This window comes from Mobula birostris, chromosome 26 (assembly GCF_030028105.1).
Source record: "Mobula birostris isolate sMobBir1 chromosome 26, sMobBir1.hap1, whole genome shotgun sequence".
In the NCBI taxonomy this organism is placed as follows: domain Eukaryota; kingdom Metazoa; phylum Chordata; class Chondrichthyes; order Myliobatiformes; family Myliobatidae; genus Mobula; species Mobula birostris.
Window position 1 is genome coordinate 19195567 of NC_092395.1, and position 288358 is coordinate 19483924.

Here is a 288358-nt window from a genome sequence, read left to right on the forward strand (position 1 = left end):
GCCATTGTTATTGTGAGGTTATTGGTTAGAGTTCTCAAATCTTGAAATTAATCTCAGGTAAATTGACAGACAGACTCTTCAAAACTTCCTGCCACAGGAAATTTCACAAATATTAACCCATCACGGGAACGGGTAATGAAATTTTAACCAAAAAGGTACTTGAATTATATGGAAAGGGGCTGGATTTTGCTGGGAAGTGCTGGCGTTTGCATGTCATGCCGTCAGCATTTACTGTTGCCAGGAAGTTCGGGACTGCAGGATGAGTGTTGAAATTCTCCTTCTCCTGACTGCGATCGGACATTGACTTCAACTGCAGGCATGAAGTTATTACAATAGAATTCTGTCACTCAACCCACACCAGTTTGGATTTGGAGCATGAAACTCAAAGAGAGAGAAACAGCAGCAGCAGGAAGGGGTAAATCGAAGGTAATTTACATTACGAAAATTAATTGTTTATATTTTTCACTATTTACAGGTGCATTTAATTGGCATTTTAATAGTTGTTGAATGCTTCTGAAAGTCAGGGTCATTGTTAAGTCCTTGACTGTTTTGAAACCTAGCAAAGTCAGGACGCATTGCTTTAGCCAGCAACCAAATAGTATTCAGTGGAGCCTGTACTAAGCTACTTGCTGACATACAGAACCTCCTTGTTTACAATGGAACCTACCAGCAAGTTATTATTTGCAAATAGTATGCCACTTGTTGACGCATGTTAATAGGCTAGCATGCTCTGGCCTGGCGGCTTTGTTAGTGCAGGCGATCTATAATTCAAAACCACTTATGTTCTTCCAAAGTGCGTAGCAGTGAGAAAATCTATGGAATGTAATCCTATGAATTAAATAAATATCATCAGTTGGAATTGTGACGACAGTTCCAAACTCCTAGTACTCACTGTGAACAAAAGTATGGCTAAGCACAGCACCAAAGCCATATTTAAGTTTGCCAACGACACCACTGTCGTAGGCTGAATCAAAGGTGGTAATGAATCAGCATACAGGAGGGAGAATGAAATCCTGGCTGGGTGGTGCCAGAACAACAACCTCTTTTTCAATGTCCGTAAGACCAAGGAGCTTATTATTGACCAGGAGAAGGAGACCAAAGGTCCATATTCCAGTCCTCATTGGAGGATCAGAGGAGGAGAGGGTTAGCAACTTTAAAATCCTTGGTGTTAATAATTCGGAGGACATGTCCTGGGCCCAGCTAGTAAGTGCAATTACCTAGAAAGCACGGCAATGCTTCTACTTCCTTAGGAGTTCGCAGACATTCGGCATGACAGCTGGAAAACTTCTATAGATGTGCAATGGAGAGTATATTGACTGGTTGCATCATAGCCCTTGAATGGAAAATCCTACAAAAAGTAGTGGATATGACCCAGTCAATCACGGGTAAAACCCTCCAAATCACTGGGTACATCTACATGAAATGCTGTTGAAGGAAAGCAGCATCCATCATCAGCAGCCCCTATCACCAGGCCATGCTCTCTTCTCGCTGCTGCCATCAGGAAGTAGGTACAGGAGCCTCAGGGCTCACACCATCAGGTTCTTGAACCAACTTCGCTCATCTTCGCTTGTCCTAGCATTGAAATGTTCCCACAATCTATGGACTCACTTTCAAGGACTCTTCATCTATGTTCTTGATATTTCTTAATCATTATTTATTACTATTATTTCTTCTTTTTCTATTTGCACAGTTTGTTGTCTTCTGCACTCTGGTTGAATGCATAGTTGAGCAGTATTTCTTTGATTCTGTTATGGTTATTATTCTATAGATTTTTTGAGTATGCCCACAAGGAAATGAATCTCAGGGTTGTATATGGTGATTTATATGTACTTTAATAATCTGACTTTTAGACTCTGCTCTCTCATCCTAAATTCCCTAAGTATGAGAAGTGGTTTCTTTCTACCCACCAGTTCCTTGTAATAAATCAACACTTCAAACTGTTATATTCAAATGAAGTTTCTAAAGATGGAAGAGTCTGCCTTGCTGAGTAAGTTGGACAGTTATATCATGGGTATGACTCTGTACCTGCACAGTGTTGAAATTACGCCTCAACTGATTGTGAATTTGCACTCCACAGGTGCAGCAGTGATAGGAAAAACAACTACAAAATCTGAAAGGAACTATACAGGCACTTGATGAAGCAAAACTGGCAGGGCTATAAAAATAGAACGGACTGGATTGTAGTACAGAGTGTAGGCATAGTCTGAACAGACTGAATGCCATTCTGATTTCTCAAACTTCCAGTAATGTCTCCAACAACCACACCACCCCTCACCATTTCCCATCCCCTTGTCCCTCTCTCATGTTACCTCCTTGCCCGCCCGCTGGTTCTCCTCCACCCCCTTTTTCTTCTTTCTCCCATGGCCTTTGGCCCCTTCCACCAATCAACTTCCTAGCTCTTTGCTTCATTCCCTCCCCCTCCAAGTTTTGCCTCTCACCTGGCGTTTCTCTCTCCCATCTCCACACCGTTCAAATCTACCCCTCAGCTGTTTTTCTCCAGTCCCGCTGAACGGTTTTGGCCCGAAACGTATACTGTACTTTTTTCCATAGGTGCTGCCTGGCTTGCTGAGTTCCTCCATCTTTTTGTGTGTGTTGCTTGAATACCATTCTGTTCTATTTTAGCTTCATAACTAAATAACTATTCAAAATGCAGAGATGCAAAGGGACTTGGGAGTCCTTGTGCAAGATACCCTAAAGGTTAACCTCCAGGTTGAATCAGTAGTGAAAAAGGCGAATGCAATGTTGGCATTCATTTCTAGAGGTATAGAATATAAGAGCAGGGATGTGATGTTGAGGCTCTTTAAGGCACTCATGAGACCACACTTGGAGTATTGTGTGCAGTTTTGGGCTCCTTATTTTAGAAAGGATATACTGACATTGGAGAGGGCTCAGAGAAGATTCACGAGAATGATTCCCGGAATGAAAGGGTTACTGTATGAGGAACGTCTGGCAGCTCTTGGGCTGTATTCCCTGGAGTTCAGGAGAATGAGGGGGATCTCATAGAAGCATTCAGAATGTTAAAAGGCCTGAACAGATTAGATATGGCAAAGTTATTTCCCATGATAGGGGAGTCTAGGACAAGAGGGCACAACTTCAAGATTGAAGGATGTCCTTTTAGAACTGAGATGTGGAGAAGTTACTTTAGTCAGAGGGTGGTAAATCTGTGGAATTTGTTGCCACGAGTAGTTGTGGAGGCCAAGTCATTGGGTGTATTTAAGGCAGAGAGAGATAGGTTCTTGATTAGCCAGGGCATCAAAGGGTATGGGGTGAAAGCTGGGGAGTGGGGATGACTGGAAGAATTGGATCAGCCCATGATTAAATGGCAGAGCAGACTTGATGGGCTGAATGGCCTACTTCTGCTCCTATATCTTATGCTCTTATGGTCTTATTAATAAATATTTGCCACAACCACATTACATAAGACTTTCTGCCATATTATCAGGCAGTCCACAATGGCTGTAGACCACCTTAAAATATAGAAGAAGTCCTGTGTGGTTGTGGTTGTGGCAACGATTTATTATTGATAATAGTCATTTAGTTACGAAGCTAAAATAGAACAGAAGGGTATTCAGTCCATTGAGCCTCATTGGTTAATTGCAAGCGAACCTTTAGCATATTGAAAGACCTGTACAGAGTGGACATGGAGAGGCTGCTTCTAATAGTGGGATGGTCTAGGACCAGAGGATAGAAGGATATCCCTTTAGAAATGAGATGAGAGGGTATTTCTTTAGCCAGAGGGTCTGTGACACCGATAACAGTGAGGCCAAGTCTTTGGGTATATTTAAAGCGGAGGTCGATATAGTCTTTCTTAGTAAGGATGTCAAATGTTATGGGAAGAATGCAGGTGAACATGGTTGAGAGGGAAAGTAAATCTTGATGGGCTGAATGGTCTAATTTTGCTGCTGTGTCTTTATGGCCTTAGTTGGTAGATTGTAGTTGTTGAGACTTAAATCAGAATGGGAAAAAATTCCTCAACCCCATCGTTTAATATCTAGCCGGGAAACCAGTAGTTCATTTCATAGTTTCAAGTTAAGAGGTTTCTGGAGAAGGCATTATGAGATATTTTTAACTTGATGATTCACTCAATCCAGCCTGAGTAACTGCAATGTTGCTGAACAAATAAGCTATCATTTCACTTACTGTTTACCCGTAATGTAGCATTGTGTCTCAGCTTTACCTCTGAGTCATAACTTTGAGGATTTGAGTCCCATGTTTGAATACAAAAATCTGATCGACAGTATTGAAGAGATATCGCACTTTTTTGGTAGGTTTCCCTAGCGTATAACCAAGCCGTTTTTTTTTCTGGTGACAGTGAAATATTTCCAAGTGAAGATGGTCTTGATTTTTAATCAGCACAACTCAACAGACCAGCTTGAAAGTTGGATCGTATCGGGCCAATGCACTTATAGCACAAGAGTTTGTCACTGCAAAATTCAGTAGTATGTGAGATACCACACTTTGTATAATGCACGATGTGCATTTGGAGTACTTGAAAGTTTGCGAGGTCAGTGACCCCAAGACTAACTTCATGTTTATTCAGGTGGTGTCAAGATAATAATGTGATTATGGACTTTCACTCTTGCCAATCAAAATGACTGACAGACCATGGCATGTTCATTCATATGACAGCACTATAAGCAGAGGCAGAGATTCAATGTAATACAGTGGATTCTGGTTAATTGGGGCACATCAGGACCAGTACAATTTGCCTCTATTAGCCAAAGTTTCATGGAAATATTTAAACAGTATAAAAAAGAACAACTTATTAACAAATGATGTATTTAAATGAAATACAGAACAAATTAGAACACTACCAGTAGTACTACAGTACTATAAAACTATGTATTAGTTCCTAATAGTTATTGATGGAGGAACTCATCCAGTACACACAATGAACAAAATTAGTGCAGACACCTCGAGCTGATAATGGACTGCCTTCTTACAATGCAACTGATGATTGCATCTTCCAAATCTTCATTTTCATTGTAACATTCAAGATGATTGTCAATACCTTTAAATTCTTTGTCGTTCCTAACTTGTTGAAGAAGTGAAATGGTTTCATTTTCACTCTTGGCTGTTTCTGGCATCTCCAAGCCTGAATGCTTGAAGCCACGGTGAGTAAAACAATTCAGAATTGTCTTATCTGCTTATTTCTTGCCCAGTGACAAAATTCGCTGCTTTTTGAACACAAACACACACATCTGACACTATTTAAAAATGTTTGCTCCAAGTACTGTGTAGCATGTAATGGTCACACAAGTGCATGCAACTGACGCTAATTAGAACCTGTTTAGTCACAGTCTTCTGTCCCAATTAAGCGGCATAGTATCCCAAATAAACAAAGGGAATCCCAGCAATTTTTTTGATTAGTTTGTTCTTTTGTCCCAAATAAGCAGCTGTTCTGATTAACTGAAGGCCCGATTAACTGGAATCTAATGTATATGGAAATGTTAACTGCAGGACAGCACGATAGATGTTCCTTGGGGCAGTGTTCAGGCCTCAGTCCTGTTCACCTCTTCACCAATGACCTTCCATCTGTTATATGGGGATGTTCAGTGATGGTTACACAAAACTGAGTTCCATTCACAAATGAAGTAGTCCATGAAAAAGGATCTAGTGCTTTCCTGGTGTATATGACAAATAAACTTTTCTCGGGCTTCCAGCTGGGTACAGGTATCAATTTTTAACTGATTAAGTGATGACGCCTAGGCATGGCTCCTCTACTGGTACGTATGCCCCTGTCGTCCGTCCTTCCTGACTGGTTAGTCATCATCTAATCATAACAGTTTCCGCTGTCCCACCTTCTTTATAATCAAATTCCAGCTCTTAGTTAGAGCGAGGCCTTTGTCTTTATGAAAGTTCTTTTCCTCTAGTTTTATTTCAATGGCTTCATTTGTCAGGCCATCCCAAAAGCCATTGATGCGGCATAGTAGTTTTGTGCCATCGAAGTGCATTCACAATGTTCTATGACCGCCGATTTCTCAATAGACAATAGACAATAGGTGCAGGAGTAGGCCATTTGGCCCTTCGAGCCAGCACCACCATTCACTGTGATCATGGCGGATCATCCACAATCAGTACCCTGTTCCTGCCTTCTCCCCATATCCCTTGACTCCACTATCTTTAAGAGCTCTACCTAACCCTTTCTTGAAAGTATCCAGAGAATTGGCCTCCACAGCATTCTGAGGCAGATCATTCTGCGGATCCACAACTCTCTGGGTGAAAAAGTTTTTCCTCAACTCCATTCTAAATGGCCTATCCCTTATTCTTAAACTGTGGCCTCTGGTTCTGGACTCCCCCAACATCGAGAACATGTTTCTTGCCTCTAGCATGTCCAATTCCTTAATAATCTTATATGTTTCAATCAGATCCCATCTTATCCTTCTAAATTCCAGTGTATACAAGCCCAATCGCTCCAATCTTTCAACATATGACAGTCCCGCCATCCCGGGAATTAACCTCGTGAACCTACACAGCACTCCCTCAATAGCAAGAATGTCCTTCTTCAAATTTGGAGACCAAAACTGCACACAATACTCCAGGTGTGGTCTCATCAGGGCCCTGTACAACTGCAGAAGGACCTCTTTGCTGCTATACTCAACTCCCCTTGTTATGAAGGCCAATATACCATTAGCTTTCTTCACTGCCTGCTGTCCCTGCATGCTTACTTTCAGTGACTGATGAACAAGGACACCTAAATCTCGTTGTACTTCCCCTTTTCCTAACTTGACACCATTCAGATAGTAATCTGCCTTCCTGTTCTTGTCACCAAAGTGGATAACCTCACATTTATCCACATTAAACTGCATCTGCCATGCATCTGCCCACTCACCCAACCTGTCCAAGTCTCCAGGTAACCCAGATGGATATGCCTCCTGTGCTCCTTGACAGCAGGTTTCCACCATGTGATCCATCAAGCTGATATACACTACTCTGCGTTCACAGGGAATCGTGGGAATGCCAGCTGCCCGTCTTCCCCATATTTCCACAGTTTCTGGAAGGATCACAAGGATCCTGAAGAAATACCAGATTAATACAATCCACAAACTCATAAGGAAGCTCAAATCACAGCTTACGAGAGTCAAAGATGACCTGGGACTCAGGCCAGATGGCATTTACAGGATTCCCTGTGAATGCGGGGCTACGTATATTGGCCAGACAGGGAGCACGGTTGAAACCCGCAATTGAGCACAGGAGTTGTATTCGTTTGGCGGGATTACCCAGTCATTCAGTGTCAACATCCTGGGAAGTTTTCATTGACAAGAAGGTGGGTTCAATCAGCCACATAAATGTAATAGGTATAACAATAGATCGGAAGCTAAATATTCCCCGGTGACTGATTCACTTCCTCACACACTCAAAGCTTCTCCATCATTTATGAAGCACAAGTGAAAAGTGTGATGGGATGCTCTATACGTTGCCTTGATGAGTAAAGCCACAACAACACTCAAAAAGCTCAGTATCACCCCAGGTTAAAGAAGCCTATTTGATTGGCAACCATCTACCATCATGAAAAATAATCCAACCAGATGTAATGAGTATTATCAACAAATGCTCTTTGCCTCCCAAACCTATAGCCTCTAACACAAGAAAGATAAGGACTACAGGTAGATTGGGAGACCTGTAGGCTCCCTACCAAAATGCGCAGGGCCCTATCATGATTTCTTCATCGTCCTTGAGTCTCTATCTATCTAGATACTCTCTCAGTCTGTTCACCAGAAGGACAGAAGATGTTCAAAAAGGTGGTTCACCATCACCTCTCCAGAGAATTTTAGAGAAATGCAATAAACATTGGCCTTGTCAGAAGTACAGATCCTGAGAAAAAAAGACAATTGAAAATTAACTTTCTGTTCATATTCTTTGCATAAAGCATGATGTCCACCATGGTAGTAGTGAGCCGACTTAAAAGGATGCTGAGAAAAAAACGTTATCTCATCCAAGAATGGAAGGGCTCTGGAGGACGGAGATGACAATTCATTAAGCAGAAAAATAAAACAAGATGAGTTCTTGATATATTGTAACCTCCAAGGCTCCAGTCTAGGAGATATGCTTGGGATTAGTCTGAATGGCTCTTTTTTTAGCCAGTATGGACATGATGGGCCAAATTGCATTCTCCTGTGCTGTTAATTTCTAATCTGTTCGAAAACAGGTCTATCATGACACCTGAGAAATCATACTCTTAATAGTTTGAAACAGTTGTGAACAGGTAGATATCCGATAAGTGCAACCCATATTTAAGCAGCAGAGATGAAAACATAGAAACATAGAAGCATAGAAACATAGAAAATAGGTGTAGGAGTAGGCCATTCGGCCCTTCAAGCCTGCATCGCCATTCAGTATGATCATGGCTGATCATCCAACTCAGAACCCTGTACCTGCCTTCTCTCCATACCCCCTGATCCCTTTAGCCACAAGGGCCATATCTAACTCCCTCTTAAGTATAGCCAATGAACTGGCCTCAACTGTTTCCTGTGGCAGAGAATTCCACAGATTCACCACTCTCTGTGTGAAGAAGTTTTTCCTCATCTTGGTCCTAAAAGTCTTCCTCTTTATCCTCTCAAATGAAGAACAAGAAAACTCAGAATCATCTTTGGTGGTCATTAGGATGAGATCTACAAGAACTGTCAAGAATGTTAAAAGTGTACTCTGTTAAATCTGGGATCCTAATAGATGCACCACACATAAAACATACATTGCACAAAGTTGGACAAACTTACATTTTTTTCTCTGCAGCATCAGAGATAGAAGTATATAAAATTACGAGAGTCACTGTCATCCTCAAGACAGATTACAAAGCTATTCCTTTCATTTCCTTTGCATCTTCCTGTTATTTCTAGTGTGGTTCTACTACTATTGGAGCCTGTGATGGGCATTCTGGTGGTGTGCTTTCGTGCCGATTGAGTGATCTGGCGCTTCGCTTTCTCTGAAAGGGTGCCACGCGGTTGTGAGCATGGAAGTCAGGAAGCTTGGAGATGGGAAGCAGGCCCATGATCGACTCTAGTTCTCACTGATGTCGTTGACTGAAGCGCCGAGGAAGACTGAAATTGTCGAGGCAGGTGAGGAGGGCGAGTGAGTGTTCAGTGCCATCTTGTAGCCTCTCACTCGCTGCTGCCAGGGAAAGGTGCCTGCATGTAGCGGTCTCCCTCTCCCTCTCACTTGTGTTCGAATGATCTCCTTCTCTCTCTCTCTCCTTCAATGCCGTTGGGGGATAGTGCTGGATCAAGGTTTAATCCATGCGGTCAGCAGATTGGACTCTAAATCACATTATGATGTGTTTCTAGTTTTGCTGATTGCTAGTCTTGGGAGACTTTGAATCAGGGTAGCCTGCACATAACAAACATTGAGCTGAGCTGGAATATGCCTTTTGATTTTGTGTTTTATGCTCATTTTTTGTTGCCATTTGCGCGATTTGTTTTCTCAGTGCATGGGGGGGGGGGAATTAATGGTTTGATTTTTTATTCTTTGAACAGTTTTGTCCCATGGTTCTTTGTTTCATGGCCGTCTGTAGAGAAGGTTGTATGCCACATACATACTTTGATAATAAATGTACCTTGAATGCTTTGAATAATTTTTCCTGGGTAGAAATGTCACAGACTGGGAATAGTTATAATGAGAAAGGGAGAAAAACTGAAGAAGATGAGCAACACAAGTTTTTTTTTGCATGAAGAGTGGTAGGTACCTGGGCACTCTGCCAGGAGACATGCCAGAAACAGATACAATAGCAACATCTAAGAGGCATTTAGATGGACATGACAGACAAAGGTAGAGCTTTAATTGGCATCATGCTCGGCATAGATATCGTGAGCCATAGTTCTTGAACTCCATGGTTCTATGTTCTCCATGGTCTTTCATGCACACTAATAGTTTGAAAGTGATGTGATGAGTAACAATGGATTCAAATAAAACTGGAGTGGTAGGAAGATCTTTACTAAGCCTGGAACCAAGGTATAAACTAGTTAGGAGGAAAGAAAACAAGCTGACATTAAATGAATGAGGGTGAGAAGTTACAAATACTCTTGTTACGTTAATAAAAATCATATTTTAAGTACCACAATCCTTAACGTTTTGGGTTCTGGTTGTTTGATTAATTTTGGTTTTGCTTAGCAAGTACTGATGTGGGCTACACCTTCTGACTTAACAAAATCTATTCCAAATATTTCAGCTCCTGCATTTGATGTTAAAATAGTAAATATAATTTATCCTCAGAGTCTTTGAGGTTCCCAATCTGGGGTCAACCGACCCTTGGTTAATGGAAGGGAGTCCATAGCATAAGAAATGTTGGGAACCTCTGCTCAAAGACAATGACGAAGTGCAGGAGGAAAGCAGAGTCTAGACATTTTATTGATAAATATGCACAGCGGAGAGGGTATGCTTCGAAAAAAAAACATTAAAGCCTTGAAAATTTTAGTCGGGCTGCCGTGATTCATTGTCCTTTGAATCACAGAAACACGTTCTGAATATCCAGAGAAGCATTAAAGAATTAGCACGACTTACAGTGTCAGGTCAATATAGGAGGGAGTGTGATTATAACTGACTTTTAAAGAATTTATTTTGTGTGTGTTTTTGGAAACAAATGATCGAAACTTCAAAGGTTGTGGAGAGAGATGTTGTTAAGATCTCAGACAAAAGTCAGGAATCAACAAGGTTGAGCTAGTGTCAGGAGCTGTGCATATTTCAGTGCAAGAAGTATCATAGGAAAGGTGAATAGTGCTGAAAATGAAGTAGCAGGTTTACAAACAGAGGCAACATGTAGTGAGGAGAGGCTGTTGATAGGGCAAAGTTGCAGTCAACATGATGAGTTGCAACGTAAGAGGCGGACAAAATCGAAAAGAGTGAATACAGGACTGCAGGTGTTATACTTGAATGTGCGCAGTATACGGAATAAGGAAGATGAACTTGTAGAGCATTTACAGATTAGCATGTTGTAGGCATCACTGAATCGTGCTGAAGGAAGGTTATAGCTACAAACTTAATGTCCAAGGATACACATTGTATCGAAAGGACAGGCAGGAAGGTAGAGGTGATGCCGTTGCTCCGTTGGCAAAAAAAAATGAAACTAAATCATTAGAAATAGGTGACGAAGGGTTGGAAAGTGTTGAATCATTTTAGATAGAGTTAAAGAACCGCAAGGGTAAAAAGACGCTGAATGGCGTTGTATACAGTCACCCAAACAGTAGTAAGGATGTGTTCTACAAGTTAAAACAGGAGGTAGAAAATGCATGTCAAAAAGGTAATGTTATGATAGTCATAGGGTCTTCAATATGCATGTTGATTAGGAAAATCAGGTTGGTGCTGGATTCCAGGAGGGGAAGTTTTTAGAATGCCTGTGAGATGGCTTAAGGAAGTAAAGAGGCTACAGGAGGTCTTGGACAGATTAGGAGAATGGGCAATGAAGTGACAGATGGAATACAGTGTCGGGAATTGTATGGTTGTGCACTTTGGTAGAAGAAATGAAAATGTAGACTATTTTCTAAATGGAGAGAAAATACAAAAAAAAACTGAGTTGCACTTGGGAATCATTGTGCAGGATTTCCTAAAGGTTAGTTTGCAGGATGAGTCTGTGGTGAGGAAGACAAATGCAATTTTAGCATTCGTTTCAAGACAACGAAAATATAAAAGCAGGTAATGTTGAAACTTTATAAAGCACTAGTGAGGCCTCACTTGGAGTATTGTGAGCTGTTAAGGGTGCCTTATCTTAGAAAGGATGTGCTGAAACTGGAGAGGGCTCAAAGGTAGTTCACGAAAATAATTCCAGGATTGAATGGCTTGTCATATGAAAAGAATTTGACAGCTCTGGGTCTGTATTCACTAGTACACAGAATGAGAGGTGACCTAATTGAAACCTATTGAATCGTGAAAGGTCTTGAAAGAGTGGATGTGCAGAGGATGTTTCCTATGTTGAGAGAGTCTAAGACCAGAAGAGACAGCCTCATAATAGAGGGATGTCCTTTTAGAATGCAGATGAGGAGGAATTTCTTTAACCAGAGAGTGGTGAATCTGTGGAATTCTTTGACATGGGCAGCTGTGGAGGCCAAGTTTTTATGTATATTTATGACAGAGTTTGATAGATTCTTGATTGATCAGGGCATGAAGGGATACAGAAAGAAGGTAGGAGACTGGGGCTGAGAGGAAAATTAGATCCGTCATGATGAAATGCTGGAGCAGACTCAATGGGCCAAATGGCCTAATTCTGCTCTTGTAGCTTATGGTCTCATGGCCTTATAATACGAAATAAGAATCATTTCTCCGAAGACCATTAAGAAGGTCAGAATCCTTTGTAAATTTCCTGGTTCTTTTCACATCACATTCAAAATACATGGATTAATATTGCCAGAAAAACAGAATAATGTTAGATTGTGCAATTTAGAAATTTTAGTGCTCCTAAATTTTGAACATTAATTGTTTATGTCATTGACTAATAACTAACATGATTGATGTGTAAGCTTTAGAGAGGGTGCAAACGGGATTTACCAGGATGCTGCCTGGGTTATAAAGCATGACTTATGAGGATAATTTGAGCAAGCTAGGGTTTTGGAATGAATGAAGATGAGAGGCAACTTGATAGAGGTATGCAAGACGATAAGTGGTATAAGACAGATGGACAGCTAGAGACTTCATCCCAGTGTGGAAATGGCTAATACAAAAGGGCCATAATATTAATGTGATTGAAGGTATTGGGGAAATGTTTGAGATAGAGCAGACTTAACAGGTCAAATGTCCTAATTCTGCTCCTCTATCTTATGGCCCTACAGTCTTATAAGAAATGCAAGAGAACACTTAATAAAGTAATTAGGAGGGCTAAAAGAAGGCACAAGTTGCCTGACAAGATAAAGGAGAATCCTAAGCAACTCTATAGATATGCTAAGAGTAAAAGGATTGCAAGGGGCAAAATTGGTTCTGCGGAAAATCAGAATGGTAATCCATCCATGGAGCTAAAAGAGATGGGGGAGGTCTTAAGTGCATTTTTACATCAGTATTTACTCAGGAGATGGACGGAGAGTCTATAGAAATGAGGCAAAATGGCGTCAACTTCATGGACCCTATATTGATTAAGAAAGGCTCTAAAAATAAACCAGGAAATTACAGGCTGGTGAGCCTGACCTCAGTAGTGGGAAAGTTATTGATGGTATTCGAAAGGACTGGATATGTGAGTATTTGGACAGACATGGACTGATTAAGGATAGTCTGTATGGCTTTGTGTGTAGTAGGTCCTGTCTAACCTATCTTATTGAGTTTTTTGAGGAAGTTTCCAGGAAAGTTGATGAAGGAAGGCAGTAGATATTGTCTGCATGGATTTTAGCAAGGCATTTGACAAGGTCCCACATGGGAGGTTAGTTAAGAAGTTTCAGATGCTCGACATTCAAAATGAGGTAGTAAATTGGATTAGACATTGGTTTTGTGGGAGAAGCCAGAGAGCGGTAGCAGAAGGTTGTCTTCTGACTGGAGTCCTGTGACTAGTGAAGTACTGCAGGGGTCAGTGCTGGGTCCATTGTTGTTTGTTATCTATATTAACAATCTTGATGATAATGTGGCTAACAGGATCAGCAAATTTGCAGATGACACCAAGATTGGGGTTGTTGTAGACAGTGAGGACGACCATCATGGCTTGCAATGGGATCTGGACCAGCTAGAAAAATGGGATGAAAAATAGCAGATGGAATTTAATGCAGCCGAGTTCAAGGTGTTGGACTTCAGTAGGATCAGCCAAGGTGGGTCTTACCCAGTGAATGGGAGGGCACTGGGAGTGTGGTAGAACAAAGGGATCTGGGAAAACAAACCCTTTGAAATGGCATCACAGGTAGATAGGGTTATATAGCAAGCTTTTAGCACATTGGCCTTCATAAATCTAACGATTAAGTACAGGAGATGGGATGTTATGTTGAAGTTGTATGAGATACTGCTGAACCCTAATTAGGAGTATTGTGTGCAGTTTTGGTCAGCAAACTACAGGAAAGATGTAAATAAGGTTGGAAGAGTATAGAGAAAATTTGCAAGGATGTTATCTGGACTGGAGGACCTGAGTTACAGGGAAAGATTAAATAGATTAGGACTGTATTCCTGGAACATAGAAAATTGAGGGGAGATTTGATCGAGGTATACAAAATTATGAAGGGTATAAATAGGGTAAATGCAAGCAGGCTTTTTCTACAACTAGAGGTCATACATGAAAGGTGAGAGGTGAAATGTTTAAGAGGAACATGAGCGGAAGCTTCTTCACTCAGAAGGTTGTGAGAGTGTGGAATGAGCTGCTCACGCAAGTGGTGCTTGTGAGCTCCATTTCAGCATTTAAAGGAAGTTTAGATAGGTACATGGATGGGAGGGGTATGGTAGGTTTATGGTCCAGGTACAGGTTGACGGAACTAGGCAGTTTAAATGGTTTCTCTCGGACTAGGAAGGGCCAAGGGGACTACTTCTGTGCTGTACTTTTCTATGACTCTATGACTCTAACAGAACTGGAAATGAAGGAGGAAGAAGCCAGAATAAGAAGGTGTGGGGAGGGGAAGGAGTGGAAGCTGGCAGGTGATAGGTGCAACCAGGTGAGAGAGACAGTAGGCAGGTGGGTGAAGAAGTGGGATACTGGGAGGTGCCAGGTGGAAGAGATAAAAGGCTGAAGAGGGAGGAGAGGAGAGTTGACCATAGAAGAAAGGGAAGGGGGAGGGCAGCAGAAAGAGGTGATGTACAGGGGAGGAGAAGGAGTGAGAGGAGAACCAGAATGGGGAATGGAAAAGGAAAGGAGTGAGAGTGGGGGAGAAATTACCAGAAGTTAGGGAAATGGATGTTCATGCCATCTGGGTGCCATCCGGATGGAATATCAGCTTTTTCTCCTCCAACCTGAGAGCGGTGCTCATCGTGGCAGTAGAGGAGGTCCTAAACTGATATTATCTACCTCCTCTTTAACACCTTCAAGGATCTAGGCTCTACAACACTGGCCTAAGAATTCCAGATATCCATCTCCCTGTGAGAAAAAGTTCCCATGCACCTCACATTTAACTCACTGCCTCCACCGCCCCCCAGCTTGCAAACATGGGCACACAGCATCTGCTGAACAGGGGCCTGGCATCATTTTTGGTTGACTATAATGCTGAGTTCCATAGAAGGACACACACAGTGACATGCGTGGTATGTAACCTCTGGGATTGTCCGAATTTTGCACAAAATTGTGCAGGTGCCCGCTGGTCTCAGGGAAGACAGTGTTTGACAATGACAGTATTGAGTCATCCACGCCATGGCTGGCCAGTTCCCGAAGGAGTATCCAGTGTTCACCTGCTCCCATATAGGTAAATGCTACATTAATGTGGAACTACTGTATGTCTGCAATGTGTGCAGTGACAGATGCTGGCACATCTGTTGTACATTGGTTTGCACAATGGAGTGTCATGGCATATTCCAAATATTCTGAGAATTCAATTGTGCAATTCTACAGAAGTTAGTCTTGTGGGATTCTTTCGAAAGAGCAGAGGTAAGATATTCAGCTTTAATCACTTTTTAGTGCTTTTAATCTTTTTGAAATTGTTTTAATGATTCAAGAGGCAGAGGGTAAAGACGTGGTCATCTTGTTTGACCCTTCACCTTTGGCTGTGTAAACGTGGGTGAATAGGGACCATGAGTGGAAAGTCAATCTGGCATGCTGAATTAAGTTGGAGTCTCTTCAAAGCAGATACTCCAAACTAAGCAAACTTCCTTTTATCTCCTGCAGAAACCAGTAGGAAACCATCAGAGCACAGCTGCAGTGATAGCCACCAGCACTGTTGTCCCTGTCCTGGATTCAAGAGATCTGGGATTCAGGTGTGAAAGTGGAGACCCGGTGGCAGAAGTCTTGAGTCTGCGAGTCCACTGGGGAATTCAGAGCCCAAAGACTGTGGGTCTGTAAGTCTGCTGGAGGCTAGAAGCCCGGAGACAGCCTGATCTGAGGTTGGAAGCTAGAGGCCCAGAGGCAGCCTGACCTGGGATTGGAGGCCCGTCTGCATGTGTAAGTGTGCATAAGTGGGTGTATGTGAGTGAGGAAAGATGCTTGTCATGCATTCGTTGTTGTTGCTTGTGTTGTTCTGCTGAACGTAGTGGGCATGCTCTATTGGCACCAGAATGTGTGGCGACACTTAAGAGCTGCCCTCAGCTGAGGTTGTAACACACTCAAAACGCTGGAGGAACTCAGCTGGTCAGGCAGCATCTATGGCAAGGAATAAAGAGTCAACATTGCAGGCTGAGACCCATCATGGAGACTGTTTCTTTCCCCTTGGGTTGTGTTGGTTGTTAACACAAGCAACACGTTTCACTGTGTTGTTTGATGTAATGTGATAGATAAATGAATATGAATCTTTGAGCTGCAGGATCAGCTGGCACCTTCTTCCTCTATGACCAGCAACACACAGCAAAGTTGCTGGTGAACACAGCAGGCCAGGCAGCATCTCTAGGAAGAGGTACCGTCGACGTTTCGGGCCGAGACCCTTCGTCAGGACTAACTGAAAGAAGAGCTGGTAAGACCAGCTTGTTTTGCTCTGTGAGCCCTTTCTAATGCCTGAGTTTAATTGAAGAGCACATAAGTAAGTAAATGGATCAATAAGCGAATAGATAAATAAATGACTATGGGGATGCACATGCAAGCTGCACTGTGCTGTGTCCTGCAGCTGTTTGTTTCTGTGCTGGTCCATGTTGGTCTCAGGGAAGAGGGAGGCAGCATTCCCCAAAGAAACAAAGCGTTCACTTGCTTCCAGATGGAACTGCTGTAAGTACATCATGATGCTTGGTGACAGATGCTGACACATCTGTTGCATTGTTCTGACATTAGAATTCCACACGAGGAACCCTACAGACCAGTTTGTTCTGTTTCGTGAGCACTTCCCAGTCCTGCTACAACAGTGCCCTGCAGGGCACTGAGCTGTTTAAAATCTACACCAGCAATTAGGCTGTAGGTACCTCATGGTTCTTGTAAAGTGGGAGTGAAGAGTCTTCATCATTCAGGACACGTCCTATTCTTATTACTACCATGAATGAGAAGGTACAGGAGCCCAAAGGTGCACATTTAATGTTTTAGGAACAGATTCTTCCCCTTCGCCATCAGATTTCTGAAAGTTCTATGAGCCCCTAAACACTATCTGACCATGTTCTTGAGTAATTGCCTTTGCAAGTGTTTTACTTTATACTTTATTGTCGCCAAACAATTGATACTAGAGCGTACAATCATCACAGCGATATTTGATTCTGCTCTTTGTGCTCCCTGGAGTACAAATTGATAGTTAATATTAAAAATTTACATTATAAATCATAAATAGAAAATAGAAAAGGGAGAGTAAGGTAATGCAAAAAAAAAACCTGAGACATGTTTCAATGATTTACCAGATGTATTTGTAAAATACTGATTTAACAACTACTGGAGTGCTGGATCTAACTCTAGGAAAATCTAGAAATGATTAACCAGATTGATTCTAGGAAAGCAGAACTATGTAAACAGAAGCTGGGACGGTTCTCCTTGCTGCAGAGCATTTTAGAATGAGATTGGGTTGAAGTATTCAGAGAAAGTGAATAAAGAGAAATGGCTTCTGATGGAAGATTGGATTTGAGGATCAGAGAGCTGAGGTAAAGGTGGTTGACGAAAGAAACAAAATGACCTTCTTCGTTACCCAAAAGGGTGGTGGAAACAGGTCCGGTCGTGCTCTTCAAAATCGGTTCAGGTAAGCACTTGTGCAGTGAAACACGTGCCGGACTCCAAAGGAAGGAGGAAGAAAGCATTTAATTGGACTTGATCTTGTAAGATGCCGAGCAGCTCAGTAAGCTGGCAACATGCACCACAATCACACAATCACACTGATTGCCGCCAATATTCAGCCTGAGTTATGTGTGAGCAAATTTGACCTCGTTTTTGAACAGTTGCCAATCCTGAACCTCATACTTGAAAAAGTGCCCAACTTATCCCCGCTGACTTCAATCTGAAAACTGCTGGAAGGCAATCATGACTTTGTACAATAATCTAAACGGAGCCACCAAGAACTACGATGCTGTTGAAAGTCAGCGCATTTCAGAATCTGGGAAACTGTAAGTTTGGTTGCTATTAACTATTTTGTATGACCGCATAGGGTCAAAAGTATTTCTCTGATAACAACCATCCAGAAACCAACCTGTTCGTTATTTTCCAGATCTTCTCCTTCATCCCACCAGTCTGTCTGGTAGATCCAGGAAAACTGATCTACACAGGCATTATAGAATTCATGAATTTTCTCTTTGTCACAAAATGGTAAATGTAGGTCATCAGTATGGAAAGGTTTGATTCAGAAAGGGTTGCTGGAATGGGAGAGGTTTCTAGTGTTTTTGGCCTGGTGCCCAGGTAGCTGGTAAACCCACTGTTTATCTCGGCATTGTGACTGGCAGCCAAACAACTCAATCTTGTGGGATTAGCGTTGCTGTGAGTGAAAGAGCCAAGGAGATGGGTGGGCATTAATAAGACTTGAATAGAAAATCAGCGTCCTGGAGCAATGTTGCCCTATTGTTCTAGTCCATTACACTGCCCAAATTGATGATGTTGTAACATAACTGCAGGATCAAGAAGGTCTAGGTGAAGTTGTTCAGGCTGCAGTGTCACCTCAGCAAACAATCTGCTGGAGGAACTCAATGGATTCAGCAGTAACTGTGGGATGAAAGAGGTTTTCATCGTCACAGATGGCTGTGGAGGCCGTTATTGGGTATACTTAAAGAAGGGTTGAGAGGAATAATAAATTCATTTAGGGCTACAGGGTAGAGTAGGCCCTTCCAGTCCTTTGATCCATGCCATCCAGCAGCCCCCGACCACATTGATTTAACCCTAGCCCAACCACAGGTCAATTTGCAATGACCAAACCCAATCATGGGACAATTTCCAATGACCAATCTTCGGACTGTGGGAGGAAACCAGAACAAGTGGGGAGAATCCATGCATTCCACAGTGAGGACATACAAAGACCCCTTACAGAGGACACTGGGACTGAACTCAGAACTCTGACACTCCAAGCTGTAATAGTGTTGCGCTCACAGATACACCACCGTGGTGTCCCAGTCAGCCACGACTGAATGGCAAAGCAGACTCGATGGGCTGAGTAGCCTAATTCTGCCCCATGTCTTATGATCCCATGGTCTTATGGTTGACATTTCGGGCCAAAACTCTGCATGCAGTCTCTTGTGTCCATAGTGCTACCTCACCTGACTGTGGCAGCAATGGAGAGGAATTACTAGACCAGTCCCTGAGGTAGAGGGCTATTAATGACGAGATATGAGACTGAATCTTACCAAGGCTGCTAAAGATCTTAAATAGATTTGAGATTGTGATGGTTTCCATGAAATTACTGGATTGTTAGAGGCGTCACTGTAACCTAACACAATTACAGGGTGGGTCAGTGGCGTTCAGAGTTCAATTCTGGCACAGTCTGAAAGGAGATTGTACATTCTCCCATGACCGCATAGGTTTCCTCTGGGTGCTCTGGTTTCCTCCCACAGACCAAAGGTGTACCTTTAAATAAAAATAAATGAAATCCAACAGGTATGTTCTAACACTAATGCATTTGATAAGCTTGGTTTACTGCAACTATTTGGCTCCATGGACATTTCCGATGAGAGAGCTGCATTCTGTAGACTGGTAGACTTGTGGCTTGGTAGATACGTTACTGAAGGAGCAACCCAGACAAATAATTCAATTGGTTCTGGGAGCATTAACTCTGCCATGGACAGTCCCAAGCCTGGCTGTGAAAAGAGGACGGTTGGACATGGGGCTAGCAACCCCATTCCATAAAAAAACCCAGAGCTACAGAAATGCCAAGAGAAGCTGCAAAGACCTTATCTCTGGGAGAGGAAGGATCTTCAAAATTGGGCTACACCCAGGGATAACTTGAAAGTCTAGCCCAATTCAGATGAAGGGTAGCTTTTGGAGGCCTATGCCCCGGTACAGGTGATAGGCTTAACAACAACAATGGCACTACAGCTACTGTAGAATACAAATTGAAGTCATTAAATTAAATTAATTAAAAGATGTGATTGATAATGATGATGACTATTAAATTAGTGGATTGTTGTAAAACCATATCTTGTTTACTGATGTCCTGTTGTGATGGGAATTTTTCATTACTACCTGCTCTGACAGGCTGACAGGCTACATCACTGTCTGGTATTTGGGGTTGGGGGCTACTGGTCAAGATCGAAAAAAGCTACAGAAAGTTGTAAGATTAGTCAGCTCCATCATGGGTACTAGCCTCTGTAGTATCCAAGGGGCGGTGCCTCAGAAAAGTGGTGTCCATTATTAATGAACCCCATCACCCAAGACAGGCCCTCTTCTCATTGTACCATCAGAAAGGAGGTACAGAAGCCTGAAGGCACACACTCAGCGATTCAGTAACAGCTTCTTCCCCTCTGCCATCTGATTTCTAAGTGGACATTGAACACTACCTCACTTTAAGAAAAAAAAATTTCCGTTTATTTCCACTACTTTAATTTAACTATTTAATATGCATATATTTACATACTACATTTTATTTATTTTTTTTTCTATATTATCATGTATTGCCATGTACTGCTGCTGCTAAGTTAACAAATTTCATGACATATGCCGGTGATAATAAACCTGATTCTGGTCTATATATGGCTCCTGACCGCTCATGTAATTGAGCCTTAAATGCATTCTAAAAGGTCCCAGGGCAATTAGGAATGGACAGCGCAGGATGGCCTTGCCAGCATTGCATTGTCATGAATGAAATACAAGAAAAATTGTTTTATTTTGACCTTGGCTTAGTCGTGTTGTACGGATAAGAATGTCAGTGTTGGTGTCCTTCCTTGTGATCAAAAATGTTGTGGAGAGAAAACAAATTGGAATGAAAATATCAAAAAAGTGTCGAAACATCAAAACTTACACAATAAAGCAATACACTGCTACGCAGACTAAAGAAGCATGGCACGGCGTAGATTTAAATCATAAGCCAAAAGCCTCTATGAAGGAGCTATCATTAGAGTCAAAACTGCAACTTGCATTTCATTACTTACTTCTCAGTATAATGTGAGAAATAAAATTGGATCATTAGTTTCTATGAACTTTGTTTTCTGCTCGTGTGTGTGTGTGTGTGTGTATTGGCACCAGAAGGATTTTCCAGTTAACCCACTAGTTAATATTTACTGCAATCGTGGGATCAGATTGAAGACAGTGGCATAGCACAGTAACCCTGGGGACGAAAAGGCAGGCGAGTGGGACTCCATAATATGTATCTTAATAGACTCCTTACCACACATTTTAGCTATCCTCCCGGCAGTTGAACTTTCCATAATCTGCAATCCATACGATTTGGTAGAAATCCTGTTTTCCTTCTCTTTACACATGCCGCAAATATGTTCAATGATATTAGTCGAAGAAACCAGACTTCCTCTCCACATCTGACTAAAAAAAGTTGGATCTGATCATTTCCTAGAAATAGTCAAACGTGCTTTCCAATGAATCAATTCCTGTCATCCAATTAGGTCCCATTCAGCAGGGCTAATTGAATTGGAGAGCATAAAACAGAATTTGATCTCGTGGTGATCCAGTCACTGACCATAAGAACGTTGGTGATTCAGCTGTGTGTTTGGCCATCTCACAAAATTTGGCTGGGCGAACTCTCCCAGTTCACACCCGCCTCTCTCCCCCTCCATGAGATGATTTGTAGCTGATGTTTAAACAAATAATATTTGAATGTAAACAGAGAGAGAAAGCAAGCAAAGAAACTCAAAGGGGTATCAAAAGAATTGGTTCTAAAAGCAATACCAACAAACAGATTCCACAAAGCAGTACCTGTGAAGTGTACGCTGACGTTTCAGATTGAGTTTCTGCATAATGTCTGAAAGGGGACAGGAAAGGTTGAAAATATACAGCAGTACTAAGAGGGGTGGGAGAGAGGCTGATATCCAGATGGGGAGGATATAATGGGCAGATGGAAACTGGTGGGGAGGCAGGGTGGAACAGAGGCTAATAGATGATAGGTTGAACAGAAGGGAAGGGGATGATAGGAAGGATGAGCAAAGGGAGGAGAAGACTAGGTGAGCAAGTGAGTGTGTGTGAGGTAATTTGAAAATACAATAGCAACAAACTTTCTGTCGGAGAAACTCATTGGGTTGAGAGCATCTGTGGGAAGACAGGAATCGTGAAATTTCAGTTTGAACTTCTGCATCAGACTTGCACCATCAACAATTCCTTTCCTTGTGATCCACAAAGAAGTCACTGATCATCAATGAACTGGAGGTCACATTGCGAGCATCGCATGCAGTAGCCAGGTTGGAAGAGGTGCAAGTGAACCTCCACCTCATCTGGAAGGGTTGTTTTGGTCCCTGAATGGTAATAAGGGACGAAGTGGAGGGCCAGGAACTACACCTCCTTTGGTTACAGAAGAAAGTGCCAAGGGTCAAGGAGGGATAAGCAGGATTGGATGAATAATCCAGAGGGTCCCAGAGAGAGTGATCCCTGTGGAAAGCAGAATGAAGGGGGTGATGGAAAGATGTGATAAGTGGTGAGATCTCCTTGCAACTTCCAGAAATGGCTGAAATGTGTTGCATATAGAGGCTGGTGAGGTGAATTGAAACTATATTGCCGTTCTGCCAGGGAAGGAGCAAGTTTCAAGCTGATGGGAAATGAGACAAATGTGTGTGAGGACTCCATTAACTAGGGAAGAGGGAATGCCACACTTTTGGAAGAAGATTCTTGATTCCAGCTATTATCAATAAACAATTGGGAAGTGTAAATGTAACAATTTGTCAAGGCTTACTTACCAGTACATGGGGAGATGTCAAGTTTTTACCTAGAAAGAAAGTGGTAATGCTTGCTTAACTACTCTGCTGCCAGCAAGGTAGACTTTGATTCCCATGCAAACCTAACTTGGAACTATAAGCTCATTCACAGTGATGGGCTCCTCAGGCACAGTGTGTGTTCTTTAACTTTCTTTCACAGAGAGGTGGTATAATTGTGATTAACAACAGCTACACCAACTTGTATTTATATATCCCCTATAACGTGGAAAAAATGAAGAACTATCAGAGAAAGATTGACACCTAGCCTGCAATGGAGGCATCAGAACAGTTGATCGAAAACTTGGCCATGGAGGAAGGTTTTAGAGGCACATCTCAAAAGGAGGACAAGTGGAGAGGTCTGGTGATAGAGCTCTGAAGGCGTGGTTGTCAATGGTAAGTGAAGGATGTACAAGAGGATTTCAGAGTCCTTCAGAGTTATGGGGAAGGAGAGAGGGTATTAACAGAGGGATTTAACAAGGTTTCCAATTTTAAAATTGATGGATTGTGAGCAAATTCAGATCAATAAAGATTGGGGGATGGTGGGGGTGCTGGGGCAGTGATGGGCAAAAGGTGAACAGAGGGGTTTGAAAGAGGATTTATGATTAGCAAATTGCAGACACAAGTCATACTCTGCAGACACCTAATCAAGCCCAACACTGTTGTGCAATATTGAGGGAATAGTTAAAAGAGCTAACTTTTCAAGAAGTCCCTGCTTGCTGTCCAAGCAGATGGAAAAGACTCCAAGGTAATCTTGAACGAAGGGTTAGCAAGTCTCCCAGTTTTGTAGTTAATGTCTAGCCTCATTAGTCACCATCACAAGATCCATTAAGATTAACTCTATTTGTCACATGTGGAGGAGGAGAAGATGGCAGCGCGAATGATGAATGATATTGGTGAATGATATCTGTAATCCGTCAAGTAGGAGACCATGCACAATTCTGATTTGATGGAGACAGACGTAAGAGTACAGAGGAACATCTGGAGAAACTTCTGAAATGCTCGCTTCGCTGCCGCTGCTACTGTGTGGTAACCAGAATCTCCGGAGCAGAAGGCCCCGAATGCTCGGCTTTTCTTGTTATAGCGGCCAGGCCGAGGTCGAAGGCGCTCAGCAGAGGATGGCGCTCGGGAGGCTGTATCGGAGTGGCTGGTCGGAGGCTCGGAGATTACGGATGGACGGACTCAGTGTCGGCTGTGGTCTGCTGCTTCCAAGGCATCGGCAAGTTGACGGTGCCTGGAGGTTTATGGCAGGGAGTTTCTCCCTTTTGCCACCTGTTATCAGGGACTCAGGAGTCGATCGACTCGGGGACTTTGAGACTTCTTTTTACCGTGCCTATGGTTTGTTCTCCATCAAGTTATGGTATTGCTTTGCACTGATGTAACTATATGCTATAATTATTGGTTTTGTCAGTGTTAGTCTTTGGTTTGTCCTGTTTTCTGTGATATCGCTCTGGAGAAACATTGTATCATTTGTTAATGCACGTATGCATTTCTAAATGACAATAAAAGAGCACTGAGTGTTCTCATAATCTAAACATCAAAACACACAGTGAGGATTGTGCAAGGCAGCCCACAAGTATTGCCATGCTTCTGGAGCCAACATAGCATGCTCACAATTCACTAGCTATAAGACCATAAGACATAGGAGCAGAATTAGGCTGTTCAACCTACTAAGTCTGCTCTATTATTCCATTATGGCTGATTTATTATCACACTCAACCCCATTACTCTAAGTGTACAACTTTAGAATGTGGGCGATTCTGCGTGACATCGAAAACTTTGACAAACTTCTATAGATGTGTAGTGCAGAGTGTATTGCATCATGGCCTAGTATGGAAACACCAATGCCTTTGAATGGAAAAAGGGTAATAGATTCTGCCCAGTACATTACAGGTAAAACCCTACGAACCATTGAGCACATATACATGAAACACTGTTGTAGGAAAGCAGCATCCATCATCAGAGATCCTCACCACTCGGGCCATGCACTTTTCTCGCTGCTGCCATCAGGTAGAAAGTACAAGTGCCTCAGGACTTGCATCACTAGGTTCAAGAACAATTACTACCCCTCAACCATCAGGCTCTTGAACAAAAGGGGATAACTACACTCACACCCATCCATTGAGATGTTCCGACAACTAATAATCTCATTTTAAAGACTCCTTATCTGTTATTTAATGTTCTCATTACTGATTGCTATTATTTATATTTGTATTGCACAGTCTGGTGTCTTCTGCACTCTGGTTGATCTTTCATTGATCCTGTTATAGTTACTATTCGGTAGGTTTGCTGAGTATGCCTGCAGGAAAATAAATCTCTGGGTTGTATGTGGGGACCTATGTGTACTCTGGTAATAAAATTTATTTTGAACTTTGAAGCCGGATCTTCCTTAGGAAACTGCTGTGATCATGATGAGAACGTACAAACTTCTTAGAGGCAGCGATGGGAATTGAACCCCAATTGGTGATCATTGCTATTGCAAAGTGAAGCACTGACCGCTACGCTACTGTGTCTCTGCATGTGTGTACATCCAGCTGTATGTATTCCCTACATTTTAACAGTGGTTGAATATCTGAAATATTCCATTGGCATAAAGTTCTTTGCAATATCCAGAATTTACAAGAGGGCATAATACAAGAGCAAATCTGTAATTTATTTTCTTTTGTAAACTCTCTGTGGGAAATCAGGAATGTGAGTAAAGGATGACAGATATGGAAAAAAATATAAGCATTTACATGTTGAATTAGTTTACTGAGCAAGAGTATTTTAATGTATGGTGAATTAATTGAGCCTGACACCACAATATAATTAGAATAAACGGGATGGAGGAAAACATTGATTGACTTTCAGATTATTCATGTTGGGGTATTTTTAATAATTTGGAATCATGTAGCAGATACATCAAAATTGCTCATATTATTGATTTGAAGGACATTAACTTGAAAAGGAATTGACTAATCTGTAATAGTGAATTGATTCATACAGATTCTGAACCGGAGAATTATTTACCGTCAACTATTAAAATTTAAATGGAATGTTTGAATTTTCTGTTACTGATTAAGGAATTAATGAGCTGGCAATCGATTTGAGTGATTGCCCATGAGTATGAAATGCAACACATTGAATTTAATAAAGTAAATTCTGGAGACTTATGAAGAGAAAACCTCAAAGGAAATATATAATTTCGGTAGAGTTTCCCTGGAGCATAATCTTATATTGTGTGATAATTTGAAAATGGTAATTTCTTGATTGTTAATTGTGAATTCTTGTTATTGAATAAGGTATTGCTAAATACCATCAGAGGCATTCAGTCAAAGCTATTCAAACACATGGGTGGAAAATTCAACTGTGCATTATATTGCTAGATGTAACAGGTGCCTTCTCTTCCAGTTTGGTGTGTAGCATACAGTATGTGTGCACACTTTTAGACAGAGTTGCACTGGCTGCTACTCTGAGAAAGATACTCTATGTAAAATACTGTTGCTTGCCAGAAATATATAGTCTGTGAATATGACATCAATCAATGTTCAGTGCTGATGAAATGCAGAACTATCAATTTGGAGCTCAGTCATTCATTGAATGAAGGTGGAGACCAAAATTTCAGTAGCTCAAGGGAACCAACTCCTCCTTATCAATCCTTATCTGCAAAACCTACTCAATTTAAAGGGTTAATTGTTGACTGATGTATAAGCAGAAAATGCTGAAAATACTCAGCAGTTCAGGTAGCATTTCTGATATTTAGAAAGCCTGTGTTATCTTGTGAGGTAAGATTGATTAGACTAGGCTTGTATCCAGAGGAGTTTAAACGAGAGAGGATTTGACGGGTGGATGTGGAGAAAAGGTTTTCACTTATGAAAGAAGAATTGGGGTCCACTGTTTAAAAATAAGTCAGAGATGAGGTGGCACTTTTATTTTCAGAGAACTGAGTGTTTGGAGCTCTTTCTTAATGGACAGCAGAAGCTGAGACTGAGTATTTTGAAGGAGAGTCATCAACCGGAAATGTTAACTGACCTTCACTCTCCCCAGATGCAGGTGATTGCTATCTTCAGCATTTTTTCATCTTTTCTTTTTGTAGATTCCATCTGCAGTTTTTTTTTTGGCTTTTCAGTAATTGCTCATTGAATTTTTTTTTACTGTAGTTTGAAGCCAACGAGGCATACTTCGGTTTTGAAGTTCTGTACAGCTGCTGAGGAATGACATACATTGGGCTCACGAAGGTTGGCAATGGAAGAGACTGCGGATGCTGGAATCTGTGGGTCGAGCAGTACCTCTGACAGGGAAGTGAGGAAAGGGATTGTCGACATCCAGTCTGCAATGCTGCATCAGGACTGCTCCTCTGGCAAAATGTGTATTGATGACAAAGATTGGACTGAGCAAAAGTTGCTCCCAGCTATGGATACAGCAGTAGTTGCTGTGCTTAGGGCACCATATAGATCAGTACAACCTGCTGGAATTGGGAGGAGGGCTCTTGGCAAGAGGCTATACCTAAGTTTGTGAGGGAACCTCTTAAGCGTAATTCTGCAAGGAACAATCCAGACTCACTGTGAGTTTTGGTAAGGGTCACGTGAGCTATGAAGGTGCAGACTTTTAAAAATCCATCAGCAGGCTATAACACGTTCAGTGCAAAGGTGGTTATTGTCTGTCAGAGGCAAAAGTTGTAGAAAAAGTGCAAAAATATTAACAGTGCAAAAAAATGGCAAAAACAACAAAAATGACAAAAAAGAAATTACCTGTATATACCATCTGATCGTTAGGACTACAACTCCAAAACATCAGCCTGAAGTAATACATCTCACCTTACCACACCACATCCCCAAAACAGGAAGTGCATCACATTAGCCTAGTTGGTCCACCTGATAAGCATACCCCTAAGCTGATGATATATTGAGAATTATGGGGCTACTTGGGATGGATGGTGGGGGGGGGGGAGATAACTACTTTTGGCAGACCCAAACAACGTCATCACTGAGTTATGACACATTCCTCAATTACAGAGGAGAGGAAAAAGTTTTACCATCACTTCTAAGGATGACAGTGCCTGTCAATGTCTAGATGCTGAACTCACTTCTGGTTAAAGCTGCATGTGCCAGTAAAACATCACAATTTGTCACAAGGAAGGGCTCAGATACTGTCTGTCTGAAGGAAGATGGACACATTTTGCTTTCCTTCACCAGGGAGCAGAGAATGGAACTAACAAATGGTTGATGCAGTGCTGAGATCCTCACAAAGCACAGTGTACCTCTTTCTCAGTCATGCCAATTTGTAAGTGTCACAATGGGGTGCTGGGACACCAAGTGCGAGACACAGACACTGGAGTACAAGGAACAGGACTTGACCAGAGTAGGGACGTGACAGGATACGGACCAGGAGCAGGGATAAGAATGCAGACTTGGGCTAGGGAAAGCGGGACCAAGACTAGAAACCATGGACTAGGAGATAAGGCTTCGACTCCGAGCCCGAGACTGGATAAGAACCCAGAACCTGGGTCTTGCCTCGAGCTCAGACCCCAGAACCAGGCAAGGACATGACATGGCTTCAAGACAGGACGTGGCTGGGGTCTAGAGGCTGGAGCTTGGAGACAGGCTGGGGTCTTTGCTCTTGAGGCTTGAGGCTGGGGTCTTGGGTCTTGAGGCCTGAGCTTGGAGACAGGCTGGGGACTTGGTCTTGAGGTTTGAGCTTGGAGACAGGCTTGGAGGCAGGCTTGGTGTCCTGAGGCTTGAGGCTTGGAGGCTGGGGTCTTGGTCTTGAAATGCGGAGGCTTGGGTATGGACTCCAAGCCAGAGACTGGGCAAGGACCCAGAACCTGGGACTTGACTCAGGCTTGGACTCCAGAACTAGGCGAGGACAAGACGAGGCTACAGGACTGGACATGGCTTGGGTGAGGAACTCCTGGGTAGGGCGAGACACAAGGACAGGTAAAGACACATGGGCAGGACTCGGATAGGACTGGACTAGGCACGGACTGGACGAGGGCCTTCAGGAGCATGGAGCCTTGGACTAGAAGAGACAGGATCACGGAACACAGAGCCGGGACCCCTCCTTGGGAACAGGATGTAGGGCTGGGACTCATACACATAACACAGAGCCAGGACCCCTCCTTGGGAACAGGACATAGGGCCGGGACTCATACACAGAACACTGAACATGAAGAGATGGATCCCAACACAAGGTGGTGGCAAACAGCCGGACCCACCTAGTGAAGGCATGGACACAGAGACAGATCCCAACACTAAGTGGCAGCAAATGGCCGGACCCACCTAGTGAAGGCGTGGACACGGAGAGACAATTCCACACAACGAAAGACAGTTCCCTATCTTGACCTAACAAGGCTCCGGTCTTGCTCTGGCAGTAAAACTTCAGAGGTACAGGCAGGGTATAAAGGCAGGGTATCCAGGCTAGGTGAGCAGGCAGGGAGTCAGGCGAGGGGGGAAAAGACAGGGAGGGGGACAGAACAGTTTCTTCTTCTTCTTCTTCTTCTTCTTCTAGCAGTTGGCATCCACACTGTTGTATTACTGCCATCTTCAGGATTTATTGTCCTCCATTGTCCATTCACTTTAAAGCCGTCTTTCCAGTCCCGTCGCCCTTAAAAAACTAAACAACCATTTCCTCCCCGATCACTCTCCCCACATTCCAATAAACCTTTAACACTGTTCTCTACCAGTCCTATTTTGTGTAATTGTTGTAGCATTTGTTGCCTTCCCTGTGCAAATTTCAGGCATGAAATAAGGATATGCTCTACTGTGACATAGTTCGCAAAAACCTGTTGGATGCTTATTTATGATGGTCAGAGTACCATTAAGGTTGCTGTGCCCAATTCTCAGTCTTCTTATAATTACTTGCTCCTTCCGCTTTACTCCTCTACTTCTTCCCATATCTACTCTGTTCTGAATTGAATGTAAATGTCTTCCTTTTATTGCTCTATCCCAATGCTGCTGCCACTGTTGATTTATCCTTCTCCACACTATGCTGTTCCTCTCTGATTTTGATAGTTTAATATTGACCTCTACAGATCCTTTTTTGACTGCTGCTTTTGCCAGCGCATCTGCCATCTCATTTCCCATAATACCCGAATGTGCTGGAACCCACATGAATGCGATATTTTTGCTTTGTCTAGCCAGTCTTGAATTTGCAAACAGGATTTCATAAAGCAGATCCTGGTGACCTCTAGCTTTACCCGCTTTAACGCTTGCAAGGGCCGCCACAGAATCGCTACATATCACAATATTATTACAATCAACCTGCTCACTCCATTCTAGTGCTAACAATATGGCAAACATTTCAACTGCATATACATTCAAGCAATCAGCTGCTCTCTTGCTAATTTCCACTCGATAACTTGGTACAACAATTGCAGACCCTGTTGCACCTGTTTCTGGATCCTTTGATCCATCTGTAAAAATCTGTATACCTTTATACTTACATTCCCTATAACTATGATATTCACTGAGTATATCAGCCGGCTTATTACTGTGCTTAATCTTAAGCAATTCCAAACCTACAGAGGGATTTTCTAATATCCAGAAAGGTCTGACAGGCCACACCACACTTGGACAAAACTCTTTATTGTATAAACCCATATCTTTTGCTGTTTGCTCTCCTGCCCAGCCAAAACTTTCTTTTTGTGTCCTCTCCTTCTCCCAGCATGTCTGCAACACCCTTTTTGTAGGATGGCTATCACCATGCCCCCTTACATTAATCCAGTAATTGGCCTCCAGCTGTTTACACCGCAGCCCCAATGGCATTTCATTTGCTTCAACTTGGAGTGCCCACAGTGGGGAAGTTCTAACCGCTCCCAAGCCCACCCTGAGAGCCCGAGCTTGCACGATATCCAGTTCTGCCAGCACAGATTTTGCTGCTGACCCGTATACAATACTTCCATAGTCTAATCTTGATCTTATTAATGTTACATAAATATACTTCAGTGATGCAAAATCAGCGCCCCATTCCAATCCAGCAAGACACCTCGTGACATTTATCACATTTTTACATTTACTAACTACATATCTAACATGTTCTCTCCATGTTAATCTCAAGTCAAAACACACTCCCAAAAACAGAAAACTTTCAACTCTCTCCAGGTTACTTCCATACAGTTTCAAATTAAGTCCCCTGAACTTTTTCCCTGTAAAGAACATGGCTTTTGTCTTCTCCACTGAAAATTTAACACCCCACTTTGTCCCCCACTCTTCAACTTGATTAATTCCATCTTGCATTTTCGTAACTATATGTTCAATATTTCTCCCTCTTTTCCACAAGGTCCCATCATCTGCAAACAATGACCTCCCCACTTCCGTTGGAATATTTACAAATATATCATTTATCAAAATGGAGAATAAAGTTGGACTCACTACACTCCCCTGAGGTGTCCCGTTTTCTACAACATACTGACTTGATAGCTCTGATCCTATCTTCACCTGAATAGTTCTCCCGTTTAAAAAGTCCTTAACCCAATTGAACATCGCCCCCCCCCATTCCCATTAAATGTAGCTTGATTAGGAGGCCCCCTTTCCATAACATATCATAAGCATTCTCAACATCAAAAAAAAACTGCAACCACTGTCTCTTTATTTACTTGAGCTTTTCTTATTTCATCTTCTAGACACAACACTGGATCCATAGTCTTCCTTCCTTTCCTGAACCCACTTTGATACATAGCCACCATGCCTCTACTTTCCAAGAAGTACACTAACCCCTCATTTATCATATGTTCCATAAGTTTGCGCACATGTGACGTCAAGGCAATTGGCCTGTAGTTTTCTGGCCTGCTGGCATCTTTCCCAGGTTTCCTTATTGGAAAAATTATGGCCTCTTACCAGCTCTCTGGTATTCTCCCTTCGTCCCAGACTTTGTTATACAGAAACAGTAGTTTCTCCAGACTTCCTTCACTCAAGTGTTTTATCATAATATAACATATTTCATCTTTACCTGGCGCAGTCTTTCCTGTTTTATCTAGTGCCTTTCTTAATTCTCCCTTGCTGAAAGGGACATCCTGCACACCGTCAAGGTTAGTTTTCCTACATAAAGCCTCCATATTTTCAGCTTTTGTTCTCTCTCTATCTCTTCTTCTCTTCTCAGACAAATTATCGGAACTATGTACCATAACAAAAGTGTTTGCCAACAATCTGCCTTTTCCTTATTTGTTACTGCAGTCACATTTCCACCAACCAGAACTGGGTACCTCTACTCTCTCCTGTCCCCTCTTTTTTATCATCCCCCACACCTCTCCTACTTGAGTTGTGTTTCCGATTGAATCACAATACTTTCTCCAGTGCGTTCTTTTAGCATGTCTTATTGTCCTCCTTACTACTGCCTGAGCTTGTTTGTACTGAATCATATGTTGGAAGTTATGAGTTCTTCTAACCAGTTTAAATGCCTTATTTCTATTTCTCACTGCTTCCTTACAATTATCATCCCACCATGGTATTATTCTCTTCTTTATTCTTCCTTTACTTTTAGGAACGGATTCTAATGTAGCTGATATTATACCTTGTTTTAATATGCTGTCAAGTGTTTCTACGTCCATTCCATCACTGACCTGACTTAGATATCTATCACTTTTTTCCAGAAATTTCTCCCAATTGGCTTTCTCAAGGATCCATTTCCCACCTGTATTCTCTGTGACCAATGAAGCAGAAATATTTATCTTGCACCAGATTGGGTAATGATCACTCCCTACAGTTCCTTCTTGGTACACTAACCAATCACACGCTGATGCAATGGAGTTTGATACTAATGTAAGATCAAGCACAGATTCTTTACCTGTATTAACATCAATTTAGGCACACTAAATACTTCTCATCTAGCAGTTCCTCTATTACCCGACCATTGATGTCTGTTCTGTCACTCCCCCATAATACATTATGTCCATTAAAATCACCACACCGAACAACGTTACTACTATTCTGCCCTTTTATCTCCTCAAGCTTGTTTAACTCTAGTCTTTTGCATGGATTATAATAATTCACAATCACCAACTCTTTCCTTTCAGCCCATACTTATACTACCACATACTCTTGTTCACTTCCTACACCTAGTATTCTATAAGCAATACCTTGCTTTACATAAGTTGCACATCCTCCTCCTCCCCCCCCGTCCTGTCTCACCTTACTGCCACATAACCGTATAAAACAAAATCCAAATTAGGTTTTAACCAGGTCTCCTGGATACACACAACATCTGGCTTTTCTCTCCTCCTCGCTATAAACTGCTTGAAATCTTGTCCATTAGCAATCAGGCTTCTTACATTCCAATGAAGCAGTAAAATTATTAGTAATATCAACCCGCACATATTGTCTCTTGACTTGACTGTACCCTGAGTTCATTGTTTACTTCTTCCCATTTTAATCCTATCAAACCCAAATGGTGCTCTACAGCTTTCACAATAATCTGAATCCTTTCAGTTTTAGATTTGATCTCATAAGTTGCGTTTACCACTCCTGCTATAAAGGTTACCAATTTCTTCTTCTCTATCCATGCATTCTTCTCATCTTGCCTTTCTTTAGCTGCCACTTGCTCTTTGCTACATCCTCCCTCATTCATTTTCTTCTGTCCTGCCAGCTTGACTGCCTCAGCATATGAGACTTTTTTCCTTCACCCTTATCTGCTGCACCTCCACCTCTTTTTTCAACACTTCACATCCCCAGTCCACTACACTATGGTTACCTCCACAATTACAGCACTTTGGTCTCACTCCCTCTCCACATTTTCTGTATTCATGTTCCCCACCACACCTTGCATATCTTCTCTTTCCTTTGCACACTTTGGCCACATGCCCAAACTCCTGACAATTGAAACACCCCATAGGTTTTGATATATATTCTCTTACATTGTACCTTAGAAATTCAAAATATAACTCCTTTGGAGGCACCTTATCCTCAAATTCTACCAGAACGGTTTCAGTCTCCCTTTTCTCTGCTCCCCTTGTCATTCTTTTCACACTCTTCACTGAACTATTCCTCACCCTCAAGTTCTCCACTAACTCCTTCATATTAACACTGAGGGGAACCCCGGAGCTCACCCCTTTGCAACCATTGACCCTTTGTGCTCCAACTCTTACAACCCTGGACACTTTGACTTTCCCAAAATTAGTCATCTTCGTTGCCTCCTCCAGCTGCTCTTCAGTTTTACATCCTATCAGCAGGTTTCCATCTTCTAAAACTCTCGCATGGTTCACTTCCCCTACTTGTCCTCTAACGATTTTTGTTAGCCTAAGCAGATCGATTTTCTTTACTCCCCTTTCCCCCTCAAATCTTACCACTACATTTAACAATTTTGCCCTCAGGCCCTTGTCCTCAACTTCTCTTCCCTCACTTTCCAATCCACCTACACTAGACCCACCTCCTTTCTTTCTCTTTGGACCCCTCATCTTCCTGTTCTTAGTCCCTCTCCCCACCTCTTCCCACTCACACTCCGTGCTATTACTGTCACCATCAGTCTCCCTCCCTGCCATCCTATCGGAGTTTGCAAGGGACCGTGTACGAATATCATTCTAGACCTATACAGGCCATCAGTCAATATTCCCACAGAATGTCCCCCACAACACCAGCCCCAGGGAATCCCTGGTTTGCAGAGGTATTTATGTCTGAGCCCCATAATGAGAAACATGTGCCCACAACAGAAACGGGGGAAAACCAAAAACCCCGGAACAAGAAGCCGTGCACCAGACCGCGAACTGGAGCACGGACTTCACGGACCGGACTATGACAGTAAGTGCTGCTTGTGTACTCAGGTTTGTCTTGTCACTGGAAGGGACCGGCCTGCATCTGTGTCCACTTAACGTGTGACCTGACCCAGTGTATCAGTCAGGTCAGTACAACTGTTCGACTGCCTGGGCTACGGAACAGTCACACAATCCTCATCAGTGCGGGTCCCAAAATTGGATGCACTCATGACACTCATGGGCTTCGGTGCTTGTTACCTGCCAAGCACCTGAACTTGAATAAAGTAAGCGTGTAATCCTTCTTATTGTTCGGCATCTGCTTGTGTTGCAGTGGGAGTTGAGCCACGGGCAGGTTTGCTGCATGCCCGTTAGATCTGGAGAACTCCATTTATAGACTTGGAGATCCAATGGCTCACTATGCAAAACCCAGTGCAAGGACAATGTAGGACTCTCCATGCTCCTTGAGATCACGAGCAATGCTTCCACTGCTCGTGGCAATGCTTCAAGCGTGTCCTTGTGTACCCTTCTTGTACGTGCTGCACTGTCAACATTTTGTGCTGAGTATGACCTGTTTCTCCATTCTTCAACGTACTCAGTTATATGAATGTGGAGAGGCACTTTGTACAAAACCAATCAAAATAAATAATGGGAAACTAGTAATAAAGCAGCAGAGGGCATGATTATTTGGGTCTGAATCAAGTTTATTATCACTGACAACAGTACTGTGCAGAAGTCTTAGGCAGATGCAATATTTATACTAGGGGGCCTAACACATTTGCATAGTACTGTATTTGTCAATGTGGAGTGGAGAGCGAGTTTGTAAATCTGGTGGGAGCAAAGGATGTTGGAATGACGAGGGTGAAGTGCTGAGGGAGGGGTGTGGGACAGGTGGCAGAGAAGGAGTGCCAGGGGCAGGGGGTGGCGGGGGTGCAGACATACCCATGCCTGAGACTCCAGGTCATTTGATTCCAAGCAATTTGGTTTACTGATCATTACAGAATGTCTCCCTGTTGCCTCCCCTTTCCCTTCCTCTTTGTCACATGTACGTACATCAGAACATTGAAACACACAGTAAAATGTATCATTTTACGTCAATGACCAGCAATGTCTGAAGGATGTGCTGGGGCGGCCAGCCAGTGTCGCTACACTTCCAGCACCAACATGGCATGACCATACTCACTAATCCTAAACGTACGTCTTTAGAATATGGGAAGAAATGGGAGCTCTGGGAGGAAACCCAAATAGTCACGAGGAGCATGTACAAACTCCTTACAGACGGCAGTGGGAATGGAACCTTGATCGGTGGTCGCTGCCAATGTAAAATGATTTTGCTGACCACTACGCTACCATGCCACAAGAGTCAGGAACTGTCACCATTTTAAGGCATGAAATAGATTCATTACTGGTCAAGATATCTCAGCTTGCCACTAATGGGGATTTATGTGAAAGGCTTTTCATTAATAGCACGGGAAATTGGGTGGCCTGGTGAAGTTCTGAACCTTCAAAATATCATTTTGAATCAAATGGCTGCTCAGTGCTCTGTGCTAAATCTGGGAAATGACATTTCATATCAGCTGAAAGATGCAGCCAAAGATATTCAGCGTTTCTGCCTTGCAGCGGGTGAAACTACTGACTGCTCAGACACAGCTCAGATGGCAATATTTTGTGTTGGATCGCAAATGATTAAGGTTTACAATGGACTGGTGGGAGTGGCTTCCCTTCATGAAGGAAAACAAGCACAGTTAAGTTTATCGATTGGCAGGATAAATTTGATTCTTTGGGTTTGGAATGAGAAAAATAAGGTTAATGTTTCAACTGATGTCACCTTGTCATTGACAGAGAAACATAATGAAATGACTGCATAATTTCCAGCAGTACCCCGGTGATCAAGGAGAGGAGTATTATTCAACAGCAAAATCTGCATGGCAAAGGTCTTGGTTGCACACACATGATAAATGTTATCTCTAGGCAATTTCTATGATTGTGTGAACTTGGCCACCAACAATTTTAAACAGAGATAGAAGAAATTGATGCTGACTATGTAACGGAGTAAGGTGGCTCTGCAGGATTACAGAATTGGAAAGGGTTGTTTATTTGATTCCTTATTTCATCATGACATGTGTAACGCTCAGCAATATTGACTGGTATTTCTCCAGGGAAAACCCCGTCTGCCGCCCACCTTGTCTCCCGGTTGTGTCGGTTGCTGTACAACTGCCACCGGATTCAGCTTCAAACATCAATCATCAGCCAGCACACAGTGTACGTTTTACCAATTACACTTTATAGATATTACTAAATCTATGAGATTAATAGAAGTTCAATAGAAAAAAGGAATGGAAAAGGCACCATTCTTATCAAAGTTCAGTTTCTTCGTGCACAAGTTGGAGCTCGGGGACCTCTTCGGGACCACTCCGACCCCTGCGACTCGCAGCTCGGGACACCCGGAGTGATCAATCTGAGCTTTCCCCGCACGTCCGTCATCCTCACGGTCTCTCCTCCGACTCCCCACCAAAACCCCCGGTTCCCAGCCATATGAGACAGCATATTACCCCAAGAAAGAATAACATGGACATCTATTGGTTCATTTACTCTATTATCTGTTATAACCCAAGCAAAGTGCTAGCTAGAGACTTTCCCAGCATTTAACATAACAAAAAAGCCATTTTAATTAACATACGCAGTAACATAAAAGAAGAAACCCCTTACACTCTCCCCCCACCAAATAAAAGTCATGCCCTCATGACATTAACAGAGTTCACCATTGCTCCTTGCAAAACACAAAACCCAACCCAGGTGCATAAAGCAGTGACATAACTTCCCAGGGCAATAGAGATCGCACCCTGTTCTCCCAGCGCTGTATAGGTCAACCTCTCCGGGAGGTGCCTACTTCTCTGAGACCTCTGTACCTCCTCTGCCGACCCTTCCTGCTCAGACACCACAAGTGACACCCTGGGCCTACCTGTCGGACCCTCACCCTCACTGGGACCCCTCGGCACCTGTGAGCCCTCTGCCTCGGGTTCTGGTTCCGCCCTCTCTTCCCCCAATGCTGGCTGTATTTCAGGCGGCTCCTCAACACCCCCCCTCCTCTCACCTAACTCAGTGGGGGAAGGGCCAGGAGCTTCTTCTTCTGGTACCGGGGAATTAACGAACGGAAACAGGTGCCTCATGTCCGAATCATTGTCTTCCGATGACGTATCCCTTTTCGAGGTGGGGACTGGCCCCACCTCTTTCACAGTGGGTTCTTCCCTTGCCCCGCGCCCTCGCAGAGTCCTCGCACTAGGCGTAAACCCCCATTTGAGCTCTTGGTCTACCTGCACCTCTGCCGCACATCTTCCACATCTGCTGGGGCTAGCCGCTGCGACCTTTCTCAAAACGGGGTGTCACTTGTCACCTGGATAGTGTGCCAAGTGCTCTTGGAACAGCCCACGTCAAACTTGCCCTGAGAAAAGACATCCTCTAGTTTCAGCATCTTCTCCAGCAGCCTTCTCTTACATTCCGGCGGCACAGGGGAATCTTTAAAATTAAAGGCCTCCTCAGTCAGCCGCCCCCTGTTCTCCAATCGTTTTCCTCCAGTGGGCTTCACAGGGGCACTAGACATCACCGTCACCGGGAACAAGTGCGCGAGGGGCATCCCGTGCTTAACGGTGATCTCTCTCTCCGTTGTGTTCCTTACAATCACCCCCATCCGGCGTGCCTGTACAACCGAGGGCCTCTGCAATTCAGGTCTCACTAGCACCCCAGCCGGGAACCAGGACTGCCCCTCAAGTTCTTCTGGGGCGTCTACTAACAGGGCCTCGACTGTTGATACTCTGGGGAATCTGGGGGTCCCCATCACTAGTGCCACCTCCCCTGGCCGTATCACTTTAGGCCTCACCTGAGTACACCACACCGTCCCTCGTTTGAACTCAGGATCCAGCCCCTGGGGGTCTCCCACTTCTTCGAACATTGCTCGAAACACTGGGTGTACCGAGAGAGTCTCCAGAAAGTTCTCCCCCGCCTTCTCCTTACAGGTTCCCAGGAGCTGTCGCACAAGAGGGGAGTTAGTCCCCACCAGCAGAGCAGTGCCACCTGTTTCCACCGGGTCCGGACAAACCAACACTAACGTCTCAACGGCTTCCGACACCCCCACATCGCCCTCTGAGAATTCCAATCTTACTGACAGGCACCCATTGTACGGGTAATCACCGTCACTTATGCCCCAAATCTCCAGTGCATTAAATGGGGTTACTGGCAAATGCTTTAGATATTTGTTGTAGAATGACTGGTACAATAAGGTAACCTGCGATCCTGTGTCAAGGATGGCTCTTGCAAAGATTCCCTCTATCCGTAGGGGCACGCTGGAACGGGGTCCCACCAGTCCATCTGGAATAAGGGCTTGTGCTTTCGGGGCTCCCATGGCAGATTTCTGGGAACGTGTTCCTCCTGAGACTACTGTCTGTTCCCTCATTGAGTCTCTCCTAAGGCCTGATTTATACTTCTGCATTAACTGGAAGCCGTAACCTACGCAAGTGGCCTACGTGCGTTGTGAGCATTTATACTTGTGCGTTGGTGTGTCTGCATCGCTCTGCAATTCACGTATGTCACGCATGCGCACACGCCTGCCCGCGCAAAGCTTCATGGTCATGGTAGTCTTTCTCCGGGTAAACAAGACACAAGTGTCTTTTTTCGTAAAAGAGAAATGTGTCCTCCATAATTTTGGAGGTCTGTAAAGCTTTATGGAAAGCATTGCAGCCAGAGTTCCTTCAGCCGCCCAATGGGAAGATATTGCAGCGTAGGATAAAATGCGATGCTACCAAGCGGACCAATCACAGCTGTTGCATTCTGCGTTGCCGCGACGTGTGGTTACATTTTGAGAGAGGTGTGCGTTGCAGCAACGCAGGCTCTCGCGTAGGGTTCCGTGTCGGCTTTGCGTAGGGTTTGCGGCGACGCGGTACTTACGGCGACGCATTGACGCAGAAGTATAAATTAGGCTTAAGTTTCCTGACACCTCTCCCTTCTTAGTGGCCTAGGGGTTTCTCTCCCCGGGGGCGCCTTGTCTCTCACAATCCCTCCGAAAATGACCCGCTTCCTCATAGCTGTAGCACACCCCCGGCCACTCACATTCCCGCTGGAAATGCCCCTCTTTCCCACAGTTATAGCACACACTACCCGCCGCTCCTCTCCTCCTGGGACACTCCCCACTCCCAGCCCATGGTGCGAGCCATCCCCCAAAGGGGGTACTCTCCCTGTCCATCCCCTCAAGCAGGGGGGTCCCTTCCCCCCGGGGACCCCTTGGGTTTCTCGGTTCTCAACTCAGCTACCACCTCCTGAACCGTTGAGGACCGACCCCGGTGGCCCGAGTCCCTTTTCCGGCCCTAAACGCTCTCCTCCTCTCGCACCTCTCTAATCAGCTGCCCGAATGATGGAGGGGGTCTCCTTTTATAGGACTGCCAGAGACTCCAAACCACCTTGTCCTCCTCCAGGGAACCACTAAATATCTGACTCATCCTCAACCTCGCCACTTCGTCTGCCTTCACTACCCCTCGGCGCCGCAACCCAGTGAGCATTCTCTCCAGCCGAAAAATGTATTCTGAGAGCTTTTCCCCTCTACCCTGCCCCATGTGGTGAAACTCCACTAAAAGTTCACAGGGATCTCCTGACTTTCAAAACGCTCCCTCCAAGGCGTCCAGATACTCTGCCAGGGAAGCCGAGGGCCATTCCGCCCTCAGCTCCCGGACTACACCGGCCACCCCTCCCCTCAATCTTTCCACCAATCGCTGTCTCTTTCCCTCATCCGAACCTAGCTGCGCCTCTAACAACTGGGACGTATTTTTGATCCATGTGTCATAGTCGACCTCCCCGTCCGGGGTAGGCGTGGCTGCTGAGAAAATTTTCAGCTTTGGGCGGGGTTCCTCAGCCCTTCTCACCAGGGAGGTAATGGTGGCTGCTAACTTTGAGGTCTCACCCCTAGTTGGGGAACGGGGCCTGGCCAAGCCTTCCCACTCTAACCCTCCACCACTGGCTACTGGCACCTCCCCTGGGGCCTCATCTAGCTCCTCCTCCGGTATCTCCTCACTTTGTTCCTCCAGGAGGGTGTGGAGGCCCCACGGCCCTGCTTCCCCCTGGATTCTGCCGGTTGCTGGCAGTTCCAACGTCGGGATGTCAGCACTCGTCTGAACCAACACCCAGTTAGTTTCCACTTCTTTACCGCACCTTCTAGCTACCAGTTCTACCTGCCCTATACCTTTGATCAAACTCAACCCTCGCACTAGTACATCTCCTGAAATACGGAAATCCACCCCACTTAACACGCACGCATGATTCACCAGTACATACTCTAACTCACACCAGCTTACAATCTTATCTCAATCCATCTTCGCACTACTTAACGTGGCGACTTATACAGCTTTACTGAAAATCCAATCCCGGATGAGCCCCCACAACTGTAACGCTCAGCGATATTGGCTCATATTTCTCCAGGGGAAACCCTGTCCGGCGCCCACCTTATCTCCCGGTTGTGTCGGTTGCTGTACAACTGCCACCTGATTCAGCTTCAAACATCAATCATCAGCCAGCACACAATGTACGTTTTACCAATTACACTTTATAGATATTACTAAGTCTATGAGATTAATAGAAGTTCAGTACAAAAAAGGAATGGAAAAGGTGCCGGACTTATCAAAGTTCAGTTTCTTCGTGCACACGTTGGAGCTTGGGGACCTCTTCGGGACCACTCTGACCCCTTCGACTCGCAGCTCGGGACCACCCGGAGTGATCAATCTGAGCTTTCCCCGCACGTCCGTTGTCCTCACGATCTCTCCTCCAACTCCCCGCCAAAACCCCCTGGTTTCCAGCCATATGAGACAGCATATCACCCCAAGAAAGAATAACATGGACACCTATTGGTTCATTTACTCTGTTATTTGTTATAACCCAAGCAAAGTGCTAGCTAGAGACTTTCCCAGCATTTAACATAACAAAGAAGCCATTTTGATTATCATACGCAGTAACGTAAAAGAAGAAACCCCTTACACATGGAATGAGATAGTTCAGCCTATCAAGTCTCTGCAGCCTCATAAAGCAATCCCATCCCTCCACTAATTTTCCTTATAATCAACCCTCCTCTCTTCCCCATCCAGTCCCCTTAGATTCTACCACTCATCTGCTCGAAGAAAATTAATTTATCAGTCTGCATGTCATTAGGATGCTGAAAAGACATAAAGTACAACATAGGAACAGGCCCTTCAGCCCACTATATACATGCTAACAAGAATGCCAAATTAATATAATCCCATCCGTCTGCATGTGGTCGGAATCCCTTTATTCCCTCTATATCTGTCTAACAGTCTTTCAAATATTGCTGTTGTAACTATCCAGCACTTCCACCCTGGGGTAAAGATTCTATCTACCCATTCTATGCCTTTCATAATTCTATCATGCCACCGCCCCCCCCAACTTCTGATGCTCTAGGCCAGGGGTTCCAAACTTGGGGTCGATGGGCCCCTCAGTTAATGGTAGGGGTCCATGGCATAAAAAGTTTGGCAACTCCTCCTTTAGAGAAATCAATTCAAGTTTATCCAACCTTTTCTTATAAACTAATACACTCAAATCTAGATAACCTTCTGGTAGACCTCTTCTGTACACTCTCCAAAGCACCAATACCCTTCTTATTGTGCAGCAAGCAGAATTATACAAATTACTCTAACTATGGCCTAAACATTGTTTTATACAGTTTTAAGATCAAGAAATTTATATTCCATATCCCAACTGATGAAAGCTAGTGTGCATGTGCCTTCTTTACCAACCTATCTACTTGTGTTTCCACTTTCAGGAAGCTGTGGACTTGTACCCCAAGATTTCTTGTACATCAATATTTCAAAGGGTCCTGCAACTTTACTATATACTTTCCTCCTGCACTTGACTTCCCATAATGCAGTTCCTCACACTTGCCTAGACTAAACACCATCTGCCATTTCTCTGCCCACTTTCCAACTGATTTATATTTTGTATCTTCTGACAACCTTCCTCACTATTCACAACTCCAATTGTTGTGCTATTTGCAAATTTAATAATCAAACCATCAACATTTTCATCCAAATCAGTAATATATATTTTTCTGAGGTCCTTTGTTGGTCAAGGACGACCATGGATTTTGCGTGTCAGCTGTCATTGTGATATGCAAGCCAGGGTAGTACAATATGCAGAGCAAGCTGTAGCAATATATATTACATGATACATATTACATATACATCTATATCAATATTGCATATGTAAATTATACGTATCATTTGGATCTCGTTTTCCTCTCTGACCTTACTGTCCATCCTCATGATTTGAATGCTCATAGGAAATTAACACTTATGTTTGAACTCAATAGGAACTCACTTCTCTTCAGAGTAGACTGAAACCATTCTATACACTGGTCTAGCAAGTAATTGTAGATGCTTTCTAAGCAACTTGGCTTATTAGGGAAGAAAATCGGTGAAGTTTTCCATTTTTACTTTATTCATTCATGGGATACAACCATTTCTACACAAGAGTGGGGAGGAGAAGATGGTGGCGCGACGCAGCGCGCACGGCCGCTCCAAAATGATATCGTATTTGTTAGGTAGGTACCGCGAACAATCCTGATTTGATGGAGACAGATGTGAGAAGCACAGAGGAACATCTGGAGAAACTTCTGAAACGCCTGCTTCGCTGCCACTGCTACTGTGCGATTGGGAATCTCCGGAGCCGAAGGCCCCAAATCCTCGGCTTTGCCTATTGTCTGTTGCCGGGGCCGGGGTTGAAGTGCTCGGCAGAGATGGTGCTCGATGCTCGGTGACGGAGGGCTGGTCGGAGGCTCAAAGTTTTCGGACGGACTCAAGAGTCGGCTGTGGTCGGGTGCTTCCAGGATGCTGCATAGGCAAGTTTGCGACGCTGGAGGTTCATGGCAGGAAGAGAGTTTCTCTTCCTTCTACCGTCTGCATGAGATGTTGGGACTTTCGAGAGACTTGGAGACTTTTTTTTACCGTGCCCATGGTCTGTTCTTTATCAAATTACGGTATTGCTTTGCACTGTTGTAACTATATGCTATAATTATGTGAGTTTTGTTGGTTTTTTAGTCTTGGTTTGTGTTGTGTTTCTGTGATATCATTCTGGAGGAACATTGTATCATTTCTTAATGCATGCATTACTAAATGACAATAAAAGAGGATTGCGTGTCCTCATAATCTAAATCTAAATCTAAATCTAAATCTTGCGAGTTCAGAATTTAGAGGTCATCCTTAATTGCTCTTGACACAGTGTTAGTGAGCTATCTTCAGCCCTTCAGCTGCTCCCATATGTTCTGCTGGATGCTAGTTGTAAACTGACCTGGCATTCACAATATTGTTATTCTTCAAAGTGTTGACATACTTGAGTCATTCCCATCACAGGTAGTTTCTGGAGTAAAACTTATTGGTGGTTAAATTATATTTTCTTCTTATGAAGCCATTTAAGATTGAGAGTGATGTATTTCCATTCCTGTTCAGTGCGTTCTCAGTTGATGAGAGAAGGTGGGACTCCCAAACTACCACAGATGAAATGGTAGGGGCTGTTTGATGGGACAGGAAGATGGGTAGTTTCAGAAGTGGTGCATTTCTTCAGTCACTAATGCAGAAGCTTCTGTGTGCTGCTGATGTACAGACTTACAGTCCTTAATGTCATCCTAAACACGTTGTCTCCATATTGCCATTAAAGAGACCTGACGTGGATTAGGAGATTGTTCTATCGAGCACCTTCACTCTGTCCGCCACAATATTTTCTGGTGCTCATCCATTTTATTCTACTTCCCATTTCCATTCCAACTTAACCACGGCTTCCTCTACTGTTACGATGAGGCCACTCTCAAGTTGGAGGAGTAAAATATCATATTCTATCTAGGTAGCCTCCAACCAGAAGGTACAGACATAGAGAAATCGATGTCTGTGCCTTCTGGTTGGAGGCTGCCCATCATCTCCCTGTGGTGTCCCTCTTCCTCCACTTTCTCCCATGGACCACTCTTCACTCCTACCAAATTCTTTCTTCTTCAGTCTTTACCTCTTCTATCTATTACCTTCTAGCTTCTCATTTCATCTGCCTTCCCCACTCATTCACCTCCCCCCTCACCTGGTTTCACTTGCGCTCCTTCCCCTCCCTCCACCTTCATGTTCTCATTTCTTCCGCTTTCCTTTCCAGTCCTGATAAAGGATATTGGCCCAAAATGTCAACTCTTTATTTCTCTCCAAAGATGCTACCTGACCTGCTGAGTACCTCCAGCATTTTATGTCTGTTTTTCCATATTGAGTAACCAGACTGCAAGGACTCCCATAGGTCAGTGAGGATGTTGCATTTTATTAAAGAGACTTTGAGAACATCCTTGAATCATTTCCACTGTCTACTGTAGCTGGAGTCCCTTGCAGTGATGGAGTTTAGAATAAAATGTCTGTTTTGGAGGTTGGTTACCAACCATGCATATAACTTGCTCTGCCTATTGGTTGTGATTGAGTATAAGCTGGGACTCAGTGCTAAAGGATCTTGGATTGGGAAAGCATGCTTATATTGGTTTTCTTATCCTGGTAGCAGATTTTGAGATGTTTTCTAGTTTTTTGAGATGCTTGCCAAATTTAAATCTGTTTCACAAATCTTGCTTGATTGGCAGTCAGTGGCTTTTCTGAGGTCAGGGAAGGCTACATATGATGGTTCATGCTGCTCCCTGTTAGATTTCCAATTCCCTAGATACGGTTATGATCATGGCTGCTCTTGTCATGTCCTTCTTTTACCTGATGCAGCAGATGAAGTTGACAGTTTGTAACTGAAGTTTCTCCTCTTTCTAGCAAAACACTGTGGGCTTTGTTGCCACAGATAGCTGTGGAGGCCAAGTCATTTGGGTACATTTAAAGCAGAGGGTGACAGATTCTTAGTAAGAGCATCAAAGTTTACAGGCAAAAGGCAGGACAATGAGATTGAGACAGCAAAATAAAACAGCCATGATAGAATGGTGGAACAGACTCAATGGGCCAAACAATCTAATTCTACTCTTATGGTCTGTTCCTCAGGCCTTGATGTTTATCAGATGGCATTTAGCTTTTTTAAAAAATTTCTACTTGGTCATTGAGAGTCTGCTGTGGCATAGAATCAAGGGCTCACATCAAAGATAGAGTCATAGTTAGGGAGTTCTTCAAAGTGTTCCAGTGGGTTCTCACTGGCTTTCTGTTCTTAATAGCTTCACATCTGTTCTTGGCTCTCCTTGTGTATTTGGAACACAGATAGACTTGATGGAGCTGATGTGTCATGGTTATAAACAAGTTCCTTGCCTTTCTATCATGTAACATCTGCTCTTTAAGGATTTGTTTTCTGTTGAATCTTGGCCCGTAGATTGGTTTCTTTTTCCATGAGGCATGTTAGAGTTTCCAATCCAAGAATGTTTTGAGTTTAAGAATCAAGCAGCTTCTAGATTTCCTGGTTATTCTCATAAAGGCAGTCCTTCTGTTTTCTAGTAAAGAAGGCAAGAATTCAAAGTTCAATATAAGTTAAGAGTCTCCACACAGGTTCTGATTATGGCGGACATCTGAGCAGACAAGGCTCTGAGGTGCTGTCTGGGTAGAACTTCCTTTCAAGGATCCTTGAGACCTCCAACTTTGATTTTCTATAATAAAGAGAGTGATGGGATATTGGAAAAGTTTAAATTAAGTAACCAAAGGAACAATATTGGGATCACAGTAAATGATTAATCCATTCCTTTCTGATTTAGTTACTCTCTTCAACCTGGGTTATGCATCTTACCAATGATTTATATTATTGAAAAGTAAAGATAACTTTCTAAACACGAGAAAATGGGTTGATATAATAATCTTTTTCAAAAGGTATGTGGAATTGGCTTCAACATTGAGTAGGCAGGCTGAATGTTTTTAGTTTTTTTGCATTTACAGGAGGAATTTTGTAAGGTGCAAATATAAAATTAAACTTTAGCACAGCACAATGGAACAGCAAGGTTTTAAAATGTGCTTTTTTACATTCTTAGATTCTAAGAAAACCTGCTTTTAGATTCACCGTACATTAGCCATTGAACATTGAAAATTAAATGGCAAGGTTTTACTTGTAGGTTCAGCTCTCTTCAGAAGTAAATGGGAATTTAGTTCATACTTTCAAGTTCTATATGTGGACCAGGGGTTTACCTAATACTGGTGGGATGTGCAGAATTTAAATTATTTTGCAAGGACTGGAGGATGTGTGTTGGAGTTCGGAGTTCAGTTCCAGTGTCCTCTGTAAGAAGCTTGTATGCCCTTCCTGGGAGCATGTGGGTTTCCTCTGGGTGCTCCAGTCTCCTCCCACAGTTAGTTGGTAGATTAACTGGTCATTGTAAACTCCTGTGAACAGGCTAGGATTAAATCTGTGGGTTGCTGGGAGATGTGACTCGCTGGGCTAAAAGGGCCCATACCACACTGTATCTCTAACTAAGTAAATAAGTAAATATCAAATGCATGTTATTTGTCAGTTTGTTTTTTTTCCCCAACAAAGGAATCGATATTTTGTCCATTACGCAATCCATCTATATTTTAATTTATGGATATATTAAAAGTGGGAAAGGCTCAGTTTTGGGTTTGTTCATAATTGTGTCAGCAGAGGTTCAATCTGCTGAGGAAAAATGAATAAATTCATGAGCGAAAGGTTTACATGTGCAATCTCATTTACCAAAAGAGAGAAAGCTCAAAATTTTGATGAGGTTATAACAGCTCGGAGTATGAGGGAAGTTAGCCGTGTATCCGAACAAAACCCAGTGCAGATTGAAACTGATTTGAAAGTCTTTCATTGCAAAATGTGGTGAAATTGATTCACAGTTGCAGAAGGAACATGTCATGAAGAATCAGATATGTTCAAATAAAAGAAGCCCTTTAGAATTTTACCCGGTATATTCTGGTGTTTGGACCAAAGGCAAATGGATCTTTAAAGGAGAAATTTGTAATTTCTAACATCTTGGCTTCAATGCTTTAAGAATGCCAATGTTTTGAAATATTCTGTTTTACTAATAGATCCCTAATCTTGCTTTCTTTAAATAGGTAATCTGAAGGAACAGGTCCAAACCAATGTGTGCTGTGAATGGAGGGTGTAAATTAAAAGATCCATTCAGCTCAATTTGCAGGCTACTAATGTGTCAGGTGAATCTTCTTTCTCGGCATTTCCTTGATGATTTGCTACCACTGGTTTTGTGAACTTTGAGATGACTGAGGCAAATGCAGGAATTAAGTACCCAAGTGGGGTGATCAGGGAGTGGGGGAGGGTAACCTTGGGCGAAGTGTGCTACTGAAACATGGATTAGAAGTTCTCAACAGCATTCTGAATGTTGGCCAAATCATGGGTGGTGTTGAGTCACTGTATGTGCATGAGGTACAACATTGGGTTGAGATGTACTGTAATAACAAAGTCACATTCCCCGCCAACAAAACCAAGGAGTTACTTTTTGACCAGAAAGGGGAAGTCAAGAGCTTTGTGCTATCTGTCACTGAACAGATGAACAGAGTCAGTAACTTCGAGAGTGTTACCATATAGGCTCAGCTGACCTGGGCCCAGCACATAGAACATAAACACAAAGAAGGCATGCCAGTGCCTTTACTTTCTTTGAAGCTTGAGGAAGTTTGGCATGTCACCAAATATTCTAACAAGACTCTCCAGGTGCATTGTTGAAAGTTTCCTGACTGGCTCATGGCCAGGCACAGAAACTCCAATGCACAGAAATGCAAAAGTCTGCCTGGTGCAGTGGATACAGCCAGGCCCATCATGGGCACAGGCCTCTCCATTTTTGACAAACTATACAGGGGGCATTGCATCAGAAAGGCAGCATCTATCTTCAAGGACTTCCACCATTTGGGTCATGTCCTCTTCTTACTGATTCTGGGTGGGATATACAGAAGTCTGAAGTCCCACAGATTTCAGGAACAGCTACTTTCCTACAAACATCAGTTTCTTGAAACTGCCTGCACAACCCTAGCAATGTCTACCTTGGCAATGGAACACTACAGACCACCTCTTGCACTCCATGGACTTGCCTCTGTGACTTTTTTTTTGCAAAGGTATCTTGTTTTGGGCTGTCTTTTATTTTCTCTTCACTGTCTTGTAGAATATATGTGTAATCTGTATTCTTGTCTGAACCATGCGCAAGCAAGTATCTCATCATACCTCGCTGTACTTGTGCACCTAGCATAAATGCAGAGTGACTTGACTTGACTCTTCCCTACTTTAAGTGGTCGAGGGCTAGGGGTTCCCTGCAGTTAGTGTGAAAGGTGCATTTCTTCCACGAGCTACCGAGCATGAACTTGGACATTTTCTTCTGCTCAGCTGCTAATCACTTCCAGTAACAGAGCATGGAATAGAATGAAAAGATATCCCAGTGATGACCTTGGCTCAGAATATCCACCATACATTTGCTCCTGACCTGCTAGTATCTCCAACAGTTTGTTTTTGTTTACACTGGGTTAAAGAGCATCTGCAGTCTCTTTTGTCTCTCTTAGAAAGTGTCTGTTTCAGGAGTCAGGTGTCAGGTATGTGGTCAATATGGCCTGTCCGCTGGAGCTAACTGAACGCAACGGGGCGTCTGTGTTGGGAATGTTGCCCTAGAAAGGGCGCTGACATTGGTCCATTTGTCCTTCTAATCCAGTTGGAAGATTCTGTAGAGATGTCGGTGTTTGTATCCTTCCATAGCTTTCTGAGGAACCGATGATTATACTTAGCATGAAAAGTTAGTGCTACCATGGGCCACTTCAGTTTAATGGCTGGATAAACTGAGATTTTCTGATTTACGATAGTGTGAAACTGGGAGGATATATTATGTTTTGTAACTTCAAAACATTAAAACTAATTCAAAAGAAGGCACGGGTCTGAGATGTGAGTCTAACTTCATGTTTACTTTAAGTGAGGAGCGCATGTAGAAACATGATGATGTATGCAATTCCTGTGTTTTTACATAACCTGTAATTATGTAAACAAATTAGAATGTTGTGTGCGGGGAGGGGGTTTGGGGGTTATGTTCTGTTAGTTTTTTTCTGTGGGGGTGGGGTTGATTTTTAGGGGGGTCAATATTCCAGTTCTGTTTTGTGTGTATGTGGGGGGCGGGGTTGATGATCAGGATGTCATTCTTTTTTGTATGAGAAGGGGTGGGTTTGATGTTTCTCTCTGAACGACTTTCACATTCTTTCTTTGTTTCGTGGCTATCTGGAGAAGACAAATTTCAGAGTTGTATATGGATACATGCTCTGATAATAAATGAACCCTTGAACCTTTGAATGATAAACTAGATTCAATGTGCTATAGCCTGCTTCTGTTTCTAGCATGTTTAGAAAAAAGGCCATTTGGCCTTCTGCAGAGTCCCCCACATAATCCCACATCACCTATCCCTATCTGGCTATCCTTCAATACCTCATCCCCTCTCATTCTCAGCTGGCATTCCCTAAAGGCACCTTTGCTATTTACCACAGCCATTAGACATTGGAAGCAAATCTGGTATTCTCACCACTCTTAGAAGAATGAAGATATTGATGAGTTACCTTATTAGATGCTGTGACTACCTTTCATTCACCATGTTTTCTGGATTCCATTGCTCTCCCAAACCAAGTATGTAAACTTCATCAAATTCTCATGCCATCCTGCACATTTTGGCAGATCAAGAAAGTTGATATGTTGACAACATCATTAAGCAATCGGTAAAAGGACTAAGTGTCAATGACATCCTCATCAATTTTGTTTTACCAAATTCAATTGATTCAGGCCCTAATTCCTTGGTAAATTCACCACACCTTCTTGGAACAGTAGCAATTATGGTTCAAAATTTTAAAAAAATGCAGATGCTGAAAATTTGAAGGAATTAAATAATTTCTAATAAAAGGTCATTAACCTGAAACATTAATTCTGTTTGCCTCTTGATTGTTACAAGGTTATTTGATTTGCTAAAGTGTTGGAACATGTTCAAACCAATGCATCTAATTTTGTCTCAAACAGAAATACATGTATAATGGGTATTTACCAGCGATTTAAAACCAGTTTTAAAATAGTTATAAAGTCACGATTTCTGATTTTTTTAAAAATCTGCTTGCCATCTGCACCACTAATGTTTTTGAAGTAGTTATACAATTTCTGCCTCTGAGTTTGCCACATCCTCAACTGAAATATACTTTTTTTTCATTGCTATTCAGATGAAAACCAAATCTTCTTCCCTCTGCCTTTTCACATTTGATATTTTCTCACAACATGGCAGGAGGCTGTTCAGTCCATCAAGTATATTCTGGCTGTCAGAGAAATCTATTCTGCCACTTAGTTCCCTGAAACCCATTCTCTCCCATTTGCATATTAACTCCATCCTGATTCTCCTACGAACTATCTGCACTAATGGAAATTTACAATAATCAATTAACCAGCACAATTTCCGAAGATAGTCATAGAGTACAACAGCACAGAAACCAGTTCTTTGACCCATCCAGTCCATGCTGAGCTGTTATTCTGTCCAGTCACATCGACCTGCTCCTGGACCATAGCCATCCATATCTCCCACCCATGTACTTATCCAAACATCTCTTAAATGTTGTAATCAAATCCCCATCTATTCACCACTTCTACTGGTAGTTTGTTCCACACTCATATCACCCTCTGAGTGAAAAAGGAGCCCCCTCAAGTTCCCCTTAAATATTTCATCTTTCATCCTTAACCTATGACCTTTAGTTCCAGTTTCACCCAACTAAGTGGAAAAAGCTACTTGCATTAAGCACTATCTGTATCTCCCATGATTTTGGATGGTGGTTGTCCATCATGTCCAATGATGACAGGGACCTTGTGTGGGGAGATTTCAAAGTGGGAAAGTTGTTGCACTGTGGCAGTTTCACTCTCTTGACCTCAGAGGTCCGGGTCCAGTGGTATGAATAAGCATCACAAACGGAGGTCTTCCTCGTTTTCAGTGGATGACCATGACATCTTCTGTGCCCTTTCATGCCCCTCGTTCTCCATGGAGCATTGCAGTACGGCATTCCTGGCCATTGGATCTCACTGTAGGTCTCATCTGCCCAGTCTGCCAGAGCTGACTTCACATGGTAGGGCAGGCATGTCACTATCTCGCTAGGGTATGAGGCTGCCAGGTACTCTTACATGGATTAGCCCATCTGTTGAAGCAATATGCTGGGGTGTGGCTGTTGTTGCGGGCAAGCAGCAACTTGGAGCCACAGGTGAGAGCTGAGTGCCCGGTGGGGACCAAAGGTGAGTGATCTGCCCCAGCATGGACAAGATAAGCTTCTTCCTCAGAAGTGCTACTCTCTGCACACCCCAGACACCTCAATAATAATATATTTTCTAAAATTTTGTACGCCTCCATATAAAAAGATGCTGTAGGAAATTTGGGGAAACCCATTCAATCACACGGGGAATGTATAAGCACCACCCAGACAACACTGGAGTCAAGTATCAAACCAAGGTTGTGGAGATATGAGCTGGCTTGATTATTATGAAGGCACTGTGACAATGTCTTCCATGGAATAAAATGCAAAGTACTCCAACCACAAACAAGAGTAAGTCTGCACGCTGCTGTTTACTCTTTTCCATAGATGCTGCCAGGCCTGCTGAGTTCCTCCAGCATTTCGTGTGTGTTTAGTGTAAAGCAAGATGTGTGTGTAATATCCCCTGATGAGTAACCCTGTGTCATAGCCAGTTACTGTTCCTCTGTCCATTGTTTGTGCAAGCTTGTGGATTGGAAGCTACCATACATTTACACTTCAATAACTGCCTTATAATTTACATTTCAGACTAACTGCCTTATAGTTTACATTTCAGACTAACCGCCTTATAATTTTCTTTCTTCTGTCTCTCTCCCTTCTTGAAGAGTAGGGAGACATTTCCAATTTTCCAGTCTTTCAGAACCATTCCAGAATTTAGTGATTCTTGGAAGATCATTACTAATGCCGCCACGATTTCTTCAGCCACCTCTTTCAGAACCCTGGGGTGTATAACATCTTGTCCAGGTAACTTATCTATATTCAGACCTTTCAGTTTCCTGTGATCCTTCTCCCTAGTAATGGTAACTTCATACATTTCATGACCCCTGACACCTGGAACTTTCATCATACTTCTTCCATAGTAAAGACTGATGCAAAATATTTATTCAGGTTGTCCACCATTTCCTTATCTCCCATTACTACCTCTCCAATGTTGTTTTTCAGTGGTCCAATATCGACTCTCGCCTCTCTTTTCCACTTTATGTACCTGAAGAAACTTTTGGTATCCTTTTTAATATTATTGCTAGCTTATTTTCGTATTCCATCTTTTCTTTCTTACTGACTTCTTTAGTTGCTTTCTGTTGGTATTTGAAAGCTTCCCAATCCTCTAACATTCCACTAATTTTTGCTCTATTATACGCCTTCCCTTTGGCTTTTATATTGGCTTTGACTTCCCTTGTTAGCCACATTTGTGTCATCTTTCATTTAGAATACTTCGTCCTCATTGGGATGTATATATCCTGTGCCTTCCAAATTGCTTCCAGAAATTCCAGCCATTACTGCTCTACCATCCTCCCTGCCAGTGTCCTTTTCTAATCAATTCTGGCCAACTCCTCTCTCATGCTCTGTAATTCCCTTTACCCCACTGTAATACTGATACATCTGACTTTAGCTCCTCCTTCTGAAATTTCAGAGAGAATTTGATCATATTATGATCACTTGCCCTAAGGGTTCTTTTACCTTAAACTCCTTAATAAATTCTGGTTCACTGTAGAACATCCAATCCAGAATAGCTGATTCCCTAGTGGGCTCAACTATGAGCTGCTCTAAAAATCCATCTTGTAGGCATTCTACAGATTCCCTCTCTTGGGATCCAGCACCAATCGGATTTTCCCAATCTACCTGCATATTGAAATTCCCCATAGCTATTGTAACATTGACCTTTCTGCATGCGTTTTCTATCTCCGTTGTAATTTGTAGACCACATTCTTACCACTGTTTGCGGGGGGGGGCTGTATATAACTCCCTTCAGGAACTTTATACCCTTGCAGTTCCTTAGCTCTATCACAATAATTCAATATCATCTGACCTTATATCACCTCCTCCTAATGATTTGATTTCATTTTTTACCAACGGAACAACACCAGCCCCTCTGCTTTCCTGTCTGTCCTTTCGATACAATGTGTATCATTGGGCATTAAGCTCTCAGCTCAGAATGGAAGCAGGAACTACAGGCTAGAGTGGCCATGCTGACCAAAGTGTCTTTCCTAAGCTTGTCCCATTTGCTTGTGTTTGAGTACATTGAAGCTTGGTGCAAGTAAGGGCTTGGTGGGGAAGGAACAAAGTGCAAGTTTCTTCTACTTTTGAAGAGGGAAAGTCTACATTCGATGAGGAAGATCGTTAGTTGTAATAGTACACCAACCCAGAATACCACTTGAGTGGCTACAATGCTATTGATGTGTAGGAATGTAATAGAGCAGTACTGAAAGCATTGACTAAGAACGTAAAGAATGAAAAAGAATTACATAGTTTATTCTCGTAAATATTTAAAAAAATAAATAAAGTTTATTTTGATAAAGATAAATTATTTGTCACTGGTCATATATCTCTTCCTATCTATGTCCCTATCAGACTATCTTTTCATTGTCGTTGTCTGTGCCTCAAACACTTCATCTGGCTGCTTGTTCTATGTATATCTCTCTCTCTCTCAGATTCCTATTAAACCTCTCCTATCTTACCTTAAACCTATGCTTTTTAACTCCTGATCCCCATTTCCTGGGAAAAAGATAGCGCATTGATTCTATCTATGGCCCTCATGATTTTCTACCGTACTGTGCACATATATATAGAGCTAGGGTGCCTGAGACTTTCGCACAGTACTGTATTTGTCAACATGGAGTGGAGGGCAAGTTTGTAAATCTGACGGGAGCAGATTTGAGAATGTTGAGGGTAGAGTGCTGCAAGAGGGGTGTGGGACAGGCGGCGGAGAAGGAGAGTCAGGGCGGGGGAGTGGCACGGGTGCAGACACACCCAGCCTTGAGGTACCAGGCAAGGTCATCTGATTCCAAACAATTGGTTTATTGATCATTACAGAATGTATCCCAGGTGCTTCCCGCTCCCTCTCCTCTCCCTTCCCCTTTTCCCAGTCATGATTCGCCTTCCCCCTATCCCCTTCCCACTCTCAGTCCACAATAGAGACCCATATCAGAATCGGGTTTATCATCACTCACATATGTCATGAAATTTGACTTTTTTTTGGCAGCTGTACAATGCAATACATAAAATTACTGCAGTACTGTGCGCAAGTCCAAGGCACCCGAGCTACTATGTGTTTATGTGCCTATGAGTTTTGCACAGTACTATACATCTCAATAAGGTAACTCTTCAGTCTTCTACGCTCCAAGCAGTAAAATCCTAGCTTGCCCACTCTCTGCCTATAACCCAGTTGCTCAAGACCTGGTCTGATCCTCATAAATCCTTTGCTGCACTCTCTCCAGCCTAATGCCACCTTTCCTATAGCAGAGTAAACAAAGCAGAACACAACAGAAGATGATGAATTGTGTTTGCCTTCATTTTGCACATGTCCCTCTGAACTGCTCCTATCTGTTTAACCTGTCCTAAGTTAAAATAATTTAATGCAAAGACCAGCTTTATTTGTCACCTTTACTTCAAAAGCTGGAAACATGCAGTGAAATGAGTCATTTGTGTCACTGACCAATGCAGTGACCACTAAGTTGTGGGCCTGCTACTGGCGCCAACATAGCATGCCCACAACTTACTAGCCCTAACTCATACATCTTCAGGATGTAGAAGGAAACCGGAGCACCTAGACAAACTCCTTACAAACAGTGGCGGGAATTAAATCCTGATCTATCGATCACCGGTGCTGTAATGTGTTACCCTACCGTGCCGCCCCCTCATTAAAAGAAGTCATTGTATCTTCCACTCGATCTAGAATGAGAGGTTTTCTTTGGCTTTAAGGGACTGTTGAAGAAGAAGAAGATAATGATTATGAATAAACAGACAGGGTTAATTTTATGAAAGGTGAATGACGAGAAGCTTATCAAACACTGGTGCTTAATATTGAACCGATCAACTGCCTTATGATGTAATGATAAAAATTATAGATGCTTGTTCTAATTAAAAATCACAGTACTTTCTTTAAGATATCCCTGGGTGAAATTAAATTTGCTCAAAGTTTTGTGTGTAATTCTCAAACACTGCCCTTGTTTTTAACTTGCTGTTAACTTGCTGTTTGGTCTCTGGAGTCGATTTTAAGCACGGAGCCTTGCAGGTATATTTTGCAACCTTAGCTCAGGGAAATACTAATTATGCTCGCTTGGAATTTCTAGTTAGCCACGGGAATTCTGCAGCGGTTGTCATCTCTGACTTAGTCAGATGTTCTTAGTTAAGCATGTTATTGATAGGAATTTATTGAACAGTCTGGTTTATACCCAGTTCATGTTTATTCAATGTGTTCCATTTGTTCAAATGGAGAGACTTGACCTTGCCACACAGAGTGCCTGCTTTCAGGTCTGGCTTACGTTTATAGTCTGAGCCTACAGGCCTGTTTACATCTGCACCCCAAGTGATTCCAATGCACTTAACCCAGCAGGGTTTACAGTTGCTTGGCAACAAAGACACTTAAGTGATTGTGTCAACAGCATGTGACATTCCCCCTGTAGGAGTGGTTTGCCTCCTCTGCATCTCTAAATTACACTGACAGTTACAAACCAGTGTTCGTACCACTGCCAGCATGAAAATTTATATTCATAGGACATTGTCTATCTCAATGTGAGTTTTGAACAGAGGGAGGGGTAAACTGCAGCATGTGGAATGTTTGCCAATAGCATACTTCACTCCAGGGAGATGCAGATTAATATTGCTGCAATCTTGGAGGCATTTTATACATGAGTACACTTTGCATATTATATAGAGATCCATAAGGTCCAACCAAGGACATACTTAGTAGAAGCAGGTTCTACTGGCCACAGAACCTAGAAGCAGAATTAGGCCATTCAGCCATTCGAGTCTGCTCCATCATTCCATCATGGCTAATTTATTATTGTTCTCAACCCCATTCTCCTGCCTTCTCCCCATAACCTTTGATGTCCTGATTAATCAAGAACAAATCAGCCCCTGGCTTAAATATGCCCCATTACATGGACTTCATAGCCGTCTGTGGCAAAGAATTCCACAAGTTCACTGCCCTCTGGCATAAGAAATTCTTCCTCTTTTCTGTTCTAAATGGATGTCCCTCTATTTTGAGGCTGTGCCCTCTTGTCCTAAACTCCCAGTCTTCCACAGTGAAAACTGACACAAAATACTTATTAAATTCTTCTGCCATTTCAATGTCCCCCATTACTACCTCTCCTGCGTCATTTTCCAGAGGTCTGATACCCTCTCATCTCTCTTTTACTCTTTATATATCTGAAAAAAAAACCTTTTTGTATCCTATTTTATATTATTGGCTAGTTTACCTTTATATTTCATCTTTTCTCTCTTTATGGCTTTTTTTTTAGTTGCCTTCTGTGGTTTTTGAGAGCTTCCTAATCCCCTAACCTCCCATTATTTTTTGTGATATTATATGCCCTCTCTTTTGCTTTTATGCTCTCTTTGACTTCCCTTGTCTGCCACGGCTGCCTCACCCTTCCTTTAGAATACTTTTTAGGATGTATTTTTCCTGTGCCTTCTCAGTTGCTTTCAGAAACTCCAGCCATTGCTGTTCGGCCATCGTCCCTTCTTGTGTCCCCTTTCAAACAACTTTGGCAAGCTCCTCTCTCATGCCTCTATAATTCCCTTTACTCCACTGTAATACAAATATATATGACTTTAGCTTCGCTTTCTCAAACTGCAGGGTGAATTCTATAATATTATGATCACTGTCCCCTTAGGGTTTCTTTACCTAAATCTGGGACATGACATAATACCCATTTCAGAATTGTCATTCTCCTAGTGAGCTCAACTCAGCTGCTCTAAAAAGCATTCTACAGATTCCCTCTCTTGAGATCCAGCACCAAATGGATTATCCCTATCTACCTGCATCTTGAAATACCCCATCATTATTGTTACATTGCCCTATTTACATGCCTTTTCTATCTCCCGTTGTAATTTGTATCCCACACCCTGGTTAGTGTTCAGAGGCCTGTATATAACTCCCTTCAGGGTTTTTTTTAACCCTTGCAGTTTCTTAAGTCTACCCACAAGGATTCTACATCTTCAGATCTTATGTCACCTCCTTCTAAGGATTTGATTTCAGTTTTAATCAACAGAGCCGCCACATCCCCTCTGACTACCTGCCTGTCCTTTCGATACACTGTGTATCCTTGGATGTTAAGCTCCCAACTATGATCCTTTCAGCCACGACCCAGAGATGTCCACGACATCATACCTGTCAATCTCTAACTGCTCTGCAAGAATCATCTATCTTATTTTGTATACTGTGTGCATACACTGGCTCGCATCCTGTGTTCCATGTGTGGACTAAAGCAGGTGCTACCAGCTCATGCAGAAGTACGCTGACATGTTTGTGGTCATGGCAGTGAAACACTCCAAATCTTGGTGGGCCAGTTTAAGGTGATCCACAGAAAGATACTCAGGTTAACCCCTCTTACCTATGATAAAAGTCTTTTCTCCCCGTTCCAAAATGAGGAATGAGCCATCGTAAGGGGGCCTAAGGGGATGTTGGTGTGTATCATGGAAGACGAAAACAAACGCGGTGGGATGTAGGTCTACAGGAACCCAAAAGTGCTGTGTGACATGATTGGAAGGTAGGAACAGGTGAAAAGGAATTGAATTTACTGAGGAGGGTGGAACGCTGTTGAGAGGCCGACCGGCTGGTCGTGGCATCAGGAATGAGATCACCTGGCACTCATAGTTGCTGCTGGTATACAAACCCAGCCACGGATGACTGCAGGTCCTTGTTTAGAGCAGTTCTGAGCCCCAGCAGGACCCACGGGAGATGATCATGGCGACACGCATCAGTCAGGGAATCCCACAGAGCAGCCTTTAAGGAGTGTTGAAACCGCTCACAGAGGCCATTGGACTGATCTCTGGCTGCCTGCTGATATGGTCCACTATGGAAAGAAGGGGAGTGAGACCATGGGGCAGGGCAGGGAGGGGGGAAGAGGACCAACAAAGTCCACATTGACATGGTCAAACCATCAAAAGGGACCTCAAAAGGTGTCAAAGGCACCTGAACATGACGGTTTATTTTGCCTGCTGGCGCTCCACATAAGCTGCAGTCCAACCCTGCTTGTCCTTTCTGTTTAATGCAACCAGCTTCTGTAAGGCTTTCTGGCCTGGATACTCTGGAACGGTCAAAACTGCAAGGTGGTCAGCTCTTCCTAGCATTCATATCAAAGTGACCAGACTAACAACACAGGCCCGGCATCATCTGTTTCGCAGCTACGGGTGTCCATCTGTTGTGGGTCTTGCTGATTGAGCTAATTGAGGAAGATAAAGGAGGAGGAATGATGCATTGCTGCCTGGCTGAGTGTAGACTATCAGCCACTTTAGCTCGCTCCCTATAGTCATTCACGGGTGCATTAGTGAGGGCTATACAAACTTGATCAGGCATTTGCTGCATGAAGAGATCTTTAAAAATAAAAGGAGGGAGGTGATTTCCCAGCAGAAACAGCATGTAGTCCATTAGCTCTGAAGGCCCAGCGTAGCTGAAACCAGGTATGGACAACACCAATAATCTAAAAGTCTGTAAAAGGGGAGTTTTCAGTGATCGTTATTTATCATGTTCAGGTGGGTGTTCCAGCAGACTCACCACTCTCGCAGCTATGGAATTGCTGAGTGACGCTACCACGTTGTAGAATTTGGTGTCACCCATGGTGTTTTCTCGCAGAGTGAACTGGACCTCAGCTCATACAAACCAAGCGATGGATAGATAGATACTTTATTGATCCCAAAGGAATTATAGTGTCACAGTAGCATTACAACTACTCAAGCATAAATATTAAAAGAAGCAGAAAGAATAAAAAAATAAGTACCACAAACAGTCTAACAGAAGTTGTCATCACTTCCCTGGCTATAGATTGACTCATTATAGAGCCCAAAGCCAAGAGTAAGGATGGCCATCTTTGGAGTAGTGTCTTAGTCTATTACCAGGCATCCCACCCTGCAAAAACTCATTTCAGGGAGGTAGCACCATCAATTTGTGGGCGATTCCCGGAACTTCCGGGAGAGGTGGGATGTCTGCAATAGAGTAGCTCCTTAGCAGCTAGCCAGCTAGTTTAAATAACGTTAGCTACGCTAATGAACAAATGACACCTGTTAAGCTCACCTCAACATGTCTTTTACAGTCTTAACCCACCATGGGCAATAGAAAAGTCACTGTTGCAAACAGTGCAGCGAGCAACACTGTCATTTTTTTGACCCCTATTAGGCAGAGGTACACTTTAGTGTAGTCTGGGGTGACGTACGTTTTATATATTCTTTTTTTGGAACATTCTGCCACGGTGCACTCCCTCTCTCCCTCTCTCTCTCTCTCTCGTGGTCTCGTCCACTCTCTCGCTCTCTCGCTCTCTCTCACGCTCTCTCTCTCTCTCTCTCTCTCTCTCTCTCACTCTTGCGCTTGCTCGCTCACTCTCAAAAAAGTTGATTTCCAGGACATTGTATATAATTTGCATTGCATCGGGGAGCCACCATTAATATATGGGAGACTCCTGGAACTTCCGGGAGAGGTGGGATGTCTGTATTACTAAAATTGCTCCTCTGTTCAGCCAAGGTGGCATGCAGAGTGTTAGAAACATTGTCCAGAATTGTCAGGATTTTCCGTAGATTCCTTTGTTCTACCACAGCCTCCAGTTTGATTCCTATAACAGAACCAGCCTTTCTAATCAGTTTGTTGAGTCTGTTGGCATCACCTGTGTTGGTGCCATTGCCTCAGCACACCACTGCATAGAAGATTGTATTTGTGACAGCAACAGACTGGTGGAACATGTGAAGGAGAGGCCTGCATACTGTCTTGGGGGGGGGGATGGTTGGGGGAGAAGTCTCAAAAGACAAATGGGCTCATTAAGGACAAAGGCGACTCATTAAAACAGATGAAGATAGGAATGGAATGCAGTTAAGGGATGGAACGACCTCAAAGGCATGACAGTAATGAAATACTTTAGACTCTGTAAAGACATGAAAAGGTTTTGTTTCGAGCTGTAAGATTTAAGATACTTACGACGGCTTATTTTTGGAGGTAGACTTTCCCTTGCAAGTAATAAACATGCTTATAATTTGATCCATTCTGAGTTTATTGTAGTCTGTCACTGTATATTAAAAGGACTGTATGCCAAATGGTACACGGCACTGACCTGCTGAGTTCCTCCGCCGTATTGCGTGTTGTTCCATATTCCAGCTTTTGCATTCTGTAGCATTTCCATCTACAATTTTATTATATTACCTTAAAATGAAGAGTTGAGGGGAAAAATGACATTACGGTTTCTATTGCATATTCTATCCTGTTGGGAGTGCACTGAGAACTGAGACAGTAACCTATAAATTTAATCTACAGAAAGAATTTAAGCATTTAATCCACACATCACTTGAAGGGATGCTCCTTAGGCAACTTACTTCAGTAATGAATATTAAAGACCTGGTTCCGTAATTGCAAACTGAACAATGCCTTAGATATACAGTTGTTGCAGCAGTGAAACTCTGACCATTTGCCTCCATTATTCTGTGAAGTTGATGGCAAACCCAAGAGTGAACTTATCTGAACATGGGCATTTGGAGCAGGAGTAGACCACGTGTCTCTTCAAGCCTACTTTGCCATTCATTACGATCATGGCTGACGTGGTTCAAGTTCCGCATTTCTGCCTACTCTGGTAACTGTGCACTAGCTTGGTCGCCAAAGTAATGCACGATTCTAGGCATCCACTCTGCTCTCAAGGGCCAGCGATGTGGACATGGGATGAAGGACATCCAGAGTTTAGGCCTCTGCTCTGTGCTTGAAGGCCAGCAATGTGGATATGTGACAAAGGATATCAGTAGATATTGGCTGGCAAGTTCTGTAGATGAAGACCAGCGAAGACAAGGGTGGTGGCCTACTGGGTCAGTGAATCTGCCAGGTCATTGGCTCCCAGGACTGGATGTCTGCGCAAGCAGGGGTCAGGAGAGCTGTTGACCCCTAGGTATGCGAGTCTAGTATTCATGGCCTGGAATTCAAGGTTTTGACAGTAGCTAATTGCGGGGTCGATATTGAATATTGGAGCCTGAAGGTGGATCAGATGCCCAAAACGCAATGCCTGATGGCTGAAACCCTGGGCCTATGAGCCTGAAGTCCAATGGAGGAGGCATGTTATTCACGAGTCCATTGGAGGCCCGGAGGCCAGTTCTGAGGCTGGAGGACTGCCTGTGCAGGTAGTTGGGAGAAAAGGGCTTGTTTTGTTGCTTGTTGTATTCTGTTTTGTTATGCTCTGCATCATTTTGCCGAGCATTGTGGGTGTGCTATGTTGACATGGAATTTATTGTGACACTTGCAGACTGCTCCTAACATATCCTTCGTTTGTGCTGGTTGTTAGTGCAATTGATGTATTTCACTGTATGAATCAATGTACATGTAGTAAATAAATGAATCTGAAAAGGATCTATCTAACCCTGCCTTTCAAAGACTCTGCTTATCATTCTCTAGGGAAGAGCTCAAAGGCTCGTGGTCCTCTGATGGAAAAGTTTACTTCATCCATATTTTAAAAGGTTAATCTCTCTTTTAAAAAAAAAACAAGTTTTACGTTCTGGCACAAGAGAGATCATGACCATCCAGGCCGTGCTGCTTCAATCAGGTAGAAGGTACAAGAGCCTCAGGACTTGCACCGCCAGCTTCAACAACAGTTATTACCCCACAACCATCAGGCTCTTGAACAAAAGAGAATAACTACACTCACTCACTCATCTATTGAGATGTTCCCACAACCAATAATCTCACTTTATCTTGTTATTTCATGTTCTTGTTATTTATTGCTATTTATTTATATTTGCATTTGCACAGCTTACTATCTTCTGCATCTAGCTGGTCTTTCATAGATCCTGTTATAGTTACCATTCTATAGATTTGTTGAGTATGCCTGCAGGGAAATGAATCTCAGCATTGTTTGTGGTGACATAAATGTACTTTGATAATAAAATTAACTTTGAGGAAATGTCCTCTCCCCATCCACCCTGTCAAGGTACCTTGGCAACTACTAGTAAATGCAGCACCACAGGAGGTCCTGGAGGCATTCAGCGTTATCTATGGAGGGAAATCGACAGCTGATGTTTTGGGTGAAGAGCCTTCACCTTGACTGGAATACTCTCCCCTCTTTCCTTCCTTCTTCTTTTCAGTCCAGTTCCTGCTTTGTGCACAGTTAAACTGGGAGATTCAGAGGCTGTAGTCATTGATACTCTGTTCTTCCTCAGGGACACCACTCTCAACTTCCTCTGGAATAAACTTCAGAAATCCATGTTCTGGTGAGAATTTCAAGTATTTAAAACAATTCATACGATAAAGCAGCCTGCAAAGTTTTATGCCTGGTTCCATGAAATATAAGTGAGTTTTAAAATCTTCTAAGCCATGGCAATTTATACATCCTAAAATTTATGACTGGATTGTAACTCCCTGAGGTAAATCCTTTAACATATAGAAAATGTTAAAATGAAGGCCTGAATCATCAAGTTAGAAGATGGGTCATCTGCAAGTCTTTACCCGTCAAGGGCAGCACAGTGCAGCAGCAGTATGGACACCACCTCACACCATCAGAGACATTGGTTCAACCCTGACCTCAGCTGTTGCCTGACGTTTGCAAATCCTTTCTATGACCTTGTGTTTCCCTCGGTGCTCTGGCTTCTTCCTGCATCACAAGGAAGTGTGGGTTGGTATGTTATTTGGCCACTGTAGATTGCCCAGACTGCAAATGGGAGAATCTGGGAAGAATTCTTGAAAATCGCTGCTGGTTCGAGTTGCTGCCATCGGAGGGACTGCTGGGTCCCGAGGCTCTCGGAGATGTTATCGAAATTCTGAGATTTATGAATCGGATTGTAGTTCAAACTAAATGTAGTTCATCTTGGCCTCTGTCAGTTTGATGTTTTTTTCATGTTTTCCCCCATTCTTTCTGGTTGTGGATTGGCGGGCTGGAGGTTTGGGTGATCTGTCAGTTTTTGTGCGAGGGAGGGGTTGGGGGTGTTTGGGTTTTGCGAGTTTTCGTTTCTTTTTCCTTTTGTTTGGAGGGGGAGTGATGTCTTTCTTTCAAATATATATAGTTCTCTGTCTTCTACAGCTATCTGGAGAAGAGAGAAACTTCAGAGTTGTATTCTGCATATATACTTTGACAATCAAATGAACCTTTGAAACGTGGAGAGAATAAAAAGATAGGATTATATTGGTTAATTGGACTGGTGAATTATTGTCACATGTACAGTGAAACGCTTTTAACTTGCTTGCCATCCACACAGAATATGCTTTACATGTTTATATGGAGGTAGTAAGAATCATACGAATGGGTGCTTAGTGGACTGTGTGGGCCAAATCCTTGTTTCTCTGCAATAGGGTTATTCCAGTCAAGCTGAAAGCTCTTGACCCAAAATGTCAACTGCAAATTCCCTCCATAGGTACAGCCTGACCTGCAGAAATCCTCCAGGACCTATATGTGGTAGTAGAAGCCAAGGTACCTTACCTCAACAGGGTGGGTGGGCAGTTCCACTTGTGCAACAATATAAACTTGGGGCCAGTGTTTATAAAAAAAAAGAGATTGACCATATCTGGGTAGATGTTTGGGATCCCGAACAAGGGCTAAAGTTCAGCCTTCCACTTCAGGCACACACTGACCTTAGAACACCTGCAATGTGCTGGTAAACTCATAGATGGCACAGGCTTCATCAGATTACCCAGTACGAGGGCTGGGAAATCTGCCTGCTGAGCATGCGCCAGGTTAATTGGCTCCTGTCCAACAGGCCCATTGGAAATGTGAAGAAACGGCTGTCCACAGAAACAGTCAGCGGAACTTAATTTTCTTTTCATCTGATTTAATTTGGTTAATTGAGATGGATTTAATTGTTTTTAAGTGTGTGCAAGTTCAATTATTTTAATGTTTTTCAATAACTTGAAGTTTTTTAATAGCTTTTCTATAGGCACAAGTTCAAATCCCATTATGTCAGTTTGGAAGTTTAATTTTAAGTAATCTGATAAATCTGGAATGAACAGTTAACTGTGGCCACGAAACTACTGGATTGTTGTTGAAAACTCATCTGGTTCTCCAAGAACCTTTAGAAAAGATAATTTTGTGGCGCTCTGGGGGCGGGGCGGGGGCTGTGGTCGACAGCTCGCCCTTGTATTTCTCATGACCAGCAATGTTCATGGTTCTTGTGTTAAAATGGTTTTGTGGAATTACAGTGGGAAGTTTCAGTTCATTTATTGTTACATTTTGGCTTGGGTTATACCTTCATTTGCTTGTGTATTTGTGGTTCACCCTAACTGTAACCAGGGTGTGTGATGGTCACCTCCCCCGTTGGTATGAAACTGAGCTGTTCTCTCTCTGGGTCATGGCACCCGGTCTGTTTTGTGTTTACCACAATATAAACCGTTGTTGAGTTAAGGAGCTTCCTTGTCTGTCATTATGGACCAAATGCTTGCCACAATATGCTGCTTTAATCAAAATGTGACCCTAAACTCAATAGTGGTTGAATCTCTTCAATTCTGGGCCAATCACGGGTGTGCAGTAAGTACTTATTGATGGGTGACATCCACATCCTGTAAATGGATCTTAAATAACATTCCTAATTTTAAGCATAGTAATAAATTAAACACAGCATATAACAATTGACAGTTTTCCCACTGTCACAGAAACCAATTTGCTTCATTCCACATGATAGCTGGGAGCACTGGACACAGTAAAGATGATGAGACCAGACAACAATCCCTCAGAGTTCAAGATAAATTTATTATCAAAATATGTATACCACATACAACTTTGAGATTTATTTTCTTGTTGGCACCTACAGGAAAATGAAGAATTACAATAGAATCCATGAAAAACTACACACAACAAAGACCTTCAGATATTCAATGTACAAAAGAGGACAAATCATGTAAATAATTTAAAAAAACAATTAATATGTCGAAGATGAGCTGCAGAGTCCCCGAACATGAATCCATAGGCTGTGGAGTCAGTTCAGTGCTGAGGTGAGTGAAGCCAGTCCAGCAGCCTCATGCCTGCAGGGCAACAACCTTCCTGAACCTGGTGGCATGGGATTCAAGACTCTTGCACTTCCTGCCTGATGGTAGTAGAGAGAAGAGAGGGAGATGGGACAAATGCATTCAAATGCAGAGGTGAAGACCTGTGCATGATAACCAGCCAAATTGCTACCGTGCATCATGAGCATCTACCCAACAATGTGGAAACTTGCCCCAGGTATCTCCCGTTCACAAAATCCAAGGCAGATTGAATCCAGCTAATGAACGTTCAGTCAGTCATCTGTCAATCATTAACAAAGCACTGGAAGCCCATCATTGACAGTACTCAACAATAACTCACTCATTAATGTCCATTTTGGGTTTTGCCAAAACATCTCAGCTCCAAATGTCATCACAGCCTTGGCCCAGACAGGGACTAAAGAGGTGAAACTCTGAAGTGAAGTGCCTTTGACATTGTGGCAGCTTTTGGCTAGGTGTGACATTTTGGTATCTAGTGAAGCTGAAGTCAAAGGGAAAGCACTCTATGAGGTAAATTCATACTCTGCACGAAGATGGTTGTGATTGTCCAGGTTCATTCATCCCAACCCAAGACATCACAATGTTTGAGGCCCAGCCATTTCAATTCCTTAATCTGTTACCTTCCTTCTGTTATAGAATGATTGCACAGTGTTGAATTCTATTTACAGTTCCTCTCTGAAAGGAGGAAGCCATACCTGCATGCAGCTAGACCAAACCAGCACTCAGGCATTGGCTAATAAGAGTCACATAGCATTTGTAACAAGGAATGCCAGGCGATAAGCACCACGAAAGGAGAATGCTAAATCACCAGCCCTTGTCATTCAATGACATTACCATCACTGAGTTGTTAAAAGTTTCTTCCAGCAGGAAGTTAGTCCGATCAACCATTTCAGTTACCCCCTCCCCACCCTCCTATTATCTATTACCCCAGCCACTGTATTGTACCGTAAATACTTTAAGCCACATTTTTTAATGCTATTTACATTGTAAATACATGCTGGTATTTAAGTATTTATGCATATTTTATTCCATATCCATACTTCAAACTCTAACTTTTTTTATATCATTCTTATTCCTTATAATTGTTGAGTGTTGTTTTTCATTGCATCTCACACTGAAACAGCACAGCAAGTTCCTAACAAATGTAAATATACACGGTAATTAAGTTAATCCTAGATCCTTGATCCTTGATCAAAATCCTGGGCTTCACCATTGATTAGAAACTCAACTAGATCAGATAAATACCATATGTACAACAGGTCAGAGACTCAGTATGCTGTGTAAATGACTTGCCTAGCTACAAGCTACACATCAGGAATGTGATAGCGTACTCTTCACTTGCCTGGATAAGTGCAATAACCCTCAAGAAGCTCGATACTGCAGGACAAATTATTGGAGCCTCCACCACTGGTGCATAGTGGCTGCGTATGTCCTGCTATAAAATGCACAGCAGATATTTGCCTAAACCACTCTGACAACACTTCCCAAAGCCACAGCTTCTACAACCAAACATAACACAGGTGGTAAGTGTGCGAGAAGACCATCACTTGCAGATGCTCTTCTAAGTTGCATGCCACCCTGAGGTGCAAATATACCTACTGCAGGCCCTTGATTGTTGCTGTTTGAAACTGTAGAACTTCCCACCCCATATCTCTATGGGAGTGCTTGATCATTGCTGTTCTGAAGATCTGTTAGATTGGTGATATATTTGAATGCATGGAATAAGACAGATGAACTTGTAGCACAGTTACAGATTGGCATGTATGATGTTGTGGGTATTGCTGAATCATGACTCAGAGAGGATTATAACTGGGAGCTTAATGTCCAAGGACACACATTGTGTCCAAAGGACAGGCAGGTAAGCAGAGGGGTGGGGTAGCTCTGTCGATAAAAAAATGAAATCAAACCATTAGAAAGAGGTGGTGTAGGGTCAGAAGGTGTTGAATCGTTATGGACAGAACTAAAAAACTGCAAGGGTAAAAAGACTCTAATGGGAGTTATGTACAGACCTCTGAACAGTAGCAAAGATGTGGTCTACAAATTACAACGGGAGGTAGAAAATGCATGTCAAAAGAGCAATGGTACGATAGTCATGGGGGACTTCAATACTTTTATACTTTATACTTTAATGTCGCCAAACAATTGATACAAGAACATAAATCATCACAGCGATATTTAATTCTGTGCTTCCTGCTCCCTGGAGTACAAATCAATAGTAAATATTAAAAATTTAATTTATAAATCATAAATAGAAAATAGAAAATAGAAAGTAAGGTGGTGAAAAAAAATATGAAAGGCAGGTCCAGATATTTGGAGGGTACAGCCCAGATCCGGGTCAGGATCCGTTCAGCAGTCTTATCACAGCTGGAAAGAAGCTGTTCCCAAATCTGGCTGTATGAGTCTTCAAGCTCCTGAGCCTTCTCCCGGGGGGAAGAGGGATGAAAAGTGTGTTGGCTGGGTGGGTCGTGTCCTTGACTATCCTAGCAGCACTGCTCCGACAGTGTGCGGTGTAAGGAGCTGTGCTGCCAGGATAATATGCAGGTAGATTGGGAAAATCAGGTTGGTGTTGTATCCCAAGAAAGGCACTTTGTAGAATGCCTATGAGATGGCTTTTTAGAGCAGTTTATGGTTGAGCCAAGTAGGGGATCAGCTAATCTGGATTAGTTTTTGTGCAATGAACCAGAATTGATTAGGGATCTTAAGGTTAAGAGACCCTTAGGGGCAGTGATCATAATATGATAGAATTCACCCTGCAATTTGAGGTGGAAAAGCTGAAGTCAAATGGAGTAAAGGGAATTTCAGAGGCATGAGAGAGAAGCTGGCCAAAATTGATTGGAAGGAAACACTAGCAGGGATGATGGCAGAGCAGTAATGTCTAGAGTTTCAATTCAGAAGGCGCAGGATAGATAAAGCACAAAGAAGAGGAAGTAAGTTTAAGATGGTGCTACTAAAGTTGTGTGACAGCCTTCTGGTAGTTCAGAAGGCAAGACATACAACTAAGTATGATTATGAAGACACGTAGCCCTCTAACAATACCATAACTTGATGAAGAAGTTCGTGAACACAGTAAAGTTCAAAGTTTCTCAAATGTCCCACATCTCACGCAGACGGGAGAAGGAAGAAAAACTCTCTCTGCCATGACGACCACAATCCGGCTCTGAGTCATCCGAAAACTTCGAGCTCTGATCAGCTCTCCAACACTGAGTACTGAGCGCCATCTCTGTCCAAACGATTCGACTTCCTTCTCGGTCTCCAAAAGCAGGCAAGGCTGGGGATTTTGAGGCCTACCCTCCGAAAGATTCACCACCACACAGTAACGACAGCAGCGAACGGGCGTTTCAGAAATTTCTCCAGATGTTCCTCTGTGCTTTCACGTCCATTCTCCATCAAATCAGAATTGTCCACGGCCCCTATTTAATGGATACGATATCATTTTCACCGGAGAGCTGCGCACGCGCGGCACACTGCCATCTTCTCCTCCCACCTATATGTTATTAATAACACCTTTTCCGAAGTAAATTGTGGTCAAATATCACCACAAATAATGAGGAAGCAAGAGGAGGTGAAGCTGATTCAAAGGATGAGCCATGCCAGTGTATTGCAAAGCTAAAATGCAAGGTGCTCATGACAGGTTTGCTATCACTGTCACTGTTGGAGTGACCTATTTGGAGATGAGTCGATGCGGAAGAGTTTCGATGTCCGTCCGACTAAACCTAAATGAGAGGTTGGATCGTTTCAAGCACCGAGCCGATTTGGTAAGATCAAGAATGGCTTTGGGCTGTGCAGCCCAATTGTGTCACTGCGCTGAGGTTTGGGTTCTAAAATGAGGTACTACCCGATGCTTGGACAATTTAAATGCCAGTCCAGATAAACTGGAAAGCCTGAATTTTGGGATGGGTGGTGGGGGTTGGGCTGATTTCGCTTGCTCACCCGTGATGTTCATTCCTCTCTCCATGGCGCTGAGGCTGTGAACTGCTCTGGTGGTTGTCATCTCTGCCAGTTTCATTGTGATTTTGCCCTGCTAATACGATGAACCGAGATTGAGATTTGGGTCTACTCTGGCCTGCTCTAGGCAGACTTATGTCTGTTCCATATTCTTCCCTTTGCTTGATGATTGACTTAACTGTACTCCGAGGGATATTCAGCGACTTGAAAATTTTCTTGTATTCATTTCCTGAAGTGTGCTTTTCAACAACCTTTTCATGGACTTGTTTTGAGTGCTCTTTTGGCTTCGTGGTGTAGTTCTTGCCAGGATACTGACTCACCAGCAGTTGGACCTTTCAGATACAGGTATATTTTTACTGTAATCAATTGAAACACCTTGACTGCACACGGTGATCTCCATTCAACTAATTATGTGACTTCTAAAACCAATTGGCTGCACCAGTGATGATTTTGTGTGACATATTAAAGGGGGTAAATACCTATGCAATCAATTATTTTGAGTTTTATATTTGTAATAAATTTAGATCACTTTGTAATCTGCTTTCACTTTGAAATGAAAGAGTCTTTTTTGTTGATCAGTAGCAAAGGAAGCCAAACTAAATCCACTGTGATTCAATGTTGTAAGACAACAAAACATGAAAACTTCCAAGTGGGGGGGGGTGAATACTTTTTATAGGCATTGTATAAAATGTAAAAGAGAGACGACAGTAGGTATCAAACTGTGGGAAAATGATGCTGGATACATAGTATTGGGGACAAAGGAATGGTGGACAAATTTAATAAGTATTTTGCATCAGTCTTCACTGTGGAAGACACTAGCAGTGCGCCAGAAGTTCGAAATTGTCAGAGGGCAGAAGTGAATGAAGTTGCCATTATTAGGGAGAAGGTGCTTGGTAAATTGAAAGGTCTGAAGGTAGATAAGTCACTCGGACCAGATAGTCTACACCCTCGTGTTCTGAAGGAGGTGGCTGAATACACTGTGGAGGCATTAATAATGATCCTTCAAGAATCAATGGATTCTGGCATGGTTCCAGAAGAATGGAAAATTACAAATGTCATCCCAGAAGGGAGTGAGGCAGAAGAAAGGAAATTATAACCAATTAGTCTGACTTCGGTGGTTGGGAAGATCTTGGAGTTGATTATCAAGGATGAGGTCCCAGGGTACTTGGAGGCACCTGATAAAATAGGTTGAAGTCAGCACGGTTTTCTTAAGGGAAAATCTTACCTGACAATTTTTTTTTGGAATTCTTTGAAGAAAAACCAACCAGGATAGACAAAGAAGAATTGGTGGATGTTGTCTACTTGGATTTTTGGAGGGCTTTTGACAAACTGCCAGACATAAGGTTGATTAGTAGGTTAAGAGCCCATGGTATTACAGGAAAGATACTAGCATGGATTGAGCATTGGCTGATTGACAGGAGGCAGAGAGAGGGATTAAAGGGAACGTTTTCCCATTAACTGCTGGTGACTAGTCGTGTTCCACAGGGATCTGTGTCAGGTCCTCTTCTTTTTATATTATATGTCTATAATTTGGATGATAGAATTGATGGCTTTGTGGCTAAGTTTATGGACAATACAAAGATAGGTAGAGGGGCAGGTAATGTTGTGCAAGCAGAGAGGCTACAGGACACAGACAGTTTAGGAGAACAGGCAAAGAGTGGCAGATAGAATACAGTGTCAGAAGTGTATCCTGTTGCCGTTTGGTAGAAGAAATAAAAGCATATACTATGTTTTAAATGGTGAGAAAATTCAAAAATCTGAGGTGCAAAGAGATTTAGGAGTGCTCGTGCAGGATTCCCTAAAGGTTAATTTGAAGGTTGAGTTGTTGGTGAGGAAGGCAAATGCAACGTTCGCATTCATTTCGAGATGACTAGAATATAAAAGCAAGAGTGTAATGTTGAGGCTCTCTAAGGCACTGGTGAGGCCTCATTTGGAGTATTGTGAGCAGTCTTGGGCCCCTTATCTAAGAAGGATGTACTGACATTGGAGAGGGTTCAAAGGAGGTTCACGAAAATGATTCTGGGATTGAAAGACTTGTCATTTGAGAAGCGTTTGATGGCTCTGGGCCTGTACTCACTGGAATTCCGAAGAATGGCGGTTGGGGGGGTTGTGGTGGTGGTGGTGATCTTGTGAAAATCTATGAATGTTGAAAGGCCTTGATAGAGTGGAAGTGGAGAGCTTGTTGGCTATGGTGGTGGAGTCTAAGAGCAGAGAACACAGCCTCAGAGTAGAGGGACTTCCATTTAGAATGGAGATGAGGAGGCATTTCTTTAACCAGAGAGTGGTGAACCTGTGGAATTCATTGCCAATGGCGGCTGTGGAGGCCAAGTCATTGGGTATATTTAAGGCAGAGGTTGATAAATTCTTTATTTGTCAGGGATACAGGTAAATGGCATGAGATTGTGACTGAGAGGGAAATGAATCAGCCATGATGAAATGGTGGATCTGACTCGATGGGCCAAATGGCCTAATTCTGCTCCTAAATCTTATGGTCTAAACTGTGAAGCTTCCAACCCCATAACTCTGTGGAAGTGCTTTTACCAAAAGAACTATGGTGATCCAGGAATGTGACCCAGCACCATTTCCCAAAGACAATTAAAGGTTGACAATAAATTCTGTTCTTTCCTGTGTAGCCTAGATTTCAATAATGTATTTTATATTGTAACAAGGAAAACAATGATTTGTATTTCTGAAGGACTTTTCATGCTCCTTATAGGATGGTCCAAAGTGTTTTACAGTTCGTGAAGCATTTTATAAAAAGTGTAGTTAGATTGTGAGATAGTGGTCTGGCTGAATAATGCCAAATTAATAAAAGTAATATAACTAAAGGTGTGGCTAGAATATTTCTACAGACAGACATGAACTTCACTTCTGAGGTGCGAAAAACACTTCTCTAAACCAAATGTAAGTTCTTTAGTGCATTACGTTTGGTACGAGTAGGGGAGGTGGTGAGGAATAACACTCATTCAGTGAGTGATGTTGGCCTGGAATTCACTGCACAGGAGAGAGATGGAAGTAGAGAAGATCAATGATTTCAAAAGGATGACAAATGAGGTGGAAAATCTAGTTCATGTGAAAGAAGACAGCATACATGAGGTTTAGGAAGCAAGGATCAGATGGGTCTATTGAGGAATATAGAGTAGCAAGAAAGGAGCTTAAGAAGGGGCTGAGAAGAGCAAGAAGGGGGCATAAGAAGGTCTTGGCGAGTAGGGTAAAGAAAAACCCCAAGGCATTCTTCAATTATGTGAAGAACAAAAGGAGTGAAGGTAGGTCCGATTAGAGATAAAGGTGGGAAGATGTGCCTGGAGGCTGTGGAAGTGAGCGAGGTCCTCAATGAATACTTCTCTTCGGTATTCACTAATGAGAGGGAACTTGATGACGGTGAGGACAATATGAGTGACGTTGATGTTCTGGAGCATGTTGATATTAAGGGAGAGGAGGTGTTGGAGTTGTTAAAATACATTAGGACGGATAAGTCCCCGGGGCTTGATGGAATATTCCCCAGGCTGCTCCACGAGGTGAGGGAAGAGATTGCTGAGCCTCTGGCTAGGATCTTCATGTTCTCGTTGTCTACGGGAATGGTACCGGAGGATTGGAGGGAGGCGAATGTTGTTCCCTTGTTCAAAAAAGGTAGTGGGGATAGTCCGGGTAATTATAGACCAGTGAGCCTTACGTCTGTGGTGGGAAAGCAGTTGGAAAAGATTCTTAGAGATAGGATGTATAGGCATTTAGAGGATCATGGTCTGATCAGGGACAGTCAGCATGGCTTTGTGAAGGGCAGATCGTGTCTAACAAGCCTGATAGAGTTCTTTGAGGAGGTGACCAGGCATATAGATGAGGGTAGTGCAGTGGATGTAATCTATACGGATTTTAGTAAGGCATTTGACAAGGTTCGTCATGGTAGGCTTATTCAGAAAGTCAGAAGGCATGGGATCCAGGGAAGTTTGGCCAGGTGGATTCAGAATTGGCATGCTTGCAGAAGGCAGAGGGTCATGGTGGAGGGAGTACAATCAGATTGGAGGGTCGTGATGAGTGGTGTCCCACAAGGATCGGTTCTGGGACCTCTACTTTGCATGATTTTTATTAACGACCTGGATGTGGGGGTAGAAGGGTGGGTTGGCAAGTTTGCAGACGACACAAAGGTTGGTGGTGTTGTAGATAGTGTTGAGGATTGTCGAAGATTGCAGAGGGACATTGAAAGGATGCAGAAGTGGGCTGAGAAGTGGCAGATGGAGTTCAACCCGGAGAAGTGTGAGGTGGTACACTTTGGAAGGACAAACTCTAAGGCAGAGTACAAAGTAAATGGCAGGATACTTGGTAGTGTGGAAGAGCAGAGGGATCTGGGAGTACATGTCCACAGATCCCTGAAAGTTGCCTCACAGGTAGATAGGGTAGTTAAGAAAGCTTATGGGGTGTTAGCTTTCATAAGTCGAGGGATAGAGTTTAAGAGTTGCGAGGTAATGATAAAACTCTGGTTAGGCCACACTTGGAGTACTGTGTCCAGTTCACTATAGGAAGGATGTGGAAGCATTGGAAAGGATACAGAGGAGATTTACCAGGATGCTGCCTGGTTTAGGGAGTATGGATTATGATCAGAGATTAAGGGAGCTAGGGCTTTACTCTTTGGCGAGAAGGAGGATGAGAGGAGACATGATAGAGGTATACAAGATATTAAGAGGAATAGATAGAGTGGATAGCCAGCGCCTCTTCCCCAGGGCACCACTGCTCAATACAAGAGGACATGGCTTTAAGGTAAGGGGTGGGAAGTTCAAGGGGGATATTAGAGGAAGGTTTTTTACTCAGAGAGTGATTGGTACATGGAATGCACTGCCTGACTCAGTGGTGGAGGCAGATACACTAGTGAAATTCAAGAGACTACTAGACAGGTATATGGAGGAATTTAAGGTGGGGGATTATATGGGAGGCAGGGTTTGAGGGTCGGCACAACATTGTGGGCCGAAGGGCCTGTACTGAGCTGTACTATTCTATGTTCTACGTTCTACGGATGTTGCATTGGCACTTTAAGGAAGTAAACCTGAGAGATGACTGGGATAGTGAAAGGGACTGACTGGATTTTTCTGCCTTTGACTCTGTCAAGGTTAGATGGTGTTCCAGGTGCAACCTCCTCTACATCGATGAGACCCAATGCAGATTAGGGGACTGCTTTGTTGACTTCGCGCTGTTTACCACAAAAGGTGAGATTTCCCTGTTGGCACCCATTTCAATTTGACTTTCCATTCCCATTCCAATGTGCTAGTTCATGGTCTCTTCTACTACAACAATGAGGCCACTCTCAGGTATTTATTTATTTATTGAGATACAGCATGGAACAGGCCTTTCTGGTCCTTTGAGCCATGTTGCCTAGCAACACCTGATTTAAACTGAGCCGAATCACAGGACAATCTACAATGACCAATTAACCTACCAACTGGTACATCTTTAGACTGTGGGCAGAAATTGGAGCACAGGAGAAAACCCATGTACTTCAATGGAAGGATGTACAGACTCCTTGTAGATGATGTCGGAATTGAACTCTGAACTCCAACACCCGGAGCTGTAATAGCACCAGGCTAACAGCTATGTTACCCTGGTGTCCGAACGTTGAAGGAGTAACACCTCATGTTCTGTCTGGGTAGCCTACAACCTGATGGTAAGAACATTGATTTCTCTAACCTCTAATAGTTTCTCTTCCCTCCCCTTTTTTTCTTTATTCCATTCTCCGTTTTGGCTCCTCTCTTACCCCTTCTCTTCTCCCCAAATGCCCAACACCTCCCTCTGGTGCCCTCCTCCTTCTGTTTCTCCTAAGGTCCACAGTCCTCTCCTATTAGATTCCTTCTTCTTCAGGCCTTTATCTCTTCCACCTACCACCTCACAGCTTCTTACATCATCGCCTCTCCCCCACTCACTCACCTTCTCCCTCACCCACCTGGTTTCACTTGGTATCTGCCATTTTGTATTCCTTCCCCTCCTCCTCCCCTCCCCCCCAAACCTTCTCATTCTGGCTGCTTCACCCTACCTTTCCAGTCATGATAGACGGTCACCGCCCAACATGTTGCCTGCTTATTCTTCTCCACAGATGCTGCCTGGCTTGCTGAGTCTCTCCACGAATCTGCGTGTTTTTCTCTACATAGGGCTCACGAGGACCCAAAGGGTTGAATGACTTCATAATATAATGATTCTGTGATAACCATTATACTGAACCCATCCTTAAAAAAGGACCAATTCTACTTATTTTGGGGAGAAAGAGAGAACACCCCTGGTACATCACAAAGGAAGTAACATGTTACTCATGATGACAACATTTACAAAAAGAGATGGAACACTATAAACTATCCAGAACATTCAGAAAACATATCATGCTGGGATATAGTGAGTGTTTTTACAAGTTTGGAAAAAGCATGGAAAACCAGCCAGGGACTAAATTGGAATAGGAATTGGTTTATTATTGTTAAGTGTATCAAGATACAGCAGAAAGCTTTTGTTGCCTGACAGATTCTGTACATGTACAGTCCTGTGAAAAAGTCTTCGGCACCTATATATGGCTAGGGTGCCTAAGACTTCTGCACAGCACTGTATTTGTCAATGTGGAGCAGAGAGCGAGTTTATAAATCTGGCGGGAGCAAAGGATGTTGAGAATGGAGTGCCACAGGAGGGGTGTGGGACAAGAGGCTGTGAAGGGGTGCCAGGAGTGGAGGTGGGAGACACGGATGCAGACACACCCAGCCCTGGGACACCAGGAAAGGTCATTTTTTGAATCCAAACAATTAGTTTATTGGTCATAACAGAATATCTCTCTGATGATCCTCGCTCCCTCCCCTCTCCCTGCCCCTTTTCCCAACGGTGATTCCCCTCTCCCTGCCCCCTTCCCACTCTCAGTCCACAATAGAGACCCATATCAGAATCAGGGTTATCTTCACTCACACATATCATGAAATTGTGTTTTTTTGCAGCAGCAGTGCAGTGCGATACATATAATTACTACAGTACTGTGCAAACGTCTTCGGCACCCTAGCTATATATATGTGCGCAAGTTTTTAGCCTAGTACATAAAAAAGACATCTTACTTCATAAAATAAATACATTGAGGTAATTTAAAAGAAAACAGGATGTAGAACTTACTGCTTAAGTTACAGAGAACGTCAGTGTGGGTAAACAAATAAAGTGCCAGGGCCACGACAAGTTAAAATTTCATCCTCTGGCATGTGAAAGGTCTGTTCAGGAGCCTGATAACAGTGGGATAGAAGCTGTCGTTGAGCTTGGTGGTATGTGTCCTTAAGCTTTTTTATCTTCTGCCTGACAGGAGAGGGAAATGAAAGAATGACCAAGATGGGAAGGGTCATTGGATGCTTTCCCAAGGCTGTGGGAAGTGTAGACAGAATCAGTGGAAGGGAGTTTGGTTTGGTTTCACCATGGTTGATGAGATTTTTATTAAACCAGTATGATGTTTCTCAAGAATCATGCAAATTGCACGAAGCTTCTGAGAACAACCAAATTAGTCAGAGGAAATTAAAGACAGCAAAGATTGTCTGAGATTGAATTTTCATCGCCCTTGTCAATGGCAACTATAAAAGAGGAAGAGTTCTTGACCATAGCTGTTGCCTCTCTATTACTTTAGTTTCTACGTGTCTAATGGTTCAGCTTCAGTGGTTCATACTTCAATACATCAGCAAAACAGAAACATTAGTTGTGAAATTCCAGACTGGTCCTTTCGATCCACAGAAAACTGGGATAGTATTTGAAATCACTGAACTTCAGATGGAAGTTCATTGACCTTGTTTCTCTGCCACAGGAGCTGCATGACGCTGACTGTTTTTATTATTCTTGGCCTTTTTTTCAGATTTTCTTCCCATGACTTTAATGACCCAGTGTCAGGTTCCACATCCAGGGGTGGCACGGTAGCGTAGTGGTTAGCACAATGCTTTACAGTACAGGCAGCTGGGGTTCAATTCCTGCTGCTGCCCGTAAGAAGGTTGTACGTTCTCCCTGTGACCGCGTGGGTTTCCTCCGGGTGCTCCAGCTTCCTCTCATAGTTTAAAGAAGTATTGGTCATTGTAAATTGTCCTGTAATTAGGCTTGGTGGCGTGGCTCCAAGGTCTGGAATAGCCTATTCTGCACTGCATCTCAATAAATAAATGTTTAATAAGTGGTTTTGGTAGATGGATGAGAACCTGAATAGACTTACAGATGTCATGAATATTGCAAATGATGGACTCTTGACCTTCCAATCTATCTCATAAAATTTTGCCCTCATTGTCTACTTGCACTGCATTTTTGTTCTGCAGCTGGTACACGTTATATTGCATTATTATTGTCTAACATTGTGCTGCCTTAATGCACAGTGGAATGTAGTTGATCTGAATAAGCAGTGTGCAGAACAAACTTTCCTCTGTGTCTCGCTACATGTGACAAAAAAGTGGTCCCTCAACAAGGTGGCATCCATCATTAAAGACTCTCACCATCCAGGGCATGCCCTCTTCTTGTTACTACCATCAGGGAGGAGGTATAGACTCATACTCAGTGTTTTGAGAACATTTCTTCACCTCTGCCATTTTCTGAAATGTTCATGGACCTATGAACATGACCTCATTATTCATCTTTTGCACTATTTATATATTTTGTAGTTTACAGTAATTTCTTGCACTGTACTGCTGCTAGAAAACAACACATTTCATGACATGTCAGTGATTATAAACCTGATTCTAATTCTGAATTCTTAAGATTTAGTAATTTTAGTTTCTAAATAATTGTTAAAAATGAAACCATGATACACACAAAACAGTTGGATCCATTTAAAGTATTGAATTAAATCAACTGCTCTTTGTGATAGCTTACTCTGGAGTAGAGTGAAGCTGGAGGTGTGCAGTGCTCATAGAGTTTGCATTGTTAGAAATGGGGTGGTTTCACCGGAGAAGTGAGAGCAAGATTTGGTTCGAGTAAGCTCCTTGTGGGAGAGATGGTTCTATTTCATATGAACGATGATCCAAAACACTTTTCAGGCAATGATTATTTTTTTGTAGTGAGGCTACTGAAGTAATGGAGGAAATAGAATGGTTCGACTTTCCAAAATGTTTCATTTCACACTTACAGGTATAGGTACTGGAATCTGTTTGCTTAACTGATCAACCCCCCCCCCCCCCAGTAATCTACAATAACCTTCCTCAATATCAATGACATTTCCTCATTTTGTGTCATCTGCAAACTTGCTGATCAAACATTGTGGGTTCATCCATACAAATAATGAATAACTATGGTTCCAACACTGACTCCTGAGGCATACTACTGGTTCCTAGTCTCCAGAATGAGAAGCAACCTTCAACCATTACTCTGTGTTTCTGATCTCCAAGCCAATTTTGAACCCACTTCAATCAGATCTTCCTCGATCTCCCTGGGACATAACTTTCTAGACTACCTGCCATATGGCACCTTGTTGAAAGCTTTGATGAAGTCTAAATAGACAACACCTGCTACCATACCCTCATCTGTCCTTTTGATTATCCCTTCAAAAAACTCTAAATGATTCATCAAAAAGGATTTTCCGCACACAAAGCTACACTGATTTCTGCTACTGACTTTTGCCTATCTAACTGCTAATTCATCTATGATTTGATAACGTTGGTTGTTCAGGATATTGGAACATTTTATATCTAACTCGGAAGGTGTTACCGGGTTCGGATATGGCCCAAGTGCGGAGTGAGAGACACTGAAGCAGGTTGATGGTTCACAAACTTTAATGCGAACAGTGTTAAAGGGAAAACAAAACAAAAAATGCTCGGCCAAACAGGGCTGTTAACTAAAACACTCAAATGGAAAATGAAGCCTACACTGCGGCTGAAAAGAAAATCTAAACATTAAACGAATACCGCTAGTCTTCAGAGTCAGTTGACTTGAAAGTCCAATTTTCTCAGGGAAGGCCGAAAGCAAACAGTCAGCAAAACATTGCTGTGCTCTGTCCAAGTCTCGACAAGCATTACGACGACAAGTATGGAGTTAAATACTATCACGATTAGATAATAATTAGCTGACGTGAAAATTCACAAGCCGTATCTACTGCGCTGCCAAATCCGTGGTTGTGACAGAAGGTGGACAGAGCCTCAGTTTTTACGACTCATCTAAACAAATGTCACCTCTAGTACGTCTCCCTTCTCCTGCTCTCTCTGCTTTCCACAATGATCGCTGCCTCCATGATTCCCTTGTCCATTTGTCCCTCCTCACAAATCTCCCTCCTGGCATTTAACCCTGTAAGTGGCCAAAGTGGTACACCAACCCTTCACCTCCGTTCAGGACCCCAAACCGTCTATCCAGGTGAGGCAACAGTTCAAATGTGAATCTGCTGGGCCTTTCTATTATGTCCCAATGCGGCCTCCTCTACACTGGTGAGACCTGTCATAAATAAGGAGACCGTTTCATCGTGTACCTCCACTCCATCTGCCAAAGGTGGAAAGTCTTGCTGCCTAAACATTTTAATTCTGATTCCCATTCTTGTTCCGACATGTCAGTCCACGGCCTCCTCATGCCTCGGTGAGGCCACCCTCAGGGTGGATGAGCAACATCTAGGTAGCCTTCCAACTAATAGCGTGAATATCGATTTCTCCTTCTGGTAAAATAAAACTCTGTCCCCCTCCTGTTCCTCACTCTAGCCTCTTATCTCTTCTCACTTGGCTATCATCTTCCTCTGGGTCCCCTCCTTCTTCCCTTTCTCCTACGGTCCACTCTCGTATCAGATTCCTTCCTCTCCAGCCCTGTATGTTTCCTACCCATTTATCTTTACCTACCACCTTCTAGCTATCCTCCTTCCCCTTCACCCCGCCTCCAGCTTTTTATTCTGTTATCTCCCTCCTCCCTTTCCAGTCCTGAAGAAGGATCTCAGCCCATAACGTTGAAGGGCTGTTTATAGATGCTGCCTGACCTGCTGAGTTCCTCCTGCAACCTATGTGCGTTACCTCTAGTCGTGTGCCACAGTTTCAATGCTGTACGCAGGATCAGCTAGATGGTTGTGCTGAAGTTTATTCAGGATTGTTCATTGTCATTCCTCAGAAAAGATCAATAAAATGATTGTTACTGCAGATTCAATGCAGCATAACAAACACAATATGGATAAAGAACACAATAAAAAGAAATAAATATAAAAGTAACCTTATCAAACACATGTTATATACATAGAGTGTGTGTACATAAAGTGATGCTGGCTGATGTATATGTGGTGGTTCGGGTTAATTGTTGAGGTGCTGATCAGCCTGACAGCTTGGGGGAAATAATTGTTTTTCTGTCTCGTAGACTCTTCCCTGCCAGGGAGTGGGACTCAATTTTCTAACAGAAACTGAATACTCTCTGCGGGACGTGCAGCCTGAATCAGGATGCTATCTATTTGTTTTTTGATCTCTTCAACTCTGTCAGTGCTTACTTTACTGACAGTGCTGGACAGTGTTGGGATTCAGTCTCGGTGTAAGAATAGCAATACAGCACTCTGTACTTCAGCCATTGAATACACATGGGGATTCTTAAAGACCCTTTTAACTGCAAAGTATTGACAATTTGCTTCTTTCTCCTGCAAATGATTGATTGCAGCTCTTTGCTCAAGCACACGTTTCCCCTGTGTGATTTGAACCTTAACTACAGCAGTGGAAAAAGTGCTCGCAGTGAAATTACTTGGCCACTGAGTGGCAGCACCATACAAGACTTCTCCTTCTCTGTGATGTGCGTTTCCACCTGCATTTAAAATACTTGCAGTCCCAGTCTTAAAATCTTCCCCTCTCCTTCTCAGTATCCCTGCCCCAGCCCACCTGCCACACCCACCAGACTGGAAGGACTGTTAAGTTTACTTCCTCCTGATTATTAGAATGATCGAGCCTTACCCCAGGGTGGCGGGGTAGAGAGACTGTCTGTCTGTATCTTGTTTTACGGCGGTTGGCATCCAGCTTAATGGTGCATTACCGCCACCGGGGTTGAGAGATGTCTCTACCAAAGGAGGTGTAAGGTGCTCCTTCCGTCCGCTGTCCTTGGGGAGGGTGTGGCACCTACTTAGCACCCCCCACCCCCGAGCAGGGTCACGTGAAGCCATGGGTGCAGCTGGTGCCAGGCAGACCACTGACTCTAGGCAGACTATTTCTGAAGAGGATTGAGAATGACTGGAGTCACCTGTCTTGTGGGACACCTACCCTGAAGAAGTTTTAATCTTCTCCTGGACGGAGGTTCAGTGAGATCTTTTCCCACTGCTCCCCCTCTGTGATCTCTGCTTCCCTCTCTTCGACCATGTACCCACCCAGACCTGTTACCACAGCCACGTACCCTTCCTGGGAACTTGTCCCTTCATCTTTTCTATACACCTGGCTCAGCCTATCACCTTCCAGCTCTCCTCCTTCCTCTCTCCCCACCTTTTTATTCTTGTGTCTTCCCCCTTCCTTCCCCTTAACACTTCTGTCTGTATCTTGTTTTACGGCGGTTGGCTTCCAGCTTAATGGTGCATTACCGCCACACCCCTTAACACTTGAACTCGCAGCCCAATCTTATCCCTGAGTACTGATGCAGTCCTCTCATTGGTCCCTGAGTACTGATGCAGTCCTCTCATTGGTCCCTGAGTACTGATGCAGCCCTCTCATTGGTCACTGAGTACTGATGCAGTCCTCTCACTGGTCAGTAGTGCAACACCTCCTCCATTTTTTTGGAACCACCCTGGGATTTCTGAAAGAACTACATGGAGGAATACTGAGCTGCTATTCTTGCTCTTTCTTCAGCCACATTATCATGATTGCCGCAGCATCATAATCAGAAATGCTATCCATGCTCTCAGGTCATCCATCTTACCCGCAAGGCTCCATACATTAAAGTAAATACAGACAGGGCTACCATCCCTCCTATGCTCCCAGTCCTGTTTCTGCCTGCTGTGCCCTCTAGATATGCCTGCTCCCATCACTACTCTCTCTCCTCCACTATACTGATATTTTGGGTCTTACACACCTGCTTGTCTGGTTTAATCCATTCCAATTAGCAATTTAGCTCTAATTTAGCTTCAACCTGTCCTTCTTGTACAGGTCACCCCTGCCCCAGAAGAAATGCCAATCATCCAAATATACCAAACCCTGTCCTCTTCTTTGGCTCCTTAGCCTTGCAGTCAGTTGTTCTATTTTTCTGTTTCTGAACTTAATACATTGTGGCACAAGGAGTAATCCTGAGATTACATTCAAGAAGTCCAGATTTTCATCCTTCTCCCTGACTCGCGAAATTCCCTCATCGCTCTTCTTACCTATGTCTCTAACATAAACAATACCAAGGCTTCCCTTTTCAGAGTGTTGCTGTACCTGCTCAGTGACATCGTTGACCCTGGTACCTGGGAAGCAATGCACCATCCTGGAGTCATGCTGGTAGGTCACAGAAACTCCTGCCCTAAACCCTGACTATCAAACCCTTAGAAAAACTGCTGCTTTAGTCTTTGACATTTCCTGTTCTACAACAGAGCTTGATGTGATGCCATTCATACACCTTCTGCACTTTTCCCGTGAGAGCCTCTCCTCTCCAACAATATTCCAAGTGGCATTATATGCCCATCAGAGAGAGATATGGCCAAAAGGAAATCCTGTGTTACCTTCTGTGATGACATTCAGTGCACCTGTTCTAGAGCCTAAACTTAAGTTTTCTCCTTCATAAGTGTCTACTAGTACTTTCGCTATTCTAATCTATCAACCTACTGTAGAACTCAGTGACTAATTTACTTAACTACCTTAGTTTCTTTTCTGAAGGGGTTCAGTTGTCAGTAATTATTATTTTAAGTAGTGGGTCCCTCTCACGACCAAGGAGGGGATACAGTACTGTGCAGAAGTCTAAGGCACATGCATATATAGCTAGGGTGCCTAAGACTTTTGCACAGTACTGTAGTAATTTTATGCATTGCATTACACTGCTGACATAAAAGGAAACAACTTTCATGACATATGTGAATGACGATAAACCTGATTCTGATATGGGTCTCTTTTGTGGACTGAGAGAAGATTCACGAGAATGATTCCAGGAATGAAAGGGTTACCATATTAGGAACGTCTGGCAGCTCTAGGGCTGTATTCCCTGGAGTTCAGGAGAATGAAGGAGGATCTCATAGAAATATTCTGAATGTTAAAAGGCCTGAACAGATTAGATATGGCAAAATTATTTCCCATGGTAGGGGAGTCTAGTACAAGAGAGCATGACTTCAGGATTGAAGGTTGTCCATTTAGAACAGAGATATGGAGAAATTACTTTAGTCAGAGGGTGGTAAATCTGTGGAATTTGTTGCCATGAGCAGCTGTGGAGGCCAAGTCATTGGGTGCATTTAAGGCAGAGATAGATAGGTTCTTGATTACCCAGGGCATCAAAGGGTATGGGGTGAAGGCAGGGGAGTGGGGATGATTGGAAGAATTGGATCAGCCCATACTTGAATGGCGGAGCAGTCTTGATGGGCTGAGTGGCCTACTTCTGCTCCTGTATCTTATGGTCTAAGAGTGGGAAGGGGGCAGGGAGAGGGGAATCATGGCTGGGAAAAGGGGAAGGGAGCCAGAAACACTGAAGAGTCATTCTGTAATGATAAATAAACCAATTAATTAGAATCAAATTACCTTGCCTGGTGTCTCAGAGCTGGGTGTGTCTGCACCAGTGCCACACCCTGCCCCTGGTATTCCTTCTCTGCCACTCCTCTCACAGGGCTCCACCTTCACCATTCCCAACATCTTTTACTTCCGTCAGATTAGCAAACTCACTCTTCACTCCACGTTGACAAATACATTACTGTGCAGAAATCCGAGGCTCCCTAGCTGTGTGTACACGTGTCTGTGTGTGCCGATTACTGTTGCAAACTGTATCTCCAGCTAATTAATCAGATTAATCACAGTAATTTTACTTTCAATGAAGCATGTTTTATTTTGAGGAGTTTATTCGAAGAAAGTTTATAATTTTACAAAAGGCTTCCAAAGCTCAAATACAGTCTTTGCGAACAAGAAAAATTTATCACTGAGTTGCAGATGAATAAGCTGTCTGTCAGAAAAGAAGGCTCTAAGAAGAGACCCTTCTTGCACCAAGGCTGAGAAGTGGATTTTGTGTCTTCTCCTTCGTAACTGCTCAAAACTCAAATTTGCATAATTGATTTTATATTTGTCTTTACTCGTGATCTAGTAATGAACTCATCTTTTCTGTATGTTGCTTTGCAATATCTGTTGGGTGTTGTGGAATTGTTAGTGTTTACCAGGTTAAGAGTATCATAATCTTAATTTAATCAAAACGAGTAATATTTTTGACCTTGCCAAATGGATAGCAAAGGATACTAGTGAAACATCTAGAGTATTAAGTTAGCAATAAGCATAGAACCTACAGTGGAATAGTACAACAAAGTATGGACCCTCAGTCCACATTGTTGTCCACAATTAACCTAACAATTCCCTCCTACACAGCACAGAACCCTCTAATTTTCTTTCACCTATTTTCCTATCTCAGAGCCTTTTAAATGTCCCTAATGTGTCCGCCTCTACCATTACTCACAGCAGTGCATTCCATTCGTTACCGCTCTCTGTATAAAATACCTACCTGTGATATCTCCCCTGAACTTTCCTCCACTAACCTTAAAAGGATGTTCTATAGTAGTAGTCATTGCTGCCCGGGGAAAAGGGTGCTGGCTGTTCACTCGAACCTTAGCAACTTGAACTTTGGATAGTGATGTCTGAAAGGCTGAGGATTATGAGAAGCATTTTGAGCTTGGGCTGTGAATATCCACCAGACTGCTTGACCCTCTGGCTGTCACCTGTCTACCTGTCTGAGCTTCAGGTGTGGCCACCTCCATGAACCTCCTATCTATGATACTCTCTGTCTCCTGTATGTCCCTCGATATGTCCAATTGCTGCTCCACCCGATCAATGCGGTCTGAAAGGAGATGCAAGTGCATACATTACCTGCAATTGTTATGGACACTTGACCTCATCTTCCACATTTGACAGGCAGAGCTTGCCACTCTGTTAACTGCCATTTTTATCTCTGAACTAAATACCAGGCTAAAAAATAGAAGAGCTAACCTTGACTTACAGTTCTCAGTTACGATTCAGCCCCTGTCAAAACTCCACTTGTCAAAGCCTCCGCACTTCTCAGGCTCGGCACTTGGACCCGAGAAAGCAGCTGTCCTCAAAATGACCTGTCCAAAATAGCTGCACTACTAGAGCTTCATTCTTTTATAAACCACGTATTTCCCTCTTACAAGTGATGCCAGTTTCAAATTTCAACCTCCTTACCTTGCATCCACAGGTAGCATTAATCCTATCTATCATACAGCCCCTGCAATCACCAGTGTCATAGTGACCGAACAATAAAAGCAAGGATAGCCAGCACATCACTACACAAAACTCTCCAGCAACCTGCACTTGTTCACACTTGTGTGGAAGGTGTCTCTGTGTGATGATCTCTCGCTTGCTGCTCCTGAGGGAAGGCTCCTGCTTTTGAATGGTCCCTCTCTCTCTCCCTCGAATCTGTCAGAGGATAGTACTGATTATTATAGGTCTGTGATTTATGGAATGGACTGTAGTTCACTTGTACTCTTTCAGTTTTATGCTTTATATTCTGTGTTTTTGCCCATTCTTCCTTGTTGTCGTTTGCATGATTTTTTTTTGCATGGAGGGTGTATGGGATTTGTGGTTTGATGTTCTTGTTGCTGTTTGTGTGATTTGTATTTTTGGGCATGGGGGTTTGATGTTTTTCTATAAACAGCTTTTATGGCTTTCTTTGTTTCGTGGCTGTCTGTATCTTAGAATTGTATACCTCATACATACTTGGATAATAAATGTACCTTGAACTTACTTCTATGAAAGTCAATGTGCCTTGACAGATTATCTCTTGTGCTCTGAGAAGGCCTCCAGCCACAACAACTCCCAAAGAAAGCTGCTTCAATGACCTGTGGCAAAATCAAGAATAGTCTGGGATTGGCTGCTGTCATACTGTCATACACAAAGGAGGCAAAATGAAAATAGAAAACTGTTGTTGTCTCCTAGAACGACACTTTAAAAAGTGTTCACATAGATGTTTTATTCATGGGACAGCCCCAAAATATATAATGGTATTGGTATTGGCTTATTATTGTCACATGTACCAAGATAAAAAGAAAAAATTGTCTTGCATACATTTTGTACAGATCAAATCATTACACAATGCATTGAGGTAGAACAAAGCAAAACAATAACAATACAGAATAAAATTAAGAAGTTACAGAGAAAGTGCAGTGCTAGGAAACAACATTGTAAATGATCATACTGAGGTAATTGTGAGGCCAAAATTCGATCTGGAATTGCCTCTGAACCCACAAGATGTTTTGGAGTAGGTAGAGGCTTAAAGACTCCTGGAAGTTATCTAAATGCAAAAGTTCCCAGACTAACATTCCAGAACGATAATGAATCAGAATCAATAGACAATAGACAATAGACAATAGGTGCAGGAGTAGACCATTCAGCCCTTCGAGCCTGCACCGCCATTCTGAGATCATGGCTGATCATCTACTATCAATACCCGGTTCCTGCCCTGTCCCTATAACCCTTGATTCCCCTATCCATAAGATACCTATCTAGCTCCTTCTTGAAAGCATCCAGAGAATTGGCCTCCACTGCCTTCTGAGGCAGCACGTTCCACACCTCCACAACTCTCTGGGAGAAGAAGTTCCTCCTCAACTCTGTCCTAAATGACCTACCCAGGTTTATTATCACCAGCATGTGACGTGAAATTTGTTACCTTAGCATGGTGTTTTGCAGGGAGTATTACCTTTTGTCTCCCTAACACCATTACCATAGTTAAAGAGATTATGAAATGTATCATGTTCAAAACATTACATTTACTAAAGGGTAATTTTCAGCATGGCTGCCTTAAGCAGTAACCCAAATACCTGATGGAGACCTTAATTTAAGGTGATCTTCTGAAACACAATATCTCTGAGAGAAGATGAAAATTTTTAAAAAACTGCAGTTGCTAGAAGGCTGAAATAAAAGCAAAAAACATTGAAAATACACAGTAGGTCAGGCAACATCTGTGCGAAGAGAAGTTTTACGTTGAAGGCTCAATCAGAATTCGGAGAGAGAAAGGAAAAGCTAGTTAAATGCAGAGTGAGCTAAGGTTGGGTAAGACAAAGGGAATTCAATGGATTCCAATTAATTGGGCCATCAGTTAGTCAGGGCAGCCGCTTATTTGGGACAACTTTTGTAGAACAAAATTAAATCAAGAAAATGGCTGGGATTCCCTTCCTTTATTTGGGACACCATGCTGCTTAATTGGGACAGGTAACTTTTGCCTAATATTTTCTAACTACATTAGTCCTGTGCATGCTTGGAATGAACTGTTGTTAAATAGAGTCACTTGTGTGTTTGTGTTCAAAGAGCATTAATTTTTGGCACTGTTAGTTGGTGAGTAATAAAGACTAAGGCAATTAAAATGAACATCTGGAGGATGCAATCATCCAAAGCACTGTTTGAAGGCAGTCTGCCGTCTACACTAGCTGTCTGCACAGATTTTGTTCATTTAGTCAAAAAAACATGATGCAGATGAATTCCTCCATTGATAAGTATTGAGAACTAATACATAGTTTTATAGTACTGCTGTAGTATTTGTTGGGTTCAAATTTGTTGTACATTTCATTTAAATATGTAACTTATTACTCAATTTGTGTTGTTATACCTTTTTAACTATTTCCATGAAACTTTGGTTAATTGGTGCAGCTGCTTAATTGGGCTAAAATGTACTGGTCCCAATGTGTCCCAAGTAACCAGAATCCACTGTGTATCTATAGGGTGAGGTCAGGGTTGCTGTAGGGATAAGTTATCAACAGATTAATGGAGATAGAGAAAACGGGAATCGAGAAAATTAAAATCTGTGAGATAAGGGCAATTAGTGTGAAGAAGCACAAAGGAATGTAGGAACTGCAAAATGCTGAGCTGTAAGATATGCCTAGAAGGTCAAGCCACACTAATGGAAAAGCAAAATATTAGCCAAAATTACTCATGGATGAGCAACATCAGAACCGGCCAATTTCCTGACGGTGCATTATAAATCGAGTCACAAGCTAGGTTCCAGGTTTAAATCCTGCTCCCAGAAGCAAGAGCACAACATCCTAGGCTGAAGCCCAGCACAGTACTGGCATATTATACTGAAATGAATGTTTAACAAAATATATGATGGGTACTTTAAAATACTATGCTATTTTCGCCAATATTTTGACTCCTCAACTGACATTCCCAAATAAGGTTTTTCATTATCACATTATGGTTTTGAGAGTTTGTTGTTGTCAAATTGGCTGCCGTGTTACTTGCCACGTTTCAAATGCACTCTACTGCCTTGAATGAATTTTGACATGTGTTGAAAGATTATAGGAACAAAACTCATCCTCTCTTGAATGTGCCTAATGTGTATTTTCCTTGGAATTCCACTTCTGAAATATGACTTATTTATTTATTGAGGTACAGCATGGAGTAGGCCCTTCTGGTCCTTTGAGCCACGCCGCCCAACAATCCTCCGATTTAATCCTGACCTAATCATGGGACAATTTACAATGGCCAATTAACCTACCAACTGGTACGTCGTTGGATTGTGGGAGGAAACCAGAGCGCCTGGAGGAAACCCACGTGGTCACGGGGAGAACATACAAACTCCTTACAGCCAGTGCTGGGAATTGAACCTGGATTACCTGTACTGTAAAGCGATGCGCTAACCTCCATGCTACCGTGCTGTGCTATTCCATTGACTTCAGATGTCATAAGCAGTGAAGCATCAACATGCGAATGGCCAGTAGATTGGGCATGATCCTGTCCTCAGAGATATGCTAACAGGAAACAGCAGAAACAAGTAGGTTTGGATTACCACTAGTTGCAATTTTCACTTCTGTGTAAAGGAATTTTGACATCTCTTTGCATCGATGGTTAATATTTATAAAGAGTAACTGATACTTCAACAGAACACAATTTCCACAGTGGAGTTGAGACATCACATTAATTGCACTTTTAGCACATACAAAATAGGATGCTTCTTCTGCTCTGCTATACAAGTACAATCCTTCCTATCTCTCTTTCAATGATGCACCAAAGTGCCAGCCTGACGACATATTAAGGCTCTCTAGCAGGACTTGAAGTCGCAACCTCAATTTCACAGCTTCGAACTGAGCCAAGCTGTCAGTAGAAAAAGGAAAGTCACATACCCAGGCAGATGGCTGCTTATTATGAGGATGAAGAGGATGCCAGCTCTTTAACTACTTCTCCACAGACAAGGAATAGAGGATCGATCTGAAGAAGGGCACCCTATGCTCATGGAGTCTGATTACCTTGATTTAATTTAACAAAAGATAAAGCTTGGCTCAGACTACGATTACTGCTTCAAGATTTTGGAAATCCAGAGCAATTCATAACATGCTGGAGGAACTCAGCAGGTCAGGAAGCATTTATGGCCAAGAATAAACAATCGATACTTCGGGCCACAAATATGGTGACATATATGTACTCTGATATTAAATTTATTCTGATCTTTGTACTTTGAGTATCACACAAAATTCTGGAGGAACATCAGAGTCTTGGCCCGAAACACTGACTGTTTATTCTCTGCCATAAATGCTGCCTGACTTGCTGAGTTCCTGCGGCATTTTGTGTGCTGCTTTGGATTTCCAGCTTCTGCAGAATCTCGTGTTTAGGACTACAATGGTATATCATGAGTGAAAATATTGAGTATGACCTGCAGTTGCCAGAAATCTGAAACAAAAAGAACCACTGGTTGGGCAACAACTATGAGGAGAGAAATACAGTTAACATTCTGGGTAAGTGATCCTTCAATGAACTGAAAGATGTCTGTTCCTCTCTGTACAACTGCACCCTGAACTGCATTCCCAGTATTTTATATTTTATTTCAGTTTTCCAGATTTGACAGTATTGTCCTTTGGCTACAAGCTAATGCAGTCTTGCTGAAGTTTCTGTAGCAGCATAAGCCTACTTACTTTTCTTGTAAGATTTGTCCGGGTATCAGAAGTCGAAAAATTGCTGTTGATGGTTGCATGCCGAGAAGCCAAGCTGAACTGGATCGACGGTAGGGAGTTGAGGCTTTAGGTTGGAGAGCGGCAGGGATCAGTCTGGGGGTGGGGGGGGGGGCAGCGTAGTGGGTCAGAGAACAAGATGCATCAGGGAATTGTGTCAGAGAGCCAGCAGCTGGCGGTGCAGGGGTCATAAAACAAGCAATGTCAGGGAATTGGGCCAGAGAAATAACAGGAGCCAGTGCTTTTACACAGAGGACCCTCCCTTAAACTAAAAAACATCTAAATCTCTGACCTACTTTTGGATGTCACCTAAAATCCATAATTTAATGAAGATTTCAGTCATACCTTGTTCTTTGGCTTGCCACATTGATTCTCAGTGAAGTTTCCAGGCTATTCTGCCACGTGAAAGAGGCATATCAATTGCTACTTGCCCGTAGCTACACGGAGAGCCTGGCACAGCTCAGTATGTGTGTTCTGCACAGGTCTGAGCTCATTTATGAACAAGAACTTTGTCTGTTGGAAGGTGGACTGGGATTAGTTAGAATTAGAATCAGAATGTAGTCAGGCCCTGGCATCCTCCCTTAAATACCATTGTTCACAGTCCTCAATCTCAGAAAGGAGATGCTAGAATACAAAAAAATAAAATCTGTTTTTGTGAAATATAATTTATTTGAGCTAAAACTACAGTAATGAATCGCATGATTCCCCCTGTGTTGTGCATGGATTATATAATCATATTGGGAACAGTGGAAGATTAATTGTACATCCTCTAAATAAAAAAAGAGAAATCTCCAAAAAAGGCTAAAATCATAAGAAAATGGATTTATATTGCTGCAGTGTAATTGTCAACACAATGACAGCCTGTTGAATCAGAGTCTGGATTTCACTTTGAACAGAAGACTGGTTAATTATTTTCAAAATACTTAAAAACCATTCAACGAAATGTAACAGAGAAAATTAAAATCAAAAGCGAAAATGCTGGAGCCATCCATTAGGTCAGGCAGCATCTGAGGCAAATGAAGCAGGGTTAACTTTTTGTGTCACTGATCTGTGCTATGATCTGCTGAAAGGCCATTGACCTAAGATGTTACTCTGTTCCTCGTTCCATAGATGCTGACTGAGCAGTTGAGTTTTTCTAATACTTTCCATTCATTTCAGACTTGCAGCACACAGACTTTCTGCTTTTACGTTACAGGGCGCGCCCTGAGTTCAAGCCTGGAATTTGGGGTCCAGTCATTGGCCGTTCAGGGCATTCAATACCAAAGATCGAAGCGCGAAGGTCGATTGGAAGTCTGGAAGTAAAGCCCGTTGACAAAGCCTGGAGGTTGGATACTGGAGATTGGAGTCTTGTTCTGGAGTTGGAGGTCTGTCTGTGGGCACGGGTGGGTGGGAAGGAGGAAAGAGGCTTGTCTGGCTGTTGTTGTTTTGTTATCTCGTGCACTGTTTTGTTGCAGTCTCTGCTGTTTTGCTGAGCGCTGTGGGCATGCTATGTTGGCACTGGATTGCATGGTGACACGTGCAGGCTGCACCAATATCCTCAGCTGTGTTGATTGGCAATGCAAACAAAGCATTTTCATGGTGTTGGTTGTTGGACCCTTAGCTCCCAGTGGAACATAGGCTGGTGATGACCTCCCATCCCCATCGTCCGAAGTTGATGGTATGGTTGGAGTTCGTCAATGTTTCTGTAATCCACTGTACAGGGAATTGGCCTATCCAGCTTCACCAAAGCCCTGTCGGCCGGCCTTACCCATCTCCACTTCTCACTACGGGGAAGTAGTGTTAGATTTTGAGAAGCATGTACCCATGCACTTGTGATAAATAAATCTGAATCTGAATCCGAACAGGGAACTGTAACTTTGAAGTGGAAGATACTGTATGTTGGGAATGAATTTATGAGAGCAGACACTTGATTGCAGTTGCAGAGGACTAGTTCTTCATTTTCATTGAAGACTCTCACCAAGATGGAGTACTGCATTCAATTCTGGTTGTCCTATCATAGGAAGGATGTGGAGGCTATGGAGAGGGTGCAGGATGGTACCAGGGTTCCAATATGTGTGCTATAAGGAGAGGGTGGAGAAACTATTTCTGTTTTCTCTGGAGTAACAGAGGCTGTGGGGAGACCTGATATGTTTATACAATTATGGGAGGCCTAGATAGAGCATCTTTTTGTCAGGATTGGAATATCTAATACTAGAGAGTGTGCATTTAAGGTTTGAGGGGAAAGTTCAATGGGGATGTGAGGGCCAAGTTTTTTTAAAGTAGAGAGCGGCGGGTGCCTCGTGTATGCTGACAGATGTGATGGTGGATGCAGATACAATAGAGGCATATAAGAAGCTCCTCAGATAGGTACACGAATATGCAGAACATGGAGGGAATGGAGGAACCAAATGCAGGCAGAAGTGATTAGGAGTCATTAGCCTAAATTAGTTCAGCTAAGTAACAATGTGGGCTGAAAGGTCTGTTCCTTTGCAGTACTGTTCTATGTTCCAGATGTATATGTCTATCCTTGAGGGTGTTTTCACAGGCTGGGAACCTCTTCCTGAATGGCTGAGGAGTTTTGCTCAAGAAAGCAAAGAAAATCTGAGAAGTATCTTTAAAGACAGAATAACCAAATACTTAAAATATTTATTATTATTGGTATCCAAGTATTCTTGGCATAGAACTTCTATCTGGATCCTCAGTCTTCTGTTGTCTTGGCTATTTCTTCAGAGGTTTGGATGATATTCTGTCAAAGTTATTTGAGAAAATTTGGAAAGCCGCCACGATTCACCAGCAACCTCCAGTACCCCTACCCTTTACTTCTGGGAAATAGCAAATATTTTGCTTTTTGTTAATGTCTAAGGGGTAACATCTTTGATCATAGAGTATCACAGGCCAAGAAGCAAAGGTGGGAAAGTTTGTCTGAGACACTGTCCACCCAAGAAAGAAAGGGAAGGGTTAGATCCATCTTAGAGTAGGTTAAAAGGTCAGCACAATATTGTGGGTCAAAGAGCCTGCACTGTGCTATGATGTTTTATGTTCCTGTCAGGGCGCTGGAGCAGGGATCCAATCACAGACCCAGTACTGTGCACACAGTGATATTGAGTAATAAGTTCCAAAGTACAAACAAAGTCAGTGTCAAAGTTCAGGCGGGGATCAAAGCATCCAGAGAAATCCAAGAACCAGAATCAGGGAACAGGCAGAGTTGATATTTATCATGCTGGGAAGGCTCAGGAAAATCCATTGGCACAATCTGGCAAAAAAAAAAAAACAGGTGCAAACACAGGACTGAAATACACTGAGCAATAAACAGAGAGGGAGATGATAGGTGGAGCACAATGAGACTCAGGTGGCAGCAATACAGGTAATAATGAGAAATAGATGAGAGACGGAGTACAGTAATACAGGGGTTGGAGTAGAGCAGGAGTGGGGACAGGAGCACATGGCAATACAAAACTGCAGACTGACAGCAAAGGGGAAACACACAAGAAGACAGAGTTCAATTGGAGGTACTGACAGCTGTATGCTCTGTGTTTAAATAGTTACATTTCTATTATGCATTCCACTTTCCTTTCTTCTTACTTTAACTTTTCATTAAGTTAAGTTTTTTTCTAGGTGTTGTCACTGTTGTAATGGTTGCCCTTGATCAGAGATCATAACTATTTCCTATTTTATATAGTTATATTTTAAAGATAAAATATTGCCCAAGAATCGAGGTAAAATGTCCCTACTCTTCAGTTGGTGCTATGGGACCTTACAACAGAGGGCAGAGTTCAGCTTAACCCTCTTGTCCAATGAGTTGTCTCTTTGACATTGTAGCACTCCCTTAGTTCTCCAACTGGAGCCTAGTTTTTAGTACTAAATGGGGAAGCAGGTTAGGAGGGTAAATGGCCACCTTCTGAGCTGCAGGCTCACAAGCACAGACAAGTCTGGCTGTGACGAAGAGCAGATTATTACTTAAATGGTGAAAGATTGCAGCATGCTGTTGTGCAGAGGGACTTGGGGGTGCTTGTTCATGAATCGCAAAAGGTTGGCTTGCAGGTGCAACAGGTTACTAAGGCGGCAAACGGAACTTTGGCCTTCATTGCTGGAGGGATTGAATTCAAGAGCAGGGAGGTCATGCTGCAACTATACAGGGTACTGGTGAGGCCGCACCTGGAGTACTGTGCGCAGTTCTGGTTTCCATACTTGAGGAAGGATATACTGGCTTTGGAGGCAGTGCAGAGGAGGTTCACCAGGTTGATTCCAGGGACGAAGGGGATAACCTATGAGAAGAGTTTGAGTCGCCTGGAACTATACTCACTGGAGTTCAGAAGACTGAGAGGGGATCTTATATAAACATACAAAATTTTGAAAGGGATAGATGAGATAGAATTAGGAAAGTTGTTTCCATTGTAGGTGAGACTAGAACTAGGGGGCATTGTCTCAAGATTCAGGGGAGAAGATTTAGGATGGAGACGAGGAGAAACTGTTTTTCCCAGAGAGTGGTGAATCTGTGGAATTCTCTGCCCAGGGAAGCAGTTGAGGCTTCCTCACTAAATATATTTAAGAAACAGTTAGATAGATTTTTACATAGTAAGGGGAATTAAGAGTTATGGGGAAAAGGCAGGTAGATGGAGCTGAGTTTACGCACAGATGAGCCATGATCTTATTGAATGACAGGGCAGGTTCAATGGGCCGGATGGCCTACTCCTGCTCCTATTACGTATGTTCTTATGTTCCCAGTACAAGTTAACAATGCTGCCACTGTTGAAATGTCAGGCCTCATTGAAGACTGAGCTTACTTTTCTGAAGATCATTTGGTATATAAGGAAACAGAAAAAAGAGGGGAAAAGCCTATTTTTCTATAGATGTACCATGGAGAGCATCACTGTCTAGTATGTGGTATGGCAGGGTGGGGGGGGGGTGGTGGGTGAAAGAAGCTGCAGATGGTTGTAAATTTAGTCGGCTCCATCTTGGGTACTAGCCTGCAAAGTACCCAGGACATCTTCAAGGAGTGGTGTCTCAAAAAGACAGCGTCCATTATTAAGGGATCTCCAGCATTTAGTGTTACCATCAGGTAGGAAGTACAGAAACCTGAAGTCACACGCTCACCGATTTAGGAACAGCTTCTTCCCCTCTGCCACCCGATTCCTAAATGGGCATTGAATCAATGAACACTACCTCACTTTTTAAAATATATAATATTTCTGGTTTTTGCACAATTTTTAATCTATTTTATATATGTATACAGGTTTCCTCCGCCATCTGAAGGTAGAGCATTCCTATGAAATGGTTCGTAAGCCGAAATGTCGTAAAGTGAAGAAACAATTACCATTTATTTATACGGGAAAAGTTTGTGAGCATTCACAGACCCAAAAAATAAGCTACCAAATCATGCCAAATAACACATAAAACCTAAAATAACAGTAACATATAGTAAAAGCAGGAATGACATGATAAATACACAGCCTATATAAAGTAGAAAGACATTTCGTCAATCATTGCCGCACTGTTCTCCGTAGTGAAAATCTCACACAAGCGCTCTCGGCAGAAACACTCTCTCCAGTAACCTTTAAACTATGAAGCTGCCAAATCATACCAAATAACACATAAAAATACACAGCCTATATAAAGTAGAAATAATGTATGTACAGTGTAGTATCACTTACTGGAATCGGGAAGACAGCGCCGAGCACACTGATGATGGTGTGTTAGGCTGAGTCGTCGGAGGTTGGGGTGGTGCAGTGGTCCCTAACCTCCAGGCCGCCGACCGATACATTGCCGCGAAGCGTACAGTGGTGCAGCGGTAGCTGGGACGCACCCAACACATCTTTAAGAAAAAAGCCAAAATAAACAAGCTAATTAATTAGGTGCCGCCTGGCACATAAATGTCATCCCAGATTGCCTCTGATCTGGGCTGACATTTATGTGTCGGGCGTCACCTAATTAATTAGCTTATTTATTTTAGCTTTTTTCTTAACGAAGTATTGGCTGCGCCCTGGCTACCGCTGCATTTTCTGCAGCAATGTATTGGTCTGCGGCCCAGAGGTTGGGGTGGTGGGACACTGGGGTGTCATCTCATCGTCGTCTGTTTCCATCAGGGCAGGCGGGTCATCTTCTTCCATGTCCGCCTGCCTCGATGTCGAAGATCAAGGTTCGTCGTCTGCTGTGGCTGATGTGGAAGGCTTGAAAAACGACAGTATGTTCAACTGCTTAACCTCGCGCATTTTGCTATCATTCAGTTCTTTGTAAGCATTCAAACCGTCTTGCAAATATGCCCTAAACCTACGTACCCTTTTCAAAATTAAAGTCGTACTTTTCTGCAATCATTGCAGCGAAAATCTCATGCAGTTGCTTCACGTTTAGTTCCTTGGCGACTTCACTTTCGGTCCGTTCGCTACTGCATTCGGTTTCAATTGTTATCCTTTCCTCTTCCAATTGCATCAGCTCTTCATTTATCAGTTCTTGGTCATGGGATGCCAAAACCTCTTCAACATCATCTTCGTCAACTTCCACAAGCCAAATTCACTTTGTCCTTACTTTGTTCCCCACGATCGAAACGCTTAATTATGTCTAGTTTTACGCTAAGTGTAACACCCTTATGAGCTCTTTTAGGCTTTTCCAATACCTTAGAACTCATCTTGCTAACAGCTGCTCACAGGCACGTGTTTAAGCAATGCCGGCTAGAATGCAGTTCCGGGGAAGGAGCTTGGCTGCTCGGGGCGTGCGCTGCCTTTTTTCGTAACAGTGAAAGCACCTTCTGTTAGCGAAAACAGATAACTAACGTAAGTCTTTCGTAACAGCAAGGTTTTGTAAAGCAAACGTTTGAAAACTGGGGGATGCCTGTACTGTAATTGATATACATTATTATTATTTTTTCTTCTTTTATATTATGTATTGCATTGAAATGCTGCTGCTAAGCTAACAAATTTCACAACACATGCCGGTGATAATAAAGCTGATTCTGATTCTGGCACGATTATGAGCAAGATTAGTGCACATTCAGAACATTGACAAATGCTTAGGGGAATGAAATAGACTAAATGGACTTGACTCCAGTCCATGCTCTCTTCCTGCTGCCCATCAGGCAGAAGGTACAGTAGCCTTCAGTCGCACACCTCTAGGTTCGTTAACAGTTATTACGCTGCAAACATCAGGTTCCTGAACCGCCATGGATATTTGTGATACAGTAAAATGCTGTCTGCAAGCTTGTTAGACTTCAGGGGAAGATGAAAAGGATGTGAAAGCATTTACGCACACTTCCCTAAGTTGGGCTGGTATATTCTCATTAAGCAGAGTGAAAATTTAGGTGACAAGAGAAGAATAAGAACTTGAGCGGGAAGGCACTTAGTGGCCACTCCACTTGTACATAACATAACCTAATAGAGTGGCCACTGAGTGTATGTTCATGGTCTTCTGCTGCGGTAGCCCATCCACTTCAAGGTTCAACATGATATGCATCCAGAGATGCTGTTCTGCATTCCACTATTATAGAACTTGGTTATTTGAGTTACTGCCACCTTCCTGTCAGCTTGAACCAGTCTGGCTATTCTCCTTAGACCGCTGTCGTTAAAAAGTCGATCTCACCCACAGAACTGCAGCTCACTGGATATTTTTCTGTTTCTCCCATTATCCTCTTTAAACTATGGAGATTGTCATGTGTGAAAATCCCAGAAGATCAGCAGTTTCTGAGATACTCAAACCACTCTGTCTGGCACCAACAATCATTCAAGATTCAAAGAACTTTTATTATCAAAGATTGTGTAAATTACCCAACCTTGAGATTTGTCTGCTTACGGGCAGCCTCAAAGCAAGAAACCTGAAAGAACCCAATTTAAAAAAACACAATAAAGACCAACCCACAATGCACACAGAGAAAGAGAAAAAAAAACACAATAATTCGCGGTGTAAGTCACTGAGGTCACATTTCTTCCCCATTCTGACATTTGGTTTGAACAACAACTGAACCTCTTGACCATGTCTGCATGGTTTGTTCATTGAGTTGCTGCCACGTGATTGGCTGATCAGATATTTGCGTTAATGGGCAGGTGTACGGGTGTACCTAATAAAGAGGCCAGAGCGTGTAGCTTTCAAAATGCACCTTTTGAAAGTAAAAATATATTAATACTAAGAAACTGCAATGAAGTGTGTGCTACAAATGTGGTTTGTTACTGAACAGTTTTAAATGTGGTTGGTTCAACACAGGGGGTCAGAAGAGAGCTTTGGGCTTCATCCGTCATAAAGGCTAAAACAAAGCAATAGAAGCAAATTCTTGTTACAGAAAAATATCCAGTATTCTTATGGCTTCATTCAAGTCACTTACAGGAAGTAGCAAAGTGTTTTGAAACATATGTGACCCCATTGTAAAACAGGGTGCGCTGAGTCTAAGTCATGCACAGAAAACTTCCACAAGCAGCATTGTGATAGTTACTGTCTCTTTCAGAAATACTTATTGAGGGATTGGTCAGGACACTATGAACACCCCCGACTCCCCCATTCTTTGTAATAGTGCCTTTCCCCTGCTGAGGGGTCTTTGTTTTAACATCTCATCTGAAAGACAGTGCCGCAGACCCTTTGCGGGACTCTGGCTCAGCATTTGTTACATGAAAAGGGGTTTATGTGACACAGCACACCAGAAATACATAGGCAGCTTCTAAGAAGTGACTTTGTATGCCATGTAGGTGGTTGTGCTTGACATCAATTACCTGGTTGTCTCCTCCGCCTCTTGCATAGTTATAAGGTGTATCGTGCTATACAAGACAGGAGCAAGAGCTGTCACTCCTGTCAATATTTCCACACTGAAGGACATGCAGCCAAGCATTAAAAAAAACCCTTGCAGATTACCAAAAGAGAAGAAAAATAACATATTTCCGAGTGGAATTGCTAATTTGAGAAGGTTTGCATATGTATCCAATGTGCACTATTTTAATTCTGGCGTTAAACCATTAAAAATATCTGGTATAATGAGCATCTTTCTTTCAATGAGATTAGGGAGGGCAAACACTCTTTATGATGGTGACTTAACCAATCCCTGACTTAAATTTGATCCCTGACTGGATTGCTTACTGACACTGCAGCGTCTCTGAAGAGCCAAATGTGAATTGGTAGCTGCTTGCAAAAATTCCACGATAAAACACTCATGAATTTGTAATGCAGTGCTGGAGATGCACATGACAGAGATTCTGTTGTTGTGTTGTCCACTCTTGCAAGTAAAATAAATGTGAATTTAGTCTTGTTTCTGAAACTCAGCAGCTGAGCATCCTGACTTATTATTCCTTTCCGGGAAACCGATCCTGGCGCGTAGAATTTGGCCTCTTAATTCCGGAATAAAATTGAAGGGCATCTATACTTGCACGACTTTCTGAGAAGAAGGGAGAAAGGATAGGGGTGAGGTTGAGGAGGGATCGGCAAGGAACAGATTTGACTGGAAACAAACAATAAGTTGGGGTGTAGAGGTTAGTGCCATGGGTTGGGATCATTGGAGGAGAGATCTGTAGAGGATGATAGGCCAAGATTATAGGGCTTGGTAGGATCCTTGTGCATGACAGGTGTCAAAAAATGATCATTCATATCATAGCAATACTAAGGAACGACACACATTAATGCGCTTCTGATGAGGAATTCACACCAAACATTCATTTTCAATCACATACTTCTGAAATAAACAGTGTTACATCAGTCAAAATTCTTGTCCTGCCTTAATATTAAATTTTCTTTCCAAATTTTAGCCATATTCTTGGGTTGTTTTTGTCAAAATTAACTTTTCATAGCTACATTTTTACTCCAGCTTCTCCACTTACTTTTCTCCCCAGAACAATTTTGTTTTGGAGAAAACTTAATAGTGCTATTGGCCATGAGGTAAAAGGAACACTGAGAAAATAATAAACTATAATTAAATGACAAGTGAGAATGGATACAGCCTTTATTTTATTTATTTACTGGGTTCCTTTGTTCCCAAGCATTAAAAAAAACCCTTTTGATTCGCAGGTGAATGATTACCTCACCTGGAAGGACTGTTTGGGACCTGAATGGAGGTGAGGGAGGGATAAAGATTGGTGGGAAAGGGTGAATGGACAAAGGAATTGTGGAAAGAGTGATCTCTGCAGAAAGCAGATTGGGCGGCGGCGGGGGTGGGGGGGCGGGTAGTAAAGATGTGAAGGTATGCTCCTGCCAAATAGCAAAGAGGTATGGGTTGGTTGGTTACAGACTGTGGTAAATTGTTCTTTATGTGCAGGTTGGTGCTAGAATCTAGATTAGATTAGATTAGACTAGATTCAACTTTATTGTCATTGTGCCGAGTACAAATACAAAGCCTATGAAGTGCAGTTAGCATCTAACCAGAAATGCAAAGAATAGTTTTATTTACAAAATAACTGCAAATAAAAAGTAAGCTGCTACAGCACACAAATATAAAAGTACTGAGACAGTACAATACGGGTGCAATACTGCTTAGCGCTGTGATGTGAGGTTCAGCAGGGTCACAGCCTCAGGGAAGAAGCTCTTCCTGTGGCTGCTGGTGCAGGAATGGAGGCTCCTATGGCGCTTACCGGATGGAAGGAGAGTAAAAAGTCCATGGTTAGGGCGAGATGCATCCTTGATAATGCTTTTCGCCCTGCCCAGGCAGCGTTTATGGTAGATGTTCTCAATGGTGGGCAATTGGGTGCCGATAATCCGCTGGGCAGTTTTCACCACATGCTGGAGTGCTTTGCGGTCCAATACGGGAAAGTTGCCATACCACACTGAGATGCAGTTGGTGAATATGCTCTCAGTGGTACAGCGGTAAAAGTCTGTCAGTATCCTGGGACAGAAGTGAGCTTTCTTGATGCTCCGCAGGAAATAAAGGCGCTGTTGTGGCTTTTTGATCAGGATGGAGGAGTTCAGGGACCAGGTGAGATCCTCGGAAGTGTGGACACCAAGGAATTTGAAGCTTGATACACGCTCCACTACAGTTCCATTGATGTAGATGGAGATATGAGTGTGGCTCCTAGCATGCCTGAAATCCACAATGATCTCCTTGGTCTTCTGGGTGTTAAGGGCCAGGTTGTTGTCGGCTCACCACGTGGCCAGGTGCTGGACCTCGTCCCTGTAGGCCGTCTCGTCATCCCCTTTGATCAGGCCAACCACTGTGGTGTCGTCTGTGAAATTTGATTATGGAGTTAGAACCATGTACAGGAACGCAGTCATAGATGAGAAAGGATGGAGTCAATAGGAAATAAAGTAGAGTTGAGGTAAATGTATCCCTGTGGTGGGTGGTCTGCCAGGTCTGTCATGGTATTGTATGACCAAATGTAGCGTTATCGCACATCTTCAAATGTCTTTGGCTTCCTGGGCCATTTCAGGCAGCAAGTGAGACTTAATGCACTCATGGAGTCAGTCAGGTATAGTTCAAAAGTGGAGATGCCGAATTACCTCAGCCTCCTAGAGAAGTAAAGGTACTGGTGGGATTTCTTGGCTGTGGTGTCAAATTATCAAAGTCAAAGTATGCATCTGCCACCATATAATACCTTGAGGTTCATTTTCTTGCAGGCAATTACAGGAAAATAGAAAATAGAAATAGAATTTATTAAAAACTATACTGACAAAGATTGACAAACAACCAATGTGCTGAAGAAGACAAACTGTGCAAATTAAAATTAAAAAAATAAGACTGAGAACATGAATCGATGAAGTCATTGAAAGTGAGTCTGTAAGTTGTGAAATCAGTTCAGAGTTCAAGTGATTGAAGTCATCCATGCTAATTCAGGAGCCAGTGTAAAAACTGTTCCTGAAGCTGCTAGTGTGGGACCTAAGGCTTCTGTATCTCCTGAAGTGGTGACAGCAAAGCACCAACTCTTTTTTTCTCCCCCCCCACCCCGTTTCGCGAATCAGCCCGGACAGACAGGAACAGCAGGGCTCTCACAGCTGACGGTACGAGCTAATGGTTTAAAAAGTTTGTCTGTTTGGCGAGGTAGGTGGGTGAGTAGACTTATTTTTCCTGTTTCATTCCTGTAGAATTAGGTAGCATGCCTGCAGGGTTAGTGCTTTGTTCAGGGTGTCAGATGTGGGAATCCTGGGAGACCTCCAGCCTCCCTGATGGCCACATCTGCGCCAGGTGCACCGAGATGCAGCTCCTCAGAGACCGTGTTAGGGATCTGGAGCTGCAGCTTGATGACTTACTGCTTATCAGGGAAAGTGAAGAGGTGATAGACAGGAGCTACAGGGAGGTAGTCATCCCTAGGCTACAGGGGTCAGAAAACTGGGTCACTGTCATGAGAGGGAAGGGAAATGCCCAGATGGTGGAGAGCACACTTGTGGCTGTCCCCCTCAGCAACAAGTATCTTGTTCTGGATGCTGTTGAGGGGGATGACCTGACTGGGGACACCCACGGTGACCGGGTCTCTGGCACTGAGCCTGGCGCTGGTGTGCAGGAGAGAAGGAGGGAGAAGAGAAATGTGGTAGTTGTAGGGGATTCCATAGTCAGGGAAACGGACAGGAGATTCTGTGAGCCTGATAGAGATACCCGCATGGTGCGTTGCCTCCCAGGTGCCAGGGTACGGGATGTCTCGGATCGGGTCCAGAATATTCTAAAGGGGGAGGGTGAGCAGCCAGTTGTCTTGGTACATGTTGGTACCAATGACATAGGACAAAGGAGGAGGTCCTGAAGCGAGATTTCTGGGAGTTAGGAAGGAAGCTGAGAAGCAGGACCTCCAGGGTAGTCATCTCGGGATTGCTACCTGTGCCACATTCTAGCGAGGGCTAGAATAGTAGGATCAGGCAGATGAATGCGTGGCTGAGAGACTGGTGCAGGGGGCAGGGCTTCAGATTCTTGGATAATTGGGATCTCTTCTGGGGGAAGTATGACCTGTTCAAAAACTGAACCCGAAGGGGACCAATATCCTGGTGGGAAAGTTTAATAGAGCTGTTAGGGAGGGTTTAAACTAATTTGGCAGGGGGATGGGAACCAGAATGACAGAGCGGAGGAAGGGGAAAACAGAAATAAATCTAAGATAGTGAGCAGTAAAGATGTCAGGAAAGACAGGCAGGTGATGGGGCAATTTTGTAGCCATTGGGATGAGTTGCAGTGCAATAAAGTTGCAGTGAAATCAAAGCAAAAAGTATCAAATACTGGTCTTAAGGTGTTATACTTAAATGCACGCAACATAAGGAATAAGGTGGATGATCTTGTCGTACAGCTACAGATTGGCAGGTATGTTATTGTGGCTATCACTGAGACTTGGCTAAAGGATGCATGTCTCCGGGAGCCGAACGTCCAAGGATACACGGTGTATCAGAAGGATAGGAAGGTAGGCAGAGGGGGAGGCGTGGCTTTATTGGTAAGAAATGATATTAAATCATTAGAAAGAGGGGATATAGGATCGGAAGGTGCAGAATCTTTATGGGTTGAGCTAAGAAATTGCAGGGGTAAAAGGACCCTGATGGCAGTTATTTATAGGCCTCCAAACAGCTGCAGGGATGTGGACTACAAATTACAACAGGAAATAGAAAAGGCTTGTCAGAAGGGCAGTGTTATGATAATTGTGGGGGATTTTAACATGCGAGCGGATTGGGAAAATCAGGTCGGCACTGGATCTCAAGAGAGCGAAATGGCTTTTTAGAACAACTTGTTGTTGAGCCCACTAGGGGATCGGCTGTACTGGATTGGGTATTGTGTAATGAACTGGAGGTGATTAGAGAGATTGAGGTGAAGGAACCCTTAGGAGGCAGCGATCATAACATGATTGAGTTCACTGTGAAATTTGAAAAAGAGAAGCTGAAATCTGATGTGCTGGTATCTCAGTGGAGTAAAGGAAATTACAGTGGCATGAGAGAGGAACTGGCCAAAGTTGACTGGAAAGGGACACGGGCAGGAAAGACGGCAGAGCAGCAGTGGCTGGAGTTTATGCGAGAAGTGAGGAAGGTGCAAGACAGGTATATTCCAAAAAAGAAGAAATTTTTGAGTGGAAAAAGGATGCAACCGTGGTTGACAAGAGAAGTCAAAGCCAAAGTTAAAGCAAAGGAGAAGGCACACAAGGAAGCAAAAATTGGTGGGAAGACAGAGGATTGGGAAGTTTTTAAAACCATACAGAAGGAAACTAAGAAGGTCATTAAGAGGGAAAAGATTAACTATGAAAGGAAGCTAGCAAATAATATCAAAGAGGATACTAAAAGCTTTTTCAAGTATATAAAGAGTAAAAGACAGGTGAGAGTAGGTATAGGACCGATAGAAAATGATGCTGGAGAAATTGTAATGGGGGATAAGGAGTTGGTGGAGGAACTGAATGAATATTTTGCATCAGTCTTCACTGAGGAAGACATCAGCAGTATACCGGACACTCAAGGGTGGCAAGGAAGAGAAGTGGGCGCAGTCACAATTACGACAGAGAAAGTACTCAGGAAGCTGAATAATCTAAAGATAGATAAATCTCCCGGAACAAATGGAATGCACCCTCGTGTTCTGAAGGAAGTAGCTGTGGAGATTGCGGAGGTATTAGCGATGATCTTTCAAAAGTCGATAGATTCTGGCATGGTTCCGGAGGACTGGAAGATTGCAAATGTCACTCTGCTATTTAAGAAGGGGGCAAGGAAGCAAAAAGGAAATTATAGACCTGCTAGCTTGACATCAGTGGTTGGGAAGTTGTTGGAGTCGATTGTCAAGGATGAGGTTACAGAGTACCTGGAGGCATGTGACAAGATAGGCATAACTCAGCATGAATTCCTTAAAGGAAAATCCTGCCTGACAAACCTATTACAATTTTTTGAGGAAATTACTATTAAGCTAGACAAGGGAGATGCAGTGGATGTTGTATATTTGGATTTTCAGAAGGCCTTTGACAAGGTGCCACACATGAGGCTACTTAACAAGGTAAGAGCCCATGGAATTGCGGAAAGTTACATATGTGGATAGACCGTTGGCTGATTGGCAGGAAACAGAGAGTGGGAATAAAGGGATCCTATTCTGGTTGGCTGCCGGTTACCAGTGGTGTTCCACAGGGGTCCATGTTGGGGCCGCTTCTTTTTACATTGTACATCAATGATTTGGATTATGGAATAGATGGCTTTGTGGCTAAGTTTGCTGATGATACGAAGATAGGTGGAGGGGCTGGTAGTGCTGAGGAAACGGAGAGTCTGCAGAGAGACTTGGATAGATTGGAAGAATGGGCAGAGAAGTGGCAAATGAAGTACAATGTTGGAAAGTGTATGGTTATGCACTTTGGCAGAAGAAATAAATGGGCAGACTATTATTTAAATGGGGAAAGAATTCAAAGTTCTGAGATGCAACGGGACTTGGGAGTCCTCGTACAGGATACCCTTAAGGTTAACCTCCAGGTTGAGTTGGTAGTGAAGAAGGCGAATGCAATGTTGGCATTCATTTCTAGAGGAATAGAGTATAGGAGCAGAGATGTGATGTTGAGGCTCTATAAGGCGCTGGCGAGACCTCACTTGGAGTACTGTGGGCAGTTTTGGTCTCCTTATTTAAGAAAGGATGTGCTGACGTTGGAGAGGGTACAGAGAAGATTCACTAGAATGATTCCGGGAATGAGAGGGTTAACATATGAGGAACGTTTGTCCGCTCTTGGACTGTATTCCTTGGAGTTTAGAAGAATGAGGGGAGACCTCATAGAAACATTTCGAATGTTAAAAAGCATGGAGGGAGTGGATGTGGCAAAGTTGTTTCCCATGATGGGGGAGTCTAGTACGAAAGGGCATGACTTAAGGATTGAAGGGCGCCGATTCAGAACAGAAATGCAAAGAAATTTTTTTAGTCAGAGGGTGGTGAATCTATGGAATTTGTTGCCACGGGCAGCAGTGGAGGCCAAGTCATTGGGTGTATTTAAGGCAGAGATTGATAGGTATCTATGTAGCCAGGGCATCAAAGGTTATGGTGAGAAGGCGGGGGAGTGGGACTAAATGGGAGAATGGATCAGCTCATGATAAAATGGTGGAGCAGACTCGATGGGCCGAATGGCTGACTCCTTTGTCTTATGGTCTTCTGGTCTAAGTGAGATGGGAGCATGGCCTGAATGCTGGGAGTCCTTGATGATGGACGCTGCTTTCTTGTGGCAGTGCTCCTTGTAAGTGTGCTTAATGATGGGGAGAGCTTTGCCTGTGATGGACTGTGCTGTAACCATCATTTTCCTTTTCTGGGCATTGTTGTTTCTATTCAAGGCCATGATACAACCAGTCAGGATAATTTCCACTGTGCATCTGCAGACTGTCTATTGGTGATTCTGACTCTAGGAATTCCACTGCACAGAGGAAACCAATGCTGTGGCAGTATTGTCCACATCCCTGTTGCACCAAGTGTCCAAAGTAAATTACGGAATTGAAATTAAGCCATTTTGACAATGCACCTTTGCTTTAATGAACATAATTTTTAATTACTGTAGTTTTACTATTTGGAGCAAGCTGTAATGAAAACTCTGATTTAAGTTAATGGAATAGATTATGAAAATATCTCATTGTTCAATTTGATATATAAATGCAGTACTAAATGCCATGGAATGAGTTTTCCGTGGATATTATGTTCAGTAGTTTCTGTGGGAGCAAGCGCATCCCTTGGATTTTCAGATGTAAATGGGTTTTACCAGCCTACTTGCTTCTGGACTTGTAAATTGGCTTATTATTGTCATATCGGCAGAGATACATTAAAAATCTTTGCTTTGCAATCCAACCATACAGATTATTTCATCTCATTAGAGCATTGAGGTAGTGTAAGGCAAAACCATAACAGAATGCAGAATGAAGTGTTACAGTTACTGAGAAACTAGAAGTATGTGTGAGCAGGAGGAATGGGGGCCCATGATATCCCAAGTGTGGTCCGAGTTTGATGCCCAAATTTCAAATTCCTGTGATTGGCAAGTCCTGAGGTCAACACTGAAGGTCATAGTTGGCGATCCAGAAGTCAAGGCCTGATGTCTGTGAGACAGGACAGGACACCGGAGAATGGAGGCGCAGAGGTGGCCTGTCCTTGAGCTGAAGACCTGGACATATAAGTGAGTGGGCGGGAGGGAGGAAGGGGCTTGTTTTGCTGTTGCTGTTTTGTTTTGTGCTGTTGTTTTTGCTTGTGTTGATCGCTGAACATCGTGACCATGCTATCTTGATGCTAGAAATGTCCTCCCACCATTGAGCACATCTACAAAGAGTGTTGCCACAAGAAAGCAACGTGTATCATCAAGGACCCTACCATCCAGGCCGTGCTCTCTTCTCACTGCTACCATTGGGAAGGAGGTATGGGAGCCTTAGGTCCCATACCACAAAGTTCAGGAACAGCTATTACCCTTCAACCAGCAGAATCCTGAACCAGCGTAGACAACTTCACTCACAACACTGAACACAACCTATGGACTCAATTTCAAGGTCCCTATAGCTCATTATCAATTTTCTTACTTATATTATTATTATTGTTATTAGTTTTTATGTATGATTTCATTTTATTACTTTTTATGTGTTAGTCTTCATTTACACATTGGTGCTTGTGGGTCTTTGCTTGCATGAAGTTTTTCATTGATTCTGTTGTATTTCTTTGTTATACTGTGAATGCCTGCAAGGAAATGAATCTCGGGGTTGTATTTGGTGACATACATGTACTTTGATAACAAATTCACTTTGAACTTTGAGCTTTGGAATGTAAGCGACGTTTGCGGGTTGCCCCCAGCACATCCTTAGGCTGTGCTGGTTGTCAACGCAAATGACTCATTTCACTGTATGTTCCAATGTTCATGTGTTAAATAAATGAACCTGAATCTGGAGTGGCTTCCCTAATGGGCGTGTGTGAAACCAGAAGAGATTTTATAGCAATTCAGTATGTTTCACATAGTCACCACAAGTGATCCAGCATTAAAAAAAAGTAACCCTGAATTTATTCAGTTAACAGAATTTAAATTTCACACGTGTCATGATGTGATTTTAACTCATTTATCTGGGTCTCTAAGTTAGTTATTTAAAACCACACCAGACATATTAAATGCTGTTGATTATGTGCTTGGAGTCTGAAATAAATTAAATCTTAACTGCAGTTACTGGGCTATAGAGGCATTCAGCAATGGAGCAGGTGCTTCAGCCCATTGTGTCCACAGAGATTATCGAGCACTTGACTACACTGATCCTATTTTTTATTCTCCTCAAATTTTGCCACTCAACTACAGATCAGGGTCAATTTACATAGTGGCCAATTATCCTATCAACCTACTTGCCTTGGACTGTGGGGGAAACTAGGGAACTCTGGGAAAACCCACGCAGTCTCAGGGAAAATATGGCCATTCCAAAACATAAAACTAATTGCAAGAAAAAAAGGCAGAGCTGGAAATGTGAGTCTAGCTTAGTTTTTACTTTAAGCTGGGTGTGTGGGCATGTGACCAAGTGGTTAAGGCATTGGACTATTGACCTGAAGGTGGTGAGTTCGAGCCCCAGCCGAGGGAACATGTTGTGACCTTGAGTAGGGCACTGCTCTGTGACAACACTGGTGCCAAGCTGTATGGGTCCTAATGCCCTTCCCTTGGACAAACATTGGTGTCGTGGAGAGGGGAGACTTGCAGCATGGGCAACTGCTGGTCTTCCGTACAACCTCACCCAGGCCTGCGCTCTGGCGAGTGAAGACTTTCCAGGCATAGATCCATGGTCTCGCAAGACTAACGGATACCTTAAGCCGCGTGTGCACATATCACATGGTAGGGTCATGATGTATGCAATTCATGTATTTTTACATATAACCTGTAGTGAGTTGTCAAAATTACTCAAGTATTACTGAAGTATTAAATACACGGGTGTAGGAGCAGAAAATCTCATCAAGTTTTAAAAAATACTTGAATGGACTCTTTACGTTCTGTAAACCAGAAAGTCATAGCTAAGAGTGGGAAAGGGGCTTTGTCACAATGGATCAGCATGGACACAGTGAACTGAATGGTGGTATATTTCTATAATTCTAGAAAAAAAATCCTGTTTTTATTTTTTATGTATTTCACAACACCATAACTGGCCCTTCTGGCCCAATGAGCCCCTGACACTCAACAATACCATGTCACCAATTACTCTACTAGCCCCTATGTCCTTGGAACGTGGGACAAAACTGGAGAACCAGGGGGAAACACTGTAGTCACGGGAGGGATGGAGAGCAGCAGAAATGAATCCCAGTTGTAGGTGCTGTAATAACATTACGCTAAACTCTACACTACCATGCTGCCCCAATTTACTTTCTTTCGGTAAATGGTTGGGCTCACCCCTCTCGTAAAGACACTGCCAAGAAGGCGGCAATGGCAAACTACTTCCACAGAAAGATTTTCCAAGAACAACCATGATTGTGGAAAGACCATGATCACCCACGTCATGTGACATGGCACATAATGAAAAAAATATTAACGTTTGGAAGAATTTCCAATGATCTCCTCTGTTATCCGCTTTTTGTTTTGGTGCTACAGGTCCACAATCCCTTATCCAAAATCCTTGGGGCCAGTTGCTTTTCGGGGTTCAGAATTTTTCGGATTTCAGACCCCCCCTCCCGATCCCAAAAAACATGTATGCTCAAGTCCCTTATTTAACCCTGGCTCGGTGCGGTGGACTTTAGGACCCGGCGGCGCACCAAACCTATGCACATCCTCGCGTATAGTTTAAATCATCTCTAGATTACTTATAATACATAAAACAATGTAAATGCAATGTAAGTAGTTGTTGTACTGTATTGTTTAGGGAATAATGACAAGAAAATAATTTATTTCCAACAAAAACATTTAATAAAACATAAAAATATACAGCTTCAAATGAACCGAGTCAAACACATGGTAAATGACTTATTGGAATAAATGCAGAACGTCACTGTTGCTGTCACTATAAAACTTCAGTGACTTGTCTTTCTGTTTATTTAAATCATATACAGTGGTAGTTCCGACCCTATTTTCCTCAGTAGTTCGCCGCACAGACACACCATGATCAAGCTTTTGCTATAACTCCACTTTCTGCGTTATTGATAATGATAGATATTTCCTTCTCTTTTTCTCATTGTTACCCATAGGGGTATCTGCAGCTCTTTTTGACATTTTCACAGTGAAATTAAACACAAAGTCAACAGTGAACACAAAATATCAGCGAACAGCAAATGCACGTGTAACCAGTACGAGCGCTGAGCCACAACTGACGTCTGGCGGCCTCTGCTAGTGCTGCCACGTCACACCTGAGTGACGTCAACTGTTGGCGAAAAAATCTTTGGTTTTTGGAGCTTTTTGGATTTCAGAATTTCGGATAAAGGAATGTGCACCTGTATTGGCTGAAGCAATCACAGAGGCAGCTCTGACTTTCTAGCACCCAACATGTAGGGGCTTACATCGAATTGTTTGATCTGATTAAACTGAATTCACTTCAGAATCAGAATCAGGTTTATTATCACTGACATATGCAATAAGGTTCTTTGTTTTGCCACAGCAGTATAGTGCGATACACAAAAAAATTCTACTTTACAATTAGGAATATAAAAAAATTAATAAGTCGCGCAAAAAGAGGCCAAAATAGTGAGGCAGTGTTCATGGGTTCATTGACCATTCATAAATCTGATGGTGAAGGGGAAGACACTGTACCTAATATATTCAGTGTGTGTCTTTGGGGTCCTGTACCTCCTTCCTGATGGTAGTAATGAGAAGAGGGCATCCCTTGGATTGTGAGTGTCCTTACCGATAGATGCCAACTTTTTCAGGGATGGCCTACACTCTGCGGTTGAGAGGGTGAACAGCTTTATTACAGCGTACACATCACCGAGGATCTCACTTGGTCTGTACATGCCGGCTGTGTGGTGAAAGAAGCACAACAGCGCCTCTTTCACCTCAGACGGTTGAGGAAGTTTGGTATGGGCCCCCAAATCCTAAGAACTTTCTACAGGGGCACAATTGAGAGTATCCTGACTGGTTGCATCACTGCCTGGTATGGGAACTGTACTTCCCTTAATCGTAGGACTCTGCAGAGAGTGGTGCAGACAGCCCAGCATGCCTGTAGATGTGAACTTCCCACTATTCAGGACATTTACAAAGACAGGTGTGTAAAAAGGTCCTGAAGGATCATTGGGGACCCGAGTCACCTCAACCACGAACTGTTGCAGCTGCTTCCATCTGGGAAACGGTACCGCAGCATAAAAGCCAGGACCAACAGGCTCTCGGACAGCTTCTTCCACCAGGCCATCAGACTGATTAATTAATGCTGATGTAGTTGTATTTCTATGTTATATTGACTGTCCTGTTGTACATACTATTTAATATAAATTACTATAAGCTGTACATTGCACATTTAGACAGAGACGTAACATAAAGACTTTTACTCCTCATGTTTATGAAGGATGTAAGTAATAAAGTCAATTCAATTTTGATTTTGTTTTGACCTGTTCATCCGTTCATTCCAGGATAGTTAGCGATGGACTGCAGAGGGAGGAGAGTGCACATTGATCCAGCATTTTGGTGTACAAATATACTGGATGGGCCTTCAGAGTCATTGAGTTGTACAGTAAACAACCAGGCCTTTTGGCCAACTCTGTCCATGCTAATGTTTTGCCTATATACACATTCAGCACATCTAACCTTTTTGACACTCAGTTTGACCTTAGCTGGTCAAGGACCTTAAAGTCATTTACCTATCTCTACTGTCATAATTGGTGTCCCTATCCAACCTGTGCTAATATTATTTTGTGACTGTAAGTACTATCCGAACTATATATATGATGTGTTCTGTGTGTGACTGTTTGCGCTGTGTTTTGTACCTTGGTCCTGGAGGAATACTGCTTTGTTTAGCTGTATACCTGTGTTTGGTTGAATGACAACACTGCACAACTAAGACTTTTGAATACTATTGGGTGTACCTTATGAAATTTTGGCAGCTAAACATGACAATCACCACAAAATTTCCCTGTCATGCAACATTTTTAAAAAATTGTCTTTATTTGTAATTTCAATTCACAATTCAAGTCAGAATAACTGATGCCAAGATTGAGGACGGCATTTTTGTTGGTCCACCAGTCATCTCAACCATAAACTGTTTCAGCTGCTTCCATCTGGCAAACGGCACCGTAGCATTAAAGCCAGGACCAACAGGCTATGGGACAGTTTCTTTCTACAAGCCATTAAACTTATAAATTCACGTCTCTGTAGGTTGCAACGGAGTCATTAACACAAAGATTTTTATTCCCTTACATTGTGGGACGTATGTAAGATTTAAATAAATTCAGATTCAAATTCAAATTCACATTTATTTAAATAGGAGAATTCATGTTCTTAAATAATAATTGTGTGAAGAAATGCTTCCTGATTTCATTTCTGACTGATCCATCCCAACCCTTATAATGATTTGTTTTCAGGGTTGTGGGTATTGCTGTAAGGTCTCAGGACTAGCACTGACAGATGTTCAAGTTCCAGTATAATTGTCATTCAGCCGTGGACTGTGGAATGATTGTTGGTGCCAGGGCAGGTGGTTTGAGTATCTCCTGGGATGTATATATACACACACACACACACACACACACACTTCTTCTTCTTCTTCAGTTGTCCATCAAAATCTGATGCCGACGTCCATCCTTTAACGGTGATATCACACACACACACACACGCGTGTGCACACACACACACACACACACACACACACACACACACACTTCTTCTTCTTCTTCTTCAGTTGTCCATCAAAATCTGATGCCGACGTCCATCCTTTAACGGTGAGATCACACACACACACACACGCGTGTGCGCACACACACACCTCTAGAGTTAACAGAGAGTGGTGTGAAAAACAAAAAAAAAAGTCCAGTGAGCAGCAGTAAAGTGATTGAAAATACCTTGTTAATGAGAGAGGTCAGAGGAGAATGGCCAGACTCGTTCAAGGTGACAGTAACTCGAATAGTCATGCGTTACAACAGTGGTGTGCAGAAGAACTTCACTGAATGCACAACACATTTAGCCTTGAAGTCGATGAGATGCAGCAGCAGAAGACCCTAAATATATGTTCCGTGGACAATTTATTATGTACAGAAATGTATACAATATACATCCTGAAATTCTTTTTCTTCGCAAAGATCCATGAAAACAGAGGAGTGCCCCAAAGAATGAATGACAGTTAAATGTTAGAACCTCAAGGCCCCCCAACTCCCCCATTCTACACATAAGCAGCAGCAAAGCAACGACCCTCCCACTCCCCCCACCAGCTAAAAAGCATCTGTACCCTTCACTGAGCACTCAAGGTGCAGCAAAACATCAATAAAGACACAGACTTGCAGTACCTGAAAGACTACTCATTCACCCAGTAATTTGATATATCACAGGCTCTTTCTCTCCCTAATAAGTGAAAAGGAGATGTCCCTGTTTCACAGCAAGAGGAGAGACATAACAAAACAACTCACCGATTTACGGTGTTAAAAGTCTATTACGTCACTTTTTCTGAGCTCTGTGCCCAAAGAACTGGGGTTTCTGTGTACGCAGCCAGCTTGCTGCTTTGGATATTCCGTGTACTCCCACTGTCATGGTTCTGTTTGGTTGTTCCCCTTTAATGCCCCTTTCTCCCTGGTTATGCCCTAATTACAGCCATTAGATTGCCAATTGCTGCTAGCTTACTTAATTACGGTACACCTGGTTTGCATCAAAGACTGTGAAATAAGTACGATGGCGTCACTACACAGGTCGCCAGTTTGTTGGTCTATTCTTGTGTGATACTTCATTCTCTTATCCGCTTAGAACCGTTAGTTCTAAATTTAGTTCCAAGTTCTGCTCTAGTTTCAAGATAGTCCCTGTAGATCCCATCTCCTTGTCAAGATTCCTCCAGTTTGCTGTTCTACGTTCACGTCTACGCCAGCATCCCCAACTCAGTTGACATGCTGGTGTCCTGCACTTGGGTACTCCTCAGTTGCCCCGTGCAACACCCACAACACATCAGGCGGCGGGACTACCCTCGAATCTGCCCGCCTCCAGAGCTACAAAAATCCAGCACCCTGAAGGCACGTTAGCCTTCCAGGCCTCGTCCTTGGTGTATCGAATAGCGGCCGGTCGTGAGGCCCTGAGAACGGGTCTCATTTCCACAAAGGACTGCAGTCAGCATGTAACTCCAGGTCCGGGCCTTCAAAAGAACCCCGAAAAGGGAAAAAAAGAGATACTAAAGATAGAAATAGAGCTGTTTCTGAAGATGCAAGTAAAGGAGTTGCCAAAAGGTGCCATCATCCTAAACTCTTAAATTCGAGGCCAACTAGGCCATTAAATAAAACTCTCAAAACGAAAGTTGAATGTCAACACTGTGGCTGGAAGCAATAACTAAACAAATGCTGCTCCTTTACAGCGTCAGTTGAAATGGTAGTCCTCTTTCCCAGACAAGGACGAGGGTAAGCAGGGAGCATAAACGTTGCTGTGCTTTTGGTCAAACCTTTTGTGCAGTCCACCTGCAGGGGTGCATAGACCTGCAGCAGAGCCTGTGGTTGAGACAGAAATAGGTGGGATGAAATATTTAATGTCCATTTGACAGCACAGATCTGTCTTCATTTTAATGTCATAAGCAAAAGATTACATTGCTAACAGCCTAGTGCTCCCTCAGTACTGATGAAAGTTAAGAAGTACAGTACTCCCCCAGAGTCATCTCAAAAATAGATCAATATTCCTTTTTTGTTAATTGCTAATAACAGGAGAGATATTCCCATTTGGTTGAAAAGGCATGCAAGATCTGAGGCAATCAACCATGCTTACTTCCCACATAATCATCCCATGGATCTTATCAGCGCCATATATACACTCAGTGGCCACTTTATTAGCTACACCTGTACACGTGCTCATTAGTACAAATATCTAATCAGCTAATCTTGTGGCAGCAACTGAATGCATGAAAGTATGCAGACATGGTCAACAGGTTCAGTTGTTGTTCAGACCAAACATCGGAATGGGGAAGAAATGTGATTTAGGTGACTTTCACCATGGAATGATTGTTGACGCCAGATGGGGTGGTTTGAGTACCTCAGATACTGCTGATCTCCTGGGATTTTCATGCACAGAAGTTTCTGAAGTTTACAGGGAATGGTGTGAAAAACAAAATAAGACACCCTGGGAGTGGCATTCTGTGGGTGAAAAGCACCGTGGTAATGAAGGAGGTCAGAGGGGAATGTCCAGACTGGTTCAAGCTGACAGGAAGGGGACTGTAAATCAAATAACGATGCATTACAACAGTGCATCTCTGAATGCACAATATGTCAAACCTTGAAGTGATGGGTGACAGTGACAAAAGACCACAAGCATACACTAGATGTCCACTTTATTAGGCACAGGATGCTGCAGGTGTACAGGAAGTTCCATGAGTGGCCAATGCAGCATGCACACTCAAGGCTTAAGCCCAAAGGGGATTCGCCAATCCTACCCGTACCTTTGCAAAATGGGCTTATGCTCATTTTTAATTTTGAAATAAATTCCTGTATTTTAATAGCAGACTGTTCGACAGAATCAACTTCAATTCCATATTAATCCAAATGCTTTTTTTCTTGTTACTTTCTCAGTAGCTACAAGTCTGATCAGCTCAAAAGTGCATATAATTAAACTAATGAGGTCATGAGGGACACATCTAATAAGTTCAAATGCCTCATCAGTTCTTTTGATTTCATTTTTTTCCCAACACCGTAAGCATCACCAAAGTAATTTGTACTCAAATATTGTGAACTTTAAAGCATTGAGCTTCCTACTTAATTTTGTTTTGTAGTAATCAACCAGACAAATTGACAAAATAACTGTGTTGGCCTTTGTCGATATAAATGGATTATTTTAAAATGTACCAAAAGAATGAAAAGTTTGCATTTAAGCAGACCACCCTTGTACTTTGCATGTTGGCCTTCTTCAAGCTCAGAAGAAAGCCCATGATAAATTTAACCCATCATGTGTGGTTGAACATTGCTCCCCATCATTTATTTGCCTAGAAATTCATCCCTTTTTAGTCCTTCATTAGCGTTATGCAATTGAAAGTGAACATTTTTGCATTGATTTTCCTCACTTAGAAAATTCCACCAAACACTTCCTGCTTGCTGTGTTGAGGAAATGGGATAATGTAATTTTGTCTCCCCTGGTGCATTGTTCCCTGTGAAACATTGTAGAGAATCTTGTACAGCCTTGTCCTGGGATGTCTCACTGCCATAGTGCAAATGTGGGACACATTGACCTAAGTAAGAAAATTACCTCCCTACTTGCTGATGGTATTTTTTTAAATATCTAAACACAAATAATCCTGAGCACTGCACATCTGCTTCATTCTCTGTGAAGTCTTGTAATTGTCACCTAGTCTCCAAATGACCTCCCCAACTTCAACCCAGCTACGTTCCCAGTTTCATTTTCATTTACACAAGATATTCTGCAGATGGTGGCAACCTAGAGCAGCACGCACTAAATACTGGAGGAACTCAGCAAGTCAGGATGCACCATAGAAGGGAGTAAACAGTCAATATTTTGGACTGAGACCCTCCATCAGGACTGGAAAGGAAGGGAGAAGAAGCTAGAATAAGAAGGTGGGGAGAGGGGAAGGAGTGGCTTCTTCCTCGATTCTTTCCAGTCCAGATGAAGGGTCTCAGCCCGAAACATTATCTGTTTATTCCTCTCCTGACCTGCTGAGCTCTTCCATAGTTGCTGCCTGACCTGCTAAATGTTCTGTATATTTTGTGGGTATTAATCTTCATTTTCTCGCAATATTGCCTGAGCATTCCCAATCTATTTTGTTCTCCCTTCACCCCGCAAGAAGATCAAGACCACTGATGCCTTGGGCATCTTCTACTTATCCCCACTTCACTTCTCTCCTCCTGGCCATGGGTATGACAGAGCCTTTAGCACAACTGATTTGTGTGTGGTGGGTCAATAGCTAAAACAGTTATTGACCCACTGCATCTACGTCTTCCTAGTCCAATGTTGGACAGTATCTGAGAGACATTGCACAATGTTGGTGCTTCACATAACAGCTTCCAGACTGTGATCAGGATTTGTAGGTCCAAGCTCTCTATACAATAGGACTCCAGTACTGTAGCAAGGAACAACTGAGATTCCTGGGTTGACATAGTGAGAGTGGAGTTTGTTTCTCCAGATTTGTTGCACCACTGCATTTAAAACAAACACAAAACAAATCTGATTTATTCAGCTGACAGATCATGGACTCAAAAGGTTAACTCTTTCTCTCCTTCTACAGAAACTCTTTGCCCTGTCAAATATTTCCAACATTTTCCACCGATCCTGGAAAATGTTTTCACCATAGATCTCTCAAAGTTGTCACACAGGTTGATGGGGTTGTTAAGAAGGCATATGATGTGTTGGCCTTCATTAATCAGGGGATTAAGTTCAAGAGCCACAAGGTAATGCTGTTCTACAAAACCCTGGTTTGACCACACTTGGAATATGGTATTCAGTTCTGGTTGCCCATTATAGGAAGGATGCAGAAGTGAAAGAGAGGGTGCAAAGGAGATTTACCAGGAAGCTACCTTGACTAGTGAGCATGTTGTATCAAAATAGGTTGAGTGAGCTAGGACTTTTCGCTTAGGAGCAAAGGACGATGAGAAGTGACTTAATAGAGGTGTACAAGGTGATAAAAGGTGCAGATAGAGTGGACAGACAGAGACTTTTTCCCGGGGCAAAAATAGCTAATACAAGGGAGCATAATTTTAAACTGATTGGGGGAAAGTATGGGAGGAGGGGTGGTGCTGTCAGAGGTAAGTTCAGAATGGTGTCAGGGTGGTGGAGAAGCAGATACGTTAGGGCAGGGGTTCACAACCTTTTTTATGCCTTTTTTATGCGGACCCCAAGTTGGAAAGCCCTGCTTTAGAGGCATTTGAGAGTCTCTTAGATAGGCACATGAACGATAGAAAAATGGAGGACTATTTGAGGGTCAAGGGTTAGATTCGGTAGAAAGGTCGGCACAACATTATGGGCCGAAGTGTGTATACTTCACTGTGATGTTCTATGTTCTAAGTTCTATTTCTGTTCCAAAGTTTGATTTGAAGGCAGAAAACAAAGTGCAGAGCACTGGTGCGTCCACATGACGCACTAAGATGCGATTGATTAGGTATGAATATCTAAGCCTGGGTTCCAATCTAATTCACACTCTTCCGTTATATTCCCACCAGTTTTATGGCAGGCTTCCTCAGTCACTTAGTGTGTGTCGGCCATTCGACCATGCACAACATTACAGCCAAGTGTGACTGTGCCTTCATCTGTTGTCTGCATTTCATGATCTCCTGCAGGAATCGCTGCTGCCCAGCTGGAGAGGAAACTTTGGGAAGTTTTGCTCCCCCTGCACCTCAGCATATGATGGTACTGTGACCACTGGGATCGCACCTGCTTCCTTCTTGCTTAAGATTAGCCAACTCAGATAAAAACGTGTTCTCCACTGTGTGCAGTAAAACTGCAGTGTGATAATGTACGGGTGTTGAACACATCTGAAGTGGAACCACCTTGCAAGCACAGATTTCAACACCAATGTCATACTACACCCAGCGCTTAGCATACGCAACAAAAATAAATCGTAGTTGAAGCAGCAATTGGCCCCCATAGCAACTGAGATCCTAACCAGACTAACTGGCCTCAACGAGCAACCTTACAGAATGGGATCACTGGGGAGTGCTCAGGAGTGGCACTGTCACGACGTGCGCTGCCAGTGTCGGAACCCAAGTGCGGAGGGAAGACAGACTCCATTGTAAGGATGATGCCCAGAATTTATCCATAAGAACTCCAACAGAACATCAGTGCTTCAGCCAAGCCACACGATGAGACATTGCATTCTCAAAACCAGGACCCTGCGATTAGTGCTAAATGGGATTAAATAATACCAGTAGCACAGAATCCCTGAATTTATTAGATTATGAGGACACTCAGTCCTCGTTTATTGTCATTTAGAAATGCACGCATGCATTAAGAAATGATACAATGTTCCTCCAGAGTGATATCACAAAAAAAACAAGATAAACCAAAGACTAACACTGACAAGACCACATAATTATAACATATAGTTACAGCAGTGCAAAGCAATACCATAATTTGATAAAGAGCAGACCATGGGAATGGTTAAAAAAAAGTCTCAAAGTTCCGATGAACTCCCGATAATCCCCGATAGCAGGCGGCAGAAGGGAGAAACTCTCTCTGCCGTAAACTTCCAGGCACCGACAACTGTCAATGCTTTGGAAGCACCCTACCACAGCCGACTATGAGTCCGTCCGAAAACTTAGAGCCTCCGACCAGCTCTTCGACATCGAGCACCGAGCACTGTCTCTGCAGAACGCTTTGATCCCGTCCCGGACAAGCAAAGCCAAGGACTCGGGGCCTTCCCCTCCAGAGATTCTGGATCACACAACAACAGCGGCTGCGAAAGAGGCATTTCAGAAGTTTCTCCAGACGTTCCTGTGTTCTCTCACGTCTGTCTCCATCAAATCAGGATTGTGCATGGCACCCTACTGGACAGATAACAGATATCATTCACCGGAGTGGCCGTGCAAGCTGCGTCGCGTCGCCATCTTCTCCTCCTCCTCCTCCTCCTCCTCCAGTTTATTGATATAAACTTGACAAGTTTAAACAAAAAAGCACCAGGAGACCGCATTCATCCAGTTTACTGAAAGTGTTGCTTTGATCTTTTACAGCATCTGCAGATTATTTTGTGTTTACAAAGAGCAAGTTCCACGAGAAAAACACAAAGAAATGAAAACAATTAACAACTCTTATTAAACAACAATTAACCAATTTAGGTGCTCTGAAAGCCTCAGAGCCCAAAGGCTCATTACCTATATAAACATATTGTTCTTTTACTGTCACAGTGAAGTTTCACTTTTTCAAGTGCTGCATCTCCAGAATAAAGTTTCTGTTGCATACTACTTTGTACGTAATTAGAAAGACAAGCATAAGAGATTCTGCAGATGCTGGGAATCCAGAGCATTACCCACAAGATGCCGGAGGAACTCAGCAGGTCAGGAGAGGAATATACAGTCAATGTTTCAAGACACCCTTCATCAGGGCTGGAAAGGAAGAGGGAGGAAGCAGAATAAGAAGTTGGAAAGAGGGGAAGGGGTACAAATTAGAATTAGAATTATTTGTTTCCCCAAGGTGTTGGAACACAATGGGTCTTCTTGTGAAGGGTGGTTCTGCAAGTTGCACTATGATCTGTAATCATTTCCTTCTCTAGTATCAATGCAAGTTTTAGATTTGATTTAATTTAAATTTCATACCCCAGAGATTATATTAACGTTGCTGCACGTCCAAAAAATCTTATCTAAACATTCATCCTATATTCGGGATGAAGAATAGAACTGAAACCCACGCTGCCAAATTCAATAGATGTAGTAAACAGACTCAGAGCTTACAATGCCTGATTAACTCTTGCCCATGCATGAACACAAGAGGAACACAACTTGCTCCTGGCTACTTGCTGTGCCCAGCTAGTATCATTCACTGCTAACCAACAGGGGGCCAGTACTGGGAAAGGGGTGGCTCCCGTTTAAGCTACCTTACACAACTTAAAGCAGTTTGAGCCTGCATCTATTACAGGGGAGGTGTACTGTGTCTGGAACTGACACAGAGAATGGTTCCACTGCATAATCTAACATGTGAAACATTCATGAAGAACACAGTCTGAGAGGAAATCGTTACCAGGGCTTTAGGATGGCGTATTTAAACCGCTGTGAAACAATACCCAGGGACAGAATTTGTTTATAGCTTCCACAGTGCATATTGATAGGTGAAAGCCAAAATATTCATTTTTTGTAAAGCAAATAGTATTGGAAAAAGTATTGGGAATTAACACAGGAAATACGATTGATGTGATATATATGGAAAATGTCTTGGATTAAATCCTGTACTGTAAACAGACTTACCATCAAGGTCATTGTGCATGAAGGTAAAGAGATGTAGCTACATAGACAGAGAACTGACGAGGTAATATGAATCTGAGCATAGTAGCGAGCATTAGTCACAGACCGTTCTCCTCCCTGAAGACCTACATTCAGTTTGCAGGGGGAATCTTGATCTTTCAGTTGACTGGTACTTTTATTCTCCATTCCATTCCTACTCTGACTGATTTGTCTGTGGCATGCAGTTCTGTTCTAATGAGGATCAATGTAGACTTGAGATAGAACTCTTCAAGGTTCAAAGTAAATTTATTATCAAAGTACATACATGTCACCATGTACGACCCTGAGACTTGTTTACTTGACAGCATGCACAGTAAATCCAAGAAGCACAATAGAATCAATGAAAGACTGCACCCAACAGGATGGACAAAGAACCAATGGGCAAAAGATTAACAAACTGTGCAAGTACAAAAAAGATACGAATAAGCAATAAATATTGAGATGAAGAGTACTTGAAAGTGAGTACATTGGTTGTGGGAATGCTTCAGTGTTGGAGCAAGTGAAGTTGAGTGACGTTATCCCCACTGGTTCAAGATCCGGAATATCCAGGTGGATAGATGGATAAATAATACTGAAAACAAGAGTTGTAGAGTTCCTGAAAGTGAGTCCATAGATTGGGGAATCAGTTCAGTATTGAGGTGAGTGAAGTTATCCGTGCTGATTCAGAAGGCTGTTCCTGAACCTAATGGTGAGGGAACTATGGCTCCTATACCTCCTTCCCAATGGCAGCATTATGACTGTTCCTGAACCTGATGGTATGGGACTTGAAGCTCCTATACCTCCTTTCCAATGGCATCAAAGAGAAAAGTGCATAGTCTGGATGGCTGGGAGTTAACCCTACAATTAATGTACAGTCCATGTTCTTCAGCAAAGATAATTCATTATATTAGGTCATATGAACCTCTCAATTCCTAACATTCAGCCAGGTCTAGGACATACATGTGTTAATTTTCTATTCATTTGGAATCCAGCATTTTACTCTTTAAAACATAAATGCCAATATTCCCAAAAGAATCTGATAATAATACACTTCAAAACAGAGAAGAGGAAACGCTGTCACAGGAAAACAGCATTCATCAGCAGCGGACCCCCTCCATCCAGAACATGTTCTCTTCTTGCTGCTGCCATCAGGAAGAAGGTGCAAGAGCCTCAGGTTCAGGAAGAGTTACTACCTCTCAACCATCAGGCTCTTGAACCAAAGGGGATAACTTCACTCTACTTCACTTGCCCCATCACTGAAATGTTCCCACAACCAATGGAATTACTTTCAAGGACTCTTCATCTCATTTTCTCAATTATTATTATTTTTTTTCTTTTTGTATTATACTTTTATACTTTATACTTTATTGTCGCCAAGCAATTGGTACTAGAATGTACAACCATCACAGCGATATTTGATTCTGCGCTTCGCACTCCCTGGATTACAAATGTTAAATATTAAAAATAGTTAAGATTAGTAAATATTAAAACTTTAAATTATAAATCATAAATAGAAAATCAAAAAATGGGAAGTAAGGTAGTGCAAAAAAACCGAGAGGCAGGTCCGGATATTTGGAGGGTACGGTCCAGATCCACATCAGGATGCGTTCAGCAGTCTTATCACAGTTGGAAAGAAGCTGTTCCCAAATCTGGCCATACGAGTCTTCAAGCTCCTGAACCTTCTCCCAGAGGGAAGAGGGATGAAAAGTCTGTTGGCTGGGTGGGTTGTGTCCTTGATTATCCTGGCTGCACTGCTCCAACAGCGTGCGGTGTAAAGTGAGTCCACAGACGGAAGATTGGTTTGTGTGATGTGCTGCACCGTGTTCACGATCTTCTGCAGCTTCTTTCGGTCTTGGACAGGACAACTTCCATACCAGGTTGTGATGCACCCTAGGAGAATGCTTTCTATGGTGCATCTATAAAAATTAGTGAGGGTTTTAGGGGACAGGCCAAATTTCTTTAGTTTCCTCAGGAAGTAAAGGCGCTGGTGGGCCTTCTTGGCAGTGAACTCTGCTTGGTTGGACCAAGTCAGGTCATTTGTGATATTGATCCCAAGGAACTTAAAATTTTTGACCTGTTCCACTTGTGCACCACCAATGTAAATTGGGTCGTGCAGTCCGCTACTCCTTCTGAAGTCAACAACCAATTCCTTCGTCTTGCTGACGTTGAGGGATAGGTTATTGTCTTCGCACCATGCCACCAGGTTCTTAATTTTCTCTCTGTACTCAAATTCATCATTATCCGAGATACAGCCTACAATTGTTGTGTATTTGCACAATTTGTTGTCTTCTGGACTCTGGTTGAACATCCTAGTTGGATGCAGTTGATTCTGTAATGGTTATTATCCTATAGATTTATTGAATATGTCCAAAGAAAACAAATCTCAGGGGTGTATATGGTGATATATATGTATTTTGATAATAAAATTTACTTTGAACTTTGAGGAGAGACTGCTGGAAAAGCAGAAAGAATGACAAAGACTGATGAGCAAAATTAGAGCATTTATGAAGTAAATGATATTTAACCCTATGAAATACTAGCAGTAAACCTGTCCGAAGATACCTACAAGATATGTACATTCGTTGTGGTTCATTAAGAGAAAAAGGAAGGTGGGATAACCAAGGCTGGATGGAGCTCTCTAAATGCCGAGGAGTCGAAGAGCTTTATTTGTGACTTTTGTGCCACATACAAAACTTGCAAGTTACTTCTTAAAACGCAATAATAAAAAGGAAAGATGCCATTGAAAACAATGAAGCTTATAAAAGGACATTAGGGAGGAATATATAAAACTCAAGCCCAAAATGTTGGGAAGTTGCTACAACCTCAAGAGAGCTTTTACATTTAAGACCAAGTCATGAAAAGCAAGGGACCTGGTAATGTTCCTTCCAAAAAGCCCATTACACACAATCCTGCAGATCACTAATATTTTCATTTATTTTCTATTTCTCATCTTCTCTCTTCTCTCTTGGCATATTGTAGCCAACGGGACGCAATACTGAATCAAAACGTTCTGGCCACCCACTTTCTTCCACAGTTCCATTTTAGGGCATCCAATTGGATTTTGCTTCTACATCATTGTGGAATGATTTTCTTGGCATTTTGTATTTCACTGCTTTTAAGCATTCCTTTAATTGTCTTCTCTCTCACTTCATTGGATGCTCCATTTCCTAACCAGTAGACCACAATCTGTATAGATCGGATACAACATCTCCACTTTGCTGACAATCAATGTTGGCGCACCTCAGAGATGTGTACTTTGCCGACTACTCTATTCCCTCTACAACCCATGCCTGTATGGCTAGGCACAGCTCAAAAGCCATCTATAAATTTGTTGATGATACAACCATTGTTGGCAGAATTTCAGATGGTGATGAGAGGAGGTACAGAAGTGAGCTATATCAGCTATTTAAGTGGTGACATAGCAATAACCTTGCACTCAGTGTCAGTAAAACCAATGAATTGATTGTGGAATTCAGAAAAGGCAAGACAAAACACATACCAGTCATCATAGAGAGATTAGAAGTGGAAAAAGTGAGCAATTTCAACTTCCTGGGTTCCATTATCTCTGAGGATCTAACCTGGACCCAACATATCACTGCAGCCACAAAAAAGGCACATCTGTGGCTATATTTCATTAGGAGTTTGAAGAGATCTGGTATGTCTCCAAAAACACTCTAAAATTTTTACAGATGTACCGTGGAGAGCATTCTAGTCGGCTGTATTTCCATCTGGTATGGGGAGTAGGGGAGTGGGGGAGTGGGGGAGTGGGGGGGGGGTGGAGCTATTGCACAGGATAGAAGTAAGCTGCAGAGATTTGTAAACTTAGTCAGCTCCATCATAAGCACTAGCCTTTGTAGTATCCAGGACATCCTCAAAAAGGCGGTATCCATCATTAAGGATCCCCATCATCCAGGTTTTCATTGTTACCGTCTCTATTTCCTGAGGAGACTGAGGTCCTTTAACATCTGCCGGACGATGCTGAGGATGTTCTACGAGTCTGTGGTAGCCAGTGCGATCATGTTTGCTGTTGTGTGCTGGGGCAGCAGGCTGAGGGTGGCAGACACCAACAGAATCAACAAACTCATTCGTAAGGCCAGTGATGTTGTGGGGATGGAACTGGACTCTCTCACGGTGGTGTCTGAAAAGAGGATGCTGTCCAAGTTGCATGCCATCTTGGACAATGTCTCCCATCCACTACATAGTGTACTGGTTGGGCACAGGAGTACATTCAGCCAGAGACTCATTCCACCGAGATGCAACACAGAGCGTCATAGGAAGTCATTCCTGCCTGTGACCATCAAACTTTACAACTCCTCCCTTGGAGGGTCAGACACCCTGAGCCAATAGGCTGGTCCTGGACTTATTTCCTGGCATAATTTACATATTACTATTTAACTATTTATGGTTTTATTATTATTTATTATTTATGGTGCAACTGTAATGAAAACCAATTTCCCCCAGGATCAATAAAGTATGACTATGACTATGACATCATCCAGGTTTTCATCATTACCATCAGGAAGGAGGTACAGAAGCGTGAACACATACCCTCAATGATTCAGGAAAAACTTTTTCTCCTCGGTCATCCGATTTGTGAATGGAAATTGAACCCATGAACACTACCTCACTACTTTTTTTATTTCTATTTTTGCACTACTGATTTATTTAACTAGTTAATACATATATATATTTACTGTAATTCACATTTTTTCTCTATTATTATGTATTGCATTGTACTGCGATTGCAAAGACAACAAATTTCATGACATGTGCAGGTGATATCAAACCTGACTCTGATTCATCATGTCAAGCTGGGTTCACCTTACCGGAGGCATTCCCCTTATCCCGTTCACAAGAGATTCAGCAGATGCCGGTAATCTAGCATCTACAGAGCACAAAGTGTTGGAGGAACTCGGCAGATCAGGTAGCATCGTTTTGGGTCGAGAACCTTCAGCCTGAAATGTCGATTGTTTATTCCTCTGCAGAGATGCTGCCTGATCAGCTGAGTTCCTCCAGCAGTTTGTGTTCCCCTTATCCTATTCATCCTTCCCTCCTTAAGCTACCATGTTTTCTCTCTTTCACAATTCAGACAAAGGATCTTCAATGTGAAATCTTCCCATGGTTTCTCTTTCCACAGATGCTGTCTGGTCTGCTGAGTGTTTCCACCAATATTCTTGCGAAGAGCACCCGAAACACTTCCCCAGAATTGGGTTTGGTATTGTGAATTTTGGAAACATCCGTGTGTTCACAGAAATAACCATCGGCAAAGTGGCAGGGAAAGTTGACAGTAATTAATATAGTTGCAAAATCCAGAGCATAGTTTTTAATTTGGAACAGCACTAACCTGCTTAGTCGTTATTTAATATCCATCTCCCAAGAGAAAATTCAAAGCATATACCAATTTCAGCTACAATGGATATCTTTATCGGCTCCATAATGCACATTAGTCAACTGGCACAGAGTCCATCAAATGCAATACTTGGGCCAGAATTTCCATTAACAAGGCATTTATTCAGACTCTGCCACATTAAATTTAACTTCGGAGACAAGCTAAGTACTGATATTTACTTGTAAGGATTTTAATGGGTAACTTGCTTGGAGGTACTTAACTCTCCCAAAGTGGAACTTATCTTACAGTAATGACCAAAGCAGCATTACTTAGCAGTTCAAAGTACTAATGGAACTGGATTGCAAAGCCAATTTTCTGACCGGTCAATAGTTGGTGCCATGAAGTGTGAATCAGCCGAGCAGCATAGAGAATTTATTGATGACAGAGAAGAGAAGAAGATAAAAGGGGGAGGGGTTGATTTGGAGACAGCAGCACATTTTCAATTCCATCACCAACAATCATCAGAACCAAACAAAACACTCTGAGTTAAAGCAATTAATTTACTTTCTTCTCAACGGCATTTTTTTTGGTCATTTAAGGTTATTGAGTTTTCCTATTTCCAGATCTCCAGTCATTTTACACAGATGCTATGGAGAGGGGGTGTAGTTAGTTACTGATTGTTTAGGGCATGGTATAAGGATTGGGGAGTGGGAACCAAAATTCAGTTTGGATAGTTAGTGAAGCAGGTGGTAGAAGAGATTGAAAAGCAAGATAAACTGCAGGCTGTGGAAATGTGAAATAAAAATGGACAATGGAGAAAATACCTGAACAGGTCAGCGAGCATTGGAAGAAAGAAAAACATTTCAGGTCGATGACTTTCATTGATAGCCGTGTCTCACTGATCAACTTCCTTCACCTTGCAACTGATTTTTGGGATTGTAACTTCTTTCATTTCAAAAGCATACTTTATTCATAATACACTTAGTGGCTGCTTAATTAAATATCTTTTGCACATAATAAAGTGGCTTTGAGTGTATATTCATGATCTTCTGCTGCTGTAGCTCATCCACTTCAAAGTTCAGCTTGTGTGTTCAGCGATGCTCTTCTTCACAACACTGTTGTAGCGTGTGCTTATTTTGAGTTACTGTCGCCTTCCTGTAACCAGTCTGACCATTCTCTTCTGACATCTCTCACCCATGGAACTCCCACTCACTTGATGTTCTTTTTTGTTTATTGCACCATTTTCTGTAAACTCTAGAGTCTATTGTACGTGAAAATCCCATGAGATCAGCAGTTTCTGAGATACTCAAACCATCCCATCTGGCACTAACAATCATTCCACGGTCAAAGTCACTTAGATCACATTTCTTCCCCATTCTGGTATTTGGTCTGAACAGCAACTGAACCTCTTGGCCATGTCTGCGTGCTTTTATGCATTGAGTTGCTGCCACATGATTGGCTGATTAGCTATTTTCATTAACAAGAATCGGTGCATGTCTTTGTCTGGGTTCATTCTGACGTCAATTCAATACTTTACAATGCATCAAGAACACCATAAACTGTTTTAGAGACTTACACAGGATCCAGAGTTCAGGAGCAGCAGAACTCTAGCAGACATCCCACCTCTCCTGGAAGTCCCAGGAGTCTCCTGCATATGAATAGTGGCTCCCTGATGCCCGCAAATTATATACAATATCACGGAAATCAATTTTTTTGAGAGCAAGCGAGAGAAAGCAAGAGAGAGCATGAGAGCGACCAGGAGAGAGAGCGCGCGTGCACGAGAAAGAGCGAGAACAAGCAAGCGAGCGAGAGAGAGAGCGAGAGCAAGCGAGTGCGCGCGAGCGAGAGAGAGCAAGAGAAAGCAAGCGAAAGCACGCGAGCGACAACGAGAGAGAGAGAGAGAGAGAGTGTGCCATGGCAGAGTGTTCCAAAAAAAATGTAAAACGTATGTCACCCCAGACTACCCTAAAGTGTAACCCTGCCTAATAGGGGTCAAAATAATGACAGTGTTGCTCGCTGCACTGTTTGCAACAGTGACTTTTCTATTGCCCACGGTGGGTTAAGACTGTAAAATATGTGTTGAGGTGAGTTTAACAGGTGTCATTCGTTCATTAGCATAGCTAACATTATTTAAACTAGCTGGCTAGCTGCTAAGGAGCTACTCTATTGCAGACATCCCACCTCTCCCGGAAGTCTCCCGCAAACTGATGGTGCTACCTCCCTGAAATGAGTTTTTGCAGGGTGGGATGTCTGCTCTAGACTAAACACAAGAGATTGTGCAGATGCTGGATATCTAAGTTAACGATCCTCCAGCAGCAGAGGATGTTTGCCTCAGTATGTAACATTTCTCCGAATGCAGCCCATCGATCACAGAGCCCTCTGGTGTGCAGTTGCTTTGGGTGAAACTTGACAAGGATGATTGTGTCCTATTCCAGACTTTCTTGGCAAATTGAACAGTGGACAATGAGGTGGACACTCATCTTGTCCTCGAGGGCAGCATAAGATAGGAGTTAGACTTTGACTGTGCAGGAAGGGCCCGATATGTAGGGCCTTTCTTACTGCCACCCAAGTGCTTGTTTGTGAGATCTGGTGTTGATGATGTCTTTGATAGTCCACTTGGGAAATGACCACACAGGATCACCCATGTCAGGGATAGCAAGATGCTCTGTGCTGACCACTATAGGATAGACGTAATCAATTGTACTGTTCGTAAAGGCATTAGAAGAATGGCACAATGTTTCAGTGTTACCACACTAGCAGAGACTGAGGCACAGGGGTAGAGTTGTTGATGGAGAACCATTGAATCTATGCCAGCTCCTTTTAGGTTAATTCTGTCTGACCTATTCATGACTTTCCCCGTAACTCTGCAAATTATTCTTTTCAAGTGTCTGTGCATTTGAATATATTGATTTAAATTGATCGAAAACTCTTTCTAAACTTCTCCTTGACGTTCTCTCCTCAGTAGCCTTATCATAAGATCATAGGATGTAGGAGTAGAATTAAGCTATTCAGCCCATCAAGTCTACTACACCATTCCATCATGGCTGATTTATTATCCCTCTCAACCCCATTTTTCTGCCTTCTCCCTGTAACCTTTGACACACTTACTAATCAGGAACCTATCAACCTCCGTTTTAAATATACCCAATGACTTGGCCTCCACAGGCATCTATGGCAATGAATTCCACAGATTCACCTCCCTCTGATTTCGGAGATTCCTCCCCATCTCTATTCTAAAGGGTCTTCTTTGAGCGTGTGCCCTCTGGTCATAGCCTCTTACATCTCTTCCACCCCTTTCATAACATTAGTCCTCTCCCAGAATCATCCCCACATCAAGAATCCTCTCTCCTTGACCCAGTTCAGTGAATTTCACCACATAAGTTGACTTGAGTATCATGAGAACATTGGAAGCTTGGAGCTGACTACCAAACTGGTGTAGGCTGCCCAGTAAAATTTCTAGCACACCATCTCTGTTATACAGAAACCAATGCCCTCTGCTTGTTGGCGCTACATCAATGCATTTACAATGGGGCACCAAAGCTGACCCCATTTCACAGTTGGTTAGGGAAGGAAAAGCCACATTTGAGAGTACATATTTCTGGATAGGTGATCCTAGCATTGAATAAACATTCGTCTGAATTGTAGCTGAGTTTCTGGGCAAGTTCAGCAAACAGCCAATCAGAAATCAGTTTTCTTTGAGCTCAGATCCCAGGTAAGGTAAGAGGGGCCACGAAAAGAAGATTAAAAAAAAATGAAAAGCACCACAACCATTAAAAATTCAGTAAAATCTACACATAAAGCACAAACTTTCATTTACTTCTGCAAGAATATGCCAAGCTAATCAAAATCATTCTTGCTTTCTTGTTTTAAGTAGAGACTGCTCTTTAATCTAGATTGGCCCATGGTTATTATTTCCATCTGTAACCCTGCTCCAAGATGAGAATTAACTCTATCTCAACATATGCTCATTAAATTCTTTCAAAATGAATGGAAAGTTAATACCTTGAATTCATTCCCATAAAAGAAAGCCTGGTATGTATTTATTTGTTTTCTTAGGATGGATCCTGGTTGCATTTCAAACAAACAATTTGTTTTCTCATCCTCCTGTAGCAAAATTGGAAAACTCACATCTGAATAATTTTACCTCTCAACTTAATTACTTCCGCAAGAAACAAATAAAGATTTCATGCAGTTAATTGGCGAGTTTGAACAGTTTTACTGAAGCAGGCGTATGGAACAGGAACAAGGAACTGTGCAATTACGAAATGATGTAAAGTATCAAGTATCTCCTTTTCTGAGCAGCAATCCATGTAACCAATAAGTGCCAAAGCAAATTACAAGCCAAGGCAGATGCATGTGGACCTCCATAAACAGACTGCACATTGCTTTCTGGGCCAAAGGAAAACATTTATTAATTGGACCATAAATCAGTTTATTGTTCTTTTGTTTGAAAGAAAGCAAGAGTTGAAAGCCAACAATAGTCAGGACTGACTAAGTAAAACAAGGAGCCAGAAATCCAAGGCAAACAAAATGTTGTTTGGTTATTTTGGAGGAAAAGCAAAGTTTCCTATTTTGTGTCAGAGGAACTGTTTGTGTCTGTCCTTTGACATTGGCTGTGATTCAGTGGACAGCATTCTGGATATCCAGCTGAAAAGTTGTCAAAGTAAATTTATTATCTAATTACTTATATGTCACCGTATGCTACCCTGAGATTTGTTTTTGTGCAGGCATTCACAGTAGAATAAAGAAATATAACAGAAACAATGAAGGCAACTGACGCACAAAGACTGACAAACTAATGTGCAAAAGAAGACAAATTGTGCAAATAAAACAAGAATAGGCAGATAAATAAACAAACACATAAATAAATAAACACATCAACAAATAAATAAATAAATAATAAAAATAAATAAATGCTGGATTAAAACTGATGTTTGTATAAAACATTATAGATTCAAGTCCCACTCCAGATTCCAAAAGTGAAGACCGCACGCTGTGTTTTCAGTGCTGCCTTTTTTCACATGCACATTCCTTTTCCATATCTGATTCTACTCTCTGCAATGGTAATACCTCAGCTAGTTTCACGCAACAGATAATCCAATCACTTGTCAAAGCTTGCTGCATGTACCTCACTGAGTTTGCTGTATTATTTCTTAGGCAGGCTCTCGTGGTTGAGGATGACTTGTTTCCACTTCATTTCTGTGGGTTTTGAGAAGACTGATGAGGTCTGTCACAACTGCACAAGGGATGGGTGAGTCAAAGTGAAAGTCAAGTTGATTGTCATATACACAATTACATGGAGACGAAGGTGCTGTGAAAAACTTACTTCCAGCAGAATCACGGACACATACATCAGACACAAGAAAAACATAAATTATACAATAAAAAACACAATTTGAAAAAAAATACCCATTTTAGTTCAAGGTGGACATAGGGTTGCTATACTGAGGTAGAGAAAGTCCCTTTCCATCCCCCTTGAAGATACTGACGGAATCTATTTTCACAATCCCTTCCTGCAGAGGGGCATGGTAGTGTAGTGGTTAACACAATTGCTTTACAGCACCAGTGATCAACGATTAGGGTTCAATTCCTGCCACTGCCTGTAAAGAGTTTTGTACTTTTTCCCTGTGACCATGTGGGTTTCCTCTGAGTGCTCCGGTTTCCTCCCATATTCCAGAGTCGGATGGTTAGGGTCGGTACGTTGTGGGCATGCTAAGTTGGTGCCAGAACATGGTGAAATTTGCAGGCTGCCCTCAACAGATCCTTGCTGATTTGATTTGATGCAAATGACACATTTCACCTTGTGTTTCAATGTAAATGTGATAAACAAAGCTAATCCTTAAGAAAAAAACTTTATCATAATTACTTACTACAGCAAAAACAATTTTCCTCACATTCACCTTGATTCAATGCCAAAAAAAGAAAAATTAATAATCCCTGACCAATGACTCACCTCTAATAGGAACAGCCTTTCTCTATCTTCGCATGATTACATTCCATAAAAGGCTTGGAAAAATTTTACATTTTCCAGAACAAGGGGTCACAGTTTGAGGATAAAGGGGATGCTTTTTAGGACCGAGATTAGGAAAAACTTCTTCACACAGAGAGTGGTGAATCTGTGGAATTCTCTGCCACAGGAAACAGTTGAGGCCAGTTCATTGGCTGTATTTAAGAGGGAGTTAGATATGGCCCTTGTGGCTACGGGGATCAGGGGGTATGGAGGAAAGGCTAGGGCGGGGTTCTGAGTTGGATGATCAGCCATGATCATAATAAATGGCGGTGCAGGTTCGAAGGGCTGAATGGCCTAATTCTGCACCTATTTTCTATGTTTCTATGTTTCTATATTAAGGTGCTTTATAAATGAAAGATGTTGCTGTCCTTTCCTGAGGTTCTCCTAAGCAGGAGTCACATTATGAACCTCAGGTATGATAATCAAGATGAAGTTCTGCATGGAAGAAAGGCACTATGTAGATGCATTGGCCTTCTCAGTATTACAGTTTCTATCTTTAATTGGAGGTATAGATGATTGTCTTCAACGTGGGGCAGGAACTGAGCTTGGGAATGCAACACCGGTTCTACAGTGGGCATTTCCCTATGGATTCATTGATGCCAACATAAAATATTGTTTCTTCATTTACTTAGAAATGCAGCCCGATAGCATGCCCTTCCTGCCTGATGAATGCAGTTACACTCATTGTGGCCAATTAACTTACTAACCCTTAGGTCATTGGAATGTGAGAAGAAGCTGGAGCACCTGGAGGAAGCCCACATGGTCTTGGGGAGAACATCCTTACAGACAGCAGCAGAATTGAACCCAGGTTGCAGCGTTACGCTAACCGTAACAAAATCGTGCTACCCTAATTTAATCGGTCCATTGCTGTAACCAGATAGAATTAGAAACAGAAGCATATTGATACGTTTATGTGAAAATCTTAAATAAAGCCTTATTTTTAATAATATACTCTGGGTATTTCAGACATGACATCTCTAGTAGTTACAGCCTGTCTATTTGTCAGTGAGGTAATACAACCCAAATACTAGGCAGCAATTTACAATGCAATGGTAACTGCGGGAAACTGCTCAAAGGAAGACAAGCACAGCCAGTCAATCTTGCGAGCTTGCCCTGGGGAGGAGAAGTGACCTCCGAGCAGTATTTGTTTTGTGTCTGAATGCTTTTCACACCTTCTCTGTGCCACTTGACACCCTGTTGTCTCTCAGACTGGCAGCGTTGAACTGCTTAGTGTTCTACATTTCCTGGGAGCAGGACAAACTGCCAGTCCTGTCAACAGATGTATGCAGAGCTTTTGAAATGCCGAAAAATAAATTCAAGCTGCAAGCATTAAGAGAGCTATTCTTTGAATGGCAATAAAAAGAACTTTCAAATAGCCTTTTATTTTGTTATTGATGTTTGTGTTAGACCATAAGACAAAGGAGCAGAAGTAGGCCATTCGGCCCATCGAGTCTGCTCCACCATTTTATCATGAGCTGATCCATTTTCTCCTATTTAGTCCCACTCCCCTGCTTTCTCACCATAACCTTTGATGCCCTGGCTACTCAGATACTTATCAATCTCTGCCTTAAATACACCCAATGACTTGGCCTCCACTGCTGCCCGTGCCAACAAATTCCATAGGTTCACCACTCTCTGACTAAAAAAATTTCTTCGCATTTCTGTTCTGAAAGGGCGCCCTTCAATCCTTAAGTCATGCCCTCTCGTACTAGACTCCCCCATCATGGGAAACAACTTTGCCACATCCACTCTCTCCATGCTTTTTAACATTCGAATTGTTTCTATGAGGTCTCCCCTCATTCTTCTAAACTCCAAGGAATACAGTCCCAGAGCGGACAAACGTTCCTCATATGTTAACCCTCTCATTCCCGGAATCATTCTAGTGAATCTTCGCTGTACCCTCTCCAACGTCAGCACATCCTTTCTTAAATAAGGAGACCAAAACTGCCCACAGTACTCCAAGTGAGGTCTCACCAGCGCCTTATAGAGCCTCAACATCACATCCCTGCTCCTATAATCTATTCCTCTAGAAATGAATGCCAACATTGCATTCGCCTTCTTCACTACTGACTCAACCTGGAGGTTAACTTTAAGGGGTACGAGGACTCCCAAGTCCCATTGCATTTCAGAACTTTGAATTCTTTCCCCATTTAAATAATAGTCTGCCCGTTTATTTCTTCTGCCAAAGTGCATAACCATACACTTTCCAACATTGTACTTCATTTGCCACTTCTCTGCCCATTCTTCCAATCTATCCAAGTCTCTCTGCAGACTCTCTATTTCCTCAGCACTACCGGCCCCTCCACCTATCTTCGTATCGTCAGCAAACTTAGCCACAAAGCCATCTGTTCCATAATCTAAATCGTTGATGTACAATGTAAAAAGAAGCGGCCCCAACACTGATCCCTGCGGAACACCACTGGTAACCGGCAGCCAACCAGAATAGGATCCCTTTATTCCCACTCTCTGTTTCCTGCCAATCAGCCAACGCTCTATCCAAGTATGTAACTTTCCCGTAATTCCATGGGCTCTTATCTTGTTAAGTAGCCTCATGTGTGGCACCTTGTCAAAGGCCTTCTGAAAATCCAAATATACAACATCCACTGCATCTCCCTTGTCTAGCCTACTGGTAATTTCCTCAAAAAATTGTAATAGGATTGTCAGGCAGGATTTTCCTTTAAGGAATCCATGCTGAGTTCTGCCTATCTTGTCATATGCCTCCAGGTACTCTGTAACCTCATCCTTGACAATTGACTCCAACAATTTCCCAGCCACTGACGTCAAGCTAACAGGTCTATAATTTCCTTTTTGCTTCCTTGCCCCTTCTTAAATAGCGGAGTGACATTTGCAATCTTACAGTCCTCCAGAACCATGCCAGAATCTATCGACCTTTGAAAGAACACGAGGGTGCATTCCATCTGGTCCAAGAGATTTATCTACCTTTAGCCTATTCAGCTTCCTGAGTACTTTCTCTGTCGTAATTGTAACTGCGCACACTTCTCTTCTCTGCCACCCTTGAGTGTCCGGTATACTGCTGTCTTCCTCAGTGAAGACTGGTGCAAAATACTTGTTCAGTTCCTGTGCCATCTCCTCATCTCCCATTACAATTTCTCCAGCATCATTTTCTATCGGTCCTATACCTACTCTCACCTGTCTTTTACTCTTTATATACTTGAAAAAACTTTTAGTATCCTCTTCGATATTATTTGCTAGCTTCCTTTCATAGTTAATCTTTTCTCTCTTAATGACCTTCTTGGTTTCCTTTTGTAAGGTTTTAAAAACTTCCTAATCCTCTCTCTTCCCACTTATTTTTGCTTCCTTGTATACCCTCTCTTTTGCTTTAACTTTGGCTTTGACTTCTCTTGTCAACCACGGTTGCATCTTTTTTCCACTCAAAAATTTCTTCTTTTTTGGAATATACCTGTCTTGCACATTCCTCATTTCTCGCATAAACTCCAGCCACTGCTGCTCTGCTGTCTTTCCCGCCAGTGTCTCTTTCCAGTCAACTTTGGCCAGTTCCTCTCTCATGCCACTGTAATTTCCTTTACTCCACTGAAATACCGACACATCAGATTTTGGCTTCTCTTTTTCTAATTTCACAGTGAACTCAATCATGTTATGATCACTGTCTCCTAAGGGTTCCTTCACCTCAAACTCTCCAATCACCTCCGGTTCATTACACAATACCCAATCCAGTACAGCCGATCCCCTAGTGGGCTCAACAACAAGCTGTTCTAAAAAGCCATCTCGCAAACATTCTACAAATTCTCTCTCTTGAGATCCAGTGCTGACCTGATTTACCCAATCTACTCGCATGTTAAAATCCCCCACAATTATCATAACACTGCCCTTCTGACAAGCCTTTTCTATTTCCAGTTGTAATTTGTAGTCCACATCCCTGCAGCTGTTTGGAGGCCTATAAATAACTGCCATTAGGATCCTTTTACCCCTGCTATTTCTTAGCTCAACCCATAAAGATTCTGCACCTTCCGATCCTATATCACTTCTTTCTAATGATTTAATATCATTTCTTACCAATAAAGCCACGCCTCCCCCTCTGCCTACCTTCCTATCCTTCCGATACACCGTGTATCCTTGGACGTTCAGCTCCCAGATACATGCATCCTTTAGCCAGGTCTCAGTGATGGCCACAATATCATACCTGCCAGTCTGTAGCTGTACAACAAGATCATCCACCTTATTCCTTATACTGCGTGCATTTAAGTACAACACCTTAAGACCAGTATTTGATACTTTTTGCTTTGATTTCACTGCAACTTTATTGCACTGCAACTCATCTCAATGGCTACAAATTTGCCCCATCACCTGCCTGTCTTTCCTGACATCTTTACTGCTCACTATCTTAGATTTATTTCTGTTTTCCCCTTTCTCCGCTCTATCATTCCGGTTCCCATCCCCCTGCCAAATTAGTTTAAACCCTCCCTAACAGCTCTATTAAACTTTCCCGCCAGGATATTGGTCCCCTTCGGGTTCAGGTGTAACCTGTCCATTTTGAACAGGTCATACTTCCCCCAGAAGAGATCCCAATTATCCAAGAACCTGAAGCCCTGCCCCCTGCACCAGTCTCTCAGCCACGCATTCATCTGCCTGATCTGACTACTTTTGCCCTTGTTAGCACGTGACACAGGTAGCAATCCCGAGATTACTACCCTAGAGGTCCTGCTTCTCAGCTTCCTTCCTAACTCCTGGAAATCTCTCTTCAGGACCTCCTCCTTTGTCCTATCTATGTCATTGGTACCAACATGTACCAAGACAACTGGCTGCTCACCCTCCCCCTTTAGAATATTCAGGATCCGATCCGAGACACCCCGTAACCTGGCACCTGGGAGGCAACACACCATGCGGGTATCTCTGTCAGGCTCACAGAATCTCCTGTCTGTTCCCCTGACTATGGAATCCCCCACGACTACCGCATTTCTCTTCTCCCTCCTTCTCTCCTGCACAACAGCGCCAGGCTCAGTGCCAGAGACCCGGTCACTGTGGGCGTCCCCCGTCAGGTCATCCCCCTCAACAGCATCCAGAACAAGATATTTGTTGCTGAGGGGGACAGCCACAGGGGTGCTCTCCACTATCCAGGCATTTCCCTTCCCTCTCTTGACAGTGACCCAGTTTTCTGACCCCTGTAGCCTAGGGATGACTACCTCCCTATAGCTCCTGTCTATCACCTCTTCACTTTCCCTGATAAGCAGTAGGTCATCAAGCTGCAGCTCCAGATCCCTAACACGGTCTCTGAGGAGATGCAACTCAGTGCACCTGGCGCAGATGTGGCCATCAGGGAGGCTGGAGGTCTCCCAGGATTCCCACATCTGACACCCTGAATGAAGCACTAACCCTGCAGGCATGCTACCTAATTCTACAGGAATGAAACAGGAAAAATAAGTGTACTCACCTACTTAACTCGCCAAACAGACGAACTTTTTAAATCGTCTGTTTGCTGTTATCATTTGATACAACGTCCCAACCACAGAATTAGGAGTTGCGCATGAGGTTCAGATTAAACCAGAAAGAGCAAAATTGAGATGAAACAAGCGGACAATGGGCGCCATGCCAACTCGGGGCTTCTGAAATTTGGAGTTCAGTCCCAGTGACGTCTGTAAGGAGTTTGCATATTCTCCCCGTGACTTCGTGGGTTACCTCCTGGTATTCCAGTTTTCTCCCACCATCCAAAAACGTACCAAATAGTAGGCTTATTGGAATCAGAATCAGAATCAGGATTAATATCACTGGCATATGTCATGAAATTTGTTGACTTTGCAACAGCAGTACAATGCAATACATGATAATAGAAAAAAACGTGAATTGCAATAACTATATATATATATATATATATATATATATATATATATATATGTATACACACACACATATGGGGGATCTGAGTCACCCCAACCACAATCTATTCCAGCTGATACCATCCGGGAAACAGTACCGGAGCATAAAAGTCAGGACCAACAGGTTCCGGGACAGCTTCTTCCACCAGGCCATCAGACTGATTCTCATGTTAATTTGAGTGTATTTCTATGTTACATTGACTGTTCTATTTATTAAAAGCTACTATGATTGCACATTGTACATTTAGATGGAGATGTAACGTAAAGATTTTTACTCCTCATGTATGTGAAGGATGTAAGAAGTAAAGTCAATTCATTCATCCATCCAATTCATTAAATAAGCAATACAAAAATTAAAATAAAAGACTAGTGAGGTAGTGTTTATGGGTTCGATGTCCATTCAGAGATTGAATGGCAGAGAGGAAGAAGCTGTTCCTGACTTGAATCATGGAGTGTGTGCCTTCAGGTTTCTGTACCTCCTTCCTGATGGTAGAAATGAGAACAAGGCGTGACCTGGGCGATGGTGTCCTTAATGATGGATGCTGCCTTTTTGATCCATCGCTCCTTGGAGATGTTCTGGCGTGGCTAGTGCCTATGTTGTAGCTGACTAAGCTTACACCTGTCTGCAGTTTATTCTGATCCTGTGCTGTAACACCCTCCCCCCACACCAGACGGTGATGCAGCCAGATAGAATGCTCTCCATGGTACACCTGTAGAAAATTTGCAAGTGCCTTTTGTGACATACAAATCTCAAACTCCTAATGAAGTATAGTCGCTGCTATACCTTCTTTGTAGCTGCAACAATATGTTGGGAACAGGATAGATCCTCAGTAAAATTGACACCCAAGAACTTGAAGTTGCTCACTCTTTCCACTTCTGATCCCTCTATGAGGACTGTTTTGTTTGCTAGTCTTACTCTTTCTAATTGGTCATTGTAAATTGTCCTATGACTAGGTTACTATTAAATAGGCAGGATGCTGGCCAGTGTGGCTTGTTGGGTTGCAATGGCGTGTTCCGTGCTTTTCCATATGATAGTAAAAACAGAAATGAAAAAATTTGGGCAAAATGGGTCTTAGTGATTGAGAGAGCCAAAAGGTCTAGGGGTAACAGTGTTAAGCATTGGTTGTTTTATTCACTTTTAATTCTCAATAGTAATTTTCATTGCTTCAGATTATTTCCACTGTTTTTCAGTTTTTTTAAATTGTTCCACTATGTCAGCTTTTCATAAGATTTTTAATAATATCAAAGGGAATAACAAAAGTTTTTTCACTTATATAAAGAGTAAAAGAGAGTGGATATTGGACACTGGAAAATGACACTGGAGAGGTTATAATGGGGGGGGGGCAAAGAAATGGCAGATGAACTTAATTTGTATTTTGCATTTTGTAGGTCTAGGCTATTCGATCCACCAGTTCTGCTCTGTCATTCCATTATGGCTGATTTATTATCCCTCTCAACCCTATTCTCCTGCCTTGCTCCCATAACCTCTTACTAATCAAGACCGTATAAACATCTGCTTTAAATACACCCAATGACCTTGTGTCCATAGCCATCTGTGGCAATGACTTCTATAAATTCGCCACCTAATCCTAATCAATGATAATTTATTACAGTAATAGGTAAGTAAATACGACACGAGGGATGGAAATGCATTTGGACAGCAGAATGTGGGAGTTACTCGGCAGCAAGTATCTCAGTTTTAACATCACAAAATGTTAAATCCTGAAGAAGGGTCTCAGCCAGAAACATCGACCATTTATTCCCCTCCATAGATGCTGCCCGACTTACTAAGTTCCTCCATTATTTTGTTATTTAACATCACAAGAAAAATCTCTGCCTGCAGTCATTCGCTCAGAATTGCTAACTTGGAGTTGAAGTTACTGAATTTCTTCTTAAGCACTGAGGAAGTAAAAGTACTGAAATAGAAACAAGGTTCTGAGGCACATTTTGATGTGGATGTGTTAAAACATTGTGCATTTACAACTTACAACTGTCAGGCAATGTAGCGGAGGCTTGAACCAGAGCAGTCGAGATGATTTAGTGGTGAGTGATAACCTTAATAATAAACTTCAAAACAACAAGTCACCAAGGGCCACAAAACAAGAGAGAACAGATACTTAACTCAACAAGGCATAAAGGTAACTGAAGGCTAGGAGCAACTGGTTGAGCCTGGCTAGTTCGTATGAGTGAATAAGGATTTTGGATGAGAGCTGGATTTCAATAGGCTGCAGGTAATGTGTTGGTAACAAGCGGAGCTGACTCCTGTGAGCTGGATGTTGACTGGGCAGGCCTGACAACAACAAATTATAGATTTTAGTTGAAGAAGAATTAGTACTATTACAATTTCGATCATAATCCAAATAATATGGTTCATCAACCATGCATGTAGCTGTCCGTGTGGGTCCGCTGGGGATTGAACAGGATAAGCAGAAAAATTACTTCTTTCACTTTCAAAGCAAAGCCTCAGTTCTTAAAACACTGGATAGACAATAACATGTGTCTGTTAGCCAACAATCTAATTTATTTTGTGTGTCATTAGAACATAGAAACATGGAAAACCTACAGCACAAAGCTGTGCCGAGCATGTCCCTACTTTAGAACTACCTAGGCTTTACCCATAGCCCTCTAAATTTCTAAGCAGAAAAAGACCTATTTCTTAAAAGACCTATCGTTTCCACCTCCACCACTGCTGCCGGCAGCCCATTCCATGCACTCACCACTCTCTGCGTAAAAAAGTACCCCTGACATCTCCTCTCTACCTACTTCCAAGCACCTTAAGACTGTGCCCTCACGTGCTAGCCACTTCAGCCCTGAGGAAAAGCCTCTGACCATCCACATGATCAATGCCTCTCATTATCTTGTACACCTCTATCAGGTCACCTCTCATCCTCCGTCATTCCAAAGAGGAAGGGCTGAGTTCACTCAGCCTATTCACATAAGGCATGCTCCCCAATCCAGTCGTTGTAAGTCTTTTTATTCTTAAGTTTTTTTTTTGCTTCCCAAGGCATTGGATCAGAGGTAGGGCTTGTTTCAGTGCCCCAGTCTTTTTTTGCCTCTAACACACTAAAAGAAGAGTGGACAGTGCTTCAGGAGAGGGAAGATACATTGTAACCATCAATTTTTTCCTTCTCTAATGCTGATACAGATCTTAGATAAAGTCTTGGTGAAAACAATATCCCCAAGTACCCAAAAAATAACATGCCTAGAAAATGTTAACAAAACTCGTGCCTAGAAATTCAATCACCTCAGCATTATTGGTATCAGTGCAACTGAACTTGAAAGTGGACATTCCCCCAAGTGAAACACAATAACAGACATTTCCAGGTTGTTTAGCATCACTCTAGAAATTTATTAGGCTTTGTTTTTGTATTTGTTTCTTCACAGGATGTGGATATCACACTGTCATTTATCATTTGTTCCTAATTGCCTATGAACTGAATAAGTAGTCTAGAGCTAAATACTATGGAGTTATGGAGTTTACACCGTAAAATGAGCCCTTTGGCTGACCACCTCCATGTTGACCCTTTTGTCCATCTAAATAAATCTTTTTTGCCAGCATTAGGCCTATATATTCTATCCACTGCCCACTTAAGTACCTGTCTAAATGTCTCCTAAATGTAGTGATTGTATGGGAGTCCAGCATTTCCCCTGTCAGTGTAATCCAAACATTAACCACTCTCTATATAAAATCCTTTTCTCTCAGATCCCCTTTAAAACGTCACCCTCTCATTTTAAACCTATGCCCTTTTGTTTTTCCCCTACTATACCTACCCTTTCTATGCCTCACACAATTTTATGTACCTCTATCAACCTCCTTTGCTTCAGGATAACTATTCAATCAACCACACAAAATGTTGGAGGAGCTCAGCTCGTTAGGCAGCCCCCTTAGGAAAGAAATGATCAGTCGATATTTTGCATCGAGACCCTTCATCAGATCTGGAAAGGAAGGGGCAGAGTCAGTAAGAAGGTGTGAGGAGAGAAGGAGGTGGGAATGGCGAGTTGGCAGGTGATAGGTGAGGCCAGGTGAAGGGTACGATGCATTGGTGGGGGAGGAGAGATGTTGTAAGAAGCTGGGAGGTGATAGTTGGAAGAGGTAAAGGCCTGAAGAAGAAGGAATTTAATCAGGGAAGACAGTGGACTGAGGAAAAAAGGGAAGGAGGAGGGCAAACCAGAGGAAATTGATGGGCAGATCATAAGGGTGGGGGAGGAGAAGAGGGGTATTTCAGGAAGTTAAAGAAATTGATGTTCATACCATCAGATTGGAGGATACCCAGGTGGAATTTGAATTGCTGCTTCTCCAACCTGTAACTAAAGTCTTCCAATCCAGGCACCATTCTGGTGAAGCTCTCCTGCACTCTCTCCCGTGCAACCACATCCTTCCTGTAGTGTAACTGCACGATATACAGCATAGGCAGTGTTTTGTGAAAGTAGCATCCCGATTGTTAAAGTCAGTGACCCATTCTATGAGGCAAACATGACAAATGTCTTCCTCACCACCATCCACCTGTGTTGTCACTTTCAGGGAACTATGGAGTTCAATTCCAAAATCCATCTGATCATCAGCACTGCTCTACACCCTTCTGTTTGTTGTATAGGCTCTATTCTTATATGCTATCTCAAAGTGCATCATCTGTACTTGCCAAGATTAAATTCCATCTGACAACACTCTGCCATCTTCCTATCTGATCTATGTCCTTCTTTAGCCTTAGACAATCTTCCTTGCTACTTATAAGATCACCAACTTTTGTCCATCTACAAACCTACTATTCATACTTAATTCATTCACATCCAAGTCACTATTATAAGTATATTACAAGTAACAAAGGTCCTAGTGCCAATCCCTGCAGTACACCACTGGTAATAACCTTCCAATCACTGCCCTCTACTTCTTATTCTTCCTTCAACCATATTTCTGTAATTTTAATCTTTCCAGAAGCTAATTCACATTCTACGTATCACGCACAAAATGCTGGAGGAACTCAGCCGGTCAGGCAGGATCTATGGAAATGAATAAATTGTCGCCGTTTCATGCCGAGATCCTTCTTCAGGACTGGAAAGGAAGATACCAGAATTAAAAGGTGGGGGTGGGGGCAGGATGATAGCTGGAAGGTGATAGGTGGAGGTATGAGGGTGGGAAAGATACAGGGCTAATGAGGAAGGAATTAGATAGGAGAGGACCATAAGGAAAAGGGAAGGAGGAAGGATCCAGTGGGAAGTGATGGCAAGTGAGAAGAGGTAAGAGGCCCGAGTGGGGAATATAAGGGGGGAGGGGAGGGAGATTTTTTTACTGGAAGGAGAAATTGATGTTCATGCCATCAGGTTGGAGGCTAGCCAGACAGAACATAGGGTGTTGCTCCTCCACCCTGAGGGTGGCCTCATCTTTTCACAAGAGGAGGCCATAGACCAACATAACTGACATATTCTAAGTAAATCTGATTTACCAGTGAGGATTTTTGCATTAAAGTAAATTGGTTGAGTATTCCACTCCTCCCATTCTCCTAATCAGCCTCTGTTTGCACTGCTAACTGGACTTGTTTGGTTTCTCTTTTGATTTTTTACACTACTGAATGGAACAACCATGTAAAGGTTTTTTTGGTGCTGTCTTTCCCTTTGTTTTTTTTAAATTCATGAATAAAGTCTATTTCTGAAATTATAAAAAATCCTCCACCTGCTTCATTGCCTCTCAAACACCTGCCAAATTAGTTTAAAGGCTCCCATGAACAAACCTCCCTGCAAGAGTTGCTTCCCCTCCAGTTCATATGCAATAAATCCTTCTTGTACGGGTCCCACCTGGCCCAAACCTGTTCCCAATATCCCCTCTCCTGCACCAGTTTTTCAGCCATTTGTTTATCTGTCCTGTCCACCTCGTTCTTCCCTCACCAGCAGGTGGTAAAGGGAGTTGAACTGAGTTTATGATCCTCAACATCCTGCTTTTTAACTTTGTGCCTAGCTCCATTAACTTGCTTTGCAGATCCTCACCTCTGTCTGTGCCTGTCATTAGTACCAAAAAAAAATACTCTGTTCTTCCTCTCCCTGAAGAATGATCCTACCACTAGCTAGGTAACGTACCATACTGGTACCTTGGTCTTGGTCACGGAAGCACCTGCCTGTTCCTCTCACTAATGAAGTCTGCTTCACTACTGCTTGCCTGAATGTTCCCTTCGCTGCTGTGAACCAGAACAACTAGGCGCCAATAATTTGGCAGCTGCTCCTGCTTTCCTCAGAGAGGCTGCCCCCCTCCCCTCAACATATCTTAAATGGAAGAATTTCTGCAGATACTGAGTAATACACACCAGGTTCTGAAGGAACGCAGCAAGTTAGGCAGCGTTTATGGAGAAGATTAAACAGTTGGTGCTTCGGGCCGAGACCTTTTATCAGGGCTGCAAAGGAAAGGAGGGGAAGAAGTCAGAATAAGAAGATGGGCGGATTTCCCAGTGGGCCATTTCAATTTGACTTCCCATTCCCATTCCTATCCTAACATGTCTGTCCATGGTCTCTTTTGCTGCCATGCTGCCATGATGAGGCAATACTCAGGTTGGAAGAGCAGCACTTCAATTTTCATCTGAATAGTCTCTAACAGTATGAGCATCAGTTTTTCTAACTCTGGTAATTTCTCCCTCCTCTCTTCTGCCATTCCTTATTCTGGTTTCCCACTCACCCATTCTCTTCTCCTCACCTGCCCATCATACTAGTGTTCCTCCTCCTTCACGTTTTCCCATGGTCCACTGAACTCTCCTGTCAGATTCCTTCTTCTTCAGCCCCTTATCTCTTCCACCTATCACCTTGCAGCTTCTTACTTCATCCCCCTCCCCCACCTGCCAATTTATACTCCTTCCCCTCGCCCCTTCTCCTTATTCTGGCTTCTTCCCTTCCGGTTCTGATGGAGAATCCCGACTTGAAACATTGGCTGTTTATTCTTCTCCATGAATGCTGCCAGACCTACTGAGTTCCTCCAGCATATTCTGTATAGCTCCATAGCTGTTTGGGTGAGAAATGGCCTCAGGGGAGTCCAGTACTACTGCCTCCATTTACTGCCCTTTCAGGCGATTTCCCATCTTCTTTCTTTCTATTCCTGCAGCATACTGTCTACATTTTCAGCATCCCAGGTTCTTCCCAGCAATTCCATCTGCAGTTCCAGATCCTGTTTGTGCTCTAACTGGAGCTGCAGCTGGATGTACTTCCGTTAAGCAGAGTCCCTGATCTCCACAGCCTACAGGAAGGCATGTCACTGCCCTAACTTCCATATCCCACATGTCCAGTCCTTCCTGGTATGAAAAGAATTTAAAAATATTTATCTGGTCACCAACACAGCCTCCTCAACAAAGACCTCACTTTGAGCTACACAACAGCACCTTGGCCTCACAACCCCTCTCAAAATAGCCAATCCCACTCTACCTGCCTCCCTTGTTTAAACCTCTTGCTTGTTGCTCTCACAGGACCTGTTGGTGCTGCTTCTAGGCTGTGCCTCACTTACTCAGTCGACCTCACATTCAGAGGGTGTCGATTTTTGATAAATGTGGAGTCACAACTGGCTCTAGAGTCACTTTTAGGCTCAATGGCATACCATGATAGAATTCGATTTCTTTCCTTGAAGAACATTAATGAGTCTGTTGAGCTCTTGCAACGTGTTCGGCTCTGCTGCCACTAGCTTGCCCCAACATTCCTTCCCCTCCCCATCTTTCCTCTATCCTTACCCTCCCAAAGATGGGAAGGGGAATATAAGAAATAAAACAACTCAAAATAAAAGTAAGAATGAGAATATGGACTGATTACGTGAAGGAAGGACATAATCAGCTAGAGATAAATTATTTCCCTTAATGTCCTTCCACTAAGGTCATAGATCCTTCCATTGATATACACAACAATATTGGTTTAAGCAGGAACTGATAATGTGAAAAGAGGATTAAAATAAGTGAAATAAAATGCCACTAAAAGTGATTTGAATAGTTTAGATATTTTCTTGGATAGTTTCATGTTTACATGCTCTCTGTAATCAAATTGAATCAAAAGCCTTGTGTCTAAATATTGAGACAGGAATAGGGTCACTAAGGGAAGGAGAATACATTTATAGGCAGCGATAGCAGAATGTGCAAATAGTGAATAATTACTTTTTGATTCAGTATTTACTAGGGCAACAAATCAGATGGATATCAGCAGATGAAATTATAATCTACATTTAACATGGAAAGAGAAGAAATGTTAAACAAACTAATGGATATTGAAGAAGTTAAAATCCATTCTCCGGACAGATTACATCTATGGGAGAGAAATGGCAGAGGCACTAGGACACATGTTTAATAATTCATGGAACTTACCATCATAGGGAGTAGTGGAGGCAAACAATGCAGATTCATTTTACCATCACAGGGAGTAGTGGAGGCAAACAGTGCAGATTCATTTAAGGAGAAGTCAGATAAAGACATGACGGAGAAGGGAATAGAATGTTTTGCTGATAGAGTTGGATAATAGATGCAAATAGGGCATATGGAATGGCTGGGCTAAGGAGGTTCCTGTGGTGAACACTCAACACACTTTAATGAAGCAAACAAGTGCAGTCCCACTGGTAAATATTAGATCTCCAATTAGTTACTGTGTTAAGTAAGAAAAATCCGGTGACATTGGAGCTGGCATGATGGGGTTCCATGGCATACAGATGAGGAAGATTTTCCTGTCCCATTGTAGCTCATCCAGCCAGAGAGACCAGCTCTTCTATGTGTTGCTATAATCCAGAGGTTCCCAACATGGGGTCCATAGACCCCTCGGTTAATGGTAAGGCTCCATGGCATAAAGAAGGTTTAGGAACCCCTGCTATAATCTCAGCTGACACTTCAATATAGTTCAGAGAGAGCTCTATACAGTATCATTCAAGCTGCTCAAAGTTCAAAATTCAAAGTAAATTTATTATCGAAGTGCATATATACTACCACATACTACCCTGAGATTCACTTTTTTTGCAGGCATTCACAGAAATACAATAGAATCAATGAAAAATTACACACACAAAGATTGACAAACAACTAAAGTGCAAAAAAAAGATTAACTGTGCAAATACAAAACAAACAAATAATAATAAATCGTAAATAAATGATACTGAGAACGTTGGTTGTAGAGTCCTTGAAAGTGAGTGCAAAGCTTGTGGAATCAGTTAAGGGTTGAGGTGAGGGAAGTTATCCACGCTGGTTCAGGAGCCTGATGGTCGAAGGGTAGTAACTGATCCTGAACCTGGTGGTGTGAGACCTGAGGCTCCTCTACCTCCTTCCTGATGGCAGCAGCAAGAAGAGAGCATGGTCTGGATGGTGGGGGTCCTTGGTGATGGATGCTGCTCTCTTTGTGGCTGCTCTCCTCATGGATGTGCTCAATGGTGGGGAGGGCTCTTCCTGTAATGCTATTCATCTGATGGGAAGTTTAACCTAATGTCTTTGTTCATCGCTACATAAAATATCCTCTGGCATAGTTTAGAGAAGAGTACGTTAATCCTCCTTATGCCCTGGTTGATGTGTATTGTCTAATTGACATCAGCAAAGAATAACTGGATATTTATCTTCTTTTCTGATTTGGAGCTTTGCGTTATACCAAATAACATCAATAATTGTAATGTTAAGCCCTCACACTCTCTGTTTAATCTTGTCAAGTTGATTGTGACCGGCTCAGGCTTCCCTCATTCTGGGATTATTTAAAGGGGACTCGCATTTAGTGCTTTTGCAGAGTCCCTGTGTTTGTGGAGAATGGTTTGACTCGTGGTGTTACTCAGTCATGCATCCAGGGCTCTGTTAGTATCCCAATGTCTATCCTCTTGCTCCCTTCTCTGCATGGGAGTCTGTCATTCCTCTGGGTTGAGTTATTGCCAGTGCTCGCTGTGACATTCCTCCGCACCTGGGTCCAGTCCTGCGAGTGACTATCGTGGCTCTTGATGGTGGTACTTTACTAATCCTAAATTGGCTCATCTCTAAGCATCCTTCCAGAACTACTATGGACCATTTCCACAGAGTTCCTATAGTTAACAAATCAGACTATTCCTTCCAACACAGCTCCACTCTGTCTCAACATCCCTCGCCCTGCTTCCAAAATAGTTTTAATCACTTTCAGCTGTGATTATAAAATAGATACCTTCTCCTTCCCAAATATGTGTCTGTTGACTCCATGGACAATAAAGACAAAAAAGAATGTCTTTTATATGAACATAGAAACATAGAAATCTAAAGCATGTTACAGGCCCTTCGGCCCACAATGTTGTGCCGATCATGTAACCTACTCTAGAAGCTTCTCAGAGTTTGCCTACCACATAGCCCTCTATTTTTCTAAAGTCCATGTACCTATCTAAGAGCCTCTTAAAAGACCCTATTGTGTCTGCCTCTACCACTGTCGCTGGTAGTGCATTCCACGCGCCCGTCATTCTCTGTGTGAAAAACTTACCTCTGACATTCCCCTTGTACCTACTTCCAAGCAAGTTAAAACTATGCCCCCTTGTGTTAGCCATTTCAGCCATGATAAAAAGTTTTGGCTATTCACATGATTAATGGCTCTCATCATTTTATACACCTCTGTTAGTTCTTTTGGGTAACATAGACTATAACATGGCTACTAAATACAAAGTTCATTTTTCTAAGAATTGAGTTTATATTTAGCATCATTGGTGCTTCCTTTCAGTTAACCACATGGGAGGCATTCAAACTTACCATTACCACTAACTACTCCATCACTTGCTCTGTCTAACACCTCCTGCCGCATCCTGGTGACATCAAGAACCTATGGTTCCCATATTGGTCTCATTGGTTGCCTCAGAAATGGAACAGAAGAAAATCATCCTTGACCCCAAGGGAATGACCCTAGCAGTCATCCGTAAAATGCACAAGATGGTGTGAAGCAGATCGTGGCCAGGGATCTGTGGTGTAGGCAATACTAGGGTGAGTCAGATTTAGAAATCAAACTTTTCTCCTAAAACCAGGTAAAGTCCTGGGATTTGATCAATGGTAGCATGATGGGGAGGGGAATCCTTGGGTGGGTTTCTGTAATCCATTCATAAAGTGAACGTGTTGTAGCAGCCAGATAAAGTGGGAGGATCACTTCCTCATCCCAGGGAAGTCTAGGTGTGTGCTAATATTGTGCTAACATGGGTCCACTCCGTGGTCAATAGGTAACCTGAGGATGGGACAATACAAAGGGAATCAGGCAGCCATTCCAGTCATGTCCAATTGAAGCCTAGCTTTCCCTGGTGATCCTACATATTTGACTGGAAACATACAGTGTTTCTGCCTGCTGCATATTTGTTTGGGGTGTAAAATCATTATTTTTCCTGTAGCTTAACTTTCCTACACTTGCTTGTATTCTTATATAATCATCTATATACGTGTAACACACATCAAAGTTGCTGGTGAACGTAGCAGGCCAGGCAGCATCTCTAGGAAGAGGTACAGTCGACGTTTCAGGCCGAGACCTTTCGTCAGGACTCCTGACGTTGAGTCCTGACGAAGGGTCTCGGCCTGAAACGTTGACTGTACCTCTTCCTAGAGATGCTGCCTGGCCTGCTGCGTTCACCAGCAACTTTAATGTATGTTGCTTGAATTTCCAGCATCTGCAGAATTCCTCGTGTTTGCATCTATATACGTGTAATTGTTTAACGAATTTTCCAGCAATTACAGTATGTGAAAGTGGCTTTTGTATTTTTCTAGAAACCTCTTCATCTTCAGTAGAAGGTGTCACATTACTTTTATAAGTTAATTGGATCACTGGAATTTTTGTTATTTCTTATCTGAGTATGAGGTGACTGTGACTGATTTTTCCTTTGTCTTTGTTTTCCTAGATCTCAATTTGTTCATTTCTAACTCTTGCAACATTTTAATAAAATGGCAGTAAGCAACAAGTTTTATACCTCATTCTTGACTTCTGAAGAACCTTTGGAAGAACCACACCACCAGGTTCAGGGACAGCTATTACCTTACAACCATCAGACTCTTGAACCAGCTTGGATAACCTCACTCAGCTCTGAATTGATTCCATAATCTATATACTCACTTTCAAGGACTCTACAATTTATGTTCTCAGATTTATTTATTTGCTCATTAGTCTATTAATTGGTTGTTTAATTAATCTATTTATTTATTATTTCATTATTGTACTTGCACAAATTGTCTTCTTTTTCACATTGGTTGCTTGTCAGACTTGGCTTGTGTGTAGATTTTCATTGATTCCATTGCATTTATTTGTTTTACTGTGAATGTCCACAAGAAAATTGATCTCAGGGTTGTATATGGTGACTTTGATGATAAATTTACTTTGACCTTTGAACTCTGAACCTTTGGATCACCAAAGTATCAGGATCCAACACACATCTGCCTCCAAAGACCACCTCTGTTGATCTGCGCTCTACAATGGTGCATACCTCACCCAGCCACCCCATCCCCTGCCTTGCTGCTTTCCCACAGGGCTGCACTTCTAGAGCTAGATTCTTAGCTCAACAGGTGTACACTGTGCCCAAGACAGAGCAGTATTAGGGACCAGCCAATTTTGGCTCTGTATTGGTCAATTAGGACGCATGTCACGCATTACAATCCAGTCTGATTCCAATCATGTCCGCTCTATCTGCTGCTGATGCCCATTCACTGATTATAATAATGGCACTACTGGTCACCATTGTCTTCTGTTGTGTCGTGTGCAGTTAGCACTGGTAATAAGTAAGAAACCAAATAAAATCAATGACAGGCTCTGTAGGCTTGTCTGCTGCTTTTACTATAAGCATATATGTGCACAACTCACTGCTGTGGGAGTGAACTTTAGGCCCATTGGTATTGAACTGGGTGAGCACCGTATCAATAGCATAGCAACTCATACAAATTGCTGGAGGACCTCAGCAGGTCAGCCAGTGTCTACAGAGGGAAAGGATCAGTCGATATTTCGGGCCAAGTTCCTTCATCAGGACTGAGACCCTTCAATAGATTTCCAGCATCTGCAGAAGCTCTTGGGTCTACAGGTAACACAGCATGGTGGGAAGCTCAGACCTGAGTCCTCTGAGCACAGGGGATTCATGAAACTTGATGCAAAATCAAAGAGTACCAGGAGAACTTACTAAGTCAGGCAGCTGAGAAACCATGTTGGTACACAGATCAAAGACCCTTCATTCAGAACTCAGGCCTTTTTTTTAGTGGTCTCCGAGACCCTTCAAGGTCTGACATACCAGCAACTATTTATGTATTTGGGAAAACGATGAGAGTTTCCAGTTGTAAATCTTGCGAATAAAACCAAGCAGGACAATGGCAGAGCTCACTAATAATAATAACATCTTATATCTATATAACACCTTTAATGTGTCACTAGGGAATTACTAAGCTTCTTAGGAGTATTCACGGATGCAAATTTGACACAAATCTACATATGGCGATATTAAGGCTGAAAACCAAGGATTTCATCAGTAAATCAAGTTTTAAGAATATTGAAACAACCCACATGGGAGAGTGAGTTAGGGAAGTTTAGGCAGACAGTTGCAAAGCTTAAATTCTTGGTAATTGAAGATATGGCCACAATTGACAGAATGATCAAATTCTGGGATAATCAATTGGTTTAAGACTGGGGGAAGTGTCACGGTCCTGACCGTTGATTCCTCATATTCTCCTGATCCCCTTTTCACCATGTTCTCCCGGGCTCCTTGATTACGGCACACCTGATTCTCATCTAAACCTGCAGCATAAATATCCCGGCTTTGCATCCACTCTTCGCCAGATCATTGTTTCAGCCAGTGTGGTAATTCACGCTCCCGGCTGCTTAGGGTTGTGTATTCTAAATTTTGTTTCAGTACTGAGGTTTGCCTATGTAACTCTGTCTCTCCGTGTCAAGATAAGCTTTTGCCTGTCGTCTGCCTTTCCGTTCACCCTCCTGTTCATCGTTCAGCTCCAGCAACGCTCCATATCAAGATAAGTTTTTGCCTGCTGCCTGCCTTTCCGTTCACCCTCCTGTTCGCCATTCAGCTCCAGCCACACTCACAGGCCTCGTCTGCATCCCAAATCTATCCCCATGCCAGCGTCCTGCGTTTGGGTTCACCCGTTCTTTGCAACAGGAAGTGCAGGTATCTTGATGGATTATAGATAGATGAAATTTGTGGGTTTTTTTTGTGGCAGCAGTGCAGTGCAATACATAAAATTACTATAGTGCTGTGCAAATGTCTTAGGCACCCTAGTTATCTGCTGGAGAAACTCACTGGTTTGAGCTCCATCTATAGGGGGAAAGGAGTTGTCAGCCTTTTGGGTTTGGTTGGGACCCTGCATCAGGACGTAAAGCATTACTTCCCCTACAGAGGCTGCCTGATCCATTAAGTTCCTCCAGCAGATTTGTTGTTATAGATTCCGACATTTACGGTCTCATCTTTCTCCATTTTGCACAAATTAAAGCAGCTTGGAGTTGTTGCAATAGTCAGATCTCAGATAGAAAAGCTACAGGGGATGGCTTCAGCAACTGATTTCCCAATTGAATACTATTCCCTCAGTAGATGGTCAAAACAATAGAACAAGAATTTTCTATGACACCATGGTTGTGAACAGATTGGCTATTTCAGACACTTGGCTGAAGAAGGTTGGAGTTTGTGGCTGAAGAAGGTTGGAGTTTGTGGCTGAGGAACAGACGTAATCGATACCGAAAACAAATATTCAGTTGTTCTCATCTCTTTGATCCAACATATGTTCAGTGCTATTTTATTACAACAGAGCATCCTCCATAAAAATTGCCAATCTCTGATTTCCTCATGACACATTTTGCTCGATGGTGGAAACTTCACAGACAAAGGTGATCTTTGAGAAATTCAGCTTTGGATACCAACACTAAAAACATTGTCACTTACTGTGCAAAAGTACTTGGGCACATAGATATAGCTAGAATTCAACAAACTCTCCCCCACCAACAAGAGAAAGAGGGCCAGAGAGTGTAAATATTTACGGAATATTATCCTGCTTCCTAAGTGTTTGGGATCTTCACCAAATCGTGGTGGCTACATTTCCTACAGGCAACGAAGCAGGAGTATCTCTCAGGGGTATTTTGCTTGTGAGCTAGAGAAGTTGGCTGCAGAAGACCGAATGACATCTTCCTTGTGCCCATATGCGTTCCTACTGTAATCTTGATTGGACAACCAAATCCAGTGCTCTGCAACACTGTCAGCTGGTAACAGACATTTAATCTACAGCAAGATATAAAGTCTCAAGGTATGTTCATTTTTAAGAGTACTGTCTTATAAATATCTCCCCTTTTGTCATATATAACTGTTGTGCATCAAATGGCAACCTTGCTGTTTCCTTAGCATTTCTCTTTTTTTTTACGAGGCTGAATTGCTAGCTTGATGCTCAACCCAGCACGGATGGAAAGCAGGCATGGAGCCGGCCGGATTCGAACCCAGGACCACTTGCTTTGAAGTCCGGTGCAGATGCCGCTACACCACCGACCGACGTATATAACTGTGCCTCAGTTAAAAAAAAATACAAAGATTAGCTTTATTTGTCACATGTACATCAAAACATACAGTGCAATACATCATTTGCCTCAAATCGAATCTGTGAAGTTAGGCAGGAGGCAGTTAACTTAGCAGCAGCAGTTCAATGCAAATACATAATATAGAAGCGAAAGATAAATGAACGAATAAATAAATAAATAATATATGCATATTGAATAGATTATTATTCGTACAAAAACAGTAATAATGTATATTAAAAAAGTGAGGTAGTGTTCAGGGGTTCAATGTCCATTTAGGAATCGGATGGCAGAGGGGAAGGAGCTGTTCCTGAATTGCTGAGTGTGTGCCTTCAGGCTTCTGTACCTCCTACCTGATGGTAACAGTGAGAAAAGGGCATGCCCTGGGTGCTGGAGATCCTTAATAATGGACGCTGCCTTTCTGAGACACCGCTCCTTGAAGATGTCCTGGGTACTTTCTAGGCTAGTACCCAAGATGGAGCCAACTAAATTTATGACCCTCTGCAGCTTCTTTCAGTCTTGTGCAGTAGCACCCCCAAACCAGACCATATTGCAGCCTGTCAGAGCGCTCTCCACAGAAGTTTTTGAGTGTTTTTGTTCACATACCAAATCTCTTCAAACTCCGAATGAAGTATAGTCACTGCCTTGCCTTCTTCATAGCTGCATCGATATGTTGGGGCCTCAGAGATCTTGACACCCAGGAACTTGAAACTGCTCACTCTCTCCACTTCTGATCCCTCTATGAGGATTGGTATGCGTTCCTTCGTCTTACCCTTCCTGAAGTTTTAGCTTGATTGGCAGAAGAACTAGAGAGGAGCTAACGTAAAAAAAATTCCATTCAATTAGTAGCCGGGGTCTGGAATTTTTTTGCTGGATATGGTGGCAGAGACAGAAACCCTCACCATATCATAGGGACAATGGGTCATATACTGTATCTTCCTTCAGTGTTGTAGCTTCTGTGATGCTTTGATTGTGGAAGTGACTTGATTGAAGGCAAGACGGGGTCTGAGAATACTTGGGATGGGAGCATAGAAAACTCAAACCACAATATCTATCTACTGGGCAGCAGGAGATTTCAAACAAGTGTCCCTATTCATTTCTAACAGCAAGATTCTCCAACAACTAATGCCCATGCAATGATAATTTTTTTATATGTTATACCAAATGCTTATTTATGCATTGCAGATAAATGTAGAACGCCTCTTTGTAAGCTAATATGTTCACATTCTTTACACATATGCAAAGTTATTACGGATTGACTCTGCAGAGTCAAAATCAGCTTTATTATTGCAGATATATGTTATGAAATTTGTTGTTTTTGTGACAACAGTGTAGTGCAAAACTTTAAAAAAATTACACTGTTACAATAAAAAATTAAGTAAATTGTTCTGGCTGGCTTCAGTCGCCAGTCGAACCTCTGACTTGCCTGCACAATTTGCCTTCTTTTTCACATTGGTTTTTGGTTAGCCGTTGTTTATGAATAGTTTTTTTCATAAATTCTGTTGCATTCCTTTATTTTCCTGTAAGTTCCTGCAAAAAAAAAATCAAGGTAATATATGGTGACATAAACGTACATTGATAATATATTTACTTGATTTAACTCTCTGTATTTGCCTCTGAAGTTGTATTCTAAGTTCAAACTTCAAAGTACATTTATTATCAAAGTATGTATATGATATACAACCTTACGATTTGTCTCTTACAGGAAGCCATAAAACAAAGAAACCCAATAGAGCTCATTAAAAAAAGACCATCAAACACTCAATGCACTGAAAAGAAAACAAATCATGCTAACAATAAAAATAAGCAATTAGCACTCAGAACTGAAGTTTACAAAAGTGAGTCTATCCACAGCCACAAAGCCAGTCATTGCTCCAGACTAGTTGCAGGCTACAGCCTCAGTTCAGCACAGAGATGAGTAAACCTCGTTTATCGAATTGAAGAAATTGCACATTTCTGGCTTGATTCACCACTGTACTGTAACTATTTGATAGTTGTTGATTCTAACGTCATTACACATCACTTCATTATTTTCAAATATGCTTCTTGCAGTGACTTCCTGATTAATATGGACACTTCTAAACTTATTACTCATGTGCATTAAGTACAGTCTATAGGCTTGGATTTATTCACTAAATGTCCCATTGCTGATACTTTTACTTACTTGCTGGTCATGAGGCTCTGGCTCTCACCTTTAGTTAGAATTGCTTTCTTTTGCCTCAAATCATTGTCTTCTGTTACATTGCTGCCTCTCTACTCTCCTATCTAAACAGAAGATTCATGTAATCCAGACGGAACTTCAGTAATTACATTTCACTTGGATGAATGATAGACATTCATATAATCATACTGTGATAGAGAAACTCGCCTTTGCATCCTGAAAACTCCCATTGTTGGAATTGCTGCCCTACAAAACCCAGAATTGCCAGAACAGTTTGTGATTAGTAAGCAGAACAAAAGGACTTCCCAGTAGGAACTTATGGAATTTCTTCGCACCAAAGATAATTGCTAGTAGTTCCTTCTTAATCTGTGTGAAGTATCATCTTCTTTTGTTAACAGTGCACAAAGGAAATGCAGTAGGCTGTAACTGTCTATTATCCATAACATGGCTGATGACAGCAGCTGTAATGTAACGTGAAGCGAGCTAGATGTAGAGTTCTTATTGTATTGAAGTGAAGCAGTTACTTAAACGATGCTTACATTAATCAAACACTTTCTGCTGTGTGTCAGCTGGATTCCAGTTCTTGTTCTTCTTAAGAATTTGATGCGACAGTTTTGGAACTATTGTTAAGTTAGCCTCAAACCTGGAATCATATTGAATTATTCACAGAAAGGAGCAGGGAACTGTGACATTCTCTTGTTGCTTTGCCCTTGTAACATCAATCTTATCCTTAACAGGTTTCAGTCTATTAGCGGCAACGTCCAGACTGACATACACCACCTCCGGCTACTTCACTTTCATGTTCCGTGAGTGAAATTGCTTGAGTACTCCCTACAAAACTCATGGATCATTCTTTGCACAGTCTATCACGATCCAACGATTAACTTGTTGGATAGATTTGTCAGTGCTGTGCAAAGTTTCGTCCATGGTGCTTGGAAGATTGTTGGAGTGGATTTAAACCTGCACAGTGACTTCATGTATGACACGATGCGTGCTGCATGTGAGCTACCTCTAATTTTCTTCATCCACATCCAGCTGCACAAAACCAATGGCAAATCAAGCTTTGCAAAAACTTATATCCCACCTACTGTGTCTACCACCACTGCAGGACTTGTATGAGCTTGATGCCTGAAGGCACACACTCAGTGTTTCAGGAGCAGCTTTTCCCCTCTGCCTTCAAATTTCTAAAGGGACATTGAATCCATGTCCACTACCTCACTAATTTTTTTACTTCTGTTATTTTGCACTTAACTATTTTAATCTAACTATTTAATAGACTAATAGATTTAATGCACGTTACATACTTAATGTAAATCAGTTTTTCTCTATATTTATTTATCATGTACTGCATGATACTGCTGCCGTAAAATTAACAAATTTCACGATATTAATTCTGATTTTGATGCGTCCGAGACAAAGAAATGGACAGGAAAATCATTGAAGACATGACTCCCATAGCAGACTGCATTTTCCAAAAGTTTGCTTCTTAAAGTATCGTAGGGCTATTAAAACAAAACGCTTATGCCATCATAAATGTTTCTTTCCCAAGGCAGTTAATCTGATCAACTATTTTAGTTGGATCCCCACCCTTCTGTCTATTACTCATTACTACATTGACCTGAAAACACTTAAATTATTCTTTATAATTGCAAACACGAGAAAATTGCCCCAAAATGTCGACTCTTTACTCTCTTCCATAGATGCTGTCTGACCTGCTGGATTTTCTAGAATTTTGTGGGTGTTGTATTTTTTATAATGCTGTTTACAGTGTAAATACATGCTGGTATTTATGTATTTATGCACATTTTATTCCATGTCAGTATGTTAACCTCTAACATATTTAGGTAGTTCTTTGTTCTTTATAATTGTTGAAAGTTGTTTTTTGTTGCATACCGTGCCCTGACCAAGACACTGCTGCAAATTCCTAACACACGTAAATCTATATGGTGAATAAAGTTGATCTTTGATTCTTGATCCTGTGCTCGGAAGTCGTGGTAAACTGGAAAGGATGATCCGATATTGTTCATCAGCACAATGTCTGCACAACGCGGTGCAGCATGCCAGTACACATCACGGTGGGAGCCAGACACAAGCACAAGTCACACTGTCCAGGGGCTCTCTAGTCCAGGTTGTTCCATAATATTCTAAGCTGATGGGTCAGATATAAACTCAGTGGCTACTTTATTAGGTTCAGGAGGTACGTAATAAAGTGGTCACTGAGTGTATATCTGTGTGCTCATGGCCTTCTGCTGCTGTGGCACATAGTCATAGTCATACTTTATTGATCCCGAGAGAAATTGGTTCACTACACTACAAGGTTCGACATGTTGTGCGTTCAGAGATGGTCTTCTGCACACCACTGTTGTAACGCGTGGTTGTCTGAGTTATTGTCATCTTCCTATCAGCTTGAACCTGTCTGGCCATTCTCCTCTGACCTCTCTCATTAACAAGATGTTCTCACCCAGAATTGCCACTCACTGGATTTTTATTTTATTTTTCAAACCATGCTCTATAAAATATTAAGACTGATGTGCATGGTCTGCATGATCAGCAATTTCTGAGATAACCAAACTACCCTATGTGGCACCAGCAATCATTTCACGGTCAAAGTCATTTAGATCACATTTCTTCCCCCATCCTGACGTTTGGTCTGAGCAACAACTGAACCTCTTGACCATGACGGCATGCTTTTCTAAGCTGAATTGCTGCCGCATAATTGGCTGATTAGATACTTGCATTAATGAGCAGGTGTAGAGGTGTACTGAATAAAGTGGTATCTGCTGTCTTGCCTTTATGCCACTCCTGGGTAGGTTCTTGGAATCTATCCTTGCAGTTTTTATATTTTCCAATTGTGTCTAAATGTTTCTGACCGCCAGGGCAAGCTGTGAGAAGGCCACCAGGATTGTGTCTGCGTCGAGCCTGAGTTTCCGCTGCCTGTTGCTCAGTTGATTCCTGAACATTGTTGCACTTTTTGGGGAAGGGTTGTGAATGAGAGGATGTTAGAAATTCAAAGTTCAAGGTTCAAAGTAAATTTATTATCAAAGTACAGAGTGGTTAAGAAAGCATACAATATATTGGCCTTCATCAATCGTGGGACTGAGTTTAGGAGCTGAAAGGTAATGTTGCAGCTATATAGGACCCTGTCAGACTCCACTTGGTGTACTGTTCTCAGTTCTGGTCACCTCAGTACAGGAAGGATGTGGAAACCATAGAAAGGCTGCAAAGGAGATTTACAAGGATATTGCCTGGATTGGGGAGCATGCCTTATCAGAATAGGTTAAGTGAACTCGGCCTTTTTCCCTTAGAGCGACGGAGGATGAGAGGTGACCTGATAGAGACGTATAGGATGCTGAGAGGCATTGATCGTGTGGATAGTCAGAGGCTTTTTCCCGGGCTGAAATGGCTAGCACAAGAGGGCACAGTTTTTCAGCTGCTTGGAAGTAGATACAGAGGAGATGTCGGGGTAAGTTTTTTTACGCAGAGTGTGGTGAATGCGTGGAATGGGCCGCCAGCGATGGTGGAGGAGGCAGATACGATAGGGCCTTTTAAGAGACTCCTGGACAGGTACATGGAGCTCAGAAAAATAGAGGGCTATGGGTAACCCTAGGAAATTCCTAAGGTAAGGACATGTTTGGCATAGTTTTGTGGGCCAAAGGGCCTGTATTGTGCTGTAGGTTTTCTACGTTTCTCTGTGTTTCTATATATGTCTCCACATATGACCCTGAGACTCATTTTCTTGCAGGCATTGAAGTAGAACAAACAAATACAATAGAATCAATGAAAAACTGCACATGAAGACTGAAAAACAACTAAATAAATATAATAATAAAAAAACAAACGAATAAGTAAATAAATAGGTAGATAGATAGATAGATAAACAAACACATAAACAGATAAATGATACTAAGAGCATGAGTTGTAGAGTCCTTGAAAGTGAGTCAATAGGTTGTGGAATCAGTTCAGTGTTGAGGTGAGTTAAGGTATCTAAGTTGGTTCAGGGAAATGATGGTTGAAGGGTAATGACTGCTCCTGATGGTGGTTCTGGTGGTGGTGTTGCACTGTTGCAATATTTAAGTGTGACCACGGTGCTAGATTGGAATAGACTAGGGACAGCATAAGCTGGTCAACTGCGTTATCTGACTTCAATATAACCACAGCCCAACCACAACCCAACAACGTTTTTTCCTGCTACTTCACAATCAGAATCAGGTTTATTATCACCAGCAAGTGACGTGAAATTTAACTTAGCAGCAGCAGTTCAATGCAATACATAATCTAGCAGAGAGAGAGAGAGAGAAAAAAATAATAAATAAAATAAAACATAATAATAAACAAACAAGTACATCAATTACATATATTGAATAAGTTATTAAAAATGTGCAAAAACAGAAATACTGTATATTAAAAGAAGTGAGGTAGTGTCCGAAGCTTCAATGTTCATTTAGGAATCGATGTCAGAGGGGAAGAAGCTGTTCCTGAATCGCTGAATGTGTGCCTTCAGGATTCTGTATATCCTACCTGATGGTAACAGTGAGAAAAGGGCATGCCCTGGGTGCTGGGGGTCCTAAATAATGGACGCTGCTCCCTAAAGATGTAAAACTTGTATTCATCTTCCACTTGGATATCAAGGGAATAAGGAACTGGTTATGGTTTGCAGTAATATGATTTGACACGTGTTTTAATCCAAATATATTCATCCCATGATTCTTTATAGGCATCTTTGAAGATGTTAACATCTTTGGACAGTCTCTCTGAAGATGATTTGGATAATCCTGTGTGAATACTGAGTGGAACCTTTCAACTGAGCTTCGAGTTTTATCAGTCGAATCCTTGCCCAACAGAGTCAGATGTTTGATAAGGTAACTATAACAGCATACCTTGCATTGCATCTGTCCCAAAACCTTCAAAGGTTCAAAAGATTCAAGACACATTGTTACGTACCCCGTAACTGGGTTGCCAAACCAGCAGAAGTGGGTCACTCAGTTGGAGTCTGGATTACTAGAACTAAGAAAGTTTTATTAAAGGAACAAGCTCACAGTAATCGAAAGGATAATAAATGCAACAGTTCAGCAATGATAAACAGACATGTGCACAGAATTAAGATAACAGCATCAATCAAGCTCTATCATTGTCTAGGGGTAAATGACCAATTTCAAAGTGACACAAAGTTCAGTCCAATTTAGTTCAGTTCGCAGTAATCGTTGCTATGGCGATGGACAACGTGGGGGGAGGGAGAGAGAGAACGAGAACGACTGATCATTCAGAACGGCTTCCACTCACAGACCGGCGATATTGCTCACAAGCAGCTTTCAGGCGGGTCCTTTGTGATGTCACCTGAGGTCACCGACTGTGACCCCTCCTCCAGATGCGGTCGATCCTCTGCAGTGAACCCGGCACCCAAGCGAGGGTGGACACACACCGGGTTCCCGCTGATCGTACCTTTCCACCCTGTGCGTTTAAGGCTGATCCCCCGATCAGCCGTCCAAGAGCTTCCCACCGACTCGTGAGAGGCACACCGCTTCCAGGGTCTCGTTACCTCGGGTGTCGTGTGTGTGTCGCCTTAGCGAACCTGTCCCTTTTTATCCCCCTGCTGGGGTATCGCCTGTCCATCACTTCAAACAGCTCAGGGTTCAAAGGGGGAGCCGCTCTAGACAACTCTCTCTCCCGTCCCTTCATTACACATCTCCAGATGCTGCTTCATTGTTCCTTATCTCTCCTTCCCCTGAGGACAGGTGGCAGACCAACTGCTGATGCCACTGATGCTAGCCCAGGCCAGCAAACATCTTAATTTATGTGTATTCTCGTCACAACATTTATTATCAAAGAATGTATAAATTATACTCCTTGAGATTTGTCTGCTTACGGGCAGCCACAAAGCAAGAAACTTGAATAACCCAATTAAAGGAAAAGAAAGAACAAAGGCTACTGTGCAGGAAAAGAGGGGGAAAGAAACACAAATCATGCAAACAATAGAAGCAAGACAGCAACATTCCGAAACAGCCTGAATCCCCAGATCCATTCCTGGAGTAGCCAGAATAAGCTTTGTGACTCATCTTGTTGTTTGCCAAGGATAGTAGTCTGAACTACTTGTTACAAGTGTCCTTACTCATAATAGGACAGGCTGCAGCAGTGCTGATCGATATCACAAATAACTTGCCATCAGTCAGGATGGTGACCATAAGATTCTATTGTCTCTCACTATGATTATAGTATGGTTTCAGTACAAAGTGCTGTATAGTCTGCAGTGGCTGGGCAGATTCGTCCTTTTAACTTCTTAATGGCACTTTATGTACATACTATCAGTCCACACTCAGTGACCACTTTATTAGGTACACCTGTACACCTGTTGGTTAATGCAAGTATCCAATCAGCCAATCACATGGCAGCAATTCAGTGTGTAAGAGCACGCAGGCATGGTCAAGAGATTCAGCTGTTGTTCAGACCAAACATCAGATTGGGGAAGAAGTGTGATCGAAGTGATTTCGACTGTGGAATAATTGTTGGTACCAGACAGGGTTTTGAGCATCTCAGAAATTGCTGACCTCCACAGATTTTCCTGTAAAAACAGTCCCTAACATCTCTGAATGCACAACACGTTGAACCCCGAAGGGGATGGACTACAGCGGCAGAAGACCATGATCAAGCACCCACCCGGTGGCCAAGTTATTAGGTACAGGAGTTACTTAATACAATGGCAACAGAATGTAAGTTTATGATAGTTACTTGTACATGGGTTTTATAGGATTGCTTTTATATTTATGTTTATTGTGTTTTTATGCTGCATTATAACCATATAACATAGAACAATTACAGCACAGAAACAGGCCATCTTGGCCCTTCTAGTCTGTGCCGAACTCTTACTCTCACCAAGTCCCACAGACCTGCACTCAGCCCATAACCCTCCATTCCCTTCCTGTCCATATATCTATCCAATTTAACTTTAAACGACAACATAGAACCTGCCTCAACCACTTCTGCTGGAAGCTCGTTCCACACAGCTACCACTCTCTGAGTAGGGAAGTTCCCCCTCATGTTACCCCTAAACTTTTGTCCTTTAACTCTCAACTCATGTCCTCTTGTTTGAATCTTCCTTACTCTCAATGGAAAAAGCCTATCTACGTCAACTCTATCAATCCCCCTCATGATTTTAAACACCTCTATCAAGTTCCCCCTCAACCTTCTACGCTCCAAAGAATAAAGACCTAACTTGTTCAACCTTTCTCTGTAACTTAGATGAAACCCAGGCAACATTTTAGTGAACCTCCTCTGTACTCTCTCAATTTTATTGACATCTTTCCTATAATTCAGTGACCAGCACTGTACACAATACTCCAAATTTGGCCTTACCAATGCCTTATACAATTTCAACATTACATCCCAACTCCTATACTCAATGCTCTGATTAATAAAGGCCAGCATACCAAAAGCTTTCTTCACCACCCTATCCACATGAGATTCCACCTTCGGGGAACTATGCACCATTATTCCTAGATCCCTCTGTTCTAAAGCATTCTTTAATGCCCTACCATTTACCATGTATGTCCTATTTTGATTAGTCCTACCAAAATGCAGTACCCCACACCCTCCAGCATCAAACTCCATCTGCCATCTCTCAGCCCACTCTTCTAACTGTCCTAAATCTCTCTGTAAGCTTTGAAAACCTACCTCATCATCCACAACGCCACCTATCTTAGTATCATCTGCATACGTACTAATCCAGTTTACCACCCCATCATCCCGATCATTAATATATATGACAAACAACATTGGACCCAGTACAGATCCCTGAGGCACACACTGGCCTCCAATCTGACACACAGTTATCCACAACTACTCTCTGGCGTCTCCCATCCAGCTACTGCTGAATCCATTTTACTACTTCCATATTAATGCCTAACTATTGAAGCTTCCTAACTAACCTTCCGTGTGGAACCTTGTCAAAGGCCTTACTGAAGTCCATATAGACCACATCCACTGCTTTACCCTCGTCAACTTTCTTAGTAACCTCATCAAAAAATTCAATAAGATTTGTCAAACATGACCTTCCACACACAAATCCACGTTGACTGTTCCTAATCAGACCCTGTTTATCCAGATAATTATGTATACCATCTCTAAGAATACTTTCCATCAATTTACCTACTGCTGACATCAAACTCACAGGCTAGGTTTACTCTTAGAACCCTTTTTAAACAATGGAACCATACGAGCAATACGCCAATTCTCCGGCACCATCCCCGTTTCTAATGACATTTGAAATATTTCTGTCACAGCCCCTGCTATTTCTACACTAGCTTCCCTCAAGGTCCTAAGGAATATCTTGTCCGGACCTGGAGACCTATCCACTTTTATATTCCTTAAAAGCGCCAGTACTTCCTCTTCTTTAATTGTCATACTTTCCATAACTACCCTTCTTGTTTCTTTTACCCTACACAATTGGATTGAATCCAGAGTAACAATCATTTTGTTCTCCTTTACATTCGTGTACTGAAGAATAATAATAAACTATCTTGAATGTTAAAATCAGATAGTGCTCTCAGTTCTGGTGTTGTGTTTGAAACAACTTTAGAACTCCGAACACAAATGACTCTGCAGATGCTGAATATCCAGAGCAACACACGCAAAATGCAGGAAGAGCTCGGTAGGTCAGGCAGCATCGATGGAGGAGCATAAACAGTTGAAGTTTCAGGCAGAGACCCTTCATCAGGCTGCTGCTAGTTTTTTTTGCTGTAGCACTTGGACTCTTTGAAAGAATGATGGGATCAAGGAATGGCTTGCAATACAACAGCAACACTGACTCACACCACTTGCAGTCTTCTGAAAAAGCTGCTGAAAATTGTAAACCCAGTCAGCTCCATCATGGGCAGTAGGCTCACAGGCATCCAGGACACCTTCAAGGAGCGATGCCTCAAAATGGCGGCATCCATCATGAAAGACCCCCGTCACCCAGGACACGCCCTCTTCTCATAGCTACACTCGGACAGGAGGTATAGGAGCCTGAATGCACACACTCAACAATTGAGGAACAGCTCTATCAAGAACTTTTGGATCTGGATACACAACCTCACTTGCTTACGGCAACTTTTAGGATTATCTCATCGGAAGCAGGAAATATTCCTGTTTCCGCTCAACATATGATAGCCTTTTTGACCTTACTGGCTAGGAGAGCCATTTTATTGAAGTGGAAGGATTCTAATCCACTTACGGTCTTTTACTGGCTCTCCTCCATTATGTCCTGTTTAAGTTTAGAGAAAATAAGAAGCCGGACATTTGATACATCCTTTTAATTTGAGTAAATATGGCGACCTTTTATCCAATATTTTCATTTAATTTGATTTATTACTCTTTCAATCTTTTTTTCGAAGTTTTAGATTTGATCAGAAAGTTTTTCTTTCTTTCTTTTTTTGGTCGTATCCCCAAAATGGACTGCCCAGTCCCTTTTTTTTTGTTTTATTACAGTGTAGTGGGTTTTTTTTCATTTAAAACCCAATATTTTTTCCTTTCTCTTCATAAACTGGTAAGAGGAGAATTGTTATTTTCATTTTATTTATTATTATGTATTTTATACTAGTTTAACAATATCTATGATTTTGACAACGTTTGTCTTAATCTTGGTTTATATTGTTACTGATATCTATATTTGAACTAATTCTTCTCTTGACTGTATTTATGCTTTTTTAAATCAATAAAAAGATTAATAAAGAAAGAACAATTGAGGAACAGCTTCTTCCCCTCAGCCATCAGATTTCTGAATGGACATAAAACCCATAAACACTAAATCACTATATTTTATTCTCTCTTTTTAGACTATTTATTTAATTGTTTAACTTTAACTTTTTATTTATATATATTTTACTTTTAAAATATATATATGCTTACTGTAATTTACAGTTTTTTATTATTGTGTATTGCAATGCACTGCAATGCATAGCAACAAATTCCACGACATATTAAACCCGATTCTGAACAAAGCTCCGAGAGTTGTCCTTTCGCTGAAGACTATTGTTACATTTCTGGCAGAGGACAGAATTCTTTTACAACTTTGGCTGTCACTTCAATGAAAGTTGTATCTCCATGCCATGTTAAACATAAGATGTATTGCACCCAGCATTTATGCCACATAGTGAATGGTACGAGGAATCTCTAAAGTTGCAATACTTTGATAGGTCATTCAGCATGAAGATGTGACCAGTTCCCGTAGCTTGTGCTTGCCTTTGGACAGTTATCACTCTCCATTATCTCAAGCTGCTGTAGATCAAAATATTCTTCTAACTTCTGTATTATGCTAGTAAATATGTAATACACTTCATATCTGAATTTAGAGTTATGGAGTCTTACAACAAGGAAACAGGTCCAACTCATCCATGCCATCAGCATTGCCTAGCAAGATAGATCCATTTGCCTGCTTTTGGCCTATAGCCTGCTAAACTTTTCGTAGTTTTTGTATGTTGCAAATGTGTCTGTCTCAATCACTGTTCTGGCAGTTCATTCCAAGTACACACCACCCTTTGTGTGGTGAAGCTGCCTCTGATGTCTCCTTTACATCTCTTTCCCTCTAGCACCATCTTCCTGGGAAAATTTCTGTCAGTCACACCACTTTCTCTGGGTGGCATGGTAGTGTAGCAGCTAATGTGCCACTACTACAGCACGAGCAATGGGGGTTGAATTTCCGTCGCTGTTTGTGAGGAGTTTGTATATTCTCCCTCTGGGTGCTGCGGCTTCCTCCCACATTCCAAAGATGTCCAGGTTAGGGTTAGTGAGTTGTGGGCATGCGATGTTGGTGCTGCAAGCCTGGCAGCATTTTGAGGCTGCCCAGCACAATCCTCACCGATTTAATTTAACACAAAACGACACATTTCACTGTATGTTTCATTCCCGAGAGGCAGGTCCGGAACTGGGCCGTACTCTCCAAATATCCGGACCTGCCTCTCGTTTTTTTTGTACTACCTTACTTTCCATTTTTCTATTTTCTATTTATGATTTATAATTTAAATTTTTAATATTTACTATTGATTTGTAATCTAGGGAGCGGGAAGCGCAGAATCAAATATCGCTGTGATGATTGTACGTTCTAGTATCAATTGTTTGGCGACAATAAAGTATAAAGTATTATATATGTTTCGATATTTTGTTGTACATGTGACAAATAAAGCTAATCTTTAATCTTTATCTGTTTCCTCACCAAAATAATCAATGCCTATGCATTCTTAATTTTACCTTCCATCTCAATAATATTATTAACCATTAATAGCATCTCCGTCCTCACCATATAATGATATGTGATAAGTGTCCTGTCTGCTTGTACTTGAGATAGCATTCTATATTTTTTTCCCACTAAAACAATGCCAAGATTACTCACTCCTCCTGCAACCTGCCCTTTGAATGCTGCCTACCATGCTTTGCCTTTACTCTAGCTTCGATTGCTGCAGCTTCAAAAGTGATGCTGTTGGGCTAAAGTGTTTACTGCTGTCTGTAGTTCTCCTTCCTCTTTCTTCTGAGCTGGCAGCACTCACACAAGTGCTCACTGAGCCTGCGGTTGGGAGCTTCGGTGGGCCTGAGGTCCTATTCTGACAGTGCTCTTCATTACACCTTGTGAACACTGAGGTTTTTCAGAAACCTGCAAAAGGCATGATCCCTTAGAGTTGAAATTATCACATTTTCATCTAACAATTCGTAGTTCAATGTTCCAAATGAATTTATTATCAAAGTATGCGTATTTTACCTGGAAATTAAATTTTTGCAGACATCTAAAGGAAAAATAAAATCATAAAACAAAAACAGGCAAAAACCAATGTGCAAAGCAATAGGAACTGTGCGAATAAACAAACAATACTGAGAACATAAGCTGAAAAGAGCCCATGAATGTGGGTCTGCAGGTTGTTGAATTAGTCAGAGTTGTGGGTAGTGAAGCTATCTAAACTCATCCAGAAGCCCAATGGTTTTAGGATAATAACTGTTTCTGAATCTAGTGGTGTGGGACCTAAGGCTTCTGTACCTGCTGCCCAATGGTAGTAGTGAGAAGAGAGCAAGGTCTAGGTGGTGGAGGTCTTTGATGATCAAGTGGTCTGCAACCATCAGGCTCCTGGACTGACTTCACTTACCTCCATAGCTCCGTGGCTCCAGACTCAGTTTCAGGGACTTTGCAGTTAATGTTATTTGTTAACTTTCTATCGTTTGCATGACTTGTTCTTCTTTCTCCACACATTGGATGGTCTTATTGTGTGGAGTTGTTCTTTAAACGGGTTCTGTTGTGTTTCTTTGTTTTGTGACTGCCTGCAAGCAGATGAATCTCAGATTTGTAGGCTGCATGAATACTTTGAACTTTGATGGATGCTGTTTTCTTGTGCCGGTGCTCCAGATAGATGTACGTAATGGGGGTGGGGGTGGGGGGAGTGTGGTGGGGTGTGGGAAGGCTTTGGCTGTGATGGACTTGGCTGGTTTGTTTTACCAGTGCCAATTTGTGTCTGGGATTAAGAGGTTCCTTGTTGTCAATTGTTTAGTATTTTAGGAATGCTGAAAACTTGAACCACAATATTATGTGCAGGACACTAGGAGCTTCCAAACAAGAGTGCCTATATTATTCAGGTTTAACCGAAGGGCACACCAACGTATGATGCTATACTCCATGCCATATGACTTATTTACATTTTTACACAAAAACAGCCAGGGTGAGAAGATTGGTTTTTGAGGGAATGGAGGAATAGAATGATTTGAAGGCAGAATAACAATTGACTGCTCTAAGTATTGCTCAGTCTATAGACAGATAACACATCTTTAGATCAAACAATACAGTGACACAACCATTAGCAACATTTTTGTTGAAATAGATTATTGATTTCAATTCCTGGCCTCAATTGCTTTCCTCTTTATACTTTCCTCAACATTTCCTGACAAGCTCCTGTCAATCGTGTGAAGAGAGTTCTCCAGCATGAATTGCTGTCCTGATAATAGATTTTATGCCCAATATATCACAGTTTCCGTCACTCCCTTACTACAGAAGTAGCTCTCTTAAGACAGACGTTCCTCACTGTCCATTTTGTATTTTCTATATCTGCATTCACTGGGTTCTTAGATTTACCCATCAACTCAAAACCTAACATCACAGAGATTTGATTTTGAACAGTAGACAAGATTGAAATCTGAACTTTGGTGAAATGGGAGACAATTTCCTTTCACATAATTATTGAAGCAATTTTGAACATATTTAACCAGATCAAGACATTCACTTTCTCTCAAAAGAACCATGCATTCCTTAGTCCAAGAAGAGTAATAAAAAGGCATAAAGTGGCTTCCTGTCAATGTAGACTTAAAAGTATCTGACTTTTTCACACAGCGAGTTGTATGTACGTATATAGAATAAGCTGCCAGAGATCATAGTTGAGGTAGGTAACATAATGACATTTAAGTTACATCAGAAAGGTTCAGATAAATGTGGGCCAGACGCTGGCAAATGAGGCAAGCTTAGGTGGGCCCCTTAGTCAAATTGATCAGAAGGGCCTGCTTCTGTGTTCTATGACCCTATGAATCGATGACTAATTTAAGCATAGCACAGCTGTGTTTGTCACGTCCAGAATGTTCATAACACTGCACATAGATCTGTGGTCATGCCCTCCCACCCCTCCTTCACCATTCCCCATTCCCCTTTCCCTCTCTCACCTTATGTCCTTACCTGCCCATCACCTCCCTCTGGTGCTCCTCCCCCTTTTCTTTCTTCCATGGCCTTCTGTCCTCTCCTATTGGATTCCCCCTTCTCCAGCCCTGTATCTCTTTCACCAAAAAAAACTTTCCAGCTCTTCACTTCACTCCTCCCCCCTCCCGGTTTCACCTATGACCACCTGTTTCTTCCTCCCCAACCCCCCACCTTCTAAATCTGACTCCTCATCTTTTTTTCTCCAGTTCTGATGAAGGGCCTCAGACTGAAATGTTGACTATACTCCTTTCCGTAGATGCTGCCTGGCCTGCTAAGTTCCTCCAGCATTTTGTGTGTGTTGCTTGGATTTCCAGCATCTGCAGATTTTTTCTTGTTTGTGATTGGACGTAGAACTGTGTGGAATCTTTGCATCCCTTTTGGTTGTTCAGCCGGCAATCAACATTATTTGCTTCAATGCATGTACAGAATGGTGCAAAAGCCTTAGACACTTATATATAGCTAAGGTGCCTCAGACTTCTGCACAGTACTGTATTTGTCAATGGGACTGGAGAGTGAGTTTGTAAAACTGGTGGGAGCATCGGATGTTGGGAATAGCGAAGTGGAGCACTGTGTGAGGGGTGTGAGAACCTTGGCAGATAAGTAGTTCCAGGGGTTGTCACAGGTGCAGTTTGATTCCAAAAAATTGGTTTATTGATCATTACAGAATGTTTCTTGGTGCTTCCCGCTCCCTCCCCTCTCCCTTCCCCTTTTCCCAACCATGATTCCCCTCTCTGTCCCTTTCCCACTGTCAGTCCACAATCGAGACCCATATCAGAATCAGATTTATCATCCGTGTCACGAAATTTGTTTTTTTTGTGGCAGCAGTACAGTGCAATACATAAAATTACCAAAAGTTGGTTAACTCTTCTTCAATTTGTGCTAGCCATTCATTGATTCAATTTAAAATTGTACATCGTTATCATTTGACGAAGGAGAGACTCTCTAAAATCTTTTCTAATGTTGATAGTCATTCTGATAGATGTAAAACTGAGATAGCTACACTGACACATATATTTTGGTCTTGTTCTATATTGGAACAGTTCTGGAAGTCAGTTTTTTCAACAATTTCTAAAGCACTTAAAATTAATCTACAACCTAATAAATTAACTGTGATTTTTGGAATAATTCCTCAAAATATTCATGGTATTTCTGTGTCTGACCAACATGTTATTGCATTTCTTACATTGATAGCTAGGAGGGTCATTTTGTTGAAGTGGAAGAATACATCAGCTCCCACTTTGTCACAATGGTTCTCTCAAGTGAAGCTATGTCTTAGTTTGGAGAAAATTACAAGTCGAACCTTTGAACCTTTGTTTGATTTTGAGAAAAGATGGGGCTCATTTGCTCGTCATTAGCATTTGAGCTAATTGATATAATTTTTCCATGATCTAATTGTAAATTTTTTAGTATATTTTCTTTTCTTGCTGGCGGTTTGATGTTTATTTTTAGAAGCTTTTTGTATGACGCATGACTCTGGGGTTGTACACCTAATGGGTTCTTTTTTTTTTCCTCGATTTTCTGCTTAGTAGGCTTTTTTTGTTATCACAAATTTTTTTTTCAATCTTTAAGATAATGTCTTTTTTGAGACATTGTAAGTGTTGTAACTTATGTTGTTAGTTACTCATGTTATTTTTTTTGTATAATAACAATAAAAAGATTTGAAAAGAAAGAAAATTACCAAAATGGTCTTAGGCACTCTAACTATATGTATTTATACTCCTAAGACTCTTGCACAGCACTGTACATAACAGAGCAGAAATAATGTTGCAGAGTGAACAGAGAAAGTAGAGATTACAGGCTATGGAGTTTGAAGCCTTGAGTTAGATACTACTGGATGTCATTTATTCCCAGGCTTTGCCCACTGTCCCTGTCTGAACTTTCTGGATGCAGGGGTCAAGTGACGCTGAACTTGTACATCTGAATGTTAAGTACAGTCATGAACAGGTCCTAGGAGTTAAATTCCGAGTCCTCGATTCCAGCTTACCACTCTCAAAAGCAAGCTGGAACTATTTTAAATTTCTCTAATTGTCAAGGGAACTTATGAAACTATTCAAATAAATTAAAAACTTTATAAAGACTAAAAGTTTAATAAAAGTTATTTAAAGGGTTAATAATAACATTGCAAAACATGAAAAGAATTCCAAAAATTTAAATAAAGTAAAATAATTTAAGCTCTTACTTACACTCTCTCTGGATGATGTGACGAGAATCTGTTTGTATTTTTGTCTTCCCTGCCATATAATTGAGGCACCAGCTGTCAATTGCATACAAGCTCTCTCTCTACTACGTCAGTACACAGTTGCTGGGCCCTGAAGCCTCCATTGACAGAGCTGGAGTTCACCAGCTTGTCTCGGACATCTATATATGTTCCGCTAAGTGTGGAATCGAACTGAACAGTTCCCATTGGCTGTCAGTCAGCTCACTTCAAACCCTTAATTATTCATGATTATGAGGAATTAAAAGGTAAGTTGCATTACACAAACAAAATTTAGTTTAGGGTTTTTTTTAAACAGCATCTGATGTTTCTCAGTTGGCAGCATTCTTGCCTTGTGTGAGTAGGGTCAAACTGCCCCTCTCCTTCCCTTTCTCCTATGGTCCACTCTCCTCTCCTATCAGATTCCATCAACTCTTTACCTTTCGCGCCTCCCTGTCAACTCCAATCACCTTCTAGCTATCCTCCTCCCCCTCCTTTTTACCTTCTTATTTTGGTGACATCCCCCTTCCTTTCCAGTCCTGAAGAATGGTCTCAGCCTAAAACATCAACTGCTTGTTCACCTCCACAGATGCTGCCTGACCTGCTGAATCAATCAGCATTTTGAGAGTGTTCCACGTAACTCAGTCTGACACTACAGAAAACACACCACCAGACTCATGGACAGCTTCAATTCCAAAACATATAAGACTTTTGAATGGACCTTTTATATGATAGGATGAAGTCTTGAATTGTGAGTCCACCTCATCATGACACCCTGCACTTTATTTGTCTTCCTGCGCTACACTTTCTATGAAACTATCATACTTACACTCAGAGGTGTACACCTGTTCACTAATGCAAATATCTAATCATGTGGCAGCAACTTAATGCAGACATGTTGTCCAGACCAAGCATCCGAATGGGAAAGAAATGTGATCTCAGTGACTTTGACTGTGGAATGATTGTTGGTCCCAGACGTGGTGGCCAGAAACTGATGATCTCCTGAGATTTTCATGCACAATAGTCTCTAGAGAATAGTATGACAGACAAAAGAAAACATCCAGTAAGTGGCAATTCTGTGGGCAAAAATGCCTTCTAAATAAAAGAGGTCAGAGGAAAACAGCCAGGCTGGCTCAAACCGACAGGAAAGTGGCAGAAACTCAAATTATAGTGGCGTGCAGATCAGCATCTTTGAACGTACAACAAAACGAATCTTGAAGTGGAGAGTGTGAAAGTTAGTTCTTGAGTCCAAGATCTAGATTTTATATTATATAAACTAGAAATACTTTCAATATGTATACTTTTCTTTTCTCCTTATGTTCCCAAACAATTCCCAAATTGGTGTGGCATGATTCTATGGATTGAAATGGAGATTCTTGCAAGAGGTGGCTGGCAGGACATTTACATGGCCCATTAATTGAAAGATGGAAATATGACAAAATGTTTGGCATCAATGGGCCAAATGGCCCAATTCTGCTCCTATATCTTCTGGTCTTATTAAGGATGGATGTGCACGTGCTCATCGGGAGGAAAGGTACCTGTTCCTGCATTCTGCTTTTGTAGTTTTGTAGAACTCTTAACTACGAAACCATGTTAGCTGATCTTTGTTAACACAGTAGAAACAAAGAAAAAAAACTGCCTCCACTCTCTGTTCTGCGGGAATTGTCCCCTTCTCAGTTCCCTTGTCCATTCGTCCCTCCCGACGAATCTCCATCCAGCCACTTATCCCTGCAAGAGGCCAAAGTCCTACACCTGCCCGTACACCTCCTCCCTCACCTCCATTCAGGGCTGCAAGCAGATCTTCCAGGTGAGGCGACACTTCACTTGCGAATCTGCTGGAGTCATCTACTGTGTCCAGTGTTCCTGACGCAGCCTCTTCAGCAGCGGTGAGACCTGTCATAAACAGGGGGACCGCTTTGTTCAGCACCTCCGCACTACCCGCCAGAAGTAGGACTTCCCAGGGGCCAAACATTTTAATTCCCATTCCCATTCCTCAACTGATGAACTTTGATCCATGGTCTCCTCTTGTGCCAAGATGAGGCCACGCTCAGGGTGAAGGAGCAATATTCAGTCCGTGGACCCTTCAACTTGATGGCATGAGTATCGATTTCTCCTTCCGGTAAACAAATCCCCCCACCCTCCCCATTCCTCACTCTGACCTTTCACTTCTTTTCATCTTCCTATTACTTCCCCCTGGGTCCCCTCCTCCTTCGTTTTCTTCTATGGTTCACCCTCCTCTCCTATCAGCTCTTGAGCTTTCCCACCCACCTGGCTTCACCTGTTATCTACCAGCTAGTCTTCTTCCCTCCCCCCACCTTTTTATCTTTCCCCCACCCTCTGGGGGCGTGCCTTATTCTGATTGTTGAGTGTCGCTGCCATTGTGATTGGTTAGTTTAGAAGCTCTAGCTGCTTTTCCCATTGGATAGATGCCTGGTATCCAGTTTTAAATATCCTGGGTGTATAAAATAGCCTGTGGAAGGGGCTTGTTCTCTTCTTCCTTTGTTTGAGGTGAGGCCATTGGCAAAGTCTGATCAGTGCATACTTTTAACTAACTATGTTTGTAGAGTGAGCGTATGTTTGTTGAGTATTCAGCGTTGTAGTTTCTGTAACTTGGGGCACATGAATGTTTGGTCGAATTTTTACTGTTTGTAAATAAATGATTAATATAACTATTCGAAGTCAGTACATTTCCTGTCTCACTTGCCAGACCTGTGAACCAAATTCAACATTACACTCTCTTCCTTCTCAGTCCTGACCCTAAAGTCCACTGTTTACTCTTTTTCATAGATGCTGCCTGGCCTGCTGAGTTCCTCCAGCATTTTGTGTGCGGACCTCTTTTATGATTTATTCATTTATTTATATGATGTGGATGCTGCTGGCAATGATGCTGTTTATTGCCCATATCAAAATGTGCAGGAACTTACGGGCTAGTGAAAAGTCAACTGCATGAGTGGGTCTGGAGCCAGCTGAGGTCATGATGGCAGATTCCCTTCCCTGTTACACACTAGTAAACCTCATGGATTGTTACAATAATCTGATAGTTGGGTGACTAACGTTTCTGAGAGGAGCCTATTTTTAAACATTTAATATTTTGTTTAGTTATTTGATTTTAAATTCCACAGCTTCTATAGTGGGTTTCATAGATCAATGGTCCAGAACTTTGGCTCCTAGCCATGTAACTTAACTACTGTGCTCAAATACCCTATTAACCTGCCAGTTTCCAGCCCATGAAGGTCAGACAGTAAATATTTCCCATTCCGAGAGTTTGATAAATGTCTTATGAAGTCCTTGAATGACCTGCTGCTTTTTTTTTGGTTGTAAATTCCATTTTTTTTTTGCAGTGAATCATATTTTGTAGATTTAATGAAAGTTAAACTCAGTTCCCCTTGCAATCTTCTCCCATGCAAACTACGGCAATCAATAATCTAACGTGAATCTTGAGTATTTATTAGCAATTCTTGTAAACAGCCATGGAATGTGCTTTGGTGAACTTTATTTTAATTTGTTACCTGGCAGTCTCTCCTGCCCTAAGAAAATTAAGTTTATACACATGAGTTAACATTCCATCAAATGAATCCTCATAAGGCATGCCCTATAATCCAGTGAACATCCTGGTAAATCTCTTCTGCATCCTCTCTAAATCTTCCACATCCTTCCTATAATGAGATGAACACAATATTAAGAGTGTGGTTTAAAATCAGGTTATTGTTCTCTGACATTAAATGTACCTATTGAACCCTATTGAAACAAAGGTTTTGAAGATCACAATTAAGTTTGATCGATGGGAGGTGGGGGCAAAGGAATGGCTGATGGAATTTAACTTGAAAAGCATGAAATGTTGCATTTTGGGAAGTTAAACCAAGACAGGGCTTACACATAAATAGCAGGGCTCTGACTTAGGTGTTGTAGAACTGAGAGACCCAAAGATACAAGTACATAGTTCTCTGAAAGTGGTGACATGGGTAGACAGGGTGGGGGAGAAGGCATTTAGCATGCTTGTCTCATCAGGTGGACCACTGAGTACATGAGTTGGGACATCATGTTCAACTCTTTAAGATATTGATGAGATTGCATTTGGATTATTGTGCACAGTTCGGTTTGCTAAGCTATAGGAAGGGTGTCTTTACGTTGGAAAAGGTGCAGAAAAGATTCACAAAGATGATGCAAGGACTGGAGAGACTGGATAAGCTGTGGTTTATTTCTCTGGAACACAGGAGGCTGAGGAGTGGCATTATAAAGGTATATAAAATATGAGGGAGAATAGATAAGTTGAATAGTCACTGTCAATTTCCCAGGGTAAGAGAGTCCAAAGTGAAAGGATATGATTTAAAGGTGAAAAAGGAAAGAAAGCCCAAGGTAAATTTTTCACACAGAGGGTCGTAGTTATATGGAACAAGCTGCCAGAGGAAATGTTAAATGGGGGTACATTAACACCTTTTAGAAAGTACATGATAGGGAAAATTTAGTAGGTTATGGCCCCAGTGCAAGCAAATGGGAGAAGTTCAGATGGGCTGAATAGAATAGAACTTTATTGTCATTGCTCAAGAAAATGAGATCGTCGTGCTACTCCAGTTCATTCAAAACAGTTATTTACGTTGCATGTGGTACAGCTTAATTAAAAATAAGTTCCCAAATCTATATGCAAAAAGTGAGTTTGATGGTACATAACACTGAAAGGCCATTGGCAAACAGGGGTGCAGCATTATTCAGCTACCTCAAGCCCTCGGCTCTTCCTTGCTTTATTACCCTGTGACACCATTCAGCTCTGACCATTTGGTTCCACGGATTCTAATGCAGTTGAGTTCAATTAATTATTGCCCTGAAAACTCACAAAAAATAATACCCTGCAAATGTCCATTACTTCTTCAAACATCTAGAAGAAGAAAGAGGTCCTTAACTCCAAGTGGAGTCATCGGGACGCCGTCATGATGGAGCTTTTTTTTTAGCAGGTTTTCTTATTTTTACGAGGCCGAGTTGCTAGCTCGACACTCAACCCAGCATGGATGGAAAGCGTGCAAGGAAGCCGGCTGGATTCGAACTCAGGAGCCTTCGTCACAGCTGGCCTTTCAAATGTCTAACATTCCCTTAAACATTTCCATGGTATTCACCTCCTGGGGATTCAGTTTGGTTCACCTCCCTATGCTTTAAGACTTACAAATAAACTCTGTGAGTTACTTCTAACTGGTAATAGGATTTTTTTTGCAGCTTGACAACTTTGCCTTGTTAACCTATATTAATCTGGACACTTTAGCAATCCAACTTAATTATGTGTGTCATTTTGATTTATCTACACATCTGATATGATCTTGCGCAGCCTTTAGTTAAAGCATTACTCCTTCTCCCTCGCATTGACTGCCTATCATTATGTATCTTTCACAGCCAAAAGACTTAATCAATGTACTTGATATGCAAGGTTTTTCCACTTGCATCAATCCTATCAAATGTAAAGTATGATTTTAGTGGGAAATCTCAGCAGTGCTGGTTTTCTGTTGGCTTCCTGGCAAAACTGATGGAACATCCAACTAAGTAAGAGGATTTGAGGATTATGAATCACTGTGGTTCAGTACCATTGTTTTAGCGCAGCTTTGTGACAAGCTTGCCTCTTGACATGCGCTGTAGACTCTAGATTGTAAGGTGACCTGTAAGGAATGAATTTAAGAATTTACACATGATTCCTAACAGGAGAAATGATCATGAGTAAATCTGTAATGTTGGAGCTTAAAATAAGGTGGAATATTAACTTCTACAGTTGTACCATGGAGAGCAATCTAACTGGCTGCACAGGATCGAAGATAGCTGCAGAGAGTTGTAAATTTAGTCAGCTCCATCATGGAAACTAGCCTCTGTAGTATCCAGGATATCTTCAAGGACCCTCACAAAGGTGGCACCTGTCATTAAGGATCCCCTTTTTCCAAGACATGCTCTGTTCTCAGTACTACCATCAGAATGGAGGTGCAGGAGCCTGAAGGCACAGTCAATGATTTAGGAACAGCTTCTTTCCCTCTGCTATCCAATTTCTGAATGCACATTGAACTGATGAATGCTGCCTCACTACTTTTTTTATTTCTATTTTTACACCACTTATTTAACTATTAGGTATATATATATATACTGTAATCATAGTTTTTCTCTATTATTATGTATTGCATTTTATTGTTGCTGCAAAGTCAGCAAATTTCATGTCATATACCAGTGATATTAAACCTAGTTCTGATTCTGACTCTGAGATCTGTATAACAAAAAATAATCACAAAAAAATCACTGAAAAGAATTAAAATGAAAACCACAAGTAAACGTTTTTATTTTCATCGGATTAAATAATTTTTCTGGATGCCTCTCCCCAAAGAACATGCAATTATCTCTCAATATTTTGGCTTAAAATGGGTGGCTGAGTGTCTCCTTGGGCGCCACGGTAGCATAGCGGTTGGCACAACGCTATCGTAGCTCGGGGTGTCAGAGTTCAGAGTTCAATTCCAGTGTCATCTGTAAGGAGTCTGTACATACTGCACATGGAATGTGTAGGTTTCTCCCAAGTTCTCTGGTTTTCTCCCATAGTCCAAAGACATATCGGTAAGTTAATTGGTCATTGTAAATTGTCCCTTGATTAGATTAGGGTTAAATTGGGGTTGTTGGAGGTTACTGTGGTGGCACGACTTGAAGGGCTGGAAGGGCCTACTCCACACTACATTGCTAGAGAGATAAATAAATAAACCTGCTTTTCAATGAATAAACCCTCGTACCGTGAAAGTAACCATTCCTGTTTTCAACATTCGTTGCTCCCTTTCTGCAATCAAGTGCGTTTTATAAATGCAAGCTGTTTCTCCCCTTCCTTCAAATATCTGACCTCCTTTGAGAGCAGCATTCTTCTGCCAAAGCTAATCCTAGGAGGTGATCAGATAATGAAGCCTTTCAACAGTGGCTTTGCAAAAATTGGCAACTCATTTCTACAAGTAGCACATCACAAACACAATGGGTCTCGGCTCAAGTTATCGACTGTTTATTCCCCTCTGTAGATGCTGCCTGACCTGCTGAGTTTCCCCAGCATTTTGTGGGTGTTACTTTGTGTAGCACGGGTATGCAAATGTACCATGTTTATTTAAATGCAGAGGTGTCCAGGGAGGGGTAGCACCTTTGGTGAAGGGACATGTCGTGAATATTCTGGGGTCGCTCACTCACCTTTGGTCTCCACTGGATACTCAACTCCCACCTGTGGATCCAAATAGCGGTTTGCATGCGACAGCAGCCACACCTGAGTACACCGCTTCAAGAGGCGGGATAAACCAAGTGAGGGTGGCCCGTGGCCTCATATACTTTATACTTTATACTTTATTGTCACCAAACAATTGATACTAGAACGTACAATCATCACAGCGATATTTGATTCTGCACTTTCCGCTCCCTGGATTACCAATATTAAGTATTAAAAATAGTAAAAATTAGTAAATATTAAAAATTTAAATTATAAATCATAAATAGAAAATAGAAAACTGGAAAGTAAGGTAGTGCAAAAAAAACCGAGAGGCAGGTCTGGATATTTGGAGGGTACGGCCCAGATCAGGGTCAGGGTCCGTTCAGCAGTCTTATCACAGTTGGAAAGAAGTTGTTCCCAATTCTGGCCATACGAGTCTTCAAGCTCCTGAGCCTTCTCCTGGAGGGAAGAGGGACGAAAAGTGTGTTGGCTGGGTGGGTCATGTCCTTGATTATCCTGGCAGCACTGCTCCGACAGCGTTCGGTGTAAAGTGAGTCCAAGGACGGAAGATTGGTTTGTGTGATGTGCTGCACTGTGTTCACGATCTTCTGCAGCTTCTTTCGGTCTTGGACAGGACAACTTCCATACCAGGTTGTGATGCACCCTAGGAGAATGCTTTCTACGGTGCATCTATAAAAATTAGTGAGGACAGGCCAAATTTCTTTAGTTTTCTCAAGAAATAAAGGCGCTGGTAGACCTTCTTGGCAGTGAACTCTGCTTGGTTGGACCAAGTCAGGTCATTTGTGATATTGACCATGAGGAACTTAAAGCTTTTGACCTGTTCCACTTGTGCACCTCCAATGTAAATTGGGTCGTGCGGTCCGCTACTCCTTCTGAAGTCAACAACCAATTCCTTCGTCTTGCTGACGTTGAGGGATAGGTTATTGTCTTTGCACCTTGCCACCAGGTTCTTAATTTCCTCTCTGTACTCAAACTCATCATTACCTGAGATACGGCCTACAATTGTTGTGTCATCAGCAAACTTATATATTGAGTTCGATGGAAACTTGGCGACACAATCATGGGTGTACAGTGAGTACAGCAGGGGGCTGAGTACACAGCCTTGTGGGGACCCAGTGCTCAGAGTGATTGTTGAGGAGAGCTTGTCCCCTATTTTTACAGCCTGGGTCCTGTCTGTGAGGAAGTTGAAGATCCAGCTGCAGATCTGAGTGCTAAGGCCCAGGTTCCGGAGCTTAGGAATCAGTTTATTTGGAATGATGGTATTAAAGGCAGAGCTGTAGTATGCGTCTTTATTCTCCAGGTGTTCTAAGGAGGAATGTAGGGCCAGAGAGATGGCATCTGCCGTTGACCTGTTGCTCTGGTATGCAAATTGCAAAGCGTCGAGGTTGACCGGTAGGCTGTGGTCGATGTGTGCCATAACCAATCTCTCGAAGCACTTCATAGCAATTGATGTCAGAGCCACAGGTCAATAGTCATTCAGGCATGCAACCTTGCTCTTCTTTGGTGCTGGGATTATCGTTGCCTTCTTAAAACACGAGGGGATCTTAGACTGAAGCAAGGAGCAGTTGAAGACGTCAGCAAACACTCCAGCTAGCTCACTTGCACAGGCCCGGAGAACCCATCCTGGGACACCATCTGGGCCTGTCGCCTTCCTTGGATTTACCTTCAGGAAGGCCCTTCTAATGTCCTCCTCAGTGACGATGAATCGCGATGCCACCAGGTCCGGTTCATCCAGAGGGAGCGGGATGCTCCTCTTCTGTTTGAATCTTGCATAGAATACGTTAAGTTCGTCAAGAAGAGAAGCGCCACAGTTATTGATATTCCTAACCTTTTCTTTGCACTCAGTGATCTCATTTAGACCCTGCCATAGTCTACTGGCATCCCTCTGGTTAGCTTGGGCTTCCAACTTGGCTCGATATTGCCTCTTGGCACCCTTAATTGCTTTCCGGAGTTCACGCCTGGATTCCGTGTAACGACTGGTATCCCCGGACCTAAAGCTGCAGCTCTAGCCTTTAAAAGGGACTTGACCTCATAATTCATCCAAGGTTTCCGGTTAGGGAATACCCGGATCGTCTTGCAAGACACACAGTCCTCCGTGCATTTCCAAATATATTCCCAAATATATTCCAGTGAGTTAGGGACATGCTTGTCCCAGTGTGTCCAGAGAGCCGTGCTTGTCATGACTCAGCACTGCCCTCTACCTGGTCGGAAGGCACACCACATGCCAGTCAACATTTCACCCCTCCCAACTAATCAATGCACACTTAACCATTGGCCACCTTAATTGGATTAACCCGTCTAGCACCAAGCCTTTGGCCCCCCGGTGAATCACCTGGGCTGGACCCTTCAGCCCCCTGACCTATAAGGGGTGCTACATGTGCTTGGCTCTCTCTTTTTTTTGCTATCTCTGAGGGACCACCCTGCTGTTGGTGAGTTGAGCATTGAATAGGGTTTTGGGAGCGTTTACTGTTGTCCCTGTAGCAGAGAGCCGTGCCTGCCCATAGTCAAGGGATGGCAGATATTGTAGTTACTTCTCCCTTGCTTGTATATGTACCTGTACTCTGTCCCCACACCGTTTTCACATGTATTGTACTTCCGACCCAACTTTTCCCATGTTCGTCTATTCTAAGCGCGCTTGTGCGAATATTGTAGCCGCTTGTGTTGTCCCCAAGTTCTTCTCCCCTTGTAAATAAACTCCTTATTGTTAAAACTGTGTGTCCAGAATCCTTGCCTTAAGACCCAAAGAACCTGTCTCGTTTCCATCACAACACCCAGCGTGTGAAGTCAGCTCCAGTGGATTGGAGCAGATGAGACCCACAGTGAGATCCAATGGCCAGGAAGGTGGTACCGCAACGCTACGTGGAGAGCGAAGGGCATGACAAGGCACAGAAGCATCACGGTCATCCATTGCAACAAGGAAGACCCCAGTTTGTGATTCTTGTTCGTACCACTGGACTTGGACCTCTGAAGCCAAGAGAGTGAAACTGCCCCAGTGCAACGTCTTTTCCACTTTAAAACTCTCCCGCGCAGGTTTCCTGTTATCATTCAACATGATGGACAACCACCATTATAAAGATCGTAACATTTATGGTCCATCATTTAAAACTCCTGTAACATTTTTCTCCATATTAATCTTCAGTCATTCCAAAAACAGTTGGCTCACAAAGGACATTGACAATTTCACTTCTTTGCTTCATTAAAAGAAAAGTTTCCACTGAAACCTTTTGACAAAGAACACAAAGGCCATAAATCTTTGCCTATTTAAAAATGTTTGTCCCAACATTTGCATATTCTTGCCATGGCCTTTCTCTTAGTGGGTTGCATTTTTGGTGTGATATCCATATTTACAGCGCGATAAATATAACTGGTAAATGCCAAACATTGCAGAAATTTAAAGATTAATCATTATTATTGTGTTTCTGCTTTTGTGACTTTGTGTCCTGTATGGACAGATTGGTCACTCCTGGCGTGAAGCAAAGGCTTGAAAATTGACCATTCTATCAGCAGCATCTATGGAGAAAAATGAAGAGTCAATGTTCAGGGTTGAGACCCGCTGAGCTTCTCCACCATTTAGTTTATGCTTATACAGGTTTCTCACACCTGCTACATTCTCTTGTGTCTCCATTCCAGTTGCAGTTTTAGAAATATTTAAAAATATCAGACCAGGATGATGGTTCTGAGGAAGTTCATATACAAGTGACTTGTCTGGTTTCCAGCAGAACTCTCTTCTAGACAAATCATTTACTCAACCCCTAAATTACATTTGCTAGAGGCCTAATGAGCTCCTGCCTCATGCCAGTGAAACATAAGAACAGAGAAACATAGAAAACCTACAGCACAATACAGGCCTTTCGGTCCACAAAGCTGTGCTGAACATGTGCTTACCTTAGAAATTACCAAGGGTTACACATAGTCCTCTATTTTTCTGAGCTCTATGTACCGGTCCAGGAGTCTCTTAAAAGATCTATCATATCTGCCTCCACCACTGTCGCTGGCAGCCCACTCCATGCACTCACCACTCTCTGTGTAATAAACTTACCCTTGACATCTGCTCTGTACCTATTTCCAAGCACCTTAAAACTGTGTCATCTCGTGATAGCCATTTCAGCCCTGGAAAAAAGCCTCTGACTATCCACACGATCAATGCCTTTCATCATCTTATGCACCTCTATCAGGTCACCTCTCATCCTCCATTGCTCCAAGGAAAAAAGGCCGAGTTCACTCAACCTATTCTCATAAGGCATGCTCCCCAATCCAGGCAACATCCTCGTAAATCTCCTCTGCACCATCTGGTTTCCACATCCTTTCTATAGTGAGGTGACCAGAACTGAACACAATACTCCAAGTCGGGTCAAACAAGGGTCCTATATAGCTGCAAAATTACCTCTCCGCTCTTAAACTCAATCCCACGATTGATGAAGGCCAATGCACTGTATGCTCTCTTAACCACAGAATCCACCTGCACAGCAACTTTGAGTGTCCTATGGACCTGGACCCCAAGATCCCTCTAATCCTCCACACTGCCAAGAGTCTTGCCATTAATACTATATTCTGTCATCATATTTGACCTACCAAAATGAACCACCTCACACTTATCTGGGTTGAGCTCCATCTGCCACTTCTCAGCCCAGTTTTGCATCCTATCAATGTCCCACTGTAACCTCTAACAGCCCTCCACGCTATCCACAACATCTCCCACCTTTGTGTCATCAACAAATTTACTAACCCATCCCTCTACTTCCTCATCCAGATTATTTATAAAAATCATGAAGATTAGGAATCCCAGAACAGATCCTTGAGACCACTGGTCACCAACCTCCATGCAGAATATGACCCATCTACAACTACTCTTTGCCTTCCGTGGGCAAGCTAGTTTGGATCCACAAAGCAATGTCCCCTTGGATCCCATGACTCCTTACTTTCTCAATAAGCCTTGCATGGGGTACCTTGTTCAAATGTCTTGCATATACCCTTCATCTACGGCTCTACCTTCATCAACGTGTTTAGTCACATCCTCAAAAAATTCAATCAGGCTTGTAAGGCATGACCTGCCTTTGACAAAGCCATGCTGACTATTCCTAATCATATTACGCCTCTCCAAATGTTCATAAATCCTGCATCTCAGGACCTTCTCCATCAACTTACTAACCACTGGAATAAGACTCACTGGTCTATAATTTCCTGGGCTATCTCTACTCCCTTTCTTGAATAAGAGAACAACATCTGCAACCCTCCAATTCTCCGGAACCTCTCTTGTCCATATTGATGATGCAAAGATCATCGCCAGAGGCTCAGCAATCTCCTCCCTCGCCTCCCACAGTAGCCTTGGGTACATCTTGTCCGGTCCCGATGACTTATTCAAAAGCTCCAGCACATGCTCTTTCTTAATATCTACATGCTCAAGCTTTTCAGTCCGCTGTAAGTCATCCCTACAATCACCAAGATCCTTTTCCGTAGTGAATACTGAAGCAAAGTATTCATTAAGTACCTCTGCTACATCCTCCAGTTCCATACACACTTTTCCACTGTCACAATTGATTGGTCCTATTCTCTCACATCTTATCCTCTTACTCTCCACATACTTGTAGAATGCCTTGGGGTTTTCCTTAATCCTATCCACCAAGGCCTTCTCATGGCCCCTTCTGGCTCTCCTGGCTCTCGTAATTTCTTTCTTAAGCTCCTTCCTGCTAGCCTCCTAATCTTCTAGATCTCTATCATTACCTAGTTTTTTGAACCTTTCGTAAGCTCTTCTTTCCTTCTTGACTAGATTTACAACAGCCTTTGTACACCATGGTTCCTGTACCCTAACATCATTTCCCTGTCTCATTGTAACGTACCTATGTAGAACTCCACGCACATGTGAAGTGGGTGTGAACTTCATATTTTATCATCAGTTCTGAACAGGCAGAAGCTTACATTCAACTGTGTAAGTGCACTAGTGACTTTTGGTGTAACTGAGACTCACAGGAGGATATGTTTCATAACCTTTCAAAGAAGGACTGTAGTAAGTTATTAACTTCCCCAATTTGTCAGGAAGAAATTGCAGTTTTTTATAAACTAAAATATGAAAATCTGATGAATTATTGAATATACATAGTACTGCGCAAAAGTCTTCGGCACGTATACATAGTTAGGGCGCAAATACTTCTGCACAGTACTGTATTTGTCAACCTGGAGTGGAGAGTGAGTTTCTAAATCTGGTGGGAGAAGAGGTTGTTGGACTGGTGAGGTTGGTGTGCCGAGGGAGGGATGTGGGATAGGTGCCAGAGAAGAAATTTTAGGGGTGGGGGTTGGTGTGGGTGCAGACACTCCCAACCCTGAGGCACCAGACAAGGTTATTTGCTTCCAAACAATCGGTTTATTGATCGTTACAGAATGTCTCTCTGGTGCTTCCTTCTCCTGCTTTTCTCAACTATGATTCCCCTAGGCCTGCATTTTCCACTGTCAGTCCACAATTGAGACTCATATCAGAATCAGGTCAATCATCACACATATAATTGCGATCTTTTTTGTGTTTCTGCTTTTTTAGTGGCAGCAGTACAGTGCAATACATAGAATTATTACAGTACCGAGCAAACATCTTGGGCACCCTTGCTATATATACGTGACTGAGACCTTTGCATGGTTCTGTATAATTGTATCCTAACAGGTTTAGGTGTAAAATATGGTGAAAGGAGAAATTTTTGGGGTGGTCAATTCAGGACCATACAATAGCTTTCAGAAGGTGTGGGCAGTGCAGGATGAAATTTAATGATGTGATGCACATGTAAAGGGAAGTTCAGCTGTTAAGTATTATATTAGCTTACAGAGAAAATTGTCAAGGATGCTGCCAAGACTTGAGGACTGATTTATAGGGAAAGGTTGTACACGTTAGGACTTTAATCCCTGGAGCGTAGGGGAATGAGGGGAGATTTTCTAGGCGTTCACAATATTATGAAGCACATATATAGGGTAAATGTAAGCAGGCTTTTTCCAATGAGGTTGGATGATATTACACCTAGAGGTCATAAGTAAGGTTGAATGGAGAAATGTTTAAGGGGAAACTGAGTGGGAACTTATTCACTCAGAGAATGGTGCAGATGTGTAACGAGCTGCCAGCAGAAGTGGTGGATGTGAGTTTGATTGCAGCATTAAAGAGAAGTTTGGATAGGTACATGGATGTGAGGGTACAGAGGTCTACAGTCCAAGAGCGGGCACATAGAATTAGGCACTGTAACCATTGAGCACAGGCTAGATGGGCCAAAGGGCCTGTTTCTGATCTGCAGTGCTCTATGATTATACTTCCTGATGGTAAAATTTGCCTCATCAACTGCTACGTTCACTATAGTTCTGTCAGCTGACTACTTTCCTCCAATCAGCAGTAAAATCTTCAGTTCTTTCCTGCCCATTCACCCATGACAGATGGATCACTCTCATTGGGACGTATTTAACCTTGTCACCCAAACATATGTAATAATGTTCACTGACAAACTTCCCTTTTACTCCCGGGGGAAAACAGTACTCAACAGATAGCAGCAAGAAAGAACTGGAAGAATTTGTGTGTGCTTGATTGCCCTCCTGAGGGGGAAATATGAGCTAGCAAGGTGAAGCAACTTGCTGAAACTGAACCTACTAACAGGGCTGGAGTGGCTGATTGTCAGGACACTGGAGCAGGGATCCAATCGCAGACCCAGTACTGTGCACACAGTGATATTAATTGAGTAACAAATTCCAAGGCGCAAACAAAGTCGGTGTCAAAGTTCAGGCAGAGATCAAAACATCCAGCGAAATCCAAAAATCAGAATCAAGAAACAGGCAGAGTCAATATTCAGACAGACTGAGTACAGATACAAATGCTGGAAATGCTCAGGAAAATTCACTGGCACAATCTGGCGACAAACAGGTGAAAACACGGGACTGAAATACACTGACTAATAAACAGAGAGGCAGATGATAGGTGGAGCACAATGAGACAGAAGTGGCAGCAAAACAGGTAATAATGGTGAGAGGCGGAGTACTCAGGTACACAGGGGCCAGAGTAGAGCAGGAGTGGGGACAGGAGCACATGGGGCATGAAAACAAACAAGAGCACATGGCAATACAAAACCACAGACTGACGGCTAGGGAGAAATACACAAAAAGACAAAGTTCATCTGATGGTACTGACACTGATAAAGGGGATATCCATGTCCATATACCAAACCTCTCCCACATTCCACTTCACCACAGCCGCACCATCTCTTCTGACTCATTGGCTATGCATGGTGTACACATTGTTTGGATAAGTACATGGATATGAGGGGTCTAGAGCAGTGGTTCCCAACCTTTTTATGCCATGGACCTCTATCATTAACCAAGAGGTCCATGGACTCCAGGTTGGGAACCATTGGTTTAGAGGGATATGGCTGAAACACAGACAAATAGGATTAGCTTGATGGCCACCATGGTCAGCATGGATGAGTTGGGATGAAGGGCCTGTTTCCATACTATACTACTCTACGACTCCATAACTCTACATATTTTCAGCATCCATTAGTCTCGCGAGACCATGGATTTGCGCCTTGGAAGGTTTCCAGGGCGCAGGCCTGGGCAAGGTTGTATGGAAGACCGGCAGTTGCCCATGCTGCAAGTCTCCCCTCTCCATGCCACTGACGTTGTCCAAGGGAAGGGCACTAGGGCCGATACAGCTTGGCACTGGTGTCGTCGCAGAGCAATGTGTGGTTAAGTGCCTTGCTCAAGGACACAACATGCTGCCTCAGCCAAGGCTCGAACTAGCGACCTTCAGATCACTAGACCGACACCATAACCACGGCCACTCTACATAAGTATCTTACATTTGATTCTTTTTCATATTAATCCAATCTCTATTCCCTTTTAATTTCACATACCCAAGAACTGTAGCCTCTCTAGCCAGAGGATAAAGGGAAAGAAAGGGTATACTGTCATAAAACCTTCTATCACTGACTTAGCGACTAGTGTTGTATGTTTTAGAGCAGGCGTTCCCAACCTTTTTTATACCATAGACTAATACTATTAAGCAAGAGGTCTGTGGTCCTCAGGTTGAGAACCCCTGTTTTAGAGGCATCAATAGAGGGTGGATCTACACACGTGAGAAGCTGAGCTCAGGGTGAAAGGCTAGCTCAGGAATCAGCTCACTGGAAAGTGATACCAATCACCGATGCATAGACTTTGATGTCTCAGGATACAGTAGGAGTATGACAGGTGTTCACAACTGTTGAAGTGTCCTAGGTTCCTCACCTTCTGGGACACGCCCTCTTCTAATGACAACTATCGTGGAGGAGGTACTGGAACACATACAAGATGCTGGAGGAACTTAGCAGGCCGGGCAACATCTATGGAAAAGAGTAAACAGTCAATGATTTGGGCCGAGACCCTTCATCAGGACTCATTGGAGGTCCTGGAGCCTGAAGACTCACACTTAATGATTTAAGAACAGCTTCTTCTCCTCCACCATCAGAATTCTGATTGTACATGATCCCATGAATACTACCTTGTTATTCTTTTTTTGTTTTACACTATTTATTTATTTTGTAATCTACAATAATTTTTATGTCTTTGCATTGTACTTCTGCCACAAAACAAATCTCAAGTCATATAAGTCAGTAATAATAAACCTTATTCTAAATCTCATTCTCATGTTTTGTCAGACTAGAAATGCAAGATAAATGGCAGTTGTTAAATGGGAAAACCTCAAATTTCAAAGTACAAAAGTACAAAGTAAATTTTATTATCAAAATACATATATGTCACTGTATACAACCCTAAGATTCATCTCCTTGTGGGTATACGCAGCAAATCTACAGAATAGTGACGATAACAGGATCAACAAGAGATCAACCAGAGTGCAGAAGACAACAAACTGTGCGAATGCAAATATAAATAAATAGCAATAAATAACGAGAATATAAGATAATGAGACAAAAAGTCCTTGGAAGTGAGATCATTAGTTGTGGGAATCTTTCAATGATGTGGCAAGTGAAGTTGAATGTAATTATCCCCTTATTCAATAGACTGATAGATGGGACGGTAGTAACTGTTCTTGAACCTGGTGGCGTAAGTCCTGAGGCTCTTGTACCTTCTACCTGAAAGCAGTAGCGAGAAGGGAGCGTGACCTGGGTGGTGGGGATCTCTGATGACGGATGCTGCTTTCTTACAGCGGCGTTTCATGTGTGTGATGTTGAAGAGTATGATGGGTCCAATATTAAGGTGTCCTGCATTTGGGCAGAGCTTGGAATTCATCCTTCCCACCACGGTGCTCACATATGTAGAACCCACCTGAAGCAAGACTTTGCCAGAGCCAAGGTTCCCGTCTAAGTGCTGCTGTCTTGCCAGGTCAGGTTGCTGCTTTCAGGATACTATTGAAAAGGGCTTTTTGAGTGTGGCCGCTACAAAGCCATTCATCTTTTCACCAAAATAAAGCTTATAAGTCAAGCACAGCAACATCCTGGACCATACAGTTCTTGTCTCTGAGCAGTAAGAAGACTTAAATATGTCTTAATGTTCCAAACACAAGAGATTCTTCATCAAATCATAAAAGCAAGATCTAAACACAAGTAGCAAACTTAATGTTCTGCTTGACCTTGTCATCATGGGTCTGTAAGCACCATGTTCACCATGTTGTCTCCTGACTGACCACCTTGGGCTTTAAGAGGCTTTGGAAGAAAAGGATTTAATTTTCCTCTGCTCTTGTGGATGATGCCCATTCAGCCTAATGCTCATACTTTTGTCAACATTCATAAATCACAGATGCCATGACCTTCAGGAATTTCCATAGCAACAGTACTAGATATCTGCATTGTCACGGGGAAGCCCCTAGGTACAATGAATGGGATTAGTTAGGGATTGATAGAATCTAAAGAGAGCCAGCCTGGAACGTATGGAATTCATGTCCTTCCTCTCTGCTTTCATCAACCTCTCCAAAGGCAGAAGTGTTTGGGTATTCCTTTTGATTCATATCAATTCGTTCATTCATTATGTGCCCTGCCGTATCACATAGGTGATCATGGTCTTTCCATGACCATGATTGTTCTTGGCAAATTTTTTTACAGAAGTGGTTTGCCATTGCCTTCTTCTGACCAATGTCATTATTAGACGGGTGACCCCAGCCATTATCAATACTCTTCAGAGTTTGTTTGCCTGTAATCAGTGATCACACAACCAGCTCTTGTGATAAGACCATAAGATATAGCAGCAGAATTAGGGCATTAGGCCCATCGAGTCTGCTCTGCCATTTCATCAAGGCGGATCCAATTTTCCTCTCACCCCAAATCTCCTGTCTTCTCCCCATATCCCTTCATACCCTGACTAATCAAGAATCTGATATGCCCCAGCAACTCATATAACCATCCACCACCTCCTCCCTGATCGGGGAGCTAAGCAGGTGCTACACCTTGCCAAAGGGTAACCTGCAGGCTAGCAGAGGGAGGAAACACCTTACGCCTCCTTTGATAGAGATGTATCTCCACCCTGCCACCCCACTACCCCAAGCTCATAATCACAGGTGTGTCAATGGTTTAACGGAATACATACCTATTGTTCCTTCTGGGGTGTCTGGATTCCTGCTCACAACTCTATCATTAATCCATGGTCAGAGGGAACACCTCAACCGAGATTTGATCAGGGGCATCAGGGGACCTTCAGAAAATGGTCTCACTTTTCAGATGTTGGCTGGTTGTACCTCACTGGGCAACACAGTAGTGTAGTGGCTAGTGTAATTCTTTTAAAAACTTCTGTAATTTCTGTAAAATTCTTTTGCCAGTGACCTGGGCCCAGTTCCTGCTGCTGTTTGTTAAGAGTCTCTATGTTCTCCCTGTGACTGCTTGGGTTTCCTCCAGGTACTACAGCTTCCTCCCACATTCCTAAGATTTACAAGTTAGGGTTAGTAACTCTTAGAAATGCTATGTTTGCGAAGGAAGCATGGTAACGCTTGTGGTCTGCCCCCAGCACAATTTCAGGTTGTGTTTGATGTTGACACAGACAATTTATTTTACCGTGTGTTTTGATGTTTCAAATGACATCTGACAAAAAAAGTTATCCTTTCATTGTTAAGACTGTGCACTGCCTTTTCCTCAATGGATAGATGGTCTATAACAATCACTAGGTTCACATAAGAACAGATGGAACTTTGGGAATGTGGCTGAGGAATGTTCCACTCTTTGGACCATGATCCAGCATGGAATTATTCACCTTGGAGCCTTGATGTGAAAGACTGACAATAAAAGCAAAAAAAAGATATTAAATTATGAGTTTACCTTGATTGAAATGTAGAAGGAAAGCTCTGTTTGTTGCCCTCAGAAATCCATGTGAATTCTCATTCAAACTCTGGAAACTTTGTGCCATTTCTATTATCTTTACATTTAAAAGCCTTTCTTGGCCATTTTCTGGGCTTGGTGACACATTACCAATATATCCCAACCAGCTGATGTGGCATAAGTGGCTCATCTATGTGTCACTCGCAGTTACTTCAATGGATTTTTCTATAGAGCATCTGACAAACTTAAATTGTCTTTTTCACTTTGCACCACTGATTTTTCTCAAAGCGTCGATCCTATCGACCTTTCATCCTCATTAAAATGTCTCAATGTCCCTTCCAAAAAATGCCTAGATTTGACATATTTTCATCAGACAGTTCAGATTGCTGTAAAGATTTTAACAGCTACAATACAAAATCTTGTCAGCTGTTCACTCTGGATTTCGGGGTATCATGTTACCTTCTTGAGTCTTTTGCATCAGCAGTGTCTTCAGGCATTTTAATTCTGATTGTACACAGCAGTCTGCGTTTTGTAGATCTCTATCATTTCTTTATCTTTTTGCCCATCTGGATTACTGAAATACACTCCAGGTACTGCGCAGATTGCTACAAAGTGGGAAGTTTAGCTTTATATGTGCTCTATTAAGACCAATTTTAGTGATGGGGCACTACGTCTCTACCAAAGGAGGTATAAGGTGCTCCTTCCCTCTGTTAGCCTGCAGGACATCCTTTGGCAGGGTGTAGCACCTGCTTAGCCCCCTGATCATTTTCATGTGAAGCCATGGGAGCAGGTGGTGCATGGTTGTATGAGCAGCTGGAGCATATCACAAGCCCTGGATATGTAACCAGCAACGCCAAGCAGACAATCTCTGAAGAGTATTGGTAATAGCTGGGGTCACCCGTCTTGTAAAGGCACTGTCCAGAAGAAGGCAATGGTAAACCACTTCTGCAGCAAAGTTTGTCGTCTCTATTTCCTGAGGAGACTGAGGTCCTTTAACATCTGCCGGACGATGCTGAGGATGTTCTACAAGTCTGTGGTGGCCAGTGCTATCATGTTTGCTGTTGTGTGCTGGGACAGCAGGCTGAGGGTAGCAGACACCAACAGAATCAACAAACTCATTCGTAAGGCCAGTGATGTTGTGGGGATGGAACTGGACTCTTTCACGGTGGTGTCTGAAAAGAGGATGCTGTCCAAGTTGCATGCCATCTTGGACAATGTCTCCCATCCACTACATAATGTACTGAGTGAGCACAGGAGTATATTCAGCCAGAGACTCATTCCACCGAGATGCAACACTGAGCGTCACAGGAAGTCATTCCTGTCTGGGGCCATCAAACTTTACAACTCCTCCCTTGGAGGGTCAGACCCCCTGAGCCAATAGACTGGTCCTGAACTTATTTCCTGGCATAATTTACATATTACTATTCAATTATTTATAGTTGTAGATTGATATATTTATACTCTATTCTTGGTTGGGGCGACTGTAATGAAAATCAATTTCCCTCGGGATCAATAAAGTATGACTATGACTATGACTAAGGACAATCATGGTCATGGAAAGACCATGACTGCCCACGTCATACAGCACAGCTCTTAATGATGATGATGATCAAGAGCAATAACACAGTTCGTACAGTTACAGCTCTGCATTAAAGCACCATCCTGCCTTCCTTATTATCTATACCCCCGAAACAAGGAATTACTGAGAGGTTACAATGTGAAAGGAAGCCCAAGAAGGACATTCAAAATACTAACATTGCACCCTTCCGTCATTCCATTGCCATCTCATCATCATCTTGCAGTGTTAGTATTTATCGACTTCCCTTTTGGATGTCACTATTGGATCAGGCCCCTCTACAAATTCTGGCAGTCCATTCCAGTTTCACACTACTCACTGGGTAAAATAAATCCTCATGTTTCTTTCGGCTCTTTTGCTTATTGCCTTCATCCTATGTCCCTTGTTTTGTGGGTTTCCCACCTGTGGGATCTTCTCGGTCTGGACCCTTTGCAATTGCCGGGCAATTTGGGCTTGAAAGGGATAATAAATCATCCATGCTCAAATGGAAGTGCAGACTCAATGGGCTGAATGGCCTAATTCTGCTCCTACAATATGTCTTACTGTTCTATCTACAGGATGTGAAGCTCACTGGCGAGAATGCTATTCATTACCCATTCCTAACTGCTTGAACTGTTTTTCCAGGCCCCTTAAGAGCACAGTGTCAGGAAATGTAGAGGAGGCTTGACCCAAGAGCAGAGCGGCAGACACGATTTAGCGGTAAACAATAACGTTAATAACCGACTTCGTGTGGGCATGTGGCCAAGCGGTTAGGGCATTGGACTAGCGACCTGAAGGTCATGAGTTCGAGCCCCAGCCGAGGCAACGTGTTGTGTCCTTGAGCAAGGCACTTAATCACACATTGCTCTGCGATGACACCGGTGCCAAGCTGTATGGGTCCTAATGCCCTTCCCTTGGACAACATTAGTGTTGCGGAGCGGGGAGACATACAGCATGGGTAACTGCTGGTCTTCCATACAACCTTGCCCAGGCCTGCACCCTGGAGAGTGAAGACTTTCCAGGCGCAGATCCATGGTCTCACAAGACTAACGGATGCCTTTTTAATAACCAACTTCAGAATAACAAAAGCCACGAGGGGCCACAAAGCAAGTGAGGGCAGAAACTAAACAGAACAGGCAATAAGGTAAACCTTGGGCAAGGAAAAATAAAAGCTAGGAGCAGTCAGTTAAGGCCTGCTTTTCGATGAGTGAAAAGCTCTGTCTGTCTGTATCTTGTTTTACGGCGGTTGGCATCCAGCTTAATGGTGCATTACCGCCACCCTCTGCTCCAGAATGTGCACTAGACATACATTCTAAATCCCTTCAACCAATCACTCACACTCACACACACACACACACACACCCCTACACTTCACCCTCCCATCTTTGACGATCCTACTATCCTATTCCTGTTTATTCGTCATATTCTATAAAAAACCCCTGTACCCCTTAAAAATGCTAAAAATACCCAGACGTGCTCTCTCACCCATGTCCAGCAACCCTTTTAATGTGAATTCCTGCATCCCCAACTCCCTTAATTTATTTCTCATCATCTCTCTCTGTATCCCATACTTCCTGCAACTCAGAACTACATGTTCTACTGACTCCTCTTCCTGACATTCCTCACACAATCCTGTCTGGTGTTTCCCTATCATTTTCAATGTTTTGTTTAATGCACAATGCCCCAGCCTTAACCTAGTCCACACAATTTCCTCTCTTCTGTTTCCATTACCTAGCCTAGTAACTGCAACACTCTTTTGTATTTGATATAAATGCCTCCCTTTCCCCTCCCTGTCCCATCTTTCTTGCCACATTCGGTTGACTTTTTCCCAGATTACACACTTAACCTCTGCTTTACTGATACTAATGTGCATTTCCACATTTTCTTTCTTTAACGCCCTCTTTGCCAACTCATCCACCCTCTCATTCCCCTTCACCCTACATGTGCTGGAACCCATAGAAATTTTACCTGACCTCCCTGATTTGCAATCCTTGTAACTAACTGAAGGATTTCATAAAGTTCCTCTTGCCGACTGTTTGTGTGAAAAGACCTTAAACTTGCTAGAATGGAGGATGAATCTGAACATATCAATGCTTTGACTTGCCTGGCTTTCTGCACCCATTGCAACGCAACCAACACCGCCAGCATCTCCACTGTAAACACTCCTAACTTATTAGATGTTCTTCTGCTGATTCCAATTTCTTTTGCTGGTATGACCACCCCAAACCCTGTCACTCCTGTTGCAGGTTCCTTCGCACCATCCGTATAAATGTGAGTATAATCTCTATACTTTTCCATCACATGACAGTTAAATGCATTTACCAAATCTGTTTTATATCTTTCTTTCCTTTTTACCTCTAACAAATGCCAGTCTATGTCAGGCCATACAAGCTTCCATGGAGCTACAACCGGATAAACTACTGAAGGACTTATCCTCAGATCAAATACTCCACATTCTTTTGCGATATCATTCCCTACCCAACTAAAGGTATCCCTCTGAAACCTCCCATTTTCCCAGCACTCCTACAACACTCCTTTAGTAGGGTGAGAATCATTGTGCCTCTGCAAGTTATCCCAGTAGTTTACCATCAGTTGCATCCTTCTTAGTTCCAAAGGCATTATTCCCATTTCTACCTGTAGGGCTGACACTGGTGATGTTTTAAAAGCCCCACTGCACACTCTCAAGGCCTGAGCCTGAATCACATCCAGTTTCCTTATAAGAGACCTAGCTGCTGATCCATATACTATATTTCCATAATCCAATACAGATCTTACTGAGGACTAGGGTTAAATAGGCTGCAGATGATGAGTCTGGAATGAGCAGCAGGTGAATCCTATTAGCTGTATGGTGACTGGGAAGAGCCTGCATGTGCAGGCAGGGCTGGACCTCACAAATGGTTAAGAGGGAACCACATTTTGATGGTTCCAAGTCAAAAGCCTGTATCAAATAAGCCTGACAGATTGTTCAGGCAATGTCTACAGAGCAAGGATCAGAGATTTCAGATGTTTATTTGAGGGACATTGGTGAAATTGGTGTTCTTTTTTTTAATGACATCCTCATACTTTCATAGTCAGTAGTTTGGTAATTGCAGGGTTAGCAATCCAGGCTCCAGATATGATCTAGTAATTCAACCCCTTTGTTGCCATAATGAATGATACTTGCTGCTCATCAAATGTAATTGTGTTTAGATCCAGGTCATTTTGGCAGGGCCCTTACAGCAAGTAAATTCTACTTGATTACACTGTAGATGATACTTTGCTGATAATTGAGTCTGAGGAGACAGTAATTGGCTGGGTTAAGTTTGTAACCAGGAAAACTCTTGGCAATTTTCTGCTTTGTATAGTAACTCCCCGAAACTCTACACAATTTGCCTTCAAGAATACTATGGCTTGTGGTTCTTCATCACAGACCTCCCATTTAAAAACATTACACTTAATTGAACAGTTCAGTTTTTTCCCTGATAGCCCTGTCAACGATAATAAATAACATTTATATAGCATCTTTAATATAGCAAAGTATCTCGAGGCAATTTGCTGGAGCATTCTCAAATAAAAATTGTGTCAGGCCATTTAAGGAGATATTAGTTATATAACCAGAAAATTGTAAAAAGTGGTAGGTTTAAGTAGTGTATGAAAGGTAACTGGATGCAAAAGGAGCAAATTCCAGAATGTAAGACCTGAATGGCTGAAGTGTAGGCACCACTGGTGGAGTGATTCAATTTATGGATGTTCACAATACCAGAGGAATGTAGAGGCTTCCATGAATTACAGCACTGGAGGAATTTATGGAGACAAGGAGGTTGAGGACATGCTGGGGTTTGAAAATAAGGATGAGAATATTAACACTGACGTTTTGCTTATTCGGAAACCACTGTACATCAGTGAGAGATAGGGCGATCACTTAATAGGACAGTGGAAATCAGGAATTAGGATGCTGACCTCTGGATGCCCTTGAGTTTACAGAGGTGGTGGCTCAGACTTAGGCGTTTGTCAGGTTTGCAGAGATGGGTCTGGAGACAGAGAGGGGAGTTAGAAGTCATGTTAGGGTTTAGGAACATTAATGTTGGGAAGCTAGAGGTTGGTTTAGCTTTAGGGACTGGAGTGTGGAGAAGTTAGAGGTCAGGCCTCCACTCCCCATTCGAGATATAACGAAGTGGACAAGTGACAAAGGACATCCACAGTCTAGGCCTCCGTTCCACACTTAAAGGCCTGTGACTGTGGATGGGTGACAAGGGACATCTTCAGTCCAGGCCTCCACTCTGCATCTGAAGACCAGCGACCAGTTTTCCATGGCCATGCAAGTAGGAGGCACGAGTACCTGTCAAGTCTACTGTACCGGAGTTTAAGCCTAGAGTTAAGGGTCCCGTCATTGGCTAGTCTGGGGCATCGACAGTGAAAACCAGAGCCCAAGGGTCGATGGATAGTCTGGAAGTTGAGGCCCGATGGCCGAAGTATGGAGACTGACGGCTGGAGGCCTGTATTGGAGTTGGAGGGCAATCTATCTGTGCGGGTGTGTGGGAGGGAGGAAAGGGGCTTGCTTTGCTGCTGTTGTCTTGTTGTGTTCAGTGTGGTTCTGCCGAGCTTTGTGGGCATGCTATAATGGCACCGGACTGTGTGGCAACACGTATAGGCTGACCCCAGCGCATCCTGGCTATTAACACGAACGACACATTTCGCTGTCTTTTTCGATGCACGGAGACAGATAAATATGGATCTGAATCTGAATGAGGGAGGATGGTCATTCGTGATTGGGATGGATGAAATCCAGTGGCAATGAGGAAGCGGGTGAGGAGTTCAGCAGAAGATGAGCTGAGGTAAAGCGGAAACAAGCACGATTATGGAGGGGAAAGGCACGTCATTATTGATGCTGGTCCACATCTCAGCTTGATGTCAAACATAACACAAAGATTATCAGCAGTCTGGTTCAGTTGCATGCTGCTGGCAGGGAGAAGAACGGAATGAGTGACTGGGGAACAGCGTTTGTGATTATAATGCATACATTCTGTGCAAATAATCGCTATGAAATTAATAGAGATCGTCTCGTATTTGAAGGCGATATTGTTATAGCAGATCCCAGTTTGAGTAGCACGAGGTAACGTCTGAGCATCCAGACGAGGACAGCATTTGACTCGGGATGGCCGCGTCACTTGTTGGTGCCTGTTGTCAAACCTGAAGCATGAAGAGTAATGACTTGAACAAGCTATTCGAAGGTACCTATTACTCTGGAACTGTGTCCAGGGGAGAGAGTCCATACTTGAAGTAAATAATGTCAGTGGGATGGGGGATGGATTGGAATATGAAAGGAGAAAATGTGAAGCAAAATGAAATACACATTTCAACTTTTCGTTATTGTTACTTGCATCTGGTATCTTGCCTGTCTGGTTTCTGAATTGGCAGCTCACTCCTCTCAGAAGCAGCTAAATATTTCAATGTAATCAGAAAACATTACACAGGTAACTATTAGAAGTGAGAGATCGTCAGATTAATCAGTGCAATATTGGCTGTATACTGTGAAATGGGTTAAAGTCAGTGGACGAGTGGGTGCATTTTTACTTGTATGTGTTGAACTGGTTACCTATATTGTCTCTGAGCCACTGGCTGCAACTCCACGCCAATACTTTTAAGTTATAATTAGTTGCATTTCATTGAGTGCTGCATTGGTGTCCGTGAGTGCTGCATTGCTGTGTTGCTGCATTTCCCGTCTCGAAATGTTTAAATCAATCTGACAACTCAGAGTAATGCTATCAGTTTTGTGACATTGATCAAGGAAGAATTGGGTTTTTCATAGCATTCTGGTTACTTTGATCCCTCTGATATTGTGCAAGAACTGGTGAGTTGTCCTTCTCACGGGGGCTTGTGGGCTTTTACTTGGTACCAATTGCTTTCTTCGATAATGAGTTTTAGAAGTAAAAATTTGGAAGATGAGGCCAATACAGGAAACATGGTAGTATCACAATTTGCACATCGTTGCCGTAAGATTGTATTTCTATTCCCACCGCTGTCTCTAAGGAGTTTGTGTGTTCTCTCCGACCCCGTGTGTGTTTCTTCTGGGTGCTCTGGTTTTCTCATACACTCCAAAGATGTGTAGTTAGGGTTAGCGGGAATTCCTTATTGGTGTTGGAAGCATGGTGACAATTGCAGGCTGCCCAGCACCATCCTCACTGATTTAATTTGACACAAACAATGCACTTTAGCATATGTTACGTGTGACAAATAAAGCTAATCTTTATCTCTAAAGGTAAAGGAAGTCCAGAGGAAATATTCGGCTTTGGTGAGAGAGATGTTAAATGTTCTGACCAGACTGCTGATGAAAGCTCACTGACGTGAAATATTAATTCTACTCCTCTCTTCATTGATGCTGCTTGGCCTGCAGAGCATTTTGAGAATTATCTGTTTTTATCACCTGATTACTCCATTTATTAAACTGAACACTGCTGGAAGTAATTCCCCAGAGGCGAATAAGGCACAAAATATGATTTTTACCTTTCTTTCAATTACTCTTCTGGAGTTATGCTATAATGAACCACAGTGCAGTAAGACATTGGGTTAACTTTTTAGGCTTCTTGGGATTTAATATCGAATTCAACTATTTGTGAAAAACAACTTTTTCTGTTTGAGTTAGAACCAACCAGTTTCGATGTGAAGTCACCCACTGTAACAATAGATCAGTTTTGCTCTTGCTGTGACTCGGACAAAGTCACTGGAGTAAGTGGAGCAGTTGATGGATATGAAAGTCTTTATTTTTTTTAATTATCAAAATAAACTTAATTCACAATAAAATTATTTACAACAATAAACCATTCAATAACACTAAACTCCTTACAGACGTTATCATTACATTCCATACAGTTTAAAATAATTCATCCACTCACGTGGCACTCTGGGGGTTCATATTAGACAATATAGTTGAGGGGCTGTAGACCATCCAGTTTCGGGCTGACCACAGAGCATCTTTCACCAAATTGGTGATCTGCCAGCAGCACCTGATGTTTGTCTCCAGGTGTGTCCCCGGGAAGAGTTGATGAAGATTTGTTAATTATGACAAACATTCTCTTGGAGATCCTCTCAGTAGAGTTGCCCAAACTCAAAGTACATCAAGATTTTATACTCTTGAGGACAATGGTGCCCATAGGTAGTTTTCAAAAGCTACAATGAAATCACTTTCTTTAATATTTTGCATCTGATAAATGGCTCCTTTGAAGTGCATATTTACAGTAAAAGCACATTGAAATTGATAAGGCACCTCTGAATGATCTCTGAAAAGACCTTTGCTGGGCCAAACTAATTCACACAGCTGGTCTAAAAACTTCTGAAGATAGAGAACACAGATGCACAAGGTTAGTGTTATGAGGGCTGACACTCCGAGTGTACAAATGCCCTGGTTATTGCTGGAGAGAGGTATCCCTATGACCACGTCTGATAAGCTGAATAACCAAGTTTAGTCTGGTCTGGCAGCACTCCTTGATCTTTGGAAGAAGGGTGCAAATTAACTTAAGCTGTAGTTGCCTTGTTTGATATAGACCAATTAACATAGACCCACTGTGTTACACTCGGCTGATACAGATAAGAGCGTCTCATGGCGGCATCACTTTGCAAACCATATCTTGAGAAGCTAGCCTCCTGCTGTGGGCCAGCAGCCTGTGCTTAGTAGATTACTGTTTCTACTTTACATTTAAATGAGTACTTTACATTTTGAAGATTTTTCATTTACATTTTGAAGACTGGCTGGTACGCGTTTGCGTTAACATCTGCTATCCCTACTCTGTCACTCCTAACCCATGTCTGACAATTCCCTGACACCCTGTCCATGAATGTTGGCATCTCTAATGCCTACTTCTAGAATTCTCCTTGGTTTAAGAATTCCAGCCACTCAAAGTGCTTGGGCTGTTTTCTTGTTCTTTATTCTCTTTCTCTCTATCTGTTCTTATTCACTTATTATCCAGACAGTACTAAAAGCATTGTGTTACCTGACCTGCACAATCTCAGTCTCCACCCTATTTAAATTCCTTCATTCCCTTCACCCACTCACACACCATTGGAATTTAGATTGTATTTGCCTTCTCACTTTTTCAGTTCTTACAAGGGGTCTTTGACCCGTAATGTCAACTCTGTTTCTCTCTCCACAGATGCTATCTGATCTACTGAAGACCACAAGACATAGGAGTTGAATTAGGCCATTTGGCCCAATCGAGTCTATACTGCCGTTACATCATGGCTGATTTATTATCACTCTCAATCTCATTCTCTTGCATTTTCCCTGTAACCTTTGACACCTTTCCTATCACCCTCTGCTTTAAATCTACCCAATGACTTGCTCTCCACAACCATCTATGGCCATGAATTCCACAGATTCACCTGCCTCTAGCTAAAGAAATTCCTCCTCTTCTCTGTTCTAAAGAGACGTACCTCTATTCTGAGGTTGTGCCCTCTGATCCTAGGCTATTCCACTATAGGAAACATTTTGTTCACATCCACTCTATCTCGGCCTTTCAATAGTCGATAGGTTTCAATGAGATCCCCCTTCATTCTTCTAAACTCCAGCAAGTACAGGCCCAGAGCCATCAAACGCTTCTCATATAATAACCCTTTCACTCCCAGAATTATTTTTGGGAGAGCTTCTACCCCTCCACCAACAGATTTTGTGAATGGTCATCATTTTTTGGGGATTATTTATTTATTTTTGTAAGTTGTAGTAATTTTATGTCTCTGGTACAGTCTGGAGACAAAACATCAAATTTCATGTTATATAAGTCAATGATAATAATGCTTCTGCCATTTTCAGTTTTTTTTTCACATTTCCCGCATCTGTAGGGTTTTGCGTTACAGTATCTCGATGGTGGAAAGAGCCAAATTAGCAACAGATTCTAGCTCCTTCCTTTCAAAACTTTCTACCCCACACAAAGAAGAGTCTGCAAGTCCCACAGTGGTTTCATCAAAAACCATACAAGACTTGAAGTGAGTCACCCTCATTCCCAAGGGACTAGAAACTACCTTCCAAAGCCAGTCCACTGGCAGCCATTACAACAGGTATCTGTTCCATTTTCTGGCTTTTCCTTAATAAACTCTCCCATCTTTCCATCTCCCTTTCCTCCTTAAAATCCACTCTGTTAAGTCAAATGTTAGACTCCTTCACTCTTGTTCATGTCCACTTGTTTATCTCCTGCCTCAGTGAGATCAGGATGTTTTTCTTTGTCATTGGCATAACGGAAAGAGAAAAGGCTGATCTCATCAACCTCAGATGGTCCAGATTACAGCCTCTGGACTCAAGAAGAAGCTTGACGAACAGCACATAATTAGCCCAAGATTTATATTATAGCCTTCAAGACCAAATCTGAGTTCAACGATCACCCATTTCAAGCCTATAATTTCTATAATTCATTTTTCTCTCTCTCTATGCTCTGTTGTAGTTTCAAGTTTCATTTGTTATCTTTGGCTCACATCTCCTCCAGACACACAGCAAGGTCTTCCCTGTATCCCTCTTTAGTATGGTAAATAACAAAGTGGAACTTCTAACAAAGCAAGCCTTACCGAAAGGGAAAAGCACTAATCTAACTGCAGAACTGACTTAATGTTCAAGATTATGTAATGTCATTTCCAGGACACAAGTGTAAAGGAGAATGACATAATTATTACTCCACATCTGATGCAGCAAAAAAAAAACACAACTTAAAGAACACAATAATAATAAAAAACACAATAAATATAAAGATGAAAATAGCTTGTATAAGTGAGGCCTCTGTAGGTCAGGGTCGACCATGGATATTGCATCCTAGCTACTTACGCCACATCCACACTACACCGGATAATTTTGAAAACAAAGCTTTTTCTCTTCGTTTTGTCCTTCCATCCACACTGAAACAGCGTTTTCATCCCCCGAAAATGGAGATTTTCAGAAACGGTCTCCAGAGTGAATAAATCTGAAAACGCCTAATATCCATTGCAGTGTGTACGGGGTAACCGGAGCTTTTTAAAACCGCCGTCATGATGTGCCGGAACAGATGGTGACAGCGCGGCATTTCATTGTTTTCTTCTTATTATTATTCTTCTTATTATTGTTACCACTTTATTGTCGCCAAATAATTGATACTAGAGCGCACAATCATCACAGCGATATTTGATTCTGTGCTTCACAGAACCTAACAATTTCAGAACAGAGGGCAACGAGACTGAAGCCAGAAGAGTTAGAAATGTACTCACCAAATACTTTGACCCATAGCTTACTGAATAAATAAATATACTCATTTTGCCCTGTTTTCTGTCCTTGCTTGTATGAAGGTGGTTTACCTATTTATGCAAATACTTCTCTGACAATAGATGTGTAACAGCCTAATGTAACATTGTATGGAAATACAAGATAACACTGATGCAGACATGTTTTATACATTTAACAAGGTACTTTATTAATGCAACAGAGTTAGTCAGTTTTTCAATGTTCGTCGTCAGCCGGATCATACTGTCTGTGAACTCCCCGTCGGTTGCCTCCATACGCTCCAGTATTTGTTTTTGTTTTAGTTTTAAGACCTCCTGCGTGAGAGCCAAGAGCAATTCCTTTTAAGTTTTTCTACTCTGTAACTGGACAAACGCGCACTAAGTATACCGTTTCCTCTTCACTTGTTTTCTGTGTGTCCTGCGCGTGCCCAGTAGACGAGGTTCGCCCAAATATCCGTGTTAGTGTGGACAGAGATAATTTGAAAAACGCTTAGTGTGTACGCCTGTCGTTTTTACTCGAAACCGGCGTTTTCAAAATTATCCGGCGTAGTGAGGACGTATCCTTAGATACACAAGGCAGGGCCGTACAATATGGAGAGCAAGTTGTTGCCCATGCAGCAAGCTCGCCCTCTCCATACACCTAATCAACCCAAAGATATGGCAGAGACTGATACAGTTTGGCACTAGTTTATATGCTTATATAAATATATAGATTAATTGTATATCCATAAAGTGACACTAGGTCTTATACGTAAGGTGACTTACAGGAAATGATAAAGTAGTGGTGATTGGGTGTATAGGGTGATGGGTTAGTGGGTGGAGGTGTTGATCAGCCTTACTGCTTGGGGGAATGAACTGTTTTTGAGTCTAATGATCCTGGAATAGCTGTTATGTAGCCTCCTCCCTGATGGAAGGGGGACGAACATTCCATGAGCATGGTAGTAGGGTAACATCCTTCATCATATTTCTGGCACCTTTCTGTATATATGTCCTTGATGGCAGGTAGGCTGGTGCTGTTGATGCTTTGGGCAGTTTTGCCTACCCATTGTAACACCTTCCTGTCCGCCACAGTGCAGTTTCTGTACCATGCAGTGATGCAGCTTGTTAGAATGCTCTTTGTTGCACATCTGCAGACTGCCGTGAGTATAGATATGCAGCAGTCCAGCTTCCCCAGAAAGTAAAGGCGTTCGTGGCCTTCCCTGATTGTGTGGAATGTATTCTGGGATCATGAGAGCTGGTGCGAGATATTCACTCCCAGGAGTTTAAAACTACTGTGCCTCCAATGTCAAGAGGAGTGTGAGTGGTGCGAGTTTCCTTGAAGTCAATAACCACCTCCTTTGTCTCGTTGGCATTCAGGAAGAGCTTATTGGCCTGGTGAAGCACCTTCAATTACTCCAAAAGACTGAGGTTTGGTAAAATACTGAAAGGCTTTTATTTGCCGTACAATACGACCTCCACAGTGAGTGTCTGCCCCCGGACTGAGGGGGAGGGGCAAGGCGAACACCTTTATACAGGACTCTGTGGGAGGAGCCACAGGGGCAGTCAGCAGAGGGGTGTGTCCAGACAGGTAACCGAGTTACAACATAGATACATGGTTTACCACATTCACCCCTCCTTTTTTTAAAAAGAGTCCCGCGGGGTGAAGTGACTGACAATATTTACAAAAAGTATATTTACAGGTTAAGCCTATCAGGCGGTCGAGTCCGTCGCTGTGATCTACGTAGCACCGGCGGTGATTGCACCGGCAATGGCGGTTGTGCTGGCTCCGGCCTGACTTCAGGTGCCAGCACGTTAGGCATCGGTAATCCCTCGTGCGTGTGCGTCGCGCCCGGTATGGGAGTGTCGTGTGGTGTCTGTATAGGGTTTGGGGTGCACGGTGTCTTGTAGGTACATACGTTGGTGGGTAGGGGGTCAATAGTCACCACGGAGTGTTCAGGGTAGGGGCCCGGAGCTCCTGCGGGCACCAGGTCGCGGATGGAGACCGTGTCCTCTCGCCCATCAGGTAAAACCACGTAGGCATACTGGGGGTTCGCATGAAGTAAGTGAACCCTCTCGACTATCGGGGAGTATTTATTGCTCCTCGCATGTTTCCGGAGCAGCACTGGCCCCGGGGACGTCAGCCAAGTTGGTAGGGTGGTTCCAGTGGTCGATTTTCGGGGAAAAGAAAACAGCCGCTCATGAGGGGTGGCATTGGTGGCCGTGCATAACAGGGAGCGGATGGAGTGCAGTGCCTCGGGAAGGACCTCCTGCCAGCAGGAGACCGGCAGTCCCTTTGACCTGAGGGCTAAGAGTGTGGCTTTCCACACTGTGCCATTCTCCTTCTCTACCTGTCCATTCCCCTGGGGATTATAGCTCGTGGTCCTACTGGTCGCAATTCCCCTAGCCAGCAGGTATTGGTGCAGCTTGTCACTCATAAACGAGGACCCCCTGTCACTGTGGATATAGCATGGATATCCGAACAGAGTGAAGAGCTTGCACAGGGCTTTTATAACTGACATGGTAGTGGTGTCGGGGTAGGGGATGGCGAAGGGGAACCGCGAGTACTCGTCAATTACGTTAAGAAAGTACACATTGCGGTCGGTGGAGGGAAGGGGGCCCTTAAAGTCAACACTCAGTCACTCAAAGGGGCGGGTGGCCTTGATGATTGGTGCCTTTTCGGGTCGGTAGAAGTGCGGTTTGCACTCTGCGCAGACTTGGCAGTCCCTGGTCATCATCCTGATCTCCTCAAGGGAGTAAGGCAGGTTCCGGGCCTTCACAAAGTGGAAAAGCTGGGTGACTCCCGGGTGGCAAAGGTCTACATGTAGGGCGTATAGCCGGTTGATCTGCGTGCTGGCACATGTTCCCCGGGATAGGGCATCAGAGGGCTCGTTGAGCTTCCCAGGCCTGTACATGATGTCATAGTTGTAGGTGGAGAGTTCGATTCTCCACCTCAGAATTTTATCATTTTTGATTTTGCTCCACTGCTGATTATTAAACATGAACGCGACTGAGCGCTTGTCAGTTAGCAGGGTGAACCTTTTGCCGGCAAGTTAGTGCCTCCAGTGCCTTGTAGCTTCCACTATGGCCTGGGCCTCTTTCTCTACCGCAGAGTGCCGAATTTCAGGGCCTTGAAGGGTACGGGAGAAGAATGCCACTGGTCTTCCTGCCTGATTGAGGGTAGTAGCCAGCGCAAAGTCGGAGGCGTCACTCTCTACTTGGAAGGGAATGGCCTCATCCACCGCATGCATTGCTGCTTTGGCAATGTCCCCTTTTATGCGGTTGAAGGCCGTGTGGGCCTCGGCAGAGAGGGGGAATATGGTGGACTTGACCAGGGGGCGGGCCTTGTCTGCATAGTTAGAGACCCATTGGGTGTAATATGAAAAGAAGCCCACGCACCTTTTGAGGGCTCTGAGGGTATTGGGAAGAGGGAGTTCCAACAGGGGGTGCATACGGTCGGGGTCAGGGCCAATGACTCCATTCTCCACGACACACTCAAGGATAGCAAGTCGGGTGGTCCCAAATACACACTTGTCCTTGTTATAGGTGAGGTTGAAAGATCTGGCCGCTTGGAGAAATTTTTGGAGGTTGTTGTCTTGATCCTGCTGGTCGTGACCGCAGATGGTGATATTATCCAGATATGGGAACGTGGCCTTCAGTTGGCACTGGTCCACCATCTGGTCCATTGCCCTCTGGAAGACAAATACACCATTCGTGACACCAAAGGGGACGTGCAGGAATTGATAAAGCCTGCCGTCCGCCTCGAAGGCAGTGTAAGGGCAGTCCTCCCGGCAGATGGGGAGCTGATGGTAAGCGGATTTTAGGTCTATGGTCGAGTACACCTTGTACTGTGCTATCTGATTGACCATATCCGCGATGTGGGGTAGAGGGTACGCGTCGAGCTGCGTGAACCTATTGATGGTCTGGCTATAGTCCACAACCATCCTATTCTTCTCCCCGTTCCGAACAACAACCACCTGCGCCCTCCAAGGACTTGTGCTTGCCTCAATGACCCCCTCCCTAAGCAGCCGCTGCACCTCCGACTTAATGAAAGCTCTGTCCCCTGCGCTGTACCTCCTGCTTTTAGTTGCCACGGGTTTACAGTCAGGGGTCAGGTTGGCGAACAGCGGTGAGGGAGGGATCCTGAGGGTGGAGAGGCCGCAAGTGGTGTCGGTAGTGTGGCAGGTGGCATGATGTTGGGTGGGATGCGCGGGTCAGTGTGTGTGTGTGGTCAGTAGCGGGGTACGTGACATATCTCTACAAAACGGGATTTATGACAGTAATTGGTGGGAGGGGCCCATCATACTTCACTGTCACGCTTTTCAGGTGGCTCTGGAAGTCCAACCCCAACAGCACAGGGGCACACAGTTGAGGCAAGACCAGTAACTTAAAGTCCCGATATTCTGTGCCCTGCACCACTAGCGTCGCTGTACAACCCCCCCGGATGTCTGTTGTATGTAACCCGGAGGCCATGGTGACCCTCTGACTTACCGGCCGTATCATGAGTCCACAATGCTGCACCGTGGCCGGGTGGATAAAACTCTCCGTGCTGCCTGTGTCAAACAGGCAGCTTGTCCTGTGCCCCTCCACCAGGATGTCCATCATTGACCTTGCGAGCTGATGGGGAGCGCTTTGGTCGAGGGTCACGGAAGCCAGGGTGGGGTCGCTGTCTTGGTCCGGCGCGGTGGGGTGGCCCGTGAGCACCCGTTGGTCGTAGGCGGTGGGAGGTGGCGCCGACGTGATGGCAGCGTGCAGGGAAGATGGCGACCCCCACGTCTCGCATGCGGCGCTACTCAATCCCGCTCGTGGTTTTGGCTCACAGACCTTGGCGAAGTGGCCCTTCTTTCCGCAGCTGGAATAGGTAGCTTGTTGCGCCGCGCAGCGTTTCCGGGGGTGCTTCTCCAGTCCGCAGAAGTAGCACTTCGCGGACTCACGACTGGCTGCAGCCGAGGTCGATTCGCTGGCGGGTTGCGGGGTCTGCGACGCCCACGAGGCCATCGGGGGATCGCGTGCCTGGAGAGCCTCGGAGTTATGCAGAGCGGCCTCCAACGTATCAGCCAGCTCGATCGCCAAACTTAGGGTAAGATTGGCTTTTTCCAGCAGCCGCTGGCGCACGTACACTGACCTGGTCCCCGTGACGAAGGCGTCTCTCACTAGGAGTTCTGCATGCTGTGCCGCCGTCAGCTCCTGGCAATTGCAGACCCGCACGAGTGTCTGTAGGGCCCGGACAAACTCAGCACTCGATTCCCCGGACCGTTGTTGCCGAGTCACTAAGCGATGCCAAGCATAGGCGCTGTTTATCGACCGCAGATATTGTCTTTTGAGTGCGTTCATCACGCCGTCGTAGTTCGGCTGGTCTCTGATCAGCGAATAAACCCGTGGACTGACCCTGGAGAGTAGAACTCTGCGCTTCGCTACGGGGTCGGTCGCTTTAATCTCCTCTAGATACGCTTCGAAGCAGGCCAGCCAGAGTTTGAAAGCGTTTCCAGCGTCAGGCATTTGCAGATCGAGGTCTAATTTGTCTGGTCTCAGGGTCTGTTCCATGTTTTAAAACGTACAGCGAATAAAATTGAAGAACCTTCAATTACTCCAAAAGACTGAGGTTTGGTAAAATACTGAAAGGCTTTTATTCGCTGTACAATACGACCTCCACAGTGAGTGTCTGCCCCCGGACTGAGGGGGAGGGGCAAGGCGAACACCTTTATACAGGATTCTGTGGGAGGAGCCACAGGGGCAGTCAGCAGAGGGGTGTGTCCAGACAGGTAACCGAGTTACAACATATATACATGGTTTACCACACCTGGCACCAGGCCTCAAGCTCTGTAGACTGTCTCATCACTGTTGGTAATGAGCTCCTCCACTGTCGCATCATCGGGAAACTTGAGAACGTGATCCTTTCATGCACTTTTTCCTGTGCTCTCTCCAAGATTCTAATTTATTTTTCACATGTATATTGAAATATACAGTGAAATGTGTCATTTACATAAACAAACATCACACCAAAGGGCATGCTGGGGGCAGGCGACATGTGTCACCAAACATTCCAGCTCCAACATAGCATGCCCACAATCCAACCCTCTACTGTTTTATTTTAAATATTCTCACCCTTCTATCCTTTTTAATAGTTTCATCCTTTTGGTCTAAAAGTCTCACCCAACATGTCCTCACCCTCCCAAGCTCTGTAAATCCCTCCAGCTATATAATTCATGACAATTTCTACTTACTTGCAGTCTTCTGTTTGTCCATGAATAAAACCACCACATCAGTGGTGACTGTACCTCGAATGCCAGGGCCCTAAGCTCTGGAATCTATTCCCAGCATCCAGTTAACTCACATCCTCCCATTAGATCAGGAGTTCCCAACCCTTTTTATGCTATGGACCAAATACCATTGAGCAAGGGGCCCGTGGAGTTCCCAGGTTGGGAACCCTTGCCTTAGATGCTGCTTAAAGCCTATCTCTTTTGACAAGTTTCTGGTCTCAGATTTAATATCTGTGACCTCTGATTTCTTCTCCCAGCTGCTATCAGGAAGAAGGCACAGGACCCATAGGTCCTACACCACCAGGTACAGGAACAGTTATTACCCTTCAACCATAAGGCTTCAAAGTTCAAATTACATTTATTAAACTATATACAACTTTAGGAACACACATAAAAATTGTTGGTGAATGCAGCAGGCCAGGCAGCATCTCTAGGAAGAGGTACAGTCGACGTTTCGGGCCAAGACTCTTTGTCAGGACTAACTGAAAGAAGAGCTAGTAAGAGATTTGAAAGTGGGAGGGGGAGGGGGAGATCCGAAATGATAGGAGAAGACAGGAGGGGGAGGGATGGAGCCAAGAGCTGGACAGGTGATTGGCAAAAGGGATATGAGAGGATCATGGGACAGGAGGCCTCATGGGACAGGAGGCCTAGGGAGAAAGAAAAGTGGGGGGGGGAACCAGAGGATGGGCAAGGGGTATAGTGAGGGGGACAGAGGGAGAAAAAGGAGAGAGAGAGAGAAAAAAAGAATGTGTGTATATAAATAAATAATGGATGGGGTATGAAGGGGAGGTGGGGCATTAACGGAAGTTAGAGAAGTCAATGTTCATGCCATCAGGTTGGAGGCTACCCAGACAGAATATAAGTTATTGTTCCTCCAACCTGTGGCTTCATCTTTAGAGTAGAGGAGGCCGTGGATAGACATATCAGAATGGGAATGGGATGTGGAATTAAAATGTGTGGCCACTGGGAGATTCTGCTTTCACTGGCGGACAAAGTGTAAGTTTTCAGTGAAACGATTTCCCAGTCTGCGTCGGGTTTCGCCAATATATAGAAGGCCACATTGGGAGCACTGGATGCAGTATATCACCTCAGCCGACTCACAGGTGAGGTGTCGCCTCACTTGGAAGAATTGTCTGGGGCAACTTTGGGATTCATCTTCTTTCAAGCAGCCACAAAACAAAAGCACAATCAAATCCCCGAAAACCCAAACCCAACGAATGCCGTCAAGCGTCCAATGTGCAGTAAAGTAACAAACCGTGCAAACAATTAAAAACGTAAACAAATAACACACAGGACATCGACCGAAGAGTCCTCAAAAGTGAGTCTGTTGTAGCGTGAATGAAATTACCGAAGAGACAGAGTCACTGGTAGATACAAAGCAGCTTCTTTATTTGACACAACAAGGTTTTTAAAAAAATTTTTTTTATTTACAGCAGGCATCATATGGACAGAGACGCTTTCGGTAGAAAGGTCTGCTAGCCCAATGTGGGCTTGATATTTATATGCTAAACACAAAGGTAATTGCTAGTTAAAAAGTTATAGACAATGCATAGACAATGCTTCCTTTTGAAGCTACATACAAACATCACACCTCCGGACTTCATCCTTTCCTTTCGACGCCAACGAGTCTGGGTTGGTATCCACAGCCTTTAGGAATGCAAGTTAAATCCACAATACGTTTATTTGGCATTTTATATGCTAACATAGAAGACAATTAATATTTATAAAGTATAGATAATACTGTCTTCGAAACTACAGCATCTGGTCAAACTACGGTGCCAGAAGCATCTGGTATTCACACCTTTTTAAGAGGCGCATTGTTGTGGACTCAATCCACAGTACTTTGCCAAATAGAAGTCTGGTGGCCAAAGTCATTTAAGTGTAAACGAGTCACCTACCCAAAAAGAACTCACTCTAACAAGTCCACGGCCACAGAGCCCGTTCAGCACTGAGGGGAGTTCAACAGGTCCAGGAGCCCAACAGCTGCAGGGCAACAACTGCTCTCGAATCTGGTGGCGTGGACCCAAGACTCTAACAAACTCTGCCCAATGGTAGCAGCGAGAAGAGAGGGAGATGCGTCAAGCGCAGGCAGACAGAACAGGCTCAACTGGGGGATCCTGACTAACATGAAGTAGCGAGCTGAACGCTGGTTCATCCGCTGCCCTTGGCTTCTCTCAAGGACCCTACAACTCTTGTTCTCAATCTATAATTTACTTATTGCTCAGTTAGTTAGTTTTCTTATTGCACATTGGTTGTTCGTCAGTCTTTGTGAGTAGTTTTTCATTGATTCTATTGTACTTTTCTGTTCTACTGTTAATGCCTGCAAAAATAAATCTCAATGTAGTATATGGTGGGATACACATACTTTGATAATAAGTTTACTTTTGCACTTTGAACTTGTTCCTCTCTATACATACGCTGCCTGACCTACTGAGCTTTTCAGTCAATCTCTGTTTTTATTTTACCTTGGTCTTGCACAAAGTGAGAGTCGTTGGTGGTGCGAACTCTGCTGGCGTTCACTCACTCCCCACGTAAAGAATGGCCAGTATCTGTGGAACTGTACCAGAGCCTTCAGGAGAAGCCTACACCCTGGGCTCTTTATTTGCATTTGTGCTTTGAAGATATGAAAAGGTTATCGATTTAAACCTGGGGACTTATTTGATAATGTACATTTGTGTGTCAGGCCATAGAGGTTGAGGAGTATGTAAGGGCCTGCCAAAATGTGCACCACAGTATCTCTGACAAGCAGTGAGGATTTAAGTAACTCCTCAGCATTGCAGTGACATGTGCAAAATGAGTTGGCAATTCCATGCAAAGTGACTGACATTCCCAAGAGGATGATTCCCTGGGCAACGTTCACAAAACACCAAACATAAGGAGCTGACCTCGAATTTTCTTTACAATAATTGAAAGACAGTGGGGGGAAGAGGGCAGCGTCAGCAGCACAAAAGAAGATTGCCTTATAGTGTAACGCTGCGAATTTCAGCATCCTCAGCGACCTTATCTCACACAAGGCATAAAGGCACTTGGGACAATAGGAATAGAGGAAAGGAATTATCTGCGACATCAGGCTTCCTATTATCCTCTTCCCCTGCCTGGTGCGTTGAGCTTTTAATATACTGAGAATGAATGCGAGGAATTCAACTCTGGAGATCAGCTTATATATTTGCTGCAAGTGATAGCTGACAGTTTCAATGCATAGACATGGGGTTTCCCAGCAATTTAATTTGTAAGAAGAGAGTCATTTGAATTCTTGCTTTCATTTGATTTGCGATTGTGATATTGAAATTTATTTAGATTTGCAAGATTTAGGAAGAAATGTCTTTGGGGCACATGGATTATTTATGTACAGCTTCCTATCAGGATATTAGGTGGGAGGATCTACTGTATAAACAATAGAAAGATTAATTTAGTAAACACTTATATGGCACCTTAACAGGACCTTGCGCATTCCAAAATGCTTTAAAATTAGTAGATTGCTATCTGAAGTGTAAACATTTTGTCGGTGTGCATGTGAATGCTGAAATCAGTATTGTGCACGAGGAATGAAGTGTGAGGACACCTGTTTATCCACTGCAGAAATGCTGATTACATCAGCGGGGCTTTTGATGAAAGGTCACTGACCTGTCACTTAACTCTGTGGGCTATGAATTGATTCGTACAACTCAAAATATCAGGTTAATTGGGATTAGAACAATTTTGCGTGTGTTTCTGAATGACTTGCTTCCTGCAGGGATGGATGCTTGTCTCCTTAAATTTTGGCAGGTTTTTCATTGGCTCTCAGACACTCTCTTTGTGTGTAAATGACCCTTTGTGATGTTAGCACTAAAGCATCATGCAAAATCTGTCTGCTCACTAATCGGAAATACCGCAGCTATGATTTACTCACAGGAAAATCGTTCCAGTAACCTCAGTTTCCCTGAAACTCTGCAATCGAAAAGTACAACACCTGAGCTGCATTCTTTGTCCTCGCTGAAGTTTATACTTCATGCTTTGACTGCCTTATCCATGAAGGTCAGAGTCAAAATCTACAGCCCTGTGATTTTGATACCTATCATCTCCAGCTCCACTCTTCCCTTATCCCATTTGCCTGCACGTAACACTTATCCCTCTATTCCTTGCCTGTGAATGTGTCTGTCTAAATGCCTCTTAAACAGTTCTGTCATACCTACCTCTACCATCTCCCCTGCACAGGTCATAGGTTTAGGGTGAAAGGTGAAGTGCTAAAGGGGAATCTGAGGGGGAACTGCTTCACTTAGATGGTGGTGTGAGTGTGGAATGAGCTGCCAACGTAAGTGGCGGATGCAAATTCAACTGTAACATTTAAGAGAGGTTTGGGTAGGTTTATGGGTGACAGGTACAGTGGGCTATGGTCCAGGTACAGGTAGATGGGATGAGGCAAAAAGCAGGCTGTCACAGAATTGATGGGCTGAATGGCCTGTTTCTGCACTGTAATGCTTTATGACTATGATTCTGTGACCTTGTGCACATCTCCTTTATACCTTCCATCTCTCATCTTAAACTTGTCATCTTTGTATTTATACAATAGAGTGGATGTAGAGACGATGTTTCCTGTGGTGGGCGAGCCTAAGACCAGAGGGCACAGCCTCAGAAGAGAGGGGTGTTCTTTTCAGATGGAGATGAGGAGAAACTTCTTTAGCCAGTGAGTGATGAAACTGTGGAATCTGTTGCCACAGGCAGCTGTGGAGGCCAAGTCATTATGTATATTTAAGGCAGAGGTTGATAAATTCTTGATTGGTCAGGGCATGAAAGGATATGGGGAGAAAGCAGGAAGTTGGGGCTGAGAGGAAAATTGGATCAGCCATGATGAAATAGCAGAGCAAACTTGATGGGCCAAATGGCCTAATTCTGCTCCTATATCTTATGATCTTAAGGTCTTACAGTCTTATCGAGATACAGCACAGAATAGGATCTTCTGACCCTTCAAGCCACTCTGCCCAGTAATTCCCTGATTTAATCCTAGCCTATCCAAGGGACAATTTACAGTGACCAATTAACCTAGCAGCTGGTATATTGACACACATCAAAGTTGCTGGTGAACGCAGCAGGCCAGGCAGCATCTCTAGGAAGAGGTACAGTCGATGTTTCAGGCCGAGACCCTTCGTCAGGACTAACTGTTATTCTTGACGAAGGGTCTCGGCCTGAAACGTCGACTGTACCTCTTCCTAGAGATGCTGCCTGGCCTGCTGCGTTCACCAGCAACTTTGATGTGTGTTGCTTGAACTTCCAGCATCTGCAGAATTCCTCATGAACTGGTATATTGAACCCATGTGGTCACAGTGACAACGTACAAGCTGCTTACAGGCAGTGGCGGCTCTGTAGTAGTACTTAATATTTTCACCCTGGGAAAAAGTCTCTGAGTACCTACTCTATATGCGCAATATGATTCTCACAATTTTAAATATTTAGAGCCTTGATCAATACATGGCACTGTGATGTTGCAGTCATTTCAGTGCAGGATGGTCCACTGCATACTGTAGATCAACAATGCTTGCTCCCACCTCCAGCTGATCATTCCTGAGGTGCCACTTCCATCTGTGACCCACCACACTAAAGCACAGTTCTGGTTAAAAGCTACTTCTACATGAGCCATGCCATGGCCAGAGATTGCATTTGTATGCACCTGTTTCTACTGTGAATTGTGCCTTACTCCACTGAAAAGCCTGGACTTGGGAAACACACACACACAAAACTGTTTGCACATTGTGCATGTCAGAAAATCACTCCCTGTGGCCCTGTGAGAAGCTGGTACCACTTTACTGTGCATTGCTCTGTGCATGAGAATATCTAGCCTGGGAACAGCTTACATCTGGAATGGAGTTTAAAGCCACATCTTTTTTTACTTAAGTACAATAGATTAGATTATACTCAGCTAAAAGAAATAGGTTAAATATATCATATAGCTTTCCACTCAAGTAATTTTATTTTTGCATTGGTTCTGGGCATCTGGCCATTATTTACTGCATGCTTCTAATTGCTCTTGAGAAGTTGGTTGTGAGTCAGATTCTTGAAACACTGACTTTTCACATTGTCAGGTAAGTAGATACAATATATGGACTTGATGTAGGGCTGGAAGAACTCTTAGGGTCAAGCAGCATCTTCAGGAAGGCAAGGAATTGTCAGCGTCTTGGGTTGAAACCAGCATAGGTATTCCCTTACATTACTGGGCAAAAGCTCCGCCATTTCATCAATGCTGATCCAATTTTGCTCTCAGCCCCAATCTCCTTCCATCTCCCCGTATTCCTTCATGGCCTGACCAGTCAAGAATCTATCAACCTCTGCCTCAAATATGAGGGGTAATTGATAAATTTGTGGCCTAAAGTAGAAGGAGATGAGTTATTCACTTCAAACTTTCTGCATAAGCACTCAAAGAGGTGAACTGCACATGCATGTAATGAGGGCTGCATAACTCATCTCCTTCTACCTTAGGCCACGCACCTATCAATCACCCCTCGTATACATACGGTCTTGAACTTCACAACTGCCAGCTGCCTGTGACAAAGAATTCCACAGATTCACCATTCTCTGGCTAAAGAAATTCCTCCTCGTCCCCGTTCTAAAAGGACATCCCTCTATTCTGAGGCTATGTCCTCTGATCCTAGGCATTCCCACCGTAGGAAACATTCTCTCCACTTCCACCATATCAAGATCTTTACCGTTCGATAGGTTTCAATAAGGTCACCCCTCATTCTTCTGAATTCTAGTGAGTACAGGCCCAGAGCCATCAAACGCTCTTCATATGACAAGCTGTTCAATCCTGGAATCTTTTTCGTGAACCACCTTTGAGCCTTCTCCAGTCTCAGCACATCCTTTGTGAGATAAGGGGACCAAACTTGCTCTGAATACTCCAAGAGAGGCCTCACCAGTGTTTATAAAGTCTCAACATTATATCCTGGCTTTTATATTCCAGTCCTCTTGAAATGAATGCTAACATTGCATTTACCTTCCTCACTACAGATTCAACCTGCAAGTTAACCTTTAGGAAATTCTGCTCAAGGACTCCCAAGTCCATTGGCACTTGAAGGTAGATAAGTCGCCTAGGCCAGTTGGTGTACATCCCAGAGTTCTGAAGGAGGTGCTGAAGAGATCGTTGTGGCATTAGTCATGATTCTTCAAGATTCACTAGATTTTGGAATGTATCTTTTTTTGTATTTTCTCTCCATTTAGAAAACAGTCAACCCTTTCACTTCTTCTACCAAAGTGCATGACCATACACTTCCCGACAGTGTATTCCATCTGCCACTTCTTTGCCCATTCTGCTAATCCGTCTGTCCTTCTGTAGCCTCTATACTTCTTCAGAACTACCTGCCCCTCCACCCATCTTCATATCGTCTGCAAACTTTGCAACAAAGCCATCAATTGCATCATCAAAATTATTAACAAATAATGCAAAAAGAGTCGGTTCCAACACAGACCCATGTGGAACGTCACTAGTCACTGGCAGCCAACCAGAAAAGCCTCCCTTTATTTCCATTCTTTGCCTCCTGCCAATCAGCTACTGCTTTATCCATGCTAGCATCTTTCCTATAATACCATGACCTTGTTAAGCAGCCTCATGTGTGAGACCTTGTCAAAGGCCTTCTGAAAATCCAAGTGCACAACACCAGCCGATTCTGCTTGTTCAAAGAATTCCAACAGATTTGTCAGGTAAGATTTTCCCTTGAGGAAACTATGCTGACTACAGCCTATTTGATCATGTGCCTCCAAGTACCCTGAGACCTCATCCTTAGTAACCAACTCCAACATCTTCTGTCCCACTGAGGTCAGACTAACCAAATATAGTTTCCTTTCTTCTGCCTCTCTCCCTTCTTGAAGAGTGGAGTGACAAATACAATTTTCCACTCTTCCAGAACCAATCCAGAATCTAGTGATTCTTGAGACTCATGACTAATGCCTCCTCAATCTCTTCAGCCACCTCCTTCAGAACTGTGGGGTGTACACCATCTGGTCCAGGTGACTTACCTACCTTCAGATTTTTCAGTTTCCCAAGAACCTTCTCTCTAGTTATGGTAACTTCACATACTTCATCCTCCCTGACACCTGGAACTTTCATCATACTGGTAGACTAATACAAAATGCTTATTCAGTTTGTTCGCTATTTCATTGGCCCCCATTACTACTTCTCTGGCATTGTTTTCCAGCAGTCCGATAACTGTTCTTGCCTCCCTTTTGCACTTTAAAAAAGTATCTGAAGAAACTTCTGCGCAGTGCTGTACTTGTCAACGTGGAATGGACAGTGAGTTTGCATATCTGACAGGAGCAAAGGAATGGCGAGGGTGGAGCGCTGCGGGAGGGGTGTGGGTCGGATGACAGAGAAGGAGTGCCAGGGGTGGGGGAGGGTAGCGGGGTGCAGACACACCCAGCCAAGAGACACCAGGCAAGGTCATTTGATTCCAAACAATCGGTTTATTGACCAGTACCTAATGCTTCCTACTCCCTCCCCTCTCCCTTCTCCTTTCCTAACCATGATTCCCCTCTCCCTGCCCCCTTTTCACCCTCAGTCCACAATAGAGACCCGTATCAGAATCAGGTTTATCATTACTCACATATGTCATGAATTTTTTTTTGCGGCAACTGTACAGTGCAATACATAAAATTACTGCAGTTCTGTGCAGAGGTCTTTGGCACCCTTGCTATATACATGTGCCAAAGACTTTTGCACAGTACTATATGTCTCAGTGATAAAGAGCTTGCTGAATATTTCCAGTCCTGGATGATGTGTGATTTTGAGGAGAACCACAAATGAGAGTGAGCAAATTGAGAAAACATCCGGAGACATCAATTTTATTTCTTGACATTCTGGGATGAATTTCACCAACGAGTGTGCCTCTGTGATTGATGTAAAATTATAAAAAAGTGTGACGATCCAGCTGAACCCCCCAGCAGAGGGAGCTAACATTAGCGTAAGCACAAGGGATTCTGTAGGTGCTGGAAATCCAGAGCAACACACACAAAAAGCCGGAGGAGTTTAGCAGGTCAGGCAGAAGGGACTAAACAGTTGGTGTTTCATGCTGAGACTCTTTATTGGAATGGCTTATTCCTCTCCATGAATGCTGCTTGGCCTCCTGAATTCCTCCAGTATATGTTCCGCTTTAATGTTGGAGTAGTCAAGAAGAAAATGGCTGCCCAAAAAATGGGAAATAGACACACAATTTTGTGGAAGGATTGACCTATTTTTCCTCTACTCATATTCCAGTAACTGTTCAAAATTGATATTTTCCAACTTTTATGGCATGCTCTATGCTTTTTCATCTTACGTCTCTCCGTTCAGACCATATTCTCTCTTACTCTAAGGTGGAACAAAACAGGCACAACTCACTCCATCCGTACATTCGTTGTAGTTAGATATCAGGTTTGTTATCACTGAAATATGTTCTGAAATTTGTTATTTTGTGGCATCATTACAGTGCAACATATAAAATATGCCTTAATTTACAATAAGAAATACATGTGAAAAAATTAAGTAGGTAGAGCAGAAGCAGCGAGATAGTGAGATGGGTTTATTGTCTGCTCAGAAATCTGATAGCAGAGAGGAAGAAGCTGTTCCTAAAACATTAAGTGCATGTCTTCAGGCTCCCGTATCTCCTCTCTGATGGTAGTAATGAGAAGAAGGGATGTTCTGGGTTGTAAGGGCCCTTAATGATGGATGTCGCCTTTTTGAGTCATTGCCTTTTGAAGATGTCCTTGATGGCGGGGAAATTAGTGCCCATGATAGAGCTTTTGCCCAACAAATGGCAGCTGTGATTGTCTACTGAGAAGCTAACATTATATTTCACAGCACGATGAACAGAAGGACATTGAATGGGAAGGAGGAAAGAAATAAATCAAAGATGTGCACCAGCCACATCCCACAGGTGGAAATTCAGAACAACACAAGCCACTGTGTGAGAGTAGTTTGCTGGACCTCATTTTCAGCTGTAGCGGTGAGTTGTTAAGAGAGACTGGGAAATGGATTGATTAATGCCATGTTAAATAATTCAAGGTTCTTCAAGCATACTTGTTTCCACAGAGGCATGAAGATGTTGAAGAATTACCGTAGACCGTGTTTTGTGCTCTAGGACAGAGAGTCCTGTTTAAATAGCCCATGGACACTTATATTCATTGAGTAGCAGTCAAGGATTTGCAAAGTTAATTTTGTAGAGTAAGCACTTTTGTGCAGTGCATTTCTTCTGAGGAATGTATCTGACAGGGTGAGTTCCTTGTTAAAATGAATCCTTTTCGATACTTTCCTCAAATATCTTTCTTCTCACTTAAGATACCATCAGATTGACTTTCCTTCTGTGATTAATATTTTCTGTGGATAACACGTAGGTTAGGACTCTAGGGTGCTGACTGCTTCAATGTACACATGGAGATTATAAAAAGTACTTATTAGTAGTTGACAGGGCAAAAAAAAATCAGCCTTTCAATTTTCTCTGCCGTTGATGCAGCTTTTGGTCCTGTTAACATAAATCCAACTCATTAGAAATGGCATCTAAACAGCTGCCTGTGTTTGGAGCAGCACTTGCCCTTACCGTTTGATCTTTAAGTTCCAAAAGCACTGCTCAGGGCAGTGACATAATCCACCCAGCAGTCGTCATAGGAACCTGTATTCTTGTTCCCTGATGATCTGATCTCAAAGGGCCTGAAACCTTAGGCTTTGCAGTAATGAGCGTGTGCGTTGGCAGAACTGAGATGTCCTGACAATCCTCTGGGGTTCTCGGTATCGTTTTATGCAGAGAAGTAAATAGTTTTTGACAACTTCCCTTCTTGGTTTCCCTTTATATATAAAATTAAATTAAACCTTTTGCTTTCTGTATGCATTCATGCCATGTTTCAAAGTCACCCTATCTGCTCACAATCTTTAAAGGTGTTATTAGCTTTTATTCAGATAATTTATAAGGCAGCAGTGAAAGCCTTAAACAAAAGCCAACTGGGATTGCTATGAAATAGCTGGCTTTGGTAAGCAAGCAGAAGCCCCAGGACCCATTGACACCACTTGTTGAATAATACAGGACTCTGGGACACCCGGCAATACTTCATTCAATTGTTCATCTCAACACAGTTGCAAGGACTGTTAAAGCAAATGAAACTAAATTGGGGAAATACTTTCAAAACTCAGATAGTTATGGACCATTCTTTATTTTCTGTTAACATTTAAATTATTCTTTTGTTCAAAGAATATTGCTTGGAACTTATCAGTTGCTGGCAATAAACTATCAGTGGCGGCATGGTAGCGTAGTGGTTAGCACAATGCTTTGCAGTTCCAGTGACCGGAGTTCAATTCCCGCCCCGGCCTGTAAGGAGTTAGTATGTTCTCCCAGTGACTGTGTGGACTTCCTCCTGGTGGTCTGGTTTTCTCCCATGTCCAAAATTTTACTAGTTGGTAGGCTAATTGGTCATGTAGAATGCCCCGTGATTAGGCTCGGATTAAATTGGGGGTTCCTGGGCGGTGTGGCTTGAAGGGCCAGAAGGGCCTATTCTGTGCTGTATCTCAATAAATAAATAAACAAACCTGATATATTACCATGTCATTCTATAGTCCGCTGCTTCTGAAGTTCACCTACTGTAAGATAGATAGACAGATATATTTTTGATCCCAGAGGAAATGACAGTGTTACCATCTGTGCATTACAAGTGCACAGATATTAATATTAGAAGGAAAGTAGAAAGAATAAAAAATAAGTTTCCACAAATGGTCTAACAGGAGGGGGTCATCACTTCCCCAGATATAGGTTGACCCCTTAATAGCTGAGGATAAGAATGGCCTCATATAGCGCTCTTTGGAGCAGCACAGTTGTCTTGGTCTATTACTAAAAGTGCTCCTCTGTTCAGCCAAGGTGGCATGCAGAGGGTGAGGAACATTGTCCAGAATTGTCCAGATTTTCTGTAGGGTCCTTTGTTCTACCACAGCCCCTAGTGTGTGCAGTTAGACTCTTATAACAGAGACAGCCTTTCTAATCAGTTTATTGAGCCTGTTGGCATCACCCATGTTGATGCCATTGCCCCAGCACACCATTACATAGAAGATTGTACTGGTGACAACAGATTGGTAGACACGTGAAGGAGAGGCCTGCATACTCCAAAGGGCCTCAGTCTCCTCAGGAAGTAGAGGTAACTCTGGCCTTCGTGTACACAAACTCTGTCCTAATGTTCCACTCAAGTCTGTCATCCAAGTATACCTCCAGGTACTTGTAGGTCCTCACCACATCCATGTCCTCACCATCAATAGGAACAGGGGGCAGTGCAGGCTTAGTTTTCCTAATGTCCATCACCTATCTCATTTGTTTTACTGATGTTGAGTTGCTGATGATTCAGCTGACGCCATTTGACAAAGTCCTCCAACAGGGCCCTGTGTTCATCCTTCCGTCTTCCCTTTATACACCCAACTATTGTCATCAGAGAACTTCAGCAGATGACATGACTCAGTGTTGTATCTAAAGTCCGAGCTATACAGGGAAAACAGGAAGGGAGCCAATGCAATCTCCTGTGGGGCCCCAGTGCTGCTTATAACCATGTCTGCACATACTGTGGTCTGCCAGTCAGGGAGTCTATTATCCAGGATACAATGGAAGTGCCAATTTGCATTGCACAGGGCTTTTCCCCCAGCAGTGAGGGCTGTATGGTATTGAAGGCACTTGAGAAATCAAAATAAAAACACAATCCCCACAGTGCTGCCCTGTTTATCCAAATGGGAGTAGGTTTTGTTCAGCAGATAGATGACAGCGTTGTCGACTCCGATGTGCTCCTGGTAGGCAAATTGCAGGGGATCGAGGGCTGATCTGACCATGGGTCGGAGCTGAGCCAGGACCAGTCTCTCTAGGGTCTTCATGATTTATGAGGTCAAGGCCACAGGACAGTAGTCATTCAAGACTTTTGGTTGGCCCTTCTTGGGTACTGGGACCCGTGATGAATTCCACACAATCAGGACCCTTTCCAGACTGAGACTCTGATTAAAAATGTGCTGGAGAACTCCACACAACTGTTCAGCACACTCCTTTAGGACCTTGGGGTTCACACCATCCTGTCCTATGCTTTGCCATGTCTGAGTTTTCCCAGAGCCATTCTCACCTGCTCAGTAGTGAAGATGACTGAGGGAGTTGATGGAAAGTGGAGGTCGGGGGAGGTGAAGATTGAGACAATAGCGGTTGGTATATGGAGGTGTGAATGGTAGGTGCAGGGCAAGGAAGGGATGTAGACAGTGGTGGTGGTAATGGTGTAAAGTATAAAGCTAAATTGTGACTATATAGCACATTTCGCACTCATAATGAAGGCGGACTTTCTAGTCAATTATGCTAGTTGTGAATTGAATTGACTTTATTTCTTACATCCTTCGCATACATGAGGAGTAAAAATCTTTTCGTCATGTCTTTGTCTGAATGTTCAATGTGCAAATTATAGTAATTTGTAATAGATAGTATGTACAGTAAGCTATACAACAGAACAGTCAATGTAGCTTAGAAATACAATTGTATCAGCGTGATTTAATCAGTCTGATAGCCTGGTGGAAGAAGCTGTCCTGGAGCCTGTTGGTCTTGGCTTTTATGCTGCTGTGCCATCTCCCCAATGGTAGCAGCTGGAACAGTGTGTGGTTGGGGTGACTCAGGTCCCCATGATCCTTCCTTACGCACCTGCTGCTGTAAGTGTCCTGAATAGTGGGAAGTTTACTTCTGCAGATGCGCTGGGCTGTCCTTACCACTGTCTGCAGAGTCCTGCGATTGAGGGAAGTACAGTTCCCATACCAGGCAGTGATATAGCCAGAGAGGATACTCTCAATTGTGCCCCTGTAGAAAGTCCTTAGGATATGGGGACTCGTGCTGAACTTCTTCAACCACGTGAGGTGAAAAAGGTGCTCTGGGTGCTTTATTCTCCACACAGCCAGTACATACAGATCACGTGAAATCCTTGGTGATGTGTATACCAAGGAACGTAAAGCTGTTCACCCTCACAACCCCAGATCCATTGATGCCTGCAGGGGTTAGCCTGTCTCTATTCCTCCTGCAGTCCACAACCAGCTCCTTTGTTTTTCCGACATTGAGGGAGAGGTTGTTTTCTTGACACCACTGTGTCAGGGTAATGACTTCTTCTCATTATTATTTACGATTAGGCCAATCAGCGTAGTGTCGTCAGCAAATTTAATTAGCAGCTTGGAGCTGTGGGTGGCCACACAGTCATGGGTATACAGAGAGTAAAGGAGGGGGCTTAGGACACATCCCTGAGGGGCTCCTGTGTGAAGGGTCAGAGGGGCAGAGGTGAGGGAGTCCATTCTTACCACCTGCTGGCAACCTGACAGGAAGTCCAGGATCCAGCTGCACAAGGCAGGGTGAAGGCTGAGGTCTCTGAGCTGTTTGTCAAGCCTGGAGGGAATCATGGTGTTGAATGCTGAACTGTAGACCCAGAACAGCATTCTCACATAAACATCCCTCCTCTCCAGGTGTGTGAGGACGGTGCGTAGAGCTGTGGTTATTGCGTCACCTGTTGATTGGTTATGCCTGTGGGCGAATTGTAGCGGGTCCAGTGTGGGTAGTAGCACGCTGCAGGTGCAGGCATGTTGCATGTTGTCAGCTCATGTTGAATCTGACTGCAACTGGGGGCTGTTCAGCTAACAGGCAGCTGGGCAGTGCAGTGAAGCTATTGGAGATGCATCCATCCTTCCCAATCTGGTGCAGGACTTGCTACAGAACATGGCGGTGGAGCGGGAGGTGCTGAGGGGTTAGTTGGGAAGCACTGCATGCAGAGACCAGCTTGAGGCCAAGGAAGACTCGGATAGAATGAAGTCTTCAGTCATCTTAATGCTGATACCGCCCCACTTGACTTACTATCACAGCTTTGCTTTTTGATTCAGTCTTTTTTATTAGAACCCATCTGCCAGTTTAAATCTGTCTGATTAGCAGAGATACCAAACAACAGCTTAAAATATTAGGAACAATTATATGCCCCTGTGTCTGAGTAACAATGTGCTGGCCCTGGAGAGAGACCAGAGAAGGTTCACAATAGACAATAGACAATAGACAATAGGTGCAGGAGTAGGCCATTCGGCCCTTCGAGCCAGCACCACCATTCACTGTGATCATGGCTGATCATCCACTATTGGTATCCAGTTCCTGCCTTATCCCCATAACCTTTGATTCCGCTATCTTTAAGAGCTCTCTCCATCTCTTTTTTGAAAGCATCCAGAGACTTGGCCTCCACAGCCTTCTGGGGCAGAGCATTCCATATATCCACCACTCTCTGGGTGAAAAAGTTTTTCCTCAACTCCGTTCTAAATGGCCTACCCCTAATTCTTAAACTGTGGCCTCTGGTTCTGGACTCACCCATCAGCAGGAACATGCTTCCTGCCTCCAGCGTGTCCAATCCCTTAATAATCTTATATGTTTCAATAAGATCCCCTCTCAGCCTTCTAAATTCCAGAGTATACAAGTATACAAGAATAACCCCAGAATGCAAAACTTTACATGTGAGGAGTGTTTGATAGCTTTGGGCCTGTATGTGATGGGGGGGAGGGGGGAATCTAATTGGAACCTACTGAATTTTGAAAATCCTGGACAGAGTGGACCTGAGATGAGAACGTAAAACTGAGAGAAGGAGGAATTGCTTCAGAGAGAGGGTAGCGGATCAGTGCTATTCATTACCACTGACAGCTGGGGAGCCACGTTTTTAAAGCAGAAATTGACAGGTTCTTAACTAGTAAGGGGGATAAGGATTATCTGGAAAAGGCAGGAGGACCGCTTAAAAAAGTAATCAGCTATGATTGAATGGCAGAACAGACTCAGTCAGCTGAATGGCCTGATTCTACTCCTACATCTTATGATCTTAAAAGTGTTTGACAAGCTGGGGAGCTGTGGAAGGCCAGTGGGTATTCTGGCATGGGGAGAGGGGTTTCAGTGAGAGGGCAAATCATTGATCAGAGCCCGCGCTGCCCTGGGACACTTCTCAGGTGTAGAGGGTCAGCCTTTTGACTCCTCTGCATCCCGAAAAGCGAACTGTGCACATGCACTGCGGACAGAGAATGCAGGCCATTTACTGGGGCCAGGACAGTCCAGCCATTAAGTAGCGAGAGACCCAGTGAGCAATCGTTTAATGCTCAATTTTCTTTGAATGATGTCTTCAGACAGATATTATCCTGACAATTTGAAGGGAGGTGACACTTCCAATATGTCAGGAAGGGAACGTGCTACGAGTGCGTTAAATGGTCATCAGCTGATGTGGACGGCACTGATAGCTGGGCCATAATCATCAGCCGTGGATGAGTGAGCTTGTGTTTGATATCCCACTCAGTGAATCTTCCTGGATGTCCCCTCAACTGTATCTTCAACAATCAAACACAGTTGGATAGTTATAGGCCCATTCTTTTTCTCCCTATGATAGAGAAGGAGATCATTGGCACATCAGGTCTGAGCTGCCTCTCAAAACAATTCCATCCGTTCTATTCTCCTATTTATTTCCCCGTAACCTTATTGTAGTTTCCCTGATCCTCCTGCCATCAAGAAACAGAATCATGTTTATTATCACTGACATGTGTGGTGAAATCAGTTATATCATGGCAGCAGTACAGTAGAATACATTAAAAAATACTATAGGTTACAATAGGAAATATAAAATAAACAAGTAGTGCAGGGAAAAGAACATCGGTGTTCATGGTGTTAGAGTAACTTCTGGGTTTAGGTCATTTACACTTAGCAAATGGCTTTGGCCACCAGTCTTCTGTTCCTTGACAATGTACTGTGGATTGAGTTTGTAACAATGCACTTCCTAAAAGCTGTGAATACCAGAATCCCAGTCCATTTGTAACAATGCATTTCCTAAAAGCCTTGAACACCAGTCCAGACACTGCTGGCGCCGGTGGGATGGATGTAATCACAAGGTGTGAGGTTTGTATGTAGCCTCAAAAGAAAGCACTGTCTATACCTTGTAAATATGAATTTCCCTTTTTGTGTTTAGCAAATAAATATTGAGCCCCACACTGGGCCAGCAGACCTTTCCACCGAAAGCGTCTCGGTATGATGATGCCTACTGTACCTGGTTTTGTCGAATAAAGAAGCTGCTTTGTATTTGCCAGTAACTCTGTCCGGTGATTTCATTCATGCAACAACACATGGGTTCATGGATCATTCAGAAATCTAATGGTGGAGCGGAAGAAACTGCTCCTAAAACACAGAGTATACATCTTCAGTCTCCTATACCTATGCCTCCTCCCTAGTGGCTGTAATGAGAAAAGGGCATGTTCTGGATGGTGAGGATCATTCATGATGGATGGCGTCTTCCTGAAGGTGTCCTTGATGGTGGGGAAGTTGGTGTCCATGATGGAACTGGATGAATCTACACCCCTCTGAGGCTTTTTCCGATCCTGGCGCTTTGGAGCCTCTATACCAGGTGGTGATGCCACCAGTCAGAATGCCCCCCACAGTATATCTGTAGAAATTTTCTGAAGTGTTTGGTGACATAGAGAATCTTCTCAAGCTCGTAACGAAGTATAGATACTGACATGTCTTCTTGGTGATTGCATCAGTATGGGCACAGGAGAGATCTTCTGAGATGTTAACGTCCAGAAGATTGAAGCTGCTCACCCTGTCCCCCACTGACCCCTTGGAGAGGACAGGTATGTGTTCTCTTGACTTCCCCATCCTGAAGTTCACAATCAGTTCCAAGGTCTTACCGATTTGAGTGCAAGCTTGTTGTTACAACACCACCCTATTCTTCCAAACTGGGGCAAGTTGCAGTTCTAGTTCGGTGGCAGCACGTCTCTGGGATGTGGGAAGAAACCCAAGCATCTGCAAGGTCTCGGGAAAAACGTGCAAACCCCACACAAACAGTACCTACTTGATGACTGAACCCAGATTACTGGAAGTGTGTAGTCTTAGCAAATTTGCTGATGACACAAAGCAGGGTGGCAGTGTGAAATGTGAGGAAGATGTTATGAGAATGCAGGGTGACTTGGACAGGCTGGGTGAGTGGGCAGATGCATGGCAGATGCAGTTTAATGTGGATAAATGTGAGGTTATCCACTTTGGTGGTAAGAACAGGAAGGCAGATTATTATCTAAATGGAGCCAAGTTAGGAAAAGAGGAAGTACAACGAGATCTAGGTGTTCTTGTACATCAGTCACTGAAAGCAAGCATGCAAGTACAGCAGGCTGTGAAGAAAGCTGATGGCATGCTGGCCTTCATAACAAGGGGAATTGAGTATAAGAGCAAAGAGGTCCTTCTGCAGCTGAACAGGGCCCTGGTGAGACCACACCTGGAGTACTGTGTGCAGTTTTGGTCTCCAAATTTGAGGAAGGACATTCTTGCTATTGAGGGAGTGCAGTGTAGGTTCACAAGGTTAATTCCCAGGATGGCGGGACTGTCATATGTTGAAAGATTGGAGCGACTGGGCTTGTATACTCTGGAATTTAGAAGGCTGAGAGGGGATCTTATTGAAACATATAAGATTATTAAGGGATTAGACATGCTGGAGGCAGGAAGCATGTTCCCGCTGATGGGTGAGTCCAGAACCAGAGGCCACAGTTTAAGAATTAGGGGTAGGCCATTTAGAACGGAGTTGAGGAAAAACTTTTTCACCCAGAGAGTGGTGGATGTATGGAATGCTCTGCCCCAGAAGGCTGTGGAGGCCAAGTCTCTGGATGCTTTCAAGAAAGAGATGGAGAGAGCTCTTAAAGATAGCGGAATCAAAGGTTATGGGGATAAGGCAGGAACTGGATACTGATTGTGGATGATCAGTCATGATCACAGTGAATGGCGGTTCTGGCTCGAAGGGCCGAATGGCCTACTCCTGCACCTACTGTCTATTGTCTATAGTCGATTGACCAGCTGTTTGTTTTGGTCAGAATTGCTTATTTACTTATTTATTTATTAGGATACAACAGGACCCTTCCAGTCCTTCGAGCCGTGCTGCCCAACAACCCCCGATTTAACCCTCACCTAATTATGGGACAATTTACAGTGACCAATTAACCTACCAACTAGTACGTCTTTGGATTGTGGGAGGAAACTGGAGCACCCAGAGGAAACCCAAGCAGTCGGGGGAGAATGTACAAACTCCTTACAGACAGTGGTGGGAATTGGACCTGGATCTGCTGTATTGTGAAGTATTGTGCCAACCACTAGACCACCGTACCACTGCAGACGTACCCATCTATGCTTATTGGTCCTGGAGGTAGAGGAGTGATTGAGATGACCTTCTGCACTGTGTGGGAAGTGGGCCAAACTCCCATTGCCAAGAAGACTTCAGGCAGCATAGCCTAAGACCAGGCCTGAGAACACTCAGACATTACAATGAGTTGAGTAGTTTTTGTTACGTACCCCATAACTGGGTTGCCAAACCAGCAGAAATGGATCACTCAGTTGGAGTCTGGATTACTAGAACTAAGAAAGTTTTATTAAAGAAACAAGCAACACAGTACTCCAATCAAAAGGATAATAAATGCAACAGTTCAGCAATGATAAACACATATGTACACAGAATTAAGATAACAGGATCAATCAAGCTCTATCGTTGTCTAGGGGTAAATGACCAGTTTCAAAGTGACGCAAAGTTCAGTTCAATTTAGTTCAGTTCAGTTCGCAGTAATCGCTGCCGTGAGAGATGGACAGTGGGGGGAAGGAGAGAGAGAGCAAAAACGAATGAATATTCAAACGGCTTCCACACACAGACCTTCGCAGTCAGCTTTCGTGCGAGCCCTTTGTGATGTCATCTGAGGTCACCGACCGTAACCCCTCCGTTTCCAGATACGATGCCCAGGCAAGGGTGGACACACATCAGGTTCCCGCCAATCGTGCCTTTCCACCCTGTGCGTCTATGGCCTGGTCCCGCAACCGGCCTTCCAAAACTTCCCACCGACTTGTGAGAGACGCACCGCTTCCAGGGTCTCGTTACCTCGGGTGTCGTGTGTGTCTTGCCTTAGCGAACCTGTCCCTTTTTATCCCCCTGCTGGGGTATCGCCTGTCCATCACTTCAAACAGTTTTAGGGTTCAAAGGGGGAGCCGATCTTGACAGCTCTCTTTCCGTTACTCTCTCCCGTCCCTTCATTAACATCTCCAAACGCTGCTCCATTGTTTTCCTTATCTCTCTATCTCCTGAAGACAGGTGGCAGACCAACTGCTGATCCCACTGGTGCCAGCACAGGACAGCTAACATCTTAATCTATGTGTATTCTCGTCACATTTTAAATATCAAATAAAATTCAAATATGCCAACAAATTATTAAAACATTGAAACTCAACTGCACTCTTTACAAAGACTCTTTCACCTCTCTAAAATAAGGGCTGATTAGGAAGTGTGTAACATTTCTAATAGCAGTTCATGGAAAATAATTGTTTCCTTAATTCTGTTGCCCCCAACAAGAACTCTGTCAGTTGATTATCGACTGAGTACTATTATATACATTTTTTTCTTTAGTGGTAGAGCACAGTAACAGGCCCTTTTGGCCCAGAGGGCCCATGACAATGTAACCAATTAACTGACTAACCCATACGTCTTTTGGAATATGGGAAGAACAAGGAGGACCCAGAGACAACCTACATAGTCACGAGGGAATGTACAATTGCTCTAGGGTCTTCAGGACAGAAAGTGTCAAATGAAGACAGCAACTGTGCAGATGCTGGCTGGCTTCATGAGCTCTTTCATGAAAAAAGCTTATTCATTGTTTGTTTAAATCACTAGCTAATTCCAGTATTATAGAGATTGAATGAAGGAAATACTGAAATTCAAAGATTCAAAGTACAATTATAATCAAAGTATGTATGCAGTATATAACACGGAGATTTGTCTTCCCGCAGACAACTACGAAAAAAACAAACACCAAAGAATCTGTTCAAAGAAAACATCAGACACCCAATGTGCATTTAAAAAGAACAAGTCAATGGAAATGGCAAAAAATGAGCGAGAAAACACAGAATATAAAACATCAACCAGCTGAGCCATTGAAACGATCTAGGAATGTTCAGCTGAGTTCAGCTCAGTTCACTTTAGTACTGTGTCAGTCGTTGACTGCAGACCCCAGAACCAGTCAGCCCGATCAAAATTGCACAAGATAACAATTAATAAAAAAGGAGTAACCAGAAACCAGAATCATATATAACATGAACTGCAGGGTCTGATCCACAAGCTACATCGACTAAACCTTACCCAAGACCTAAGACTCCGGCACCACCCTCCAGCAGCATCAAGCAAGAGGGGGAGAGAGAGACTGGTCAAATGCAGGAACCTTCCTCTGGGACCAGCGAGCCTGAGGGGGGTAGAGAAGGAGATCGAACAGACGCAGGCAGAGGATGCTGAACACCTGCTTGCCTTCCCCTCTCATCCTTGTTGATTTCAATCTTGCTCGATGCTTTAACCGGTGAGGTCGCCAAGAAATGGAGTTGATGACGGGCTGGCGCCCCATCTCCAGGCCTCCAAACCTCAAAGAAAGCACCAGAGTTGAGTTTGTTGTCACATAGACAAGTATGTGTATGCACAGATGCAATGAGAGACTTACAATGGCGTCACAGGCAAATAACATCAAATAAAGAAAATAAAATTCTCAAGAAAATCACAAGAAAAACATAAATGCTTGAAGGGAAGTAGCTGTTATTGAACCTAGTGCTGTGGGACTTCAGGCTGTTGTACTTCCTGCCTGATGGCAGCTGCGAAAAGATGATATGGCCCCAGTTGTGGATTGTGATGACAGATATTGCCTTTTTGCTGCAGTGCCTCCTGTTGATAGTATTAATGGTAGTGAGGGATATGCTGGTGGTATACCGGGCAAAATTCAATACCCTCTGCAGTTCCTGTGCATTTGAATTGCCATACCATACCATAGTACAACCACTCAGCATACTTTCAACCTTTGCTGTGCTTACTGGTAAGTCCACTGACAGAGCAGGCTGCCTGCCCTGCCAGCAGTGGATCTTTGGCAGGTCTGTGATCTTCAGCACATCTCTGGCAGGGCATCTGGGACTTCTGGCCTCAATGGATAAACAATTCTGAGACGCGTTGGGCTGTAGATGGTTGACAGCTGGCAGTTTACTTCGGAGCTACGAAAGGGCGATCTGGAGCAGTGATGCACTATCAATTACTCCAAAAGACTGGAAGTAGAGTAAATAGTGAAAGACTTTTATTAACAGTGAAATGGGTCTTCGTCCATGCTGTGTCTGCCCTGGACTGAGGAGGAGGAGCAATGGCACAATCGCCTTTATTCAGGGGTCTGTGGGAGGAGCCACAGGAGCAGTCAGCAGAGGGGCGTGTCCAGACAGGTAACCCAGTTACAACCTATATACAAGGTTTACCACAAGCAGTCAGTTATTAGCTGGCCAATATGATTGGCCGCTACATTTGGGTGAGGAAAGTTGGCTGGGGTCCCTGTTCCAAAGTCAAAAGTTCAAAGTACATTTATTATCAAACTATGTATACTTTATACAACCTTGAGATTCGTCTCCTTACAGGCCGCCACACAAAAAAAGAAACCAAATAGAACCCATTAAAAACAAAAGGGGGCCATCAAACACCCATTGTGCAGAGAAAGAGAGAAAAAATAAATTATGCAAACAATAAAAGTAAGCAAACAACATTCCAAACTGAAGTTCATAAAGCCAGTCATCACTGGCAACCCACCCAGAAACAGAGGCATTGAGGAATTGTAACAAGCACAAAGCTTATTTCTCTCAGTCTAATAGCTTATTGCTGTTCATGGCCCAACCAGTTGTGTGGAATAGACCAATGAATAATGCCCTGTGGCAGAAGTGATGGTGAGTGGAGGTGTGTGGAGATGCAATGGGGAACATGCCAATTATATGACTGTTTTCAGGAGAGAGGAAGAGCTGGGAAGGACAAAATTTTCATTTGGCACAATTTTAGCCATTGAGTCAAGCTTTCTGATCTACATGCCTTATTGAGTAAATATGCTCTATTATGGCATTAAGTCATCAAGAGATGATCACTTGATGTTAATTTTTAAACGAAGTGTTCATTTGGCCTCTCATCCTATATTAAAGAAATTCAAATGGGATCACCACTATGGATGTTTCCCTGTGACATGGTGATTTAAACTAACTTACACAGAAGGAGGCACTTTAACATTAAAAGCATTCAAATCGTGACCCAACCATTAGAAGCTATTTGGATCTTCATCACTTATGTCATCCAGTTGTTTGTTCTATGTTTTTCTCATTTGAAAAAAATTAATTCTCTCATATATTTAAGTATGGGCATAAAAATGATCCAAGGCTCCTTAAACTGCCTATGTAAGGAAGTCAGGGAGACTATAAGACCATAAGACCTAAAGATATAGGAGCAGAATTGGACCATTTGGCCTATAACAATCTGTTCCACCATTTCATCAAGGCTGATCCAATTTCCCTCTCTGTCCCAATCTCCTGCCTTCTCCCCATATCCCTTCATGCCCTGACCAGTCAAGAATCAGGGTCATAATTGGTACCGCAGGCTAGAATGTATCGCAGAAAGATGGACGTGAATATAAACTGGTGGGCAACTCCAGTAGTGACTGGAAATAGATCAACACTTTAAGGTGAAAGATAAGCTTTACTCTGGAATCTTGCCCAGTAGTCTGTCTGTTCTCTATTGTAAAATGGCGGGAAAAAAATCTGAATCAGAATCAGAATCAGGTTTATTATCACCAGCATGTGTCGTGAAATTTGTTAACTTAGCAGCAGCAATTCAATGCAATGTATGATAAAAAAATAAAAGAGGTACGTCACACCTGGAGTTTCTCCAGGTAGCGGACGATTTCCCTCCATGTCCCTCTGACATAGTGGGGAGCCGCGTACGAGGCAAGTTACAGCAGTGTTTTGCCATTGCCTTCTGCCCGGTGAGTTTCCAAAGAGGTCACCAGCTCATAACCCAGCACGGATGGAAAGCGTGCAGGGGAGCTGGCTGGATTCAAACTCAGGACCTTTTGTCCCGAAGTCCGACACTGATGCCATTACATCACCAGCCGGGTCAATGCATGATAATATAGAAAGAGAAAAATAAGTAAATCAATTACAGTAAATATATATATGTACATTAAATACTTAGATTAAAAATAGTGCAAATCAGTAATAATAACGTCAGTAAGACGAAAGAGCTGATTGCGGACTTCAGGAAGGGTAAGACGAAGGAACACATACCAATCCTCATAGAGGGATCAGAAGTGGAGAGAGTGAGCAGCTTCAAGTTCCTGGGTATCAAGATCTCTGAAGAGCTAACCTGGTCCCAACACATTGTTGTAGTCATAAAGAAGGCAAGACAGCAGTTATACTTTACTAGGAGTTTGAAGCGATTTGGAACGTCAACAAATACACTCAAAAACTTCTATAGTTGTATCGTGGAGAGCGTTCTGACAGTCTGCGTCACTGTCTGGTATGGAGGGGCTACTGCACAGGACCAAAAGAAGCTGCAGAAGGTTGTAAATCTAGTCAGTTCCATCTTGGGCACTAGCCTACAATGTACCCAGGACATCTTTAGGGAGCGGTGTCTCAGAAAGGCAGTATCCATTATTAAGGATCTCCAGCACCCAGGGCATGCCCTTTTCTTACCATTACCATCAGGCAGAAGATACAGAAGCCAGAAGGCACACACTCAGAGATTCAGGGACAGCTTTTTCCCCTCTGCCATCCGATTCCTAAATGGACACTACCTCACTTTTTAAAAATACAGTATTTCTGTTTTTGCACATTTTTAATAATCTATTCAATATATGTAATTGATTTACTTGTTTATTATGATTATGTTTTATTTTATTTATTATTTTTTTCTCTCCCTTCTAGATTATGTATTGCATTGAACTGCTGCTGCTAAGTTAACAAATTTCACGTCACATGTCGGTGATAAGAAACCTGATTCTGATTTTGATTCTGATATATGTAAAAAACGAGTGAGGTGGTGTTCATGGGTTCAATGTCCATTTAGGAATTGGATGACAGAGGGGAAGAAGCTGTTCCTGAATTGCTGAGTGTGCGCCTTCAGGCTTGTGTACCTCCTTCCTGATGGTAACAATGAGAAGAGGGCATGTCCTGAGTGAATGGAGTCGTTAATAATGGATGCCAGATTTCTGAGGCACCGCCCCTTGGATACTACAGAGGCTAGTGCCCAAAATGAAGCTGACTAATTTTACAACTTTCTTTATCTTCTTTCAGTCCTGTGCAGTGGTCACCACCTCCCCCGCCCCATACCAAACAGTGATGCAACCAAAACACACACAAGATAAAACCTGCAGATGCTGAAAATCCAAGCAACACACACAAAATGCTGGAGGAACTCTGCAGGCGAGGCAGCATCTATGGAAAAGAGTTCAGTTGATCTGTTGGGCTGAGACCCTTCATTAGGACTGGAGAAAGAGATGAAGAGTCAGAGTAAGAAAGTGGGGGAAGGGGAGGAAGAACCATGAGGTGATGCAGCCTGTCAGAATGCTCTCTGTGGTACATCTATAGAGATTTTCGAGAGTTTTAGGTGACAAACCAAATTGCTTCAAACTCCTAATGAAACGTAGCTGCTGTCTTGCCTTCTTTAAAGCTGCTTTGATATGTTGGGACCAGGCTAGATCCTGAGACCCTGACACCCAAGAACTTGAAATTGCTCACACTCTCCACTTCTGATCCTTCTGTAAGGATTGGTTCAAATTCCTGTGTCCTACCCTTCCTGAAGTCCACAGTTAGCTCTTTCATCTTACTGACATTGATGCCAGCTTGTTGCTGAGCTACCACTCAGCTAGCTGTATATCTCGCTCCTGTACACCTTCTCATCTCCATCTGAGATTCTACCAACAATGGTTGTATCATCAGCAAATTTACAGATGGCATTTGAGCTATAATTGGCCACACAGTTATGGGTATAGAGGGAATACAGTAATGCAAGGACATCATCCAAGGTCAGGAATGAACTTGTGTTTCGGGCACTGTGTGGCACTAGCTCTGCCACTTTTTACCACTGTGTGGTCTAGCCTGCTATTAAAGCTTTTAAAATGTCTCTAATTGTCAGGGACATTTATAAATAATTCAAATTGACCTAAATAAATTAAGTATATATGACAATTTTTACATTAAAAATTAAAAACAATTAATAATATTAAAATAAAATGAAATATTTCAAGAATTTGCCTTCTTCCAGAGAAATGCTGTCCCTAATGATGTCATTATCCATATGTGAAGCCTCTGTGGCATAAAACTGAGGTCCAGATGTGAAGACCTTCTGTACTGTCTCCTCCACTAAACTCAATTGTAAGTCCAGCAACAGGGCAGGAGGCCAGATGTTCCAGCTTCTGACCACTGGGTTCAATTGTGCACGCACAGCAGCCCAAAGCCAGCTGAACAGCGAGCAGCCATCTGTTTGATTTGGCCTATTGTCTTCGCATGTCACCTGGCTTCATGTTCTGACACTGAATCCTCCTTAATTACCTCACAATGATGCTGAAGCTGCAGTGTAAGCAGAACAGAAAGACTGAAAGGACAGAGTGAGACGAGGGACAGTCACAATTCTTTCCTCACATTTAAGGTTGCATCAGAATTTTAATTTAGTTCAGGATTGCTTTTACAGTGAGCAGGGCCACAGCTTCATTTAAGTTTCATGGTGACATTAATGGTCTTCTCAGAATGAGCTGACTGTACACACCCAACCACTCCAGGAGATCCTTGATTTCTGAAACTTCACAGAATCTAAAAATACACAGCCAATGAATTACAGCTCGCAGCAATAAAGTCTAGATGGAGATTTCAGGAAATCCACAGTTCAGATACTGAATTTCTTCTCGCAATGTAGAGGGACAGATGTTGCTTTGTAAATCAAACATTAATTCTGTTTTTATTAAGATGAACAAACCGCAAGGAGTCAGTTCACAGCCGTGCATCAGTCTGAGGTTTGAACTGGAAACCAATAAATCACCAGCAGTGGGTGAATAGTGAACAAACTAATTGCAACATTCCAATATTTTATGTGCAGAATCATTGGTAACTGGGAGTGATTAGGATACTTCCATTTATTATTGTTGTTTTTACAATGCATTGGACGAACAGGAAACGATTACAAAGCACTGATTTTGTTGTGGAATTTGGAGCATGTCATCATGAAGTGCACTAGCTAAACATGATCCATTTTAAATTGTCATATGAAATCTGAGGTTAGGTTATTGCACTGAAGTCACTGCAGGGTATCTGGTTTTTAATAATATCAACTTTATGGGCAGCTTTTATACGATCTTGGGTCTGTTTGGTTGCCAGGAGGGGGGCTGGGAAACTGTTATTTTTACACAGCATGATGAATCCTTTATGTTCATTTCTGCAATGACAAAATATAATGTCTCATTTTGCATCACTGGAATTTTTAATTAGAAAAAAATATGTTTTTTAAATTTTAGAGTCATAGAGCCATAGAACACTGCAGCATAGAAGCAGGCCTTTTGGGCCATCCAGTCCATGTCAAAAGATTATTCTGCTTAGTCTAGGTGTCCCCAAAGTGGGGAACATGGTCCCCTTGCATAATGGTATTGGTCCACAGCATTAAAAAGGCTGGGACCCCTGGCCTAGTCCCATCAACCTGCACCCAGACCACAGGCTTCCATCCCCCTCCCATCCACGTACCTATCCAAATTTCTCTAAAGAGTTGAACTTGAACTCATCCACCGCTGGCAGCTCATTCCACACTCTCACCACCGTCTGAGAAATGAAGTTCCCCCTCATGTTCTCCTTAAGCAGTTCACCTTTCCCCCTTAACCCACGTCTTCCAGTTCCAGTCTCACACAATCTCAGCAGAAAAAGCTGGCTTATATTTACCTTAGCCATACCCTTCATAGCACATTTCACACTTCCTTCAAAATGCTTTACAGGCAATACGTGAATCATTTTTAAAATATAGATTTTTATATGATGTTGGTAATGCAGCATAGAGCAAGTCCCCAGAATTATCATAACATAATGAATGGATATTGTTCTTTCGAGGTTTTGATTGAGGGATAAATCTTGGGCAGGATAGTGGAGAGAGAAAAAAAAATCCCCTGCTCTTCTTTAACTGGGATATGCTTAATAAACTCAGACATTTTTCATGCATCATCCCACTAGTATACCCTCACTAAACTTTCACCATTGTTGAGTTCTGAGATGAGGGACAGACAGCTGCCAGACACAAAAATCTTTGGCTATAATAAGCCTGTGTGCAAGACATCAATCATGCAAAGAGTCATGTACTAACAAGCGGATAAAAACAGAAAAAGTTGTAAATACTCTGGCTGAATTTGTGGGAAGAGAAAGAAAGGTTGATGATCCTTTGTCAGAACTGGAAGGAGACCAAAGCTGCTCTGAAGCAAAGAGGTGGCTTTGGGGTGTGCAGATCTTTTATGTAATTCTCTGTCCTCAAGATGTTCAATCATTGGGAATATTTAATATTGAGATTAATAGACACAAGGAATCATGGAATAAATAAATTAGAACATAGAAATGATGCACAGGATCTTAGCCATACTCTTATGGAATAGCAGAATGGACATGAGGGAGCACATGGCTCCCCTGGCTCCTATTCCCATTTGGAAATCAGTAAGTTTTCAGTGCATTATGAGGGTTGGACTTAAAAACAACAAAAGAGCAGGAATGTCACACTTCAGATAGGATAAAATATTTAGATCGTTCAATGTTTTTTCTATAGGTGTTGCTTTGTTTTTTTACCAGACCCAAACAAGGATTTTCAGGTCTCCAGGATGGCCTTCACTGTGATATATTCGTCACCATGACCTCTCAAGCTGTAAATGCACCATTTCCAGAGTTTGCGGAAATTTGGCATGGCATCTAGAACTTTGACAAACTTCTATAGATGTGTAATGGAGATTATATTGACTGGCTGCATGTTCTTGAATGGAAAATCTTACAAAATGTAGTGGATACAGCCCAGTCCGTCACAAGTAAAGCCCTTCCAGCCATTGTGCACATCTACATGAAATGGTATTGCAGGAAAGCAGCATCCATCATCAGGGACCCCCACCTCCGAGGACATGCTCTCTTCTCGCTACTGCCATCAGGAAGAAGGTACAAGAGCCTTAGGACTCACACCACCAGGTTCAGCAACAGTCACTACCCCTTCGCCATCAGGCTCTTTTACTGAGAGCCTCACTCCCATTGCCCCATCAATGAATTATTCCCATAATCAATGGATTCACTTTCAATGACTCTTCATCTCATGTTCCTGATATTTATTGTTTATTTATTTATTATTATTGTCTCTTCTTTTGGAATTTGCATATTTTGTTGTCTTCTGCACTCTGGTTGAATGCCAAGGTTGAGTGGATTTTCATTGATTCTGTTAAGATTATTATTATATAGATTTTTTAACTATTCTCACAAGAAAATGAATCTCAGGGCTGTATATGGTCATGTACATCTACTTGGATAATAAAATTTACTTAGAAGTTTAGATAACAGCATTTATTTAACAAGACGTGTGTAGCCCCCTGGCCAGCCTCAGGGTTGCTCAGCTCGCTGTTGTCTAGGGAAACAGCCCTTGGCACCGCCAAACTGGGTAATTAAGTTTGTGTGGATGCTGTGTGATGTACCCCACCCCAACAAATAACAGACAATATACCATATACAATTAAATGAATTAGAGCTTATAGGTATTCCAGGAACTATATAATTAATAGAGATAAAATATAAAAGGAAAATAAAAGGCGCCACACTTATCAAAGTTCAATCTCTTCGTGCACAATAGTTGGAGCTCTAGTAACAATCCTCTCTTCACCATTTGATCCCCTCTGACCACCTCGACCTGCCGCCTGGGACCAACCACGGTGGTCGACCAGACGCTCCACATGAGTCTGTCTCAGTCTCCTCTCCTCGCCAAAGACCCTGGACCTCGGACTCCTGCTCGGGGTCCGACCCCGTTAGCCAGCTCATAGCACCTTGTCCATTCTCTTTCTCTCCATTGCGCCTTCTGCCCAAAAACCCGCGCATCACAATAATTTACAGACACACTAGAAAGAATAACATCTATCCCAATTGGTTCGTTCGCTCTCTTATCGATAACATAACCCGAACAAGCTCCTAGCAGGAGAACTTTCTCAGCAGTTAACATAACAAAGAAACCATTTTAATTAGCCTACACAGTAACATAAAAGAAGAAACCCCTTACACGTGGAATGTGCGCTCAGCTATCTGCTATCTTCTTAATATAGAAATGAACCAAAAGTTCCTGGTATTTTACATCCAATTCAAGATAAAGCAAAGAAAGAACCCATCAATGCCCATGAGAATTCAACTTCAAATTGGATTCAGAATTGCTGTGTGTCAGGTCAATTCTATGAACATGAGGCTGTTCCATCATGGACCTACAAGGACATTTCAAGTTAGACAGGATTGACTACATTATGTTCTGTCAATGACAGTACTAATTTCAGTCCTAAGCGCTGCAAGCGGAGGTGAACTATCTAACATGTATTGGTGTGCAACTGTACAGAGAGAACAACAAAGAACAGCAAAGAAACACCTTGTAAGGTTTTTTTTTCAAGTGGATCCTGAAAGGACTTACTAATAAGCCAATGGCCTAGACCATCTGCCTTTATGTTACTATCACTGTTATAACAGGAATCCAATGAGCCTTAATGTAGCACCTAGGCTAACGAAATTCACTGCACTGTTAGATTAACAGAAAGAAACTGACAAGTTTTCATTTTCAGATTCATTTCAAGAGCAACCTTTGCCACAAAGAGATAGGAAGAATTTTATTTTTCAATACCTCTCTATCCTCTCCCTTGGTTTTCTCCCCCATTCAATTTGTAGGTGCTGATTCAACCTCAACACTGTAAGTATGAGAGCTAAAGGAACTGCTTTATTAAAATTTAAAACAAAATTATACACAGCAGTATTGCACAATTTAACCTCTGTTCACAAAGCTCCTGCTTCCATTCCCCTGTGAGGGGATTCTGGATTATACTTCATTGATGCATTGCCAAATTCTGGCTAGTTAAGGGAGTGTCTCTAACTTACATAGTCAAACTGTGATGAAAATTGACTGTCATGAAAGGAAAAAAAACACTCCATTCAAATACATAACACTCTCACTCTATCCTTCCTTACAGAGTTGCCTTGTCTGATCTTCAAAGTTCAAAGTAAGTTTATTTATTTATTGAGATACAGCAGGGAATGGGCCCTTCCAGCCCTTCGAGCCGCACCACCCAGCAACCAGTCATGGGACAGTTTATAATGCCCAATTAACCTATCAACTGGTCTGTCTTTGGAATGTGGGAGGAAACTGGAGCACCCGGAGGAAACCCATGCGGTCACGGGGAGAACATACAAACTCCTTACAGAGAGTGATGGGAATTGAACCTGGCTCACTGGTACTGTAAAGCATTGTGCTAACCACTACTCTACTGTGCCACTCTAAATTATTATTAAAGTATGTCATTGTTTACAAACTTGAGATTCACTTTCTTGCAGGCATTTACAGGAAACTTAAGTAATACATTAGAATTTATGAAAAAATATACATTACAAAGACTGACAAACATCCAATATGCAGAATAGGTCATAATCATGTAAATAATAAATACAGAAATATTTATTTCTGTTGGGAGGAGGAGAAGATGGCGGCGCGATGTAGTGCGTGCAGCCTCTCTGGTGACAAATATCTGTAATCTGTCAAGTAGGAGGCTGTGCACAATTCTGATCTGATGGAGGCAGATGTGAGAGCATGGAGGAACATCTGGTGAAACTTCTGAAATGCCTACTTCGCTGCCGCTGCTACTGTGTGATCCGAAATCTCCGGAGGGGAAGGCCCCAAATCCTCGGCTTTGCCTGTTGCTTGGTGGCCGGAGCCGGGGTCGAAGCGCTCGGCAGAGATGGTGCTCGGTGCTCAGTGTCGGAGAGCTGGTCAGAGGCTCGAAGTTTTCGGACGGACACAGAGTCGGACTGAGGTCGGGTGCTTCCAGGGTGCTGCATCAGCAAGTTTGCGGCACTGGAAGCTCATGGCAGGGAGAGTTTCTTCCTTCTACCGTCTGCGTGAAATGTTGGGGCTATCGGGACTTTGAGACTTTTTTTTTACCATGCCCATGGTCTGCTCTTTATCAAATTACGGTATTGCTTTGCACTGTTGTAACTATACGTTATAATTATGTGTTTTTTGTGTGTTTTAGTCTTGGTCTGTCTTGTGTTTCTGTGATATCATACCGGAGGAACATTGTATCATTTTTAATGCATGCATTTCTAAATGACAATAAATGAGGACTGAGTGTCCTCATAATCTAATCTAATCTAATCTAAATAATACTGAGAACATGATTGTAGTATCCTTGAAGGTGAGTCTATAGATTGTGGGGTCATCTTAACTCACACGTCAAAATTATACCAAGATACACTGATTTACATGTCCTCTCCAGGTTATACCAGGGTACCATTCCTGTGAACTGTTTGTAATCCAGACAGTTTGCAAGTGAGAAATGCATCTGAAAACCAACTTCCCACATATCAGAAAAGATGCCTGCAACCCTGCAGCAGCCAGCAAATCCACTCTGCTAGTCACCCAAGATCTCCACCGTACAATTGGGCTGTACATAAGCCAGGTGTTCGTAAACTTGGCAGGACATGTATATTTTCGGTATCTGTACCTGGAAATTCAGTGCAGGCAAAATATGAAACTATAATAAAAAGAATGAGATATCCTCTGTCAATCACCATTATCTCAATTGTTTATCAAGTGCTGTATTGTGGAGTAATGCACACAAAATACTGGAGGAACTCAGCAGGTCAGGCAGCAACTGTAGTGAGGAATAAAGACTTCATCAGGACTCGGCCCGGAACTTTTACTCTTTGTTCTTTTCTATAGATGCTGCCTGACCTGATGAGCTTGTGTGTGTTACCCTGAGTTTCCAGCATCTGCAGAATCTCTTGTGCTTATGATTGTATTATGCAACGGTCTAACAAACTTGCCCCATAAAACATTGCAGTGAGAATCCGCTATGATCTTGTTACACAAACATGAGAAAATCTGCAGATGCTGGAAATTCAAGCAACACACACACAAAATGCTGGTGGAACTCAGCAGGCCAGGTAGCATCTACAGGAAGAGGTATAGTCGACCTTTCGGGTCGAGACCCTTCGTCAGGACTAACGGAAAAAGAGATGGTAAGAGATTTGAAAGTGGGAGGGGGGAGGGGGAGACCTGAAATGATAGGAGAAGACAGGATGGGGAGGGATGGAACTAAGAGCTGGGAAGTTGATTGGTAAAAGGGATACAAGGCTGGAGAAGGGAGAGTATCATGGGACAGAAGGCCTTGGAAGAAAGAAAGGGGGAGGGGAGCACCAGAGGAAGATGGAGAACAGGCAAGGAGTTATTGTGAGAGGGAAAGAGAGAGAGAAAATAAATAAATAAATAAATAAATAAATAAATAAATAAGGATGGGGGTAAGAAGGGGAGGAGGGGCATTAACGGAAGTTAGAGAAATCAATGTTCATGCCATCAGCCTTCTCCAGCCTTGTATCCCTTTTACTAATCAACTTCCCAGCTCTTGGCTTCATCCCTCCCCCTCCTGTCTTCTCCTATCATTTTGGGTCTCCCCCTCCCCCTCTCACTTTCAAATCTCTTACTAGCTTTTTTTTCCATTAGTCCTGACGAAGGGTCTCGACCCAAAACGTCAACTGTACTTCTTCTTATAGATGCTGCCTGGCCTGCTGTGTTCCACCAGCATTTTGTGTGCGTTGCACGATCTTATTACATGTCAGAGCAGGCTTGAGGAGCTAAAATGACCTTGTCCTCCTACTAATTCCTGTAGCTATGTATTAACAAGGCAATTTAATATTAGCAACAGAAGCAGAAGTGGTCCATACAACTCATCTGGGTACTGGCAGCTAGACCTCACTGCAGAGAGTAAACGGGGAAGTAAGCTCGTCCTTGAAGAGTAGGCTGATACAGTATAATCTCCCTAGTGCACATAGCTGTAAATACCTATATCATATTTGCTTAAGATCTCCTTTGAAATTTAGGGCTTTGCAGACAATGAACCCAATATCATCACAACACATGGAAGGTCCTCCCAACCCCAGGCCTTCAAGCCTCAAGTCTCCAATCTTCAGCCTCCATGCTCCAGACTTCAGTCATTGTGCTTTGACTTTCAACCTTTCAACCTTCCAGCCTTCCAATCCACAGCCGATCCCCTAGTGGGCTCAACAGCAAGCTGTTCTAAAAAGCCATCCCTTAGACATTCTACAAGTTTTCTCTCTTGAGGTCCAGCACTGACCTAGTTTTCCCAATCCACTTTCATGTTAAAATCCCCAACAATTAACATAACATTGCCTTTCTGACACACCTTTTCTCGCTTCGAGCTTTGATCTTTGGTATTAACTCCCGGACTAGCTGATGACAGGACCTTGAACTCCAGGCCCTTGCACCCCTTTCTTGCATGGACATCTGATCCCATGGAGCCACCACCCTGGGCCAGCCTGACATCCAGGGATGACCTTTGTCACACATCCATGTTGCCTGTCTTCGAGCACGGAGTTGAGGCCTAGACTCTGAACTGAAAAATAAAGATTGAAGGTTGTTTCACGGGTGGTGTATTTTGACTGCGGAGGATAGGAGAGTTTTGCAGGGTTTCCACTCTTCAAATATTTGACATTTACCCATCTCCTTCTAATTACAATTTATCAGGAGGTATGACAAGTGAGGGGCAGAGCCTGCCTTCTTACTATGAACAAGCACAACAATCGGAGAAGGGAGTTTGCTATGAACATCCTAAATCTCAATTCTGAATTCTCAAGCTGCAGGGGAGCAAAAAAGAGCCACAGAGCTTCTTTAAAATGTAAAATTGCCTTGTGATATCAGGTCAGATACCACTGGGAGCAGGTCCAGAAAGGATTCTCTCTCCTCCACTCTCAGACATTATTATTCATGGAAAGCCTCAGCAATTTATTAGCAGTCCCATCACAGGAGAACGTATCATTTTTATTTGGCTGCTGGCAGGATTATTGTGATTTGAAACAGAGCACTTTGACCAATGAAATAGTCTCAATGATTTATAAATGTTAATATTGAAGCTAACATTTTTATTTTATTATTTTCATTTTGCCCATCCATTTTACAAATTATTTTCTTATCTCCTTTAGTCTTTTCTTCAATGCATCCTCCCACTACAAAAGGAAGCAGTGAATGTAGTTGTTGAATACTTTAACCAGGGGTCTTTGGGGAACAGACTGAGTTGGCCTTTGTTACCAAATGGGACATGTTGGTAAGTTGAGATGCTTGTGAGTTATGTATCCTTACTGAGAACATATCATGGTCTCCTGAAATTTGATTGGGGTTCACTTATGCAGTTCATTGCAAATTGCAAAGTTTTTCTCCTGGAATTGGCCGTGCTCTGCCTTTCCTGGAGTTAGCGATACTAGGCAATAGGGAAAAGGAGTTGTCTTTGCTATTGACTTTTGTGAGCTTATGCCTTCACTTAGCTTCTTGGCAAGGTATGCACCTTTTGTAAATCCAAGGAGTATGAAGAGAAGTCACGTGGAGGAATAATGTCAATGGTACTCGACAAAATCTCGCGCAGTCTCCGGAGTTACAAGGGATTCTGGAGGAACTTTGTGAGGATGTTACCTCCTAGTCTTTACACCATTAACAGGTGATAATGAAAATAATAATTACAGCTGTTGAAACCACTGTGTCTTGAAATGATGGAGCTTGATAAAACAGACTTTTTACATTTTTATTTGCTTTCTCTCTCCCTGACTCCCTTGGTTTCCACATTAATTATAAATATTCTTAAACATTCTGTTGGTTTATAGTTAAAGACCCCCATAATTTTCCAGTTTGGAGACCTAGAGGATAAACTACACAAGCAACTGCTTCACACGTTTGTCTAAAATTTAACATTCCACTCTTTAGTGCATTCATCACCCAGTTTTATTTAAAGTGCCGGGAAGGCTCTTTAGTGGAGAAAGGAATTTCTGATGAAGGTGTTAAGTGTTTGTGTTATTTTGCCATGTGGTTGCCGAATTAGAGGAATACCCTGGATAGAATGTTTTTTTATATATAAAACTGCTTCTGTGCAGTGCCTGGACTTGGTTGTTGGCCCATCATTATTTGAGAAAGCAGTAGGGAGGAGGAGGAGGGGGACTATGTTGCCTAATGCATTTGGAACAGAGAAAGTCCGAAGTAGTTACAACCATATGAATGTATATTGTTAACTAGAGAGTAGTACAGGACTAGCAGAAGTAGTAGTGATCACTTGAGTTGAGTATGATGTTCTTCTAAAGGGTTATTCCCTTAATGGAGGACATTCGTGCATGACTTTGTTCAACGTGGCGAGGCTGATATATGGGCAGCCACCACATGGTCCTTGACAGATCGGGGTCGGGTCCAGTGGCACGAAATGCAAGGCTACCGGGGACCCTTCACTGCTGCAGCCTTCCTCCGCCTTCACCGCCATTGCGATGCATCATCATCTTCTGCCAGCTCCACCGCTGTGTTCTCAGTTGGATCGCTCTTTGTCCGGATCCTTCCCCTTGACATTACCGCCATGGGTGACCCTGTCAGGAGCTAAGGTCTAGGGGGCATCGCTCTTGGGATCTCAGGAACTCACAGGCCTCTCCTCCGTGACGAGGCAGTGATCCTCGGAGAAGACAGGACTAATGGGGGTACCCCATTAATAAACAGAGAAACAGGAAAGAATAGGATATAAAGTTGGAAAGTTCCAGAGCGCAAAGCAAACAAACATAGGCAGCAGTCTGTACACACACAATTCCTCCCAGAAGTGCCTGGGCCAATAAAACAGCATTCTGTCATAGATCTGCAACAGATGTGTGACAAGGTGAAAAATGCTCCAGCATTCAAAACATCTAATTGGTTATTTGAACAAAGCACTATATGTGGCTCTTAAGTCAATGTTGTTTAATAGTTTGGCTTTTGATTTAATGCTTCCATGTGCTTTTTATTACTGACAGCATGAGGAATGTCAGATTTATTGATGGGAAATATACTTAGGTGAGGGAACATTGTCCCTCAGATGTCACTAAATATTTGAACAGATTTCATTGAGCCTCCTCATAGTGCAATGCAGTAAATACTTTCAACGGCAGAGTTATTGGCCCAGTTTAAAAGCTGGGATATTCATTTTCTCACACAGATGGAGGACCACGGCCAGGTTTTTATTCGGAAAGGAGACCCAGTTATTTTATTATTCAGTCATCGGATATGGGCAGCCCTGGATAGGTTGACATTTTATTGCTAACACACTTCACTTACTACCATAGGAAGTGGTTGAAATGGTTGGCATTAAATTTCAAAAGTTCAAAGTTCAAAGCACATTTATTACCAAGTGTATATACCATATACAACTTTGAAATTTGTCCTCTAACGGGCAGCCACAAAAACAAAGAAACCCAATAGAACCCATTTAAAAAAAGATTAATCAAACATCCAATGTGAAAAAAAGAGCAAATCATGCAAACAATAAAAAATAAAGAAATAACGCTCAAAACGAAAGTTCATGGAAGTCTACAGTCTGAATACTTTCTGAGGAGGTTGGGAAACATAGATGAGGAAAAACAAAGTATGACGGTCACTAGCAAACTCAAGTGTAGAAATCACAGAGACAATCGCAAACAAAGTAAAACTAAAGATTTATTACAGAAATTAACAAGGCAAAAACTAACAAGAGCTCAGGTAAACTGCAGAGAATCTTGACGAACTGAAATCACTTCTGATACACAGAGGAATTCAGTTTGAGTTTCACCTGACAAGGAATCACAATGACCCAACAGAGAGAGGCTGACATGACACCCCCCCGCCCCACCATATACACCCTGGAACACTTAGGAATTCCAGACATTGAAAATAGCATGCTAATTAAATGATCCCAAACTGAATAAGAGTGATAAATACGAAGAGTTTAACAGTCCCCATGATCCCATATGTGGCACCTGCAAAACAAAGTGAAAAACCAGAGCTAGTTCAAAGACAAGCAATTAGACATAAAAGATAAACAATCCAAGGACAATGCATATGCACGAGGTGGCGTCAAGAAAAATAAACCAACTGACAAAAAAAACTTTTTAAAATAAAGATACCTGCTTCTGACAGGAATAGAGTCCAGTGGAGGACAACTAAAGCAGGAACTCATTCAAAGTTCAAAGTAAATTCATTATTGTGGTATGTATACTGCATGTCACCAGATTATTTATTGAGATACAGCACGGAATAGACCCCTCTGGCCCATTGAGCCACGCTGCCCAATAATCCCTTGATTTAATCCTAGCCTTATCACAGGGCAATAAACAATGACCAATTAACCTACCAACCTGTAAATCTTTGGACTATGGGAGGAAACTGGAGCACCTGGATGAAACCCACATGGTCATAGAGACAATGTACAAACTCTATGCTATCTTAAGATTCATTTTTTTTCTAGGCATTCAGAGTAGGACACCAAAATACAATAGAATCAATGAAAAACTGTGCACAAAGAAAGACTGACAAGCAACCAATGCATAAAAAAGAGACAAACTGGGCAATTAACTAATTAATAGCTAAATAGATAATTGAGAAAATAGATTGATAATAAATAATATTGAGAACATGAGTCGTCCTTTAAGTGAGTCCATTGGTTTAGAATCAGTCTAGAGATGAGGTGATTAAAGTTATCCATGCCAGTTCAAGAGCATGATGGTTGAAGGGTAATTACTGTTTCTGAATTGGACCAGAAGGTCTGTTTCTATGTTGCATGCCCTTTGCAAACCCAATAGCCCTTGATCTATGTAGATATTTTAATGTGCTGCCGCAGGTCAACCACATTGTTATGGAACTGGAGTAAGATAAAAAGTAACGGCAGCAGATTTCATTTCCTCAATGTTATTAATGAGCCAGATGGGTTTTTAGGACAGCCCAACATTTTCATGCTCATCATTAGATGCTAGCTTTTCACTCTGGATTTAATTGATTAAATGAGTTTAAATTCCCTAGCTGCAAAGTTGAGACTTCATCTTCTGTTACTGAATTATTTGCCAAGGCATACTAAAGTTACTGTTAGACCTCATGTCCTCTATACCACCATATTTTATCTGATTTTTCTCAATTTTGAGCCAAATCAATTAAGAATCAGCTTTATTATCACTGGCAAGTCGTGAAATTTGTTGTATTGTGTCAGTAGGATAGTGCAATGCAAGTATATACCATGAATTGTAATGCAAAATATATATTTAAGAAATTAAAAAAGCAGTGCAAAATAAAGCGACAAAAATATTGAGATAGTCTTCATGGGTTCATTGTCTGTTCAGAGATCAGATGGTGGAGGGGAAGAAGCTGTTCCTAAAATGTTGAGTGTGTGTCTTCAGGCTTCTGTACCTCCTCCCTGATGACAGTTATGAGAAGAGTTCATGTCCTGGGTGGTGGTGGTCCTTAATGATGAATGCCGCCTTTTTACATCATTTTGAAGATGTCCTCAGTGGTGGGGAGGCTAGTGCCCATGAAGTTACATATTTTCAGAATCTGAAATAAATAGAAAACAGCAGCAATGAAGCAAATGTCTTTTAAAGGTGGTTTAGAGGACGAATGCCATACAGCGGTGCTGATTTGTGGTTTCAGAGCTGGATCTTTGATTAGCCAGGCCTGGGAAACTGTTTAGCCTGCTTCCTGTCTCAGATTGCACATGTGGCTTCCACAAATGAGCACACGGCTGCTGGTTTGTTGCCTAAATTGTCACCACATTAGAACACACTCAACTCTTTCTGATGTGCTCCACCAACACCTTCCTGAAATGACCCCCTTTTACACTTCCCATCTGATGCACGGAGCAGGGCTGTTTATTTAGTGAGGTTTAACACCCACGCCTTCTTTATCTCTTCCTATTCACAGCAAGTTTAGTCTTCTGATGCAATTCTTTGAGCTTCATCTTGCTGAGTTCCTCCAGTCATTGGTTTTATTTTGCGTAGGATGTTGTCATTGTGGAGTTGAGATCACTCTCTGTGTCTTTAATCTTCGACAGAACTTCTCTTCTCTCATGCATGGATATTGATAATGTCAGAGTTAATGTTTGCCTCCTGAATCACTTACATCAACTTTTTATTTAAGGGACACACTATAGTAACTGGCGCTTCCAGCCCGATGATCCTCTGAAACTCAGTTACCATGTGACCAATTGACCTATTAACCTGTACCTCTTTGGAATGCTTGAGGAAACGGAGCGCCGGGAGCAAACTCATGCACCCACTCCTTACAGACCGCAGCAGAACCGAAATGCTGCGATAGCGTTACTCTAACCATTGTGTTATCGAGCCACCCCAGTCCTGATGTAGGGTCTCAGCCTGAAATCTTGGTTCTTTGTTCCCCTCTATGGATGCTGCCTAAACCTCTGCGTTCCTCCAGCATTTTGCATGTGTTGTTTTGGATTTCCAGCATCTGCTTTGGATTTCCAGTATCTTCAGCTTGTGAAGTATTGTTGTTGTAAACTATTAGTTCTTTGAGCCATATAACAACATGCTCACAACATTGGAGATGCAAGCGACAACAGAGCTAGAATCTGTAGTAATCTCTTTCCTTACCCAACTTTACTTGTCATCCATCAGCTTGTTTCTCCTAACTCCACCCTTCACCTTTCTCCCCTGGCATCTTGTGTCATCATCTCCCACCTCACCTGGTTTCACCAATCATATGCCATCACTTACCTCAACCTTCCCTCTCATCACTTTATACTGGCTATCTGCTATCCAGACTCCCAGAACTACTGCAGGGTCATGACCCAAAATGTCAACTATTCCCTTGCTTCCACATTAGTGGCTTTACTTGCTGAGTTCCTGCAGTTGTTAGTTTTACTCTGCTTATGATATTGTCATTGCAGAGTTGAGATCACTCCCTGTGTCTTTAGTCATCAGTAGAATTTACTTTCTTCTTTTTCTAAGGCATGGATATTGATAATGTCAGAGTTAATGCTTGCCTTCTGAATCATTTACGTCAGCTTTTATTTTTTAATAAGCATCCAATCTTAAGAGTCATGCTGGTCTTAGGGCAGAGGAACACTGGAAAGGATTTAGCTTTATTTGCCTTGTGTGACTTGTATATTGAAACTTCAAAACATCCTGGGAATGTTTTTTCTTTTCTCCTCCCCTTTCTCTCTTCTTCTATCCCTCACTCTGACCTCTTACCTCTTCTCCTCACCTGCCTATCATCTCTCCCGGTAACCCTCCTTCTTCCCTTTTTCCTATAATCCACTCTCCTACCAAATTCCTTCTTCTGCAGTCCTTTAACTTTCCCACCCACCTGGCTTCACCTATCACCTCCAGCTTGTTCTCCTTCCTCTTACTCCACCCCCACCTTTTTATTCTGGTGTCTTCCCCCTTCCTTTCCAATCCTGATGCAGGGTCTTGGTCCAAAATGTCAACTATTTATCCATTTGCATAGATCTTGCCCGACTTGCTGAGTTCCTCCAGCATTGTGTGTGTGTGTGTGTGTGTGTGTGTGTGTGTGTGTGTTGCTCTGGATATCCAGCGTCTGCAGAATCTCTTGCGCTTATGAGTAGAAACTTGTTTGTCCATTATTAGAATAGAGTATCATCTCAGAATGGGTCAGGATCTTCACTATCGCTATAGGAAAGAGAATTTTATTGCAGCAACGCACACAAAATGCTGGATAAACTGACTCATTCTGACCATGGTATATAGTCATGGCATTGTAAGCACAGGAATGGGGCCTTTAGGCTATTGTATCCTTGCCATGCTCTGATAGCCACCTACACCAATCCCATTTGTCCACTTTAGACCTGTATCCTTCTACACATGGCCTATTTGAGTGTCAAAGTTCAAAGTTCAAAAGATCTATTATTGAAGTATGTACATGTCACCATATACTACCCTGAGATTCATTTTCTTGCAGGCATTCACAGTAGGGCAAAGAAATCAATGAAAGGTTGCACACAAAGACTGATAAACAATCACTGTGCAAAGGAGACAAACTCTGCAAACACAATACAAGAATTTAAAGTTACTACTCCTCACCACCTCCGATCCCCAAATGAGGAATGGCTCAGGGACCCCTGGTTTCTTCCTCCTGTAGTCTATAATCAGCTCTTATTGCTTATTATTGCAACTCTTAGTGTCTGCCTAAATGTCTTTTAAATGTAGGGATAGAACTTGTCAAACTTGATTGTCATTTTCAGGAAACAATGCACATGAAACACAAAGTTCTTCTGTTCATCAATTTTCCTGAGTGTCCGATGATTTATTATATATATGTTATCCCTATTTGACTTACCAAAGTATATTGATTCATATTTATTGTGATAAAATTCCATCTGTCTATAGCCGGAAAACTTTTCCACTGATCTATAGACTAAGAGAACCTTCCTGGCTACCCAGAATAGCACCAACTTCCGTGTAATCTAAAAACATACTAATCACACCTCCTACATTCTGTACATTGAATGCATGACAGAATCTGTACATCCTTCCGACGGAATGCATGCGTTTTCTCCAGCTGCTCCAGTTTCCTCCCACCGGTTGTTGCAGTTAGTAGGTTGATTGGTCATTGTAAATTAGCCAGGGTTACATTGGGGGTTGCTGGGCAACATGGCTCGAAGTGGCAGAGGGGCCTGTTCCATGCTGTAGCTCAATAAATCAGTTCACGTCCATGTCGTTTACAAATCACAGACAAAAATGGTCCCACTGTAACAACTGCCCCACAGCACTGATCATAAATGTCCAAACAGTAAACTGTCATTCCACCATTCTGTGACTCCTATCACTGAAGCACCTTCAATAACTCCAAAAGACTGAGGTTTGGTAAAATACTGAAAGGCTTTTATTCGCTGTACAATACGGCCTCCACGACCTCCACGGTGAGTGTCTGCCCCCAGACTGAGGGGGAGGGGCAAGGCGAAACACCTTTATACAGGATTCTGTGGGAGGAGCCACAGGGACAGTCAGCAGAGGGGCGAGTCCAGACAGTTAACCCAGTTACAACATATATATATGGTTTACCACAATCATCAAGCCAATTTTGGATCCTATTAGCCAGATTGGCTTGGATTCCAGGTGCCTTAATCTTCTGGATCAGCCTACTATACAGGATCTTGTCAAATTCTTTACTACAGTCCATACAGATAGCATCAACTGCCTTGTCTTCATCAGTCTTCTGAGCTACCTCTTCGAAACACTCAATCAAACTAGTGAGACAGACATAAACTCCATGAATATCCCTGATCAGCTCCTAACTTTCCAGATGTACAGAAATCCCATCATTTCGTATTTTCTCTACTAATTTACCTACTAGTGAAGTAAGGCTCACTGGCTTGTAGTTTATCCAAAGATGCTTCTTTTGAGTTCCCTATTGAAGTTTTCGGTGACTACCTTATAGTCATGTTTGCAGCTTGTGTTCTTCTCTGCAGGTGGAGGTAGCCTTCTTCAATCCACTCTGCTTTATCCCTGCTGCTACTCATAAATAATAAATATCCTGGGAAAGGCTGAGGTGGAGACAGGAGTAGTATTTTTACAGGAGACAGGGTGGGATGGGGTACAGTGAAGACAGGCTCGGGAATCAGTATGTTTATAAAAGCTGTCGGTAGCTGGTTTGGAAACGGATAGATTGAGAAAGGGGAGAAAGATGTCAGAAATGGCAGAGAAGTGACTTGGATCTGCTTCAGTTTGTGTGCTGAGACAACAGGTCCCGAGCAGAAGCCATTTCATTGGCTCTCCATTCAACCCGGTAATATCTGGACTGCGAATATGCATACAGCTGGACGTTCTGTATCGAACTACAGCTCGGCATTCAAAACTAACTTCCCCTCAAAACTATTCAATAAGTTTCAAGATCTTGGCCACAGTACCTTCTCGTTCAATTGCATCCTTGATTTCCTCACTTGCAGACACCAGCAAGTACATCTCCTCCACAATTTCCGTCAGCACAAGTGCACCAAAATGTTGTGTGCATAGCCAACTGCTCTATGCATTTTATACTTATAACTGTGAGGTTAAGCACAACTCCAATGCCATGTTTAAGTTTGCATATGATATCACTGTCATAGGCTGAATCAAAGGTAGTGATGAATCAACATATAGGCAGGAGGCAGTTCAAAAATCTGGTTGAGTGATGCCATAACAAAAACCTCTCGCTCAATGTCAGCAAGACCAAAGAGATGATTATTGACTTCAGGAGGAAGAAATTGGTCGTCCACAAGCCAGTCCTTTTAGGGGATCGGAGGGGAAGAGGGTCAGCAACTTTAAATTCAATGGCGTTATCATTTCAGAGGATCTGTCCTGGACCCAGCATATAGGTGCCATTATGAAGAAAGCACAGCAGCACCTCTACTTCCTTAGAAGTTTGTGAAGATACGGTATGACATCTAAAACTTTGACAAACTTTTTTGGAGAGTATGTTGACTGGTTGCATCATGGCCTGGTATGGAAACACTAATGCACTTGAATGGAAAATCCTACAAAAGTAGTGGATTCAACCCAGTTCATTGTGGGTAAAGCCCTCCCCACTACTGAGCACATGTACACGGAGTACTGTTGCAGGAGAGCATCATCCATCATCAAGGACCTTCACCATCCAGGCCATACTCTCTTCTATTTGTTGCTATGAGGAAGAAGGTACAGAAGCCTCAGGACCCATACAACCAGGTTCAGGAACAATTATTAACCGTCAACAAACAGGGTTTTGAACCCGAGGGGATAACTTCACGCAGCTTCACTTGCCCCATCACTGAACTGTTCCCACAACCTATGGTCTCACTTTCAAGGACTCTTCATCTCACGTTCTCAATATTTATTGCTTATTTATTTATTATTATAGATTGAGTATCCCTTATCTAAATGCTTGGGGCTAGAAGTGTTACAGATTTTGGATCTTCACATTTTGGAATATATAATCTTATCTTAGAAAGCATGTGCTGAAACTGGAGTGGGTTCGAAGGAGGTTCACAAGAAAGATTCCAGGTTTGAACGGCTTGTCATATGAAAAGCGTTTAATGGCTTTGGGCCTGTATCACCAGAATTCAGAAGAATTCAATGAGGGTTGCCTCATTGAAACCTATCGAATAGTGAAAGGTCTTGATAGAGTGGATGTGAAGCGAACATTTCCTATGGTGGGAGAGTCTAAGACCAGAGGACACAATCTCAGAATAGACGAATATCCTTTTAGAATGAAGATGAGGAAGAATTTCTTTAGCCAGAAATGGCGAATCTCTGGAACTCATTGCCACAGGCAGCTGTGGAGGCTAAGTCTGTATGAACATTTAAGGAAGAAGCTAATGGATTCTTGATTGGTCAGGGCCTGAAGTGATATGGGGAGAAGGCAGGAGATTGGGGATCAGCCACGATGAAAAGGTGAAGCAGACTTGATGGGCCACATGGCCTAATTCTGCTTCTATGTCTTGCCGTCTTATGGCCTTATAAAGAGATACATACCTTGAGATCGCCATCATTTCCAGCTCTGAATTTCTGTGCTGCCAGTAAGCAGTCTTTGTCTTACACTTGTTTATCACACGTATGTACTTAACAGTAAAAGTTATTACATACCATTAATATAATGAAAATATAATGTGTGCAGGGTAGCAAAAGCAGCATTGGGAGAATACCTAAATCAACTTTTGAACAAACAATAAACAACGGCAGGATTTCAGTCTCCACCTATGATGCTGTGATTTGATTAGAAGTTCACAGTACACTGTATTTGTAGTTTACTTTTTTTTAGGTTTTAAGTAAGGTACAAAAAGAATCAGAATTATAGACTCATTCTTCATTGTATTTTCATCAGTGAAAAATGCTTGGCAAATACGTCAATGAATTTTTCTAGGTCTTTAAAAATTTAATGCCATGCTTTTTTAAAAAAGTTTCTACAACCAGACTGCTGACCATAAACAATTATCTTCAATTTTCAGTTCATTGTGATAGATCTTGGCTTGTTTCATGATCAGCATACTGCTAAGCTGCTATTTGTTCACTCTGGCACTAATGAATCCACTCTTTCAATACTCAATCGAGATCTCCATTTTTCACTTGATACAGTGTTTTTCTATTTTTAATTAACTTCTGTCCATTACACATGTGAGATTACTTCTTAGAACTGTCTATGGAGTGTTGAGACCTGCGTGATGCTTAGGATCCTTCTCAGTGCCTTGTGGAATTTTCCATTTGTGACAGCATGTCAGCACTCAAAAAATTTTGGATTTCGAAGGTTTTGAAATCTTGGATTTTTGGGGATAAGGGATACTCAACCTGCACTATATTTTTTTGCTTTAGACTGTATTTGCACAGTTTGTTGTCTTTTGCACAGTGGTTGTTTTACCATCCTGGTGGGTGCAGTCTTTCATTGATTCTATTGTGTTTGTTGGATTTACTGTGTATGCCCGCAACAAAATGAATCTCAGGGTTGTATATAGTGACATTTACAGTATGTACATTGATAATAAATCTACTTTGAACTTTTGAACTTTTATAGTGTTTTACCTTGTACCACCTCAATGCATTGTGTAATGATTTGACCTGCATGTACAGCATTCAAGACAAAGCTTTTCACTTACCTCCCAACACGTGACGATCATAAGCCAATTCCAATTCCAAGAATCATAAAGGCTAAAGTTTGTAAGTGGCTTGTGAAACTCACCACAAAATGCAAAGGAAAAGCAGAAGATTTGTTAACAAGTTTCTGGAAATGCTCAATCAGGATTCCAACAGCTGTGTAGAGGAGTTGCTTGACATATTGTCATTGCACACTTTGCAGGTTACCCTGAAAATAAATTAACATCACTTTTTGAAAACCTGCAATTCTTTTAAAAGTATGTAGCTTGCAGCAGGATGACTGTTTGCATTGCACCTTCCTAATGTGGTGGAGATTCATGTTACATCAGGAAATCATCACACTGCCTAGCAAGCCCAGTCCTTTAATTTTAATGGACATAAAATTGTGGTCTGTCAACAAGAGCTTCTGCTGATCAAGGCTCCATGATAGGAGTGTGAAATCAGAAATTCTATCCCTGCACAAAACCATTTGTAGAGAGAAAGCTGAGGATTCTTTCATGGTGCCTCAAAGGAGATAATAGATTGACAATATTCAGCACACCGAGCAGTATGAACATGCATAATTGGTGTAAAATATGAAGCCAAGATCGGGATTATGCATGTCAGTGTCACGCTAGAAAGTTTGCACAATAGCAAAAAGATTTTCTTAATTAGTTGATACATCAACCATAATTCTGCTTAGATTCTGCATACGTTAAATCTCTCTCATTATTTAGAATTTATATCGATATTGCCCTCGTTAGAATGAGTGATAAAAAACAGGGCTAGGTTCTGCAAACTATCGCAGAAGTTCAGCACAGAAGATGTGAGATCCTGAGTATAGTACTCAATTGGAATGCCAAATGCTGGATTACAAAGGGGAATGAGAGAAGAACTGTTATAATGTAAAGAGCCACTCTTTGCCGAGGGCATTTTCTGAATGAGCTAGTCTACAAAGTGTGATTTTATTTTCACATTAAATGATGACCTTTCATTGTGCTGTTCTGTTGAGGCAACACACCACTCGCCTGCCAGTAGAAGGCTGAAGCTGCAGGCTAATGCGTTTAAAGTAAATAAGATATTAATGCACAGCACATTTGACATTGTAATATTGAAAAGGTGCACACGAGGGATACATTTTTTGAGCAATATATAAATTACAATTGTGATTCTTAATCAAATATTATTGGTGACGTCTACTGGTAAAAAAAGTTATTGCATGAATATATTAAAATGTAAATGTTAATATATATTAGGTAATGAGTTAGGAGTAGGGAAGAGCATAATGGACCAAATGGCCTCCTCCTGAGCTAATGAAGCTGTAATGAATGATGGCCTTCCTTACTTCAGTTGATTGGATGCAAAGTGGATGAAGAACTGAATGGTGCAGTGTGTTGGATACTGACCTTTAGGTTCCGGGTTCAAATCCATCCCAGGCTCATGGATGAAGGCTTGCTTTGTCTTCTGGCCTTAATGAGGGCCTGTTAAAGTGAGTTGGCTCTGGCAAGCTTCACTCTCTAACACCTTATGGTCAAGGGCTAAGTGTCTTCTAATTTTGAACCAATTAACAGAACATGGCAAATTTAGAAATGCAATGAGGTATTTCCATGTGAAATGATGTCAGAGCAGAGTGGCATGAGCTTTTCACTTCATTTGATTGTTCCTGGGAATCGTTTGGACAGACAAGTTTACAGAGCAGAAGAAGGCCCACCAGCTCATTGTGTCCACACTGGCCAAGCATGAACTTATGGGTGATTGTACTTCCTATTTATTAGTCATTAGTGCTGTAGGCTCCAGCCGATCAAATTCACAGCTAGGTGCTTCTTCAGTATAATGGGTGTTTCTATGGCCACTGCCCTTTCAGAGAGCAAATTCCAGTCATGTGGATACTTTATCTGTTTTTTGGGGTTCATCACAGAAAGAAAGAAAAATAGAAAGATTTGTTTTATTTGTCACATGTACGTTGAAGCATACAATGAAATGCATTATTTTTCTGTAACGAGCTGGGGGCAGCCCACAAGTGTCACCGTGCTTCCAACACCAATGTAACATGGCCACAACTCACTAACCCTAACTGTACATCTTTGGTATGTGCAGGAAACTAGAGCACCTGGAGTAAACCCACATGATCTTAAGGAGAACATACAAATTCCTTACAGACAGCTGCAGCAATCAAATCCCCGAATCAAACTATGCCTGGTAGCGTAGTGGTTACCACAGTCACTTTCTAGTGATCGCTGGTGCTACAAAGCGATTATGCTAGCCACTATGCTGCCAGGCCAGCCCAGCACAGCACAACAATAGCACAATCACCCGGATTGAGCATGATGTTCTCCTAATGGGTTGTAGGGTGGATTTCCTTAATGGAGAATTCCTGTACGTAACTTTGCTTAATGTGGGGAGACTGGTACAGGGGCAGCCACTGCACAGTGACCCTTCACTGCTGTAGCCTTCCTCTGTTGTCACTGCCACTGTGATTGGATTACACTCTGTCTGGAACCTCTCTCTTGAACTTACCACCATGCATGACCCTACCAGGAGCTAAACTCCAGAAGGCATCACACTCGGGATCTCAGAAACTCACAGTGCTCTCTACCATGACAAGGTGATAATCAATGTTCCCTTTAGTGGACGAACCATTACTCCGAGTAGGAAATTTTTACACGGCCTGAAAATTGCGCGGCACATTAAACTTTTTTTTATAATATGTTCATCAAATAAACACAAACCACAACTCACAATAAAAGTAACCAATTTTAGGCAATGAAAACAACAGACAGCCACAATTGCAAAAGTAAAATGTTTTGACTCGATGGTGCCAGCATGCAGTAGGCCAGCAGTTTGTTAACAATGAGCTACCAACTTCCATGCTGTATTTATTGTTACAATTTATAGCAGTGTTGTAACTTGAAGCACTGACAATGTAAATACATTGAAGTTCTAAAATGTTCCAAAGTAATGGTTGTGATATGATTATTATTTAGAAAATTTATGAATTATATTAATTAACATATAATGAATTACAGTGTATTTCACAATTATATTAACAGAAATTTCAAATCTATATTAACATTATATTTTAAAAATTCCAGCTGCGTGGCAACAGAGGCTACGTGTGCGGGAACATTTCAGTTACTGCACTGCCACACACCTGCACAGCTTAGAGGGAACAGTGGTGACGATCTTCAGAGAAGCCAAGCACAATAAATCTGCAGCAGGGCTAAGTCTGCATTAAAGTAGGATGGGAGGGGGGAATCAATATGATTCCTGTCAAGTTGTGTAGAAAAGCCTGCCTTATAGCCGTCTCATGCTGAGTTCCCTGATGGTACTTGTTAAGAGGAAACAATTGTTTACAAATTGAAAATCACGCTTTCACTATCAATTTCAAATGATCGTGTGGTAAATTGGGCAGTGCATCAACTTGAGCAGTAAAGGCAATCAACATCTCTTGGCTTGTTAACCAACTTTTGTAGCTGTCAGACTGTGTCGTCCATGGCAATTATGGGTAGCCTGAGAGACTGATGTGATCTCTCAAAGCCTTCGTGACTTCTCTGGTTGGAAAAGCAGCTGGTATGCCTGAAAAGATCTAAATTCTTGGCCTGTCCTGAGATAATTCTTTCAAATGAAGATGAAAAGGAAACTAAAATTTGTGATGAATTACTTTGGTTGTCCATTCTATAATAAGACTATAGACACATGAACAGAATTAGGCATTCATCCCATCAAGTCTGCTCCACCATTTGATCAGGCTGATTTATTTTCCCTCTTACCCCTATTCTCCTTCCTTCTGCCTGTAACCTTTGAAGCCCTTGATAATCAAGAACCTATCAACTTCTACTTTAAAAATACCCAATGACTTGGCCTCCACAGCCATTTGTGGCAATGAAATCCATAAATTCACCACCCTCTGGTAAAATAAATTCCTTCTCATCTCTGTTCTAAAGGGATGTCCTTGTATTCTGAAGCTGTGCAATCTGGTGCTTGACCGCACACTATTGGAAACATCCTCTCATTGTAGGCCTTACAGTAGTCAATTGGTTTCAATGAGATCCCCCCTCATTCTTCTAAAGCCCTGCTTTGCATTATGCGAAGAATAAGACTTGAGAGAATTCTCCCACAAAATACAATGATTAGGCCATTGGTTTAACATAATCTATTGCGAGAACCTTGGAACAGGCGAAGACTATTCTGCACCTCAGCCTTATTTTATCATGCAATAAGATCATGGCTGATCTGTGACCCAATTTTATTTACCAATTTATCTTGTATCCATTCAGGACAAAGTTCTCTCAGTCTCAGATACAAAATAAATAAATGATCTGGCATCATCGCCGTTTTCAGAAGAACGTTTCAGATTTATACCATTGCATGTGCGCAGAAGATTTTCCTAACTTCTGAAAAATATGGCTTTCATTTTGAGATTGTGTGTCTGCTTGTAGACACCACAAGCAGAAGAAGTAAGGAATTTGCTTCTCTCTGTTTACTTTATCAGTTCTCCATGATGTCATGTTCATTTCAAAATGATTACCTTCAACATGCTAAATCCAAGGAATACAATCCTCATTTGTGTAATAGTTCCCTGTAGTTACTTTTTTATGTTCAGAGTCTGTGTCATGGTCTGGTCCGTGGAGTCTACATTCCAATTCACAGTCTGGTCCATTGATCTGTATTCCAGGTTTTCCAATTTTCCCTTGTCCTGTTGTGTGCCTTAATTGAGGCACATGATTCTCATTTTGGGCTGGCTACATAAATAGCTCCTGGGTTCAACTTCATTGGCAGGACTGTTCCCTTCCCTTCCCCTTCCTTCTGTAGTCCTCATCTGCTACCTTTGCCTGAAGGCTTGCCTGCTACCTTCGCCTGAAGCCTGGCCTGCAACCTTGCTTGTGTCCACGCCTCCACTAGGTAGGTCTGGCCGTTTGCCGCTATCTTGAGTTGGGAACTGTCTCTGTGTCCACGCCTTCACTAGGTAGGTCTGGCCATTTGCCGCTACCTTGAGTTGGGAACCGTCTCTTTGTGCCCTCATCTCCGCTGGGTAGGTCCGGCCGTTTGCCGCTACCTTGAGTGGAGTTCTGTCTCTGTGTTCTGTCTATGAGTCCCAGCCCTACGTCCTGCTCCCTAGGAGGGGTCCTGACTCTGTGTAGAGCCCCGGCCCCAAGTCCTGTTCCCAAGGAGGGGTCCTGACTCTGTGTTCCATGTTCCTGTTCTCCCTCGATCAAGGCTCTGCGTTCCTGTCTCCCTCAACCAAGTCAAGGCTTCGTGTTCTCGTCCTGTCCATGTGCCTCGCACAGCCCAGTGCTGGAGTTCCCTCATCCTGTGCTGGAGTTCCCTCATCTGTCCAGGAGTCCCAATTCCCTTCCTGTAGCCACGTCTTGTCCTCGCCTAGATCCAGGTTCCAAGCCTGAGTCAAGACCCAGGTTCCGGGTCCCTGTCCAGTCTCTGGCTCGGAGTCCTTGTCCAGGTTCCAGCTTCCTAGTTCCTCGTCCAGGTCCCGCTTTCCTAGTCTAGTCCTAGCCCAGGCCCTGTATCTTAGCCTCATCCAGGGCCTGTGTTTTGTCCAGCATCGTCTCTTCTCCACTTCCCTTGCTTGCTTGACACTCCTAGTCCTGTTCCTGGTACTTCAGTATCTGTGTCTTGCATTTGTGTCCGCTCCCTGCGCACCCCCCACCACCCCGTATGATAGTCTGGTTGTCAATCTGCATAACCTGTGTGACTCTCCCCCACGGGCTAACCTATCTTTTCTAAAGCATGTATAGAATTCTTCTGGAATGCTACAACTGAGTCTTGGAGTCATAGAACACTAACATAGAAACAGGCCCTTCAGCCTGTCTAGTCCATGTCGAAATGTTATACTGCCTAGTCCCATCGATTTACACCCAAAGATTGAAGATTAGCTTTATTTGTCGCATGTACGTTGAAACATACAGTGAAATACATTGTTTGCATCAACGACCAACACAGTCTGCAGATGTGCTGGGGGCAGCCTGCAAGTGTCTCCATGCAACCAGCACAAACATATCTTTCTTTTGCCCATTATGCTGCTAGTATTTAGAGCAGCAATGAAGGTCCTCCACCTCTTGCGATGTTTAGGGATTCCTTCATCATGGCAGTAGCTTACTTTTGGTTTACTGTCTGTCATGCAAGGGTGGAGGCTCAGGAATACCGCCACACTTAGATGTACAAGGATTCTTCATTGCTGTATCAGTAGCAGTTTTGTTTGACTGGTCAGGGTTGTTAACCCTGAGCTGAACCCCTGAACCCTAAGGACTTATGGACCACTCTTAGTTTGGCCTCTACCCTTTGACCTGTTTGGCATGAGTGACCCTACCGAGAGTCAAAGCATAAAGCCTTGACTCCAGCCAGCATAGCTCTCTGGGTCATTGAGGCACGCAAGCCTCCAAGCCACAACAAGGTTGTGGTCCACTTGGAGGAGCACCAATATATGCATGCAACACAACTGACTAACCCTAACCCCATATGTCTTTGGAATATGGGAGGAAACCAGATCACAAGGAGGAAATCCATGTGGACATAGGGAGAACATACAGACTCCTTACAGGCAGCACCAGGAATTGAACCCAAGTCATTGGTATTGTAAAATGTTGTGGTATCTGCTACATTATCACGCCGCCCTATTATAACATTCTACAACATGAATTCAAGTCCTTTAGATACTCCAATATTCTGGCTGATTATTTCTTGTATCTTTGCAGGTGGATCTCCAATTCTACTTAGATCCAAGCAATTTTTGAATTTCCAACATTTTTACAACCAAAGTGGATGACCTCCCATTTGCTGACATATAGTATATGCTTGCCATAGTTTTGCCCATTAGCACAAACTATCTTCATTTCATTTTATTGCTTTTATCTACACTGCTCAGGCTGCTGAATCATTCTTTGCTGCCATGGCCTGATAGGTAGCACACTTTGGAGCAGACTGGATGGGCTGAATGACCTAATTCTGCTCCTGTGTCTTATGGTCTTCTTCCTGTGTTAGCATGTTGCTGGTTCAAAAACAGAAACTAGAGCACAAAATCATCTGATTTTATTCTTACACTGTAGTGAGGAATATTGCATTGTTGGAAGGTTCATCTTTCTGGAACAATGCTAAATCAAACATTCAGTCATATTGATGGAAAAAGATTTCATTAGGCTCCATTAGAGTCAACAAACTGATCTCCTCAGATTTTTTGGGACAATGTTTATGCCTAAATCAATGGCACTATAAGAGATTATATGATCATTATCATATTGCTATTTGTGAGAGCTTGCTCTGTCTAAATCCATAGTTGTTACATTTCATGCATTATGAAAGTGACACTGCTTCAAAAGTTCTTTATTGGCTGTAAAGCTCTTTGGAATGTTCTTAAAAACACTACATAAATGCATTTCTTTGCTATACTTCTTTTTTATCTCATGTAAATCTGATTTATGTTTCAGTGAAACAATTCAGCATAAAATTGCTGCAAGCAGTGGTTTGTACTCCCATGGGTTTGGAAGATTGATATAATCACAGTGTTTAAAATATTAAAGGAATTCGATAGAGTAGATACAGAGAAACAATTTCTTCCAAGGAGGAAACAAATACAAGGAGGCACTATCCCGAAATCAGAGCAAGGATAATTGAGGGTGGAATTAGGAACACGATTTTAAGGACTGTGAAAATCTATAATTCTCTTCACCAATGAGTTCTGATTTGTTCTATATATACAATCAGTGACAACTTTATTAGGCACAGGAAGTAATAAAGTGGCCACTGATTGTATGTTCATGGCCTTCCACTGCTGTAGTCCATCATTTCAAGGTTCAACATGTTGGGGTTTAGAGATGCTCTGCTGTAAACCACATGTATGGTAACACATGGTTATTTGAGTCACTGTCTTCTGGACGTGTTGGCATCCCAAACAATGCATGGTCAGCTGCTCGATCTGCTGATCTATCCCAGGCCACCAGATGAAGCTTAAGCCAATGCTTTCACTTTGACCATACCTAGATGACTAGCATGTAGCTCCTCCAACACTCTAGCTCTCAGTTTGGATGGTAAAACAACTCTCAATCCCCACCTAAGGCAACCCCCATCAAGAGCAAGTTCGTGCTGGTGCTGATAAGAATGTGGGAACTGGAATTTCTGCTCCACATTCCAGCCATTCTGGGTTGCTGTGTAAACCTGAGATATTGTGGAGTCTTTTCTGGTTTCCCTTTGAATCATGCCTGTTGTATTATGGAGACATTTGATTAGCATTAGGGAGAATACTTCAAAAGGAGTGTCCTCTTTAGTAAATTTTACATGTATCTCCTTTCCCATCGGAACTTCCATGATTAGCTGTCCTTTTGAATTCAGTTTTGTATTTGTGACCACTAAGAAACAGCACCCATCTCTGCATTTGTGCTGCTGCTGTTAGTGAAACGCCCTTCTGTCAATTGAAAATGGACACTAGTGGCTGATGATCAGTAATAAGGGTAATCTCTTTGCCATGCAGGTATTGGTTAAAAAGTTTTACACCCCAGACCAGAGGCCTCTCTGCCAATCTGTATGTAATTCTTCTCTGCAATGGCAAGACTGTGGGTTGTTCACTTCCATCACTCACATCATGTGACATGACTGCACCGATACCTTAATGTGAGGCATCATAGGCGAGCTTCACCAGATGATGTGGATCAGAATGTGTGAGTAGAGTGTCTGACGTCACAATTTCCTCTGCCTTTTGGAAAGCCACCTCACACTGCTTTGACAATTGCCATTTCTTCCTGACGTGTAGCAGTGAGTTCAAGTGGTGAAGCACAGTAGGCAGATTTGACAGGAACCTGTTATGGTAGTTGACAAATCCTAAAAAGGACCACAACTGTGACACATTCTTCAGCCTTAGGGCATCCACCACATCTTGAATTTTCTCAGAATACTTGTGTAATTATTATACAACAATGGAGTGACCACAGTAAGTGAGGCTTGGTTTAAAGAATTTACACTTGTCGCAACATGTTCTGAGCTCATAATTTTCTGAACTTTTTAATACTGTCTTGAGATTTTTGAGAAATTTCCTTGTCATCCTCACCAGTAGCAATGATGTCATCTAGAGTTTTGAGTTTTGCAGTGCCATCCTTGAGCACTGTTGTGACATCATCTGGTACCTTTTTTTAATTCGCTTTCTATCAACTCTGCAGCAATTAAGTTGGAGTTGTCTCAGCTAATCACACATCAACAATGCTGCCCTCCTGTTTTTACCACGTACAAGTCCATTGCGGCTTGTTGATTGTTGCATTTCTCTGTCACGAATGTCATTCCCACAGGAGTTATATTTTCTCCAGTATAAGTCCTTAGCTATCTTTTCATTTTAGGATTCATTTCAAATGCCGTTCAAACTCATTTTGTGGAATGACGGAAACAGCTAAGCCAGTGTTAAATTGCAGCTTAGTTAATTTGCTGCTCTGTTCTAGTTCAAGGCATATTGCTTGTGTATTGTTAGTTTTCACATTGAAATCTTAAGGGTGCCCAGTACTGTGTCTTTCTCATCATTACCAGATTTTTCATCAACAGCATGCTGAATAGTGCTCTTTTTTAAAACTGCAGTTTGACATTTTATCTTTTTCTCTTCCCTGTGTAGTCCATTTATTTTTGTCTGCCCAACGTGCTCTTTGTATGTGTCCTACTTTGTTGCATTTTCTGCAAATTTCACCTTTAAACCTGCATTGGTCTGGTGTTTGTGAGTTCCTGCCACAGCAGTTACACAATTTGTTCAGCCAGGCAGGCCTTTGTCTAGATGTTGCAATTCTGTTCATATTCACTTTCATTCTTGACTGCAACTCAATTGAGTTTCTGTTGTTTCAACCGATACAGCAATTTCAACGGCTCTTTTAAATGTGCTTTAGTCAGGAGCCTTTTTTGAATACTTTCTTGTAAGATTCCACAAGCTAAACAAATGCTCACTGTAGCATTAAGCCCATCACTGAACTAACAATTCTCAAACAATTTATTCAATTCAGCCAAGTAAACGGAAATGGTCTCCTCTTCCTTTTGATTCGCTAATGAAATCTAAAGCATTTTGCAATAACCTGTGGTTTTGGTTCTAAAGTGTTTCTGCCTTGCATTCACAATATCAGCAAAGCTCATTTCAGCTGGTTTGGTTGGAGCAGTTAAACCTCTAAGCAAACTGTATGCTTTTGCACCAATTACACTCAGCAAAATTGACACTCTTTTCTCATTGGTTGTTGTATTTGCTTTAAAATGCTGCTTAACTCATTCAGTATAATTCAGCCAGATACCTGTTGTGTAATTGAATGCACCTATCTTTCCCATGTAGCCAGCCATTTCTGCATTTTAAAAAATGCATTATTATTACTCAGTACTCACTGTTTATGAACCCATGAATTTCATCTGATTTCTGTCTTTCTTTTTAACTCAATTGAGTTTCTCGCACCCTTCCAAAGATAAAAACGATCTGTGCTTTTTAAAAATTCTAATATCTCTTTCTTCCCTTCTGAAGGGAAAAAACAAGCTGCGATTTTTTAAACTCGAGTGACTCACTGTGCTTCAACGGGTAGGTAGTCGTCTCGGGTTTATTTTAACTCTAGAGACTGATTGAAAGGAAAACACTGGAACTGGGATGAATGTGTCTACTTTATTTTTACTTCAGTGAGGCATGCACGTTTGACATGGTGAAGTAATGACGTATGCCATTCACATACTTTTACATATAATCTATAATGAATTATGTAAGCAACGAAGAATGCTTAATCAAACAATATATTTACAATATTACTCAAATATTATTGATATACTAAATACACAACATTCTTGACCACCATTAACCACTGTCAAGAATGCTTACCGTGCCATCCCATGCCCACACTTCAAAAAGTCTGATCACTTGCCTGTACTTCTACTCCCAGTGTTTAGGCAGAGACTAAAGACTGCACCAACAGTGGTGAGGGCCAAGAAGGAATGATCAAGCAAGGTGGATGTGTGCTTACAGGACTGCTTTGAGTCAGTGGACTGGACAATATTTACGGATTCACCTTTGAGACTACAGTTGTCCCCGACTCCATCAAGTCTGTGTGGATGAGTGTGTGCCTTCGAGGACATATGGAACATACCCAAATCCAAAGCCATGTATGAACCAGGAGGTTAGTAGTCTGCTGAGGGCTAGATCTATGGCATTCAAGACTAGTGATCCAGATCTATACAAGAAGTCCAGGTACGACGTATGGCAGGCTATCTTAAAAGCAAAAAAACTATTCCAATTGAGGTCAGAGACAATCAGATGCATGCATGTTCTAGCAGGGTTTGCAGGTTATTACTTCCTACAGAGTGAAATCTAGCATCATGAATGGAAGTGATTCATCCTTCCCAGGTGAGCTCAATGGTTTATATACATGCTTTGAAATGTAAAATAAAACTACAGTATGTGAATTCCTGCTGCATCTGGTGACCCTGTGATCTCTGTCTCAAAGGCTGATGTCAAGTGGGTGAACCCTCACAAGGTGACAGACCCCGACAGTGTACCTGGTAGGGTTCTGAAAACCTGTGCCAATGGCCTGGCAGGAGCATTCAGGGACGTCTTCAGTCTCTCCTTGCTGCAGTTGGAGGTTCCCACCCACTTCTAAAGCGTGACAATCATACCAATGCCCAAGAAGAGCAGCGTGAGCTGCCTCAATGACTATTGACCAGTGGCGCTCAAATCCACTGTGATGAAGTGCTTTGAGATTCATGACCAGAATCACCTCCTGCCGAAGCAAGTACCCAGACCTGTTGTATTTTGCTTATCGCCACAATAGGTCTACAGTGGATGCAATCTCTCTAGCTCTCCACTTGATTTTGGATCACCTGGACAGTAATAATACTTACATCAGGCTGCAGTTTATTGACTATAGCTCAATGTTCAACACAATCATACCCTCAGTTCTAATCAAAAAGGTCCAAAACCTGAGCCTCTGTACCTCCTTCTGCAGCTGGATCTTTAACTTCCTTACAGTGAGATTGCAATCTGTGCAGATTGGAAATAACATCTCCTCCTCACTAACAACCAACACTGGCGCCCCTCAAGGATGCATGCTTAGCCCACTGCTCTACCCTCTCTACACCCATCACTTTGTGGCTAAGCACAGCTCAAAAGCCATCTACAATTTTTCCAGAGACGCAATTAATGTTGCCAAAAATTCAGATGGTGATGAGGAGGATCAGCCGGCTGAATGGCGTTGCAGCAATAACCTTGCACTCCACATCAGTAGAACCAAGGAACTGACTGCTGACTTCAGGAAGTGGAAGGTGAGGGAACACATACCAGTCCTCATCAACAGATCAAAAATGGTAAGTGTGAGTAGTTTCAAGTTCCTGAGTGTCAGCATCTCTGAGGATCTATCCTGGGTCCAACATATTGATACAATTGATACATATTGATAGAGGAGGAGAAGATGGCGGCGCGACGCAGCGCTCGCATCCTCTCCGGTGAATGATATCTGTAATCTGTCAAGTAGGGGACTGTGCACAATTCTGATTTGATGGAGACAGATGTGAGAGTATGGAGGAACATCTGGAGAAACTTCTGAAATGCCTGCTTCGCTGCCGCTACTACTGTGTGGTCCGGAACCGGAGCAGAAGGTCCCGAATCCTCGGCTTTGCTTATTTCGGCGGCCGGGGTGAGGTCGAAGGCACTCAGCAGAGGATGGAGCTCAGGAGGCTGTATCGGAGAGGCTAGTCGGAGGCTCAAAGTTTTCAGATGGACGGACTCGGTGTCGGCTGTGGTCGGTTGCTTCCAAGGCATCGGCAGTTGTCGGTGCCTGGAGGTTTATGGCAGGGAGTTTCTCCCTTTTGCCACCTGCTATCAGGGACTCGGGAGTCGATCAGGACTTGAGACTTTATTTTACCGTGCCCATGGTCTGTTTTTTATCAAATTATGGTATTGCTTTTCACTGCTGTAACTATATGTAATAATTATGTGGTTCTGTCAGTATTAGTCTTTGATTTGGCCTGTTTTTCTGTGATATCACTCTGGAGGAACATTGTATCATTTCTTAATGCATGTATGCATTTCTAAATGGCAATAAACGAGGACTGAGTGTTCTCATAATCTAATCTAAAAATTGCAAAGAAGGCACGATAGCAGCTATATTTCATTAGGAGTTTGAGGAGAATTAGTGCGTCACCAAAGACACTCGCAAATTTCTACAGGTGCACCATGGAGAGCATTCTGATTGGTTACATCACCATCTGGTACGGAGGGGCCACTGCACAGGATCGGAAAAAGCTGCAGGAAGTTGCAAAGCCAGTCAGCTCTCTTATGAGCTCTAGCCTCCCCAGCATCCAGGATACGTTCAAAAGGTGATGCCTCAAAAAGATAGCATCCACTAAGGACCCCCATCACCCAGAGTATCCCTCTCTCATTTCTGTCATCAAGGAGATGAAGAAGCCCAAAGACAAACACTCAACATTTCCGGAAAAGCTTCTTTCCCTCTGCCGTCAGATGTCTGAATAGACAGTGAACCCATGAACACTTCCTCAGTATTTTTCCCTCTCATTTTGCAATACTTATTTAATTTAATTTGTATATATACTTTTATTATAATTTCTAGTTTTATTACTGTGTATTTCCATGCACTGCTTCTGCAAAGCAACAAATTTCATGACATACTGTATGCCATGATATTAAACTGATTCTGATTCTGCAGATTCTGGAAATTTTGAGCAACACTCACAAAGTCCTGTGCAAGTTGGGCAGTATCTCTAGAGAGGAATTTGGCAAGTTTGTGATGCCAACATGTCCAGAAGGTGCCAAGATCAGCACTACTCCATCCCTGGGGATGGTCTGCATTGCCCTGGCAGAGGATTCATGTGGATTTTGCTGGACCATTTGTGGGCACAAATTTCTTGGTAGTCGTGGATGCAGCTACAAAGTGGCCAGACATTTTCCCAGTCGCCTCCACTACAGACTCGCGCGATGTTGATGTGTTGAGAAGCCTCTTCTCAAGGACTGCTGTTCCAGGATACTTAGTCAGTGACAATAGACCTCAGATTGCTACGGAACAGTTTCAGTCATTCCCGAAAATAAATAGAATAAGAGCTATTATATCTGCACCGTACCACCCCATTACAAATGGCTTGGCAGAAAGTTTTGTCCAGAGTCTAAAATGAACTGTCAGCAGAACACTCTTCTCTACCAGTGATCAGAAGCTTGCCAATTTCCTCCATGCATATTGCAGTGCAGCACACTCCAGAAGCAACAACTCACTAGCTGTGCTATTCCTAGGTAATCCCTTGTGCTTACACTTGGACCTGCTCAAACCCAGTCTTCGGAGTATGCAGGACAACAAGCAGCTTGTGTCACGTGAACAAAGTCACCAAGCAGAGGAAAGTGAAGACACTGAACAAAGGGAGAAAATGAGCACAGCAGGTATGGTATTGAGACTCTTTCAGAGGAAGAGGCCTGTCCGCCCCAACATTACATGAAATTTTATATGCTAAAGATCAGAGGACAATTCTATATTTATAATGTATCCACAATGCTTTCCTTTGAATGACATATAACTTTCACACCTCTTTCTTCATACCTACACTTCAGACATCCAAATAAATTTTAAATCAGCATTGTCTGGTCTTCCAATTAATTGTGGCTCATGGCTCTATTGTCCAGAGCTGCATGTTAAAATTAATTTTCAGCCCATATTCAGATCTGAAGATTGGTGGCTGAAGTTAATGCTTTGCTCTACACCCTAAGTCCAGAATATGCTCTAACAGAGCTGAGACAAATTGAGAGCTCCTCAAACAAGGAGGTTTGAAGTTTCACTCCTGGACAAGCAGTCCTGGTGAGGTGATCAAAAGTGGGTTCTTGGAAAGATTATGGGCAGAACTGGACTTCTCTCCTACACAGTAGAGATTGCATCTGATGTCACCTGGAGATGACACTTCAATCAGTTGAGGAGAGCACACTAAATCGTTGGAGAAGAAAGGTGTCCCAGACTGTCAGCACCACTTCCTGCAGTCCCAGAGTCAACTCCTACAACCACCGTGGAGGACATGCAAGAAACTGAGATTGTTTCACAACCACAAATCTTTCCTGTCAAGCAGAGTGATCCTCCTTGTCAGGAAAGATGTTATCCCATAACAGTAAGAAATTCTCCACAGCATTTAAATCTTTAGGCCTGAATGGGACAATTTAAAATTTACTATGCTATTAATGTCAATAGAATAGTTGTATTATATGGTATACAGTATATATTGTGTCTAAGTTAAGATGCTTTCTATATTGAGTTGGAGTTTATAGCTATGCAGGGAGGAGTGTTGTGTATTTAATATTTCAAATATTTCTTTGTATACATAAATAATTATGGGTTATTTGTAAAAGTATATTAATGGCCTTATGTGCATGCCTCACTGAAGTAAAAATGAAGTAGACACATTCATCCTGGGTCATGTGTTTTCCTTTCAATTAGTTTCTAGAGTCTTGTTACAATGCATAGCAAAGTATGTTGGCTCCTCTATCCCACAGGTGATATGTCGGTGGTAGTTGTTCAGAGACTTCTTGAAGGTGGTCTGATTGGAATCTCCGGTAATGATAGGGAAAGCGACAGGATGCGTCAATTTTGTGCCTGCTGATTATACTGCTCAGCTCCACCAGAGCCTGTCTGACATTGGCCTGAGGTGGAAAGTGCTCTGCTACCAGGATGATGACAGAAAACTCCCTCAGCAGATAAAATAGATGTGATTTGACCAGTAGACTTTCCAGGTCAGGTGAGCAGGACTGAGACATAACCACCACATTTGTGCACCACGACTCATTAATCAAAAAGCACTGTCCACGTTCTCTGTGTTGAAAAGACTGAGCTGTCCTCTCTTTGCAGAGAATGGTGAAACCATAGAACTGCACTGCTATGAAATGATGAGTGTAAGCCACGGTTCCATAAAGCAAAGTACACAACAGTCCCTGATGTCCCTCTGGTACAGCTATCTTGCTCTTTTATTTTCCAGATGCTGTACACTCACCAGCAGAATAGTCGGGAGTGCAAGTCTAAAGCTTTTGTGTTTTAGTCAAATGTGAAGTCTGGCACAGCGTTTTTACTTCTGCTTTCTAAAAGGGGAAATTCACTCATGCCCCAAGTCTACTGTCCAAGAGTCATCGATTTTGTGTATCAATAGATTTTTTTACGCTTTAACATGATGCTGCTAACTGAAGTGCCCTTGTCTGTGATAGTGGATTTCAGCTGTAGTAATCCTAAATGGGAGTATTAGATGTTTCCCATTGGAACTGCATATAAACAGTCGCCACTTAATGGCGCCGTCTTGAATCTTTTGTGTTTATAACTTAACCAGTATGCTACCCTGTCCACTCTAAAGTCTCAAGACTGAGATGAATAGATCTTTGTTCAGCAAAGAAGAAAGTAATGTAATTAGAAGTACTAAACCTCAGAGAGTGATAGAACTAATAACAGCCACATTTTATATGTTCACAACTTATGGATGTCACTGGCAACATTTTTCTTTATTACTGTTGCAGGATTTGGTAAGGTCAGCACTTAGGGTCAGTACAGCTAATCCATTACAAAGGACATTTAAGAGTCAACCTCATTGGTGGGTCTGGTTTGATATATAGAGCAGGCTTGGGAAACCTGGCAGTTTTCCTTCCCCGGGCCATACACAGCTGCTGGTACTTCTGCTGCAGTCAACAATCCAGTAACTTAACAGTGATGCCACCCAGTAAATGTCAGCCATTATTGTCTGTTCCTAATTGTTTGTGCCGGAACTGAGGAGGGAATTAAGAAACAACCACACAGGTAGAATTAAAGACATAAATAGGCCAGACCAGGTGTAACCACAGCAGATACCCTTCTCTGTAGGAAATCTTGAAAAACTGAAGGAAATTAAGTGAACTTCTGAATTTCTGAATGTAATGAACAAATCCATAAACGTTGCCTCACTATTTCAAGTTTTGCACTGCATATTTAATTTATATTCTTACATATATATTTCTTATTGTAATTTACAGTTTATTATGTAATGCACTTTACTACTGTGGTAAAACAACGAATTTCACAACATATGTCAGTGATATTAAAGCTGAATCTGATTCTGATCCATGGAGAACAACCAGTGGACATTTCTGGCTGAAATCATTCATTAGTCCTGATGAAGAGTCTCATCCCTAAGCATCAACTGTGTATTTCTCTTCCTTGATGCTGTCTGACCTGCTGATTTCTTCCAGCATTGTGTGTGTGTGTGTGTGTGTGTGTGTGTGTGTGTATATATACAACATTGCTAGTTTAATTGGAGTGATTATTGAGGCTAGATTTTTTTCTTAATTACAGATTTATGTGATTAATCTAATTCGAATTACCCAACAGCTTTGTTGAGATTTACACTTCATGTTTTTGATCAAAAATTCGTTACCGTACTATGACTGTGGCTGCCACTAGCAAGGTCAGCATACATTATCCATTCCATATTCCCCATGAACTGAGGAAGCAAACACAATTCAACTTTATGGTGATGCTGGAGTCATTATAGGGCTGGCTGTGTAAAGATGGCAGATTTCACATTTCAGACTTTTTAATATTCAGTTTAAGTTTATCTGTTTCTCCTGTGGTTCAAAGGTTCATTTATTATCAAAGTATCTATGCAGTATACAACTCTGAGACTCTTCTTCCTCAAATATTAGTCCAGTAATTTAACCCCAAGACCACAATACTATTTTTAAACTGGGTCTAAGTCTGTATTTACTGCAAAATAATGATCTATGCTGGCATTAATTACTTGACTAGCCCTTTGACTCCTGCAGTCGGTTTACTGATTCTTGACAAATTGAGAGTGAAGTTGGTCTCTGAAACCACAGCCATGTTGACTTCTCCCTCAGTCCCCATCTGTATGGGTCTTGGTTTTATTTGTACCATGGCAGTCAAACTGAAACAAGAATGAAGCCATTCAGAGATGTGGAAGGGTAAAGTTAAGGCATGGCACTGATTTAATTGGTGATGCCTTTGACACAAAATCACAAGACTTTAGGTTTTGACCACTGTAAAAGTGTAGTCTTCCATGCAGAACTGAGGAAATGAGTTATTGACCCTGCTGCCTTTTGGATGGCATTAATCTGCTCTTTCCAGTGGACATGTAACAGAATCTGGAGTAATTTTGAAGAAAAGTAAATTTATACCTGATCGTGGATGCTCTATGTCCTCAAATTTGCAATCTGCTTACTGCCTAGTCATTTTCCATCTTTCTGCTTATCACTAATCTATCTACATCAGCCTAAACATGGACCTTTGTTCTCCACATTGCAAAGAAGTACAGCATTAGGGTTAGTAAGTCGTGGGCACACTATGTTGGCACCAGAAGCATTGCACCACCTGTGGGCTGCTCCCAGACTGTGTTTGATATGGATGCAAAATGACACTTTTTACTGTATGTTTTGATGTACATATGACAAATAAAGCTAACTTTTTACTTTCCAAGTTCTTTCACAAGGAAAACCTCTCCATATCCACGCTGTCAAAATCCTTCAGGACTGTGTTTGTTTCAATGAATTTACATTCAACTGCATTGGATATAAATCTAACCTGTCTAACCTGTCATGTAGAATGACTTACCAATTCCAGGCATTAGTCTGGCAAATTGGGAATTGGTTGCTACTATACAGTGCTCATTATACTCCAGTTTTGTTCATTGGCTATTAGGTAGTTTGGAACATAATGAAAGGGGTTATTTAAATGCAACTCTATTCTTAACATTCTGTGCCACATTGAATTGGTTGAGACACTGAGATGATATGGACATGAAATAAAGGAATTCCATTGTTTCATACAAGCACCTATGTACACACAGACTCACATGCTACATTTACACATTGGAAATTAATATACATGTGCATGATTATTTGTGTGGTAAAGTTACAAGAAAGACATTGCTGAACTTCACGTTTCCAGCTCTGGATATTGGTCACCTTAATATCAGTGTGATAGATCCCCAGGCTGCATCCGATATTTTACAAAGCAAATTTCAGTTTCAGCAGATTTTACATGGTATTCCAATCAGCGAGTCAGAAGACATGCCACTTCTGAAGCCTGACAAGAATTGAACACGCAACTCACCAGAGGTCTTTGCTAACAAGGGACTTCTAATATTTCAGAGATAGAATGGGAAGACGGAGTTTCAATTTTGCAAAGTGTTCATGCTAAGATGCTTCATGAAACAGTGATGGAAGTATTGACGTTCTTTACTTTACAATTCTGTCACGCGGCCAAGATAATTTACTAGGCCTGTCGAAGCAACAGTACCTAATAAACCTGTTTGTGATGGACTTGACGCAGCATCAAAGTTAATTCTTCATCAGTTTTCCAACAGGCTGGCACAGTATAAGCCTTTTGTATCTTAGTGTCAGAAATCCAGCTCGCGCTAAAGATATTAGAATGGAATTTTTTTTAAAGCAGGAGCCACAACTGATTTTAGTATTACTTGGAAACACTGCTGAAAGCTTGCAGAACACAAATCAATATCAGGAAGACAGCTCATTTCTCAGGCTCCGTGTCAAACCAGCCAATTGTAAATAAAAAAAAATTAGTTTCTTCCACAGGGGGCATTTACATAAGCCTTATTTACATGGAATAGATACTTTTGGAGTAAGCACATCACAAGTATGGAATTTCTAAACCATGTCAACAAAAGAAAAAAATCAGCAGTAAGTAAACAAAAGTAATTAGGAATAATTTTGATGTGGTTTGATGGTGTGGAATTGGTGATCACCCATTCGTGATAAGCATTTCCCAATTTTAATTTCCATTAACTTCAACTGGGATTTTCTTAAAGTTGATGACTAATTCAAAAGTGCCTGTTTCTCAGTATCACCCAGTTTTGTTATTGATTGGAAGGCATGGGGTTAATGACAAATTAGATTAAAGTTAACTTGGTAATAGGAGACAGAGGGTGAAGGTAGAGGGTGAAGGTGGAGGGTTGCTTTTGTGAAACCTGTAACTTGTGGTGTTCCTCAGGACCAAGACACAAAATGCTAGTGGAACGCAATATGCAGCATCTATGGAAGGGGATTAACAGTCAATGATTTAAATCAAGGCCCTTCACTAGTCTGGATGAGTTTCCAGCATCTGCTTTGGATTATCATCATCTACAGAATCTCCCCTGTTTATAATTTGTTGTACAACAGGGATAGGAATTGAGCCATTAATAACTCAGATATTAATAAAGATAGTATGATTAGTAAGTTTGCACATTAGCGGATACTGAAGCAGATAATCTCAGGCTACTGAAAGATATTGGTATTGGTTTATTATTAACAAAAGCTTTTTGTCCCACTGAGATACACTGAAAAGCTTTTGTTTAGTGTGCTATCCAAACAGATTATGCAAATACATTGAGGTAACAGAGCAGAGCAATATCAGATGGAATTTAACCCTAATCTGTGTGAAGTGATGCATTTTGAGAGGTCAGATATGGGTAAGACATACACAATAAGTGGAATGGAGTGTCAAGGATATGTGACATGTTAGCATCAGAATCAGCTTGATTATCACTGATGTAGGTGATGACATTTGTTGTTTTGTGCCAGCAGTATAGAACAATACGTAATAAAAATACTATCAGCTATAACAAGATCTGTAAGTATAAAAGAGCAAAGTATTGAGGTAGTGTTCATGGGTTCATGGACCATTCAGAAATCTGATGAAATCTGATGGCAGAGGGGAAGAAACTGTTCCTAAAACATTGATTCGATGTTTTCAGGCTCCTGTACCTTCTCCTTGACAGTAGTAATGAGAAGAGGGCATGCCCTGGACGGGGTGTCCTTAATGATGGATGCCTGCTTCTTGAGGCATCACCTTTTGAAGGTGGCCTTGCTGGAAGGGGGGATTAGTGCCCATGATGGAGCTGGCTGAGTTTACAACTCTCTGCAGCTTTTTCTGATCCTATATTGGCTACTACTACGTCGACTCAGGCCTAGGGGGCCGGCATCGAGCACCTATTGGCACCTGATACTAAATGGTGATGTAACCAGTTAGCAAACACGAGGAAATCTGCAGATGCTGGAATGTCAAGCAACACGCATAAAAGTTGCTGGGTAACGCAGCAGGCCAGGCGGCATCTCTAGGAAGAGGTACAGTCGACGTTTCGGACCGAGACCCTTCGTCAGGACTAACTGAAGGAAGAGCTAGTAAGAGGTTTGAAAGTGGTAGGGGGAGTGGGAGATCCGAAATGATAGGAGAAGGCAGGAGGGGGAGGGATGGAGCCAAGAGCTGGACAGGTGATAGGCAAAGGGATATGAGAGGATCATGGGACAGGAGGACTAGGGAGAAAGCAAAGGGGGAGGGGGGGAGCCCAGAGGATGGGCAAGGGGTATAGTGAGAGGGACAGAGGGAGAAAAAGGAGAGAGAGAAAAAGAAAGTGTGTGTATAAATAAATAACGGATGGGATATGAGGGGGAGGTGGGGCATTAGCTGAAATTTGAGAAGTCAATGTTCATGCCACCAGGTTGGAGGCTACCCAAACAGAAAATAAGGTGTTGTTCCTCCAACCTGAATGTGGCTTCATCTTTACAATAGAGAAGGCCGTGGATAGACATATCAGAATGGGAATGGGCCGTGTAATTAAAATGTGTGGCCACTGGAAGATCCTGCTTTCTCTGGCGGACAGAGCGTAGGTGTTCAGCGAAATGATCTATTCCTCTTCTCACCCTGTCTCTTGCAAAAATGCCATCCTCTTCTCGCAATTCCTCCGTCTCTGCCGCATCCGCTCTCAGGATGAGGCTTTTCATTCCAGGATGAAGGAGATTGTCCTCCTTTTTTAAAGAAAGGGGCTTCCCTTCCTCCACCATCAACTCTGCTCTCAAATGCATCTTCCCCATTTCAGGCACATCTGCTCTCACTCCATCCTCCCGCCACCCCACTAGGAATAGGGTTCCCCTTGTCCTCACCTACCATCCCACCAGCGTCCGGGTCCAACATATAATTCTCCGTAACTTCCGCCACCTCCAACGGGATCCCACCACTAAGCACATCTTTCCCTCCCCCCACCTCTCTGCTTTCCGCAGGGATTGCTCCCTACGCGACTCCCTTGTCCATTCATCCGCCCCATCCCTCCCCACTGATCTCCCTCCTGGCACTTATCCTTGTAAGCGGAACAAGTGCTACACATGCCCTTACACTTCCTCCCTCTCTACCATTCAGGGCCCCAGCCAGTCCTTCCAGGTGAGCTGACACTTCACCCGTGAGTCGGCTGGGGTGATATACTGTGTCCGGTGCTCCCGATGTGGCCTTCTATATATTGGCGAGACCCGACGCAGACTGGGAGATCGTTTCGCTGAACACCTACGCACTGTCCACCAGAGAAAGCAGGATCTTCCAGTGGCCACACATTTTAATTCCACGTCCTATTCCCATTCTGATATGTCTATCCATGGCCTCCTCTACAGTAAAGATGAAGCCACACTCAGGTTGGAGAAACAACACCTTATATTCCGTCTGGGTAGCCTCCAACCTGATGGCATGAACATTGACTTGTAAACTTCCGCTAATGCCCCACCTCCCCCTCGTACCCCGTCCATTACTTATTTATATACACACATTCTTTTTCTCTCTCTCCTTTTTCTCCCTCTGTCCCTCTCACTATACCCCTTGTCCATCCTCTGGTTTTCCCCCCCTCCCCCTTTTCTTTCTCCCTAGGCCTCCTGTCCCATGATCCTCTCATATCCCTTTTGCCAATCAACTGTCCAGCTCTTGGCTCCATTGCTCCCCCTCCTGTCTTCTCCTATCATTTTGGATCTCCCCCTCCCCCTACCACTTTCAAATCTCTTACTAGCTCTTCTTTCCGTTAGTCCTGATGAAAGGTCTCGGCCCGAAACATCGACTGTACCTCTTCCTGGAGATGCTGCCTGGCCTGCTATGTTCACCAGCAACTTTTATGTGTGTTGCTGTAACCAGTTAGAATGCTTTCCACCACTCATCAGAAGAAATTTGCTGACCTACCAAATCTCAAACTCCTAATGGTGTCTTGATATAATGATGTATAATGGTGTACAAATCCAAAGATCTTTGAAGGCAGCAACAGTGGTAGATAGGGTGGCAAGAAAGGAATACAGGATGCCAGTCTTTATTAACAAGGGCATAGATTATCAGAGTAGGAATTTTGCGCTACAGCTTTAAAAATATCGGTTATTTCATATCTGAAATATTATTTGCAGTTTTGGTCATCTCAAAGTAGACAGGGTATGATTGTTCTGGTGAGGGTAAGAGGTAACTTCTGGGATGGAGTTGTTAAGAGAAGAGACTGGATAAACAAGGCGTGTTTCTATTAGAGCAGAGGATGCTGGGTGGGAGATGTCACCTGACAGGAATTTTAAAAAATTATGAGGGTAATATATAATGTGGACAGTAATAAACTTAAACGTAGCTGGGCTGTCTTTAACCAAGGAGTAAGAGATTTAGAGGACATGTAAGAAAGAATCTTTTCACCCAATGGATGGTTGAAGTTCGGAAAACACTGCCTGAGAGAGCAGTGGAAGCAAAGTCTCTCACAATATATCTGAAGTGTTGGTATTTGTATTGGTTTATTATTGTCACATGTACCAAGCTACAGTGAAATGTTTCTCTTGTATTCTGTTCATACAGACTAAAACATTACACAGTGCATTGAGCTAGAATAGGAAAAGCTTATGAGATTTTAATCAACACGAGTTCATGAGGGTGATAACAGTGGGATAGAAGCTGCTCCTGAGCCTGACGGTATGTACACTCGGTGATCACATTGTTAGGTACCTCCTGTACCTAATAAAGTGGCCACTGGGTGTACGTTCATGATCTCCTGCTGCTGTAGCCCATCCAGCTCAAGGTTTGACACTGTGTGTTCAGAGACGAGTGAAGTTATCCCCTTTGGTTCAAGACCCTGATGGTCGAGGGGTAATTACTGTTATTGAACCTTGTGATGTGAGTTCTGAGTCTCCTGTACCTCCTTCCTGATAGCAGCAGAGAAAAGAGAACATTCCCACTCTGATAATGTTGTGCTGCAGCTTTAAAAACATTGGTTATTCCTTATCTGGAATATTGTTTGTAGTTTTGGTCATCTCAGAATAGACAAGGCATGATTGTTTTGGTGAGGGTGAGACTCCACTGCAGTTGGCCGAATCAAAGATGGTGATGAATCAGTATGTAGGAGGGAGATTGAAAACCTGGTTGAATGGTGCCACAATAACAACATCTCACTCATTACCAGGAAGACCAAGGAGCTGATTTTTGGCTACAGGAGGAGGAAACTGGAGGTGCATGAGCACTCATTAGAGGATCAGAGGTGGAAAGGCTCAGCAGCTTTAAATTTTTCAGTGATATCATTTCAGAGGACCTGTCATGGGATCCGCAAATGCTATTACATAGAAAGCACGGCAGTATGTCTATTTTCTTAGAAGTTTGCAAAGATTAGGCACGTCATCTAAAACTCTGACAAACCTCTATAGACGTGTGGTTGAGACTATTTACTGGTTGCATCACGGCCTGGTATGGAAACACCAATATCCTTGAATGGAAATGCCTGCAGAAAGTAGTGGATACAGCCCAGACCACCAAGAGTAAAGCCGTCTTCACCATGGAGCGCTGTTGCAGGAAAGCATCATCCACCAAGGACCTCACCAACCAGACCATGAACTCTTCTCACTACTGTCAATCAGTAAGACATACAGGAGCCTCAGGTTGCACACCATGAGGTTCAGGTACAGTTATTACCCCTCAACCATCAGGGTCTTGAATCAGAGGGTATAACTTCACTCATCTTCACTCACCCCAACACTAAACTGTCCCCACAACCTATGGACTCACTTTCAGGGACTCTTCATCTCATGTTCTTGATATTATTGCTTATTTATTATTATTATTATTATTATTAATTTGTTTATTGTGAATATCTGCAAGAAAATTTATCTCTGTGTTGCATATGGTGACATACAGTGGTATGCAAAAGTTTGGGCACCTCTGGTCAAAATTTCTGTTACTGTGAATAGCTAAGCGAGTAAAAGATGAATTGATTTCCAAAAGGCATAAAGTTAAAGATGACACATTTCTTTAATATTTTAAGCAAGGAAACTTTTTTTATTTCCATCTTTTACAGTTCCAAAATAATAAAAAAGGAAAAGGGCCCGAAGCAAAAGTTTGGACGCCCTGCGTGGCAGTACTTAGTAACACCCCCTTTGGCAAGTAGCACAGCTTGTAAACGCTTTTCGTAGCCAGCTAAGAGTCTTTCAATTCTTGTTTGGGGGATTTTCGCCCATTCTTCCTTGCAAAAGGCTTCTAGTTCTGTGAGATTCTTGGGCCATCTTGCACGTACTGCTCTTCTGAGGTCTATCCACAGACTCTCAATGATGTTTAGGTCAGGAGACTGTGAGGGCCATGGCAAAACCTTCAGCTTGTACCTCTTCAGGTAGTCCATTGTAGATTTTGAGGTGTGTTTAGGTTCATTATCCTGCTGTAGAAGCCATCCTCTTTTTATCTTTGGTTTTTTTTACAGATACTTCCAGAATTTACTGGTATTTAATTGAATTCATTCTTCCCTCTACTAGTGAAATGTTCCCCGTGCCACTGGCTGCAACACAAGCCCAAAGCATGATCGATCCATCCCCGTGCTTAATAGTTGGAGAGGGGTTCTTTTCATGAAATCCTGCACCCTTTTTTCTCCAAACATACCTTTGCTCATTGCTGCCAGAAAGTTCTATTTTAACTTCATCAGTCAACAGGATTTGTTTCCAAAATGCATCAGGCTTCTTTAGATTTTCCTTTGAACCTTTTGAATAGAATTTTGGAGCAATAGAATTGTCAAGGCATGGTAGGCTGAGGAGCACATGCTGGTACAATATATAGGATTAGTCTAGATGGTCAGCATGGGCAGGATAGACAGAAAGGCCCATTCTTGTGTCATACGAGTCTTTGATTCTGGTATCATATTAGAGTTTGAGCGCTTTGAATTGACCCTGTCAGCGACTGAAAATGGAGCTTTAAAAAGAAAGTTACATTGATGTTTATCTGATGTCTTACACTATATTACAGCTATTGAGGAACGTCTGAAATATTCTGACTATCATAATATAGGAAATACAGCAACACACATCAAAGTTGCTGGTGAACGCAGCAGGCCAGGCAGCATCTCTAGGAAGAGGTGCAGTCGACGTTTCAGGCCGAGACCCTTCCTGACAAAGGGTTTCAGCCTGAAACGTTGACTGCACCTCTTCCTAGAGATGCTGCCTGGCCTGCTGCGTTCACCAGCAACTTTGATGTGTGTTGCTTGAATTTCCAGCATCTGCAGAATTCCTGTTGTTTAGGAAATACAGCAGCCACTTTGTACAGAGCAAGCTCCCACAAACAATAATGGCCAAATAGTCTGTGATGTTGACTCAGGGATAGATATTGAGTAGATTTTCCCCGCTCTTCTCACAAAAGTGAGAGATAGTTTAAATCCACTTAATGGACCAGGTATTGCCTTTGTTTTAGGTTTTAACCAAATGAGATATTTGCAACTCTCTTTTAATGATGCACTGAACAGCATCAGGCTACAGCTCCTGCCTCTGTACCTGCACTCAAACACACAACATCCTGACTCAGGAATGAGGGGGAAACTAAATGAGCCCCAGCTGATAAGGACAGCCTGTTAAATATTCTTTTCAATTAAATTTTATACAAAAACATGCACCATATGAACAATTTAAAACTGCCCATTTTGGAAGTATCTGAGGTCTCAAGTTATCCAACCAAAAGAAAATCAGAAAATACTGTGACCTCATAGCTGTTACTATTGATCTGAATACACAGGGGTTAGGAAAGGTAAGTTATTCCAGCCCAATGTTCCTACTTATTGCTGGGTGTACTGATTGTGTTAACCTATGGTGCTTCCTAGAAAGCAACTAATTGGGTACCACGGTCGCGTAGAGGTTAGCGCAACCCTACTACAGCTCAGCGCACTTCAGAGTTTGGAGTCCGATTCTGATGCTGTTCTGTAAGGAGTCTCTACATCATCGCTGTGGAATGTGAGGGTTTTCTGCAGGTGCTCCAGTTTCCTCCCATTGTCCGAAGATGTACCGGGTAGGTGCATTGGTCATTGTAAATTGTCACGTGATTAGGTTAGGGTTAATCAGGGGTGTGGAGTTGCTGGGACAGTGTGGCTTGAAGGGCTGAAAGGGTCTTCTCCATGCTGTATCAATAAATAAATTAGTATCATCCACCTTGATACCTGAAGAGAGTACTGGAGGTCCACCTAACTCACCAATCCTTCGGCATTGAAAAAGAAGAAGACAAATAATAGAAGTACATACGTAGCTTTCATTTATGTGAAATGAGAAAATATCATACATTCATTTTAAATAAATATGCATCTGAGCTTCTCGAAGAATGCCTTACTAAAGTTAAATCCACAAAGAATTATCTGCCAGGTCCATTTCACCCCACTGAGCTGCCAGTCTGGTTTGGAAAGAAGATACATGGGCTGTGAAATTCACCTTACAAGAGATTCTGCAGATGGTGGAAATCCAGGGCAACATGCACTAAATGCTGGAGGAACTCAAACCAGGCAGCATCTATGGAGAGGAATAAAGAGCCATTATTTCGGGCCGAGAGCCTTCATCAGAATCCTTCATCACCATAGATGTTGCCTGACCTGCTGAGTTCCTCCAGCATTCTGTGTAAAATTCATCTCTGTCCCCCATGCTGTTCGGCTGTTATAGACAACTTAGGTACATGATACACGAGTGGTATTTGTGGACCATAATGCTACAAATCTGCAAGGATGAGTATCACTGGCAGTTGATAAACTACTGAGTAAGATGAGGTCCTTCTGTCTTTTCGTGAGTTGTTAAATTGATGGAGCATCTGTCAACTTGAGTGTATATTAATGATTCTGTGAAACAACTGAAGAAAAATAAGTGCTTCTCTTCTGCCAACACTATTCCTTCAAGCAAACACAGTCACGAATAAGTTTATTGCTCCTTCATCTGAATAATGTTTATGGGACATTTCAACGTCCGGTATGAGTGTTCCAATCACTGAATCGATGTGATGATTCCAGATTTTATTCTATATTTAACCAATTCTAGATTTCCCAATATTCTTTGGGCAAAATAACTTTTCATCAGTTCCTTTTATATTTTCTTTGCCCTCTACTTCTGTGTTGGAAAGGATAGTCGTTATGCTTCGTGTGAAGATTTATGCAAGGATAACTGTTTTGAGTTATTCTTTTACTGTTGATAGTGGTTTTACCTCCAGTAAATTATATACTGTACATGATATATAACTGAGTGTATCCAAAGCAACAGACACACAAATGCTGGAGGAACTCAGCAGGCCAGGCAGCATCTGTGGAAATGAATAAACAGGTGACGTTTCGGGTCGAGGCACTTCTTCAGTTATCCAGCAGTTAAGTGTTCTCCTCCAAGCCAGCAGGGGTCAGTCTACTTTGGAGGCTTATTTTATGTCCCTGTTTTGATATTTGACAGGTGCCATTTTGGTTGCTCTCTGTAAGAACTGCGGGTATATCCACTTATCAGCATGAAAATAAATAAAGTTATTAAGGGATACCCCACCCTCACTATTTTGTATGTTAAGATACAATACCTTGAAGGCCATTATTTATCATTTATCTTTTTTTACACATGAGAAGCTGCCTTAGTCCATCGGGTGAACATATGGTGTTGATGAGTAGCATGTTCAGAATTTAAGCATGGCGGTGTTAAAGTTTCTTAATCGTGATGCATTGCTTGGAGTGGAACCTACAGGTCTTGCCCTTGTCCTTCTGAGTACAGGGGTCACAGCTTTGAATTGTTGCTGACTTAGTGGGTTCTGACAATTGTTCCAGCGGTGGAGTGAATGGATATTTTGGATGATGGATGGTCTGCCAAACAAAAAGGTTGCTCTATCCTGAACTGTGTCAAGCATCAGCAATTGTTGGACCTTCATTAATCCAGGCAAATGGAGGACATTCCATCACATTCCTAACATCGGCCTTACAGATGGTAGAAAAGCTTTGGGGAATCATAGGTGCAGGTCCCCCAGTTTTTGATCCACCATGTGGCAGCAGTAGTGGCTTTGCCTGTTAAGTTCTGGTCAATGGTGACATCAAGTCAGCAATAGGTGAACTGCTGAGGGAGGGTTCTTGGAAGTATTATAAGTTGCTCTGTAAACACTATTTCCTTTCCCTTCAAAGAGCCAATGTCTTGGCAATGTGCAACAGGGATCCCTCAAGAATCAACTGAAATAAATAAATTCTCCTTAAAAAGTTAAACAGCTCCAACTTGCCAACTCTTCCACTTCTGATTTTTTTCAAGGACTACTTAGCACGTTGGCATTTTCCTTGATCTTGTAATGTAGCCTTACACACTCTTCCTTACAGCAGGTTTGTTACCACAGAACAGAAGTGTGCAATAATGTGCAATGAGAGTGATAGAGACCTGTTACTTAGAGCTGAGCCTAACCACTGTCGACAAGCTGTCAGGTGCAGAAATGATAAATTATCTCGCCTTAACTTGGCCTCCAAGAAGCCATCACATTTACTGTGAGAGTACTGGCAGCAAGCCACCAAACTGCAGCACGCAGAATATCACATAATATTAGTTAATGGGAAATGACAGCAAATCCAACCAATTTTACACAATCCTAAATTTCATTTCTAAAAATATGTTGCGTTCCTGGTGATGATCTTGGTGTAAATCTGGCGGCTTGTCAGTAGATAGAAGATCTCAGTCATTAACTGAAGGATGAGAAGTTAGTGTTTCATTGACTGCTCTTTTGATGGCATTTTGATATAAATACTTATTAATACCAGCCGTCTCCCATTGCAGATATCTCCAATCATTTTGTTAACGCTTTAGTAGATTACTGTACATTGGTACAGATCCCAAACAGCAGCTTGAAGATTCATAAGACCATTCGACCACAAGGCATAGAAGCAGAATTAGGCCATTTAGCCCATTGAGTTTGCTCCATCATTCCATCATGGCTGATTTGTTTTCCCTCTCAACCCCGTTCACCTGCCTTCTCCCCGTAACCTTTTCCATCTCCACCCCATTCTCCTGTCTTCTCTCCATAACCTTTGACGCCCTTACTTAGATTAGATTAGATTCAACTTTATTGTCATTGTGCCGAGTACAGGTACAAAGCCAATGAAATGCATTTAGCATCTGACCAGAAATGCAAAGAGTAGCGTTATTTACAAAATAACTGCGAATAAAAAAAGTGCTACAGCACACAAATGTAAAAGTACTGAGACAGTACAATATGGATGCAATACTGCTTATCAAGAACCCATCAATTTCTGCTTTAAATATACCCAGTGACTTGGCCTCCACTGATATCTGTGGCAATGATTTCCACAGATTCACCACCCTCTGGCTAAACTCCTCCTCATCTCTGTTCTACAGGGACATCCTTGTATCCTGAGTCTGTACCTCCTGGTCCAAGATTCATCCACTGTAGGAAACATCCTCTTGACATCCACTCAATCAAGGCCTTTCAAATATTCAATAGGTTTCAATGAGGTCCTCCCTCATTCTCCTAAACTCCAGTGAATACAGGCCCAGAGCCATCAAATGCTCATTAGCGTGGGCACGTGGCCAAGTGGTTAAGGCATTGGACTAGCGACCTGAAGGTCGTGAGTTCGAGCCCCAGTCAAGGCAACGTGTTGTGTCCTTGAGCAAGGCACTTAATCACACATTGCTCTGCGACGACACTGGTGCCAAGCTGTATGGGTCCTAATGCCCTTCCCTTGGACAACATTGGTGTCATGGAGAGGATAGACTTGCAGCATGGGCAACTGCTGGTCTTCCATACAACCTTACCCAGGCCTGTGCTCTGGAGAGTGAAGACTTTCCAGGCGCAGATCCATGGTCTCGCAAGACTAACAGATGCCTAACTACAGGCACAGAGTCATCAAATGCTCCTCATATGTTAACCCTATTATTCCTGGGATCATTCTCATAAACCTCCTCTGGATTGTCTTGTGGTAAATGAACCTTTACTTTGGATGCAGTTTATCTTAATGCAAGTTAAAGTGTTGTAGAAGCATTGATTCATGTATTATGGATATCATTAGCCAGGGTGGCATTTATTGTCCATCCATAATTACCCTTGAAATGAATATCTCATCAGGCTATTTCAGAGGACAGTTAAGTGTCAGCTAAGATGCTCCAGGACTAGATTGTGGAAGGGTGGAATAAGAAAGGATAGCAGATATCCCTCCTTGGAATCTTGGAAAAGTGGATGGCTTCACTCACCTCAAAGTTGAACTGACCCCACCCACAACCTATAAATTCCTTTTCAAGGACTCCACAGTGCATGTTCTCAGCTTTATTTATTTACTTTTTTTGTTATTTGCAAGATTTGTCTTCTTTTGCACCTGAGTTATTTGTCAGTCTTTGTTATGTATAACTTTTCATAGACTCTATTGCATTTCTTCATTTTCCTGTAAATGCCTGCAAGAAAATGAATCTCAAGGTTGTACATGGTAACATATGCATATTTCAATAATAAATTTACTTTGGTTTTGTCTCTAGGATATTTGAGAGTCCATTTGTTTCCTTGTCTTTATTAATAACACTAACGTTTTATTCTACACTTACTTAAGTATCTGAATTTAAACTCAGCAGATGTCTTGCTTCCAAATGATCAATCCAGACCTTGGGATGACTAGTCCAATTACAGCCATGAGACAAAACTCCTATTAAAGTATCCCAATCGAAGCAGTATTTTAGTTTTAATGCAAACTTTAAAGTGTTTTTTTGGGATTAAGGTTCAGTATTGTAAGACCATTGATATGTCTGTGAAAATGTGGTAATAACCAACTTTCAGCTGTCACTTAGGAAAGCTGTCAGTCAGGGATGGCCACAGCTGAAGAGACACTCAATCCAAGTACCTTGCAACATTGTCCCAGATCCATCGTTAAGGACTCTCACCTACCAGGAGAGGCCCCCTTCCAATTACTGGCATCAGGGAGGCGGTACAGGAACCTGAAGATGCACACTCAACATTTTAGGAACAGCTTCTTCCCCCTGTCATCAGAGTTCTGAAGAGTCCATGATCCCATGAGTACTACCTTACCATTTTGCCCTCTTTTTGAGATTTATTTTATTTTTTATACTTTTTTTATTGTATCTTTTATTTATTGCATTGTACTGCTGCTGCAAAGCAACATATCTCACCACCTCTGTCAATGATAATAGATTTGATATTAATAATAACATAATGATAATAGATTATGCTTGTCTTGAACATAAGAGTATCAATAGTCCATGTTTCTTATATTCAGAAGTATTACAAGTAATTCCAATATTGAATTATAGGACAATAGAATCCAGAAGATATATCAGCAAGGAACTTGTGATCCAAACTGGATATAATATCTTTCACAAGCTTGAGAAAGTCTGCAGATGCTGGAAATCCTGGGCAATACACACAAAATGCTAGGGGAGCTCAGCAAGTCAAGCAGCGTCAATGGAAATGAATAAACAAGTAACTTTTCAGGCTGCGACCCTTCTTCAGGACTGAGAAGGAAGGGGGAACTTCCTCCTGGGTCCCCTCTTCCTTCCCTTTCTCCTATGGTCCACTCT

At 42.6% G+C, this 288358-nt stretch overlaps 1 long non-coding RNA gene and 1 pseudogene across 1 annotated transcript; one reads left to right on the forward strand and one right to left on the reverse strand.

Annotated features, from left to right (window-relative positions):
* Positions 1–324: 324 nt before the first annotated feature.
* On the forward strand, positions 325–151117 carry LOC140188102 (uncharacterized). The gene is made up of 4 exons (XR_011883221.1): positions 325–426; positions 15698–15970; positions 91681–91849; positions 150243–151117. It is a non-coding gene; the product is annotated as an uncharacterized lncRNA (long non-coding RNA).
* LOC140188302 (modulator of apoptosis 1-like) lies at positions 39423–40770 on the reverse strand (annotated as a pseudogene).
* Positions 151118–288358: the final 137241 nt, after the last annotated feature.